Below are 288,358 nucleotides of genomic sequence, written 5' to 3'. Positions count from 1 at the left end.
TTTGCGCCATCTGTACAGATACCAACATGAGCAGCAGCAACGTTTGGCGACATAAGGACCGTTAGTGGAATTGCTGCGAGAGAGTAACAGTTAATGTGATTGGATGTTATTTGACTAGGCTGCCTGTATTTGACATTGTGTTATTATTTTGCTGAACACTAGATGGTTGGAAAATATAAACGGACTGTTTGAAAATGTGAAGAAAAAAAATGTAAAAAAATAATAAATATATATATATTTTTTTTTCTTCACATTTTCAAACAGTCCATTTATATTGTCCAACCATCTAGTGTCCAGCAAAATAACAACACAATGTCAAATACAGTTTGGGAACCACTTTTCTAAACAATCTTAAAAGTTGATGAAGCGCTCTCCCTCTCTCTCTGCCAATGTGATAACGTTTTTCTTTCAGAAAATGAATTTGGTATCAGCGTTGCTAGCTTAATTAAAAACGGTTAATCTGATGGATTATGGATATCCTTGGTCTTATTTGTTTGTTCGAGGGCCAATACATGAGGTCAACTTTACCATATTGTCCTGGAGGCACACTCCCTGTACAGTCCCTTACTTTGCGTGAATGATATCTCTCAACTTTAAACAATGCGAAATTCGAATAGAAAATCATGTTTATTTTTTTCCTATTCTGTGGCTGCATGAAATAGCAAACAACGTGAATTTAGCGATTATATTTGTTTACTTCATCTTTGTGGCTCCCTGATGAAACAGTAACATCCATTACAAAACCAAAAACCTACAGGAAAGATGGTCGTTTAATGTGAGAGGCTCAGCGATGTTAGGATTTTGGAAGTAGACTACCACAGTATGAGTCATAATACCCATAAAAACTAGCGGTCAAACAGAGAAATGATTCCAATCGTTCTTCCACCATCCCTCTTGGACAGGGGTTCTTAAACTTTTTCAGCCTGGGACCCAAATTAGAAATTCTGTGTTTCCTGGGACCCAAGCTTTGGAAAATATGCAACTATGCGTAAATATTGGTACATTTCATTGCCCTTATGCCTAAAACAAATGCAATATAGACAAAAACAAATAACAATGAAATGAAATAGCTAGTCATGTTTATTTCCCCCATTAAAAACTATTTTATATCTGTCTAGGTTGGAACTGTTGCTGTTAAAATTCAATTAATAATTTTAATTCTGAACTGGAACAAACTGATTGATCACATGACACAGATGCATAACAAAACAGACATGCAGGCTTTTTGATAGTGCAACCCTAAGTAACAGTACAGATGAAGATGAAAAATTATCAGGCCTACTGAACATCTTACTGTAGAAATTATTGTCGAAAGAAAGTCTAGGTTGGAGCTGTTGCTGTTAAAATAGGAGTCATACATTTTTTTCTGAACTGGAATAAACTGATTGATCCAGGCTGTATCACATCCGGCCGTGATTGGGAGTCCCATAGGGTGGCGCACAATTATCCCAGTGTCGTCCGGGTTTGGCTGGGGTAGGCCGTCATTGTAAATAATGATTTGTTCTTAACTGACTTGTCTTGTTAAAAAAGGTTCAATTTTAATAAAAAAAAAAGGTTTTAAAAAAATCACACGGATGTAGACCAGAAAACACACACACAGTTCTAATGAGAGGTGTGTGGCTGGTTGAAGTTTTCAAAAAGCATGTCTATTCTGGGCTCAGTTTTTTACAGTGCAACATTGAAGTCATGCTCAGCATTGAGACTGTTTCTGTACTTGTTTTTGAAGTAATCCAGAGTTGAGAACCCTGACTGACATAGGTACGTGGTGCCAAACAGGACCAGAACATCTACTGCTTTCTCAGTCAGGCAGGAGACTGCTTCCTGCTGTAGATGAGCAACCCAGAACTGTGTGTGTTTGCCTCAAAAAGTATCTTGCTTCAATCAGTTTATTCCAGTTCAGAATAAAAATGATGATTTGTATTTTAACAGCAACGGTTCCAACCTAGACTTGTTTTCAATAAGAACTTCTACAGTAAGATGTACAGTTGGCCTGATCATTTTTCATCTTCATCTGTACTGTTACTTAGGGTTGCATCAGTAGCTAGCTAACTTGCTTTGGCTAATATTATCTATTAGCATGGTACAAGGCCAGGGAATTGTTTGAAAGAGAAACTCACATATACTACTATGAGATAGTACTCCCTTATTTCTGCTTATCATCGCCTTTTATAAAATGACAACAATGCCTTGCTAGCTGGCTTACTTTTCCACTGTCGAAGCACTGTTTCCTGAAGCATTCCCTGCATATACGTCATGCTGTGGATGTTTGGTCAGGACGTGTCGTTATATGAATTTGTTCATTTTGATTGGCTCATTACTAAGCACTTCCCCGCACAAAACACATTGAGGGAGCTCCTCGTTAATTCTCAAAGTTTGAATGAAAGAGAGAAACTCATTGGTGTATTGGCTTTCCATGATGATTGAGCACAGTCAGAACTTGTTGCGAGCATGGAGAGTAGGAATGACACGTCAGTGGCTTACAGCCAGTGTTTCCAACTCCTGAGTAAGGAAAGTAGCTATTGGCTGTCCTAAAAGTCACTAGAAGTCGCTAAATGACGTCATCGCCTAATTTGCATAATTGGCCATGTGCATGTAACTGTGATGGACGCTGTAGGAGAGAGGAATAACGTCGTGGGAGAGACAAAAGGTGAGTAAAAAACACCCTAAATATGTTTAGAACTACAAATGAACTTTCTTCTGTCGATTCTTGTTTTTTTTAATGTCACAATTCCAACCTTCCTCCTTTATCCGGGCTTGGGAACAGCAAAAGTGACCCAAAAGAGACACTCTGGCAGACTTACTTAGTTTTTATTTTTTATTTAATTTTTTGTTTTTTTAGTTTAGTTTTTTACATTTACATCCCGCCCTGAATGTAAGCCAGGGGGGGATCAGCCAGCGGCGGCTTCCCGCATGCACGATTCATTTGCAGTCTGGACGCTGAGGGGTGATTGTGGAGGCCAGGTCATCTGATGCAGCACTCCATCACTCTCTTTCTTGGTCAAATAGCCCTTACACAGCCTGGAGGTGTGTTTTGGGTCATTGTCCTGTTGAAAAACAAATGATAGTCCCATTAAGCGCAAACCAGATGGGATGGCATATCGCTGCAGAATGCTGTGGTAGCCATGCTGGTTAAGTGTACCTTGAATTCTAAATAAATCACTGACAGTGTCACCAACAAAGCACCCCAAACCATCACACCTCTTACTCCATGTTTCACGGTGGGAACCACACATGCGGAGATCATCTGTTCACCAATTCCACGTCTTACAAAGACACGGCGGTTGGAACCAAACATCTCAAGTTTGGACTCATCAGACCAAAGGACAGATTTCCACCGGTCTAATGTCCATTGCTCGTGTTTCTTGACCCAAGCAAGACTCTTCTTATTATTGGTGTCCTTTAGTAGTGGTTTCTTTGCAGCAATTTGACCATGAAGGCCTGATTCACACAGTCTCCTCTGCACAGTTGATGTTGAGATGTGTCTGTTACTTGAACTCTGTGAATCATTTATTTGGGATGCAATTTCTGAGGCTGGTAACTCTAATGAACTTATTCTCTGCAGCAGAGCCTTTCTTTCCTGTGGCGGTCCTCATGAGAGCCAGTTTCATCATAGTGCTTGATGGTTTTTGCGAGTGCACTTGAAGAAACTTTAAAAGTTCTTGAAATTTTCCAGATTGACTGACCTTCATGACTTAAAGTGATGATGGAATGTCATTTCTCTTTGCTTTATTTGAGCTGTTCTTGCCATAATATGGACTTGGTCTTTTACCAAATAGGGCTATCTTCTGTATACCAACCCTACCTTGTCACAACACAACTAATTGGCTCAAACGCATTAAGAAGGAAAGAAATTCCACAATTTAACTGTAAACAAGGCACACGTGTTAATTGAAAGGCATTCCAGGTGACTACCTCAGAAAGCAGGTTGAGAGAATGCCAAAAGTGTGCAAAGATGTTATATGGAATGATGTAGTAGTAACCAAAAAAAGTGTTAAACAAATCAAAATAAATTTTATATTTCAGCTTCTTCAAAGTAGCCACCCTTTGCCTTGATGTGTTATTTCATAGTTTTGATGTCTTCACTATTATTCTGCAATGTAGAAAATAGTACAAATAAAGAAAAACCCTTGGATGAGTAGGTGTGTCCAAACTGTTGACTGGTACTGTAAGTATTCACACCCTTGAGTCAATACTTTGTAGAAGCACCTTTGGCAGCGATTACAGCTGTGAGTCTTTCTGGGTTAGTCTAAGAGCTTTCACACCTGGATTGTGCAACATTTGCCCATTATTATTTTCCAAATTCTTCAAGCTTTGTCAAACTGTTTGTTGATCATTGCTAGACAATAATTTTCAGGTCTTGCCATAGAGTTTAAATTAGATTTAAGTCAAAACTGTAACTTAGCCACTCAGGAACATTCACTGTCTTCTTGGTAAGCAACTCCAGTATAGATTTTGCCTTTTGTTTTAGGTTATTGTCCTGCTGAAAGGTGAATTAATCTCCCAGTGTCTGGTGGAAAGCAGACTGAACCAGGTTTTCCTCTAGGATTTTGCCTGTGCTTACATTTTACATTTATTAATTTAGCAGACGCTCTTATCCAGAGCGATTTACAGTAGTGAATACATACATTTCATTTCATGCATATTTTATATATATATATTTTTTTGTACTGGCCCCCCGTGGGAATCGAACCCACAACCCTGGCGTTGCACACACCATGCTGGCGTTGCAAACACCATGCTCTACCAGTCCTTAAAACCTCTTACATCTAGATGTGCCGCTAGCGGAACGCCTCGCCAATATCCAATGATAGAGCGTGGCGCGAATTACAAACTCCTCAAAAATCCCAAAACTTCAATTTTTCAAACATATGACTATTTTACACCATTTTAAAGACAAGACTCTCTTTTATCTAATCACATTGTCCGATTTCAAAAAGGCTTTACAACGAAAGCAAAACATTAGATTATGTCAGGAGAGTACCCAGCCAGAAATAATCACACACCCATTTTTCAAGCTAGCATATAATGTCACAAAAACCAAAACCACAGCTAAATGCAGCACTAACCTTTGATTATCTTCATCAGATGACACTCCTAGGACATTATGTTATACAATACATGCATGTTTTGTTCAATCAAATTCATATTTATATCAAAAAACAGCTTTTTACATTAGCATGTGACGTTCAGAACTAGCATACCCACTGAAAACTTCCGGTGAATTTACTTAATTACTCACGATAAACGTTGACAAAAAACATAACAATTATTTTAAGAATTATAGATACAGAACTCCTTTATGCAATCGCGGTGTCCGATTTTAAAATAGCTTTTCGGTGAAAGCACATTTTGCAATATTCTGAGTATATAGCCCGGCCATCATGGCTAGCTATTTTGACACCCACCAAGTTTGGCACTCACCAAACTCAGATTTACTATAAGAAAAATTGGATTACCTTTGCTGTTCTTCGTCATAATGCACTCCCAGGACTTCTACTTCAACACCCAATGTTGTTTTGGTTCCAAATAATCCATAGTTATATCCAAATAGCTGCGTTTTGTTCTTGCGTTCAAGACACTATCCGAAGGGTGACGCGCCGGCGCGTATCGTGACAAAAAAATTCAAAATATTCCATTACCGTACTTCGAAGCATGTCAAACGCTGTTTAAAATCAATTTTTATGCGATTTTTCTCGTAAAATAGCGATAATATTCCGACCGGGAGACCTTGTTTTCGTTCAAACACTGAAAATAGAAAATGGAGTCTTCACGCGCGCGCCCGTGTCATTGTTCTCAGGACGACCACTTTCCAAAACCCCTACTGTTTTTCGCCCAGGGACTGCAGAGTCATCATTCCCCATTCTGGCACCTTCTGAGGGCCTATGGGAGCCTTAGAAAATGTCACGTTACAGCAGAGATCCTCTATTTTCGACAAAGAGGCTATAGAAGGACAAGAAATGGTCAGAGAGGGCACTTCCAGTATGGAATCTTCTCAGGTTTTGGCCTGTCATATGAGTTCTGTTATACTCACAGACACCATTCAAAACTTTAGGGTGTTTTCTATCCAAATCAAATAATTATGTGCATATTCTAGTTTCTGGGCAGGAGTAATAACCAGATTAAATCGGGTACGTTTTTTATCCGGCCGTGAAAATACTGCCCCTTATCCTAAACAGGTTAATGATTACAAGCATACCCATGAACATGATGCACCACTATGCTTGAAAATATGGAGAGTGGTACTATGTTATGTGTTGTATTTGCCATAAAACATAACACTTTGTATTCAGGACAAAACATTAATTGCTTTGCCAAAAAGTTAATTGCTCACTATTACTTTAGTGCCTTATTGCAGGAAGCATGTTTTGGAATATTTTTATTATGTACAGGCTTGTTTCTTTTCACTCTGTCTATTAGGTTAGCATTGTGGAGTAACTACAATGTTGTTGATCTATCATCAGTTTTCTCCTATCACAGCCATTAAACTCTGTAACTGTTTTAAAGTCACCTTTGGCTTCATGGGGAAATCCCTGAGCGGTTTCCTTCCTTTCCGGCAACTGAGTTAGGAAGGACACCTGTATATTTGTAGTGACTGGGAGTATTGATACATCATTCAAAATGTCATTGTTTGTGGAATTGCCTTAACCACTGTAGTATATTGTCTATTGGTGAAAACAAGATCACATTTTTTTCATGAAATTGTTATACAATAAAATATTTCCATTGTCATCCATTTAAATGTTGAATAGGCCAGATACCTTTCTCCATCCACTCATTGTAAAATAATAATTTTCTCTTAATTAGGATCCATCTATTGTTCCAAGTTGGAGTAGTATGCTGAGTAAAGTTATGTATATATATTAGTTTCCAATAACGGAGGACTCACATCTTAATAAAAAAATCTATACCATCAAAACTCTTAAAGATTTTGGAAGGAAAATCAAACCAAAAACTTTCACATTTTCGAATAAAATATTGTAACCATTTTAAGTTGATGGTACCATTCACTGGATCAAAGTCAATTGCATTCAGACCACCTTCCTCAATAGACTTTACAATATCCTCTTTTCTTAAATAATTATGTTTATTGTTCCATATAACATTGAAAATTGCTATTTTTCTTGATTAACTTATCAGGGATAACTAAGAAATAGGATGAATATGCTTGTCTTGCAGTATAGTAAGTAAAATATGTCAAAAAATGTATAAATCCCTTTGTAGCCAACTATTGAGAATAGTTATAAATTATGCTGTATATTAGATTTTCCTGTAAACTTTAAATACTTTCCCATAAACTTAATATTGTTATTACAATACATAAATATGTTACTTAACCTTTAACTGTTACGTTATGAACAGTAATCAGAGGGTAATCATGAATAGCCATTCATTAAAATGTGTCATATTTAAATGTAAACCAGAAGCTTATTTTTTTAAATATAATAATAATGTTTAGTACTGCTGGAATCTGTGCTCTGTTCTTGAGTAATAGACATTTAAAGGTTGGATGTTCGGACTAGCCTTAATAAGGAATTCATGAACATTAATGGTGAGCTGCAACACAAATTCCTCTCTTCACTTTAAATCTATTTATACTATCATGTAATATTCCAATCATCTTTACACATTTTTCACCAAAACCAAAAAAACATCATCATCAATCATGTCTGTAATAATAGGTCCAGGACAAGCCTAATGTTGTTATGTATAGACCTGTCTTCAAGGAATCCAGATGAGTGTTACTTATTATATGTGGCATGCCCTCTTTCATTCTGTTAGCAATCACATGGGTAAACACATTGCAATCTACATAAAGTAATGTCTCAGGGCGCAGATTGTCTATATTGTGTATATCTTGTCTTTACCAGGTTTAGGTATAAGAGTTAGGTATCAACAAGTGAATGCTGCTGAGGGGAGGACAGCTCATAATAATTGCTGGAACGGAGTATTATTGCCAGAATGGGATGAATGGAATGGTATGTTTGCTACCATTCCATTAACTCCATTCCGACCATTATTATGAGCCATCCTCCCCTCAGCAGCCTCCACTGGTATCATCCCTTGTTTCATAGTTGGCGTTAGAACGCGTTCAAAACAACTGGGAACTCGGAAATCTCTGACTTCAGTGCTTTCAAGACAACTGGGAAAAAGAAGGAAAAATCGTTTTGAATGTTCATCCAAGTCAAAATTCAAGGCGGAAACTCGGGCATTTGTCTGGAGCTCCGACTATCCGACTCGAAGTTAGTGTTAGTCACGGAGCTATAGGTGTGGCCAACTTGCACAGATACCACCTGACTGAGGACGGTCCACGTACTTCCTGTATTGAAATTAGGTTGGACGACCAACGTATAACACCGATTCAGCATTGCTCTCGGATTACTTTGTCAAATTCTGTAACAGAACCCTTTGTCTGCGGCAGCCCTATGTAATAGTATCCGTTTGCATTGTCCGCATGTGTATCGAATTAAACGCCTAACAAGCCTTTTCATAATTAAAAATGTGGTCATTATGATCCCGCTTGGCCAGCCTGTCACGCCGGGGGCATTCCTCCCATTCCAACCCCCTTGTGAAAATGTCTTGCTAGCCAGCTAGTAGCTATCTACACCTCAGTTTGTGGTTGTGCGTTGTAATGTTTAGTATTGTATCCATCTCTTCAATACTATGGCTGTACGTTGGTTATGCAGGTAAGAATACGGGCATGTCAGCTTATCATATATTCCGTACAGTTTATTATGTGTATTTATTATCAAATGTATTTACCTAGCACCGTTTGGATTTCTATGACGTTAGCTAGCCTACATTTAGCTTGTACATAAAATACAATTATTTTTTTTGACGTTACATTGATGATTTCATTAATATATGTGGATTTATTGCACTTCGGCTGACATTATGGTGTCAGTCAGGGGACCAGTGACTGGGAGTCCCTTGTTGACCAGCAGTGCCCCTGGCCCAAAGAGGCTTCATTGTCCTCCAACAACTGGGGTCCCGTTGGAACTCTACAAAAAGTAGTATTTCCTTCCCCCTTCATTTACTGATTCGAATTTCGAAATGACTGGGCAATTGAAAGCCATCTGGTGGAGCCCTTGCTTTCACCAGTGTCCAATCATGGCATCAGTGATTACTGAGGAAGGAAAAGTGCACTTTTTAAAGGAATTCGAATGGGGCCCTGTGTCTTTTAAATGTAGACTCAGCAATATGAAAGCGGGGTGACTTATTGCTCACAACTGCATGAATTTGTCCAATAAGAAAATATAGTTGGCTGTGTTGTACTACTGAACACGACCCATGATTATGAGCTGTTCTAAGGGGGGAAAGAACCCCCCCAGGTGCCTCAGATTGAGGTCTACTAGGCCTGTAGATGATCCTTTGAGATAGGGGCTAGCTATAAAGTCACAGTTAGTGATGTAGTTGCAGAAAAATAGGTGGCTTAAGCTGATCGTGGTGCATTTACCCTCCACTGTACCACTGGTCATAGTGTTTACAAATATGACCATTGGCCAGGGTCACACCATCTCACATTCAGTAGGCAGCCAACGTAGAAGACACCCGGGACCTATCCAGGTTCACAATGTTACAAATATTGGCTAAATATGAAATTGCACACCATAACGTGGGTCTCGTTAATGCAAAATTTTGTTTTTCAGGCAAAGAAAATAGCAAGATATATTTTCTGTGTTTTGTAAACGCAAATCTAAAATGTTTCTTGTAATTTCTGCTCGGCATCAGACAAATTTTGTGCTTCAGTTGCATTTCTCCACTCGAATGATAATTAACAAAGGAGATGTGTAGCTGCTTTTCTCCTGTAAAATGCAAGATTAACTTAAGCTAAACATTAGAATATGTAGCTGGCTACATACTTTATGATAAACATTAGAAATATGATGGCCATGTATCTTCTTTACAAAAATTATTGCTTTTTCATTGTAGGCTAAGCTCATTTACTTGTGTGGCTGCTAACCAAATAGCGTTGCCCTTCTGTTGTCATCTGATGAAAATTAAGTTATTTTCTGCCGAATGTGTTGCACTCATGCAGTGGTCACCAATCGGTCGATCGCCAAGGCATTTCTAGTTTATCGCCAAACATTTCTGTAAAAAACTTAAGGATAACGTTATTCTTGCGTTCCTATTTTAATGTATTCCTCTCGCGGTGTTGGTAGGTGAATTGTTCCCATTTTGAACCATTTCATGTGTCTGAATGCACAAACACTGCCTTCCTGGAGAACAAATCAAATGCACTATAGGTCTACCGCTGGCCAATCGGATGGTCTGAGGATTTCCTATTATTCTGGTCTCAGAGCGTTTCATATTATTCTGTGCGTATATTCGAGACTCCATTTAGTATGATATGTCGTGTTTTGTTTGGTTTGTATTAATTTGTGGATGTCCATCACCCGTTTCGTGTGTTATGAATTACACTTCGTATTGTATGTTCTGAATTTTCAAAATGTACAATGTGTTACAAATTTGCAAAACATACAGTATATGTTACGAATTCTAGCTAGGTAGCTAACGTTAGCTTGCTGGCTAACATTAGCTAGGCTAGGGGTTATGGCTAAATAAAAAATAATAGGACTAGGGTTATGGTTAGTAGTTAGGTTAAAGGGCTTTAGGGGAAGGGTTAGCTAACATGTAAAGGAGTTAAAACGTTGCTAAAATGCTAAAGTTGTCCGTGATGAGATTGGAACTCGCAACCTGTTTTATGTAACCATACCAAACATAACATATACTAATTACTATGTTAAATCTAGTTTGAGACGAACCTGCAGATTACCAAGTCTGCAGTAATGTAACAGGCGTAAAATAAAGCTAAAGTAAAGTTGATACTGTGAGATTTCAAAACTTTTTTGAAACTATGACATGTTTTTACTCATCACTGTCAACACTTATAAGCCATAAAATTAGCATTTTCTTACTTCCACTTGCGCTACAACCCGCACAGCAGCTATAATGAATGTGTAGGAAAGTGTATCGATAGGCGTGCACTGTTATTATTAGCAGTTTGAGTCTTTTTTATCTAGGAATATTTCACTTTCTCTGTTCACAGGAGTGAGAACATGAATTTGTGCATGAGGCAGAAATAATGCGGTGCGACTTAAGCTATCAGCTGGAAGACATTGACCAAAAAGGGACAATGTCAGTGAAAGAAGGGGAGAGTGGAGGGACATTTAGAGGCGAACCCTGAGTCTGCTGCCCTCCGCTGAGACTGACCATCAGATGCAAGCACCATCAGCCCAATACAATAAAAAGCTAATTATTGAAATATATTCTCACTCAGCTGTGCCTCACAAGTAATACAACAACTGATCTATTACCGGTGAAATCATAGAGCCAACCTCAAATTTAGAAATTTTACATTGTATTGTTTAAGTGTTCCCTTTATTTTTTTGAGCAGTGTATATATATATATATATTTATATATTTTTTTAAATGGCAGGGCAATTCATGTAAAGCCAATATGCGTCTAATGTATTGGGCCTATAGCCTACTGCACGAACCACATTGGTACAGTACTGTTTTTAATAGGTTAATGTTGCATAGGCTTACGTTTTGTTAAAAAAATCTTAGCGGTAGATGTCGGCTTGCATTTTGACTCAGTGATCTTGCCTTAGAAAAGGTTGGTGACCACTGCACAAATGTATTTTCTGTGAAGGAATACTATTGTTGCATGCACCTGATCACTCTTGAAGCAAAACAACGGACTTTCGATATGAAACACAAGTGAAAGGGTTTAAAATGCAAATATATTGATGGTCTGCATTTTGAAAATGCAGATTTCTAAACTCTAAAGTGACCCCTGCATAAGTAGGGGACCCAGGTTATCGGTTTATTCAGTGGCCAACCATCCTCCACAGTCCCCACAATGTGTTCCACACCGTTGCCAGTTGTTGGTTATGAATCATGGCCAAATTTACAGATTGTACATGTCATAGCTGACCATCACTAAATTATTTTTGTCTGTTCTAGGGCTATACACTTCTGGCTGAAAATGATGTATTGTTATATTCTCATGAGTTTAAGCCCCTGAACTAATCAATTTTGTGTATAGGCAGGCTTATCTCTAAAATACTCTTCATGGATATGGAAGTTGGCAATGCATGACACAGTGGTGAAAATTGAATCTTTATCATAGTGGTATTCCAGCAGCACCAGTTGGTCTCAACTTGCTGCCAGGTGCCAAGTAGAGATCTTCTTTTGTAGTTCAATGGTAGAGATGCCAAATGCTTGACATAGCCCATGTAAATAGAATGTAATTGTGTTTAATAGTGATTACAAGTTACAACGTATTGTACTAAAATATGACCACGATCCCGTTTTACAGTTCACTGAAGACTAGTTTATGACGCGCGTGAACAAACCCTCTGAATAGGTGCTTGGGAGGGGCGACACCGCACGCAGTGCTTAATGCTGTACGACAGTACTGTACCGAGGTGAATCAGCCATTGAAAACGATATAGCCGGCATAGCTACATAAAGACAAACAATATTCATTTGGATTACACACTACAGCGCGTATGATCATAGTTGGTTAGCTGATGGAAACGGACATCTTTAGAAATGTGCGCAAATGTCTTTGGCGCTTTGAAAAGGTGAGACATTTCATGCGCAGCTGGGAAGGTAGTGAGACATTGCTGGCGTTTGTTACATTGAAACAGGAAACTGGCAGATTGAAAATGCGTTTTGTTTGAGAGATAGTGGCAGCACAGCAAGCCTAAATGATTAGAGTGTCTGCTTACAATGACAATGCTTAAAGCCCTTTGTAGGTATGTAGAACTATTATGTATGAACAGTATTTCTTTGCTCAGTGGGTTGCTGCGTGTTTGAAGAGGGACTGTTCTAGAACGCTTTTTGGAGAATGGGGTCTGTCAGACATGGAACATCACCGTACACTATGTTAATCAATTCTAGACTACAGGTATCAATACATAAATACACTACGTAAACGTATAAGTCAAGTTGGTAGCCCTAAGGAGACCTCAATTTTGATGTGTTCTTTCGGGTCGGGTTCTATGTCAGGCAATTTTTTATTTGTAAGCGGTTGGCCTCACAGGTAGCCTTGCCCCATTGTGTCCACAAAAGGGGCATTTGTTGGTAGCATCCTGGATTGGAGCCCTCTCCAAAACCAGGATGCCATAACAATGTCTGTCTCCTCCCTAAACATCTGGGAGGCTTGACTAGCCATTTTAGTTTTATTTAGGCTCCTTGCTCATCCTAAACTGACATCAAAATTAAACGTAGGCAGTTTTATTCAACACCAAGCATAAACAATGTTTTTGGTGGTTGTGTAATGTGTAGTCATGCACTCCTGCCAATAGGATTTTGTTATGAAAGTCTACTTGTCAATTGAGTGGATTCGGCCCATGGTCGTCACCATTCTTTTAGATAGAAGTACAATAGCAACACAGTATTGTCTGAGATGGTCTTTCTAACTAGTGTCTGATTTATATTAAAGGCCCAATGTAGCTATTTCTGGGTAACAATTAAGTTCCTCATTGTAATGGATTTCCATTAAAATGGCAAAAGTAGCTTTTGAGCAAAAACTGTTTCTCAATCAAGAATTTATCTTGGACTGACTGGGAGTGGTCTGAGTGGGGATGAGGAAAAATAAAAACTAGCGGTTATGGCAGAGGTTTGGAAACCTCTTTGTTATTGCCCAATGCAGCTGTTTTTATATCAATGTCATATCACAATGTCACATCTCCCTTTCTGGTTAACAATTAAGTATCTTACTGTTTTATTTTGTCATTTTAAAAATGTACAAAAATTGCCTGTCACCAGAAAAGCAGAGACTCCCACCCATGCAAACAGGCTGATTTGAAGGTCCTGTGTAGATAGTTGCTGGTTGAAAAACAATCAGGAAATAACACTGATCAAATAGTTTCACACTTTTACAGTGTTAGTTTCATTACTTGTTGTACAATATGACATAAAACACATGAAAAACTGAATTTTGACAGCAATTGGCCTTTAATTCAAAAGACAAGTAACCTAGTGGCTAAGTGTCTGATTCTCTCCCATGAGGCCTGTTGTCTTTAATTTTTCTGTTAACCCTCAGTTACAGGCTACTTGTTGTCCTTTCTGACAAATGTGTGTGAATAGGGTAATACTATAGACCCTAGGCCTAAATTGTCTCAACTTTTTCCAATGGCTCTCCTGAGGCAACACTAAAGATAGGTTTAGGCTATAGACCAATGGGGGTGCAAAGTACGACCCGCCGGGCACTTATTCTTTTTTTACACCCCTTTTTTCTCCTAAATTTCGTAGTATTCAATTGGTAGTTACAGTCTTGTCCCATCGCTGCAACTCCTGTATGGACTCGGGAGAGGCGAAGTTCGAGAGCCGTGCGTCATCCGAAACACGACCCAGCCAAGCCGCACTGCTTCTTGACACAATGCCCACTTAACCCGGAAGCCAGCAGCACCAATGTGTCGGAGGAAACACTGTACACCTGACGACCGTGTCAGCGTGCATTGTGCCTGGCCCGCCACAGGAGTTGCTAGTGCGCGATGGGACAAGGAAATCTCTGCCTGCCAAACCCTCTCCTAACCCGGACGATGCTGGGCCAATTGTGCGCCGCCTCATGGGTCTCCCAGTCACGGCCAGCTGTGACACAGCCTGGGATCGAACCCGGGTCTGTAGTGACTCTCGGGAGGCCCCTGGAAATTGATTAAAACATTTTTTTTTTTTTAAACATTTGCCCACCCCTGCTATAAACTGTCACACCGACAGTATTTTAGGCTTCTGATTTGGGTTTATTATCTGAATGGTATTGCAATGTTACCAATAGTCCGAAAGAAAACATTTCTGTCTGACTATGGTTTAAATGGACCCTGGTAACCCAAAATGACTGCTCAATCGGCACTCTTTCTCACCATAATCCCCTTTGGAAAACCCCCAACATACGGTCATAACAGTTACACACTGGGTGCATTCATATATTCACTCTGGAGTGCCAGAGTTCAGATTGTCCATTTGTAAATTCAGAGTGTTTTGTTCTCGGACCATTCAGAGCACACACTGGACGCTCTGGCTGAAGAGTAGGGTTGATCCGAGCGTTCTGACCTCACAACGGCAGTCAAGCACCCAAGCTAACTTGCTAGCTACTTTCAGACACAAATGAGAACGCCTCACTCTGACCATGTTACTCGCCCCAGCAGAGCCGGTAAGGCGGTTTTCATGTTGTCTAGAGCGTTGGTGACTATAACTGTGCTACTGGCAACCACTTAATAAAAAAAATTGCTGCCGTTTACTGAACCCGGTCATATTCAACGGGTGTTGCTCGTTCGTAAATTTAATCAGTTATTCTGAGCTCTGGCACACTCAGACGAGAGTGCTCTAAAATCGGAGTAGATAGACCGAGTGAATTTACAAACTCTCTTTAAGAATGAGAAGAATGCCCTGTATATTGTGACATCACAGACACATCACTGTGGAACAGCGGCAGTAAATAATTTGACAGCCTCCCAATCTGCTGTGTCTGGAGCCTGGATGCCGATTGCACAGAATTTAGGCTACTGGTGTGTTCTCTTACCGGAGCCAGCTTGATATTATTCATTCCCTCTGGAGTTTTTGTAAGTAGTGATGTTGACTATTTGATACAATTATGCCAACAGTCATCTTTGAGTGAGGGAATTAATTCTGTGGGGTGCCCTTTTTTTGTCAGGTCAGACATTCTCTGAAGAATGTAACTCGATTATGGTTATTTCTGACCTGGGGTGTTAAAACAGCTTTGTTGTCGTTGCAGTAACTAGACTTAGTTCAGTGGTGTTCATTGGACAGCTGAAATACTAGCCGGCACTGAGCCTAGATCTATAGCCTACGTTCAGTAATGAGTTGAATGATTGTCATGCTAGTGTTATCATTGAAAGTTGAATTAATGTATTGCCTGTTTTTAGGTCATGCCTGCCTGGTTCTTGTTGGTTAAGCGGTCACTAACAAATTAGGATTGTACACTTAACTTCCAGTAGCTCATTGTTCATTTGAGGAAATAAGTGGACAAAGGCTGCTTGTTTTTATTTTGTAAAATATAAAAAATATTTTACAAAATAGTGAAACATTAAAGTTATCCTTTTTAGATAAAACTATAATTAAATATTCAAATGTTGTCCACCTAATCAAAGGATCTGAGAATGAATCTGGTACTGAAAGCATAAGCTACAGCCAGCTAGCACTGCAGTGCATAGTTGAACAGTTTTGAACAACTTCATTTCTTAAAAAATGGAGAAGCAAGAGATATTTAGTTGTATTTTGTTTCTCACTTAGCCAGCGAATGCAGCTTGCTAGTTTAGCCTACTTAAACACCAGGCTCAAACAGAGAGGGATGCTATGTTAGCTAGCTAGTTATGGCTATCCAACACTGGAACTCTTCCAAGTCAAGGTAAGCTTTTGGTTTTATTAGTTCATTGCCACTGGGGCCCGCCGATGTAACTGCGGATGATAAGATGACGCCGAAGAGGATGGCTGACGTTTTACATGTTCCTAACCAACTGCTATATATCTTTTTTTTTTTGTGTGTGTTTAACTTATTTTGTACATAATGTTGCTGCTACCATCTCTTATGACCGAAAATCACTTCAGGACATCAGAACAGCAATTACTCACCACGAACTGGAAGAAGCTTTTTCCTTTAACCTCTAGGGGCTAGGGGGCAGTATTTTCACGGCCGGATGAAAAACGTACCCAATTTAAACAGGTTACTACTCTGGCCCAGAAACTAGAATATGCATATTATTAGTAGATTTGAATAGAAAACACTCTGAAGTTTCTAAAACTGTTTGAATGGTGTCTAACAGAACTCATATGGCAGGCAAAAACCTGAGAAAATTCCAAGCAGGAAGTGGAAAGTCTGAGAATTGTAGTTCTTCTTTTGATTCTCTATCGAAGCTACAGTGTCTGTGGGGTGACGTTGCACTTCCTAAGGCTTCCATTGGCTGTCTAAAGCCTTCAGAAAGTGGTTTGAGAATTTTCCTGTCACTGGGCAGATAATAGGAGCTCAGTTACTGAGTGGTCTGCCTGGCAACAAAGGGATTGGATATGCTCGGTCCCGCGAGTGCGCTCCTCCTTCTTTTTCTTCTTGAATGAATGTGCTATTGTCCGGTTGGAATATTATTGCAATTTTACGTAAAAAATACTATAAAGATTGATTTTAAACAGCGTTTGACATGCTTCTAAGTACGGTAATGGAACATTTTTCAATATTCTGAGTACATAGCTCGCCATCACAGCAAGCTATACAGACACCCGCCAAGATCGGGGTCACCTAAACTCAGAATTAGTATTATAAATAGTATCTTACCTTTGCTGATCTTCGTCAGAATGCACTCCCAGGACTGCTACTTCCACAAGAAATGTTGTTTTTGTTCGAAATAATCCATATTTATGTCCAAATACCTCTGTTTTGTTTGTGCGTTCAGGTCACTATCCAAAGGCATGATGTGCGAGCGTAATTCGAGACACAAAACGTCAAAATGTTCCATTACCGTACTTAGAAGCATGTCAAACGTTGTTTAAAATCAATCTTTATGGTATTTTTAACGTAAAATTGCGCTAATATTCCAACCGGACAATAGCGTATTCATTCAAGGAGAAAAAGAAGGAACAGCTTGCTCACGGGACCGCGCATATCCAATCCCTTTGTCCCCAGGCAGTCCACTCAGTGCCTGAGCTCCTATCATCTGCCCAGTAACAGGAGACAGATGAAACAACTTTCTGAAGGCTTTTGACAGCCAATGGAAGCCTTAGGAAGTGCAACGTGACCCCACAGACACTGTAGTTTTGAAAGGGACTAGAAAGAACTACAATTCTCAGATCCTCCACTTCCTGGTTGAATTTTTCTCAGGTTTTTGCCTGCCATATGTGTTCTGTTATACTCACAGACACCATTCAAACAGTTTTAGAAACTTCAGAGTGTTTTCTATCCAAATCTACTAATAATATGCATATTGTAGTTTCTGGGCAAGAGTAGTAACCAGTTTAATTTGGGTACGTTTTTTCATCCGGCCGTGAAAATACTGCCCCCTATCCTCAACGAGTTAAACGGAAACAAACTAAACGAGGATAAACATACCTGAATTTGTCCAATAGAAACTCTCGTTTGCAACTGTTGGACTAATGATTACACCCTAGATTAGCTAGATGCAGGCAAGTGTGCAAAGCGGTATTGAATGTGTCACTTTCAATCATAGGCTAGGTTGTAGCAACCTCATGATGGGTGTAGGGACAATTCTAGTGTCATGTAGTAGCCTAAACCTAGCCATGTTACATTGCGCTGGGTGAATGGAATATGAATGACAGTCATGCTCATAAAAATATTGTCCTCCCTCATCTTGAACTGCACCGATCGCCACTGCCTTAGGTCAACATTACATCATGGAAACAAGGACACCTGGCCTAACATATGGAATTGGACAAGCCTCATACTGGAGCTTTGTTTTTCTTCTTAATGTTTTCCTATTTTAAGGTTGAACAATTTTTTTATATATATATATATATATATATATATATATATATATATATATATATATATATATATACACACACACAGTACCAGTGAAAAGTTTGGACACCTACTCATTCAAGGGTTTTTCTTTATTTTTACTATTTTCCACCTTGTAGAATAATAGTGAAGACATCAAAACCTGTGAAATAACACGTATGGAATCATGTAGTAACCAAAAAAGTTGAAATATATTTGAGATTCTTCAAAGCAGCCACCCTTTGCCTTGATGACAGCTTTGCACACTCTTGGTATTCTCTCAACCAGTTTCATGAGGTAGTCACCTGGAATGCATTTCAATTAACAGGTGTGCTTTGTTAAAAAGGTCATTTGTATAATTTCTTTCCTTAATGTGTTTGAGCCAATCAGACTGTAGATCAATGTGTTTTAGCTTAGAACTTTTGTTAATATATTTGTGCTGTGCCTTATTTGCAGCCTGTTTGGGAAGCCCTTTGATGGTGGGAAGAGGATGGACCATGGTAGCCAGCAGCAGCACCCAGCCATGAATAGGCTCTATGAGGTCCAGCGGGAGGTTCAGTCTCTGGGCCCTCAAGTGTGCACCTTCAGCGGGCTAAAGAACGAGCGGGAGTACCGGCGGCTGGAGCGCGAGCTGACCCAGCTGCTCCTGGAAGTGGACCAGGTGGACACGGAGGGCAGGGCAGACCTACAGGGGGCACGCAAGAGAGCAGCCCAGGAAGTAGAGGGGCTGTTGCGCTACCTGGAGGAGAACGCCACCCACCCGTCCCGCCTGGCCATCGAGGAGCTGAGCAGGGAGGCCCAGAGGCTGGTGGAGCAGGGTGTGGTGGAGCCTCAGCGGGCCGGGGGCACAGCAGAGATCAGTGATGAGCTGGTGGACGCCGTGCAGGAGCTGATACTGAGGCTCACCCAGGTGAAGACAGGAGGGAGGGTGCCCCTCCGCAAGGCTCGCTACCGGGCCCTGACACGACTGTGTGCTGTGCAGGACATAATCGAGGGTCGCACGCGCCAGCAGACCCTTCCCCTGTCGGAAGACACGCACGTGGCCGTGCAGAGGATCAACCAGGTGATGGTGCATGTGAGTGGGGCGCGCAGCCAGCTCGTGGCACTGCTGATGGGGCTGAGTGGGAGGGATAGCTGTGCCCACCTCTCCCGCGTGCTCACTGAGCTCCTAGTGGAGCTGGATGCCCTGGATGTGTCGGGGAATGCAGCAGTTAGAAACTACCGCAAACAGGTGGTGGAGGAGATCAACAGCCTGCTCAAACACCTGGACCTGGAGGGAGAGGGAGACGATACGCGCAGGTACTCAGCTTTACTAGAATTACAAACGCTCTGGAGTAATAATACAGAAGGGAAATACAGTATGCGTGTGTACATGCTTTCAGATACAACTTGGCTCAAAAATGTGATTGTGTTGTATATATTTTTCCTCAGGTATGACTTGGGGCAAAATGACTCTATCCGTCAGATTGAGGCGGTGCGTGGTCGGGTGGGCCAGCTGCAGGGGGAAGTCCTGCGACACTGTGGGGTGGGCGACCTCTTCAGGCCTAAGCCTGAGCTCCAGAGTCTCCTCACACATCTGGACCAGGTAGACACAGCCCGTAACCCCTGTATCCGTGAAGCCCGGCGGCGTGCCGTGCTGGAGGTCCAGGCTGTCATCACCTTCCTGGACCTCCGTGAGGCCCTGATCTGCCGCCAGCCCAGCCCCAATGAGCCCTCACAACACAGGGCTGTGTGGATAGTCCTGGGCAGCCTGTCAGACCTCCAGGCCCAGGTACTCTGCTTCAATGGCAAGCAGGCCGACAAGAGCTACATGCTGCTGGAGGAGCTTCTGACCAAACAGCTGCTGGCTCTGGATGCGGTCGACCCACAGGGCGACGAGATGACCAAGGTGGCCCGCAAGCAAGCAGTCAAGTTTGCCCAGAACATCCTCAGCTTTCTGGACATGAAGACAGATGAGTGGGAATACTGATCCACTGGAAAAGACTGGACATAGCTGTAGGATGCCCTATGGAATTGTATATAAACTGGTGCATCATCGCTCTAAGAGAGTTGGGTGTGTAAATATTGTCTAAATCCCAGAATGCACGGCAGCAGCGCTTTCGTCTCTTTGTGGAGGGGGGGGAGCAACCCAAGAACACTTTTGTGAAATAGAATTTGGAGGATAATGTTCCGACATACAATGTGCTTTTTAAAGTTTACAGAGCATCTTTTTGAAATCTACTGTATTTGTGTGCGTTTTGATCAGTGTTGTTGGGTTGTGGTTGCAAAGTCTGCGGCCAAAAGCACTGAAGCCTGTTATAGTGGTGGTCAGAGTAGTTAGTCACTTCGTCTGTTTTTCAAAAGCAGGAGTGGGACTAGACTAATTACATCTCGATGGTATCCATGTTTAGCTTGATTATTTTGGAGGTCAGTTGTAAATTTACTCAGCCAAACGATGTACATGATGTCTCAAATACTTCTTTACTGAGATGAACCGAGTTTACATCAGTACTGTGAGACAAGATCTAACTCTGTTCATGTTGCTTCTCCACTTCCATTTGCTCTGTGTCTCTTCCTGGTAATGCTTTAATCAACACTTCTGGGGCAAACTACCCTAACCCTGGACATACACAGCTGTTGCTGGCAACCATTCAGATGACAAATGAAAAGGAGAGCTTCTTTACGGCTTTAACCACAGTCCTACAATAACGAGGAGAAGGAGGATGTAGAGTTAAAGGGCCTGTGAGAACATTTGTCAATAGGAGGGTATGTTATTAAAGGCCTCCTTGTATAGAATGAACATTTGTGGACACGATAATTGCCCTGTTTGTATGTAATTTGTCGCTAAATGTTTATTGTAACTTGTGTGTTTGCGAGGCTGGTGAAGGGGAAAAACAGTGTGGAGGTGGTTTAGATTTTATTTTTGTCTGTGGCTTTCTATTGTCAGAGGAATGTGTCTGAGAGCCCTGTAGAGTGTCACTGATTTGGTGTGTATTATTATAGCTGGTGACAGTGTTCACAGTGGACAGAGCAGTCTAAAACCTCTGCAGAGTTGCAGCAGAGTTAGGAAGCTATCAGTTAAAAAGCCCAAATCTCTGTGCCTTTCTTTTCATCATATTTTTCACCATCCCGAGCACTTACGCTCCGAGATGTGCACTTTTTACTGATTCTCAGCGCTGCAACTGACAGCTCTTTATAAACTGACCGTGGCATGTCTGGCAGATAGCCCTATGCACTAACAAAGCTTGAACAGTCCTCAGATAGCTCCCACAGAACTCACACACTCTCAAAATGACTGAGGTTATTCAAACCTTCCTCTGCTGCTATAGAAAAACATATGGCAAACAAACAGTGAAATCCAGCTTCACACTCATGGGTCGTCTGATGATTCGATTACACTGTGTTCAGTGCGGCCCTCATGCAATGGAGGGGTGTTCACACAGCAAACTTAATGCTCTCTCAAACTAACCAATACAAAATAAGGTTCCATTCTGTCAATTTTTGTTGATTTGAAGTAACATTCTTTGCCAATAACCATACACAATCTCATTCCTTCCTAGGCATATACAGTGTATTCGGAAAGTATTCACCCCTTGACTTTTTCCACATTTTTATGTTACAGCCTTATTCTAAAAAGGGTTAAATTGTTTTTCTTTCATCGTCAATCTACACACAATACCCCATAATGACAAAGCAAAAACAGGTTTTTAGACGTTTTTGCAAATGTATATAAAACTGAAATATCACATTTACATAAGTATTCAGACCCTTTACTCAGTACTTTGTTGAAGTACTTTTGGCAGCCATTACAGCCTCGAATCTTCTTCGGTATGATGCTACAAGCTTGGCACACCTGTATTTGGGGAGTTTCTCCCATTCTCTGCAGATCCTCTCAAGCTCTGTCAGTTTGGATGGAGAGCGTCGCTGCACAGCTATTTTCAGGTCTCCATAGATGTTCGATTGGGTTCAAATCCGGGCTCTGGCTGGTCCACTCAAGGACATTTAGGCGTGTCCTTAAGCCACTCCTGCATTGTCTTGGCTGTGTGCTTAGGGTCATTGTTCTGTTGGAAGGTGAACCTTAGACTGGGGCAAAGGTCCTGCAGAGGTTTTCATCAAGGGTCTCGTTCTACTTTGCTCTGTTCATCTTTCCCTCGATCCTGACTTGTCCCTGCCGCTGAAAAACATCCCCACAACATGATGCTGCCACCACCATGCTTCACTGTAGGGATGGTGCCAGGTTTCCTCCAGACGTGACACTTGGCTTTCAGGCCAAAGAGTTCAATCTTGGTTTCATCAGACCAGAGATTCTTGTTTCTCATGGTCTGAGTCTTTTTGGTGCCTTTTGGCAAACTCCAAAAGTGGGCTGTCGTGTGCCTTTTACTAAGTGGCTTCCGTCTGGCCACTCCACCATAAAGGCCTAATTATTTTTGGAGTGCTGCAGAGATGGTTGTCCTTCTGGAGGGTTCTCCCATCTCCACAGAAAACTATGGAGCTCTGTCAGAGTGACCATCGGGTTCTTGGTCACCTCCCTGACCAAGGCCCTTCCACGATTGCTCAGTTTGGCCAGGCGGCCAGCTGTAGGAAGAGTCTTGGTGGTTCCAAACGTCTTCCATTTAAGAATTATGGGGACCTTCAATGCTGCAGAATTTTTTTGGTACACTTCACCAGATCTGTCTCTCGATACAATCCTGTCTTGGAACTCTACGGACAATTCCTTAGACCTCATGGCTTGGTTTTTGCTATGACTTGCACTGTGGGAACTTTATATAGACAGGTGTGTGTGCCTTTCCAAGTAATGTCCAATCAATAGAATTTACCACAGGTGGTCTCCAATCAAGTTGTAGAAACATCTCAAGGATGATCAATGGAAACAGGATGTACCTGAGCTCAATTTCGAGTCTCATAGCAAAGGGTCTACATACTTATGTCTAAAAACCTATTCACTTTTTCATTATGGTTGTTGTGTTTAGATTGAGGAAAACATATAATTAATACATTTTAGAATAAGGCTAACATAAGGGGAAGGGTTCTGAATACTTTCCGAATGCACTGTACATCGTGGTGAATTTGACTAATATCTATAGTATCTTCAGTATATTATTGTTTGTTGCTCTATCAGTGCGGTCTGTTGTGTTGGATGGGAACCCCTGTGTGAAGGGGTCATTTGTCAGCCAAACCCCTTTTAAGAGTAGAAGGCCAGATCATAGGCTAACACTATCTGTTATAATTCTCGTCCTCTTTCTCTGTGTAGCGGACATGAGTCAGTCATGGTTGCTCATGGTAACGTGATGAGGTAGCCTTGCCTGCAACTTCATTATCAGTGTCAGCCGTCGGGCCCAACCTTGCAAAAATAGAACAGCGCTCTTATCTGAAAGTAGTGCGAGGTGTTCTATCTGAACTATATATGTATCAGTTACATCCATGTGAACATGACTTCGGTGTTGGTTGAGCAAACAACACATTTATGTAACATTTTAGGGGTAGAATGTACAATTTTGTCAAAGAACAATGTTTTATTTATTAAGTACCAAAGCTGCTTTATTTTGAATTTTTATATATAGCACACATTTTGGGTTTCTCACTCTGTGTGGAAAATTTTGGTTTCCCTACTTTGCAAATGGCAGGAATGTGTCTAAGGTACAGTATTAAATGTTTTAATTTGACTATCTGTTTCTCCAGTCTCCTTTGACTAAGTTGATTGTGACAGACTTTGCTGAGTTTTTCATACAAGATGCATGTGTACAAAAGCACACTGAGGTTGAAATGATATGTGAATGCTTCAATAATAGGTTTGTTAGACTTTTTATTACCCTCTTTATTTTGGAGGGGATGTCCTGTGTCTCTTTGTGTAAAGATTATTATTTTTTTCCATTTTATTCCTGGATCGTGCCGTTCCCATGTCAGCACTATCATATGAGTAGACAGGTAAAAAAAACTCCATGTATAAACGTAACTGTAATCTGTTAACCTTCAAAAAGAAATATCATAATCAATAACTATATTAATAAATAACTTATTTATTAATCTAACTAAATCTAATTTTATTTGTCACATGCGCCGAATACAACAGGTGAAATGCTTACAAGCCTTAAACCAACAATGCGGTTTTAAGAAAATACCCCCCAAAAATTAAGAGGTAAGAATAACAAATAATTAAAGAGCAGCAGTAAAATAACAATAGCGGGGCTATATACAGGGGTACCGGTGTTGAGGTAATTCTTATTTTGTTTTACTTTTACCCCTTTTCTCCACAATTTCATGGTATGAAATAGGTAGTTAGTTTTGATTCATCCTTGCAACTCCCGTATTGACTCGGGAGAGGCGAAGGTCGAGAGCCGTGCATCCTCCGAAACCCAGCCAAGCCGCACTGCTTCTGACACAATGCCCGCCTAACCCAGAAGCCAGCCGCACCAATGTGTCGGAGGAAACACCGTACACCTGGCGACCATGTCAGCGTGCATTGCGCCCGACACATCACAGGAGTTGCTAGAGAGCGATGGGACAAGAACATCCCTGGCCAAACCCTCCTCTAACCCGGACGACGCTAGGCCAATTGAGGGCCGCCCGGTCGCGGCCAGCTGCGACAGAGCCTGGACTCGAACCAGGATCTCTAGTGGCACAGCTAGCACGAGGTAATTAAGGTAATATGTATTCAACCCCTTTGTTATGGCAAGCCTAAATAAGTTAGAGTAAAAATGTGATTATCAAATTCAAATAGTCTCGGTAGCCATTTGATTAGCTATTCTTATGGCTTGGGGGTAGAAGCTCTTTAGAAGCCACTTGGACCTAGACTTGGTGCTCCGGTACCGCTTGCCATGCGGTAGCAGAGAGAACAGTCTATGACTAAGGTGATTGGAGTCTTTGACAATTTTTTAGGGCCTTCCTCTGACACCGCCTGGAATAGAGGTCCTGGATGTCAGGAAGCTTGGCCCCGGTGATGTACTGGGCCGTACACACTACCCTCTGTAGTGCCTTGCGGTCAGAGGCCGAGCAGCTGCCATACCAGGCAGTGATGCAACCCGTCAGGATGCTCTCGATGGTGCAGCTGTAAAACCTTTTGAGGATCTGAGGACTCTTTTCAGTCTCCTGTGGGGGATTAGGTTTTGTCGTGCCCTCTTCACGACTAACATGGTCCATGCACACCAAGACAGTTTGTTGGTGATGTGGACGCCAAGGAACTTGAAGCTCTCAACCTGCTCCACTACAGCCCCGTCGATGAGAATGGGGGCGTGCTCGGTCCTCCTTTTCCTGTAGTCCACAATCATCTCCTTTTGTCTTAATCACGTTGAGGGGTGAGGTTGTGTTCCTTGCACCACATGGTCAGGTCTCTGACCTCCCCTATAGGCTGTCTCATCGTTGATGGTGATCAGGCCTACCACTTGAGCCATCGGCAAACTTAATGATGGTTTTGGAGTTGTGCATGGCCGTGCAGTCATGAGTGAACAGGGAGTACAGGAGGGGACTGAGCACGCACGCACCCCTGAGGGGCCCCTGTGTTGAGGATCAGTTTGGTGGATGTGTTGTTACCTACCCTTACCACCTGGGGACTGCCCGTCAGGAATTCCAGGATCCAGTTGCAGAGGGAGGTGTTTAGTCCCAGGGTCCATAGCTTAGTGATGAGCTCTAAGGGCACTATGGTGTTGAACGCTGAGCTGTAGTCAATGAATAGCATTCTCACATAGGTGTTCCTTTTGTCCAGGTATGAAAAGGCAGTGTGGAGTGCAATAGAGACTGCATCATCTGTGGATCTGTTGGGGCGTTATGCAAATTGGAGTGGGTCTAGGGTTTCTGGGATAATGGTGTTGTGAGTCATGGCCAGCCTTTCAAAGCATTTCATGGCTACAGACGTGAGTGCTATGGGTTAGAAGTCATTTAGACAGGTTACCTTAGTGTTCTTGGGCACAGGGACTATGGTGGTCTGCTTGAAACATGTTGGTATTACAGACTCGGTCGGAGAGAGGTTAAAAATGTCAGTGAAGACACTTGCCAGTTGTACTCCGAGCATGCGCTGACCATGTCCTGGTCTTACATTGGCTGCGATGAGCGTGATCACACAGTCGTCCAGAACAGCTGATGTTCTCATGCATGTTTCAGTGTTACTTGCCTCGACACGAGCATAGAAGCTATTTAGCTCATCTGGTAGGCTCGTGTCTCTGGGCAGCTCTCGGCTGTGCTTCCCTTTGTAGTCTAATAGTTTGCAAGCCCTGCCTCAACCGACTAGCATCGGAGCCGGTGTAGTATGATTTGATCTTAGTCCTGTATTGACCCTTTGCCTGTTTGATGGTTCGTCGGAGAGCATAGCGGGATATCTTAAGCTTCCGGGTTAGAGTGCCGTTCCTTGAAAGCGGCAGCTCTACCCTTTAGCTCAGTGCAAATGTTGCCTGTAATCCATGGCTTTTGGTTGGGGTATGTACATACAGTCACTGTGGGGACGACGTCATCGATGCGCTTATTGATGAAGCCAGTGACTGATGTGGTGCACTCCTCAATGCCATTGAAAGAATCCCAGAACATATTGCCGTCTGTGCAAGCAAAACAGTCCTGTAGTTTAGCATCTGCTTCATCTGACCACTTTTTCATAGACCAAGTCACTGGTGCTTCCTGCTTTAATTTTAGCTTGTAAGCAGGAATCAGGAGGATAGAATTATGGTCAGATTTGCCAAATGGAGGGATAGCTTTGTACGCGTCTGTTTGTGGAGGAAAGGTGGTCTACGTTTTTTTTTTTCTCCCTCTGGTTGCACATTTAACTGGATTTCAGTTTCCCTGCATTAAAGTCCCTGACCACTGGGAGCGCCGCATCTGGATGAGCGTTTTTCTGTTTGGTTATGGCGGTATACTGCTCATTGAGTGCGGTTTTAGTGCCAGCATCAGTCTGTGGTGGTATATAGATGGCTACGAAAAATACAGATGAAAACTAGGTAGATAGTGTGGTCTACAGCTTATCATGAGATACTCTACCTCAGGCGAGCAAAACCTCAAGACTTCCTTAGATATCTTGCACCAGCTGTTGTTTACAAATATACACTACCTTTCAAAAGTTTGGGGTCACTTAGAAATGTCCTTGTTTTTGAAAGAAAAGCTATATTTTTTTGCCCATTTTAAAATAACATCAAATTGATCAGAAATACAGTGTAGACATTGTTAATGTTATAAATGACTATTGTAGCTGGAAACGGCAGATGTGTTATGGAATATCTACATAGGCTTCCAGAGGCCCATTATCAGCAACCATCACTCCTGTGTTCCAATGGCACGTTGTGTTAGCTAATCCAAGTTTATCATTTTAAAAGGCTAATTGATCATTAGAAAACCCTTTTGCAATTATGTTAGCACAGCTGAAAACTGTTGTTCTGATTTAAAGAAGCAATAAAACTGGCCTTCTTTAGACTAGTTGAGTATCTGGAGCATCAGCGTTTGTGGGTTTGATTACAGGCTCAAAATGGCCAGAAACAAAGACCTTAATTCTGAAACTCGTCAGTCTATTCTTGTTCAGAGAAATGAAGGCTATTCCATGCGAGAAATTGCCAAGAAACTGAAGATCTCGTACAACGCTGTGTACGACTCCCTTCACAGAACAGCGCAAACTGGCTCTAACCAGAATAGAAAGAGTGGGAAGTCCCGGTGCACAACTGAGCAAGAGGACAAGTACATTAGAGTGTCTAGTTGGAGAAACAGATGTCTCACAAGTCCTCAACTGGCAGCTTCATTAAATAGTACCCGCAAAACACCAGTCTCAACGTCAACAGTGAAGAGGCGACTCTGGGATGCCTTCTAGGCAGAGTTGCAGAGAAAAAGCCATATCTTAGACTGGCCAATAAAAGATTAAGATGGGCAAAAGAACACAGACACTGGATAGAGGAAGATTGGAAAAAAGTGTTATGGACAGACTAATCTAAGTTTGACGTCTTCGGATCACAAAGAGGAACATTCATGAGATGCAGAAAAAAATGAAAAGATGCTGGAGGAGTGCTTGACGCCATCTCTCAAGCATGGTGGAGACAATGTGATAGTCTGGGGGTGCTTTGGTGGCGGTAAAGTGGGAGATTTGTACAGGGTAAAAGAGCCTTCCTTCTTCAAGATCCATCACTCCATTTTGCAACGCCATGCCATACCCTGTGGACAGCGCTTAATTGGAGCCAATTTCCTCCTACAGCAGGACAATGATCCAAAGCACAGCTCCAAACTATGCAAGAACTATTTAGGGAACAAGCAGTCAGCTGGTATTCTGTCTATAATGGAGTGGCCAGCACAGTCACCGGATCTCAACCCTATTGAGCTGTTGTGGGAGCAGCTTGATCGTATGGTATGTAAGAAGTGCCCATCAAGCCAATCCAACTTGTGGGAGGTGCTTCTGGCAGCATGGGGTGAAATCTCTTCAGATTACCTCAACAAATTGACAACTAGAATGCCAAAGGTCCGCAAGGCTTTTACGAAAGAAAAGTTTGAAGGACAATTATTTCAATTGAAAATCATTATTTATAACCTTGTCAACGTCTCGACTATATTTCCTATTCATTTTGCAACTAATTTCATGTATGTTTTAATGGAAAACAAGGACATTTCTAAGTGACCCCAAACTTTTCAACGGTAGTATTTAAAATATATATCTCTCACACACACACACACATTCACACACACACACACACACACACACACACACACACACACACACACACACACACACACACACACACACACACACACAGTACAAGTAAAACGTTTGGACACACCTACTCATTCAAGGGTGTTTATTTTTGACTTTTCTACATTGTATAATAATAGTGAAGACATCAAAACTATGAAATAACACACATGGAATCATGTAGTAACCAAAAAAGTGTTAAACAAATATATTTGAGATTCTTCAAAGTAGCCACCCTTTGCCTTGACGACAGCTTTGCACACTCTTGGCATTCTCTCAACCAGCTTCATGAGGTGGTCACCTGTAATGCATTTCAATTAACAGGTGTGCCTTGTTAAATGTTCATTTGTGGAATTTCTTAACTTCTTCATGTGTTTGAGCCAATCAGTTGTGTTGTGACAAGGAAGGGGTGGTATACAGAAGATATCCCAGAGAAGTTAACAAAATAGGGCTATGTGGGACACTAGCGAACAGTGAACAGCCAGTGAAATTGCAGGGCGCCAAATTCAAACAACAGAAATCTCATAATTAAAATTCCTCAAACATACAAGTATTATACACCATTTTAAAGAAACTTCTCCTTAATGCAACCGCTATGTCAGATTTTCAAAAAGGCTGTACGGCAAAAGCACACCATGCGATTATGTTAGGTCAGCGCCTAGCCACAAAAACCATACAGCCATTTTCCAACCATGAAGAGGTGTCACAAAAGTTAAATAGCGTTAAAATGAATCACTTACCTTTGATCTTCATCTGATGGCACTCCCAGGTCTCCATTTTAGACAATAAATGTTTGTTTTGTTCGATAAAGTTAATCTTTGTCCAAATACCTCCTTTTTGTTCACGCGTTTAGTCCAGTAATCCAAATGCACAAGGCGCGCTCACAAAGTCCAGACGAAAAGTCAAAGTTCCATTATAGTTTGTAGAAACATGTCAAACGATGTATATAATCAATCTTTAGGATGTTTTTATCAGAAATCTTCAATAATATTCCAACCGGACAATTCCTTTGTCTTTAGAAGGGGAACGGAGCTCGCACTCACGGCCGAGCGCGAGAAACAACTCAAGGCTTTCAGCCAGACCGCAGGTTCAACAGCTCTTATTCACTCCCCTTTCACAGTAGAAGCCTGTAACAACGTTCTAAAGACCGACATCTAGTGGAAGCCTTATGAAGTGCAATCTGACCCCATAGACACAGTATATTGGATAGGCAATCACTTAAAAAAACTACAAACCTCAGATTTCCCAGTTCCTGGTTGGATTTTTCTCAGGTTTTTGCCTGCCATATGAGTTCTGTTATACTCAAGACATTATTTTAACAGTTTTGGAAACTTTAGAGTGTTTTCTATCCAAATCTAATTATATGCATATTCTAGCTTCTGGGCCTGAGTAGCAGGCAGTTGACTCTGGGCACCTTATTCATCCAAGCTACTCAATACTGCCCTCCGTTCCCAAAGAAGTTAAAGACCAAGTCCATATTATGGCAAGAACAGCTCAAATAAGCAAAGAGAAACGACAGTTCGTCATTACTTTAAGACATGGTCAGTCAATTCGGAAAATGTCAAGAACTTTGAAAGTTATTTCAAGTGCTGTCGCAAAAACCATCAAGATCTATGATGAAACTGGCTCTGATGAGGACCACCACAGGAAAAGAAGACCCAGAGATATGTTCATTAGCGTTAATTATCAGCCTCAGAAATTGCAGCCCAAATAAATGCTTCACGGAGTTCAAGTAACAGACACATCTCAACATCAACTGTTCATTGGAGAGTGCATGAATCAGGCCTTCATGGTTGAATTGCTGCAAAGAAACCACTACTAAAGGACACCTATAAGAAGACACTTGCTTGGGTCAAGAAACACGAGCAATGGAAATCTGTCTGAATCTGAAATGAGTCCAAATTTGCGATTTTTGGTTCCATCTGCCGTGTCTTTGTGAGACGCAGAACAGACGAACGGATTATCTCCGCATGTGTAGTTCCCACCGTGAAGCATGGAGTAGGAGTTGTGATCGTGTGGGGGTGCTGTCAGTGATTTATTTAGAATTCAAGGCACACTTAACCAGCATGGCTACCACAGCAATCTGCAGCGATACACCATCCCATCTGGTTTGTACTTAGTCCCCCTATCATTTGTTTTTCAACAGGACAATGACCCAACACACCTCCAGGCTGTGTAAGGGCTATTTGACCAAGAAGGAGAGTGATGGAGTGCTGCATCAGATGACCTGGCCTCCACAATCACCCGACCTCAACCCAATTGAGATGGTTTGGGATGAGTTGGACCACAGAGTGACGGAAAAGCAGCCAACAAGTGCTCAGCATACAGTCGAAGGCGGAAGTTTACATACACCTTAGCCAAATACATTTAAACTCAGTATTTTACAATTCCTGACATTTAATCCTAGTACAAATTCCCTGTCTTAAGTCAGTTAGGATCACCACTTTATTTTAAGAATGTGAAATGTCAGAATAATACTAGAGAGAATGATTTCTTTCATCACATTCCCAGTGGGTCAGAAGTTTACATACACTCAATTAGTATTTGGTAGCATTGCCTTTAAATTGTTTAACTTGGGTCAAACGTTTCGGGTAGCCTTCCACAAGCTTCCCACAATAAGTTGGGTGAATTTTGGCCCATTCCTCCTGACAGAGCTGGTGTAACTGAGTCAGGTTTGTAGGCCTCCTTGCTCGCACATGCTTTTTCAGTTCTGCCCTTACAATTTTCTATGGGATTGAGGTCAGGGCTTTGTGATGGCCACTCCAATACCTTGACTTTGTTGTTCTTAAGCCATTTTGCCACAACTTTGGAAGTATGCTTGGGGTCATTGTCCATTTGGAAGACCCATTTGTGACCAAACTTTAACTTCCTGACTGAAGTCTTGATGTTGCTTCAATATATCCACATACTTTTTCTACCTCATGATGCCATCTATTTTGTGAAGTGCACCAGTCCCTCCTGCAGCAAAGCACCCCCACAGCATGATGCTGCCACCCCTGTGCTTCACGGTTGGGATGGTGTTCTTTGGCTTGCAAGCCTCCCCCTTTTTCCTCCAAACATAATGATGGTCATTATGGCCAAACAGTTCTATTTTTGTTTCATCAGACCAGAGGACATTTCTCCAAAAAGTACAATCTTTGTCCCCATGTGCAGTTGCAAACCGTAGTCTGGCCTTTTTATGGCGGTTTTGGAGCAGTGGCTTCTTCCTTACTAAGCGGCCTTTCAGGTTATGTCAATATAAGACTCGTTTTACTGTGGATATAGATACTTTTGTACCTGTTTCCTCCAGCATCTTCACAAGGTCCTTTGCTGTTGTTCTGGGATTGATTTTTCACTTTTCGCACCAAAGTACGTTCACCGTTCTGTCTCCTTCCTGAGCGGTATGTCGGCTGCGTGGTCCCATGGTGTTTATACTTGCGTACTATTGTTTGTGCAGATGAACGTGGTACCTTCAGGCGTTTGGAAATTGCTCCCAAGGATGAACCAGACTTGTGGAGGTCAACAATTTGTTTTCTGACGTCTTGGCTGATTTCATTTGATTTTCCCATGATGTCAAGCAAAGAGGAACTGAGTTTGAAGGTAGGCCTTGAAATACATCCACAGGTACACCTCCAATTGACTCAAATGATGTCAATTAGCCTATCAGAAGCTTCTAAAGCCATGACATTTTCTGGAATTTTCCAAGCTGTTTAAAGGCACAGTCAACTTAGTGTATGTAAACTTCTGACCCACTGGAATTGTGATACAGTGAAATAATGTCTGTAAACAATTGTTGGAAAAATTACTTGTGTCATGCACAAAGATGTTCTAACCGACTTGACAAAACTATAGTTTGTTAACAAGAAATTTGTGGAGTGGTTGAAAAACGAGTTTTAATGACTCCAACCTAAGTGTATGTAAACTTCTGACTTCAACTGTATGTGGGAACTCCTTCAAGACTGTTGGAAAAGCATTCCAGGTGAAGCTGGTTGAGAGAATGCCAAGAGTGTGCAAAGCTGTCATCAAGGCAAAGGGTGGCTACTTTGAAGAGTCTCAAATATAAAATATATTTTGATTTGTTTAATACTTTTTTGGTTACTACATGATTCCATGTATTATTTCATAGTTTTGATGTCTTCACTATTCTACAATGAAGAAAATAGTAAAAATAAAGAAAAACCCTTGAATGAGCAGATGTGTCCAAACTTTTGACTGGTTGTGTGTGAGAGAGATATATTACACTATATGACCAAAAGTTTGTGGACACCTGCTCGACGAACATATCATTCCAAAATCACGGGCATTAAAATGGAGTTGGTCCCCCTTGGCTGCTATAACAGTCTCCACTCTACTTGGAACATTACTGCGTGGACTTGATTCCATTCAGCCACTGAAAGGTAAAGGGGATGCCTAGTCAGTTGTACAACTGAATTGTGTCTACGCACATTTAACCCAACCCGTCTGAATCAAAGAGGTCCAGTCGGCTGCCATAGTTGACATCCACGTCTTCAGCGCCCAGGGAATAGTGGGTTAACTGCCTTGCTCAGGGGCAGAACCACAGATTTTTACCTTGTCAGCTCAAGGATTTGATCCAGCAACCTTTCGGTTACTGGCCCAATGCTCTAACCACTAGGCCACATGCCGCCCTGTTGGGTGATTAGGCCTGGCTCTCAGTCGGCATTCCAATTCATCCCAAAAGGTTTTCGATGGGGTTGAGATCAGGGCTCTGTGCTGGCCAGTCAAGTTCTTCCACACCGATCTCGACAATCCCTTTCTGTATAGACCTTGCTTTGTGCACTGGGGCATTGTCATGCTGAAACAGGAAAGGGCCTTCTCCAAACTGTTGCCACAAAGTTGGAAGCACAGAATCGTTGAGTATGTCACTGTATGCTGTAGCGTTAGAATTTCTCTTTGGAATTAAAGTGCCCAACCCGAATGATGAAAAACAGCCCCAGACAATTATTCCTCCACCAAACTTTACAGTTGGCACTATGCAGTCGGGTAGGTAACGTTCTCCTGGTATCCACCAAACCCAGATTAATCTGTCAGACTGCCAGATGGTGAAGCGCGATTCATCACTCCAGAGAACATCACTCCAGTCGACGTTTGGCATTGTACATGGTGATCTTAGGCTTGTGTACGGCTGCTCTGCCATGGAAACCCATTTCATTAAGCTCCCAACGAACAGTTAATGTGCTGACGTTGCTTCTAGAGGCAGTTTGGAACTCGGTAGTGAGTGATGCAACTGAGGATAATTTGTACGTGATTCAGCACTCAACGGTCCCATTCTGTGAACTTGTGTGGCCTACCACTTCGCTTCTGAGCCGTTGTTGCTCCTAGACGTCTCCACTTCACAATAACAGCACTTACAGTTGACCAGGGCAGCTCAAGCAAGACAGAAATTTGACAAACGGACTTGTTGGAAAGGTGGCATCCTATGACAGTGCCACATTTTAAAGTCACTGAACTCTTCAGTAAGACCATTCTACTGCCAATGTTTGTCTATGGAGACTGCATGGCTGTGTGCTCGTTTTTATACACCTGTCATCAACGGTGTGGCTGAAATAGCCGAATCCAATAATTTGAAGGTGTGTGTGTTGGGGTCAAGGACCCTGACGTCTTGATGAAGTGTTGGGCTGGGAGGTATCTCGGACTGGGGTTGCTTGGATACTCTGGGTTTATGTAGAAGTCAAGGCTATCTGAGGCAACAGGCACTTTATAGCTCCAGAGCTCATACCACTCAACAGTCTATACTTCAACTCTTAGCTTCTCTACCCTTCTCTACCCTTTTGTGTAGATTGTTGACAGAAAATGACAATTAAATCCATTTTAATCTCACTTTGAAACACAACAAAATGTGGAAAAAGTCAAGGGGTGTGAACACTTTCTGAAGGTACTATATCCAGCTAGATTTGTACTGCCAATGTACTTTTTATCTGTTGTCTTCCACAGATTTGAAAGGCCATCCAAATGAAGCCCTCTGTATCACCCAAGGACTGTATGTATGTATGTATGTATGTATGTATGTATGTATGTATGTATGTATGTATGTATGTATGTATGTATGTATGTATCACATTCCATCAGCATATAGCTTTCCATAAAGACTGAGATAGCTTCTCTACCCTTAACTCCTAAGAGTTGAAGTGTAGACTGTTGAGTAGTATGAGCTCTGGAGCTCTAAAGTGCCTGTTGCCTCAGATAGCCTTGACTTCTACATAAACCCAGAGTATCCAAGCAACCCCAGTCCGAGATACCTCCCAGCCCAACACTTCATCAAGACGTCAGGGTCCTTGACCCCAACACACACACACACACACACACACACACACACACACACACACACACACACACACACACACACACACACACAGAGGCTGGCTGTTGGATTTCAGAAAAGCCCCCAGAGGTCTATATTAAAAGTCCACAAAATAGAGGCTTTTCAGAGCATTGACTCAGAAAGCAGAACTCTTGAGAGGAAAAGAGAGACTGGCCACGGAACACTTCCAAACATAAACCCCTGGACCCTGTCCATCTGTCTCAGAGCACTGACTGCCAGAACAGCTGATCAAAGTCATGACCCTTCACATGACAGGGTCTCTCTCAGCATGAGTTCACGCTCCATCTCCTGCAGTACAGTATCAGTACAGTGTAGACTATTTGTTCTGCAAGGCAAGCATGTTGAGAGTTCCTGCCAGCTTCAACACTGGGTTATTTCATAGGTAGTGTGCCAAGTGTTTTATATCTTTCCACTGTAATTACAGTGAGCTGTGGCCATAAGGCACAACTGTTCCTACGTATGACCACCAGAGAGCGCTAGATAACAGGCCCCGCAGACACTGACCCTGTCAACGTTCAGAGAGAGAGAGAGAGAGCGTGTGTTTGTGTGTGTGTGCTGTTAATCAAGGCGAAGCCCTCACACATCGATTGCACCCTGCGGTGCCTCACAACATGGATCACTGCTGCTACAGGTGAACACTGTGTATCCTATTAATGGCAACGTTTACATGCACATGTTGATATCTGCTCATGAGTATCCCTGTGCCCAATGGTTGTGGAGGGTATATGCAGGTATAAGCCGTATACCCACACATTTGCCAGTGGACATTGCATATACTCACTTCTTAATCCCCACTGATACGTATCAAAGTAGTGTGGTGGAGGTATACGCCGTATCAATTAATATGACTGATGGAACAGATCGTAATGTTTAGCTTAAAATGTTAATAATCTTAAATATTTTTACAATTTAGCCCCTGCAATATACACATGGAAGGAAGCCCAACACCACCATGCCAATATATCCTCCAAACACCGGCTTCTCGGGCCTTATCACTTAAATAGAGTTTTTTGGGGAATTCCTTCCATTCTACCAAAAGATGGTTAGGCCTAACATTAGCATCACTATATTTTTCCCTGTCCTTAATTGTTTGAAACCTGGATGTTTTACTTCATATTATGAGGCATATCTTAACTTGCTTCAAAGTAGCCAATGGCCAAAATCCCACCTTAGAAACGTGGGGGCAAGTTTTTTCTATATAAAGACTCATTATGTTCTCCTCTCGTCTTCTTTTGGTTTTCTTTCAACGTCTAGCAGCAACGCCATTATCTTAATTATATTAGCAACCCATGATAGTTGTTGCATTTTTAAATCCCCCCTCTTTCTAACGGATATTTCCACATTTTAGAATGGTGTTTTCCCGCAAATTGCATTTTGGAACATTCCAAAATAGGCCCGAGAGGAAGTATAATTTGAATTTTGAAACAATGTTGCAAATGTCGGAGAGATAAACAATAAGGTTTATACAAATCTCCGCTGTTGAAAAATACATTTTAGTCTAAAAGAAATGTGAGATAATGTCTAAATGCTTTTTTATTGTGGAGATTAAGTGTATAACTTCCCTGGCTGGGCTGATGAGACAGTGGATTGCGCAGTCAGATGGAAATAAAGTAAATAGGCATTTTAAGGTCATAGATTTAGCCAGTGGTAACTTGTGGAATAGACACTTTAACCAATCAGCATTCAGGATTAGACCCACCCATTGTATAATAAATGTTAACTAGCTACAAAGTAGCCTATGCCTACCTATCAGAAGGATATCATGATTATTTGTGTCAATCCAGTGGCCATTTATTTTGCAAACAACATCCCATGTGCTACAGAAACACTGCTAATCAAACAATAGTGCTAGATGCCTGCACACTTGCATTAAAGGGTCACTACTTTAAAAAATCTACATTTCTTAGATTTTTCCAAGATCTCAAAAGTCGTCTCCTGATATGGTTTAAGCATTGCTAGCTGCTTAGTCTAATCAATCCCCGTCTCCCTCCCTTCGCCCCTCCCTCCAATCCCTCCCCAGAGTCAGTGCTCTCCTAGTGGTGGGCTCTTTGTAGGAAGGCCAGGTTGCATAACATTATTCCCTTCTGCACCATTACTCATGCTTACATAGAGACCCTGCTGGATGACATAAACATCCACACATAAACACATTGTCCTTCCCCCTTCATCATTGTTTGTCTCAGCTCTTCTCCATCTTTTTTTGTATTCAACTTGGATGGGTAGTGTGTGGGTGCTCTATGTTGGTTTGCTCTCTGTGTTTATAAACAAATTGAGAAAGGCGCATGGCTAGCTATATAGATACAATGTATTATGATTCTGTATAGGCAGACAGCCGGGGAGGTCCCTGGGTAACGAGGTTCCATGATCATCCAGTGGATTCTCTTCATTGGCCCGGGTCCGCGCCGCATCTGTCTGTAAGTAGGTAATGGTGAGTTGAGTTTGCGCTGAACCTCGCCAAATAAACACGTAACACAAGGACGACAGCTGTGAAATTCATTCACCCCCCCCACATGGTCCCTGTGAGAAATTCTGTGGGTTTACAGAGATGATTACACCACCCACGGTGAGGTCACAGCGAACAGACTGGAGGAGAGAAGGGGAGAGTGGGGGAGCTGGAGGGAGACAGTCAGAGGGAAGAGATTCTGCTCTGATTTAAAATGAAATGTACATAACCCATCCAGCAGCAGGGCAGCAAGACACTATCTGGAACAACTGGGACTGCTGATGTCTGTATCCCGGTTCAATTCACTGATCGGAGTAATCTCCGGACAGAACTGCTAGTCCCTGAAATGATGGGAGTGCAGCAGTTGGCTGCTTGCCACAGCAATGAGAATGACTCACTCCTCCATGGAAGCTGGCCCTTGTTTGCACTGTGGATGTGGTTCTGTTCTTCCACTCCCACAAATGTACTTCTGCCCGTCCCTCGATCACCCCCACTTCAATGAATCAAATTACACAAATCATTAAATCCCCCTTCAAAACAGAGCAAGCAGGAACTATGCATTATTCCATTTGACAAAAGAGCTTGGCATTATCTACCACAGCATAACTGTCCTCTGAGGTAATAGGGTAGAGAGTGAACTGAACACTTATCTTCAGTGGCTCTACACAGCCTGTCTTGCTTCTACTACATGTTTTGCTGTGTTTACACTCTTGTGAGCATCAATCTATGTTTGAAACATTTGTAAATAGACCTTCCCCTGGTTTTAACAGCAAGACTTAAACCAAGCCCTACACTCTCAGTTCCCTTAAAACACATGCTCAAGGCTGAGAGCACATACAAGACCTGCCACACCTATTTACACTAACTGGCATTTGAGCAGTGTCTTATCTTCATTCATGCTCTAGGTGGCAGTTGATCCTCGTGGCATCCCTATGACTGCCAGGCCAGGGCAACACTTTCACCTTGGACAGAGAGTGCTTTGGAATGGAGAAGGCAACAGTGTCTTGATGTGTTAGCTACTGTCTGTCTAGGAATACTTAGAGGAATGTGACACACCTTGCTTTCTGTTCAGATGGAGAAATAAAATAAAATCCTTCAGCCCAACCCTCATGCTAGACAAATGATGGTTCTGTTCTTAGCAGGGGGTTAGCTGTCTCACTATGGAATCTGTCCGAGTTTGTCTCTGAGTCTCTTTTCTGAGAACAGAGAAGTGGCTGATGCTCTAAGTTCCCATGACTCAGTGACTTACACATTCATGTCTACATAGCTGTCTCAGATGAGATGTGTAAGGCTGGATGGACCACACTGGTTACCTGACTTATTGTAAGAAGCAGTATTTAAAACAGTTACGTGCAGTTTATGGATGCCCTTCAGACTTCACCTGTGGTAGACTTTCTCATAAATGCAGTAGCAAGGGAGGAGCTGCCTGGAGCGAATGCTATATTAAAACAGCAGGCTAAAGTCCACCAACCACTGTCTTATCATATCAACAGATCTTGTGACAGCCGGGAGTTGTAGGTAGGTGGGGACAAGGGTCACTGTATGGAGGACGACCAGGGCCGGCTTCAGGCATAAGCGACATAAGTAGTCGCTTAGGGCCCCTGGCCGCTAGGGGGCCAACGACCAATTATACACTACCGTTCAAAAGTTTGGGGTCACTTAGAAATGTCCTTGTTTTTTAAAGAAAAGCACATTTTTTGTCCATTGAAATAACATTAAATTGATCAGAAAGACAGTGTAGACATTGTTAATGTTGTAAATGACTATTGTAGCTTGAAACAGCTGATTTTTAATGGAATATCTACATTGGCATACAGAGGCCCATTATTAGCAACCATCACTCCTGTGTTCCAATGGCACGTTGTGTTAGCTAATCCAAGTTTATAATTTTAAAAGGCTAATTGATCATTAGAAAACCCTTTTGCAATTACGTTAGCACAGCTGAAAACTGTTGTTCTGATTAAAGAAGCAATAAAACTGGCCTTCAGACAAGTTGAGTATCTGGAGCATCAGCATTTGTGGGTTCGATTACAGACTCAAAATGGCCAGAAGCAAACTACTTTCTTCTGAAACTCGTCGGTCTATTCTTGTTCTGAGAAATGAAGGCTATTCCATGCGAGAAATTGCCAAGAAACTGAAGATCTCGTACAGCGCTGTGTACTAATCCCTTCACAGAACAGTGCAAACTGGCGCTAACCAGAATAGAAAGAGTGGGAGGACCCGGTGCACAACTGAGCAAGAGGACAAGTACATTAGAGTGTTTAGTTTGAGAAACAGACGTCGCACAAGTCCTCAACTGGCAGCTTCATTAAATAGTACGCGCAAAACACCAGTCTCAACGTCAACAGTGAAGAGGTCACTCTGGTGATGCTGGCCTTCTAGCCAGAGTTCCTCTGTCCAGTGTCTGTTCTTTTGCCCATCTTAATCTTTTCTTTTTATTGGCTAGTCTGAGATATGGCTTTTTCGTTGCAACTCTGCCTAGAAGGCCAGCATCCCGGAGTCGCCTCTTCACTGTTGACGTTGAGACTGGTGTTTCCAGGTAATATTTAATGAAGCTGCCAGTTGAGTATTTGTGAGGCGTCTTATTCCCCAATGTACAGTGGGGGAAAAAAGTATTTGATCCCCTGCTGATTTTGTACATTTGCCCGCTGACAAAGAAATGATCAGTCTATAATTTTAATGGTAGGTTTATTTGAACAGTGAGAGACAGAATAACAACAAAAAAATCAAGAAAAATGTATGTAAAAAATGTTATAAAAGGATTTGTATTTTAATGAGGGAAATAAGTATTTGACCCCTCTGCAAAACATGACTTAGTACTTGGTGGCAAAACCCTTGTTGGCAATCACAGAGGTCAGACGTTTCTTGTAGTTGGCCACCAGGTTTGCACACATCTCAGGATGGATTTTGTCCCACTCCTCTTTGCAGATCTTCTCCAAGTCATTAAGGTTTCGAGACTGACGTTTGGCAACTCGAACCTTCAGCTCCCTCCACAGATTTTCTATGGGATTAAGCCCAGGACCTTAATGTGCTTCTTCTTGAGCCACTCCTTTGTTGCCTTGGCCGTGTGTTTTGGGTCATTGTCATGCTGGAATACCCACCCACGACCCATTTTCAATGCCCTGGCTGAGGGAAGGATGTTCTCACCCAAGATTTGACGGTACATGGCCCCGTCCATCGTCCCTTTGATGCGGTGAAGTTGTCCTGTCCCCTTAGCAGAAAAACACCCCCAAAGCATAATGTTTCCACCTCCATGTTTGACGGTGGAGATGGTGTTCTTGGGGTCATAGGCAGCATTCCTCCTCCTCCAAACACGGCGAGTTGAGTTGATGCCAAAGAGCTCCATTTTGGTCTCATCTGACCACAACACTTTCACCAGTTGTTCATTGGCAAACTTTAGACGGGCATGTATAAGTATTCTTGAGCAGGGGGACCTTGCGGGCGCTGCAGGATTTCAGTCTTTCACGGCGTAGTGTGTTACCAATTGTTTTCTTGGTGACTATGGTCCCAGCTGCCTTGAGATTATTGACAAGATCCTTCCGTGTAGTTCTGGGCTGATTCCTCACCATTCTCATGATCATTGCAACCCCACGAGGTGAGATCTTGAATGGAGCCCCAGGCCGAGGGATATTGACAGTTCTTTTGTGTTTCTTCCATTTGTGAATAATCGCACCAAATGTTGTCACCTTCTCACCAAGCTGCTTGGCGATGGTCTTGTAGCCCCTTCCAGCCTTGTGTAGGTCTACAATCTTGTCCCTGACATCCTTGAAGAGCTCTTTGGTCTTGGCCATGGTGGAGAGTTTGGAATCTGATTGATTGATTGCTTCTGTGGACAGGTGTCTTTTTTACAGGTAACAAGCTGCGGTTAGGAGCACTCCCTTTAAGAGCGTGCTCCTAATCTCAGCTCGTTACCTGTATAAAAGACACTTGGGAGCCAGAAATCTTTCTGATTGAGAGGGGGTCAAATACTTATTTCCCTCATTAAAATGCAAATCAATTTATAACATTTTTGAGATGCGTTTTTCTGGATGTCTTTGTTTTTATTCTGTCTCTCACTGTTCAAATAAACCTACCATTAAAATGATAGACTGATCCTTTCTTTATCAGTGGGAAAACGTACAAAATCAGCAGGGGATCAATTACTTTTTTCCTCCACTGTAAGTATTTGTATTTTCCTCAGGGGTTGGACACAGATGTTTGAGAGAGTGTGAGACTCTGTCCAGCACTGAAACAGGCAGCGTGTGAAACAGGCACACAGTAAACCGAGTGCACAACATCCATCAGAGAGGAATGGGCTGCCACAGTCACAGGCTAGCTATATGGATGTCAGGGGGTATAGAACAGTACCAACGTCCTTGCATACAAATAATCATAGACCTTACCAGTCAGAAGTTAGGAGGGCAAACGCAAATGCCCTTTTATAGAGACCAGTGGCGACCACAGTAGTGGTCTGAAGGTTGGTCACATTCAAACAAAGCTTTTAAAACCTGGTGATTAAGCTGATAGTGAGTGGGCGTGTGTGACACAAGGCTTATGTTTGATATGAGCTTTATGACTTTTCCTCCTGAAGAGTACAACGTCCAACTGTAATTCCTATGACATCATTGGCAAGCTATTTGCCTGGCATGAGGCCTTTATAACAACATGTTTCCTGTTTATGTGTGATAGTCAAATATGTCATGTAAAACACTGACCTAGGAATGGTAATATATTATCTTTCCAAACTGTATGACTGGGTAGCCTGTACGCCCAGCCGTCCAGAGTAAATATAATAACAGATATGTTTGTCCAACACAGGGCACCATAATCTTTTATAGGCCTACTCAATGAACTGTCTTGTTATTTTCATTAGGACTCATTGAGATTATGACTGCCCAGTAGTCCTCTATAGAAGAGCTCCTCTGTGTGACCTGTTTATACTTCAAATCTGTCACATTATTTCCAAAGTTGTTGCAGACAAATGTTCCATACAACCCATGGCTAATAAGTCATAGGGCTTTCTATTCTTGTGGTGAGGAACAGGCAGCGTGTGGAAGTTTTGTGGAGTGCTCCTGGAAACAAAAGTAAAATGGTGGACCATGATGGTCAGTTTAGTTGTTTTCAGTTGTTACAGTAACATAGAGATCATTTTAATATTCATTTTGCTATTCTTGATCCGCAGTAAACGTATACTGTATATTACACTGGGCACAGTTTGGCAACGTTCCAGTTATGGAGAATAAATGTGACATTTTCTGAGTAGAAAACGGAGTCAACGCCATCCTGCTCAGCTGACAGGCTAGCCATGACATCTGTGCCGCAGACCCCGAGAAAAACTGACAACCCTTGAGAACTGACTACTGATAATACACACAGACAACCCAATCGCCATTTCACCTCTCAAATATGTGTGTGCATGTGTGAGCTCCCCATCATGATAGAGCGATAAGAATGTAGTGAAATATGACTGCAGTTCTCTGCAGAATCAGGAGCATCACCGTGCCACTCCTCCCCTTCACCTTTGTCACCAGGTAGCCTTCGCTGTCACTAGATCACAGAGATCAACCGGGCCATGAGTCACAGATCACACCACCACCATGTCCCCCCTGCTGCAGAGCCATGATCTTATCACATTTCCGCAAAGCCGGTGCCCCTCCCTGATCACTGAGCTAATATAATGCAGCCCTGCGTATTAACCCAGTGTATTATCCCTACCCTGCTTGGATGTGTCCTGGAGGCCTCAGAGCCCTCAGCTGGAAGAGGGTCCATAAGATCTGAGAGGACTATCAGCGTTCAACTGCATGAGATCATACTCGCATTCTTTATATCAGCAGGTCACCAGCAGCACCCGACCCTGATGCCCTGCTGTGTGTGCAGCAGTGTGTGAAGTGGAGGAGCTGAGTTGTTTTACAATGGCTGTGTAATGATGTTAGTGAACTGATAATGTGTTTGGGAATCGGTACGAGACACTCGTAGTAGCTGCAAAAATCTATTTTCTATTACAGCTCTTATACAGGCAGCCATAACTCATCATGGATGGAACTTAAATCTGGGAAAGAGTTAGGAGTACACTTAGTGGACACTAACTGGTAAGAGAAAAACAAAGATAATGGGGATTGAAGGAGAAATGGCAACAAGATTGGCTGACGGGATGTATTTACAACAGAGATACAGGAAGTTTCTACTGTACCTGTTTGGCTATCATCCTTGGTGAATGGTTAAGAATAATCTCATCACATGCTGTGTGAAGTGTGTGCCCTAGCCTTTGGGCAGGGGCAAACAGTTATTGGCTTTTCATCACAAAACCAATCAATTATAATTTACAGAGGGCTTGAAAATCAATTTCTTTCCGAACTAAAATTCCTATCACCTCGCATACAAAATATGGATGTATGGAGGCCACGTGTTTGCCTGTTGGAAAGGCAGCACTGTTGGAGTCAGGCTTATCTAATCAAGTGACCAGGAGTGTTTGACATCCTCAACCTGAGAGACCACTCACAAATCACCTCTGATTCACTTTAAAATATGCAATTGAGTGAGAAATGTAAGAAATCATAAATCAATCATACTTCACATTTAGAAATAATGTGGCTTGTGATCTGTGGATTTGACAGGCATTCATTGTAAGTAGTAGTAGTAAGATGGTCGTATGACAGTTACTAATTGTCTTATGAGTTGAGTGACCAAGCAGTTCCCTCTTTTATATTTTGTTTGGAATGTCCCTATGACTAATGATCCGATGTCTGTATCTGCAATTTGGACCGTATTTATATCATTATCTATGGGAAAAAGCTGCTCTACAACCATGGGCCAGTTCCCCTCTGGCATTACCCCCAAAAATAGACCCTGAAGCAGGGCTCTCCAACGCTGTTCCTGGAGAGCTACCGTCCTGTAGGTTTTTGCTCCAACCCAAATCTAACGTACCTGATTCTTATAATTAGCTGGTTGATTAGCTGAATCGGGTTAGTTACAACTGGGGTAGGAGTGAAATCCTACAGGACGAAAGCTCTCCAGGAACAGGGTTGGAGAGCCCTGCCCTTAAGCAACCCCCTATCCCTCCAGCACCAAAGGGCTCAGGACTTATTGTTATTGTATGCAAAGTTGGAATATAAATCATACAGCTTTTTCATGGAGGTGTCCACTGTGTTTTTTTTGAAAACCTATGGAACACTTTTCAGATACAGTATGTTTATCAGGCTTAGTATTAGTATTATGACCATTATGACCAACTATACTGAACAAAAATATAAATACAACATGTAAATTGTTGGTCCCATGTTTCATGAGCTGAAATAAAATATCCCTGAAATTTTCCAAGTGCACAAAAACCTTATTTCTCTCAATTGTTGTACACAAATGTGCTTACATCCCTGTTAGTGAGCATTTTGCCATTGCCAAGATACAGTGCCTTCGGAAAGTATTCAGACCACTTGACTTTTTCCACATTTTGTTAGGTTACAGCCTTATTCTAAAATGTATAACATTGTTTTTTCCCCTCATCAATATACACACAATACCCCCTAATGACGAAGCAAAAACAGGTTTTTAGATTTTTTGCCAATTTATATATATTTTTTTAATGGAAATATCTCATTTACATATGTATTCAGACCCTTAACTCAGTACTTTGTTGAAGCACCTTTGGCAGCGATTACAACCTCGAGTCTGCTTGGGTATGACGCTACAAGCTTGGCACACCTGTATTTGGGGAGTTTCTTCCATTCTTCTCTGCAGATCCTCTCAAGCTCTGTCAGGTTGTATGGGGAGCGTCGCTGCACAGCTATTTTCAGGTCTCTCCAGAGATGTTTGATCAGGTTCAAGTCCGGACTCTGGCTAGGCCTCTCAAGGACATTCAGAGACTTGTCCCTAAGCCATTCCTGCATTGTCTTGGCTGTGTGCTTAGGGTCGTTGTTCTGTTGGAAGGTGAACCTTTGCACCAGTCTGAGGTCTTGAGAACTCTGGAGCAGGTTTTCGCAAGGAATCTCTCTGTACTTTTCTCCGTTCATTTTGACTCAATCCTGACTAGTCTCCCAGTCCCTGGCGCTGAAAAACAACCCCACAGCATGATGCTGCCATCACCATGCTTCACCGTAGGGATGGTGCCAGGTTTCCTCCAGACGTGACGTTTGGCGTTCAGGCCAAAGAGTTCCATCTTGGTTTCATCCAAATCTTGTTTCTCATGGTCTGAGAGTCTTACGGTGCCTTTTGACAAACTCCAAGTGGGCTATCATGTGCCTTTTACTGAAGAGTGGCTTCCGTCTGGTCACTCTACCATAACGGGACGGTTGGTGAAGTGCTGCAGAGATGGTTGTCCTTCTGGAAGGTTCCCCCATCTCCACAGAGGAACTCTAGAGCTCTGTCAGAGTGACCATCGGGTTCTTGGTCACCTCCCTGACCAAGGCCCTTCTGCCCAGATTGCTCAGTTTGGCCGGGCGGCCAGCTGTAGGAAGAATCTGTAGTTCCAAACTACTTCCATTTAAGAATGATGGAGGCCCTGTGTTCTTGGGGACATTTAATTCTGCAGACATTTTTTGGCACCCTTCCCCAGATCTGTGCCTCGACACAATCCTGTCTCGGAGCTCTATGGACAATTCCTTCGACCTCATGGCTTGGTTTTTGCTCTGACATGCACTGTCAAATGTGGGACCTTATATAGACAGTTGTGTGCCTTTCCAAATCATGTCCAATCAATTGAATTTACCACAGGTGGACTCCAATGAAGTTGTAGAAACATCTCAAGGATGATCAATGGAAACAGGATGCACCTGAGCTCAATGTTGGGTTTCATAGCAAAAATAATTATGTAAATAAGGTATTTCTGTTTTTTATTTTTATACATTTGCAAAAATGTTTAAAAAAAAATTAAAAACGGTTTGCTTTGTCATTATGGGGTATTGTGTGTAGATTGCTAAGGATTTGTATTTATTTAATCCATTTTAGAATAAGGCTGTAACGTAACAAAATGTGGAAAAAGTCAAGGGGTCTGAATACTTTCCGAAGGCACTGCAATCTATCCACCTGAAAGGTGTGGCATATCAAGAAGCTGATCACTTCAGTTATCATAAAGTGCTTTGAGAGGCTAGTTAAGGATCATATCACCTCCACCTTACCTGACACCTTAGACCCACATCAATTTGCACACCGCTCCAATAGATCAACAGACGATTCAACCGCCATCGCACTGCTCACTGCCCTATCCCATCTGGACAAGAGCAATACCTATGTAAGAATGCTGTTCATTGACTACAGCTCAGCCTTCAACACCATAGTAACCTCCAAACTCATCATTAAGCTCGGGGCTCCGGGTCTGAACCCTACAATGTGCAAATGGGTCCTGGACTTCCTGACGGGCCACCCCCAGGTGGTGAAGGTAAGAAACAACACTTCCACTACGCTGATCCTCAACACAGGGGCCCAACAAGGGTACATGCTCCCAGTACTCCTGGTTCACCAATGACTGCGTGACCACGCACGCCTCCAACTTTTTCATCAAGGTTTCAGATGACACAACAGTAGTAGGCCTGATTACCAACAATGACGAGACAGCCTACAGGGACGAGGTGAGGGCCCTGGCGGAGTGGGACCAGGAAAATAACCTCTCCCTCACCTTCAACAAAATGAAGGAGCTGATCGTGGACTTCAGGAGACTAGGGAGCACACTCCCATCCACATCGACGAGACCGCAGTGGAGAAGGTGAAAAGCTTCAAGTTCCTCGGAGTACACATCACTGACAATCTGAAGTGGTCCACCCACACAGACTGTATACATACAGTACCAGTCAAAAGTTTGGACACACCTACTCATTCAAGGGTTTTTCTTTATTTTTACTATTTTCTACATTGTAGAATATTAGTGAAGACATCAAAACTATGAAATAACACATCTGGAATCATGTAGTAACCCAAAAAATGTTAAACAAATCAAAACATATTTTAGATTCTTCAAAGTAACCACCCTTTGCCTCGATGACAAATTTGCACACTCTTGGCATTCTCTCAACCAGCTTCATGAGGAATGCTTTTCCAACAGTCTTGAAGGAGTTCCCACATATGCTGAGCACTTGTTGGCTGCTTTACCTTCACACTGCGGTCCAACTCATTCCAAACCATCTCAATTGGGTTGAGGTCGGGTGATTGTGGAGGTCAGGTCATCTGATGCAGCACTCCATCACTCTCCTTCTTGGTAAATTAGCTCTTACTCAGCCTTGATGTTTGTTTTGGGTCATTGTCCTGTTGAAAAACAAATGATAGTCCAACTAAGGGCAAACCAGATGGGATGGTGTATCGCTGCAGAATCACACCTCCTCCTCCATCCTTCTTCATGTTTCTTGTCCCAAGCAAGTCTCTTCTTCTTATTAGTGTCCTTTAGTAGTGGTTTTCTTTGCAGCAATTGGACCATGAAGGCTTGATTCATGCAGTCTCCTCTGAACAGTTGAGATGTGTCTGTTACTTGAACTCTGTGAATCATTTATTTGGGCTGCAATCTGAGGTGCAATTATAATGAACTTATCCTCTGCAGTAGTATCCTCTGCTGGTGATTCTCTGATCCACCTCTACGCAGACGACACCATTCTGTATACTTCTGGCCCTTCTTTGGACACTGTGTTAACAAACCTCCAGGCAAGCTTCAATGCCATTCAACTCTCCTTCCGTGGCCTCCAACTGCTCTTAAATGCAAGTAAAACTAAATGCATGCTCTTCAACCAATCGCTGCCCGCACCTGCCCGCCCGTGAATAGCCCACCCAACTACCTCATCCCCATATTGTTATTTATTATATATTTTCTGCTCCTTTGCACCCCAGTATTTCTACTTGCACATTCATCTTGTGCACATCTATCACTCCAGTGTCTAATTGCTAAATGATCATTATTTCACCACTATGGTCTATTTATTGCCTTACCTCCCTAATCTTACTTCATTTGCACACGATGTATATAGACTTTTCTATTGTGTTATTGACTTGAACTCTTTTACACATGTTTACACTCTTTAGTTACATTTGTTTGTCCCATGTGTAACTGTGTTTTTGTCACACTGCTTTGCTTTATCTTGGCCAGGTCGCAGTTGTAAATGAGAACTTGTTCTCAACTGGCCTACCTGGTTAAATAAAGGTGAAATAAATAAAAAAATGAAATAAAGAAATAAAAGAGGTAACTCTGGGTCTTTCTTTCCTGTGGCGGTCCTCATGAGAGGCAATTTCGTCATAGCGCTTGGCACTTAGTGGGACTATCATTTGTTTTTCAACAGGACAATGACCCAAAACACACCTCCAGGCTGTGTAAGGGCTATTTTACCAAGGAGAGTGATGGAGTGCTGCATTAGATGACCTGGCCTCCACAATCACCCAACATCAACCCAATTGAGATGGTTTGGACCGCAGTGTGAAGGTAAAGCAGCCAACAAGTGCTCAGCATATGTGGGAACTCCTTCAAGACTGTTGGAAAAGCATTCTTCATGAAGGTGGTTGAGAGAATGCCAAGAGTGTGCAGAGCTGTCATCAAGGCAAAGGGTGGCTACTAAAATATGTTCTGATTTGTTTAACATTTTTTGGGTTACTACATGATTCCATGTGTGTTATATCATAGTTTTGATGTCGTCACTATTATTCTACAATGTAGAAAATATAGAAAAACCCTTGAACGAGTAGGTGTTCTAAAACTTTTGACCGGCACACACACACACACACACACACAATATGTGAACCCTTTGGAAATACCTGGATTTCTGCATAAATTGGTCATAAAATTCTATCTGATCTTCATCTAAGTCACAACAATAGACAAACACAGTCTGCTTAAAACGAATAACAAACAATTATACGTTTTCATGTCTTTATTGAACACACAGTGTAAACATTCACAGTGCAGGGTGGGAAAAGTATGTGAACCCTTGGATTTAGAACAGGTTGACCCTCCTTTGGCAGCAATAACCTCAACCAAACATTTTCTCTAGTTGCGGATCAGACCTGCACAACGGTCAGGAGGAATTTTGGACCGTTCTTCTATACAAAACTGTTTCAGTTCAGAAATATTCTTGGGATGTCTGGTGTGAACCGCTCTCTTGAGGTCATGACACAGCATCTCAAATCGGGTTGAGGTCAAGACTCCAGAAGGCGTATTTTCTTCTGTTGAATCCATTCTGTTGTTGATTTACTTCTGTGCTTTGGGTTGTTGTCCTGTTGCAACACCCAACTTCTGTTGAGCTTCAATTGGCGGACAGATAGCCTTACATTTTCCTGCAAAATGTCTTGATAAACTTGGGAATTCATTTTTCCGTCGATGATAGCAAGCTGTCCAGGCCCTGAGGCAGCCCCAAACCATGATGCTCCCTCCACCATACTTGACAGTTGGGATGAGGTTTTGATGTTGGTGTGCTGTGCCTTTTTTTCTCTGCACATAGTGTTGTGTGTTCCTTCCAAACAACTCAACTGTAGTTTCATCTGTCCACATAATATTTTGCCAGTAGCGCTGTGGAACATCCAGGTACTCTTTTGCGAACTTCAGACGTGCAGCAATGTTTTTTGGACAGCAGTGGCTTCTTCCGTGGTGTCCTCACATGAACACCATTCTTGTTTAGTGTTTTAGGTATTGTAGAATCGTCAACAGAGATGTTAGCATGTTCCAGATATTTCTTTAAGTCTAGCTGACACTCTTGGATTCTTCTTAACCTCATTGAGCATTCTGCGCTGTGCTCTTGCAGGCATCTTTGCAGGACGGCCACTCCTAGGGAGAGTAGCAACAGTGCTGAACTTCCTCCATTTATGGACAATTTGTCTTACCGTGGACTGATGAACATCAAGGCTTTTAGAGATACTTGTGTAACCCTTTCCAGCTTTAATCAAGTCAACAATTCTTAATCTTGTCTTCTGAGATCTCTTTTGTTCGAGGCATGGTTCACATCAGGCAATGCTTCTTGTGAATAGCAAACTCATATTTTGTGAGTGTTTTTTATAGGGCAGGGCAGCTCTAACCAACATCTCTAATCTCGTCTCATTGATTGGACTCCACGTCAGCTGACTCCTGATTCCAATTAGCTTTTGGAGAAGTCATTAGTCTAGGGGTTCACATACTTTTTCCAACCTACACTGTGAATGTTTAAATTATGTATTCAATATAGACAAGAAACATATACTGCTCAAAAAAATAAAGGGAACACTTAAACAACACATCCTAGATCTGAATGAATGAAATAATCTTATTAAATACTTTTTTCTTTACATAGTTGAATGTGCTGACAACAAAATCACACAAAAATAATCAATGGAAATCCAATTTATCAACCCATGGAGGTCTGGATTTGGAGTCACACTCAAAATTAAAGTGCAAAACCACACTACAGGCTGATCCAACTTTGATGTAATGTCCTTAAAACAAGTCAAAATGAGGCTCAATAGTGTGTGTGGCCTCCACGTGCCTGTATGACCTCCCTACAACGCCTGGGCATGCTCCTGATGAGGTGGCGGATGGTCTCCGGAGGGATCTCCTCCCAGACCTGGACTAAAGCATCCGCCAACTCCTGGACAGTCTGTGGTGCAACGTGGCGTTGGTGGATGGAGCGAGACATGTAGTCCCAGATGTGCTCAATTGGATTCAGGTCTGGGGAACGGGCGGGCCAGTCCATAGCATCAATGCCTTCCTCTTGCAGGAACTGCTGACACACTCCAGCCACATGAGGTCTAGCATTGTCTTGCATTAGGAGGAACCCAGGGCCAACCGTACCAGCATATGGTCTCACAAGGGGTCTGAGGATCTCATCTCGGTACCTAATGGCAGTCAGGCTACCTCTGGCGAGCACATGGAGGGCTGTGCGGCCCCCCAAAGAAATGCCACCCCACACCATGACTGACCCACCGCCAAACCGGTCATGCTGGAGGATGTTGCAGGCAGCAGAACGTTCTCCACGGCGTCTCCAGACTCTGTCACGTCTGTCACGTGCTCAGTGTGAACCTGCTTTCATCTGTGAAGAGCACAGGGCGCCAGTGGCGAATTTGCCAATCTTGGTGATCTCTGGCAAATGCCAAACGTCCTGCATGGTGTTGGGCTGTAAGCACAACCCCCACCTGTGGACGTCGGGCCCTCATTACCACCCTCATGGAGTCCGTTTCTGACCGTTTGAGCAGACACATGCACATTTGTGGCCTGCTGGAGGTCATTTTGCAGGGCTCTGGCAGTACTTCTCCTGCTCCTCCTTGCACAAAGGCGGAGGTAGCGGTCCTGCTGCTGGGTTGTTGCCCTCCTACGGCCTCCTCCACGTCTCCTGATGTACTGGCCTGTCTCCTGGTAGCGCCTCCATGCTCTGGACACTACGCTGACAGACACAGCAAACCTTCTTGCCACAGCTCGCATTGATGTGCCATCCTGGATGAGCTGCACTACCTGAGCCACTTGTGTGGGTTGTAGACTCCGTCTCATGCTACCACTAGAGTGAAAGCACCGCCAGCATTCAAAAGTGACCAAAACATCAGCCAGGAAGCATAGGAACTGAGAAGTGGTCTGTGGTCCCCACCTGCAGAACCACTCCTTTATTGGGGGTGTCTTGCTAATTGCCTATCATTTCCACCTGTTGTCTATTCCATTTGCACAACAGCATGTGAAATTTATTGTCAATCAGTGTTGCTTCCTAAGTGGACAGTTTGATTTCACAGAAGTGTGATTGACTTGGAGTTACATTGTGTTGTTTGTGTTCCCTTTATTTTTTTGAGCAGTGTATAATTTGTGTGTTATTAGTTTAAGCAGACTGTGTTTGTCTGTTTTTGTGACTTAAATGATCAGATCTAATTTTATGACCAATTTATGTAGAAATCCAGATAATTCCAAAGGGTTCACATACTTTTTCTTGCCACTGTATATATATTTTTCAGGGGGTGCTGCAGCACCCTCAGCACTCCTACTTCCCACGACTATGGATATGTGCATGGTTGGGTTGGTTACTTTCGAAATGTAATCCGTTAGTTACTAGTTACCTGTCCAGAATTGTCATCAGTAATTTAACTTTTGTATTACCCAAACTCAGTAACGTAATCTGAATACTTTCAGCCATTAGCAGACGATAAAAAGGATTCATCAAACGCATTTGGTGTCATCGTAGTGGTCTCTGACTTGTGGTCAGACTCGCTCAGGTGGAACAAACTTAATCTGCACCCTTTTCAATGCTGAGTTGAATGTCATTCAGAAATGTAAAAGTAATCCCAGAAGTAAACTAGTTTTTCTAAACTATCTGTAATCCGAATACAATATTTTAGCTGGTAACATAACTGATTAGCTGGTACCACAACTCAGCTCAGCAGGGCAAATGACAAGCTGATTAGGGGCAGGATTCCCAGTTTCTGTCCTCCAGATTAGACCTTCTCCAGCTGGGGACAGGCTGATGACACCGGACTGCAGGTGAGACAACTCTCTCATTTGGATTGACAATGATTTATCGTTTAAAAACATACGACTGAGTTTATTAAGATTTACAGAAACAGATTTAGTCTCTCTCTAGTTAGCAGATTGTGCAGCCAACTTTTCTCTACGTTCTTGATTATGGTGAAGCTATTTACCAAAGTGGAGCGGCCTCTACGCTTAAACACTTGGCAGCTGTTTTTCATAGCGCCCTTCGTTTTATCACAGGAGTTTTATTACTCATCACTGTATTCTTTACCTAAAGGTTGGTTGGACCCCTTTGAAGTCATGTAGATCACGTCATCACTCTCTTTTTGTTTACGAAGTCCTGCTCCACAAACTTCCGATTTACCTATCACTGTTAAGATTTAAAATGTCAAGTTACCAAACCCGTTCAAAGGGCTGGTTAACTCTAGAGACTCCTTTGGTGTCTAGATGAGTTAGGCAAATCAGACTTCAATTTCCTGGAATTATCTACAATATAAATATTGCCTCTAGGGCATTTCAGGTTGTTAGGGGACCTTTTTACAGAAGAATGTCTTTTTTGTTTGTGTTTTGCTTTTCGTGTATAATAACATGTATTTTGTGTATATGAATGTGTAGTTTAATGTTTGTGTATTGTGGTGCTATACTGGGCTAATCTGGAAAAGAGACCTTGGTTTCAGCATTGACAATAAAGGTTCAATAAAAAATATCCCTCCAACAGGTTCAGCTTCGACACAGGAGACCTGACCACAAAGGACTGTTAACCCACAAAAATCCCCCAATTACTTCAATAACCAACTCACCATCCCATCCCCCACATACTTTCTAAGCACAGTAGGGAGCTTATTCAAAGAACACCAACCTTTAAGTGTTACAACCTCTAGGTTCTCCAATTATGAAAACATTGAAACAAACCTATACAAACTCATTGGTCATGTGTGAGGAGTGAGGACAATGTCATTGGGCAGAGGTTGTGTTTCTCTGAGTAACAGTCTGTTTCATCTACAATCAAAGAGTGAGGTTTACAGTCCCTCACAAAGAGAAAGAGAGCAGTGGAGAACATCTTCTCCTCCCAGTCTAGAACGGCTGCCATTTCTCTGCCTTTTTTGGTCCGGAGCCACCGTCCATCCAGCAATGATGATAATAGCAGACCATAGTTAAAGAAAACGTCACAAGCAGAGGGCAGTAGGAAGGCGTTTATTTAGCCTTGTTACAGCATCCCCCCCCCCAGCTGAGACAAAACACCATTTCTCCCACCATTCTACAAATGTAAAAATTGCAACAAAAAATTGTCCTCCAAAGAGAGAAACTGGGTAACAATGGGGGATAAGATACTATTATTTCAATCCTGAATGATGCGAGAACATATCAGTAGCGTGATGAGCGATTGTACATGACAGACTAAGAGTGAACCTCTCAGACAGCTCTTCACAACCCTGTGTAGAGACCCTCAGCAATCAGCAGCCTATTTATAGAATCCCACTTAGCCTGCTCTTCCCTCCCTCTGTTAGAGTGTGTTAGGGATGTGTGGGTTTGTGTGTATACATTCATCAAAGTCTACGAAAGACCCTGGAAATAGCCTAAAACAGCAGCAATTTCTCAATCATGTCTCTCCAAAAGGATGTCAGCTGTCGACTGAAATGTAGAGTTTTAGCTAAGCAGTGGAGAGGAAGGGAAAGTACAGTAAATCAGTCTGAGCAGGTTTTCCACCCGGGTCAGGTTATGTCCCAAGTCATCAGCACTGCATTTTGACCTTGTGGAGTTCCCCAGCCATCGCCTCCTAGACAACAGTCTCTGCCCACTCCAACCTCCAGCAGTCAGTCCTCTACACAGAGGGTTTGGTGGCAAAGGTAAGGTAGCCAGTGTGCCCTGCCATGTCCCTGGGCGGCGTGGTTGTCTTACAGAGAACGGAAGCATTGCTAGGGACTGGGGTGTCAGTCGGGGTCTCCAAGGGCTGGTCGGACCCAAAGTCCGGCAAAGGGAGTGTGATGGAGCGCACGTCATGCACCCTCAGCAGAACCTCTAGAGTGCTGATCTCCTGGAAACCCTCATCAGCCAGCGCCTCAACCGTCTTCTGCACCTGCTCAATACACGGGGAGAACGAGCACACACGCCCCCCTGCAGAGAGAGAGAGGTGGGGATAGGAGGAGATGACAGGATGGAGACAGAGAGAGAGAGAGGTAGGGATAGGAGGAGATGACAGGATGGAGAGAGAGAGAGAGAGAGAGAGAGAGAGGTGGGGATAGGAGGAGATGACAGGATGGAGACAGAGAGAGAGAGAGGTGGGGATAGGAGGAGATGACAGGATGAGACAGAGAGAGAGAGAGAGAGAGGTGGGGATAGGAGGAGATGACAGGATGGAGACAGGACACATTAGCAGAGAAAAGGAGAGCAAACATGAGTCAGTTATTCCAATCTCACACACTACTTTTGGCAGTATCTATGTAAACTTCCAGAGCTTGGTTTATTCATCCCTAATGGAGATTTTGGACACTCCTCTAGCCACCTTTAAGAGGCATATTGTGATTCAGAAGACAGGTTTAGACAGACGACTCGGCTGGTGAATTGGATTCCAATGCTGACATCAAACACGTCAAGAGATTTACAAAGCCAAAGACATTTAGACATCCACAACAATGAGATATTGGCCTAATCATAAACATCTTATTGTTCTTGTGTGTTATGTTGAACACCGAAGAAGCAAGTCAACCATTTTAAAAGCAAGGAGGAAAATGCTATACACATGACCAGTGTTTAGTTTAAAGAAGAGCACATTGAAATGTTCCACTGGTTGCCCAAGTCATTGTAGTTGCTATGGTGATGACCCTTGTTTGAGAGAAGCAGAAGAGGTGGAGCTAGTGGTGACCAGGTTGTCGACAACACAAATCCAGAAAGTGTGTGAGAGCTATTGTTCAAGGCGTTCGACAACTAGCTAGTCAAAACAGCCTTGCATTCTGTGGCCAGGCAGCCTTGGTCAGAATGCAAGGCTGTCTCAGATGTTTTGACTAGCTAGTTGTCGAACGCCTTGAACAATAGCTCTCACACACTTTCTGGATTTGTGTTGTCGACAACCTGGTCACCACTAGCTCCACCTCTTCTGCTTCTCTCAATCAACCACTGGTCAACAAGGGTCATCACCATAGCAACACAAAAATAATTTCAAAGTGCATTAAATAAAAAATAAATAGATATTTATTTTCTCTTATCTCATAAAACTCTTCAAGGAAGGGTAGGCCAGCCGATAAAGATGAGTCAAAGGTGCAATATATATATATATATTTTCAATAACAGATTTTATTTTCAGCTGGTGTACAAAACCAAAAGTAAAAGACATAAAAACTAAAGTTGGGAAGGGGAAACACAGAAAACAAATGTACTGCTTTAAAAGCCCCAACAGTCTGAGCAGCCATAAGATTGTCAGGAATTGTCAAGTGCCCTCATCATAATACAGGGACGTTGTGTGCGTTCTGTGTGGCCAGACCTAATAAGGATAACAGAGTGTGTGTAAGGACAGACGGAGTAAAGCGGTTGGAGCAGGACAGGTAGAATGGGAGAGAGGGACAGCCCTGCCACTCATTAGTGTAGTTTACCAGGATCACAGCAGATCCACTTAACCCAGGATCCTCATCTCCTCCTCCCGCTCTCTAGTCTACCTCCACCCCCTCCTCCTCTCTGGCCAAAACCTGGACGTGCAACACTCAGGCTCCAGGGAGGAGATTGTGTGTGTGTGAGCGCATGTTTTGCTTCTATGGTGACAAGAAATCAGTCACAGGACCAATGTTGTAATACACAGATCTGAAAGATGAAGCAGAATATAATACAAGTGGGTAGAATCAAACACACAAGACTATGCATGTGTTTCCACTGGGCTAAAGTATCCAGAGAAACAGCCTACACACATCATTAACTAACATCCAAGAATGTGTGCAAACGGCAAAGGATCTCCCTCTCTCTGCGAAACACAAGCTCCATAGAACCACAGCAGGGAATGAGAGCAGCTTACCAAAATATCTTCATGAACCTTGACAGACTGAGTAAAGAATGTTGTCTAAATCACAGACCTATTACAGAAGCCAAAATCTCACTGGGAGAAGAATTTATTGTTAAATCTACAAAGTGAGGTGGCTTTTTAGCCAAACGAGTCCAGCAAGCAACACATGCAGACATTTACTAGTATGTGCCAAGCACACACACACACACACACACACACCAAAGTCGAAGTAAGATATGCCTTACAAAAACTAGTGGCCGTGTCCGAATACCCGTACTTGCATTACAAATAGCAGGCATTTTGGATATGCGAAAAAAGAATCTGTTTATGGTATGGGAAATTCTGAAACTGTAGTATGCTTTAAATGCCAGGATGTCATACTCATTTAGGCTTTTCATCTGTTATAGTGGAATTCACTAAACACTATTGAGGAAGAGAATTGTCTTTCCAGACCCATGTGTGCCTGACCAGCTGAGGGGTCACACTGTACCAAAAATAAACAAATGGCGGGAATCAAAGCAATTGTGCATTAAAACCCAAACCGGCTGCGCGCAGGTGCGCGCCATCGTGCATACATTTCTTTTGTCCCCCTACACCAAACACGATCACGACACGCAGGTTAAAATATCAAAACAAACTCTGAACCAATTATATTAATTTGGGGACCGGTCGAAAAGCATTAAACATTTATGGCAATTTAGCTTGCACTTGCTAGCTAATTTGTCCTATTTAGCTAGCTTGCTGTTGCTAGTTAATTTGTCTTGGGATATAAACATTAGGTTGTTTAGGTCCTCTACTCCGACAATTAATCCACACATAAAACAGCCAACCGAATTGTTTCTAGTCATCTCTCCTCCTTCCAGGCTTTTTCATCTTTGAACTTATATGGTGATGGCATCTACACTTTCATAGTATTACCAGACAACCGGCAAAACAGTTGGTATTTCAATCACCCACTGGGTATAACCAATGAGGAGATGGCACGTGGGTGCCTGCTTCTATAAACCAATGAGGAGATGGGAGAGGCAGGACTTGCAGCGCGATCTGTGTCAGAAATAGAAAGGACTTCTATTTTAGCCCTTGGCAACGCAGACGCTCGTTGACGCGCGCGAGCAGTGTGGGTGCAATAATTGAGTAACAGATTTCGAAAATTATTTTGCATCGCTCACGTCGCAGTCAGGGTATAAGATGACGTACTCTCAGTAGGATGAGCCTAGTATGCTGATATTCCTTGCTTACTGCATTCGATTTTACTAAACAGTATGTTCTAAACTGGTATGTAGTACAATTAGTACAGTACGCCATTTAAGCCAGATTTCAGACACAGCCAATGTCTAGTGTTGGAAACTTGGGATCTCTCAGATAACAGTCGTTCCATTGACAAATAGGAGCAGCACTTCTCTCTGGAAAGCTCAAAACACAGCCCCAATCGGCCCCATGTCTTTGGCAAACAGAGGGGGTGTGGAGGGTTTGTGCCAGGATCTAGGGTCCTCTGAGCACAGCTTCTCTAAATAAAAGGTGCAGGCCACTGGCCAAATAATGAAAAGAATTACAGAGAGAAAAAAAGGCAGCCATTTCCTCTGCTCCATGCTCCACATTCTTCCCCTTACCCTGGTTCTCAGATACTACAGACCAAATCTAAAGCAGGGAAAGGAAAATGTACGGAAATCTCCTTTATTAGTGGTTACACAAGGACTGGACAGGAGCATGTGAAGCTCACATGGGCGGTATAATTGACTGGTCAAATGCTAGATGCCCTTGGCTGAAGCATGGAGAGAGACGGCTCCATAGCGTCCAGTCCTCTAGAGGAGTGTGAGAGAGAGACTGGGACTCCAGTCTAAACAGCCCTGAACAGAGGGAACAAAATTGTGCCTTGCCTAAAGGAGACTCACGCCACCTCCCTGCAGCACATAACCCTGTATGGTCATGAGACTGATTCTACATCCAGATATCTGTCTGTTTGCTTGTGGCACTGTGTGTGTGTAAGGGGGAGTCAGATAGCTAGAGAGAGGAAAACGCAGACGTGAAACCATAGAAGGGAGGACTGAAACGTCTACCCTGGAAAGAAGGTAGGAAAGGGTGCTGGAGTCTCTCTGCACCGTTACTAGTCCATGTCCCACATTCGATCTGTTTATGCACCTTGGGATTAAACAAATACTTTATAAAGCTGTTTATAAACCAGTGATCCCAAGTAAGTAACTGTACTAGCCTAGGGCACTATGTGAATACTTCATAACCTTGTGATGTATTCTACCCATGTCCCACCTTTAGCCTATACAGTCACGCACGCACACATACTGACCACCCCACGAAGCTGCCAACCTGCCCAGGCTTGTCCCCACTGTACATGGGTCCTGATCTCCATGGAGACCACTGCATGCTCTTTAGTCAGGTCACGTTATTCTGCATCCGTGTGACAAGGAAGTAACAGAGAGGAACAAGCGTGAGCTGAGCCAAGGGCACATTTAATGAGAGCTCTGCTGACCCGGATCAATATTCAATATGGCACTGAGTGTACTACATTGCACAGCCAGAGAACAAAGGCTGGCTGGGATTCATGAGTGGACAAGCCAAAGTCATGTTCTCTGGACCAAGTTCCTGGCTGCTTCTACACACGCACACCCCTTCTTACCCTGCCTCTTCATGGTGTTCCTGGCATGTTTGACGGCCTCCCAGGGGGAGGGGATGTCCAGGAAGACAGCGTCTGCAACCCCCGTCACTCCAAAGCCCTCCTTGCAGACGTCCTGGTTGCGGACGGTGACCAGGTGGCCTACGCGGTGCTCCCTGAACTCCTCAGCCGCCTTCTCAGCACGCTGCTGGTGGAACTCCACAGTGTGTAGGTGACCAGTAGGCGCGATGGTGCGCAGGATGGCGTGGGACAGAGAGCCGCTGCCCGTGCCTACAAAACATACAGGGAATGGGTTATGAGACTAGTAGCAGTGGTGGTGTCATGAATCAGGTCCTGGCCCCCCCTGGGGGCACGTTTTGTTTTTTGCCCAAACACTACACAGCTGATTCAAATGACCAACTCATCATCAAGCTTTGATTATTTGAATCCGCTATGTAGTGCTAGGACAAAAGGCCAGGACTGAGTTTGGGAAATCCTGTTATAGATGACTGGGGTATTCACAACAACTGAGAAGATGTAGAAAACAGATCAATACAGAAGTGCTTCCATTTTTATGTCATTATACTCAATCAACATGTCTGATGTACAGTAGTACAGTTGTGCAAGCATCAAAAGTGGAATCAAACCTTGGAGTGTCATATGACCACAACAATAACTGCAGTTGTGTCTGATCGCATCTGAAGTGATCATGTGACAAGGCAGGGGAACATGGCGATGGACTACAGTGCCCCTTCCTCCTCCCGCTCCTGTCATTGCGTCACTGCTGCTTTTGTTCTCATGGCAACAATGGGGGCAATGTTTACCCCACAGCGGCACATTGACTTGCTACCGCCACACCAGTCGACTAACCGGATGACTGACAGAGCCAGGGGCACAGCAGAGGGGTTGAGAGCTGTACTACTACTAGTCTCTCTCCTGGACCTTAAACTGGATGACAAGTGTCTGGTCTCAACAACAACTGTATATGAAGGGTCTAAAGGAAAGGATACTACTAATTGTAGTATGATGCAGTATGTGGGTAGTGCTGCTGTGTGTGGGTAGTGCTGCTGTGTGTGGGTAGTGCTGCTGTGTATGGGTAGTGCTGCTGTGTATGGGTGGTGCTACTGCATGGTAAACCATTTCCAAGGCTTTGAAAACTGAACAAAAATATAAAAACACAACATGCAAAAATTTCAAATTTCACTGAGTTACAGTTCCTATAAGGAAATCAGTCAATTGAAATAAATAAGTTAGGTCCTAATCTATGGATTTCACATAACTGGGAATAAAGATATGCATCTGTTGGTCACAAACACCTTTTTTTTTTTAAAGGAGGGGTGTGGATCAGAAAACCAGTCAGTGTCTGGTATGACCACCATTTGCCTCATGCAGCGCAACATCTCCTTGGCATAGAGTTGATCAGGCTGTGGAATGTTGTCCCACTCCTCTTCAATGGCTGGGGAAGTTGCTGGACATTGGCGGAAACTGGAACACGCTGTCGTACACGATAATCAGAGCGTTCCAAACTTGCTCAATGGGTGACATGCTTGGTGAGCATGCAGGCCATGGAAGAACTGGGATATTTTCAGCTTCCAGGAATTGTGTACAGATCTGTACGTCATCATGCTGAAACATGTGGTGATGGCGGCGGATGAATGGCATGACAATGGGCCTCAGGATCTTGTCACGTATCTACGATAAAATGCAATCGTCTTTAATGTCCGTAGTTTACAGTGCATTCAGAAAGTATTCAGACCCCTTGACTTTGTCCACATTTTGTTAAGTTACAGCCTTATTCTAAAATGTATTCCTTCAATGTACACACAATAACCCATAATGACAAAGTGAAAACAGGTTTAGACATGTTTGCAAATGTATTTTAAAAAATGTACATAAGTGTTCAGACTCTTTGATATGAGACTCGAAATTGAGCTCAGGTGCATCCTGTTTCCATTGATCATCCTTGAGATGTTTCCACAACTTGATTGAAGTCCACCTGTGGTAAATTCAATTAGTTGGACATGATTTGGAAAGGCACACACCTGTCTGTATAAGGTCCCACAGTTGACAGTGCATGTCAGAGCAAAGACCAAGCCATGAGGTCGAAGGAATTGTCCATAGAGCTTCGAGACAGGATTGTGTCAAGGCACAGATCTGGGGAAGGGTACCAAAAACTGTCTACAGAATTGAAGGTCCCCAAGAACACAGTGGCCTCCATCATTCTTAAATGGAAGAAATTTGGAACCACCAAGACTCTAGAGCTGGCCGCCTGGCCAAACTGAACAATCTGGGGAGAACGGCCTTGGTCAGGGAGGTGACAAAGAACCCAATGGTCACTGACAGAGCTCCAGAGTTCCTCTGTGGAGATGGGAGAACCTTTCAGAAGGACAACCATTTCTGCAGCACTCCACCAATTAGGCCTTTATGGTAGAGTGGCCAGATTTACTGAGGAGTGGCTTCAAAGGCACATGACAGTCGGCTTGGAATTTGCCAAAAGGAACCAAAAGGAAACTCAGACCATGAGAAACAAGATTCTCTGGTCTGATGAAACCAAGATCAAGCTCTTTGGCGTCACATCTGGAAAAAAAAAACTTGCCACCATCCGTTGCAGCATCATGCTGTGGAGATGTTTTCAGCGGCAAGAACTGGGAGACTTGTCAGGATCGAGGGAAAGATGAAGAGCAAAGTACAGAGAGATCTTTGATGAAAACCTGCTGCAGAGCGCTCAGAACCTCAGAGTGGGGCGAAGGTTCACCTTCCAACAGGACAACAACCCTAAGTACACAGCCAAGACAACGCAGGAGTGGCTTCAGGACAAGTCTCTGAATGTCCTTGAGTGGCCCAGCCCGAGCCCAGACTTGAACCCGTTCAAACATCTCTGGAGAGACCTGAAAATAGCTGAGCAGCAACACTCCCCATCCAACCTAACAGAGCTTGAGAGGATCTGCAGAGAAGAATGGGAGAAACTCCCCAAATACTGGTGTGCCAAGCTTGTAGCGTCATACCCAAGAAGACTCGAGGCTGTAATCGCTGCCAAAGGTGCTTTAACAAAGTAACTGTTTTTGCTTTGTCATTATGGGGTATTGTATGTAGATTGATAAGGGGAAAAACATTTTCCCAAAAATGTAGAATAAGGCTGCAACATAAAATGTGTCAAGGGGTCTGAATACTTTCCGATTGCACTGTATGCCTGCCCATACCATAACCCCACCATGAGGCACTCGGTTCAAAATGTAAAAGGACATTGGAGGCAACTTATGGTAGAAAAATGAACATTCAATTATCTGGCAACTGCTCCGGTGGACATTCAATCAGCATGCTAATTGCACGCTCTCTCAAAACTTGAGACATCTGTGGCTTGTGTTGTGTGACAAAACTGCACATTTTAGTGGCCTTTTATGGTCCCGAGCACAAGGTTCACCTGTGTAATGATTAGAGGTCGACTGATGATTTTTCAACGCCGATACCGATTATTGGCGGGCCAAAAAGCCGATACCGATTAATCGGACGATTATTGTGATTATTTTTTTTGTACACATAAATAAAAAATTAATTACACACACACACACACACACACACACACCTCTGAAGTGACAACGATACTGAAGAGTCTGCTTAGGAGACAAATAAACTCTATTATTCAAACAGTTGAGAGTAAGTTACCTGTGATGAATGCTGAAAACAAAAACTAATTTCTATATGCAGGAAATCCTATTTTAATAATGGGCATGGTAAGAATTGACTACCAAAGTGCGAGTCATAATTCCCATGACACCTAGCAAAATCTGAAAAGCGGTTCCTTCATTTATTCCATAGGATATTTTTAGATCAACTTAAAATAAGGTCTGTGTTTGGTTTAGGCTTACACCACCTTGCCAATTTTATAACTGTGTAGATATTCATAGGATATAACTCTGATCAATATAAGCGAAGATCATTTTTTTTGAAGAGTGGATTTATCAAAATATGCTGACAAACGTTACCTAGTGAGATTTACACGGGTATCAAAACGCCGAGGCGGTTTAAGCACAAAACACAGACCTTATTTGAAGTAGATCGAGACATTCTCTATGGAAGACATGAACGATAAAATAACGAAGGAACCCCTTTCAAGTTCAGCCGCAAGTTATTACAGGAATTATGACGCGTCGACTATTTCTCTCTAAACCATATACCTTTGACTATTACGAGCCTGCTGCTGCCTACCACCGCTCAGTCAGACTGCTCTATCAAATATCAAATCATAGACTTAACTATAATATAATAAACCTTAGGTCATTAATATGGTCAAATCCGGAAACTATCATCTCGAAAACATTATTCTTTCAGTGACATACGGAACCGTTCCGTATTTTATTTAACGGGTGGCATCCATAAGTGTAAATATTCCTGTTACGTCGCACAATCTACAATGTTATTTCATAGTTCCATAAAATTCTGGCAAATTAGTTTGCAACGAGCCAGATTCTGTATACCCCGATTCTGCGTGCAACGAATGCAAGTGACAATTTCACCTGGTTAATATTGCCAGCTAACCTGGATTTCTTTTAGCTAAATATGCAGGTTTAAAAATATATAGTTCTGTGTATTGATTTTAAGAAAGGCATTGATGTTTATGGTTAGGTACAGTCGTGCAACGATTGCTTTTTTTCACAAATGCGCTTTTGTTAAATCATCTCACGTTTGGCGAAGTCGGCTGTCTTTGTTAGGAAGAAATAGTCTTCACAGTTCGCAACGAGCCAAGCGGCCCAAACTGCTGCATATACCCTGACTCTGTTTGCAAGAGAAGTGACACATTTTCCCTAGTTAAAATAAATTCATGTTAGCAGGCAATATTAACTAAATATGCAGGTTTAAAAATATATACTTGTGTATTGATTTTAAGAAAGACATTGATGTTTATGGTTAGGTACACGTCGGAGCAAAGACAGTCCTTTTTCGCGAATGCGCACCACATCGATTATATGCAAAGCAGGACAGGCTAGATAAACTAGTAATATCATCAACCATGTGTAGTTAACTAGTGTTTGATTGATTGATAGTTTTTTTTTATAAGATAAGTTTAATGCTAGCTAGCAACTTACCTTGGCAACGTAAAGCAGGTGGTTAGAGCGTTGGGCTAGTTAACGTAAGGTTGCATCACCGAGCTGACAAGGTACAAATCTGTCGTTCTGCCCCTGAACAAGGCAGTTAACCCACCGTTCCTAGGCCGTCATTGAAAATAAGAATGTGTTCTTTAACTGACTTGCCTAGTTAAATAAAGGTAAAAAAATTTTTTTTTTAAGTTATTAAATAAAAAAAATTAAACAAATTAAAAATTAAACAAATTATTAAAAAAATTAAAAAACACCGGCAAATCGGTGGCCAAAAATACCGATTACCGATTGTTATGAAAACTTGAAATTGCCCCTAATTAATCGGCCATTCCGATTAATCGGTCGACCTCTAGTAATGATCATGCTGTTTAATCAGCTTCTTGATATGCCTCGCCTGTCAGGTGGATGGATTATCTTGGCAAAGGAGAAATGCTCACTAACAGGGATGTAAACTAATTTGTGCACAAAATTTGAGAGAAATAAGCTTTTCTTCCATATGGAACATTTTGGGGATCTTTTATTTCAGCTCATGAAACCAACACTTTATGTGTTGTGTTTATGTTTTTGTTCAGTGTAGTTTACTGCCTAATTCGCAAATATCTAAAACATCTAGTCACCTTCCATGGTACTACCAAGCAGGGACATTCCTTACAAAGTACATGTGAAGGCCTATTTGTTCTGCAAATTGTAAGCATGGCGTGCACTGAGGACATGCCATTTCCATCTTCCACTGGTTACAAGAGCTTATTCAGAATCTGAGAGTGGCCTTGTTAATTTAATAAGCCTGCCATGTGAGAGCCAAAGACAAAGACTGAATGAGAGCGAAATGTGCAAGACCGAGGGATAGAGCGCCATCTGCGAGTATGGTTTGCTGATGTGTGAACTTGACTGTCCAGGCACTTGTCATCTCCCGTCTAGACTACTGCAACTCGCTGTTGGCTGGGCTCCCTGCTTGTGCCATCAACCCCCTGCAACTTATCAAGAACACAGCAGCCAGCCTGGTTTTCAACCTTCTCAAGTTCTCCCATGTCACCCCGCTCCTCTGCACACGCCTCTGACTTCCAGTCAAAGCTCGCATCCACTACAAGACCATGGTGCTTGCCTGCGGAGCAGCAAGAGGAACTGCCCCTCCCTACCTTCAGGCTATGCTCAAACCCTACACCCCAAAAATGTACTTACTATGCCTGTGATGTGGATGTCCCACCTAGCTATCTTAAGATGAATGCACAAAGTCGCTCTGGATAAGAGCATCTGCTAAATGACTAAAATGTAAATGTAAGAGACATTGCACATTTCTGCTGCCTGAGGAGGATGAGCGGCAGGACAAGAGCCCAAAGTCTCTCCCCATCTCACAAAACGGCCATTAGCACTGCACTCAGCCCATGTCCACCACGAGGGTGCCACCTGATTGGATAACAAGGCGGCCGCATTTGGTATGTTCTTCAGAGGCTCTGAGCAGTGAGCACCCATTAGCTTTCCCATAAAGCCAGCGTTGATGAAAACAGCCCTGACCTGGGACTCCTATCAAAAGTTCTAATCTATTCCTGGCAGCAGGATGGAGCCTGGTCAGCGAAGAAATGAAACAATGACATGTGAAGGAGCAGAACATGAGACCTTCTGCTAGGGCTGGGGCTAGAATGGCGACCTTCAGCGTAATCTAGATGACTCCTCTATGTGACTGTGCATTTCCCCTACAACACATGCTGTACTCAGAACAGTCAACTGATAATCACTGCCTGTTTACATAGCTCATTCACAAAGTCACTCAGGACACAAAATATAAGTCACCCCTGAGATTGGACAAGTAATCGCTTAGATAGGCTTATTGTTGTCACCCAGTGTTCATGTATCAGCAGGTAATAAAGTAGATTTGACATATAATCAGTTGATAAGCTTCCAGTCTTGTCAGCCATTATAATCAACATTTAGGAATAACATCTGACCAGACATCCAATAAGTATTTCTTTTCTACAGAATGAAACATGGTTTCAATGTCAAAAACATAATGAACTCTAAGAGGCCAGGTGATCCTCAGGTTGGTACATTAGGGTTATTTCATCACTCAATTAGGCTACGTTACACAAGTTCAAAACCAACCAACAAAAATGACTCGGCATGCAATGGTGCATTGTAGTAATGCCTTAGCTTTTTTGCTCCCTGTGTATATGTTTTGGAGCCAGACCTTTTTCAAAGCAAAGTAAACACCCACATGAAGAGGCTAATAAATGTGACAACACTGCAGACATGTAGCAGCTACCCATTATGTCAGGGGCTGACCAAGCAGTTTTGTTCATCGATACGCCATCTGGGAATTCGCACACATTTACTGGTGTTCCATCTATAACCCGTGAACCGGGAAGGAAGGAACAGCACAGCAGTTAAACATGATGAAGCACTGCAGCAAAAGCAGCCATCTGCCCCCAGACCCTCCAAGCCAGACACGTACACAGCCCAGGCTGCGTCAACATCCATTAACCACCCACACAATCACTTTACTTCTGCATTGAATTCAACCAGTTCACACTCCTTACTTGGGGAAGACTTCTAGATGGTACTACTGTGGGGTTCCATCTCAAGTCTAGTTCAGGTCAGGTTATTGTCATAAATAACTGACCGCTTAACTCAATAGGTTAATAATGGGATGTAAAACCACAACATTCATTTCTCTCTGCTTTAAAAAGAGCATCATTTCAACAGGCCTCATTGTAAATGTGATGCTGTGAACCAATGAAAACAGACGTCTTTTTTCAACTCTTGATAATCATGACAACTTGGTGTGCATCACCAAAAGCCAAGTGTGGTGTTGTCCCAACCACTTCCCTCGGTGCTTGAGCGGGAGCTTTCACTTACCAACCTCCCTTCGAAGAATAATTGGCGTCACATTTATCCTTTTGTTTTTGAGTGGCTTACCACTAGTCTATCACAAATACTTCCTCCAGATCTTTTCTCATTATCTGTGTCCATCTCTTACAGGGAAGATGAAACATGTAATATTTCTACTTTATGAGTATGTGTTAAGCAATTATTCAGTGCAATGGGTGAAGTTATGGAAAGATTAAAATGACTCATGTCCTCAGATAAAGTAGCTTACATAAAGTTGGAAAACAGCTGGTTTTGTCCCTCTCACCTGATTCACAGACGACAGAGCCAGGCTTGAGCTCCAGCATCATGGTGATGTTGGCAATGTCTGTTGTGTAGAGGATCTGGGTGCGGTGGGGCAGGTTGAGGGTCCACAACTCAGGGGTGGGGTGCAGCACATAGACCCAGCCACCTTTGCTGCAGGTGACCTTGGTGCCAAAGCGTTGGCCTATCAGGTCTTTGGAGTGGCGGATGACTCCGTAGCGTGTTTGTGTTTGGGCACCCTGCTGCACCTTGACCGGCATCATCGAGTCATGACCCAGGAAGATAATTGCAACATCGCCCTCCTGGATAAACTCTGAATACTCTACAAAACTCATGGCCGGCCTTGTTTGACTCCTATCACGGGGGTCTATAAGAGGGAACCAAAGTGAATAGTTTCAGGTGTTTTCACTGCAAAGAAATGAAGTCAAAAGGAGTGGAAACTAGTGAACATTTCCCCTATGACAACCAGAACATCCTTTTCACAAATTAATACAAATCCAAGTTTGATCAATGTATTGGGCGACATTAGCTGAAGGAAGAGGCAGGTCTGATTTCACCTAAACTATGCGAGTTGAAAATTTAATTTTAAATTGACAAATGTGGTCTGTCAAATATGATCAAAATCCCTCCAAAATGGGTTTGTTTACTTTCATACTCATTCGAATGCTCATTTTTACTTTTAGATGTGTGTGTATTGTTAGATACTACTGCACTGTTGGAGCTAGGAACACAAGCATTTTGCTACACCAGCAATAACATCTGCTAAATATTTTTTTATGTGACCAATGCGATTTGATGTGCGTACACTGTATCGGCGTTTGTTATTTGTTTTGAAAGCAAGTATGATTTAATAATTCTAAACTGTTTGTTTATTGTCGAATTAGAACAGTGGAGAGACACTTCAGTGTGACTGGCGGACAATAATATGGAGAAACTAAGTGGAAGGTCGTTTGTGAATTTTTAAATACATAACGTTAGTTATGATACTTTTGCAGCTAACGTTAGCTCGCTAGTAAGTGTACATATCAATCTAGGAAGCTACTGTAGCTAGCTAACGTTAGATAAATTACATTTTAAACCGTTAGCTAGCGAACTAACGTTAGTCAATTTAGCTAACGTTAAACTATCGTTAACTTAGTTGGTTAACTCGCCAACAACAAATATACCTAGCTAATCTTGATTTTGCAAGTCCGCTATTCGGCAACTTCACTGTGGAAAACGTATCTCAATGGTTAACTAGCTCGCTACGTTAGTTAGCTACCTATGGAAAAACGGTTGGACGCAAAATCTGACCCCATTCGTTAGTCAATGAACAGTCACGGCGAAAAACACTAGCGAGCAAACTTTGACATACCTTATCAAATGTAGCTAGGTACTTGAAACTATAAAAGCAAAATTGAATTAGATGTGCGAAGTGACTTCTAGCTATGTTGAGAGGTTGATGATCAGTTAGGACTTGTTACTTGCTGTTCAAATGCTGCAGAGCTCACGTGTGGATTTGTCATCAGACTGACCAGACGAGGCTCCTGTTCACAAACATCTACACTATTCGCTTTCACAGTAATCATGAATCCTGCAATGAATGAGGCAGTTCAGATGATATATAAATCTATGAAAACGCGCAAATGCGGCACTTTAAATGATTTTCGAACTGAGATGCGCAGGCGCCAGTTGATGACGTAAGGCATTTCTTAAAAAGGCAGAACATAATCTGCATTATTGCTGAATTATCTGTGACTCCATACTATACTTTTTATGTATTTTTATTATTGGATTTTTTTCTGTGTATGTTTGGTTGTTATGTTTGGGTTTGGGTGGGAGGTTATATGTGTATATCCTATTTGGAACTAATACATATATGTGTGTAAAAAAAAAGAAAAAGGCCGAACAATCAATTAACTGTAAATCATAATTTTTCACATGATGGTCCTACATTTGTTTATGAATCCCTAGGAATTGCAAACAGTTTTAGCAAAGAACAGTTATTTAGGCCCAGAGTCTGTGTATATATGGCTCTAGTTAGGCCAAAGAAGTTAATATAATTTAACGTTGTGGGAAAAAATCCAACATTTAAATTCAACTGTTGTTATATGATATCCGTAGCCAGGCTATCCACTAAGAGAACATGTGAAATAAAGGGCGCTATGTTGAAGCCACCGCACCACCATCTCAGCACTCCTCCCTACACCGTTGTAAAACAGATTTGTTTTGGCCACATGTATTCTATTATAGACACCTTAATGCATACTTCAAAATTGAGCTAAACATAAAAATAACTAATACAAATATTTTCCTTAAAGTATTCATTTTTTAGATTACTAATGTTACTGTCCCCACTATAATTTAAAAAAACTTAAATACGTGTTATTTTGTCCTTGAAACATTTAATTGAAATACTGTAGAATTCCATTCATTCCTGTGGAGGCCTGTGCCTACTGAGAAGTGCCAATATGGCTGACCGCTGGCTTCAAAACCTCTCAATGGCCAATACATAGCATCAGCAGCAATCCAGGGTAGATATCGGCTACATCATTGGTAAAGAAAGACCAAAGGAACATATGAAAACTGCAATCTCGTATAGCCTAATAATCGACAAATAGATGAATGGACTAGAAATACTGACCAATGGGAGCCAAGTTCGCCTACTATAAAGAACCATCTCCAAGAACATTTTCCACTTGTGAGCCAAATAACGTCAGTGATTGCTCGCCACGGTCGGAAAAATAGGTCTCGTTGTGTCTTCCCCCTAGTAGTGACCAGCCTCGGCAGCAGGTAGGACCACTATTTATACTCGTTCAAGTCGTTTTAACCCAAAATCAGCTCATTGTGACTAAGCAAGTACTTGGTTTTTAACAGAGGCGAAATTGTATTGGCTATTTGTGGCCATTCATATATATTTTTCATATTCCGTGAACATTTCGATAACAATAGACAATGAAAACAATTGTATAACGCCTGTAGCCGTGTTCGAGCGCGAGACCCCGTTATTTTGAATATCTTGCTTTGGTCTGTTACAATCTCGCATAGCCTACCCTACATTTTCTTCTTTCAGGGGCTGAGTGATATGGATATGATTTCCAACATGATCACACGCATTTACCAGTCCAGTCTAGAGCTCTATAAAATAGTTATTCGGATTGGAATGAAGCTACTGCGCAATCTTTGGCATTTGACTGGAGTTCCATCACCCCACCTTTCTAGAGGAAAAAGTATAATTTTTCCTTTATCAACTGCCTGTCGACATCTGCCTATACTCGTCTGATTGTCGTTCAGTGCGGTGACTGCGGTCGCTACTTTGCAGTGCGCATATTCAGCCTTGCACTCGCGCGCACCTGATAAAAACCAAGTATTTGACTTGAGTTATGTCGTAGGCCTATTTGTAGTATTTTCAAGATCATATTCACCAGTTTTTATGCCACTCCGTGTTGCGTCCAGGGATCAGCCATGCCGTTCGGAAACACCCACAACGCGCTAAAGATGAAGTACGCTTCTAGTGAGGAGTACCCAGATCTCAGCCAGCACAATAATCATATGGCCAAGATCTTGACTCCTGCCATCTACGAGCGCCTGAGGAGCAAACAAACGCCCAGTGGTTTTACATTGGATGATGTCATTCAAACCGGGATTGATAACCCAGGTAAAGACCCAAGCAGCTTTCAACCATTAAGCCATCTGTTCTGCCTCTTAAATGTGCGTTTAGTGAGGGCATGCCATTTTGTTTTGCACGGTAACCTTGCCGATGGGTAATATAACCCTATGAAAGTATGTCTTCAAGTGGAATGTTGGAGGTATTCCATTGGCCAGCATCAGTACCAAACTCTCAAAGCACAATGGGGCATTGATTTGTTTTGGATAACCTTTTTATTTCTGCTGTTATCTAGCAGGGGTCAAGCATCACTTAGGAATAAGGCTTATTGGTCAAGTATACCATAATAATAACTTAGCAATATGGAAATCATCATAGGTTGTCACTGCAATTAGTGATGATCTGGTGACTCCATATGAACTGAAATAGTATAGCCTAACCCTTTTTGAGGGGAAATGGTGTCCATACGCATTTTTAAGCATAGCAGGTGGCTTCCCTTTACCCTGTAGAATGTGTTTTGTTATTGTTCAGCAATGATAAAATGGCCAAATTGACCATCAAGAGGCTGTCTGTCACCTGAGGAGGAGTTCCCTGACCTAGGCCAGCACAACAACAACATGGCCAAGGTCTTAACCCAGAACATGTTCACCAAACTCAGAGACCACCGCCACCGCCAACGGCTTCACCATAGATGGTGTCATTCAGACGGGGGTTGATAATCCTGGTAAAACTAACCCATCTGGATTCTGTCGACTCTGCCTGTATAGAGCTTGATGGAATGCTAAGTATTGAGTGAGGTTGTCACTGTTTAATCTGTCATGCTCTACAATTTGTTTCCTAATTGAATCCATCCCTGATTGATTTTTCTCCCCCCATTCCAGGCCATCCATTCATCATGACTGTGGGATGTGTGGCTGGAGATGAGGAGACATACGAGGTGTTCAAGGAGCTGCTGGACCCCATCATTGAGGACAGACATGGAGGATACAAGCCTACAGACAAGCACAAGACCGACCTCAACCCAAACAACCTGAAGGTACTGCCCTTTAAATGGGTCCCTGGTTGACAGTGGTCTGACACTCATGTTCAACAGTGTACACTGCAGGGAAGTTGACCAGTATTGATAAGTCACGGAGAATTCAGAACTCAACTTTGGTCTGTTTTCACAGGGTGGAGATGACCTGGACCCCAACTACGTCCTTAGCTCCCGTGTCCGAACAGGAAGGAGCATCCGGGGGTTCTGTCTGCCCCCACACTGCAGCCGTGGAGAGCGAAGGGGCGTTGAGAGAATGTCTGTTGAAGGTACTCACCTAAACCCACCCAAAGGGGGCTGGGGCTCTGAGTGGATGCCATTCTAGAATGATGCCTGGTCCCTGACGTAACATTACTGCGTAAAGAGTCCCCTCTAGTGGTGAACTATGTGAATGTATTTCTACATCTGTTACTGACCGGAAAGGATTGCTTTAGACCAGGAGTGTCCGTCATTTTGCCTGGGTGCTGCATTTGGTTATATTTCCCAGCCGTCAACTTTTGGAAAAATTTGAATTTGATTCTCCCTGAATGTTGAGCTTTAATTTTGGTGAATATTAGCAAGCTGGACACAGTCAAGAAACTATGAATGAAGGTCCATTATCATTTCTACACTGTTTCGAATTTGGTTAGTTTTCCCCACCCGCAGGTGGTTTTATTCAAACCACCCGTGGGCCGGATTGGACCCCATCGCTGGGGTCCAATGGTTGTAACGTGATCCCCAGATTAGTGAAAGCAACGTAATGGCGTCTCATCCAGTAACCTCAGACAATGTATCTGACACATCTGCAGCTCTGGACTCCCTGTCCGGTGACCTGAAGGGGAAGTACTACGCCCTGAAAAATATGACAGATGCCGAGCAGCAGCAGCTGATTGATGACCACTTCCTGTTTGACAAGCCTGTGTCTCCTCTGCTGCTGGCCTCTGGCATGGCCCGGGACTGGCCCGATGGCAGGGGGATCTGGTAAGACAGGGATTTCCCATTCCCATACTTGATGTCCTCAAAAGCATTACAATTTGGTTTTGTTCTTACTCACTGAAGTCATTCTTACTTTCTACCCTCTCCAACCTATTCAAGTAAATGACTGCCAAAATGATTAGGAAATGTAGTTACCCTCAAACTAGGTGTTCCTAAATCTCTGCTAAATTGAAGGGAGAAAGTTCATAATAGTTTATATGCTGGTGGTGGCTTCATAAGCCACTGTCCATGACCTTGTCAGAGGATCATAGAACATTTATTTATTCTAATCTTCAAGGCACAATGATACCAAGACCTTCCTGGTTTGGGTCAACGAGGAGGACCACCTGCGTGTCATCTCCATGCAGAAGGGTGGCAACATGAAGGAGGTGTTCAACCGTTTCTGTACTGGCCTCACAAAGGTGAGAGGGAATATCTGAGGAATACATTCATAAGGCTTTGAGAATGAAATATGAATCATAATTTGCCATATTCATATGTGAAAACATGCTGGCAATGATCAATCGATGTTTGTATTCCTTTTCTTCTTAATTTGACCCCCAAATCTCTTTTCCTCAGATTGAAACCCTGTTCAAAGACAAGGGCACTTCATTCATGTGGAACGAGCACTTAGGCTACGTGCTCACCTGCCCATCCAACCTGGGAACAGGGCTGCGTGCTGGAGTCCACGTCAAGATCCCCAACATGAGCAAGCACGCCAAATTCGAGGAGGTACTCAAGAGGCTAAGGCTTCAGAAACGTGGAACAGGTACAGAAAATGTTCAATTACTGAACCATACCAAATTTTGTTTATTTGCTGTTCTGTTGCTCAGGGTAACTTACAAGCACATTAAGGCTGTAAAATGACCAACACTAGAAACAGTTCTAGCATTAAAGCTGGAATTCCTCTAAAAGGACTATTGTAGCTAAAGGAGGAAATATTCACCCATATTGAATTGTATGTCCTCATATGATGCAAAACTCATAATTCCGGCTGTATTTCTGCCTGCTTGCACAGTGATGGCTCGGATACACATGGAAACATGAAACGACCCCAGGAATCGATAGAGCATTGCTCAGATGCACCAAAACGATACAATGTTCAAAATGGGTGAATCTTTGTTCAGTCCCTCTTCTGATGTCTCTATTTCAGGTGGAGTGGACACGGCAGCCGTGGGTGGCACCTTCGACATCTCCAATGCCGATCGCCTGGGCTTCTCCGAGGTGGAGCTGGTGCAGATGGTTGTGGATGGAGTCAAGCTGCTGGTTGAGATGGAGAAGAAGCTGGAGAAAGGCCAGTCTATCGACAACATCATGCCCGCCCAGAAGTGAAAACTCTTGTGATTGCTTCCCTTTGCCATCTGAACGAATGTGTCACACTATCCTGGAATGCACTTACTCTCTCACAAGGTCCTCTTTCATTGTGAGAGTGGATCTCAAAATAAAAAAACTGTTTCAATCCATGTTTGTTTCTATTCTTTCCCATCTTTGAAGTTGCACATCCTCAGATTAGAACTTAAATATGCCATGAGTCAAGTTTACAGAATTTTATTGAGACACTGGTGATCTCACCATGTGAGCATTTACATGAACTCCATCTCTTATATATTCTTTGAAATGAAGGAAATGGTGTATAACAATGTGTGGCTGTCTTGAAAGTCAGATTCATTATTTACTCTGAAAAGGTTAACTTTCATGAGATGACAAATGCTATTTTGGTCAAGTTTCTCAGTATGACAAACCATATACAACTCATGATGACCAGATTATATACTGTAGTTATTAGTAATTCAGTGATTATTGCCAAACTCATTCAATACATACTCAGTATTTTGTAAAAAAAAAAAAAAAAAAGATTGTACAGCTTATACTTTCTAGATATAGTTTTACCCTTTTTGTTCATAGCTTTAACTCATTGGCAACTTTGGAAGCAATGTTTTTAAAAGCGATGGATGAGCCCGATATCCTCTTGAATCTCACGCCATTGAGGGAGAGGCGGGGAAGCTTGCACACCTCAATCACCCATTGGACAAGGTTCTCAGCGTCGCCATGGACACAGAGCAGCAGGAAACACTCTTGCTGTTCGTAGTCACAATTGTTGGCCTCAAGCACCTTGCGTATCTCCCGCATGATGTCACAAGGCTCCATGGAACTGGTGGTCCTCATACTCCAAGTGAATCTGAGGGAACGGGGTTTACTGTCTTTACTTTCCCCTTTCTGATCCCCAGGTACATGGCGACTGGTAGGAAGGAGATAGGAAAATGCACAGCTTTTGTGAATTCAACTTTTTCTATCTGTTTTAAAGGGCCTTCCATGAATAGACAAAATAATGCAAGGTGTTGATCAAAGGGTCAATTAGCAGAGCATGCAGCACACAAGCGAAGCACCATGCACATTAGGAGAAGTACAACCACAGCAGGGCACAATGAGGAAACCATAATGATCTGAAATAACCACACCCTATGTCACATACAGAGAGCACATCCATGGGGAAAAGGTGAGGCATGGGTAAACCCTGTGGACTAGTGGTTGACTGACAAAATGAACGGAGAACAGAGCTGGGCCTGGAAATGAAGTGATATCAAGCCTATAGTCACAGGAATATCAGGCTGAGAAAGCAACAACCTACACCTCACCTTGAGCTCTCAAATCTCCCGTTTCTTTCAAACTCGGTTGAGACTCTGTGACAGTTGAGGGAGCAGAGCAAGATTAGAAGAAAAGTGAAAACACTAAATGTGGACTTCCAAAAAGTATTTAGTAATTTCAAGAACAGATAACACTGATATATACTGTGAATATATATTGACAGATGTATAACATGTATATTATACAGAGTTATAAAAACAAGAAAGCCACCAAGCTTACTATAACCTCATTATGGAAGTATTGACATGAAACCTGTGCACTGATCAGTCTCATTGGTGTTCAAACTTTCTTGCTTCTTTAACACAAAATAAAAATGAGAGCAAAGGAACAAAAAAGTGCTTAAACAGATGACAGAGCAAGGGAATACAGGAATGGAAACGGAAATGTGCTGAATGATGGTATGACAGCTTTGGTAAGCTTGGTGACGTGAAGAGATTCACCCAAACACGACAAAAACAAAATCATACAGTGGAACTACAGTCCACACACCCACACGTTTGCGCACACAATTATGCTGTGTTCGTAACCAAGTGGGAAGTGGGAATTTACCACATACGACTGGAAAAAATCCACTTCAACGGACCTCAAACTGGAAATTACTAGTGGGAAACTCATCTATCACCCTGAGCTCACTTCTCTCACATACTGACCTCTGATACCACCTTCTAAATAAATGACCTCGATTACTGCATTTTCGGCAGTTAAATGCAACAAAACAATATTTATAAAAACAATACTTATAAAAACTCATGTTTTTTTTTAACACTATAATTTGTGTTAACAGCTTGTTGGCCATTAGCCAATCAGCGTTTCTCAATTAGTTAAAATCATGTGAATGATCCAACTGTTTACGACTTCACAACTGGTAAATTCCCACCTCCCACTTTGTTACGAACGCAGCATTTGGGTCAGTGCATGCAGACTGGGGCTATTGTGGGAGGACTCATGCGGTCTACTCTAGAGGTTGACAGACAGCAGAACAGAGGTCCTCTAGTCCTATGTTTCTTCTCTCGGCGTGACACTGGATATGTTTAAAGAATTCATATTTGTATTTTTTTATTTAACTAGGCAAGTCAGTTAAGAACAAATTCTTATTTACAATGACGGCCTACCAGGGAATAGTGGATTAACTACCTTGTTCAGGGGCAGAACGACAGATTTTTACCTTGTCAGCTCAGGAATTAGATCCAGCAACCTTTCGGTTACTGGCCCAACGCTCTAACCACTAGGCTACCTGCAGCCCCAAAGAAGAGGGGGGTTGGTTAGGCAGGGACTGCATACCAGGTCCACAGACCCTAATGAGTTTTGGGCTCCACACATGCAGACTAGCCTTGAAATTATTCTACAGGAGGGTAGAGGAAGTTAGATTCCTGGAGGGGTATTAGTTAGTGGGCAAGATAACAGCCTCTAACCAGGTGAATGAGGGACACAAAAAGGTCTGAGACTTTATCTGGGGCAGGGAGAGGGGCTGGGATTGTCTGTCACATATACATACTGGAGAGAAGGGAATGTGACTGTTGGGGTGTGTATACAAATTCGTTCTCTCCACACAGAACTCTGACACACTAACTCTTGTGGGGACATAAGGGTTGAAATGATCCCTTACTCTAGGTCTCCATCTGCGACTTCCTACAATTCTCTATATCTTCCGCTGCTGAATCTGGAAGAAAAGATGGATTCTGAAAAAAAGCTTGTATTTTTTACGGATACATGAAAAGAGAAAGAAACTTGATGTACGACATGATCACAGGCCGATGATGCCAGGACGACAAAGAAGAAGAGGGGGAGAAAAGAAGGGGAGAGGTGGGTGAACAGAAGACTTACTAAGAGTCTTTGCTCCCTGGGCAGAAGGGATGGCAGGCCCTGATTTGGCCGTCTGCCGTTTGGTCGGGTCAATACTGACCCTGAAGGGAGGAAGAGCAGTGAAAAGGTCCAAGGTTAAAGGGCACAGAAAGGTCAGGGAAACATTGGCACACAGGAGTACAATAGTGAGGAGAAGAGTGAAGGGAGGGAACAGAGACCAAAGCGCATTGCCTACTACTGAGACAAGAGACTTCCTTCCCTATACTTAAACCAATTGTTTCCAAGATGTTACTCTGTGCAGAAATAAGAATCAACAGAGAAATGAAATGAGTGACAAGGACCTGGTGAATGAAGAAATGTGGAAGGGTTGCAAAAGGTGACAACTTCCCGAGATGTAGAACTCCTGGTAGCCACTAGATGTCAGTGTGTCACGTAATCAGACTGAAGAACAGAAGGTTATGTCTGAAGAGGAGGTATGGTGGGAGAGCTTTGCCTTTTGTCCCAGCTTTGTAAACAACATATCCTGAACTGCCAGACCATCTGCTTGTAAATGTTTACAAATTGATGTATCAAGACATAACTCCCTCTGATCTTACTCATCAGAACGCCTGGTTCACAAAAAGTATTTCACAACACTCTCGGTTCCCAACAAGTGAACACGACTCCACAAACCAATATTACAATCTGAAGTTCCCAAAGCCTTATAAACAATCATTCTTATCAGAATACTCTATATCCTGCATCGCCACATCACAAAGCCGATCACATTCCTACAAGCCAGCAAAGTTATTATAGGGAGCATTGGTCACAACTAATAAGATACAGCAAAATCCAATTATGGACAGAGATAAAGACAAGTTAGAATAGACAAATAGAATCTGTCTACCTTTCAAGCAAAGATCTGTCTACATAAAAAACACAAACTTACCTGGAATAACAGTTCAATACTGATCAATCATTACTTTGTGAAAAACAACAGAAACTTTGTAAGCAGCCCCGTCCCCACCACATGCATTGGAGATTGATTAGTGTCAAGCTTTCTGTTGGCTGTTGATGGATTTTTTAAACTAACTGACCGATCGAGAGGGCATCACTGCCCTTACAATCTAACCCATCGTTAACTCCAGAAGCCTAAGACCAATCACTGTCACAAAACAGAGGTTCTAAGCAATGTCAGTTCCAGCTTATCCTAGTACTGGTTTTAGTTGATTAATTGCACACACTGAAGGTCCCAGGGGGTCCTACCTTTTCGTAAACTTAAATTAAATGTTTCTACAACAGAATCAGCAAACACACAGAAACAGTGAAATGAGGCAAGAAACTGAAAGAATATGATTGGTTGAAACTTGAAATGAGTGAACAGAAACAGGGTGGTTGGAATCAATGGCGAGGAGGAGAAGGTTCAAATGACAGATGTTGATTTCTATTCCTCATGTCAGGTTAGTCTCGGGACAACCCCGAATTGTTGACAGTAGCCTGGCTGCCTGTCTGAGATGTGTTCAATCTACTAAGTCTGGACACAAATTCAAGTGGGTTTTCCCTGCTGGTTTACACTTGAGGTATGTTTAATTTGATGTCTTTCTCAGACTGGCACCCAGGCTACGTTATCTGTGCTTCTGGAATAATCTATTGTTAGTAGGACTGTGGATGTTCCGCACAATGTGATTCATGATGCTAAAAAGCACGCAGTTCAAAGCCCACTCAGAAGGATTAAAAACAAACCATTTAGCTAGATATTGTCACAGTATATTTTAGGGGCTTGGACTCATAGTTGAATTGAGTGGCATGGAGCTGTAGTCCCTGACACCTACCTGCGTGTGAGTTTGGAGGTGAGCTTGGAGAAGAGGTTGCTGGAGCCGCGGCTGCGGGTCTGGGAAAGGGGCGCTGTGTCTTGGGACAGGGTGGGTGAGGCTGGGGGCCCGTTGTAGGTGGCCGTGCGGCGCTCCTTCAGCTGACCACTGTGGAAGGTGCTGCGGATCGCCGTGCCTCGTGGGAAACGTAGTCTGTCCGGCGTGGTGGCGCTGGTGATGCTGTGGGTGGATGCCACGGGGTTCCGCTGGCCAGGAGACACAGCCAAACTGCAGGGAGGACGAAGGGAAGAGATCAGACGGAGAAGAAAGACAAACGCCTGGCTGTACATACCAGTTCTATACATAGAATCACCAGCTGGTCCATTATCATATCACCAGAACCTTACCTTCAAGTCCTAAACTCTAAACTCTAAAATGACATCTAATCTGTGTCAATAACGTTCATTTAGAGTTATTCTAGTAGTTCACTATAGTGTGATATTGTTGAAGTGAGTTGGAGTCCTAATATCCAGATAGAACTAAACAATGAGAGGAAAACTTGTTTGGTGAAACATGGAGTGACTAACACAGGTTTGGATAGTCAAGCCACAGGTACAGTGAGGGAAAAAATTATTTGATCCCCTGCTGATTTTGTACGTTTGCCCACTGACAAAGAAATGATCAGTCTATAATTTTAATGGTAGGTTTATTTGAACAGTGAGAGACAGAATAACAACAAAAAAATCCAGAAAAACGCATTTTTTTATAAAATGATTTGCATTTTAATGAGGGAAATAAGTATTTGACCCTCTGCAAAACATGACTTTGTGATTGCGAACAAAGGTTTTGCCACCAAGTACTGAGGTCAGACGTTTCTTGTAGTTGGCCACCAGGTTTGCACACATCTCAGGAGGGATTTTGTCCCACTCCTCTTTGCAGATCTTCTCCAAGTCATTAAGGTTTCGAGACTGACGTTTGGCAACTCGAACCTTCAGCTCCCTCCACAGATTTTCTATGGGATTAAGGTCTGGAGACTGGCTAGGCCACTCCAGGACCTTAATGTGCTTCTTCTTGAGCCACTCCTTTGTTGCCTTGGCCGTGTGTTTTGGGTCATTGTCATGCTGGAATACCCATCCATGACCCATTTTCAATGCCCTGGCTGAGGGAAGGAGGTTCTCACCCAAGATTTGACGGCACATGGCCCCGTCCATCGTCCCTTTGATGCGGTGAAGTTGTCCTGTCCCCTTAGCAGAAAAACACCCCCAAAGCATAATGTTTCCAATTCCATGTTTGACGGTGGGGATGGTGTTCTTGGGGTCATAGGCAGGATTTTTCTCCGCCAAACACGGCGAGTTGAGTTGATGCCAAAGAGCTCCATTTTGGTCTCATCTGATCACAACACTTTCACCCAGTTGTCCTCTGAATCATTCAGATGTTCATTGGCAAACTTCAGACGGGCATGTATATGTGCTTTCTTGAGCAGGGGGACCTTGCGGGTGCTGCAGGATTTCAGTCCTTCACGGCATAGTGTGTTACCAATTGTTTTCTTGGTGACTATGGTCCCAGCTGCCTTGAGATCATTGACAAGATCCTCCTGTGTAGTTCTGGGGTGATTCCTCACCGTCCTCATGATCATTGCAACTCCACGAGGTGAGATCGTGCATGGAGCCCCAGGCCAAGGGAGATTGACATTTATTTTGTGTTTCTTCCATTTGCGAATAATCGCACCAACTGTTGTCACCTTCTCACCAAGCTGCTTGGCGATGGTCTTGTAGCCCATTCCAGCCTTGTGTAGGTCTACAATCTTGTCCTTGACATCCTTGGAGAGCTCTTTGGTCTTGGCCATGGTGGAGAGTTTGGAATCTGATTGATTGATTGCTTCTGTGGATAGGTGTCTTTTATACAGGTAACAAACTGAGATTAGGAGCACTCCCTTTAAGAGTGTGCTCCTAATCTCAGCTCATTACCTGTATAAAAGACACCTGGGAGCCAGAAATCTTTCTGATTGAGAGGGGGTCAAATACTTATTTCCCTCATTAAAATGCAAATCAATATAACATTTTTGACATGCGTTTTTCTGGATTTTTTGTTGTTATTCTGTCTCTCACTGTTCAAATAAACCTACCATTAAAATTATAGACTGATCATTTCTTTGTCAGTGGGCAAACGTACAAAATCAGCAGGGGATCAAATACTTTTTTCCCTCACTGTAGGTAGTGGAGCTGCCAGTGCTAGACCAGGACCAGGGCCAGACCTGGCCCAGGGATCACAGGCCAAGCAGACGATGAAGGAAAAATTAGGGAACAGAGGAGTGTGTATAATAAAGGGTGGGGCTGTCTCCTACAAGAGGTTAGAGAGAGGGAGAGATGACATCATCACAACGGTTAGAGATGGAGTCCACGAAAGGGATGCATGTGGGAGCCTTGTCGTGGGTTCGAGAGGGCCTGAGACAGTGAGACGGGTCTACACGTGGGAGCTGAGGTCAGACAGACAGTTGGAGGCCCTGCCTGCCGTCTTACTTGGGCTTACAGAAGTCCAGAGTGCAGTGAGAGTGGGGCAGTGTGGCCCAGTCTGAGGGGAAGGCAAACAGAGGGTCAAAGGCCTGGTACCTCAGCTGGACCGAGGTGGACGAGCCAGTCAACACATGGGCAAAGCCAGAGGATGGGCTAATCATCACACAGGCATATGTCTCAGTCATACTGGGACACGACCAGACCACAAAGAAACCAGAAAGATAGGAGAGAGGGAAAAAGGGGAGGAAGTAGAGAAGCGATGGGGGTTGAAGTAGAGAAGCGATGGGGGTTGAAGTAGAGAAGCGATGGGGGGAGTAGAGAAGCAATGGGGGGGAGTAGAGAAGCGATGGGGGTTGAAGTAGAGAAGCGATGGGGGTTGAAGTAGAGAAGCGATGGGGGTTGAAGTAGAGAAGCGATGGGGGTTGAAGTAGAGAAGCGATGGGGGGAAGTAGAGAAGCGATGGGGGTTGAAGTAGAGAAGCGATGGGGGTTGAAGTAGAGAAGCGATGGGGGTTGAAGTAGAGAAGCGATGGGGGTTGAAGTAGAGAAGCGATGGGGGGAAGTAGAGAAGCGATGGGGGTTGAAGTAGAGAAGCGATGGGGGTTGAAGTAGAGAAGAGATGGGGGGAGTAGAGAAGCGATGGGGGGGAGTAGAGAAGCGATGGGGGGAAGTAGAGAAGCGATGGGGGTTGAAGTAGAGAAGCGATGGGGGTTGAAGTAGAGAAGCGATGGGGGGAGTAGAGAAGCGATGGGGGGAAGTAGAGAAGCGATGGGGGGAAGTAGAGAAGCGATGGGGGGAAGTAGAGAAGCGATGGGGGTTGAAGTAGAGAAGCGATGGGGGTTGAAGTAGAGAAGCGATGGGGGTTGAAGTAGAGAAGCGATGGGGGTTGAAGTAGAGAAGCGATGGGGGTTGAAGTAGAGAAGCGATGGGGGGAAGTAGTGAAGCGATGGGGGTTGAAGTAGAGAAGCGATGGGGGGAGTAGAGAAGAGATGGGGGGAGTAGAGAAGCGATGGGGGGGAGTAGAGAAGCGATGGGGGGAAGTAGAGAAGCGATGGGGGTTGAAGTAGAGAAGCGATGGGGGTTGAAGTAGAGAAGCGATGGGGGGAGTAGAGAAGCGATGGGGGGGAGTAGAGAAGCGATGGGGGGAAGTAGAGAAGCGATGGGGGTTGAAGTAGAGAAGCGATGGGGGTTGAAGTAGAGAAGCGATGGGGGGAGTAGAGAAGCGATGGGGGGAGTAGAGAAGCGATGGGGGGAAGTAGAGAAGCGATGGGGGTTGAAGTAGAGAAGCGATGGGGGTTGAAGTAGAGAAGCGATGGGGGTTGAAGTAGAGAAGCGATGGGGGTTGAAGTAGAGAAGCGATGGGGGGAAGTAGAGAAGCGATGGGGGTTGAAGTAGAGAAGCGATGGGGGTTGAAGTAGAGAAGCGATGGGGGTTGAAGTAGAGAAGCGATGGGGGTTGAAGTAGAGAAGCGATGGGGGGAAGTAGAGAAGCGATGGGGGTTGAAGTAGAGAAGCGATGGGGGTTGAAGTAGAGAAGCGATGGGGGGAAGTAGAGAAGCGATGGGGGGAAGTAGAGAAGCGATGGGGGGAAGTAGAGAAGCGATGGGGGGAGTAGAGAAGCGATGGGGGGGGAGTAGAGAAGCGATGGGGGGGAGTAGAGAAGCGATGGGGGGAAGTAGAGAAGCGATGGGGGGAAGTAGAGAAGCGATGGGGGTTGAAGTAGAGAAGCGATGGGGGTTGAAGTAGAGAAGCGATGGGGGTTGAAGTAGAGAAGCGATGGGGGTTGAAGTAGAGAAGCGATGGGGGTTGAAGTAGAGAAGCGATGGGGGTTGAAGTAGAGAAGCGATGGGGGTTGAAGTAGAGAAGCGATGGGGGTTGAAGTAGAGAAGCGATGGGGGTTGAAGTAGAGAAGCGATGGGGGTTGAAGTAGAGAAGCGATGGGGTTGAAGTAGAGAAGCGATGGGGTTGAAGTAGAGAAGCGATGGGGGTTGAAGTAGAGAAGCGATGGGGGTTGAAGTAGAGAAGCGATGGGGGTTGAAGTAGAGAAGCGATGGGGGTTGAAGTAGAGAAGCGATGGGGGTTGAAGTAGAGAAGCGATGGGGTTGAAGTAGAGAAGCGATGGGGTTGAAGTAGAGAAGCGATGGGGGTTGAAGTAGAGAAGCGATGGGGGTTGAAGTAGGGAAGCGATGGGGGTTGAAGTAGAGAAGCGATGGGGTTGAAGTAGAGAAGCGATGGGGGGAAGTAGAGAAGCGATGGGGGGGAGTAGAGAAGCGATGGGGGGAGTAGAGAAGCAATGGGGGTGAGTAGAGAAGCGATGGGGGGAGTAGAGAAGCGATGGGGGGAGTAGAGAAGCGATGGGGGGGAGTAGAGAAGCGATGGGGGTTGAAGTAGAGAAGCGATGGGGGTTGAAGTAGAGAAGCGATGGGGGTTGAAGTAGAGAAGCGATGGGGTTGAAGTAGAGAAGCGATGGGGGGAAGTAGAGAAGCGATGGGGGGAAGTAGAGAAGCGATGGGGTTTGAAGTAGAGAAGCGATGGGGGGTGAAGTAGAGAAGCGATGGGGGTTGAAGTAGAGAAGCGATGGGGGTTGAAGTAGAGAAGCGATGGGGGTTGAAGTAGAGAAGCGATGGGGGTTGAAGTAGAGAAGCGATGGGGGGAAGTAGAGAAGCGATGGGGGGAAGTAGAGAAGCGATGGGGGGAAGTAGAGAAGCGATGGGGGGAGTAGAGAAGCGATGGGGGGGGAGTAGAGAAGCGATGGGGGGGAGTAGAGAAGCGATGGGGGGAAGTAGAGAAGCGATGGGGGGAAGTAGAGAAGCGATGGGGGTTGAAGTAGAGAAGCGATGGGGGTTGAAGTAGAGAAGCGATGGGGGTTGAAGTAGAGAAGCGATGGGGGTTGAAGTAGAGAAGCGATGGGGGTTGAAGTAGAGAAGCGATGGGGGTTGAAGTAGAGAAGCGATGGGGGTTGAAGTAGAGAAGCGATGGGGGTTGAAGTAGAGAAGCGATGGGGTTGAAGTAGAGAAGCGATGGGGTTGAAGTAGAGAAGCGATGGGGGGAAGTAGAGAAGCGATGGGGGTTGAAGTAGAGAAGCGATGGGGGTTGAAGTAGAGAAGCGATGGGGGTTGAAGTAGGGAAGCGATGGGGGTTGAAGTAGAGAAGCGATGGGGTTGAAGTAGAGAAGCGATGGGGGGAAGTAGAGAAGCGATGGGGGGGGAGTAGAGAAGCGATGGGGGGAGTAGAGAAGCAATGGGGGTTGAAGTAGAGAAGCGATGGGGGGAGTAGAGAAGCGATGGGGGGGAGTAGAGAAGCGATGGGGGTTGAAGTAGAGAAGCGATGGGGGTTGAAGTAGAGAAGCGATGGGGGTTGAAGTAGAGAAGCGATGGGGGTTGAAGTAGAGAAGCGATGGGGGTTGAAGTAGAGAAGCGATGGGGGGAAGTAGAGAAGCGATGGGGGGAAGTAGAGAAGCGATGGGGTTTGAAGTAGAGAAGCGATGGGGGGTGAAGTAGAGAAGCGATGGGGGTTGAAGTAGAGAAGCGATGGGGGTTGAAGTAGAGAAGCGATGGGGGTTGAAGTAGAGAAGCGATGGGGGTTGAAGTAGAGAAGCGATGGGGGTTGAAGTAGAGAAGCGATGGGGGGGAAGTAGAGAAGCGATGGGGGGGAAGTAGAGAAGCGATGGGGGGGAAGTAGAGAAGCGATGGGGGGGAAGTAGAGAAGCGATGGGGGGGAAGTAGAGAAGCGATGGGGGTTGAAGTAGAGAAGCGATGGGGGGAGTAGAGAAGCGATGGGGGGAATGAGAAACGATGGGGGGAAGTAGAGAAGCGATGGGGGGGAAGTAGAGAAGCGATGGGGGTTGAAGTAGAGAAGCGATGGGGGAAGTAGAGAAGCGATGGGGGTTGAAGTAGAGAAGCGATGGGGGTTGAAGTAGAGAAGCGATGGGGGGGAAGTAGAGAAGCGATGGGGGGGAAGTAGAGAAGCGATGGGGGGGAAGTAGAGAAGCGATGGGGGTTGAAGTAGAGAAGCGATGGGGGGAAGTAGAGAAGCGATGGGGGTTGAAGTAGAGAAGCGATGGGGGGAAGTAGAGAAGCGATGGGGGGAAGTAGAGAAGCGATGGGGGTTGAAGTAGAGAAGCGATGGGGGTTGAAGTAGAGAAGCGATGGGGGTTGAAGTAGAGAAGCGATGGGGGGAAGTAGAGAAGCGATGGGGGGAAGTAGAGAAGCGATGGGGGTTGAAGTAGAGAAGCGATGGGGGTTGAAGTAGAGAAGCGATGGGGGGGAAGTAGAGAAGCGATGGGGTTGAAGTAGAGAAGCGATGGGGGTTGAAGTAGAGAAGCGATGGGGGTTGAAGTAGAGAAGCGATGGGGGGAAGTAGAGAAGCGATGGGGGTTGAAGTAGAGAAGCGATGGGGGGAAGTAGAGAAGCGATGGGGGGGAAGTAGAGAAGCGATGGGGGTTGAAGTAGAGAAGCGATGGGGGTTGAAGTAGAGAAGCGATGGGGGTTGAAGTAGAGAAGCGATGGGGGTTGAAGTAGAGAAGCGATGGGGGGAAGTAGAGAAGCGATGGGGGGAAGTAGAGAAGCGATGGGGGTTGAAGTAGTGAAGCGATGGGGGGAAGTAGAGAAGCGATGGGGGTGAAGTAGAGAAGCGATGGGGGGAAGTAGAGAAGCGATGGGGGGAAGTAGAGAAGCGATGGGGGTTGAAGTAGAGAAGCGATGGGGGTTGAAGTAGAGAAGCGATGGGGGTTGAAGTAGAGAAGCGATGGGGGTTGAAGTAGAGAAGCGATGGGGGGAAGTAGAGAAGCGATGGGGGGGAAGTAGAGAAGCGATGGGGGTTGAAGTAGAGAAGCGATGGGGGGAAGTAGAGAAGCGATGGGGGTTGAAGTAGAGAAGCGATGGGGGTTGAAGTAGAGAAGCGATGGGGGTTGAAGTAGAGAAGCGATGGGGGTTGAAGTAGAGAAGCGATGGGGGTTGAAGTAGAGAAGCGATGGGGGTTGAAGTAGAGAAGCGATGGGGGTTGAAGTAGAGAAGCGATGGGGGTTGAAGTAGAGAAGCGATGGGGGGAAGTAGAGAAGCGATGGGGGGGAAGTAGAAGAAGAGCACAACATTGAGGATATTTCTCCCCTGGAGGCCTGGTCTTGTTTTTCTTCAATAACTTCTCTCAATAATAACAGTATTGATACACATAGTTCCCGCCTCTGTGCCCCTGGGGGGAGGAACAGTGAAGGTGCTGTGTTGAATGCTGATGCCATGTGGAGAACACAGGGAACACAGTAAAATTCTAGCCTGTTCCTTACCTGTTCTCCTTCCCATTGGGAATGACAGAGAGACAGTCCATAGTGTTCCTGTCGCTGCACACGTAGGTGTTTCTCCTCGTCATCCCGTCAGAGCCAGTGTTATTCTGCAGGGTGGAACAGAAACTCTGAAATCACAAATCCTCAAATCGGAATGGAGGATTCATCCCCACTTCAAGTGTAAGAATATGTTATACAATTGATAATGGGATGGAATAGCAGACACTCACGTTGGGAACAGTGGTAACCCCCTTCCTGCCATTGGGAATATCAGCCTTGTTGGGGTTGTTGGCGTTCCCCAGCAAGGGGCTGGGTGGGGGGGGACAGCGCCCCCCGGGGACACTGCGCCCTCCCTCCTCTTTGATGTTGTTTTCGGCCGTGCTGGTCTGGCTCCTCTTAGGGTGTCCTGAACCTGGGGGAACATTCTGACCCACTGGAGAAGAGAGAGAAAACGAGGAAGAGAGGAAATGGTAGAGCTGAAACGCATTTGTCAAAGATGAGAATTCCCTCTAAATGGTTAATGACCATAGAGTGTCTCACCCTGATCACTGTAGCGTCTATGTTTCTGGTTGGAGGAGACGCTCCGCTGGACTTTGAGGTGTGAGGGGGACTGGCCATTGAGCTCGCTGGTGGGCCGGGGCTTAGCCAGGGACAGGTTGCTGCTGGAGGTTGAAACACTGGGCTCCAGCTAGGTCAAAGGTCACAAACACACACACATTAAAAAGATTGGACACTAATGGATATACCAAGCACTAGACCAAAGACATCAACAACTGTCCATTGTGTTGCTCTGACCTCAGAAGACTTCCTCCCTAGCAGCAGGTAGGTGGCAGTGATCTCATCATACTTCATCTTGGCCAGAGACTCCTGGATCTCCTCTGGAGAGAAGCCCATCCCCACCATTACATCTGGAACAGTACAGAGACATGAGTTCACATATACAGCCCTGGCCTCCACAAGCACTGTCAACAACTGTCTTATTTTAAGGGACTTTTCATTTAAATGGAATTGACCCCAATCCTGCAACCCAAAATGGCTGCCATAATACCAGAAAGGTCTTTATTCGCCCACATCCTTAGTGTGTTCTACATAGATATAAACAATTTGTAGAAAAAGCCCATGGAGTTGGTGGAATAATCCTTTAATTCATTGCCACTTACTCAGCTGGGCCAGGGGCACTTTAATTAGGTCAGGTGGAAATGTCCGACAGATCTCCACTCCATAAAAGGAGGAAATCACCATCGCCTGATCGCGCTGCTTTCTCTTCCTTCACTCTGTCAAATCCAGAAGTTCTGTGCGTCCATGAATCCACGTAAGTCCACCGACTCTGTTACCTTTCATCTGAACTTTCATCTGAACTTATCTGTTGCGATCGGGAGAGTGGGCCATCAGTTGTTGTTTGAAGTTATTATCGCGTGGCTTGGAGCGCACGCTTCAAACATTTTGTCTAATGTGAATGGTCAATGATTCCGGCCCTACGGATCATAATAGGACAATTATGCAATTGGTATGGTTAATATGTAATGAAATTCCGTGTACACATGAAGACACTTGAAAGGGTGAAATAAGAAAGTAATTGTTTGTTGAACTGATCGGCTCTGATATCCAACTAATGGCGATTATAGATTGAATAACCGATCACTGTTTGTATTATTCTTTCATGATTTATGATAAATAGTTACGAGCCTAAATTACTCACCGACGATTCCTATTGACTTATTAATGAACTGGATTGTTGAATTCCCTAAATGATGTTAACAATGAATGATTGTTATGATTAGATCTTTGTGATGATGGATTTGATTGGATACACGTTATTCTGTTTCCTTTGTTATGCAGCACAGACTACTCAGTAAATATACCACTTTATGGTTAAAGGAATTCCTGCCTCAGTCTCATCCATTTCTCTGTCATCTGACCCGTGACCACCTGTTCACCCTCACTGTCAGTCATCCTACCTGTCCAGCTACCCACACAGATTTCACAATTCATAAGCAATTATGCACACTTGCTCCTCTGACTCATTTAAAGCAAACGTATTATATCTTCCTTTTCCACCATAATGACAAGAGATGTTTCACCACTTATTAAATGTAGCAGCAACCTCATCATGCGAGTGAGTCAGCATTGCATTCTAGCTCGGGTGTTATCACCCGGCCCCCCTCCTCCCTCTCGCCCCATACGTCAGCAGAGGAGGACAGGTGACGCAAGCAGCACAGCGGGGGTGGAAGTGATTGGTTGGGAGGCAGTGGAAGATGGGGAGTGATTACACCCCCACTGCGCTACTTGCATCACATTGAGAGGAACATGCCAGGTGGGGAAGCTCCCGGAGCCGCAGTACCACCATACATCAGCTCCCTCTATCCATCTCCCCACTAGGCTATACAGTGCTCCACAATCAATGTGTTCAGGCAGATCGGGCTTCACTAAACCCACTGAGGAGTCAGTCCACTGGGTGAACGAGATGGAGAACGCCCTGAAACGTGATCTCTCCACTAGACTACAGAGCCCTCAGTGAAACATGTGCTCCATTTCATCTCTCCCTCCCGCCCGCTCTCTTTCTCTCTGCGCTAGGTGACTGGCAGCTCCCTCTAACCAACGTGCTCTGACAGAGATCCCAGCTGCTGTTATGCAATACCCCCCACACTCCAGAGGACATCTTTCAGCATGTACAGCCTCTCTCCCCCTCCCTCTACCCCTTAGTGCTTTTATCCAGGCCAAGATGTGGAGCTTCTCTCTGTCTCATGTGTCTCTCCCTCTCAGAGGCCCCTGCAGAAGTAGTTTTTATGCTGCGTTTTATCTTTTTCTTTTGAAAACTGGAAAGTGCTTAAATACTGAGAGCGATTATGTTGCTGTGCTGCTGCTTACACACGTTTTTGAGCTTCACGAACTCTAACAAGAGTAGTTTTCTCCTCTTAGTACCTATTCTCTTCTGATCTGTGATGTCCTCTTCTGGTTCTACGAAAGGCTTGAGCTCGTCCTCCTCCGATCCCGCGTTGATCCAGCGGTCTTTCATGATTTGCTGAAATAAAATGGAAAAAGAGTCCTCATAAAACAGGGTGGGGTGCTTTCTTAAATCCACTTCAAGGTTCACTTATTTCACCTCATTGCACTCAAATAACACATTTAATTGTGATTTCCTCTAAAAATAAGGACTGGAAAAGAGATTTTGATTCAAATCAATGCTCCACTGTTTGAAAGCTGAATCGTCATTTAAAGTCAGTCTAATCTAATTCTCAAACAAACTCACCAATCAATCGGGCGGCCGTGTACGATGGGTTTACAAGATAATGATAATAGGAAATGTACAACCACGAGGCCGATATCTGTTCTTAATGAAATCTTTCAATGCAGGACTGTATGTAATCTGAACTTCTGGTGTCAAGAGGGATGAGGATGGATGTGAGCACACATAATGTGAACACACAGAAACCAAGACAACCATGTGCTGTGCCTGCATTTCGCTCTGCCTAAAACTCAGAAAACAAGAAAGATAAAAACAAGAGGGATCATGAATTATGTATTGTGCCAACAGAGGAGAGAATGGATAATATATAATCAGCACAAAAAGAGAGCGGTGTGATGAGTGTCGAGCAGACGCCGGCCCAAGGAATGGAGAGGTGGATGGATGGAGAGATGGCAGGCAGGCGGATGGAGAGATGGCAGGCAGGCGGATGGAGAGATGGCAGGCAGGCGGATGGAGAGATGGCAGGCAGGCAGATGGAGAGATGGCAGGCAGGCGAATGGAGTGATGGCAGGCAGGCGGATGGAGAGATGGCAGGCAGGCGGATGGAGAGATGGCAGGCAGGCGGATGGAGAGATGGCAGGCAGGCGGATGGAGAGATGGCAGGCAGGCGGATGGAGAGATGGCAGGCAGGCGGATGGAGAGATGGCAGGCAGGGATGGAGGGATGGCAGGCAGGGATGGAGGGATGGCAGGCAGGGATGGAGGGATGGCAGGCAGGGATGGAGGGATGGCAGGCAGGCGGATGGAGAGATGGCAGGCAGGCGGATGGAGAGATGGCAGGCAGACGGATGGAGTGATGGCAGGCAGGCGGATGGAGAGATGGCAGGCAGACGGATGGAGAGATGGCAGGCAGACGGATGGAGAGATGGCAGGCAGACGGATGGAGAGATGGCAGGCAGGCGGATGGAGAGATGGCAGGCAGGCGAATGGAGAGATGGCAGGCAGGCGGATGGAGAGATGGCAGGCAGGCGGATGGAGAGATGGCAGGCAGGCGGATGGAGAGATGGCAGGCAGGCGAATGGAGAGATGGCAGGCAGGCGAATGGAGAGATGGCAGGCAGGCGGATGGAGAGATGGCAGGCAGGCGGATGGAGAGATGGCAGGCAGGCGGATGGAGAGATGGCAGGCAGGCGGATGGAGAGATGGCAGGCAGGCGGAATGGAGAGATGGCAGGCAGGCGGATGGAGAGATGGCAGGCAGGCGGATGGAGAGATGGCAGGCAGGCGGATGGAGAGATGGCAGGCAGGCGGATGGAGAGATGGCAGGCAGGCGGATGGAGAGATGGCAGGCAGGCGGATGGAGAGAATGCTCTGGAGTGCCATCATGCCATGGTGGAGTGAATAAAGTGTTGAATATTTACATTTTCGCTGTCCTCCCTCACCTCGAGAGTCCCCCGCTTGGCCGGGTTGAGCACCAGGAAGCGCTTGAGGAGGTTCTCGCAGTCTGTGGACATGTAGAAGGGGATACGATATTTCCCCCTCAGAACCCGCTCCCTTAGCTCCTACAGAGAGACGGACAGGGAGAAAGAGTGAGTGAGACAGGGAGAAAGAGTGAGTGAGACAGGGAGAAAGAGTGAGTGAGACAGGGAGTGAGGACATCTTATCTCAAGTTTTACCCCTATATTTCACTGACTATGAATCTCCCACAAACAAAGGAACTGAGTATGGAAGTATTTTTAAAAGTCTTTCTACATACCTTGAGGTTCTGCCCGTCGAAGGGCAGAGAGCCGCTGACCAGTGTGTAGAGGATGACCCCCAGGCTCCAGACGTCCACCTCGGGCCCATCGTACTTCTTCCCCTGAAACAGCTCTGGGGCGGCGTAGGGTGGGGAGCCACAGAACGTGTCCAGCTTGTTCCCCATGGTGAACTCATTACTGAAGCCAAAGTCCGCTATCTTAATGTTCATGTCTGCATCCAGCAGCAGGTTCTCTGCCTAGAGACACAGGAGGGGAAGGCAGAGAAGAATGGGGGGGGATGAGGTGAGAGATAGCTGGGACGTCAGATTGAAAGACAGAGGTAACAGACTACCTAGGTCACAGGTAAAAGCATAACACATTTGAATAACCCACAAAGATCCATGCTGACAGTAGAGTTCCAATCAGAGGTAGAGATGTCGAAGGCACAAAAAATATCTACTGATCCCTCTACAGAAAAACCCCTCACAAAACAAAGTGCTCTACAAGTCAAAGTTAGTGTCAAACACACAGGGGGAGACAGCTGCTCTCTGCTCTTACATCGCTGTCCTCATGGATCATTCATGAAGCTCTACAGAGTAAACACTGTATGGACACGCTGCTGATGGAAAGGAGATGGGAGCTCTGAACAGAGTAACTCCCACTGAGGTCGACCCCCTCACGCTAACCAAGATAAAAATACAGGAGCATCAATATTTATTCTACATGTGGCAGCATATCGGAGGCTGGCTAAATGGAATGGCATTTTAAGTGAGTATGTGGTGCAATGGAGAACATGCGAGCAGGGAAAAGCACCGCCTTTGGCCACTTTAGTTCACCCCCCCACACCCACCCTCACTGGGTCCTTACCTTCAGGTCTCTATGAACAATGTGCTTCTGGTGGCAGTACTGCACAGCAGAAACGATCTACAGAAAAACACACATACAGAGTGATACAGTTAGTCTTCCACCTGGCACAGTTTTCACACCGCCCCTGGGTGAAGGATATGGAGAGGAGATGTGGTGTACAACCACCCTGAGTGAAGGATGTGGTGTACAACCACCCTGAGTGAAGGATGTGGTGTACAACCACCCTGAGTGAAGGATGTGGTGTACAACCACCCTGAGTGAAGGATGTGGTGAGGAGATGTGGTGTACAACCCCCCCTAGGTGAAGGATGTGGTGTACAACCCCCCCCTAGGTGAGGAGATGTGGTGTACAACCCCCCCCCCAGGTGAAGGATGTGGTGTACAACCACCCTGAGTGAAGGATGTGGTGAGGAGATGTGGTGTACAACCCCCCCCTAGGTGAAGGATGTGGTGTACAACCCCCCCAGGTGAGGAGATGTGGTGTACAACCCCCCCCCCCCCCCCAGGTGAAGGATGTGGTGTACAACCCCCCCCCCCCAGGTGAAGGATGTGGTGTACAACCCCCCCCCCCCCCCCCCCCCAGGTGAAGGATGTGGTGTACAACCCCCCCCAGGTGAAGGATGTGGTGTACAACCCCCCCCCCCCAGGTGAGGAGATGTGGTGTACAACCCCCCCCCCCCCCCAGGTGAAGGATGTGGTGTACAACCCCCCCCCCTAGGTGAAGGATGTGGTGTACAACCCCCCCAGGTGAAGGATGTGGTGTACAACCCCCCCAGGTGAAGGATGTGGTGAGGAGATGTGGTGTCGAGTGAGAAGACAGATGCAGCTAAAAAGAGAACATGTCTAAGAAACAGCGTGTAGACATGAAGCTTGGATAAAACTGGGTCTCCTCTTCCTGTGTGAGCATCTGCTCGAGGTTTATCAGAGCTCCCAATGAACCTCTGCAGTAAGATGAACCTGCGGTCAGACCAGGGAAGTAGTTAGCTATAGCCTCAACATTGCTGAGTGTGCTTGACTATCCTCCCACTGCAGAGCGCTGTGTGGAGGCAGCACATCCCCAGTGTGTCACTGTCAGTGGGAGAGAGATAAGCGATGAGGGGAGCTCTGTGTTTTGCCATTTCTCATAACTTAACAGTAACAGCAGTCTATCCTGGGTGGCTTAGTACACTGACCAGTGAGGAATCGGCAGGCAGGCAGGCAGGCAGGCAGGCAGGCAGGGTGAGAATCCAGCACACTGTGGGTAAAGTCCTGTACGTACCTGTCTAAATTTAGCCCTGGCCTCTTTTTCCTTCATCCTTCCGTGTGCAACAAGGTAGTCGAAGACCTCTCCTGCAAGAGAAAGAAGACAACAGTAAGGATATTAAATTAAAGGCTGTGTATTTCAAAGGGAAAATGGTACGAAAACACTTTGTACATCAAATAAGGTCAAGGTTTAGAGCAGGGCTGTTCAATTCCGGTTCTGGAGGGCCAAAATACTTCCGTGTCTTGTTTGGTGTGCCATTAACCTGGTAGTTAATGGCACACACCTGGTGTCCCAAGTCTGAATTAAACCCTTATTAGAAGGAGAGGATGAAAACCAGAAGTGTTTCGGCTCTCCAGGACCGACATTGAACAGCACTGGTTTAGAGAATAATCCAAATCAAATCAACAACTACTTTAAAACACAGTATGAGGAGCATGTGAACCTAACTGTTCTTCACGCCTACAGAGAGACACAGAACTCTAATTCCTTTACTGTAGTTCTGTCCTGAAGGCACAAGCTTCTGAGTATGGCTACAACATCAGATGTTTTCTTCAGCCCACGCAGCTGTGTTGTGTTCTCTCAAACCCGTCCATGTTAAAACGTGACACAGCTGAGAGGTTAGGGGGTGAGAAGGGGGGGTCCAGCATTAACAACGTGCCCCATAAAACCTTTTGTTCTGCATCCCCGAAACCCTCCCACACACAATCAGTGTTGATCTGCGGTGGCAGCAAGTGAGCGTGTGTGTGAATGAGCGAGCTTGTAGGCCTATGTGCACAAAAGAGAGTCACCGGTGCTCTCCAACTCTGCTCTAAATGCAGGACGTGTCAACACACATTTCAGATTTCCTAGAAGTAGGTTGCCAATGGCCACTGTTGCAATGTACTGAATATGATATATTTCCTGTAGGGCTGACCCCATTTTGTTGACTGGTCGTTTGTTTGGTCAATAGGCTTTTGGTTGACTGAGATTCCTTTAGTCGAGCAGTAGCAAAAAAAAGTTAATCATTTTCATGGTGTACAAGACACCTGTCTAATTGGCACCTGCCCGAGTGGACTAATCCATTATGGAGGCCGTGGGGATGGCACAGTCCATCACTCTAAGACATGTGCTACTGAAATTGTATATGGTTATATTACGTTGGAACAATGGTGCAACACTAAGAAAAATAATATTATTTTATAACAGATGCGCTTTCTCCTGCGTTGGATAGAGGCCGCTGTCAGTGGTTCTGAAACACATCAGTGCACTGTTGGCGCCTAGACCATGTTGCTTTGTGCGTAATAGCAAAGTTAACCAGCATATTGGTGTTGAGAACAATGCCGGAGGCAGCTGCAGAATGAGGAGATGAGAAAAACAGCCTTTTGACATAATTGTCTAAGAAAAGTAGCCTAACTGTTAAATGTGCCTGGCTTTATAGATCATCAATATATCTACAGAAATAATACAGATCCTGCTTCTGTTGCCTGTTTGTTTAATAGCCTACTGATTCAATGAGCACCAAGCCTTCGTAAGCACCAACCACACACATGTCGGATAAGCAATTTCACAAATTCATCTGTTTGCTATACTGTAATAAAGGCTTTACCTTGTTTTTCAATAGAACATCCTCTCTGGGATTATTTATAATTTATTTAGTGCTTGCTTACACTGTTCCAAATTGTCAGAAAAATTATATTTATAATAACCCTCCTTTTTCTTTATCTCATTAATGTTATTATCACTATTATTGTTATGATTATTATAATAATAAGTCATGTCATTATCATTAGTAGGCTTAGTATAGCAGCCTCGTATAACCACCATTGAGTTGTAGGCCTAAGAGCGCATCCAGTTTATTCTTAATACTGTAACTTACTTTGGTCTATATTTCAATATATAACTTACAGTACTGTAACAACCAATCACTCATTCATTTACAAAAAAGTTGTTTACATTGTTCCAAACGATCAGAGAAATTATATTGTAATCTAACAGAACCTGTTTGGCACACATAATATGCACAAAGCGCTTGCTCCTTACCTTAAGAGCTAAACTACTTCTATGCTTGCTTCGAGGCAAATAACACCGAAACATGCATGAGAGCACCAGCTGTACCGGAACACTGTGTGATCAACCTCTCCGCAGCCGATGTGAGTAAGACCTTTAGACAGGTCAACATTTACAAGGCCGCTGGGCCAGACGGATTACCAGGATGTGTACTGCAAACATGCGCTGACCAACTGTCTTTACTGACATTTTCAACATCTCCCTGTCCGAGTCTGTAATACCAACATGTTTTAAGCAGACTACCATAGTGCCTGTGCCCAAGAAGACTAAGGTAACCTGCCTAAATGACTATTGACTCGTAGCACTCACGTCTGTAGCCATGAAGTGCTTTGAAAGGCTGGTCATAGCTCACATCAACACCATTATCCCAGAAACCCTAGACCCACTCCAATTTGCATACCACCCCAACAGATCCACAGATGATGCAGTCTCTACTGCACTCCACACTGCCCTTTCCCACCTGGACAAAAGGAACACCTATGTGAGAATGCTATTCATTGACTACAGCTCAGCGTTCAACACCATAGTGCCCTCAAAGCTCATCAATAAGCTAAGGATCCTGGGACTAAACACCTCCCTCTGCAACTGGATCCTGGACTTCCTGATGGGTCGCCCCTAGGTGGTAAGGGTAGGTAACAACACATACGCCATGCTGATCCTCAACACAGGGGCCCCTCAGCTCAGCCCCCTCCTGTACTGCATGGCCAGGCATGACTCCAACACCATCATTAAATTTGCCAATGACACAACAGTGGAAGGCCTGATCACCGATAACAACGAGACAGCCTATAGGGAGGAAGTCAGAGACCTGGCCGTGTGGTGCCAGGACAACAACCTCTCCCTCAACATGATCAAGACAAAGCAGATGATTGTACAGGAAAAAGAGGACCAAGCACACCCCCATTCTCATCGACGGGGCTGCAGTGGAGCAGGTTGAGAGCTTCAAGTTCCTTGGTGTCCACATCACCAACAAACTAACATGGTCCAAGCACACCATGACAGTCGTGAAGAGGGCACGACAAAACCTATTACCCCTCAGGAGACTGAAAAGATTTGGCATGGGTCCTCAGATCCTCAAAAGGTTTTACAGCTACACCATCGAGAGCATCTTGACTGGTTGCATCACTGCCTGGTATGGCAACTGCTTGGCCTCCGACCGCAAGGAACTACAGAGGGTAGTGCGAATGCCCCAGTACATCACTGGGGCCAAGCTTCCTGCCATCCAGGACCTCTATACCAGGCGGTGTCAGAGGAATGCCCTAAAAATTGTCAAAGACTCCAGCCACCCTAGTCATAGACTGTTCTCTCTGCTAACACACGGCAAATGGTTCCCGGAGCACTAAGTCTAGGTCCAAGAGGCTTCTAAACAGCTTCTACCCCAAGCCCTAAGACTCCTGAACATCTAGTCAAATGGCTACCCAGACTATTTGCATTGCCGCCCACCCCCACCACTCTCTGTTGTCATCTATGCAGTCACTTTAATTAACTCTACCTACATGTACATACTACCTCACCGGTGCCCCCTCACATTGACTCTGTACCGGCACCCCCCTGTATATATTGTTATTTTTTACTGCTGCTCTTTAATTACTTGATACCTTTATCTCTTATTCTTATCTGTATTTTTTGAAACTGCACTGTTGGTTAGGGGCTCATGAGTAAGCATTTCACTGTAAGGTCTACACCTGTTGTATTCGGCGCATGTGACTAATAGAAATTTGATTTGATTTATTTTTCTTTATTTCCAGTATTTTCTACAACATGTCAAATGTATTCCACACATCTGCCTTACCCTTTACCTCCTGAGCAACCTATAAACATTCCCCATTTCAAGTTTTTTTGTCACGTGTTATGGTGTTCAGAGTTTATTATAACCAGTTAATTGATGTGATTCTGATATGCTATAGGTCAGGTCCTATTGGTCACGTGCATGCGATGCATACATGTGTCACGTAAAGAGATCAAGGGTTGAGAGAATAGGGAATGTTTTTCCTAAACAAATGAGGGATTTCAGTAACAAAAGTTTTCAGTCAGAAATGGCTGTAATTATGTTGCAGCTTCAGCAGCACGAACAGCGCAATAAACACTGTGGTGGTCGCTGCAGCAGGGAGGAGAGAGCGACAATGGGTGCCAGTCACAGTCACTCAATGTCATTTTTTTTAACACATCAAGTCTGAGCCCGGCTCGGCACAATCAAATCAATTGCGGTCAGACTCCCTCTAGTCATGTGTGTCTTAATTATTTCATCAAACAGTGCGCTTAACGCATCAGACAAGCTCAGTGAATATACTGTAGTTGATTTGATTAAACATAAGATTTGTCTACATATGGAAAAATACACGTTTGAAAATGTAGACCAATCGATGGGTCGAAAGAACAGATGACTCTCGGTCGACCATGATTTTTTTCAGTCGGGGACAGCCCTAGTTTCCTGTTTGGCTCTTCACCAAGCCCTATGCCATCACAACAGTTATGGGAGCTGAGAAGGCGAGGCATAACATACTACTCACCTCCACTGGCATACTCCATCACCAGGTACAGCGTTCTCTCTGTCTCGATCACCTCAAACAGCTTGACTATGGGGAAAAGAGAAAGATTTGTCCTTGAATTCAGGCCCACACTCAAAAACAATTAAGAATTTCATCTTCCTGGCTCAACTTTGTAAAAATGCGTGTCCTGGATAGCTGACGGCATTGTCAGGGACCAGCGGTGTAAATGTATCCTGGTAAGAGAGAGACTCTGTACCCCCGACATTGAACTGCTTTCTGTGTCACTGCGACCCTACTATCTGCCCTGTGAGTTCCCCCAGCTGTTTGTTACCGTTGTGTACATTCAACCTAAAGCTAATATAACAAAGGAATCAGAGATTATTTATCATCTTTCACAGAAACTGGAATCCATCTCCCCTGACGCACCCACATTTATTTTAGGGGATTTTAACAACTGTACCTTGCAAAGTCCTGCGCACATACCACCAGTATGTGAAATGTCACACTAGGAAAAATAGGACTCTTGACTTGTGCTACGGGACAATACCAAATGCATTTTCTGCCACCACCAGACCTCCCCTGGGGACATCAGACCACAATGTGGTCTACCTCAGGCCAACCTACTGTCGACTCCTGGAGATCTGGAATGACAAGGGTATCACTTGTCTCCTGGGGTGTTTTGACTGTATTATGTGGGAGGTATTTGAGAACAGCAGCTCTGATCTTGATGAACTCACAGATGTTGTTTCAGACTATGTAAACTTCTGTGTTGAGTCAGGTGTGTCTACTAAAACCTGTCAAATCTTCCCTAACAATAAGCCTTGGGTATCAAAACATCTAAAATCACTACTTGATAGGAAGAAGGCAGTTTATGCTGAGGGTGATAGACAGGCTTTAAGAGATGTACAATGTGAGATCAAAAGACAGATACTGGTGGACAAGGAGGCATACAAGCAAAGGGTGGAGAGGACCCTCTCCTCAGGAAACGCAAGGGTGGCCTGGCAAGGGATTTAATCCATGGCTAGTGCCCTCCACATAGGCAGGGGAAAAACCAATGCTGACCTTGGGAGATGTTTTCTTCTCAAGATTTGAATCAGACAACTTTGTGTCGGAGGTAAAACAAATGGAAGCACCATTACAAATGTTTGAGAGAGTTGTTGTTGAACAGTCTGATGTTTTAAAGTTGTTCAGGGGATGTAACACATACAAAAGCCCATTACAAAATAAGTGGACATGTGTTGAATGCCTACCGCATTGTTGCCTTGACATCCTTAGTAATGAAATGCCTGAAGAAACTTGTGAAAAGTCATATTCTCAGCGTCACCCAGAAGCATCTCGACCCATTTCAGTTTGCCTATCAGCCTAGCAGAGGAGTTGATGATGCCATTCTTACCCTCCTTAACATGGTCTATAGACATCTAGAGGATGCCAAATCCCATGTTAGGGTTTTGTTTGTTGACTTTTCTTCTGCTTTCAACACAATCCAGCTCTACATTCAGGCACAGAGACTCATTCGGGACTTCTCCTTAGATGGGGGGCTGGTTTTGTGGCTGTTGGGCTGAGCCAACGCTCACAGCGAGTCAAAATAGGTCCCCACATGTCTGACATGCGCAATAGCAACACAGGCTCTCCTCAGGGGTGTGTTTTGTCCCCACTCCTGTACATCTTGTACACTAATAGTTGTACTAGTTCCCATCCTGACAGACACCTCGTTAAGTTCGCTGATGACACTGCCTTGATCAGCCTGTTTCATGATGACGAGGAACATCATGGCCTGGTCCCAAATGACTTTGTAGAGTGGTCCTCAATACCAACAAGACCAAAGAGATGTGCATAGACTTCAGGAAGTGTACTACACCTGCCTCTGCAACATCTATCAGAGGTCAGAACATAGAGATTGTAGAGGAATACAAATACCTGGGTGTCCTCTTGGACAATAAGCTTCAGTGGAGTAAATGTACAGACCTGATCTACAAAAAGAGTCAAAAGAGACTGTACTTTCTCAAAAAGCTGGGATCTTTTAATGTAGACTGTACTACACTGACTCTGTTGTACAAATCTTTCATTGAGAGTATATGTTCTACTGCTGATACAGTTGAAGTCAGAAGTTCACATACACTTAGGTTGGAGTCATTAAAACTCGTTTTTCAACCACTCCACAAATTTCATGTTAACTAACTATAGTTTTGGCAAGTCGGTTAGGACATCTACTTTGTGCATGACACAAGTAATTTTTCCAACAATTGTTTACAGACAGATTATTTCACTTATAATTCACTGTATCACAATTCCAGTGGGTCAGAAGTCTACATATACTAAGTTGACTGTGCCTTTAAACAGCTTGGAAAATTCCAGAAGATGATGTCATGGCTTTAGAAGCTTCTGATAGGCTAATTGACATCATTTGAGTCAATTGGAGGTGTACCTGTGAATGTATTTCAAGGCCTACCTTCAAACTCACTGCCTCTTTGCTTGACATCATGGGAAAATCAAAAGAAATCAGCCAAGACGTCAGAAAAAGAATTGTAGACCTCCACAAGTCTGGTTCATCCTTGGGAGCAATTTCCAAATGCCTGACGGTACCACGTTCATCTGTACAAACAATAATATGCAAGTATAAACACCATGGGACCACGCAGCCGTCATACCGCTCAGGAAGGAGACACGTTCCGTCTCCTAGAGATGAACGTACTTTGGTGTGAAAAGTGCAAATCAATCCTAGAACAACAGCAAAGGACCTTGTGAAGATGCTGGAGGAAACAGGTACAAAAGTATCTATATCCACAGTAAAACGAGTCCTATATCGACATAACCTAAAAGGCCGCACAGCAAGGAAGAAGCCACTGCACATAGCTGAACCACTTACATATCTGTTTAATCTAACCCTGGAATGTAATGAAATTCCAAAGATCTGGAAATCAGCATTTGTCCTGCCACTTTTAAAAGGGGGAGATCCAACTCTTTTAAATAATTATAGGCCAATCTCAAAGCTGTCACCCCTGGTCAAAATACTTGAAACCCTTGTGAGTGAACAGCTAAGAGTTTTTATTTACTAACTCTATTTTTATCAATGTACCAATCGGGTTTCAGGAAGAAGCATAGCACAATTACAGCAGCCATGAAGGTTTTAAATGATATCACTGAAGCTCTTGACAAAAACAGCATTGTGTCTCACTTTTTATTGGTCTCTCTAAGGCCTTGATACAGTTGATCATGCTATACTAAGGCAGAGGTTGTCAAGTGTAGGTCTTTCAGAGCATGCAGTTGCATGGTTTGTTAACTATCTGTCTGATAGAACTCAGTGCACTCAATTTGATGGGCTTAGGTCTGTTAAATTGTCTGTCTTTAATGGTGTGCCCCAAGGCTCTGTACTTGGTCCCCTCTTATTCACTATTTATATAAATAATTTAGACAAAAATGTCCAAAATGCGCAACTTAATTTTTATGCTGATACTGTTATTTACTGTTGTGCCCCATCTCTTACAAAAGCTTTCCAGTACTTGCAAACTGCTTTTTATACTGTTCAACATACCTTGTGTTAATTGAAGCTTATCCTCAATACTGACAAAACTAAACTAATGGTGTTTTCTAAAGCAAGAAATAGACCTGTAAACCTTTCACCTATTACTACCTGTCAGAGGAGATTGAGGTTGTAACCTCATATAAATATCTTGGAATTTTGATTGATGATGGCCTCTCTTTTAAAATGCATATTCAACAACTTACAAACAAATTGAAGCTGAAATTGGGATTTTATTTTAGGAATAAGGCCTGTTTTTCTTTTGAAGCCAGAAGGAGGCTAGTATCAGCTACATTTATGCCTTTACTAGACTATGGGGATATTTTATATATGAATTCTTCCGCTCAGTGTTTGAGATGAATTGACACCCTTTACCATGGCACTTTGAGATTTATTTCAAACTGCAAAACCCTTACGCACCACTGCACTTTATATACCAGGGTTGGCTGGCCTTCTCTAGTCACTCGTAGGCTCAGTCACTGGTATACTTTTATTTACAAAGCCATTTTGGGTTTACTACCTTTTTATTTGGCCATTTTTATTGTTCAGAAATGTGGTGGGTACTCTCTTCGTTCGCTGGACTTTATCCTGCTAACTGTTCCAAATGTCCGAACTGAATTTGGTAAAAGGGCTTTTATGTACTCTGCGCCATCGTCTTGGAACGCCTTACAAAATACTTTTAAACTGGAAGAACTTGTCCCGATTGGTATTTTTAAATCACTAATGAATGATCTTGAGACTGATTCCCTGACATGTCAATGTTTGTAATTTGCTGTTTTGATTTTGTTATACTCTTGTGAATTCTATGGTTTTTACTAGATGACTTGTAGTTTTTCATGTTGTTTGTCTGTAATTTTTGTAATGACTTGGTGCTGCCTATCTTGGCTAGGACGCTCTTGAAAAATAGATTTTAAATCTCAATGAGCCCTTCCTGGTTAAATAAAGGTTAAATAAATAAAATAAAAAACTGCTCCAAAGCCGCCATAAAAAAGCCAGACTACAGTTTGAAACTGCACATGGGGACAAAGAGAGTACTTTTTGGAGAAATGTCCTCTGGTCTGATGAAACAAAAATAGAACTGTTTGGCCATAATGACCATCATTATGTTTGGAGGAAAAAGGGGGAGGCTTGCAAGCCGAAAAACACCAGCCCAACCGTGAAGCACAGGGGTGGCAGCATCATGTTGTGGGGGTGCTTTGCTGTAGGAGGGACTGGTGCACTTCACAAAATAGATGGCATCATGAGGGACAAAAATTATGTGGATATATTGAAGCAACATCAGTCAGGAAGTTAAAGCTTGGTCGCAAATGGGTCTTCCAAATGGACATTGACCCCACGCATACAAAATGGCTTAAGGACAACAAAGTCAAGGTATTGCAGTGGTCATCACAAAGCCCTGACCTCAATCCTATAGAAAATTTGTGGCAGAACTGAAAAAGTGTGTGTGAGCAGCAAGGAGGCCTATAAACCTGACTCAGTTACACCAGCTCTGTCAGGAGGAATGGGCCAAAATTCACTCAACTTATTGTGGGAAGCTTGTGGAAGGCTACCTGAAACGTTTGACCCAAGTTTACCCAAGGTTTGACCCAAGTTTACCCAAGGTTTGACCCAAGTTAAACAATTTAAAGGCAATGCTACCAAATACACTCAATTAGTATGTAAACTTCTGACCCACTGGGAATGTGATTAAATAAATAAAAAGCTGAAATAAATCATTATCTCTACAATTATTCTGACATTTCACATTCTTAAAATAAAATGGTGATCCTAACTGACCTAAGACAGGGAATTTTTACTAGGATTAAATGTCAGGAATTGTGAAAAACTGAGTTTAAATGTATTTGGCTAAGGTGTATGTAAACTTCCAACTTCAAATGTAGCCTTGAAGAGCCTGAGGAAACTGAAGAAATGTATTTCTCATTTCCTTTGATCACTCCTCCAACTAACCTCTCCACTCCCTCATCTTAGAATGGTGTGTGTGTTGCTGCATACACTCTCTGGCCTACCTTTCACATGTGGGCATATTATACAGGGCACTCATGCTTATTGGGTATACAGTGTAAAATCAGCCTCCCTGCAGTGTTTTCAGTGAGTTGATCTAACAGTCTCTGGATGAGTGGCTGAGAGCTCTATGGCTATATATAGTGGAGGTGGGATGGAGAAGAGGCTCCCTCTCTCTCGCTCTTTTAAATGGTTATCATTGCACATTTAATTATAACCACATTTGAGCAGAGGAAATCATGACATACGTGGGGTACAAAATTAGATGCATTTAACAGAGTATCCTGTCTCCACCATCTGTAACTCAGCTGTATGGTGGTGTGTGGTGTATGGAGGTGTGTGTGTGTGTGTGTGTTCTGCTTACCTATATTTGGGTGGTTTAAAATCTTCATTATTCTTACTTCTCTGAAGAGCTGCAGGGAGAGAAAATGTATTAATTGTTCATTGTTGAACTGGATGTGTCAGAGAAGAGCGACAGTAGGGAACTGTTAGAAGTGGATTTGTGTATATATATATATTATTATTTATTTTTTTTTATTTTTTTTTCAGTGTGTGTGTCTATATATATATATATATATATACACACACACACACACTGAAAAAATATATAAATGCAACAATTTAAAAGATTTTACTAAGCTACAGCTCATAAGGAAATCAGTAAATTTAAATAATTAATTAGGCCCTAATCTATGGATTTCACATGACTGGGAATACAGATATGCATCTGTTGGTCACAGATACCTTAAAAAGTAGGGGCGTGGATCAGAAAACCAGTCAGTCCCTGTAGTGACCACCATTTGCCTCATGCATCTCCTTCACATCTGGCTGTTGATTGTGATCATTGTCCCACTGCTCTTCAATGGCTGTGAGAAGTTGCTGAATATTGGAGGGAACTGGAACACGCTGTCGTAGAGGTCAATCCAGAGCATCCCAAACGTGCTCAATGGGTGACATGTCAAGTAAATATGCAGGCCACGGAAGAACTGGGACATTTTCAGCTTCCAGGAATTGTGTACAGATCCTTGCGACATGCTGAAACATGTGGTGATGGCGGCGGATGAATGGCACGACAATGGGCCTCAGGATCTCGTCACAGTATCTCTGTGCATTCAAATTGCCATCGATAAAATGCAATTGTGTTCGTTGTTGTAACTTATGCCTTCCCATACCATAACCCTACCATGGGGCACTCTGTTCGCAAAGTTGACATCAGCAAATCACACGCCCACATGACGCCATAGACGTACGTGGTCTGCGGTTGTGCGGCCAGTTGGACGTACTGCCAAATTCTCTAAAACGCAGTTGGAGGCAGCTTATGGTATTGAAATTAACATTCAATTCTCTGGTAACAGCTCTGGTGGACATTCTTGCAGTCATCATGCCATTGCACGCTCCCTCAAAACTTGAGACATCTGTGGCATTGTGTTGTGTGACAAAATTGCACATTTTAGAGAGGCCTTTTATTGTCCCCAGCACAAGTTGCACCTGTGTAATGATTGTGCTGTTTAATCCGCTTCTTGATATGCCACACCTGTCAGATAAACAAATTTGTGCACAACATTTGAGAGAAATAAGCTTTTTGTGCGTATGGAACATTTCTGGGATGTTTTATTTCAGCTCATTAAACATGGGACCAACACTTTACATGTTGCATTTATATTTTTGTTCAGTCTATATGCTTTGTGTCTTAAATAATACAATAGTCACTTCCACATACCGAGTGATATTGTTGGGGAATGTTACTATTAGGTTAACATGCAATATTTTGTACTAATGATGACCTATATTAATTGAGTGACTATGACATATGATAACCAACTAATACCCAGGGCCGATCAGGCCTTACAAAAACAGCATGATACTAACACTTACAGTAGTAGTAGTAGTAGTAGTAGTAGTAGTAGTAGTAGTAGTAGTAGTAGTAGTAGTAGTAAGAAAGGCAACATGTAGGAAAGACAGTTGGCTGACTTAGGAAGAAAAGCTCACTGACATATGACAGACACTGATGTGGTTTTCGCTTACAGAGCAGTATCTCTGAGAAAATGTATCTCCACCCAAATATTTCCCAAGCAATAGTCTGGTTTTCACAAACATCTAGAATACATCGTTGTGCTATTAAAGAAGTTGAAGTGAAGTTCCGATTATTGTCCCCGCCTATCTTTCAGAACCTTAGACTTGACCGGTTTCAGCGTTATTTGAGCAAGACACCTGCACACACAGACAAGACAAATGTGGTCTCGTGTGGCTCAGTTGGTAGAGCATGGTGTTTGCAACGCCAGGGTTGTGGGTTCAAATCCCACTGGGGGACCAGTACGGGAAAAATTAAAAAATGTATGCATTCACTAGTGTAAGTCGCTCTGCATAAGAGCGTCTGCTAAATGACTAAAATGTAATGTAAACGCTCCATAACCATTAGAGAGTGATCAGAGTTGTGTCAGAGCCAAAAATGCTCTTTAGGGTTCCATCTCAGTGGGAATAAAATAACTAAGTGCTATTTATTATTGATCCTCCTTTTACGACAGCTCACTGTGCTCCCATCCCCCCTTCCGCCCATAAAATAATAAAAGGGATCCATATTTAAAAGAGCAGGATCCGTGCCTGATGCTGTGCCATGTACTGGCCTTTCTAGCTTCTACTGTGCCTCCTGGCATTACCCAATACCAGGTGCTGCAGCAGTCAATGCATAGGAGGAAATATATCACCATCTCTGGAACATACAGCTTAATGCCATCCTACTGTTCACCCATCAAGAAACACAGACACGACACGCTCTGTACTGGGGAAGCCAGGCTGTTTGGAGGATGACAGACCCAGGTGGTGTTCATCGTTCATTGCCAAGTCTCTCAACTGAATAGTATGATTTCCGGTTTAGCTAAAATACTAAAGGGTTAATTAAACTTCAACAGAAAAACACTCTGAACACCATAGTAACAAACAAGCGTAGATTCGACTTGGCTCTTCCTTGCTAGGGGAAGAGAAGTCTTGGCCTTGGCTTGAGGTCTAGCTCACTTTCATTACACTCTTCCCATTATGCCCCTCTACCCATTTTTATAGCAAAATATTCTCAGAGTGCTGCGTAAATATAGAGAAATAAATTATGCATTTATTAGGGGTCCCCATTAGAGCTACTCTTCCTGGGGTCCAAACACATTAAGGCACCTACATCACACAAAACAAAAGATAAAACAGTACATGATATAACATTATTACACCACTACAATAGAAAATGTATAACACCACCGCCAAGTGTCAGATCTGGAGGAAACCTGGCACCATCCCTACGGTGAAGCATGGTGGTGGCAGCATCATGGTGTGGGGATGTTTTTCAGGGACTGGGAGACTAGTCAAGATTGAGGGAATGATGAACGGAGCAAAGTACAGAGATATCCTTGATGAAAACTTGCTCCAGAGCGCTCAGGACCTCAGACTGGGGTGAAGGTTCACCTTCCAACAGGACAACGACCCTAAGCACACAGCCAAGACAATGCAGGAGTGGCTTTGGGACAAGTCTCAATGTCCTTGAGTGGCCCAGCCAGAGCCTGGACTTTAACCCGATCTAACATCTCTGGAGAGACCTTAAAATAGCTGTGCAGCAACCCTCCCCATACAACCTGACAGAGCTTGAGAGGATCTGCAGAGAAGAATGGGGGAACTCCCCAAATACAGGTGTGCCAAGCTTGAAGCGTCATATCCAAGAAGCCTCAAGGTTGTAATCGCTGCCAAAGGTGCTTCAACAAAGTACTGAGTAAAGGGTCTGAATACCTTTGTACATGTTATATTTCTGTTTTTAATTTTTAATAAATGAGTAAAAAATTCTACAAACCTGTTTTTGCTTTGTCATTATTGGGTATTGTGTGTAGATTGATGAGGGATAAAACAATTTAAGACATTTTAGGATAAGGCTGTAAGGTAACCAAATCTGGAAAAAGTCAAGGGGTCTGAATCATTTCCAAATGCACTGTACCTGATGTGGAGTAGAGTTCCATGTAGTCATGGCTCTATGTAGTACTGTGCACCTCCCATAGTCTGTTCTGGACCATTTTCCATGTCATGGATAGGCAGGCAGGCAGGCAGACAGGCTTATCATTGTTTTGTAAAAAACTGAGTTCCCCTATGTGTGGTTGCTGGTTGGGTTTCGTGGTGTTCTCTAGAGAAAACCATAGGGAACAGACAACACTATCTTACAGCAGTATGGACAGGCTTATGTAGTGATAAAGAGCAGAACCGGTCAGTTCTTGCACACACACACACAGACCCCATGGGAACCACCAGGCTAAGGCACAATAACAAAACATCTTAATAGACACAATACTTCACCGAAGATGGTGTTGCCAACAATCCAGGCTTACCAGTAAGGCTGGGAATTGTCAGGGACCTCACTATACGATATTATCACAATACTTCAGTTTCAATATGACATGTATTGCAATTGTCACGATTCAATATCTGTTGCAATTCGATATTGTGATTTTATTACATTTCGATATTCCAAACATATTGCTCACCATATGTCTTCTGCAGAGGGACAAGAGAAAATTAGTTTTGGTCAGTCATGGAATTAAAAGTGCTGAAAACAAAATTGGCTCCCTATTTAAAAAGAAGATGGCGAACAATCTATGAAGGACAAATACTGGAGTTTTGGTGCAGGTACATCCAGTCAAAAATAATATTGCAATATTGTCAAAACTATACAATATAGTGTCAAAAACTGTATCGATTTCCCCCCCCCCCCCCCCCCATCACTACTTACAAGTGCACTAATATATGGATCACTAACCTTTACTTATGCTATAAGGCTAATTGTCACAGCAGGTCTCATTTTAACAGTCAGTTCGACATTTATTTGTGAGCACTGCTTCTGCTCTCATTAGCCTATACTGAACTTAAAACAGCTGTAGTGATGCTCTGTGGTGACTTTATGAGAAGGGAGTAGGAGAGCAGGAGAGGCAGAGGCCACACCACATTCCAAACATCTGAGAACCAACTATTTACATTTAATCAAAGGCTTTGGCCATTTCACTAACCTATGCCCTCTAAACTGGGCAACAACAGCCTGGTCGGGTCATGTGACCTTCAGTGAAGGGAGGGAGGGAGTTAGGGAGGAATGGAGGTGAAAAGATTACATTGAGCTTGTCACGGATGTGAGCTCTTCCAAACTATTAAAAACCGGGGATGAAAACAAAGATTTCGGCTTAAGACCATGTTTGATTTACTGTCCCAATAACAGAACCAACCACATTTTGCAGTCTCCTCTTCTCAGTGTACCTGGACCTCTTAGATTTGTTGGTGCTGGAGAGGTAGAGTTCCTTTTGTTCACAAATCATCGCCTAAGTCAGAAGGCGACATTTAAGGAAGATATTGATAGCTTTGTACTACTAAAAATGAGTTATATCAAGTACCCAACACAACATGACTATTCCTAGGGGTTATTACTAAATTGTCAAGAGAAGTTCCATGCGCTGTGTGTTTCCAACAAGCCACCTCATAAAGAGCCTCATGACTCAGATAGGGCTCAATTGAAATTTGTTTTAATCAAATCACATTTTATCTGTCACATGCGCTGAATAAAACAGGTGTAGACCTTACCGTGAAATGCTTACATACGAGCCCTTAACCAACAACGCAGTTCAAGAAATAAGTTCAGTAAAACTTTACTAATAAACTAAAGTAAAAAGTACAATAAAAAGTAACACAATAAAATAACAATAATGAGGCCATATATAGTGGGGGTACCAGTACCGATTCAATGTGCGGGGGTACAGGTTAGTCGAGGTAATTTGTACATGTAGGTAGGGGTAAAGTGCTCCAAAACCACCATAAAAAAGCCAGACTACTGTTTGCAACTGCACATGGGGACAAAGATCGTACTTTTTGGAGAAATGTCCTCTGGTCTAATGAAACAAAAATAGAACTGTTTGGCCATAATGACCATTGTTATGTTTGGAGGAAAAAGGGGGAGGCTTGCAAGCCGAAGAACACCATCCCAACCGTGAAGCACAGGGGTGGCAGCATCATGTTGTGGGAGTGCTTTGCTGCAGGAGGGACTGGTGCACTTCACAAAATAGATGGCATCATGAGGGAGGAAAATTATGTGGATATATTGAAGCAACATCTCAAGACATCAGTCAGGAAGTTAAAGCTTGGTCGCAAATGGGTCTTCCAAATGGACAATGACCCCAAGCATACTTCCAAAGATGTGGCAAAATGGCTTAAGAGCCACAAAGTCAAAGTATTGGAGTTGCCATCACAAGCCCTGACCTCAATCTTATAGAAAATGTGTGGGCAGAACTGAAAAAGCGTGTGTGAGCAAGAAGGCCTACAAACCTGACTCAGTTACACCAGCTCTGTCAGGAGGAATGGGCCAAAATTCACCCAACTTATTGTGGGAAGCTTGTGGAAGGCTACCCAAAATGTTTGACCCAAGTTAAACAATTTAAAGGCAATGCTACCAAACACTAATTGAGTGTATGTAAACTTCTGACCCACTGGGAATGTGATGAAAGAAATGAAAGCTAAAATAAATCATTCTCTCTACTATTATTCTGACATTTCACATTCTTAAAATAAAAGTGGTGAACATAACTGACCTAAGACAGGGAATTTTTTACCAGGATTAAATGTCAGGAATTGTAAAAAAAAACTGAGTTTAAATGTATTTGGCTAAGGTGTATGTAAACTTCCGACTTCAACTGTAGGTCCTGGATGGCAGGAAGCATTGTCCCAGTGATGTACTGGGTCGTACGCACTACCCTCTGTAGCGCCTTACAGTCAGATGCCGAGCAGTTGCCATACCAGGCGGTGATGCAACCGGTCAGGATGCTCTCGATGGGGCAGCTGTAGAACATTTTGAGGATCTGGGGACCCATGCCAAATCTTTTCAGTCTCCTGAGGGGGAAAAGGTTTTGTCGTGCCCTCTTCAAGACTGTCTTGGTATGTTTGGACCATGATAGTTCGTTGATGATGTGGACACCAAGGAACTTGAAACTCTCAACCTGCTCCACTACAACCCTGTTGATGTTAATGGGGGCCTGTTCTGCCCGCCTTTTCCTGTAGTCAGCGATCACCTCCTTTGTCTTGCTTACAATGAGGGAGAGGTTGTTGTCCTGGCACCACACTGCCAGTTCTCTGACCTCCTCCCTATAGGCTGTCTCATCATTATCAATGATCAGGCCTACCACTGTTGTGTGGTGAGCAAACTTGATGGTGTTGGAGTTGTGTTTGGCCACGCTGTCATGGGGGAACAGGGAGTACAGGAGGGGACTAAGTACACACCCGAGGGCCCCCCATGTTGAGGATCAACATGGCAGATGTGCTGTTGCCTACTCTTACAACCTGGGGGCGGCCTGTCAGGAAGTCCAGGATCCAGTTGCAGAAGAAGGTGTTTTGTCCCAGGGTCCTTAGCTTAGTAATGAGCTTTGTGGGCACTATGGTGTTGACGGCTGAGCTGTATTCAATGAAGAGCATTCTCACACAAGTGTCCAGATGGGAAAGGGCAGTGTGGAGCGCGATTGAGATTGCGTCAGCTGCGGATCTGTTGGGGCAGTATGCAAATTTGAGTGGGTCTAGGGTTTCCAGGATGATGGTGTTGATGTGAGCCATGACCAGCCTTTCAAAGCACTTCATGGATACCGATGTGAGTGCTATGGGGCGGTAGTCATTTAGGCAGGTTACCTTCACTTTTCATGGTCTGCTTGAAACTCGTAGGTATTAGAGACTCAGTCAGGGAGAGGTTGAAAATGTCAGTTAAGACACTTGCCAGTTGGTCTGCGCAGGCTCTGAGTGTACGTCCTGGTAATCCGTCTGGCCCAGCGGCCTTGTGAATGTTGACCTGTTTAAAAGGTCCTGCTCACATCGGCTACGGAGAGTGTGATCACACAGCCATCCGGAACAGCTGGTGCTCTCATGCATGCTAGTAGGCTCACGTCACTGGGCAGCTCGAGGCTGGGTACTGCATATCGGTGCTAGAGGCATCACTACAGACCCTGGTTTGATTCCAGGCTGTATCACAACCGGCCGTGATTGGAAGACTCCATAGGGCGCGCACAATTGGCCCAGTGACGTCCGAGTTAGGGTTTGACCGTGGTAGGTGGTCATTATAAATAAGAATTTGTTCTTAACTGAGTTGCCTAATTAAATAAAGGTTCAATAAAAAAAATGAAAATACATTTAAAACAAAATTGTAGTCCGTAATAGTTTGCAAGCACTGTCACATCCAACGAGCGTCAGAGCTGGTGTGGTAGGATTCAATCTTAGTCCTGTATTGATGCTTTGCCTGTTTGATGGTTCGTCTGAGGGCATAGCGGGATTTCTTATTAGTGTCCGGATTAGTGTCGCGCTCCTTGAAAGCGGCAGCTCTAGCCTTTAGCTCGATGCGGATGTTGCCTGTAATCCATGGCTTCTGGTTGGGGTATGTACATACGGTCACTGTGGGGACAACGTCATCGATGCACTTACTGATGAAGCCAATGACTGAGGTGGTATACTCCTCAATGCCATTGGATGAATCCCGGAACATATTCCTGTCTGTGCTAGCAAAACAGTCCTATAGCGTAGCAGCCAAGTCATCTGACCACTTCCGTATTGAGCGAGTGACTGGTACTTCCTGCTTTAATTTTTGCTTGTAAGCAGGAATCAGGAGGATATAATTGTGGTCAGATTTGCCAAATGGAGGGCGGGGGAGAGCTTTGTATGCATCTCTATGTGTGGAATAAAGGTGGTCTAGAGTTTTCTCCCCCTCTGGTTGCACATGTGACATGCTGGTAGTGACATGCTGGTAAAAATTAGGTAAAACGGATTTAAGTTTGCCTGCATTAAAGTCCCTGGCCAAAAGGAGTGACGCTTCTGGATGAGCATTTTCTTGTTTGCTTATGGTCTTTTACAGCTCGTTGAGTGCGGTCTTAGTGCCAGCATCAGTTTGTGGTGGTAAATAGACGGCTACGAAAAATGATAAACTCTCTTGGTAGATAGTGTGGTCTCCAGTTTATCATGAGGTACTCTACCTCATGCGAGCAATACGTCAAGACTTCCTTAATATTAGACATTGCGCACCAGCTGTTATTGACAAATAGATACACACCCCTACCCCGTCTTACCAGACGTAGCTGTTTTGTCCTGCCGATGTACAGAAAACCCAGCCAAATGTATATTATCCATGTCGCCGTTTAGCCACGACTCGGTGAAACATGGTATTACAGTTTTTAATGTCCAGTTGGTAGGATAGTCGAACGGAGATCATCCAGTTTATTTTCCAGTGATTGCGCATTGGCCAATAGAATGGATGGTATAGGTGGGTTACCCACTCGCCAACAAATTCTAACAAGGCACCCTGATCGCCGCCCCCTGTATTTCCGTATTTTCTTCACACGAATGACGGGGATTTGGGCCTGGTCTCGGAGAAGCATTTTATCCTTCGCGTTGGACTCACTAAAGAAAAAATCCTTGCCTAGTTCGAGGCGAGTAATGGCTGTTCTGATATCCAGAAGCTATTTTTGTTCATATGAGACGGTAGCAGCAGCATTATGTACAAAATAAGTTACAAACAATGCAGGAAAAAAACACTAAATACCACAGTTGGTTTGGAGCCCGTAAAAACGGCAGCCATCACCTCTGGCGCAATTGTAAGAGATTTTTGCATGCTTCTGTTCTCCGTTTAGTTTTTCCAGGTTTTCAACAAAATTGGATGTCAGGACACCACTTTTGAGGTCTGGAAAAATCTAATAAATTTAGATTTTTGGGTGTAGTTACCCTTTATTTCAAGTATGCACCAGCCAGAGACCGTTGTTTGGTTAATGATGTTTCTGTAGCGCTCATGTGATTGCAGTTTGCAAAACAAATGGCCACTGAATTGCTGCAAATAATCATATCATTCCGCCAGGTAGGCATAGGCCACTTTGTAGCTAGCATTTCATTGAGAAGGTTTTTGGGAAAGACTTTCTATCTCTACCAGAAGGTCATCATCAGCATCATAAAAAACATGTAGACATATATACACACACAGGGGCATTCCTGTGCCGTTTCAAAAAGTTGCAGGACAAAAACAAATCACTGATGCATTTTGTCTTATTACTAACATGGGCAAATGAATTAATTTTAGAATAAATTCAATATATTTATACTGAATAAAAATATAAACGCAACATGTAAAGTGTTTGTCCCATGTTTCATGAGCTGAAAAAAAATCACAGAAATGTTCCATACGCACAAAAAGCTTATTTATCTCAAATTAGGACCTCCACATCCGTCTTCTTCACCTGCGGGATGTCTGAGGAGGGGTGGGTTGATGAAGAATATTTCTGTCTGTAATAAAGCCCTTTTCTGGGGAAAACTCATTCTGATTGGCTGGGCCTGGCTCCCCAGTGGGTGGGCCTATGTTCTCCCAGGCGAACCCATGGCTGCGCCACTGCCCAGTCATGTGAAATCCATAGATTAGGGCCTAATTAATTTCTTTAAATTGACTGATTTCCATATATGGACTGTAACTCAGGAAAATCTTTGAAATTGTTGCATGTTGAGTTTATATTTTTGTTCAGTGGTTGATTTCCTACTGAAGTTCAATACATTTTTTTATATTGTTGAATTCCATTTTAATGTCTGGATGCCATGATTCTGTCCACAGCACTGATTTTATAGGGCCCTACTCAGAGTTTCTGTTGACTTAGCACAGCCTATGTCATAGGACCTGGCTTTAAATACAAAGCACCAAATCAACGGTGCTTTGGAAAAACAGATGGAAACTACAGCTAGGCAGCGAGTGAGAGAGATGCTTACTCTGAGTCTCAGTGGGGCAGGCAGAATACCAATGGCCACACCAGCACCCTGGGTAAGCCCTGGTCATGCTCTCTGTCTGTCTGTCAAACCTTGCCTGCTACAGCACATCAGTCATATCAATAATGCCCTCTGACTGGCCACAACCACCACCAGGGCACAGGCACAGGGCCAAAACTACACAGGTCAGCAGTTACACAGCCACGATTAAAAAAGATCTATTTTGCCACACAACCTCAATAAGTGTACTGGGAATCACAACCACACAGGGAGGATCCTTACCTTTTGAAGGCTGTTTGGGTTCAGTTGTGTCTTATCGATAATCTTTATCGCCACCTGAGGAGAGAGCAAAAACAAAGTGTGTAAACAATTATGCTCTGAGGACCCTTCACTGGGATCAACACAGCACAGCACACACACACATACATAACATTACTTATCTTTTATGTTTATGTCCCCCACTTATGAACAAGATACAATTCATATTTGCACAACAAGAACAACGCTATTGAGAGGGGAAAGAATAGACTAGTGAAGCTAGGTAAACCAGAAAGGGGCTACAGCAGCCTGACCTGCTGCAGGCATAGTCTCTCCTCTCACCTCTCTGCCAGTGAGGATGTGACGGGCTAGCTTGACCTTGGCGAAGTTGCCCTTCCCAATGGTCTTCAGGAGTCGGTAGTTCCCCACATGAGGCTGCTCGTCGGCCCCAGAGTTCCGGGTGCGGACCCCGGAGCGGACGGAGCGAGCGGTGACCTCCTGGCGCCCATTGCTGTGAGACGTATGCTGTGGACATACACAGACAGACAGACATGAGTAGAACAGCGTGCTGTGGATGGACTGACGGACGGACAGACAGACAAAGGAGTGAAACATCTCTGCACTAGCAGTGGCTCATGCTTGGGATTCCATCCACTGTAAGGTTCCAGAACAACTCTCCTGTTAATTAAATCTTTACTGAACAGATTATAATCAAGCTAACCAAGCGGATGAAGAAAAGTTAGTGTAGGTGACTGACTAGTGCAGCCTGATTAACAAGTGTACAGTGAGAGAAAAAAGTATTTGATCCCCTGCTGATTTTGTACATTTGCCCACTGACAAAGAAATTATCAGTCTATAATTTTAATGGTAGGTTTATTTGAACAGTGAGAGACAGAATAACAACAAAAAAATCCAGAAAAACACATGTCAAAAATGTTATGAATTGATTTGCATTTTAATGAGGGAAATAAGTATTTGACCCCCTCTCAATCAGAAAGATTTCTGGCTCCCAGGTGTCTTTTACACAGGTAATGAGCTGAGATTAGGAGCACACTCTTAAAGGGAGTGCTCCTAATCTCAGTTTGTTACCTGTATAAAAGACACCTGTCCACAGAAGCAATCAATCAATCAGATTCCAAACTTTCCACCATGGCCAAGTCCAAAGAGCTCTCCAAGGATGTCAGGGACAAGATTGTAGACCTACACAAGGCTGGAATGGGCTACAAGACCATCGCCAAGCAGCTTGGTGAGAAGGTGAGGAATCAGCCCAGAACTACACGGGAGGATCTTGTCAATGATCTCAAGGCAGCTGGGACCATAGTCACCAAGAAAACAATTGGTAACACACTACGCCGTGAAGGACTGAAATCCTGCAGCGCCCGCAAGGTCCCCCTGCTCAAGAAAGCACATATACATGCCGATCTGAAGTTTGCCAATGAACAACTGAACGATTCAGAGGACAACTGGGTGAAAGTGTTGTGGTCAGATGAGACCAAAATGGATCTCTTTGGCATCAACTCAACTCGCCGTGTTTGGAGGAGGAGGAATACTGCCTATGACCCTAAGAACACCATCCCCACCGTCAAACATGGAGGTGGAAACATTATGCTTTGGGGGTGTTTTTCTGCTAAGGGGACAGGACAACTTCACCGCATCAAAGGGACGATGGACGGGCCATGTACCGTCAAATCTTGGGTGAGAACCTCCTTCCCTCAGTCAGGGCATTGAAAATGGGTTGTGGATGGGTATTCCAGCATGACAATGACCCAAAACACACGGCCAAGGCGACAAAGGAGTGGCTCAAGAAGAAGCACATTAAGGTCCTGGAGTGGCCTAGCCAGTCTCCAGACCTTAATCCCATAGAAAATCTGTGGAGGGAGCTAAAGGTACAAGTTGCCAAACATCAGCCTCAAAACCTTAATGACTTGGAGAAGATCTGCAAAGAGGAGTGGGACAAAATCCCTCCTGAGATGTGTGCAAACCTGGTGGCCAACTACAAGAAATGTCTGACCTCTGTGATTGCCAACAAGGGTTTTGCCACCAAGTACTAAGTCATGTTTTGCTGAGGGGTCAAATACTTATTTCCCTCATTAAAATGCAAATAATTTTATAGAATTTTTGACATGCGTTTTTCTGGATTTTTTTGTTGTTGTTATTCTGTCTCTCACTGTTCAAATAAACCTACCATTAAAATTATAGACTGATCATTTCTTTGTCAGCGGGCAAACGTACAAAGTCAGCAGGGGATCAATTACTTTTTCCCCCTCACTGTATGTACAGCATACTGATGTTCTGACCCTGGTTAAAAGCCCACAACAGCCCACCCCAAAATCAGAGATACTTTTCTATGGGTCAGTATGGACTCCATCCCAGGTCAGCTCCATTAACAGGGCCTGCTCCGCCCTGACAACCCCACCCCTAACCTGAGCATCCGCACAGCTACACCACAGACAGTTGGAGTTGTGGGAAAAGATGTACAGCACTGAACTGGATGAAAAGGAAAAACCTACATTAAAATGATTCTGATGTTTGCATTGATCAGGATGTTACCAGTAAGAATGCATTAGATTCAGCAGATGTCCAAAGGTCTCGTAAACCAGACAGAACGCTGCGCTCGTCAGTCTGTTGGACAAGGCTCGACTTCAGGTATAGCCAACAACAGCACTGTAACCCAGTGTTATAATCACTCGCAGGGAACGCCAGGGATGCTTTATTTTCTGTTGTGATCCACTAACATATCTAAATGTGAGAACAATTCACCTCTCTTATAAACTGCATTAAGTAGGTCACACTTTAAAAATATATATACCCTGGGAATATGTTTCTTCAATATAATATGAATTTCTTATGATCCAGAATGGATGACAGGATAAAGAGTATTAGAACATCTAGATACAACTGCATAAAATCTCATTAACAAAAATACATTCCAAGAGAGGCATCATTTGGCTAAATTAAAATTACAGGTAGCCTGAGATTTCAATTAAAAAGTCCTTACTTACTACACTGATGGGGCGTCTTTTCATTGCTTGCCGGATACTCTGAGCGAGAATATAAACTCTCATACGATTGTCATTGAACTAGAAGTGGTGGGAAATATCAGTAAGAGCAAGCAACAGAACTTGAAAACCAGTCAGAACCTAGTCTAACAGGTAAGGTTGTTTGGATGGAGATACAAATGAGTAAGTAGGCTATTTATCACTATCCACAGACCAAACAAAGCATCTGGCGTGGCATCAGTCAACATATGAGATTACAGCCAGGACGTGCACAGTAGAGGATTTAGTTTGTCCCGAACGTATGCCTGTCTCCCGCGTGACACAATGTATCGAACACTCCGATACAACGTAACCAGTATGTAAAACCATATGATACAATGTAAAAAAAATAGTTTCGTTGTTAGGCCTACTTTCTACTGTCAGAGACAACACATCTCTAACTGGCTAATAATAACGGTTTACTTACGCTCTCCATCTCTTTCTCATTGACTGTAGGTAGAGGAGTTTTTGACGACATTTTCTCGATTAAATGTTGTCTATTTCCCTATATTCTGCACCTCCTTTGGCAATACGAGGGGAGGCGATTGTATTCTTGCCTTTGGACACAAACCATGAATTCGGCAACTGTCTCAACATCGGTCCATCGAATCCAAATTTGTCTCAAGATGTCCCGAAGACGCAAACAGAATTGAATGACATGTATTTCCCTATGACGCTCCTCGGCAGCAGGGCATTCGCCCTATCGTCCTTTATGTTCAGAATTAAGTATGTCAACTATATTTTTCATTGCAAAAAATACAATACATTGGCTGTTAAATTGAACTAAGAGGCTGATCGACTCCAATCTAGGCTACTCAGAGTGGACGGCGGAAGGTTCAGATGTCACCGCTCCCAAAATCGCAATTTTGTTGTGATGTTATCCGTGTGTGCCTTGATATCCGTCTGTATTCCTGGGTTTCAAAATTGTTGAGCTTTTGGACTTGCTGTCGGTTCTATTTCTTCCATCTTCGATTCCGAATGAAACTACCGTTTTAGGTGGGAGCAAAATGGCTACCACTCACGGGCTCTGTTGGATCGGCCCAAGTCCCGTCTGATAGTGATGGGTCGTTCGCGAACGATAGGAACCGAATCTCATCGGCTAAAGGGCCTTTTATTTGGCTCCCCGATTTGCGTACTGCTACTGCTTTTTTAAGCTTCAAAACGATCTGCAAATAAATTACAAAAATAATTCACTGCAGAAACAAAGTGAGCACGTCAATCTAGTCCATTTGGCAAACAAATGCAGGCGATCGAAATTTGTCCAGGTAAAATTTTATTTCAACGTGCATATCACGACCTGACAATGGTAGACCCCTTTTTTGGTTTTATGTGTACGTTTTCCCCTGGTTCTTGTTTTTTTTCTTTCAAGCATTTAAACGAAGAGCCGTTTGGGAGCCAAAGGATGCAGCTCACCGAAAAGACTTGGTCTGGAATGCCATCACTGCCTCAGATCACTACTGTCTAATGACAGACGTGAGGAAACAAGCGACCCCTTAGAGCTCATTGGAGCTCAGTAGACAGTGATGGTAGCACTATCACTGCTGTGTTTCACAATGACAGATTGGAAATAAAGTTTGCGCCTTACCTACAGAAACAATGAGTCAGGGCTCATGCTCCCAAAATTAGCTTTATGACTGGATGGGCTGTTGCAATATACTGAAAACTGGGATAACAAGTCACCCTGATGTGTCATAATTCCAGTGTTTTCTGTGCTCTCCTTTTTCAAAACAGTTTTGTATTCAATATCTGCCGAGATGGCACTGCTGACTTGTCAAGGAGGGAATACCAATTTATGTTTAGTGACATCCCTAGTGGGCATGTAGTTTACACATACACCACTTATCTCAGACAAATTTCAAGAATCCCATCTAACAATTAACCGAAGGTTGTTTATCTGTAACTAAATTGAACAAAAATATAACAGTTGTGGATAGCAAAACATTTAATGACTGGAAAAAATACAACACAAAAACTACAAAAATTAATGCGCAGTCAAGTAAATCCCCAAAATACACCAATATCGCATAAATCTAATGTCTCAAAAATTACAGAGTTAATGTGCAGTGACTAATAGCGCTATGTTAACAAAAGCAGTGAGGTTGTGGGAAAAGGAGAGAAGGGCTGGCAATTTGGCAGGATGAGAAAATGTGATTCAAAACAACTTCTCAAAATGGCCTCCTTGTTTAAATTGCATCAATATCAAAGTAGTCCTCTTCCTCCTCAGGCTTGTCCGGTTTTACGGTCTCCACTTTCAGTTCCCGAGCAGAAGAATCATATACAACCTGAGGAGAGAGCAGGATGGAAAATAAGAGTTAATTTGTGCGTTATACTGGCATCAAAACTCAAACCTTAATCTCCACAATTTTGCGATATCCAAAAATGGTAGTTAGTCTTGTCCCATCCCTTCAACTCCCCTACAGACTCAGGACAGGCAAAGGTCGAGAGCCATGCGTCCTCCGAAACACGACCCTGCCAAGCCGCACTGCTTCTTGACACACTGCTTGCTTAACCCGGAAGCCAGCAGCACCAATGTGTCTGATGAAACACCGTCCAACTGGCGATCAAAGTCAGCTTGCAGGTGCCCGGCCCACCACAAGGAGTCACTAGAGCACGATGGGAAAATGAAATCCCGGCCAGCCAAACCCTTCCTAACCTGGACGACGCTAGGCCAATTGTGCACCGCCTCACAGTTCTCCCGGTCACGGTCGGTAGTGACACAGCCTGGGATTGAACCTGGGTCTGTAGCGACGCCTCAAGCACTGCAAAGCAGTGCCTTAGACCGCTGTGCCACTCGGGAATTATCATTTAATTTTATCTGATGTGGAATAGAGTTCCATGTAGCCATGGCTCTATGTAATACTGTGCGCCTTCCATCGTCTGTTCTTGACTTGGGGATTGTGAAGAGACCTTTGGTGGCATATCTTGTGGGGTATGCATGGGTGTCCGAGCTGTGTGCTAGTAGTTTAGACAGACAGCTCGGTGCATTCAACATGTCAACACTTCTTACAAAAACAAGTAGTGATGAAGTCAATCTCTCCTCCACTTTGAGCTATGAGAGATTTACATGCATATTAATGTTAACGCTCAGTGTACATTTAAGGGCCAGCCGTGGTGCCCTGTTCTGAACCAATTGTCATTTTACAAGGTCCCTCTGTGGCACCTGACCACACGACTGAACAGTAGTCCAGGTGTGACAAAACTAGAGCCTGTAGGCCCTGCCTTGTTGATAGTTGTTAGAAAGGCAGAGTAGCACTTTATTATGGACAGACTTTTCCCTATTTTACCTACTGTTGTATCAACATGTTTTGACCATAAGTCAACTTGCTCAATTTCTACATTTATTGCAAGAATTAGTTGAGGTTTAGTGTTTAGTGAATGTTTTGTCCCAAATACAACGCTTTAAGTTTTGGAAATATTTAGGGCTAACTTATTCCTTGCTACCCACTCTGAAACTAACTGCAGCTCTTTGTTGAGTGTTGCAGTCATTTCAGTCGCTGTAGTAGCTGACTAGTGTATAGTGTTGAGTCATCCGCATACATACACACTGGCCTTACTCAAGACCCGTGGCATGTCATTAGTAAAGATATTAAAAAGTAAGAGGCCTGGACAGCTACCTTGGGGAATTCCTGATTCTACCTGGATTATGTTGGAGGCTTCCATTAAAGAACACCCTCTGTTCTGTTACAAGAAAATCTTTATCCACAATATAGCAGGGGGTGTAAAGCCAAAACATGCGTTTTTCACATCAGCAGACTACGATCGTTAATGTCAAAAGCCGCACTGAAGTCTAACAATCATCAATCGCTCTCAGCCACTCATCAGTCGAGTGGCGCAGCGGTCTAAGGCACTGCATCTCAGTGCTAGAGGCATCACTACAGACACCCTGGTTTGAATCCAGACTGTATCACAACCAGCCGTGATTGGGAGTCTCATAGGGCGGCGCACAATTGGCCCAGCGTCGTCCGGGTTTGGCCGGTGTTCACTAAGCATATCCTAGTAGCCCAACTCAAACCACAAAGTATAAACTGTGCAAGCTATGAAAATATCAGTGGACAGTCTGACCAGTACCTCCACATTTTCATCCTCTGCCTCTTCTTCCTCACTGCCCTCGCTCTCTTCCTCTGCCTCCTTCAGCCACTTGATGAAAGGAGCTGCCTTCGCATGGATCTCTTTGGCAAGTTCCTTAGAGACATATTTCTTAGACACCTGAAATATATAAAGTAATGAGCAATGACACTCACAGAGCAGGAGCAAACAAATTTTCATGACAAAAAGTTATATTTGACAAGAAACTAGGTATTAAGGTGGTCAGTCTGACATGCAGCTGTATTGAACCGTGTGTGAGAGCATGTACAAGTTTTACCACACACCTTCTCTGCCCAGGACAGTATGACATCCTCCTCCACTAGGTCAGCATCATACAGGTCTTTGAGTATGACAGGCACACGGGGCAGCAGCTGGGCTTGGTGCAGCTTTACCAGGCACTCAAATCCTCCCAGTAGGTATTTCTGGGCCTTCTTATTATTCACACAGAACTAAAGGCAAGGAGTAACAAAACCACAATCAATTTGGCAAGGTTTTGGTCAACTTTGTCCCCTCTTGAACACATTACCACAGTGGTAAGAGGTTATGACAGAGGTCAAATGTAACAATGGAGGTTTGAAGACTCACGCGAAGGAAATGGCGTTTGTATTTCTTTATCTGGTCACGGATGTTTTCGTCAAACAGTAGTTCGCTTAGGATCAGCGGTCCCATGGCCGTCACATCCAGACGCTCTGCCTCTGCCAAGATCTCCTTATCTGCTGCATCAATAGCGCCATCCTCCCTTTTTTGCTGGAGAAAGTAACCAGTGAGAAAGCTTTTAACATGATTTTCAAAATAGCCCCTAAGCAGCCAAGAAACACAAAGATTGCTCTGTGTTGAATAGGAAAAAAATGACTTAAGGCCAGTCAAAACTTCTAGGTCGCCATCATTAAACATTCACTCTCATTGTACCCCTATATCAATGAGATATTTTCACAATGGATCACCGACCTTCATTGCCCTTGTAATTGATTTCAGGCACAACTTACTTTGACAAAGTTATAGAATATGTTGACCCTCTCCTCCAGGGTCTTCTCCAGGTCTTCACTGAGGGTCAGGTTTTTGGCATGGGCACTAATCTCCTCCATTCTTCTTCTCTGTGCCTCCTCCGTGGTCTCCTCTGCCCAATCCTCGTCATCATCGTCACCGTCCTGATACACAAGACACGTTCTCAAGGGATCAATAGCTGCTAGACAGACAGGCTTGGGTTACTGAGAGACTAGTCTTTCAGAACAATGATAGCTTGGAGGGGGGTGATAAGAGGTTGGTTCCCCCTTTTCAACCACTAGCATTAAGAACTTAAACTGACATGGCTTGCACACATTAATGAGGATACTCACCACGGCATCAGGGGCATCTATGTCGTTATGGTTCCCAGCCTCTACGCTGCCAGAGCCATTCTCCTTGTCCTTCTTACGGTTCTTCTTCTCTTTTTTCTCCTTCACAGATCCAGGTTCATTTTCTGTTGAAAAAAGCCCTTGGTGCTTTGTCACTCAACAGGCCACTTATCAGACTTGACTTTAAGATAAGAAAAACAAACCGGTCATGGGCAAATTCTTATTGTGTGCTTACCTGGTGGGTTTTTGAGAATAAACGTGCAGAGCTTGTGTCGAGTGTCTAACATGCCACGATACCCACAGGCCTTACAGGAGTTACCAATGGTTTGTTTCTTAGGATTGATATGCTGCAATGAAAGGTCAACCAACTTATCATAATCACCCTTTATACCACCCATAATAGACAAGCAATCACATACCCAAAACAGACCATAACTGCATTGCAGGAGAAAAAGCCACTTTCTCTCACTGCTGTGTATGATGTAGCAGATGAGATCCCAAATGGCTGGGGCATGCACAAGCAGGACCCAGAAAGGCAGATATGGTTGGCAGGATGTCAAATAAAACTACATAAAACATGACTGGGGCTTTATTATATCTACACGCCTCAGGAAGGACATAACACACTACACTGGGAGTGAATTAAAAGACATGATTAAAAAAAAGAAACACTACCAGGAAATAACAAAAAATGTTGATCAAATATTTACCAAATCAGTTTCAGGGTTATCACACTCAGGACACAGCACAAATTTACGGATAAATATGTCAAGCATGTCCTGCAACTTGTTCGCCTCATGGGATCCGTTGACGATGAAGCGGTCATTCTTTGCATCAAACTGGGTCTGCGCACCAAGCTCACAACCAAAGAACTTGGTCGGATCTGCAGAGGATATGAGTTGCAATCAACATCCACTAAGCTAATGGATGGTTATGCACACAACAGATACCTAACATTTAGTGAAGTGAAGGTAACATATCAATGTATGGTGCAAGTCAACGTAACCACTTTAGAATCAACACTATGGTAGTGGAGAGGTCAACTTACATGTTGGAGGCCGACTCAGTGCCTTTGCAACATCAGTCATGTTGACAATGACCGTCTTGATTCCATTTCCCTTGCCCTCAACCTGGACACAAATCAAACCACAAAAACCATAAATAACTTAACAGAATCATTTTGTAAATGGACCACCATTGAGTCCTGCACATTTCATTGGAAAACATAACTGACCAAGGATGCAAATATCAAGAATGTGTAATGACAATGCTATTTTCCTGACAGGATCATGACAATATTATACCAGATAATCACCTTAGCAATCAGACGGGGCATCTTGTAGCGATAGAACTGGTCTGCCACGCTGCGGTTGACGTTGACTGACATTTTGACTGGCTACTAGCACTATCAGTAAGATAAAAAGATCTTGAATGGGGATTTTTTGGGATCTTCTGTCTGGAAAAGAGGGGATGACATAAACGACTGCAAGCGTGCTCAGTCTCTGACATGAAAAATTGTTTGCCACTGTGGCCGCAAGCGCCTTGATCGTAGACTAGGTTTCCTCCACACAGGTTCCAACAGCTGCGCAACAGCTCTGAAAAGAGGGGAGAAAGGCATGGACATCAACTCTAGTTCCATAGATTTTGATAACTTCCTAGATGGCAATGGCTTTTATTGAATACCTAAGTAGCCTATATAATTATCTGACTTTACCTTTTAGTTACAACCTGTATGTATAGTTGTTGGGTATGTTGCTAACTAGCTACCCACCCAATGTGTCAAGTTAGTGTGGCTCTCGTGAAATATCGCCACTGACATTGTCAAACTCAATTATGAGACCCCGTGTGGCTCAGTTGGTGGCGCTTGCAACACCTGGGTTGAGTTCGATTCCCACAGGGGGCCAGTACGAAAACGTATGCACTAGTTAACAGATAGCCAACTGATCTCGCTTTGCCGTAAACTAAAGCACAGCAAACGTGTCTAACGTTAATACATGTAGGTATACGCATTCTTTCACTTCGATATACAAACGAGGTCGGGTTGATTAGCAACCGGGAAGCCAGACTGATGAATCTAGGTAAGTTAGCGCTGCAGAGTGCGTCATGATTTATCAGATGGCACGGGTGATGGGAGACGCCATTTTGATATTCTTATTTAGCGGAGACATAACTACGCCACGAATTTCACTATAAAAAGTAGCTACATCGAAATATACATACAACAAAAACAAAGCGTATATATTTACGACAGCAGCATATGTCTATAGCTGGTCATTATGCACTCACCGTTTTCGTAAAACAAAGACATAAACAACGATGGTCGTCCAAGAGGCACAGTGAAGTGTTGCCTAGTACTGCTGCTGCCAATAGCTGGTGTGTTGCTGGGATTGTAATTCAATGATGCAAGGTGGCAGAATTTCGGAGGTGATAAACGATCTAGCAGATTCTTGCCCCTGTTGTGAAAATATTCGGGACGGCGTCAGAGTTCGGGTGTCTAAGAAAAAATAAAGAGTTAGTCAGCAGAAACTAGTTAGATACAGCGACTAACGTTAGCTAGCTAAACACGTTTTGATACACTCGCGCTAACGTTAGATCGCTAGCTTTTTGTATGTTGCCGTTAGCTAACTAGCTTTGGCTAAATATAACATGGACTCAATCCAGCTATATCATACAACAATTATTAGTTAGCTAGCTAGACACCTAGCTATCAGATGGACGATAGTAAAATTGCTTCGCTACCTCTCGAACGTTCTCTCAGACGGGATGATTATTCTGTAGCCAAAACGTGAACTTCTTCTTCGATGAAGTTTAACGGCGGTTGGCACCCAATAAATGTTGCATTACCGCCACCTACTACTAGACTGTAGTACAACTCCCTTATACTTTGAAGAAATAAATAAACAAAAACCCTAACATCTAACACTGTACTCGCAAAAAAAGAACACCCCCCCTACTCCACTATTTAAATATATAAGGATGGGACAACACCACCTAACACACCCTGGAACTCTTCTGATGTCAAGTCTCGAACACCCAAATACCTCTCTGCCGCTGACACTACAACCTCAATTTTCTGCAACTTACGTTCCAACCTTGCAGTTGATAACCATTACTATAAATGCAAAAAATCCAATCTTACTGAAACATATATTACTTGTTGGCCTGTACTGGTACAGATCTACTACACACACCACTCCCCTCAGGATCCCTCCCCCTTGACCCATCTTCCTCTACTTTCTTCACTGCCTCCGCATATGACAACTTCTGAACTATTCTAACCCTGGAAACCTCAACCTGCCTCTCTCGCACGGGACATTTCTGATCCCCAGCCCCATGGACACCCCTACAATTAACACATACCACTACTTTCCCCAATGCTACACACTCCTTTGTCTCATGCCCTTCTGCACACTTCTCACACCTAGGAACCTCCCTCCTACACACTGCTGCCACATGCCCATAAGCTTGACACCTGTAACAACGTAATGTATTCGGCACAAAAGCTCGTACAGGATAACTTATATATCCTAACATCACTTTGTCAGGCAAAGAATCAACATCAAAACTCAAAAGAACAGACAATTACTTTTCTGTTTCACCAACTCACGCCACCCTGTGTGTGTCGCACCAAACGATGAGCATCACAAACACTGGGAATCTTCCCGTTCAGTCGGTCAACTTTTACATGTCCTGCTACGCCAGTAATCACTCCTTTCAACGGTGCCCTTTTCTTGTGAGCAAAACAAATCACATTTCTTGCCCCCATTTGTTTAACGCGGGGCGCCTTCCTCTCTGGTACTGATAAAAGGATTGCATCATCATTAGTTCAGCTTTGAATAATCATGATTGTCATGTTAACAATAAGGAAAAGTTTCGAGCTCACTTGGGAAAATTCCCTTTATCCTGATACACAACCACTACCACACCCACTGCCAACACCATCTCTGGTTAGCTGTTGTAAAACAAATAGCCTTTGTTTTGGTACTATATTTCTCAGTCAATCAATATATTTCTACTGTGGCAGACACAAATATATGAACTTTTCCTCTTCTTTTTCTCTCTCTATGAAACCAGGCCACCAGCATGTCAGGGCCAGTTATGAGTGGATAGCAATAATCCCAGGAGGAATGTTTGGGGAATTTGGTTGTATGAGTGTGGAATGGAACAACCAGGTAGAGCAATTGTAAATATTCCCCCACACCTTGAATTTTTTCCAGACCTAGGAAAGTTTGGAAAAAATTCAAAAGGGTAGACGGTGTTCACCCATATAGGAAAGTTCTACACTGTAATGGGCTCCCGTGTGGCGCAGTGGTCTAAGGCACTGCATCTCAGTGCAAGAGTTGTCACTACAGTCTCTGGTTTGAATCCAGGCTGTATCACATTTGACTGTGATTGGGAGTACAATAGGGTGGTGTACAAGGGGCCCAGTGTTGCCGGGGTAGGCTGTTGTTGTAAATAAGTGTTTGTTCTTAACTGATTTGCCTAGTTAAATAAAAATAAATAACCTCCAGCATGTTTATCTTTCAAACACATTTTAAATGTATTGTGTCCTATCATCAGTTAGTCCTATTAACTATTAACAGGATTATTGTTAAAAAAAACTGTCCTCACAATGAGTCTATTGTTACAAAATGTAATGTTATATAGGCAGGCATCCAGTACAATGCAGCCACAGAAACTGAAAGCAACACCATGACTGTGGAGTGTCGCTAATAGGAAAATGGGTAAATTCCCTGCTCCAGCTCTACTGTACATAGTTCGGCAGACAGCCTCTTGTATGGACATTGGTGGTTGGCTGACAAACTGTGACTTACAGTATTCCTCATCTGTACTACTGTACATGCACCTGCTCCATCCCCTCAAGATATTACATCATAATATCTACCTACTTGGATTCTGACTGAGGACCAGTTGAGTTCAGCATTGGTACTTTTTGTGGCAATCGGTGTGTCAGACAATCAACCCAAAAGAGAACCGTGAAGAGATGAATCTTGATGACCAGAAAAGGTAAGGAGGAAGGATGAGAATCGTCTGATGAGGAACAGTACACTACATGCAGATGGTGAGATCCAGATTCTTACTATGGTCTACCTATTGTTTGTCATTCATCATGTTTGTTCCAAAAGCAAGAAGATATGTCTACATTTCTTGGGATCACTTCATTATTTTAATGTAATGTATTATGACCAAAGCAATCAGTATTCAATTTATATTGAATCAAATTAGAGTACGTGTATGGTATAATAATGGTAATTTGTTTTTTGTTCCGTGAGACTCAGAAGAAGGACGATACAAACTCAGAAAACTTGCTCCAAAGATACTTTCACCATATGGAGGTGTCTGTGGACAAACACTTCCCTAAACTGCCAGCAGAGGACACTATGAATCAACTGAAGTGCTACCTAAAGGAGGTGCAGAGAACTATGCTGGGGGAGCTTCTGAAGTTAATACCCCTGCTCAAAGAGGCTGAGTTGCTGAGGCATTGGATTGCTTGCTATCATCTGTGTACATTTGATTGTCTACACCGGATCTTTCAGCTTGTTTACACAACGGGGCAGCAGGTAGCCTAGTGGTTCGAGTGTTGGGCCAGTAACCAAAAGGTTGCTGGATCAAATCCCTGTGCTGGCAAGGTAAGCATCTGTTGTTCTGCCTCAGAATAAGGCAGTTCATGGGTAGGCTGTCATTGTAAATAAGAATTTGTTCTTAACTGACTTGCCTGCTAAAATAAAGGAGGTCTTTACTGTGTTCTACACAGGTACTCAGTGTAACAATGATGAGTTTTGGGTTATTTTTCCAGTCAGGAGCTGCTAGGACACCCTGACCTCTGGAATGAGGCTCTCCAAGCAGTTGACCTTCTCCTTCTGACAGACTGGTTCCCACAGGGTGAGAGGCAACTACTGGCCACTGTGCAGGTGAATCACCTATAGGGTCGTTAATGTCATCTCAAAACAAACAAATCAGTACAGGTGTCCTACTTCTTGAGGGTTAGAATTCTAACATGTATCGATTTTTAAACATATATTTGTGATAATAATCCAAGCAGTTCCTGTGAGTATAATATTTAACTCATTTCGGTCTATCAGTACACCTCCTGAGTCTCTCTTTCTTTCTGACCCACCGCAGGAAGACATCTCTACATCACTGAGGAGGATCCTTCATAATGAATAGTCAGGTAGAGAGGTGTGTCTCTCTGGGGAAGATGCCTTCATCCACCTGCATCTGGATGTCATTCAGGTACTTCAACCAGCAGGGATGTGCACAGAGATTATACAGTGTATCCCTGTAAGTCTACACTAAGACATTTCTCTCCATGTCTCTTTTCTTCCTCTGCGTAGTGCATCAGTTCTGTGCTCCAAAGAGCAAAGATGATGAGCCAAACTCTGATGCTCATGGCACATATAGTCTGTTGGCAAGAGCTACAGGACTTCATAAAAAGGTAGGTCTCGCTTTTTCTTAGTCCCACAACTGTTTCATGGTCTATAACTGTTTGACCAGGCACAATGTTGAATGAATGTGCTAAACTGTGCAGGTATGTCAATGTTGAAAAGAAACACCTTCAGAAACAAGCAAGAATGGGCATGTCTGGTACAATGCACTTCTTCAAGACTTTCAACACCTGCAATGAACTCAAGTGAGTTTCTCTATTCTTCTTATGCTGTTTGCAATCAGCAATGATATTGTTTATTCCATTACAATGAGCATGACATAAAATCAAATCTCATGTATCATTGTTGGATCATGGTAATCATTATGATTATAAATTATTATGTTTCTTTTGCAGGCTGTATGTTCCAACTATTGCCAGAGATGACAAGTTTTGACTGTGTTAAAACCATTTCAACACTTAAGGGGATGGAAGCTCTTGCTTTTAAGTTTCTTCTGGAAAGACCAATTCAATTTGCACAGGTGCATTTCCCCCCCAGCTGCAAATAAATGATATAGCAATTAGCAGTTAGCCTCTGTTAAAAATCAACAAAATCCCCACTTTCAATGTGCACTCTTGAACATCCTAGAAACACATTAATATTGTCATCGTAATTTCTTATTTAATGATATTGAAAACATTAAGATAAACTGGACGATGTTACAATGTTTTATGATCCCCAGATTTCCTTGAAGAAGTATTTCAAAAGAGAGGATGAACAAATGGAAAATCAAATGAAAGAGATTGAAGAAATGTTCCAGAACCTTCCCAAAGACCAGGACATGCAAAAGGTGTGTTTACTGTTCACATCTGGTGTGAGAGCATTACTATTGCAATTATAACAAAACTGTAAAGTCAGGTACTCAACACTTGTCTCTTGTTCTGTTGGGAATATTGTATTATACATCTTTCTCCTTTCTCTCTGCAGATTGTGATTAACAAAGCCTATCAGCGCATCGCCCTTCTGTACCTCCAACACCTGGTGCAGAGCAACCATGGGAAGCTGGTGGAGAGATGGGATTTAACGTGGGCAAAAGAATGACGCGTGATGCCGAGCTCTTTTACTCCATATTCCCAGGGCTGGTGAGAGCTAGACCTGTACACCAGTTACTATACATTTATTCTCTCTATCTCTCTAGCAACCGACCGCACAATATTTGGAGCTCTGTTTAAAAGTTTACAAAATATGTAAAGGTACTCTGTTATTTTTAATGTATTAAAGATAAATAATAATAAGACATATCTGAAATTGGATAACAGATCAAGTTTTTCATTTTGAGGTCAAGTGGTTTTAATCCTAAAACATGCCTTGTGGAATGACTTGTTCATGTGCAGTGAGTGTATAACCAATAGCACCCTGTAGATGGAGATAGGCAGTAAGGCTATTGGTCATTGCTCTTCTCCCGAGAAGGAGAAGCCCCGAACAGTCTGCTTGGCTTGTGGGAGTAGTTATCTAATATTGTAAATTCCAAAACGTATAGTAATTCACAACACATTCAGTAACTCAATTTGAATGCGTTTTGGATGGCCCCATTAGAGACATAGGATGGAATTTAGCTAATCTTTTTCAATGGACAATCCACCAACTGCATGCTTCTTCAATTGAATCCCAGGGGATATTATCATTAAGGTCTGGTGTTTCCCCTTACATCCTTATCACACCCTATTATCAAAACACTGACAGTCTTCCAGGGGAGCTAGAGACATTAACCTGGAAGAACTGGCAGCCTGACTCACTTGAAAAACTGTTAACAATGCTGTTAACGCTGTACATGCTTCCTCAATAGTATCCCAGGGGATATTATCATCAATGTCTGGTGTTTCCCCTTAAATCCTTATCACAACATATTATCAAAACACTGACAGTCTTCCAGGGGAGCTAGAGACATTAACCTGGGAGTATTGGCAGCCTATCCTGTTGCTGTTTCCTTCCTCTTTCCAAAGTAATAGGCAGCTTACTGGTAAAGTGAGCATTTACCTGGAACTGATACACAAAACAAATCACAGTCGGCTAGACAAGTACTTAGTGTGTATACTTCCCCTTGTCGTTGACAAAATAGTAACAATGACTTAGAATGGTTGACTAACCAATTTGAGGGAAATCCTTGAGTAAGGAAGAAAACACTCAATAAACTCGTACTTCTTGAGTCCATGAAGAAGAAATGACAGAGAACTATATTGAGGTGCCTTACAGACGTAATGCATAGTCCTTTTTATTACGTAAATAATTCAACATGCAAAATACAACATACAAATCTATAAGAAGCATTAAGAACACAGTATTCTCATTGAGGAAAAAACTGCACTAACCTAAAAGAACCCTTTTATACAATATAACAAATGTCTACTTTTCACAGCACCCTCAAAAGCTCATAAGGTACAGCAATGTGAAATAAGTCCCTTTAAGAATTCCCATACACAAAAGACAAGCTATTTTGCAACAATCTAATACAGTACAGCTTATCATTGCATGGTTAACACTACAGACTTGACTCAAGAGTGTTCAACAATCATCAATGACCTGTCGTCACTAGTTGCCACAAAGTCATAAACCACACCCATTTCTACAATTTCTCTTGTTAAAATATGATTTTAAAACTCTAGCCTTAACCCTAACCTTAACCACACTGCTAACCTCATGCCTAACCCTAACATTAAATTAAGACCAAAACGCTAGTGAAACCCTATACCTTGGAGAAAAAGGATGGGCCATCCTGGGAGCTGGTGGTGTCCTGGATGTCCAGGAGGGTCTTCTTTATCCTCTTCACAGCTGAGGCAGAAAGGTTGGACTTGAGGCTAAGCAGGGCGGTCACCTGGACGTCACTGCGGGTCAAAGGGGAAAAGGGTGAGCTCATCGGTTGTTCAATTGAAACACAGTGTGTTTGCAGTGTGTTATTGGCCTTGTGCAATGAACTTTAACTGAATTTAGCATTATAACCTGAATTATTTCTGTATCAATATCAGCCATCACTACATAGTATGCAAAGGAGATACAAAATCACATAGCTACAGTCTTGTGCAATAACAGTTATGTGAGTAAGTAATATGAAAGTTCAACCTGAGATCAGGGTAAGCTTGACTCAGAGTTACTATTTCCAGCTGTATGGAAGAAATATCTTGGAGTTTCAGCACTTCAGCAATCCTGGCCAGAATGTCACTCAGCCACTCCTCCCTGGAACCCTGTGAAAACAGTCACAATGTTATTTCCTGTGTGTGTGTGTGTGTGTGTGCGCGTGTGCGTGCGTGTGCGTATTCTCACCGCTTCAGTGAATAGTTTGTTTAGTCTCTGGCCATCTTCACACACCGACCTGGCCGCCTGCTCCTGCATCGCTTTGTCTCTCAGCTTGATCTTCCTCTTCAGTAGCCTCCTCACGTACTCCATTGTCACCTCCAAGTGCAGCTGGCCCAGCAGCTCCTGCATAACCATCCATTCAATCAACTTCTCAATCTATCAATAAATCAGCCATTCCATCTTTCAATCGATCTGTCAATCAATTTACCTGATGGCAGGAGTCAGTCAAGCCCCTAACATCCTGGGTGTGTTTGTTAATTCCTTCCAACAGCTTCTCAAACACCTGTTTCTTCTCCAACCATATGGGCGTTCCCAGACTGCTGTACTGAGACTGTGTGTGTTTAGAGAGGAGGAGGCAGATAGACAACAGATCAATATCAAGACCAATGACAGGCTAGTAGGTACATTCCACTTTATATTACTTCCTTTCCTCAGATGTAAAGTCAAACTTTTCACAAAGCCTGGATTTTAGATGTGTAAGTCAGCAATACCTTGAGGTCCTTGTGTATGGGGCTTGTTAAAGATCTGTAGCCACAATTCTTCATATCAGCTACTATGGACAAACAGCATTCCTTTATATCCGCTGGGAAGAGATCTGCTTTCTTCACAATATAGTCCCTGTGTGGAATCATACAGGTAAAATGGCTTAATAAGATGGCGCTGAAGAGAATGGCTGATGTTTTACATGCTCCTGACCAATTGTGCTATTTTGTTTGCTTTTTGCGTTGTTTGTAAGTTATTTTTAAAATGTATTTTGTACATAATGTTACTGCTACCGTCTCTTAGGAGCGAAAATAACTTCTGGACATCAGAACAGCGATTACTCACCACGAACTGGAAGAAGCTTTTTCCTTTAACGAGACCGACGAGAAGGATATACTGCTTTCCCGTGAACAGGCCCAAATCCCCGTCATTTGCGTGAAGAAAACATGGAGGAAAAGAGGACGCAGATCGGGCTGCCTTCTGAGATTCCGTAGGCGAGCGAGTAAACTCCCACTGCCTTCTGTTCTACTTGCTAACATGCAATTATTGGAAAATAAAATGGATGACCTACGATTACCCTACCAACGGGACATTAAGAACTGTAATATCTTATGTTTCACTGAGTCGTGGCTGAACGAAGACACATAATATAGAGCTAGCGGGATTTTCCATGCACCGGCAGAACAGAGATGATACGTCTGGTAAGACTAGGGGTATTTGTATTTATTATGGATTCCCATTAGCTGCTGCCAAAGCAGCAGCTACTCTTCCTGGGGTCCATCAAAATTAAGGCAGTTCATACAATTTTAAAACGTTGCAATACATTCACAACACACTGTGTGCCCTCAGGCCCCTACTCCACCACTACCACATCTCTACATTATTAAATCCATGTGTAGTGCGTATGTTATCGTATGTGTGTATATGCATGTGTCTGTGCAAATGTTTGTGTTGCTTCACAGTCCCCGCTGTTCCTTAAGGTGTTTTTTTGATCTAGGGTGGGGGTGTGTCTTTGTCAATAACAGCTGGCTCACATCAACAGCATCCTCCCGGATACCCTAGACCCACTCCAATTCACATACCGCTCCCAAAGGTGACGCAATCTCAATCGCACTCCACACTGCCCTTTCCCACCTGGACAAAAGGAACATCTATGTGAGAATGCTGTTCATTGACTACAGCTCAGCGTTCAACACCATAGTACCCTCAAAGCTCATCACTAAGCTAAGGACCCTGGGACTAAACACCTTCTTCTGCAACTTGATCCTGGACTTCCTGACGGGCCGCCCCCAGGTGGTAAGGGTAGGCAACAACACGTCTGCCACGCTGATCCTCAACACTGGGGCCCCTCGGGGGTGTGTACTTAGTCCCCTCCTGTATTCCCTCTTCACCCACGACAGCGTGGCCAAACACGACCCCAACACCATCATTAAGTTTGCTGACCACACAAGTGGTAGGCCTGATCATCGACAACGATGAGACAGCCTATAGGGAGGAGGTCAGAGAACTGGCAGTGTGGTGCCAGGACAACAACCTCTCCCTCAATGTGAGCAAGACAAAGGAGCAGATCGCAGACTACAGGAAAAGGCGGGCCGAACAGGCCCCCATTAACATCAACGGGGCTGTAGTGGAACGGCTTGAGAGTTTCAAGTTCTTTGGTGTCCACATCACCAATGAACTATCATGGTCCAAACATACCAAGACAGTCGTGAAGAGGGCACGACAAAACCTTTTCCCCCCTCAGGAGACTGAAAAGATTTGGCATGGGTCCCCAGATCCTCAAAATGTTCTACAGCTGCACCGTCGAGAGCATCATGACTGGTTGCATTACCGCCTGGTATGGCAACTACTCGACATCTGACTGTAAGGCGCTACAGAGGGTAGTGCGTACGGCCCAGTACATCACTGGGGCCAAGCTTCCTGCCATCCAGGACCTATATAATAGGCGGTGTCAGAGGAAAGCCCATAAAATTGTCAGAGACTCCAGTCACCCAAGTCATAGACTGTTTTTTCTGCTACTGCACGGCAAGCGGTACCGGAGTGCCAAGTCTAGGACTAAAAGGCTGCTTAACAGCTTCTACCCCCAAGCCATAAGACTGCTGGACAATTAATAAAAATGCCACCAGACTATGACATTGGCCCCCCCATTTGTTTTGTACACTGCTGCTACTCGCTGTTTATTATCTATGCATAGTCACTTCACCCCTACCTACATGTACAAATTACCTCAACTAACCTGTACCCCCGCACACTGACTCGGTACCAGTATCCCTTGTATTATAGTCTCGTTATTGTTATGTTATTGTGTTACTTTTAATTATTTGGTAAATATTTTCTTAACTCTTCTTGAACTGCACTGTTGGTTAAGGGCTTGTAAATAAGCATTTCCCGGTAATGTCTACACTTGTTGTATTTGGCGCATGTGACAAATAAAGTTTGATTTGATCAAATTAGATGACTAGATTATGTCATGGTGGTCCTATCAATTTGGACATCACATCACATAAAGAGAAAATAAAACATACCTAAATTGTTCAACACAGGAAAGATTGGCCATTATCACAGTTCTGCTGTTTCTATTGTTGCATCCCTTGAGAACTTTCTCCTGGAATATCTTGTAGCTGGAAGTGTGTATTTGGTACATTATTAATAGATCATCTTGATTTAATAGTATTTGGAGTAGAATACAACACAATGCATTGTTACTTCATGATTCATAACATGCAATTCTCTCCTGCAAAAAGTTTATATTACCTAGTCAAGAAGTCCTTCAACAGGCACGCAATCATCTGGACTTTGGACGTGTCTCCCAAAACTGTCTCTACTGATTCGAATGCAGCATTAACAAACTAAAGGGACAGAGAAATAGAAAGTGAGTTGGTTAAAGATGGAGAATAAGTGACCTTTCCATTTGAAATGAATCTCTGTTGAAATAAACAACGTAATTTGTGACTAACTGAATAGTAATAGCAATAAAGGCATGAGGATGCCAAATATTTCCTATATGATGTCTACCTGAATGACATCGATGGCCAAGGGGCTAAAGTAACAGTTGTCTCTGAGCTCTGGCACAGATCCCTCCCTCCAGGCTTGCTCCTCTACATTCAGCACTTTGTTGATCAATGTCTGCACCTCTTTCTGAAAATAGAGCATAAACAAAACAATGCATTATCTAATTAATAATTAATGTAATTAATGTAAACTTAACTTTTTTATGATCTACAATCAATTATTCACATCTAGGTGGGTAAAGCTAATATGTTTCTGTTCGAAAACAAACACATGGGTCAGAAAGCTGTGCTCCAATTTGCAGGACACATTTTTATTTAAATCATATTTACCTCTTGGTGAGTAAGATATTGATTCTCCAGTTGTGTTGTTAACTCTTCAGTCAACAGCTTTCCCAACGCCTCAGGGTTAATCGCCTTGATCAGTTCCAGATTATGTAGAATCCTAAAACAAAAACCAGGAGTTACTATGTTAGTCAGTCACATCTCCTAACCTTCTTATATAGTATTTGAATAAGCAAACAAAAATAAGATGTCACTCACTCTGGATAGGCAACATTCACCCAATGCAGGAGGTAAGAACAGTCAACCATGCCCAGCCCATACTCTGCAATCTTTCTCATCCCTGCACTGAAGGCTTGGTGGTACATTTTTCCATAGAGGTTGCAGATATCCATGTCCTTTGGGTAACAGCCCTTCACAACCTTCACCACCCTCAGCAGGTCCTCCTGCAGGCGTCGGCCCTTCCCACAGATGTCCCTCTGCAGGGAGGAGCGTAGCTTGTTGCTCTCTTCAGGGGGCAATTCGGCATTGACCATACACTCCTCCACCAGGCTCTGGATGACAGTGTCGTGGTGACGTCTACACTCACTGGGCCTCCAGGAAGGCCGTTTACTCTCCTGCTTCAGCCATCGCCTATCCTGCTCCTCCTCCTGTAGGATAGCCTTCACTGCAGACTTCAGAGCTTCCAGACTGTCTTCGTCCAGACTGAGAGAACTCTTCACAGCCAGGTCTATGTGGCTGAGGAGGCCTTTGCGATCCCTGGCGAGCTGCTCTTTCTCCTTCTTCTCTGTGGTCGGCTGAAGTACTTCTGAGATCTGTCCATATAGATGCTCCTCTCTGTCTATCAGCTGTTGGCCAGCAGCAGACAGGCAATTTCTCTCAAGGTTCTGCTCAAAAGTCAACAACTCTGAGGGAAAAGACAACAAAAACAGTGTAGTGTTTACAGTGTCTAAACTATTTGCCATAAAACATGTACGTACGAATGTATGACATGTGTTAGAACCAGTGGTGGAAAAAGTACCCAATTGTCATACTTGAGTAAAAGTATAGATACCTTATGTCGTGTCTTTGGCTATGCAGGAATAAGTGATATGATATGCTATTCTATAAAATCCTTTCTCTGTAATTAATATTACCTGATTAAGCTAATCGTGTAAATGTAATTAACTAGAACGTCGGGGCACCACGAAAGAATGTTTATAGAGCTGTTATCTTCCGAATAAACTCTTAACTTCTATGGGCTAGGTGGGACGGAAGCGTCCCACCTGCGGGACACAGCCAGTGAAATATCAGGGCGGCAAATTGAAAAACAACAAAATGTCATAATTCAACTTTCTCAAACATACGACTATTTTACACCATTTTAAAGATACACGTCTCCTTGATGTAACCACATTGTCCAATTTCAAAAAGGCTTTACAGCGAAAGAAAAACATTAGATTATGTTAGGAGAGTACATAGACAAAAATAATCACACAGCCATTTTCCAAGCAAGGACATGTGTCAATAAAACCTAAAACACAGCGAAATGAAGCACTACCTTTGATGATCTTCATCAGATGACACTCCTAGGACATTATGTTACACAATACATGTATGTTTTGTTCGATAAAGTTCATATTTATATCCAAAAACAGCATTTTACATTGGCGCGTGACGTTCAGAAAATATTTTGCCTCCAATACTGCCGGTGAATCAGCACAACAATTTACAAAAATACTCATCATAAACGTTGATAAAATATTAAACTGTTATTCAAAGAATTATAGATGAACATCTCCTTTATGCAACTGCTGTGACAGATTTCAAAAAAGCTTCACGGAGAAAGCACACATTGCAATAATCTGAGTGCTGCGCTCAGAAAAATACACCAGGCAATACAGATACCTGCCATTTTGGAGTCATCTAAAATCATAAATAGCATTAGAAATATTCACTTACCTTTGATGATCTTCATCAGAAGGCACTTCCAGGAATCCCAGGTCCACAATAAATGTTGTCCATAATTTATGTCCAAATAACTCCTTGTTGTTTGCGCGTTCAGTAAGCTACTCCAAATGTAGGAAGCGCGCCGAAAATTTCACGATAAAAAGTTATATCTACGTTCGTTGAAACATGTCAAACGTTTTAAAACATCAATCTTTAGGGCCTTTTTAACGTAAAACTTCAGTAATATTCCAACTGGACGATTCCAATGTCTTGAAAAACGTTATAGAACACAGCTACCTCCTCACGTGAACGCGCGTAATTGTGGCCTGTCATTCTCTCGGTCATCAGACTCCAGGAGGTCTTGTTCGCTCTCTGTTGACTGCAAAAGCCTGAAACACATTCTAAAGACTGTTGACATCTAGTGGAAGCCTTAGGAAGTGCAAATTGAACCCTAAGTCACTGTATACTGAATAGGCCCAGTCTTGAAAAACTACAATTCACTTCCTGGTTGGATTTTTTCTCAGGTTTTTGCCTGCCATATGAGTTCTGTTATACTCACAGACACCATTCAAACAGTTTTAGAAACGTCAGAGTGTTTCCTATCCAAATCTACTAATAATATGCATATTCTATTCCTGTTTAAATTGGGTACGTTTTTCATCCTGCCGTGAAAATACTGCCCCCTAGCCCAGACAGGTTAAAGACCTAGTAATATTTTACATCAATAGCAGTCAATATTAATCGTCACCTTATTTCAGTCTCATCTGAAAGTAGTAAATTCTTGATTATCTTCACGAACCCTGGCTAACAAGTTGAATCAGCAATACAAAATTGGGTTTAATTATTTATTTACTAAATACCTAACTAATCACACAGAATTACATATACACAGAATGCAAATTATGTCATACAGAAAACGTCCCTGGTGGACGGAACCTGTATGACGGCTGGTTACACAAAGAGAGGGGGGTTGGGCTTGAATGAAAGAGCGGGAAGACTGAGGAACAAAGGGAGAAGCTGTACTATCTTAAATACAGTATCTTATGCATTCTAAATTACCGCCCATTTGGAAAAGGAAAATGCAATAAATAGTTACTCTGAGCTGCGCTTCGGGAAGGTTGGTCGTAGATGCTGGCCGTGTTGGCCAACAGAGATCTTCCTGTCCTCGGAAGAATGTCTCTGGTGGTAAATTGGATACGTTGTAGTATCTTCATTGTGTGTTAGACTGGATACGTCGTCCGTCCTTTCCTAGCCCATGTTTACAGCTGCTGTTGCTAACTCAACGGCTAGGATGTCTCACTTCTTTAGTGAATAAGAGTTCAAAGTTCATACCATTCACAACCAAAGCTCACGCTGAGGTTGGCTTAGTTCTGTAGTTGACATGTTAGTCCTTTTTAACGTATGGACCGTCGTCCTATTGTCCTCGGAACAGAAGGTTACATTTTTGTCAAGGGCTTATATAGTGGAGGGAGAGAAGGGTGTGTTTCATAGTTTATAACCCATGTCTCTTCACAGGGGCGGGCCACTGATTGAGCAGGGCTCTAACCTTATGAAAACCCAATTCTCTCATTTGGAAGCTAAAATTACATTTAATCTTTTCACAAATAGTGTCATATTTAAACATTTAAATTACACAACAGTTCCATGTGAATCTGATAACTAGAATGTGTAGACTTTCCCAGACACAGTATATGTCGTCCTGTCATCAGTCAATATCTCAGATGACAACCGAACTGACATCATATTCATTAAGTACCAACGCATATTTTCAACTGGTTCTATTACCGAAATATGGTTCCTTTCCCCCCCACTTGTTTGATGTTCCCAGACTCTCTATGTTTAACAAAGGCTATTCAAGAGTCCTTCAGTGGAGTCAGAGAGAGAGGGAAGGGAGAAATATATTCCGGGGGGGGTCATAAACCTTACCCACAGGCCAAGTCATGACACTTAATATAAAGTTACTCAAGTAAAAGTGAAAGTCACCCAGCAAAATACTTACCTACTTGATTAAAAGTCTAAAAGTATTTGGTTTTAAATATACTTAAGTATCAAAAGTAAATGTAATTGCTAAAATATACTTAAGTTAAAGCATAAATAATTTCAAAGTCCTTATATTAAGCAAAGCAGATGGCTCCATTTTCTTGTTTTTTAAATTTGTACAGATAGTCAGAGGTACACTCCAACCCTCAAACATTATTTACAAACAATGCATTTATATTTAGTAAGTAGGGATGACCACCTGTATTCTTGATAAGTGCGTGAATTTGACAATTTCCCTGTCCTGCTAAGCATTCATCATGTAACAAGTACTTTTGGGTGTCAGGGAAAATGTATGGAGTAAAAAGTACATTATTTCCTTTAGGAATGTAGTGAATTAAAAGTAAAAGTTGTCAAAAATATATATATATAAATAGTAAAGTACAGATACCCCAAAAAACTACTTAAGTAGTACTTTAAAGTACTTTTACATCACTGGTTAGAACTATCTACAGATGTGATATAAACAAATAAATCAGTCATGAGAAAAATGTACATTTAATATCTGGGATTTTTATGATAACCTATGATAACCTAGGAATAATAACAGGAATAATAAAAAAATTTAAAAAAAGAGATGGAATTACAGATAGAGAAGGGGAGAACTCATTGTAGGTTTCACTCACCCTTCGGGGGGGCGGCTATAAGACTGGATGTGTTGGGTACATCTGGAAAGGAGACGTTGCTGTTACTCTTGGAATTCCGTCTAAGGATAGGGGGCAGTGTAAAATGTTTAAACTTTCTTCCAGCTGATGTTGTCTTTCCACTGTGTTCCACTGGAGATTCTGGCTTAGTGGATACTATTCCTGAGGTGTTTCTGGTCCGCAGGGTCCTCATTGCTGCAGAGAGACAGTCAGAGACAGATTGTCACTTACTGCATTTGCAATGTGTTAGAAACTGATTGTGTTCAATCTGCGGCATTGTTAAATATTGTAGCGACATTTACCCAACACCTAGCGACCTCAGCAAGAGGTTTGGACCTCTTAACATAACGGTTTAAGTATTGGCTTGACTATCGCTTGACCAGGGTTCGAGTCTTGGTCTGGCCACAATCCGCCGTGTACTCTACAATATTTAAAGTCGTTTGTATGTCGAATTATCTCTATCTACCCGTAACAAAAATTGGGTAAAAGGTTAGAAATACAGTCGGCATATATATAATTGCTAAGTATATTTTGTAAATGAATACATTTGACATCATAAGTAAACTTTCAGTATGTAGAGGCGAAAGAAAGAATGCAGTAAAGACCTACCTGCTGAAGCCAGATAGAAAAATATGTGTGAACTGAAAGGAATAGATCTACTCTCCCGACAGGACAGATCACGTTTGCATATCGGAAAAGCTCTTCGATTTATAGGCTGCAGCAGGACAGGGTGGGCCCGCGTGGCAGCCTGGTCTCATAGACTAGACGTAACATAGTACACTTAAATCCGGGATACTCACATCAGTATGATATGTTATGTTTGGTATGGTTGCATAAGACCACGGCCGACCCGCTCATTAGGCAGGATTAGGCGGCCACATTTTCTGAGCTAAACTGAACAAGACGCACCTCCAACAACAAAACATAAAACCTCACATAATTCTGCCCCAAAACAATGACAATTTCTCTCAACCAGTGGCATATGGGTTTTTTAGGTGAGCGCTGATGCCGCCCTGTGATAAGCAGTGCCCACTTTGTAAAAGGCAGGGGCGCAAAATATTTTGCTTGTCCATTCCCAGTGCGCCTCTCCAGGGTGCTGTTGGAGTGTCAAAGCTAAAATACCACCTCTGCAAAATTAACAACAACTCGACCCTGCCTACCCAATAGCAGTCAGTTATCCCTTGTCATTAATCCCCCAGATCTGATAGATGCCGCTCTGCTTTACCACTGAGCTAGTTTACAGCTAGGGACTGTTCCTCAAACTCAACAGTAAAGGCCACATAGTAAAGTGGGCTATCCTCAGAGTCTAGTGCCTATGCTGCCTCGCTCTCGGCCAGAGCTTCCACCGTAGCCCACTATGAGAGGCCACTATTTAGTGGATTGACTAAGCCCAGAATCACCCCTCTTATGACGCTGACCAATGCACTCAGTACCTATAGTTCAGTCTCAGGTTCTTTTATCCCAGCAACTCGGGTTCACAATGGACGAATTAACCAAAACTAAAAATTCTCAATCAATCAAGTCAATCTCAGAAACCTAGAGTAAAACGACATGCACTTGTATAACTCTGATGACACAGGGTTTCAGAACAATAAAGCAAGTTTATTCAAAATTCCAGAAACAGGCATAAAAAGTCCCAGTTCAATCAATCAATATTGTGATAAGCAAAAGTTAACAGTGGATTAGATACATTCAGCACCCTTATACTGCCAATGCAATATTTTTTATCTGTTACAATTTTATGATAAGCACAGCATTAAATTACAAGAAAAAAGGTTTCTTACCTTCTACAACTATAAACAGTTTTTGTCGGCCCCCCCCTCAGGATGATCAGCTCCTCATTCGGTGTCTAAAAACTTTACCAGCTACTTTAAAACTTCTATCAATAAGGTAACCTTAAGGATTTATTCTAGAACTTTACTTTAACACTAAGAATAAAAACTAAGTATAATAAAAATCGAATTGTATCTTAAGCTAAAAAGCTACAGCAAAATCTTTCTTCAGCAGACAACAGGTTCTTCAAGCAAGCCCAAAGAGACTCTTCTCCACAAAAAATACAGTTTTTTTATATCCTAATCCTTATTCTAATCCTATCCTAATAACCTACCTGTGTTCCTAACCACACCCCTAACAACACTTATATTCTCGCTGACGCTTCTGCAAATCTTACACCTGCATCTGCAAACTCTCAAAGGGTCTTGTTCAGACACCTGCTAACCCCCTTTTTCCTCACCCTTTCTAAAACCACAGGCTCCTCCCATCCCCAGGCTCAAGCAAGCAGTGATTTAATTAACCTCTTTTCACCTAAATTGGATGCGTCCCCCAATACCAAATGATACGAGCCTCGCATCCACATGATTTCCTGCCTCCTTCTAACTAGTCTAACCTTGGGTTATTCTACACTGAACAAAAATATAAATGCAACATGCAACAATTTCAAAGATTTTACTGAGTTACATTTCATATAACAAAATCAGTCAATTGAAATTAATTCATTAGGCCCTTATCTATGGATTTCACATGACTGGGAATACAGATATGCATCTGTTAGTCACAGATACCTTAAAGAAAGGTAGCGGCGTGGATCAGAAAACCAGTCAGTATCTGGTGTAACCACCATTTGCCTCATGCAGCACGACACATCTCCTTCACATACAGTTGATCAAGCTGTTGAATGTTATCCCACTCCTCTAAAATGTCTGGGCGAAATTTCTGGATATTGGCAGGGACTGGAACACGCTGTCGTACACATCATTCCAGAGCATTCCAAACGGGCTCAATGGGTGACATGTCTGGTGAGTATTTAGGCCATGGATGAACTAGGACATTTTCAGCTTCCATGAATTATGTACAGATCCTTGCGACATGGGGACATGCATTATCATGCTGAAACATGAGGCGATGGTGGCAGATGAAGGACACGACAAATGGGCCTCAGGATCTCATCATGGTATCTCTATGCATTCACATTTCCTTTGATAAAATGCAATTGTGTTCGATATCTGTAGCCTGCCCTTCATTACGCACACCTGTCACCATCATTACGCGCAGCAGCGCTCATTGGACTCACCCCTGGACTCCTTCACCTTGTTGATTGCCAAATGTGGCCTAATATCATTGTTGATGCCTGCCCATACCACAACCCCGCTGCCACCATTGGGCACTCTGTTCACAACATTTACATCAACAAACCGCTTGCCCACTCGATGCCATAGAGTTGAAACCGGGATTCATCCATGGGCTTCCGAGAGGCACAGCAGTCTGAAGCACTGCATTTCAGTACAAGAGGCATCACTACAGTCCCTGGTTTGAATCCAGGCAGTATCACATCCGGCCATGATTGGGAGCCCCATAGGGCGACACACAATTGGCCCAGCGTCATCTGTAAATAAGAATTTGTTCTCAACTGACTTGCCTAAAAAAAATCTAAATCCATGAAGAGCACACTTCTCCAGCGTGCCAGTGGCCATTGAAGGTGAGCATTTGCCCACTGAAGTTGTTTACACTGAACTGCAGTCAGGTCAAGACTCTGGTGAGAATGACGAGCACACAGATGAGCTTTCCTGAGTTGTTTCTGACAGTTTGAGCAGAAATTCTTTGGTTGTGCAAACCCAAGGTTTCCTCAGCTGTCTGGGTGGCTGGTCTCAGATGACCCCGCAGGTGAAGAAGCCGGATGTGGAGGTCCTGGGCTGGCGTGGTTACACGTGAGGCCGGTTAGACGTACTGACAAATTCTCTAAAACGACGTTGGAGGTGGCTTATGGTAGATAAATGAACATTACATTCTCTGGCAACAGCTCTGGTGGACATTCCTGCAGTAGCATGCCAATAGTGCGCTGCCTTAAAACTTGAGACATCAGTGATGTTGTGTGACAAAACTGCACATTTTAGAGAGGCCTTTTATTGTCCCCAGCACAAGGTGCACCTGTGTGATGATCATGCAGTTTAATCAGCTTCATGATATGCCACACCTATCAGGTGGATGGATTATCTTGGCAAAGGAGAAATGCTCCCTAACTGTAACGACAGACGCTGGAGACGAGAAGCAAGTACAGGGAGTGAACATTTAATGAAAACACAGACATGAAACAGAACACGGACAGCGTCTGGACAGGGGAAACGTAAACAACAATAATGCTGACACGGGGAACCAACGGAGGAACAGACAGATATAGATGGGGCAATCAACAAGGGGAAGGAGTCCAGGGGTGAGTCCAATGAGCGCTGCTGCGCGTAATGATGGTGACAGGTGTGCGTAATGAAGGGCAGGCTGGGGCCCTCGGGCGCCAGAGAGGGAGAAAGGGAGCAGGCGTGACACTAGAAGAAAAATAAACGCACACCTATTAAGGCGAGGTGCTGGCTAGCAGAGTAGAAAACTTGAAAATAAGGGAGAGATGCACACTCTAGGAGCTCAGATGCAAAAATGTAATATCCAACGTTTCGACAGCCAAGCTGTCTTCATCAGGGTATGATCACAAACACTGCGAGATGACTCATTTATATAGTGTCAAAAGACACACAGGTGTCTGTAATCATGGCCAAGTGTGGCCTAATATCATTGGTTAATTCTCAAATATAAAAGTGGCATACAAAGAACAGCATACAAAAAAACAAAGAAACAGGCGTGACACTAACAGGGATGTTAATAAATTTGTGGAAAATGTTTTCAGAAATAAGCTCTTTGTGTGTATGGAAAATTTCTGGGATCTTTTATTCAGCTCTTTGAAAAAGGAGGGAGTTGTGTAGTGACCCTGGATTATAAATGCGGATATAGACTTTGCCGCTGGAGCATGCTTGCAGTGAAAGCTTAGTTGTTTGATTTATTTTCTGTTATGTAATGTCATTGAGTTCTAGACTTGAGAAAATTAAGAAATTATCATTACCTGCTTCGTCCCTCAACCTCCTTAATAACTTCATTCTGCCAGAGCGCGCATTGCTATGAATGATGGGTTCTCTGCCCCCCTGCGTCTGGTCCAGCAGAGTTTAGTGTTGCTTAGCAATAGACAGGTCAGGAGGATACCAGGTAGTAATTTTATAACGAGGTTGAACTGCTCTTTGGCAACCTGGTTTCTTCATATGAAGTTATTGGCTTTCATGTAGGCGTGGCTTTGCTTCTGGGATCTGATGATGCTGTGGAGTCTGTCGTTTTCAGGGATCTCAACATTCTCATAACTATTTTCCCAATACTATCATGTGCTGGTTTGGCCTCCTGGCAGCTCACACGATAAACAGGCACATCATGCGTATAATGCCTTGACTTAAACTTTATTTCCAAGATAATGATTGCCTTTATTATACATTTGCTTATCATTATAGCTACAGTATGAACTTTCATGAGCTGACACAAATGATCGGTGAACTATGAGAACAGTAGATCTATACAGTAGATGTTGGATGGATTTATTGTGATTGACTCATAGTTAAGAGCAGACAGATGAGTACAAACCTTTGTGTTGCATGTTGCCCTGTAAAAGTGGCCAACATTATCGTTAATTGAAACATATGATCAGAGGGGAACAAAAACTCTCACTTCCCTAACCAAAATACTGCATTTGGTTTGTGCAAATCTCAGATCTGATATTTCAAAACCAGTATTTTACACCCCCAAAAAGCCCCAACTGACTTCCTAATTAAAGTTGAAGTCAGAAGTTTGCATTGCCTTTAAATTGTTTAACTTGGGTCAAACCTTGGATTAACTTGGGTCAAACGTTTCGGGTAGCCTTCCACAAGCTTCCCACAATAAGTTTAGTGAATTTTGGCCCATTCCTCCTGACAGAGCTGGTGTAACTGAGTCAGGTTTATAGGCCTTCTTGCTCGCACACCCTTTTTCAGTTCTGCCACAAATTTTCTATTGGATTGAGGTCAGGGCATTGTGATGGCCACTCCCAATACCTTGACTTTGTTGTCTTTAAGCCATTTTGCCACAACTTTGGAAGTATGCTATCTATTTTGTGAAGTGTACCAGTCCGTCCTGCAGCAAAGCACCCCCACAACATGATGCTGCCACCCCCGTGCTTCATGGTTGGGATGGTGTTCTTTGGCTTACAAGCCTCCCCCTTTTTCCTCCAAACATAATGATGGTCATGGCCAAACAGTTCTATTTTTGTTTCATCAGACCAGAGGACATTTCTCCAAAAAGTACGATCTTTGTCCCCATGTGCAGTTGCAAACCGTAGTCTGGCTTTTTATGGCGGTTTTGGAGCAGTGACTTCTTCCTTGCTGAGCGGCCTTTCAGGTTATGTCGATATAGGACTGGTTTTACTGTGGATATAGATACTTATGTACCCGTTTCCTCCAGCATCTTCACAAGGTCCTTTGCTGTTGTTCTGGGATTGATTGCACTTTTCGTACCAAAGTAGGTTCACCTCTAGGAGACAGAACACGTCTCCTTCCTGAGCGGGATGACAGCTGCGTGGTCCCATGGTGTTTATACTTGCATACTATTGTTTGTACAGGTGAATGTGGTAGCTTCAGGCATTTGGAAATTGCTCCCAAGGATGAACCAGACTTGTGGAGGTCTACAATTTTTTTCTGAGGTCTTGGCTGATTTCTTTTGATTTTCCCATGATGTCAAGCAGAGGCACTGAGATTGAAGGTAGGCCTTGAAATACATCCACAGGTACACCTCCAATTGACTCAAATGATGTCAATTAGCCTACCAGAAGCTTCTAAAGCCATGACATACTTTTCTGGAATTTTCCAAGCTGTTTAAAGGCACAGTCAACTTAGTGTATGTAAACTTCTGACCCACTGAAATTGTGATACAGTGAATTATAAGTGAAATAATCTCTCTGTAAACAATTGTGTGCAAAGCTGTCATCAAGGCAAAGGGTGGCTACTTTGAAGAATCTAAAATATATTTTGATTTGTTAACACTTTTTTGATTACTACATGATTCCATGTGTTATTTCATAGTTTTGATGTCTTTGCTATTATTCTACATTGTAGAAAATAGTAAAAATAAAGAAAAACCCTTGAATGATTAAGTGTGTCCAAACTTTTGATTGGTACTGTATATTTTTTGTTGTTTAAAATGTATTCTACAAAAAGCGGGCTGCGGGCCGCCAGTTCCCCATCCCTGTGTCAGGCGTGTGCGTACTTGTGCTGAAGTCAGGTGCAGGAGAGCAGAGAATAGTGAACAGGCGCACACTTTACTTCGGCAGGAGAGAGATACAGACGGACACAGCTGCGTCTTAAAACCTCCAGCCAACAAGGCAAAGTGTAAAATGCACAAAACAGTCACAACTTATCAACTGTATACAAACAGGCTTCGTGAAATAACACGGGAAAAATGCACGCAAGCCTAGTGCGTACAAAAAAAACACATAACACAAACAATCTTACACAAAGACATGAGGGGGGGACAGAGGAATAAATACATGTAGTGTAATTGGGGAATGAAAACCAGGTGTGCAGGGAACAAGACAAAACAAATGGATACATGAGCTGACTTCGGCGGAAGTCGTGACACCCTGCAGTTGATGTTGGATGAATTTATTGTGATGGACTTCATCTATAGTCATACTAGACAGCAGACACATGAGTACAAACCTTTGTGTTGCATGCTGCCCTGTCAAATTGGCCAAAAATGATTAGAGGGGAACAAAAACTCACACTTCCCTAACAATGGGAGAAACTTGTATTTGTTTGCGGTTTAATGACATTATCAGATGTGATATTTTGAAACCCTTGTTCTGACCACAAAACAACAGGACCGTGGGACTTTCTAAGCGAGTCTTTTCTATGTTGACATGTAATATGTGCACTGCTGCGACACATTTCAATAGCTTGAAAATAGGTAAATCAATGGTAAAGTTAATTCAACACTGAACATACAGTTTGAGCCCTACCATGGAGTTCATTTAGCACCAGGCCCATTATTAATTATGTTCTCAGCTTTCTTTTGCAACAACAGTGGGCTAAAGTGATAATATATTTAAAAAAAAGAATGCTTAATCAATGAGGTGTCTTAAATAACCTTTGACCTCATGAACAAAATTTTCCATGTAAAGGTCCATTCACATTTAAATAATCATTAGACTATGTTTTCTTTTTGCGTAGTGATCATACTGGTAATCCTAAAGTATCTTCTTTATAAGCCTCCACAGGCCTTCTCAGACAGCTTGGTTAGGTTACCATCTCTGTGGTAGGCTCCTGTATCTAGGCCTGTAGATTAGCTGTCTGGGAGGAGAGAGGAGAGGCAGGAGAAAGGCATGTTAGCCAGACAGTTTGTATTGGTGATGGTGACCTGCATATCAATGAAGAGGCCTCTTTTTTTATCTCCAGTGTTCCCCGAGGTTCCTAGTTTCTTCTTCAGCTCAGTGAGACACTGCAGGATTACCCGCTTCTCCCTGCCCCGCACCAAGCCCCTGAAGTACAGCACGGCCGATAGGTGCTTCTTACTGCAGACAGAGGGGAGAGAGGGTACAGAATATCACTCTTGGAGAATCAGCAGGAGAAATGAACCGTCAAATGTTTTGTGAAATGTATTGGTCTAAAATTCCATAATTCCAACACCCAGAACCAAATCAGATAGCTACTCAATTTTGTTAATGGGGCTGTCATGACAAATAATAATAAATATATATATATATATATATATATATATATATATATATATATATTGTTCTGACCATATATATATATTTTTTTTATTTTTAAAGATTATTATTATTTTTATTTATTTAAAAATATATATTATCTGTCAATCTCGATTTGGAGAAGTTAACTAGAGTTCAAATAAAAAATCTAATTAAATGAGAGTTTCACAAAAACCCAGACTAAGGCAATTGCCTGGGAAAGTACAGCACTTAAAGCCCTATTCCGAGAAACCAGGCGCAAGTGTTCACGCCTCATCGGGGGTCTCTCACCTCTGTCTCTCTATCTCTCCCCCTCTCCCGGCTGGTCCTCCCCCTCCTACATCCTGCTGTTGAGAATAAACACGGCTCTCTATCATATTTGGAGCAGCACTATCTGGCTCTCAATCTGTCCCTGCCTTGACAACACCCTTCCCCTGTCTGATGAACACCGCTGACTTCATCTTCCACTGCTGTTCTTCTCAGGGTCATAACAGTCAGAGTAGAATTCATATGATGTGTTTTTACTCTGATTATATTTAGTAAATTTTTTTTTTTTTAAATATAAAAAAATCACCAGATACAAGATGTGTCCACGGGAAGATGCTGGATTACCTGATGTCTGGGTAGTCCGCTACTAAATGTTTCAGGTGGTTCTTTATGTTTCTCTTGTTCTTTTCCCCAATTATGTTACTCAGGTGGTCTCCTACTGGGTGGAGCCAGTCATGGGTTGTCTTCTACAAGAGGAAATTATTATGAGTGTGTCTACTAGTCATGAATGGTAATAACACATGTCATTTGTTTATGATAGCACTGAATTTTCAAAGTAGCATTCCTCAAAGCACAAAGACATAACGCTGAGACAAATGTATGTACTGTAGTATTTACAATTTTAGACAATGTTGAATGAACATGAAAAGTACAATTTGTGTGGATGTAAATTGGCCAAAATTCAGTTTGTAATTCAGGATTAAGAAGTGTTACCATTTCCTCAAACAAATCATTGAGTTCATTCCACTGCACCCTCATCTTGGTGGCTGCTTTGTCATGCTTCCTGTTCTTACAGGAGTAGTTGTTTTTCATCAGCTGGGAGACATACTCTTTCACCACATAGTAGTGCAAGCTGCTCACAAACATCTGATGCAGAGGAACACAGGACAGGCACAGTGGAGGCCAGAGAAAGGGATTACAAATAGACATGCAAGTCTTCTGTTTATTCTTTCGCTTTCAAGTGACTGCCATGACTGATCATCTGAGTGACACCCATCCTCCTCCCCCTCTTTTCCTGCCATTTACTCCCATTGCCACAACTCAAATAATGTTTCATTCTATGCATGGTCAAGTTCCAGTATGGTAAGGTCAGGAAATTCTCGGGTCTTTCCCAGTGACTCCAACTTCCTATGGTTCATCAGGGGCATGATTTCCTTTGCTTAATTGAGTGTACAGTACCAGTCAAAAGTTTGGACACACCTACTCATTCAAGGGATTTTCTTTATTTTTAATATTTTCTACATTGCAGAATAATAGTGAAGACATCAAAACTATGAAATAACACATATGGAATCATGTAGTAACCAAAAAAAGTGTTAACCTGTTGGGGATAGGGGGCAGTATTTGCACGGCCGGATAAAAAACGTACCTGATTTAATCTGGTTATTACTACTGCCCAGAAACTAGAATATGCATATAATTATTGGCTTTGGATAGAAAACACCCTAAAGTTTCTAAAACTGTTTGAATGGTGTCTGTGAGTATAACAGAACTCATATGGCAGGCAAAAACCTGAGAAGATTCCTTACAGGAAGTGCCGTCTCTGACCATTTCTTGGGCTTCTACACTCTCTTTATTGAAAACTGAGGATCTCTGCTGTAACGTGACACTTCCTACGGCTCCCATAGGCTCTCAGAAGGCGGCAAACCGGTGAATGATGTCTTTGGAGCCCCTGGCTGAAAAACTATGGGAGCGCATTTGGATAGTGGTCGATCTGAGGACAATGAGACTGAGGCGCGTGCACGAGGCGACACCATGTTTTTATTTTCTCTGTCTTTGAACGTAAACAGGGTTTCCCGGTCGGAATATTATCGCTTTTTTTACGAGAAAAATCACATAAAAATTGATTTTAAACAGCGGTTGACATGCTTCGAAGTACGGTAATGGAATATTTAGAAATGTTTTGTCACGAAACGCGTCGGGCGCGTCACCCTTCGTCACCCTTCGGATAGTGTCTTGAACGCACGAACAAAACAGAGGATATTTTAACATAACTATGGATTATTTTGAACCAAACCAACATTTGTTATTGAAGTAGAAGTCCTGGGAGTGCATTCTGACGAAGAACAGCAAAGGTAATCACATTTTTCTAATAGTAAATCGGAGTTTGGTGAGTACCAAACTTGGTGGGGTTCAAAATAGCTAGCCATGATGGCTGGGCTATGTATTCAGAATATTGCAAAATGTGCTTTTGCCGAAAAGCTATTTTAAAATCGGACATAGCGATTGCATAAAAGAGTTTTGTATCTATAATTCTTTAAATAATTGTTATGTTTTTGGTGAACGTTTATCGTGAGTAATTTAGTAAATTCACCGGAAGTGTTCAGTGGGAATGCTAGTTCTGAACGTCACATGCTAATGTAAAAAGCTGGTTTTTGATATAAATATGAACTTGATTGAACAAAACATGCATGTATTGTATAACATAATGTCCTAGGTGTGTCATCTGATGAAGATCAAAGGTTAGTGCTGCATTTAGCTGTGGTTTGGGTTTATGTGACATTATATGCTAGCTTGAAAAATGGGTGTCTGATTATTTTTGGCTGGGTCCTCTGCTGACATAATCTAATGTTTTGCTTTCGTTGTAAAGCCTTTTTGAAATCGGACAGTGTGATTAGATTAACGAGAGTCTTGTCTTTAAAATGGTGTAAAATAGTCATATGTTTGAGAAATTGAAGTTATAGCATTTCTAAGGTATTTGAATAACGCGCCACGGGATTCAACTGGCTGTTGAGTAGGTGGGACGCCCAGAGAGGTTAACAGTTGATGTTGAGATGTATCTGTTACTTGAACTCTGTGAAACATTTATTTGGGCTGCAATTTCTGAGGCTGGTAACCCCAATGAACTTATCCTCTGCAGCAGAGGTAACTCTGGGTCTTCCTTTCATGTGACGGTCCTCATGAGAGCTAGTTTCATCATAGCGCTTGATGGTTTTTGCGACCGCACTTGAAGAAACTTTCAACGTTCTTGAAATTGTTCGGATTGACTGACCTTCATGTCTTAAAGTAATGATGAAGTGTCATTTCTCTTTGCTTATTTGAGCTGTTCTTGTCATAATATGGACTTGGTCTTTTACCAAATAGGGCTATCTTCTGTATACCACCCTTACTTTGTCACAAGATGACTGATTGGCTCAAACGCATTAAGAAGGAAAGAAATTCCACAAATTAACTTTAACAAGGCACACCTGTTAATTGAACTGCATTCCAGGTGACTACCTCATGAAGCAGGTTGAGAGAATGCCAAGAGTGTGCAAAGCTGTTATCAAGGCAAAGGGTGGCTACTTTGAAGAATCTCAAATATTGTCACGTCCTGACCATAGAAAGCTGTTATTTTCTATGGTAGAGTAGGTCAGGGTGTGACAGGGGGGGTTTCTAGTTTAGTTTTTCTATGTTGTTATGTTCTAGTTTTGTATTTCAATGTTGGGTTTTGTTTGGGATGATCTCCAATTAGAGGCAGCTGGTCCTCGTTGTCTCTAATTGGAGATCATACTTAAGTAGGTGTTTTTCCCACCTGGGTTTGTGGGAGATTGTCTTTGAGTTAGTGTATGTTTCTACTCTGCTTCATGGTTTGTTATTCAGTTTATTTGTATGTATTGCATAGTTTCACAGTGAAAATAAAATGTGGAAGACACACGCTGCACTTTGGTCCGCTCCTTCCTACGACAACCGTGACAAATATAATATATATATTTTTATTTGTTTAACACTTGTTTTGGTTACTACATGATTCCATATGTGTTATTTCATAATTTTGATGTCTTCACTATTATTCTACAATGTAGAAAATAAAGAAAAACCCTTGAATGAGTAGGTGTCCTAAAACTTTTGACTTCTCTATAGTATATACTGCATTTAAAACAATATGAACAGCACTTCCCCAATCCTTACCTGTACATATGGATGTCTCATTTGTGAACAGCGCTGGGAAAGCTTCTCTGTCCTGCTCAACAGCTGTTGGAAGTCCTCATCTGTGGAGAGCCACTTCCTCGTCATCATTCTCCTGAGGTAAGGCTGGAAAAAGCAACAGACACATATTAACCCATCTATTCCCTCACTAATTTGTTCATTCATTAATTTATTTGTTTGTTCACCCATCCATAACATTGACAGCAGGAGCGATTGAGAGAAAGCCTTTACAGAAACGTGTGCAAAGAAATCAGTAGACTACCAAACTAAGTAACTTCCAGGTCACCCGAGACAAGTAGGAAAGATGTCAATCACCTCAACACACTGATCAACTTAGGGACATTTGTAGAATGAGGACAAGACCAAAGGTCAATCGAACTTCTCCCCCTCACCTACCCTGACATCATTCTTAAACTGGTCCTCCAGGCCCTGGACCAGTCTATGGACCAAGCCATCCACCTCTCTGCTGAGATGGTCCACCTGTGTCGGGCAGCTCTCTCTGTAACCCTCCATGTGCTCCCTGGAGGAAGAGAAAAAGGGAAATGAAACAGGTCTGAGGTTAGGTCAGGTTATCATGCATAAACACCTACGCGACAGAGTTTCTAAACCCAGAGGCGCCACATTGCGAGACTTCCCGAACGATTGCGAAACAGACCAAGGGAAGGGTTTCAACAGGGGTTGTAAGCAATGTTCACTTCATTTTTGGGGGGCACTGAGCAAATTTCATCTCTGCTGAGTGCAAACTTGAACGTTGTGAAGATTCTGTGCAAATTCCAGTGTGCATTTACTGTGAACCCCGAGGCTGTACCCGCTTTAAGTTACAGTTTCAGACAGTAGTCAATTAGGATACTGTGGATGATCATAATGTAGGCCTACAAGAGTGGCCTACCATCAAAAGCAATGGAGAAAATGCATCCCATAACATGAAAATAGCTGTTCTATCATTCAGCCTACAGTAGCAGCCAATGTGTGGTGTTCAATGTAGGCCTACATTCCATGAGACTTTTGAAATAAACATGCAGGGCTTGACATTAACCTGTTCACCCACTTGTCCTTCGGACAAGGAGGTGACTGAAAATTAGGTGATGTTTGATGCTAGAAACCACTTTACAAAATAAAATGCATTATTTTTACCATGCCATTATTACAGAGAATCAGACAAATGATGCTACCCTCTGCCTAATGGCTACTTAGCTTATTCAAGCCTGTCTCAAAATACAACACTGCCCTTTTAAGACAAAAAAAAGATCTTGACCTGACTAGCTTTTCAAAGACGTCTAGAAATGAAAACATTTTGTGCTCTTGTAGGAAGCAATCCCTCCCCCATTGCTGACTACAAATTATCTAAATCTGGGCTAATAACTCACTAACTAGCAAAGAATATGTATACGCACACGTGGCTACATGCTAATATTGCGTTGTTTTAATCACAATTCCCACAAGGAAAATGTTGATTGTGTTAACTAAGGGGGAAACTCTAGAAAGTTGAGTGAAGTTCAATCTCGAGCTTCTCTGCACAGGCTGATATTTGTTCTTGCGAGGCAGTCCCGGGGGAGCTGCACGCCTGAGCACGTGTGCAGTTTAGATGGAACATTGATTGTAAGAATGTTAACAATTTCTGATGTTTAGCTTGTGTAACTACAGTTGAAGTCGGAAGTTTACATACACCTAAGCTAAATACATTTAAACTCAGATTTGCACAATTCCTGACATTTAATCCTAGTAATAATTCCCTGTCTTAGGTCAGTTAGGATCACCACTATTTTAAGAATGTGAAATGTCAGAATAATTGTAGAGAGAATGATTTATTTCAGCTTTTATTTCTTTCATCACATTCCCATGGGTCAGAAGTTTACATACACTCAATTAGTATTTGGTAGCATTGCCTTTAAATTGTTTAACTTGGGTCAAACTTTGCGGGTAGCCTTCCACAAGCTTCCCACAATAACTTGGGTGAATTTTGGCCCAGTCCTCCTGACAGAGCTGGTGTAACTGAGTCAGGTTTATAGGCCTTCTTGCTCGCACAAGCTTTTTCAGTTCTGCCCACATTTTTTCGAAAGGTTTGAGGTCAGGGCTTTGTGATGGCCACTCCAATACCTTGACTTTGTTGTCCTTAAGCCATTGTGCCACAACTTTGGAAGTATGCTTGGGGTCATTGTCCATTTAGAAGACCCATTTGCGACCAAACTTTAACTTCCTGAATGATGTCTTGAGATGTTGCTTCAATATATCCACATAATTTTTCTTCCTCGTGATGCCATCTATTTTGTGAAGTGTACCAGTCCCTCCTGCAGCAAAGCACCCCCACAACATGATGCTGCCCCCCCGTGCTTCATCGTTGGGATGGTGTTCTTCGGCTTGCAAGCATCCCCCTTTTTCCTCCAAACATAAGGATGGTCATTATGGCCAAACAGTTCTATTTTTGTTTCATCAGACCAGAGGACATTTCTCCAAAAAGTACAATCTTTGTCCCCATGTGCAGTTGCAAACGGTACCTTTTTTTATGGCGGTTTTGGAGCAGTGGCTTCTTCCTTGCTGTGCGGCCTTTCCGTTTATGTCGATATAGGACTAGTTTTACTGTGGATATAGATACTTTTGTACCCGTTTCCTCCAGCATCTTCACAAGGTCATTTGCTGTTGTTCTGGGATTGATTTGCACTTTTCACACCAAAGTAAGTTCATCTCTAGGAGACAGAATGCGTCTCCTTCCTGAGCGGTATGACGGCTGCGTGGTCCCATGGTGTTTATACTTGCGTACTATTGTTTGTATAGATGAACATGGTACCTTCAGGCATTTGGAAATTGCTCCCAAGGATGAACCAGACTTGTGGAGGTCTTGGCAGATTTCTTTTGATTTTCCCATGATGTCAAGCAAAGAGGCACTGAGTTTGAAGTTAGGCTTTGAAATACATCCAATGGTACACCTCCAATTGACTCAAATGATGTCAATTAGCCTATCAGAAGCTTCTAAAGCCACAACATCATTTTCTGGAACTTTCCAAGCTGTTTAAAGGCACAGTGATAAGGTAATGATTTAATGTTTAAAGGTAATGATTAAAGAATGCCACCCTGAAATTTAACTAATTAGTAGTTTATGTAGCATGTATAATGAATAATTAAAGTACTAAACGTAAGTCTGATAAGGTTTAGTAGAGACCCGGAAGGAAGAGAAATGTATGTGTGTGCCTAAGAAAATATCGAGAACAATTAGACTGTGTTTGACCCGACCTAGCTAGAACTTTGAGAAACTTATGAGAGGACAGGGAGTAACTCTCAAGGTTCCTCTAATCTCGGGGGAATGGAACAGACAGTGTTGGGTAGTGATTAACAGTGGTGAGAACTCCGGGGAGGGATACAACTCACCTACTGTTCGTGTGTATGTATGTGTGTAGGATATCTACTGTTTGTGTGGAGGTATGTGCATAAGTAGGGAGTGTGCATAAAATGAATGTCTTTGTATAATGGACTTCAGAACGTTCTCTGAATAAACTGTACGAACCTTTTGCATAAGCTGAGTCTTTGCCAATTATTCTTAACCCAGTGTCTTACAAACCTTGGGGATTAGTCAAATCTTATTGATTGTTAGTTATTATCATTGGGATTGAAAATTCTCCTGACACACAGTCAACTTAGTGAATATGTAAACTTCTGACCCACTGGAATTGTGATACAGTGAATTAATCTGTCTGTAAACAATTGTTGGAAAAATGACTTGTGTCATGCACAAAGTAGATGTCCCAACCGACTTGCCAAAACTATAGTTTGTTAACAAGAAATTTGTGGAGTGGTTGAAAAATAAGTTTTAATGACTTCAACCTAAATGTATGTGAACTTCCGACTTCAACTGTGTGTTTTTTTTTTAGGAAATAAGGATAAACAGTATAAAGTTATATCTGACCATCATTATTTTGAGTCTCCTGTCTCCTTGAACATGAATAACTAAATCTGCAGGAGAGAATTTTGACTGTTTCTGTCCATCTCTAATATTGTGTTCCTCATTTTTTTACTGACAGAGACATGTTGCTTGTTTCAGTGGCATTACCAGCTCTTTGAATGTGGAGCGAGGGGGACTTTTTATTTTTAGAGCTTGAACTACTCAGGCAATTCTCTTACGCTAGCTTAGTTTCCCGGAAACCATGTGGTGTTTCTCTTTTTAGACAAGCAGTGGTAAACTCCAGAGATGCCTGTTGGCTGGAAACAGCTTCCCAGCTAGCACATTTGATTCCTTGGAAGTTGTGGGAACGTACGTTTTTGGTTTCCCATTGGTTCTGGGAACGAAGCCATACATTTCTTGACCAGTAGAACTGAATATTTTTTTTATTTTTTTTAGAACGTTTTTACTATGGTTCCCTGAATGTTTTTCTGGGAGATTTTATTATTAAATTCTAAGTTATTTTGAGTTTTTTAAATTACTCCCTTAAAACTTTTATTGAATGTTACAATAAGACTTTTAAGAACACTGCTAGCTTCGTTTGGGTTAACTGTTTTGAACTCCAAGCACAGATAGGACCCATGGAAATTAATTTGCTTAGGCATTAATCATGCAAACACATTTATTTTCATTGTGGGACACCGTCAGTGATCTTCTGTTCTCTATCCATTGAATTAGTCTACTGCACCACCAGGATGGAGCTAGCAAGCTTCTTTTTTTTTACTCATACAAATCTGTTAATTTTAAATCTATTCAAACAGACCCCATTTCAAAGGAAACAAGTACTTATTAAGATCAGACGTGGCAAATTAGTCGGCGGCCAAGACACCTGAACACACTTAACAAGATAAAGGATAGAGAGTTTTGTTGACGCTGAGAACGGATATGTATATGTTTTTCAATTGTTTTACAATAACATTTACTAATGTTACTAATGTTTTTTTTTATAGAATGCTTTCATAAATGTTACTTTAAATAGTACCATGAGGAAACCTGGTGGAAACGTTATGCTGAAGTATTGAAATTCCCACAGGAGAACGTTGTTTCTTAACATTCTCTGAACTATTTGAGAGCATTCCCAATGTCAAACCAGTTGGAGAATATTCCGAAAACATCAAAATGTTTATTAAATTAAACCATGTTTGGATGTTTCTGTCAAAGTAATAAAATACCAGGTAAATAATGTTATTTTGTCAAGTTTCTTAAATGTGCTGAGAATGTTCCAAAGCCAAGCAACTATCCTGTACCATTTCCAGAACATTGTGGGAAGTTGTATGCAAAATCAAATCAAATTTCATTGGTCACATACACATGTTTAGCAGATGTTATTGTGGGTGTATTGAAATAATTAGGTTTCTAGCTCCAACAGTGCAGTAATATCTAACAATTTTACAACAATACACACAAATCTAAAGGAATGGAATTAAGAAAATATAAATATTTGGACGAGCAATGACGGAGCAGCATAGACTAAAATACAGTAGAATAGAATACAGTATATACATATGAGATGAGTAATGTGCAATATGTAAACATTATTAAAGTGACTAGTGTTCCATTATTAAAGTGGCCAGTGATTTCAAGTCATATATATGAACTTACTAAATGACAGAGTTTGACTGTGTAATATTAGGTTGCTTCTTGTGTAAATATTTTCTGTCAGGATTTTATATAACAAAATTTCCCCATGGGGACATTAAAGTTAGTAAGTAAATAAGTGCCTTCTTCACCACACTGTCTGTGTGGGTGGACCATTTCAGTTTGTCAGTGATGTGTATGCAGAGGAACTTGAAGCTTTCCACCTTCTCCACTGTGGTCCCGTTGATGTGGATAGGGGGGTGCTCCCTCTGCTGTTTCCTGAAGTCCACGATCAGCTCCTTTGTTTTGTTGACGTTAAGTGAGAGGTTATTTTCCTGGCACCACACTCCCAGGGCAATCACCTCCTCCCTGTAGGCTGTCTCATCATTGTTGGTAATCAGGCCTACTACTGTTGTGTCGTCTGCAAACTTAATTATTGTGTTGGAGGCGTGCGTGGCCACGCAGTCATGGGTGAACAGGGAGTACAGGAGGGGGCTGAGCATGCACCCTTGTGGGGCCCCTGTGTTGAGGATCAGCGAAGTGGAGGTGTTGTTTCCTACCTTCACCACCTGGGGGCGGCCCGTCAGGAAGTCCAAGATCCAGTTGCACAGGACGGGGTTCAGACCCAGGGCCTCGAGCTTAATGATGAGCTTGGAGGGTACTATGGTGTTGAAGGCTCAGCTGTAGTCAATGAACAGCACTCTTACATAGGTATTCCTCTTGTTCAGATGATATAAAGCAGTGTATCCTCTGTGGATCTATTGGGGCGGTAAGCAAATTGAAGTGGGTCTAGGGTGTCAGGTAATGTAATATGATCCTTGACTAGTCTCTCAAAGCACTTCATGATGACAGAAGCGAAAAATGTGTTTAGCTTATCCGGAAGCAAGACGTCGGTGTCTGGCTGGTTTTCCCTCTGTAGTCCGTGATTGTATGTAGATCCTGCCACATACGTCTCGTGTCTGAGCCGTTGAATTGAGACTTCACTTTGTCTCTGTACTGACGTTTTGCCTGTTTGATTGTCTTACGGAGGGAATAACTACACTGTTTGTATACAGCTATATTCCCAGTTACCTTGCCATGGTTAAATGCGGTGGTTTGCGCTTTCAGTTTGTATTTATTTAATGTATTTATTTTATTTAACCTTTATTTAACTAGGCAAGACAGTTAAGAACAAATTCGTATTTACAATGACGACCTACACTGGCCAAACCCGGACGACGCTGGGCCAATTGTGCGCCGCCCTATGGGACTCCCAATCATGGCTGGTTGTGAGACAGCCTGGATTCGAACCAGGGTGTGCGAATGCTACCATCTATGCATGGTTTCTGGTTTGGGTAGGTTTTAATAGTCACAGTGGGTAGAACATCTCTTATACATTTCCTGATAAACTCAGTTACCTTATCCGTATATTCATCAATATTATTCTCAGAGGCTACCCGGAACATATCCCAGTCCGCGTAATCAAAACTATCTTGAAGCATGGAAACACATGGTTCTGAGAACGTTATGTGCTAGCTGGGTTTGGTCTTCAATAGTTTCACTTTAATTTATAAAGTAATATGATAGTGTGTCACCGTGCCTGCATTTTTTATTTCTATTTTACCTTTGTTTAACCAGGTAGGCAAGTTGAGAACAAGTTCTCATTTACAACTGCGACCTGGCCAAGATAAAGCAAAGCAGTTCGACACATACAACAACAGAGTTAGTTACACATGGAGTAAAACAAACTGTGGCAAACCTCTCCAAAGTTAGGAGAGTTTGTCACAAATTAAGTGGGAAACTGTCACCAAAGTCAGCCCAGAATGAAAGTTCTTTCGAACATGACAGTAACTGTGTGTTTGTTTCTCTTTCCTGGTCCACCCAGGCCGCAGGTAAGGTCAAGGATAGCAGGGTTCGGTACACAAATCTGGTTCTCGGTAGGTCCAGGTCTAAACACCAACAGGTAAGTCCAAAACAGTCCAGCTCGTACACGGTAAATCCAGCCAATGTAGATTGTCTCTTTCTCTATGGTCCATAGATCCTTCCCGCCCTCTCTCGCTCTTCCTGGTTTTTCTTGACCCTTTATCTGTGGGTCGGCTCCACCTTCTGAGGTTTCCCCTTGCTTCTGGGAATTGTAGTCGGCCATTTTGTGATCTGTAGTTCTGATCGGGGTGGCCATTTTAGTGATCGGGCAGAGCCCGTTTATTAGTTCTGCCCTCACATATCTGCCATTTATCACTCAACCCCCTTCTTTGCCACACATCTCCCCCCCTAGATCCGACCCCCTAGGTCGGGCTACTGCAGCAAAATATGCATGCATGCGGGATAACCCATCCACATTTTCCATTTCCTTTCCTGCTCTGTGTTTCAAGTCAAAGTGAAACAGTTGGAGACTCAAAAACCACCGCATCACCCGAGCGTTCTTCTCTTTAGCCCTATGCATCCAGGTGAGTGGTGCATGGTCACTGGTGAGGGTGAAGTGGCGCCCCAGCAGGTAGTATTTCAGGCTTTCCAGAGCCTGCTTTACTGCCAGCGCCTCTTTCTCAACAACTGAGTAGTTGGTTTCCCGTGGTTCCAGCTTCCTGCTTAAAAACAGGATGGGGTGTTCCACCCCTTCTACCTCTTGGGACAGCACTGTTCCCAAGCCGACCTCTGAGGCATCCGTCTGAACCACAAACTCTCTCTCAAAGTCTGGTACCACCAGCACTGGATTACAGCAGAGGGCCTCCTGTAATGTCCTAAATGCTTTGGTGGCCCTTTCATCCCACTTGACCATGTTTGGCCCTCTGGCTCTAGTCATGTCGGTGAGTGGGTCGGCCACTGTGGCATAACTTGGGATGAACTTCCGGTAGTACCCGGTCAGCCCTAGAAAGGTTTGAACCTGCTTCTTATTTACTGGTTTCGGCCATTCTCTAATTGCCTCCACCTTCTTACGTTGGGGTTTGATTAATCCTCTTCCCACGGTGTATCCCAGATACTCCGTTTCCTCTAACCCCACGTAACACTTGGCAGGGTTCGCCGTGAGCCCTGCCTTTCTAAGGGCGTCTAACACTGCCTGCACCCGGGGTAAGTGGGATTCCCAATCTGGGCTGTAGATCCCCACGTCATCTAAATAAGCTGCGGCATATGCTTGGTGCGGTTTTAGGACCTTGTCCATGAGCCGTTGAAAGGTGGCTGGGGCCCCGTGTAGGCCGAATGGCATGACGGTGTATTGAAACAAACCATCAGGGGTTGCAAAGGCTGTCTTTTCTTTGGCCCTGGGGGGTCAGAGGAATTTGCCAGTACCCTTTTGTCAGGTCCAGGGTCGTAATGTACCGAGCTTTACCAATTTTCTCCAGTAGTTCGTCTACTCTGGGCATGGGGTAGGCATCAAACTTGGAGATTTCATTTACCTTCCGAAAGTCGTTACAGAACCGCAAAGACCCATCGGGCTTGGAGACCATCACAATTGGGCTAGACCACTCACTATGTGACTCTTCGATCACTCCAGCTGTCAACATTTTCTCTATCTCTGCTCTAATCGCTGCCTGTCGAGCCTCAGGTACCCAATATGGCCTCATGCTCACTTTTCTCCCTGGTAGGGAAACGATATCATGAGCTGTAACCTCAGTTCGGCCGGGTACCTCTGAAAACACATCTCTGTTTTTCTGGATCAGGGTCTTTACTTCCTGTACTTGTGCTGGGGACAGAGTAGGTGAAATATTTACTTCAGCTGTCTCCTGAGTGTGTGTAGGGTACGTGACCATTAGTGTTTCTCTCTCTCTCCATGCTTTTAACAGGTTTATGTGATAGATCTGTTCCTGGGGCCGTCGACCTGGCTGTCGGATCCGATAATTAACTTCTCCTATTCTCTCCAGTACCTCATATGGTCCTTTCCATGTGGCTAGTAGTTTGCACTCTACCGTGGGGATCAGCACTAACACCTTATCTCCCGGTTGAAATTCCCTCAGGGTAGCCTGCCGGTTATAAGTGTGCCGCTGGTGCTCTTGTGCTTGTCTCATGTGCTCTCTGACGATGAGCATGACTGTGGCTATCCTGTTTTGCATTGCCGTGACATGCTCTATGACACTAGTATACTGTCACGTCCTGACCAGTAATAGGGGTTATTTGTTATTGTAGTTTGGTCAGGACGTGGCAGGGGGTATTTATTTTATGTGGTTCGGGGTGGTTGTGTGTTTAGTGGGGTGTTTGATTTATTATTCTGGGTTTTGGGCAATGTTCTATGTTTGTATTTCTATGTTTAGTCTAGTCATCTGTATTTCTATGTTTAGGTAATTGGGGGTTGGACTCTCAATTGGAGGCAGGTGTTTTCTTGTTGCCTCTGATTAAGGGTACTATAAATAGGTATGTATTTGTGTTGGTATTTTGTGGGAGATTGTGCTAGGTATAGCTTTGTTGCCTTACCGGCCTGTTATTAGTCGTTGTGTTTTTGTTGTGTACGTGTTTGTTTTGGTTCACCTTCTTGTCCGTTTAAATAAAAAGAAGATAAGTGCACATTTCCCCGCTGCGTCTTGGTCCGCTTCACCCTACGACAACCATGACAGAATCTCCCACCAACCAAGGACCAAGCAGCGGAGGAGGGAGCAACGGGTGGACTGTTGGGAGCAGCACCTGGAGTGGAGAAAACAGCGCGCTCGGGAGGTAATGGCATCCTGGTCGCTGGAGGTATTAGAGGCAAGGATTGACTGGACGTGGGAACAACTACTGGACCATTGTGACAGCCTGCCTGGGAAGCAGGTAAAGGTGGAGAGGCCGCCCCAAGATTTATTTTGGGGGGGGGGGCACACGGGTAGTTTGGCTGGGCAAGGATTAAGCCCCAAGCCAAATCCCTGTGCTTTTGTTGAGCAACCTTTGACTGGACAGGTCCCGTGCTTCAGGTTATTGCGTACTGTGGAGAGGCCAAGTGTTTTTAGGCCGGTGTGCGCAGTGCCAGTGCCCCGCGTTTGCCAGGGGGAATTGGGCATCCAGCCAGGACGGGTTGTGCAGGAGGTGCAATCGAGACCGCCAGTGCGTCTCCACGGCCCGGTATATCCAGTACCAGCACCACGCACCAGGCCTCCAGTGCGTCAGCCCAGTCCAATTCAGCCTGTTCCCGCTCCTCGCACTAGCCTTAGTGTGTGTCCCTAGTCTGATACCTCCAGTACCAGCCCCACGCACTAAGCTTCCAGTGCGTCAGCCCAGTCCAGTACATCCTGTTCCCGCTCCTCGCACTAGCCTTGGGGTGCGTGTCCCTAGTCTGATACCTCCAGTACCAGTCCCACGCACTAGGCTTCCAGTGCATCAGCCCAGTCCAGTACGTCCTGTTCCTGCTCCCCGCACTAGCCCTGAAGTGCGTGTCCCCAGTCTGGTACCTCCACTACCAGCCCCACACATCAGGCTTCCAGTGCGTCAGCCCAGTCCCGAGCTTCCGGCGACAGTGCCTCGTCCAGCACTTCCGGCAACAGCGCCTCGTCCAGAGTGTCCGGAACCGAGAGAGACGGCCCGCTGTCCGGAACCGAGAGAGACGGCCCGCTGTCCGGAACCGAGAGAGACGGCCCGCTGTCCGGAACCGAGAGAGACGGCCCGCTGTCCGGAACCGAGAGAGACACCCTGCAGTCCAGAGCCGAGAGAGACGCCCTGCAGTCCGGAGCCGAGTGAGTCGGCCTGCAGTCCGGAGCCGAGTGAGTCTGCCTGCAGTCCGGAGCCGAGTGAGTCTGCCTGCAGTCCGGAGCCGAGTGAGTCTGCCTGCAGTCCGGAGCCGAGTGAGTCTGCCTGCAGTCCGGAGCCGAGTGAGTCTGCCTGCAGTCCGGAGCCGAGTGAGTCTGCCTGCAGTCCGGAGCCGAGTGAGTCTGCCTGCAGTCTGGAGCTTCCAGAGTCGGCTAACAGTCTGGAGCTCCCAGAGACGCTCTACAGCCTTGAGCATTCAGCAGGGGTGGACAGGTTGGGTGGGGGAAATAGACCTGAGCCTGAGCCACCTCCACTATAGGTTGGTTGGGGAGGGGGGAGGGTGTAGCACAGGAGCCGTCGTGACGGCAGCCACCCTCCCTTCCCTCCCTTTAGTTTAGGGGATTTATTTTGGGGTAATTTTGTTTATTTGTGTGAGGTGCATCCGGGGTCTGCACCTTTGGGGGGGGGGGGGGGGGGTACTGTCACGTCCTGACCAGTAATAGGGGTTATTTGTTATTGTAGTTTGGTCAGGACGTGGCAGGGGGTATTTGTTTTACGTGGTTCGGGGTGGTTGTGTTTAGTGGGGTGTTTGATTTATTATTCCGGGTTTTGGGCAATGTTCTATGTTTATGTATTTCTATGTTTAGGTAATTGGGGGTTGGACTCTCAATTGGAGGCAGGTGTTTTCTTATTGCCTCTGATTGAGGGTCCTATAAATAGGTATGTGTTTGTGTTGGTATTTTGTGGGAGATTGTGCTAGGTTTAGCTTTGTTGCCTTACCGGCCTGTTATTAGTCGTTGTGTTTTTGTTGTGTACGTGTTTGTTTTGGTTCACCTTCTTGTCCGTTTAAATAAAAAGAAGATGAGAGCATATTTCCCCGCTGCATCTTGGTCCGCTTTACCCTACGACAACCGTGACATATACGGGGTGGATTGGTGTTCCCAGGTTTCCCGGGCGATGTCTAAGATTCCCCGGGGGTGCCTCCCATTTACCAGCTCAAAGGGAGAAAACCCCAGCGAGGCTTGAGGAACCTCTCTAATGGCAAACATCAGATATGGCAACATGCAATCCCAGTTTTTCCCATCCTTGTCGATTACCTTCTGAGCATTGACTTCAGGGTCCGGTTGAATCTCTCAACCAGCCCGTCCGTCTGTGGATGGTAAACCGATGTCCTCAACTGTTTCACCTGCCACAATTTACAAAGGTCCGCCATAAGGCGGGACATAAAGGGGGTCCCCTGGTCAGTAAGGATCTCCTTTGGGACCCCTACCCTGGTGAAAAATAGCACTAGTTCCTTGGCGATATTTTTGGAAGCAATTGTCCGAAGGGGAATGGCTTCTGGGTAGCGAGTGGCATAATCTAGAATGACCAGAATGTATTGGTGCCCTCTGGCGGATTTGGGTAGTGGACCCACTATATCCATCGCTATCCTCTCAAATGGCGTTTCGATTATGGGGAGTGGCACTAACGGGCTTCTAAACGCTGGTCGGGGAGCTGTTACCTGGCACTCCGGGCACTCTCCACAATGCCGAGCCACTTCAGCCTGAATTCCTGGCCAGTAAAATCTCCTTACAATCCGGTCTCGGGTTTTATCGATACCAAGGTGTCCACACAGAATGTGCCCATGAGCTAGATCCAGTACTGTCTTCCTGTACCGGGTGGGGACCAACAACTGTTCCACCACATCAACCCCTATTTTTGAGACTCTGTACACCAAACCATTTTTCATGATGAAGTGGGGAAAACTATTAGGCATCATCCCATCATTTATGGGAGTACCATCTACGACCTGCACTTCTGCTCTGGCTTGCTGCAGGGTTGGATCCTGGTGTTGGGCCGTCCCGAAGTTAGGACCTGCCAGGTCTACTGGTTCTAGATAGTCGTCCTCTGGATTCAGATCGACCCCAGCCCCACTAGTACTGGGCTGTTCATTATCAACGAGGTTTGCCACTTCATCCTCCCTCTCTGCCGTCCTTTCGAAGGTGGTAAGATATGCTTCCACATCATCCTGCGCTTTCATTTTTTAAAGAAAATGATTGGCCCGCCTTTGGGTATTTGCAGCTTGTAACTTAGCCACCAATTTGGTCCGCTAGCCCCTTTAGGCCTTCTCTTAACTCCCGGGTGTTTCTCTCTTGCTCTTCTCCGAGCAGCTGGTTGGTGCGGTGCTGGACCTGTAACGTGTCCTGATACATTTGCATTGCATCCTGATGAGCTATTTGTTGAGCTCTAGTTGCCTCTTGTTGGGCGGCCATCGCTTGTAACAGGGCCTGTATGGCTCCCTCCATACTCATTTTCCTGAGAAAACTGTCCTAACCAAACAAAGCCACAAAAAAAACGAACTCCCATTTGGAGTGCTAACTAAACATTTTTTTTCCCTTCTTCTACCTAACCAGCGGTATGGTTAATCCAGTGCCCACATTTGCCACCACGTGTGGCAAACCTCTTCAAAGTTAGGAGCGTTTGTCACAAATTAAGTGGGAAACTGTCACCAAAGTCAGCCCAGAATGAAAGTTCTTTCGAACATGACAGTAACAGTGTGTTTGTTTCTCTGTCCTGGTCCACCCAGGCCACAGGTAAGGTCAAGGATAGCAGGGTTCGGTACACAAATCTGGTTCTCGGTAGGTCCAGGTCTAAAACACCAACAGATAAGTCCAAAACAGTCCAGCTCGTATACGGTAAATCCAGCCAATGTAGATTGTCTCTTTCTCTATGGTTCATAGATCCTTCCCGCCCTCTCTCTCTCTTCCTGGTTTTTCTTGACCCTTTATCTGTGGGTCGGCTCCACCTTCTGAGGGTTCCCCTTGCTTCTGGGAATTATAGTTTTGGCAGTCGGCCATTTTGTCATCTGTAGTTCTGATCGGGGTGGCCATTTTAGTGATCGGGCAGAGCCCGTTTATTAGTTCTGCCCTCACATGTCTGCCATTTATCACTCGACCCCCTTCTTTGCCACAAAACATACAGTCAATAAAACAGTACAAAAACAAGTCTATATACAATGTGAGCAAATGAGGTGAGATAAGGGAGGTAAAGGCAATAAAAAGGTTACGGTGGCGAAGTAAATACAATATAGCAAGTAAAACACTGGAATTGTAGATTTGCAGTAGGTAAATGTGCAAAGTAGAAAGTAGAAATACTGGGGTGCAAGGGAGCAAAATAAATAAATAAATTAATACAGTAGGGGATGAGGTAATTGTTTGGGCTATTTATAGATGGGCTATGTACAGGTGCAGTGATCTGTGAGCTGCTCTGACAGCTGGTGCTTAAAGCTGGTGACCTCTTGAGGACCCCTTCGAGATAAAATCCCGTTAACAGGATTTGGTTGGACAACAACCAGTGAAATAGCACGGTGCGAAATTCAAAACACAAAAATCTCAAAATTAAAATTCAAGTATTATACGGCATTTTAAAGATAATCTTCTCGTTAATCAAACCACATTGTGCGATTTCAAAAAGGCTTTACGGTGAAAGCAAAACATTAGATTATTTTAGGATAGCACCTTAGCAACAAAAAAAACACAGCCATTTTCCAAGCACGGATAGCCGTCACAAAACCAGATATACAGCTAAAATTAAGCACTAACTTTTGACAATCTTCATCAGATGACACTCCTAGGACATCATGTTAGACAATACATGCATTTGTTGTTCGATCAAGTTCATATTTATATCCCAAAAAAACATTTTACATTGGCGCGTGACATTCAGAAAATGTATTCTCCCCATAACCTCCGGTGAATGGGCACATCAATTTACAGAAATACTCATCATAAACGTTGACAAAATTTTATAACAATTATTTAAAGAATTATAGATAATCTACTCCTTTATGCAACCGCTTTGTCAGATTTCAAAATAACTTTACGGAGAAAGCACATTGTTCAATATTCTGAGTACAGAACTTAGCCTTCAATGCTAAGCTATACAGTTAGCCTACAACCACGGCGTCGACAAATCTCTAAAATATGTTCAAAATATTTTCTTACCTTTGCTGATCTTCGGCGGAATGCACTCGGAAGGACTCCCACTTCCACAAGAAATGTTCATTTGTTCTGCAAAGTCCATCATTTATGTCCAAATACCTCCGTTTTGTTGGCCCATCCAGAACACTATTACAATGCCATGAGGCGTGGGCGCAAATCCATAGACAAAAAGTTCAAAAGTTCCATTACCTTTGTAGGAACATGTCAAACGATGTTTATAATCAATCTTTAGGGTATTTTTTTACGTAAAATTGCGCTAATTTTCCAACCGGACAATAGGTATTCATCCCAGAAGAAAAAGAACGAACAGCGAACTCGCGTGCACACGCATCATGAGACACCTGTCCTCAAGACTGGCCACTGATTGACTGAGCCACAATTTTCTGCCCGGTAACAGGAGACGGATGAAACCAGTTTCTAAAGATTGTTGACAGCCAATGGAAGCCTTAGGAAGTGCAACGTGAATCCTATGTCACTGTAGTTTCTCAAGGGGTTCAAAAGAAGAACTACAATTCTCATTTCTCCCACTTCCTGGTTCAATTCTTTTCAGGTTTTTGCCTGCCATATGAGTTCTGTTATACTCTTAGACACCATTCAAACAGTTTTAGAAACTTCAGAGTGTTTTCTATCCAAATCTACTAATAATATGCATATTCTATTTTCTGGGCCAGAGTAGTAACCTGTTTAAATTGGGTACGTTTTTCATCCGGCCGTGAAAATACTGCCCCCTAGCCCTAAGAGGTTTAAAGCTGGTGAGGGAGATAAGTGTTTCCAGTTTCAGAGATTTTTGTAGTTCATTCCAGTCATTGGCAGCAGAGAACTGGAAGGAGAGGCCGGCCAAAGGAGGAATTGGCCCTGGGGGTGACCAGTGAATTACACCTGCTGGAGCGCGTGCTACGGGTGGGTGCTGCTATGAGTATGTTTGAGTATTTTTGTAAGATAGATAAGATGCATATTTAACCATAATTCAACATTTATTGGTGTGTATTGTTCGATGTTTATCTTGAACAGAATCTTGCAGGCACGCTAAATGACCTAGTATGGGTTCCTGGAAATGCCTGTGAAATAAATAGTAATTTCATAGCCGCAGTTTTCCATCCCACTTCTGTTAGATAAGGTGCAACTTCAAATCAGACAGAGTGAAGTTAAGCATTTAGGTCAAAGTTTAACATTATGCCACTAAAATACGGTTGCTCAAGTCCAAACAAAAAAGTGCATAAAATTCCTGAGATACAAAAATTAGTTAAATGCTGAGACTTTGTCTTCTGAGCCAAGACTTCTGTTCTCAGGTCAATCTTTTAGACTGCAGTCTTATTTTTTATTTATTCACACCATTACCTTTGGTAAATGTACCCCAAAGTGTCTGGAAAGCTGAACTGACTGTCTATCAACTGTTGTCCAGGACATTCCCGTCTACAGTGTGTTGACGGCAGAGGAAAGGGGGAGGGTTGTTGACCAGATGTAGTGAAGAGTGAAATCTGACTTACTTAAGAGCTTTAAAGCTGTTGATGTAGGTTATCTGATAGTCAGCCCAAAGTGAAGGGTTTTCCATACTGTTACAGCAGTACCTAAATTCAGTCTCAAATCTATGGAGATGTAGAGAGTGAAGGAGAGATAATGTCATGGAGTTATTAACAAGCAAAGGACAAGGTGCAGTTTTATGTTTCCAGTGAATAATGGTTAGGATAGAGATAGAAAGAGCAGACTCTGGACTGTTGCAGAGCATACCGCTTGGGAAACTGCTGTAACTCTTCAAGGCAGGAACAGACTACTCTCATCTCCAGGTTTACATCAATCCTCTTGGAGTTTACAGCATTGCTCTTAACTTTCTATACAGAGAACAACATCAGTTTCAAGTCCTACAGAGTTATAGTAGCCTGCCGCTATAATTAAAATGTAACTAAGTAGGCAATGTTGCCCTCTAATGGAGATATGATGCTATTGCATTATATAAAATCATGACAAAACAATACCGTCCAGATATCCATGTGTATGTCAGAGTTAAAGAAGTGTTCATCGTCAGTCTCTGGTGCCTGTTTCTTTATCCACATGTCCTCATTTTCAAGCTCTAATATTTTATCCAGTGAAGCTCTCATGTCCTCCTGGAAAAGACATGGAAAGCAAAAGAATAAAGGCTAAAGAACTAGAAGAGTTTAAAAAAACGTTATATTTTGCTCATCAGTGTGGTACCTGCATTCAACCTGAATTCTTACTAAACATCTATCCATCTGTCACTTAGTGGAATGTTCCATCTCTCACCTTTGCCCGCATGCAGTATTTCCCCTTGAGCTGGTCCAGGAAACCCTCCTCCAGGGAGAGGCCTATGTTCTCAGCTTCCATCTCTGGTCTCAATGAAGGACTACTCATTATCTTCTCACTGTTCAACAGGGATGGTGTCTCTCAGATACCATTCTACTCATCATCTTGAGTCATATTTTTGTATATATATATATATATATATATATATATATATATATATATATATATATATATATATACATACATACATACATACATACATACATATATACATACATACATACATACATACATACATACATACATACATACATACATACATACATACATACATACATACACACACTTCTTACTCAAGACAATTACTTTAAGTCTTCCTCACCTCTCATAGTGATTGATGATCCAGTCCAGCAGGCTGTAGTAGTCCTTCAGATCTGTCACCTGCTGCTGAAGCCTCTTCAGGTGCTGGCTGACAGCACCATGGTAACAGCTCACATAGGTACTGAACACATTGAAGCTGGGTGGGTAAGAGCCTTGCAGCTCTCCCTTCACCTTCTTCAAGTCCTCCACGATGGCCTTGCCCAGCATACCCAGGTGGATAGCCAGCCAGGAGGCATTCTGCTCGGGCCTGTCCAAGTGAACACTCTTCAACGTGGCCTGTACACCCTCGCTCACAGCCTCTCTCCAGGCCCCTCGCCAACCCCCAGGCCCAACCACGCCCCCAGGCTCTGCCTCCCTCTTCTCCTCCTCCTGGATGACGCGGGCCACATGCACCAAGAGATCCTTGTTGCGAGAGGGAAAGGAGTTGGAGTCCCGCACTATTTCCTTCACCTTGTCCCGCAGGGCATTGTAAAGGAGCCTTATGTCCTTCTCCTTCTTGGCCAGCTCCATAGAGGAGGCCTCCTCCGTGCACTCCTCCCTCTCCCGCTGGAACTCCTGGCACAGGGAGAGGAGGTTCAGATAGGCCTCCTCCAGCACCTCCATCCCAATCAGCTTATTGATCTGCATCACTGGAGTGTAAGAGCAAACAGAGTAAAGACCTTAATGCATAAAAGCTTATGCTGTTATACCTAATACACACATACTGCACAGACACAACCATATTGATTTACATCACAATTAATATATTTTGTGATCTCTACTGCTAAAACAAATAAAAATGGACAAGAGGATGAGGGAGAGAGAGAGACAGAGACAAAGACAGAGAGAGAACGAACCTCACCTGAGACGGGTGTGAGGGGTATCTCTGGGAGTATGTATGACTCTTTTATCTCTACCCTCTCATTCTCCCTCTCTCTCTTCTCATCCACAGTGATCTCAGTGACAGGTTGGAGCTGCTCCTGTTTGAGGGTCTTGTCCTTCTTATTCCCCACAAGTCGCAAACTCCGTCGGATGGAAGCCCCCTTCTTTAGAAGAGAGTCCCCAATTGCCAATGGGTCTATAGATGGACAATACAGATGACAGATTACGAAGACCTTACAAAGACTCAGAATATCCCAACGAGATCTCCAGAATTCTCTCAGTAAATTATATGTATTTATGCTTGTCTTTGAACAGTATTTATTGTCAACCATTGATTGAACAGGCTCTGGTTGGTTGGGTAAACAGTGGTGTACCTGAGCGTGTTCTGGTGTGCTTTTTCTGTAGTGAATCTTCTGCACTCTCTCCTCCCTCCTTCCTCTGGAAGGACCCACCTAGACCCTTCAGGGGAGAGGCCATAGGAGAACCAGCACTCAAACCTGAGCAAGAGAAAGTTGCTGATCTCTATGACATTGAATAATGCTAGTAATTAAACTACTTTGCAGTGTAATAGTAGGTGTGCTGACCGTACACACACAATCACACGGACAGTCGCACAGTCACACAAACGCATACGCACACACAGAAGAAGTCACACAACCTTGACAACTAGTTAAGCAGCTTCTATCAGATTCGTCATAAAAAAAATCGGTGTTATTGTACAAAGGTTAATTATGTTAGTGTATATCCTGCTTGGTTGGCAGCTGTTTCCGAGTTTAGTATAAACTTCATTAAGATAGGAATGTCAGTAATTGAGAAATGACGAAAGCCCCCTGCTCAGACTGGCTCATGTCCAGCTGAAATTCCCAATACAGTGCATAAGAGAGTCCTTCCTGCCATTTCTACTGTCATTCTGTGTCTCCTGAGACGTCCTTTTCCCATGACCTTGAGAAGCCATTTCTTGACTCAAGAGCATATTTCATAACTCATTTAATTAGACAGAGGGACAAATCTGAGGAAAACTTACATGGTGAGGGAGGGTGTGGCAGCTGATGGGTTGGAGAGGTCACTTCAGGGTCAATACCGTGTCCCCCCTGTTCTGAATTGGATTTGTCCTTTGACTCTTTGCTGTTTGAGGCCAGAGGACTCCTCTCTCCAACCCGCTTGATGCTCTCCCTGAATTGCTTCATCATCCCCAGTTTCTTCTCCTTCACCGGGCCGTCAGGTTGTGTCTTCACGTTCCTCTCCATGGTGGATTTGAGGGAGGATCTGTCCCCCTCTAGACCCTGAGCTTCATTGACCTCCTCTATGTCCCCATGTTCCCCAATCTCTGCCATCTGATCTCTGCTTGGCATCGAATGTCTCTTGTTTCAGGCAAGGAGTTGTCTGTTGAATGTGTTGTTAAAAGTGCCTTTAACTTTTGGTGCCTGTCACAGCAGTCAGCAGGAACAGGAGCAAAGCTTATGTTTACAGCCAACATGCCATTTTCTATGGAAGGTAAGGGGGAAAGGGTGTGCCGTCACGGTAACCAACCTGACCTGGCAAAGTACCTCAAGTTAAAAATAAGGGTAGCATTCCTATATGCATAAGAATCATATTATGGATACATTGTGTATAACCTGTAATTACCATGAGTCACTGATAAGAATGGACTTTCCACTTCTGACGTGAATGTATGAGAGGTACAGATGTAGGATCTTAATTTGATCACCCTGTTGCAGGAGAACTTTCCTGCAATGCAGAAAATATCAAATGTCTAGTGTATTTGAGTTTTAAAAGGTTTCTGAAGTTTGTAATTTCCACTTTGACATTTCAGACTTAACTTTTCTTTATGAAAATTATAATTTAATTATAATCCACATAATAATTCACATTTCCTGTACCTGCAGGATTATTTTCCTGCTGTAGCAAACTGGTTAAAATTAAGTTCCTACATCTGTAACCTGAGAATCAAAACCTAAAAAACAACCTATACCCTGTGAGAGGGACTAGCTTTTGGGTCCAGTGGCTGTTTGGTTTTGAAGGACTGAGTACAGACAGGGTAGGATTACAGTTTGTTTACACTAAAATACCATTGTTATTGGTATGCACTGGTCCGAGGGCCTATAACAGAAACAGGAAGGTACTGTCCAGAGGACTGACAGACAGTGTGACAAGGGCAAAGAACAATCAAATGAGGCAGCAGGCAATGGTTAATTAGTAAAACACATGAAGGCCTACTCCCTCTCTATTATGATTTCTTTGTATGTAAACAGTAGACACATGTAAATGTCTGTATTAAAGTATGCTTTAATGGTAATCATTGAATAGTTTCTGTACCACCTAATTGATTTGGCTTTTGAATATTCATAACAAACTAATAAGTAAAACAAACATACATTTTCCCGAGAGAGCCTATTTGTTGATATTTGCAGTAAATAGAAGTTAACTTTATCTATTGAACTATGTCTCTGCTTTGCCCTATACATCACAATTTTTAGAGCAATACTTAGCACGCAGAGGCTAAACAGTTCAATTGCATGACAAATGCACCATAATGCATGAAGCCTAGTCTGTAAAAACAATCTGCCATAGCATAATCCTCTGCTCTTATTTTAGACATATAGACAGACACAGTTAGTTTACAAGAATATACCCTTTCACAATTCAAAAGACACCACAAGATTTCAGGTAATATAGCCTCACTCACCTGAGCAACTCTACTGTCTGGACCAGTGAGTAGCCTACCAGACCAGGGGTTTCACATGGGTTTACAGCTGTTTTCACTTTCATGTTCATGTGGTCATGAGACAACCTGTGCGAGGTTGGAAGTTGAGACGACTGCAAGAAACATGGAAAATAAAATCCCCTATAGGCAGCGTGCCAAGCAGCATGAGAGAAGCAAAAATCACCATGTGACTCAGAGACTCGAGCAGTTTATTGTTAGAAAATAAGTTAATCATTACACTGTATATGTTGGTGTAAAATATTTGTTGTAGATCTACGCCCATGGCAAATAAAATGCCACCAATGCTGATAAACCGGACTGCACTATTTTCAGTCATAGTTTTGAGACATTTCAACATCTACACTACGCAAAATAGGCGACAGGTCTATCTCTAAATAGCAAAACAATGCTTAGAAAAGAGAACTAGCCGAGCAATATTCACCTATCATTCCTGTTGCTTGTCACTGGAGGGCGACTGTAGACAATATTTAGACAACTTCCCCAATGACCGCATGTCAATTAGGCCTACTTGTTTGTTGATCTCATCAAGCCTGGAAATTACAGTATATATGATATCACTTGTTGCTGACCTTGGCTCAGGGGTGATAACTATTTAGCTTACTTTAGGTGGAATTCTCCTAATTGTTCGACATCTATCAATGATTGGCCCTATAGCAGGGATCATCAACTACATTCAGCCCCGGGACGATTATTTCTTGAATGGATGGTCAGGGGCCGGAACATAATTACGAAAAATGTGTAGACTGCAAATTGAACGCAATAAGCCCAAACAGACATAATATTGCATCTTGCCTGTGCCGCTTTGTCATTGCTCATCCATATTGTAACGACCTTGGGTTTATAAGCGCGGATATTGACTCTTCCGTTCGAGCATGCTTTTGCGGCACAGTCGATAGCGCGCCGTGCTCCCTGCCTGTTTCATTACAATATATTTATATGGATATATTCTTATTCCATTCCTTTACTTAGATTTGTGTGTATTAGGTAGTTGTGGAATTATTAGATTACATGTTAGATATTGCTGCATTGTCGGATCTAGAAGCACAACCATTTCGCTACACTCGCAATAACATCTGTTAACCATGCGTACGTGACCAATATAATTTGATTTGATTTGATCTTTGACTAAACATAATCATTTTAAACCTTGCATACATTTGTATACGTTGACATATATCTCTCTATTATGCGTGGGAATACTTTGGAACAGATTTCCAAAATTAAAACCACATGAAGCTGGTGTTTTTACAGTATTTTATGTCCAACAATCAAAATAAAAGTGTTTTATTTATTTTTGCTCTGAAAACTTGTGGGTGGGTGGGGGGGGGCAAATAACATCATCCAAATTTGGCCCATGAGCTGCAAGTTGGGGAACCCTGCCCTATAGCCTTGGTATTTGCTCTGATAGGGTGAAGTGTATCCTATTCTATTCCTTTAACAGAACACGTAAATATAGCATGAATCTTTCACAAAAAAAAATATATATTTGCCGTATGTACAGTGCATTCGGAAAGTATTCAGACCCCAAGACTTTTCCACATTTTGTTACGTTACCGCCTTGTTCAAAATGAATTAAATTGTTTTCCCCCCTTCATCATTCTACCCACAATACCCCATAATGACAAAGCAAAAACAGGTTTTTAGAAGTTTTTATAAATTGACAGTCGTCCTGGTAATCCGTCTGGCCCAGCGGCTTTGTGAATGTTGACCTGTTTAAAGGTCTTGTTCACATCGGCTACCTAGAGTGTTATCACACAGTGACCCAGAACAGCTGGTGCTCTCATGCATGCTTCAGTGTTGCTTGCCTCAAAGCGAGCATAAAAAGCATTTAGCTTGTCTGGTAGGCTCGCATCTCTGGGCAGCTCGCGTCTGGTTTTCCCTTTGTAGTCCGTAATAGGCTTCAAACCCTGCCACATCCGACGAGCGTCAGAGCCGGTGTAGTAAGATAAAATCTTAATCCTGTATTGACGCTTTGCTTGTTTGATGGTTCGTCTGAGGGCATAGCGGAATTTCTTATAAGCGTCCGGATTAGTCTCCCACTCCTTGAAAGCGGCAGCTCTAGCCTTTAGCTCGATGCGGATGTTGCCTGTAATCCATGGCTTCTGGTTGGGATATGTACGTACAGTCACTGTGGGGACAACGTATCGATGCACTTATTGATGAAGCCAATGACTGAGGTGGTGTATTCCTCAATGCCATTGGATGAATCCCGGAACATATTCCAGTCTGTGCTAGCAAAACAGTCCTGTTGTGTAGCAGCTGTGTCATCTGACCACTTCCGTATTGAGCGAGTCACTGGTACATCCTACTTTAGTTTTTGCTTGTAAGCAGGAATCAGAAGGATAGAATTGTGGTCAGATTTGCCAAATGGAGGGTGGGGGAGTGCTTTGTATTCAGCGATCATACACTGTTTACCAGGGGGCAGGGCTACCGACGTTAAGGCTAATCTAAAGACGGTGCTGGCTAAAGCTAAAACTGGCGAGTGTAGAGAGTATAGAGATATTGTTATCCACGTCGGCACCAACGATGTTAGGATGAAACAGTCAGAGGTCACCAAGCGCAACATAGCTTCAGCGTGTAAATCAGCTAGAAAGATGTGTCGGCATCGAGTAATTGTCTCTGGCCCCCTCCCAGTTAGGGGGAGTGATGAGCTCTACAGCAGAGTCTCACAACTCAATCGCTGGTTGAGAACTGTTTTCTGCCCCTCCCAAAAGATAGAATTCGTAGATAATTGGCCCTCTTTCTGGGACTCACCCACAAACAGGACCAAGCCTGGCCTGTTGAGGAGTGACGGACTCCATCCTAGCTGGAGGGGTGCTCTCATCTTATCTACGAACATAGACAGGGCTCTAACTCCTCTAGCTCCACAATGAAATAGGGTGCAGGCCAGGCAGCAGGCTGTTAGCCAGCCTGCCAGCTTAGTGGAGTCTGCCACTAGCACAGTCAGTGTAGTCAGCTCAGCTATCCCCATTGAGACCGTGTCTGTGCCTCAACCTAGGTTGGGCAAAATTAAAGATGGCGGTGTTCGCCTTAGCAATCTCACTAGTATAAAGACCTCCTCCATCCCTGCCATTATTGAAAGATATTGTGATACCTCACATCTCAAAATAGGGCTAGTTAATGTTAGATCCCTCACTTCCAAGGCAGTTATAGTCAATGAACTAATCACTGATCATAATCTTGATGTGATTGGCCTAACTGAAACATGGCTTAAGCCTGATGAATTTACTGTGTTAAATGAGGCCTCACCTCCTGGTTACACTAGTGACCATATCCCCTGTGCATCCCGCAAAGGCGGAGGTGTTGCTAACATTTACAAAAGCAAATCTAAATTTACCAACAAAAAAAACAACAACGACGTTTTCGTCTTTTGAGCTTCTAGTCATGAAATCTATTCAGCCTACTAAATTACTTTTTATAGCTACTGTTTACAGGCCTCCTGGGCCATATGCAGCGTTCCTCACTGAGTTCCCTGAATTTCTATCGGACCTTGTAGTCATCGCAGATAATATTCAAATTTTTGGTGACTTTAATATTCACATGGAAAAGTCCACAGACCCACTCCAAAAGGCTTTCGGAGCCATCATCGACTCAGTGGGTTTTGTCCAACATGTCTCTGGACCTACTCACTGCCACAGTCATACTCTGGACCTAGTTTTGTCCCATGGAATAAATGTTGTGGATCTTAATGTTTTTCCTCATAATCCTGGACTATCGGACCACCATATTATTACGTTTGCAATCGCAACAAGTAATCAGCTCAGACCCCAACCAAGAAGCATTAAAAGTCATGCTATAAATTCTCAGACAACCCAAAGATTCCTTGATGCCCTTCCAGACTCCCTCTGCCTATCCAAGGACGTCAGAGGACAAAAATCAGTTAACCACCTAACCGAGGAACTCAATTTAAACTTGCGCAATACCCTAGATGCAGTTGCACCCCTAAAAACTAAAAACATTTGTCATAAGAAACTAGCTCCCTGGTATACAGAAAATACACGAGCTCTGAAGCAAGCTTCGAGAAAATTGGAACGGAAATGGCGCCACACCAAACTGGAAGTCTTCCGACTAGCTTGGAAAGACAGTACCGTGCAGTATCGACGAGCCCTCACTGCTGCTCGATCATCCTATTTTTCCAACTTAATTGAGAAAAATAAGAACAATCCGAAATTTCTTTTTGATACTGTCGCAAAGTTAACTAAAAAGCAGCATTCCCCAAGAGAGGATGGCTCTCACTTCAGCAGTAATGAATTCATGAACTTCTTTGAGGAAAAGATCATGATCATTAGAAAGCAAATTACGGACTCCTCTTTAAATCTGCGTATTCCTCCAATGCTCCGTTGTCCTGAGTCTGCACAACCCTGCCAGGACCTAGGATCAAGGGAGACACTAAAGTGTTTTAGTACTATATCTCTTGACACAATGATGAAAATAATCATGGCCTCTAAACCTTCAAGCTGCATACTGGACCCTATTCCAACTAAACTACTGAAAGAGCTGCTTTCTGTGCTTGGCCCTCCTATGTTGAACATAATAAACGGCTCTCTATCCACCGGATGTGTACCAAACTCACTAAAAGTGACAGTAATAAAGCCTCTCTTGAAAAAGCCAAATCTTGACCCAGAAATTATAAAAAAAACTATCGGCCTATATCGAATCTTCCATTCCTCTCAAACATTTTTTAAAAAGCTGTAGCGCAGCAACTCACTGCCTTCCTGAAGACAAACAATGTATACGAAACGCTTCAGTCTGGTTTTAGACCCCATCATAGCACTGAGACTGCACTTGTGAAGGTGGTAAATTACCTTTTAATGACGTCAGGCTCTGCATCTGTCCTCGTGCTCCTAGATCTTAGTGCTGCTTTTGATACCATCGATCACCACATTCTTTTGGAGAGATTGGAAACCCAAATTGGTCTACATGGACAAGTTCTGGCCTGGTTTAGGTCTTATCTGTCGGAAAGATATCAGTTTGTCTCTGTGAATGGTTTGTCCTCTGACAAATCAACTGTAAATTTCGGTGTTCCTCAAGGTTCCGTTTTAGGACCACTATTGTTTTCACTATATATTTTACCTCTTGGGGATGTCATTCGAAAAAACATAATGTTAAATTTCACTGCTATGCGGATGACACACAGCTGTACATTTAAATGAAACACGGTGAAGCCCCAAAATTGCCCTCGCTAGAAGCCTGTGTCTCAGACATAAGGAATTGGATGGCTGTAAACTTTCTACTTTTAAACTCGGACAAAACAGAGATGCTTGTCCTAGGTCCCAAGAAACAAAGAGATCTTCTGTTGAATCTGACAATTAATCTGGATGGTTGTACAGTCGTCTCAAATAAAACTGTGAAGGACCTCGGCGTTACTCTGGACCCAGATCTCTCTTTTGAAGAACATATCAAGACTGCTTCAAGGACAGCTTTTTTCCATCTACGTAACATTGCAAAAATCAGAAACTTTCTGTCCAAAAATGACGCAGAAAAATTAATCCATGCTTTTGTTACTTCTAGGCTCGACTACTGCAATGCTCTACTTTCCGGCTACCCGGATAAAGCACTAAACAAACTTCAGTTAGTGCTAAATACGGCTGCTAGAATCCTGACTAGAACCAAAAAATTTGATCATATTACTCCAGTGCTAGCCTCCCTACACTGGCTTCCTGTTAAGGCAAGGGCTGATTTCAAGGTTTTACTGCTAACCTACAAAGCATTACATGGGCTTGCTCCTACCTATCTTTCCGATTTGGTCCTGCCGTACATACCTACACGTACGCTACGGTCACAAGACGCAGGCCTCCTAATTGTCCCTAGAATTTCTAAGCAAACGGCTGGAGGTAGGGCTTTCTCCTATAGAGCTCCATTTTTATGGAATGGTCTGCCTACCCATGTGAGAGACGCAGACTCAGTCTCAACCTTTAAGTCTTTACTGAAGACTTATCTCTTCAGTAGGTCCTATGATTAAGTATAGTCTGGCCCAGGAGTGTGAAGGTGAACGGAAAGGCTGGAGCAACGAACCGCCCTTGCTGTCTCTGCCTTGTCGGTTCCCCTCTTCCCACTGGGATTCTCTGCCTCTAACCCTTTTACAGGGGCTGAGTCACTGACTTACTGGTGTTCTTCCATGCCGTCCATGGGAGGGGTGCGTCACTTGAGTAGGTTGAGCCACTGACGTGGTCTTCCTGTCTGGGTTGGCGCCCCCCCCTTGGGTTGTGCCGTGGCGGAGATCTTTGTGGGCTATACTCGGCCTTGTCTTCGGACGGTAAGTTGGTGGTTGTAGATATCCCTCTAGTGGTGTGGGGGCTGTGCTTTGGCAAAGTGGGTGGGATTATATCCTGCCTGTTTGGCCCTGTCCGGGGGTATCATCGGATGGGGCCACAGTGTCTTCTGATCCCTCCTGTCTCAGCCTCCAGTATTTATGCTGCAGTAGTTTATGTGTCGGGGGGCTAGGGTCAGTCTGTTACATCTGGAGTATTCTCTTGTCTTATCCGGTGTCCTGTGTGAATGTAAATATGCTCTCTCTAATTCTCTCTTTCTCTCTTTCTTTCTTTCTCTCGGAGGACCTGAGCCCTAGGACCATGCCTCAGGACTACCTGGCATGATGACTCCTTGCTGTCCCCAGTCCACCTGGCCATGCTGCTGCTCCAGTTTCAACTGTTCTGCCTGCGGCTACGGAACCCTGACCTGTTCACCGGACGTGCTTGTTGCACCCTCGACAATTACTATGATTATTATTATTTGACCATGCTGGTCATTTACGAACATTTTAACATCTTGACCATGTTCTGTTATAATATCCACCCGGCACAGCCAGAAGAGGACTGGCCACCCCTCATAGCCTGGTTCCTCTCTAGGTTTCTTCCTAGGTTTTTGGCCTTTCTCAGGAGTTTTTCCTAGGGAGTTTTTCCCAGCCACCGTGCTTCTTTCACATGCATTGCTTGCTGTTTGGGGTTTTAGGCTGGGTTTCTGTACAGCACTTTGAGATTTCAGCTGATGTACGAAGGGCTATATAAATACATTTGATTTGATTTTGATTTTGATTTGATTTAAACCCTTTACAATGAAGATCTGTGATTCTGTGAAGTTAATTTGAAAAATCAAAATATCTTTGAAAGACAGGGTCCAGAAAAAGGGATGTTTCTTTTGCTGAGTTTATAAGTCTCTGATCGCCATCAACCTGAGCGGGCGGGACTTCCAGCATGGGGACAGTGCTGAGCTGCAAAAGGGCTTGAGGACAGCCAATCACAGCTGGACGCAGGCCTGCGCTGGCCTGGAGAGCTTGTTCACCTGGCCGTGCTGCTGCTCCAGTTCCAACTGTTCTGCCTGCGGCTATGGAACCCTGACCTGTTCACCGGACGTGCTACTACCTGTCCCAGACCTGCTGTCCCAGACCTGCTGGAACCCTGACCTGTTCACCGGACATGCTACCTGTCCCAGACCTGCTGTTTTCAATTCTCTAGAGACAGCAGGAGCGGTAGAGATACTCTCAAAGATCGGCTATGAAAAAGCCAACTGACACTTACTCTTGTGTTACTGATTTGTTGCACCCTCGACAACTACTATGATTATTATTATTTGACCATGCTGGTCATTTATGAACATTTGAACATCTTGGCCATGTGCTGTTATAATCTCCACCCGGCACAGCCAGAAGAGGACTGGCCACCCCCCACAGCCTGGTTCCTCTCTAGGTTTCTTCCTAGGTTTTGGCCTTTCTAGGGAGTTTTTCCTAGCCACCGTGCTTCTACACCTGCATTGCTTGCTGTTTGGGGTTTTAGGCTGGGTTTCTGTACAGCACTTTGAGATATCAGCTGATGTAAGAAGGGCTATATAAATACATTTGATTTGATTTGATCTCTGTGTGTGGAGTAAAGGCGGTCTAGGATTTTTTTCCCCCTGGTTGCACATGTGACATGCTGGTAAAAATTTGGTTAAACTGATTTAAGTTTGCCTGCATTAAAGTCCCCAGCCACTGGGAGCGCCGCTTCTGGGTGAGCATTTTCTTATTTGCTTATGGCCTTATAGAGTTGGTTGAGAGCGGTCTTAGTGCCAGCTTCGCTTGGTGGTGGTAAATAGACGGCTACGAATAATACAGATGAGAACTCTCTTGGTTGATAGTGTGGTCGACAGCTTATCATAAGGTACTCTACCTCAGGCGAGCAATACCTGAATACTTCTTTAATATTAGACATCGCGCACCAGCTGTTATTGACAAAAAGACACACACCCCCACCCCTCGTCTTACCAGACGTAGCATCTCTGTTCTGCCGGTGCATGGAAAATCCCGCCAGCTCTATGTTGTCAGTTTCTTCGTTCAGCCACGTCTCGGTGAAACATAAGATGTTACAATTTTTAATGTCCCGTTGGTAGGACAATCTTAATAATAGGTCATCAATTTTATTTTCTAACGATTGCACGTTAGCAGGGAGAATGGAAGGCATTGGGAGTTTACTTGCTCGCCTTCGGCTTCTCAGAAGGATCCCCGATCTGCGTCCCCTTTTCCAGGGTCTTTTTTTAAAAGGCGTGGATCTGGGCCTGTTCCAGTGAAAGCAAGATCCTTCTCGTCAGACTCGTTAAAGGAAAAAGTTTCTTCCAGTCCGTGGTGAGAAATTGCTTTTCTGATGTCCAGAAGTTATTTTCGGTCATAAGAGACGGTAGCAGCAACATTATGTACACAATAAGTAAAAAAAAGAAAGTTACACAAAACTCAAAAAAGAAATACATTTGCACAATTGGTTGGGAGAATGTAAAACATCAGCCATGTTCTTCGGCGCCATCTTAATTTGGCTCATTCTACTGTGTGGGAGTCGTTAAAAGCATGTCTAAGGTGCCATATTATTTAATACACAGCATATGACAAAAAACGCACTAAACACTTATCGGAGCTATCTCAACGCATTCTAGATGTGGACAACATGGATTCCTCAATAAGTGATGATGAAGCTACTCTGGCAATCCAGTCCATGTAGAATGGCAAAGCTTCTGGGCCTGATGGCTTCCCTATTGAATTTTATAAAGCATTCTCCTCTAAACCAGCTCAATGTACAATGAAATCCTTTCTAGTCAGAAACTGCCCAAGACACTTACCCAGGCGACTATTTCGGTTTTGCTTAAAAAGGACAAGAATCCCTTAGGCTGTGGCTCATACCGCCCTATAAGCCTTTTGTGCTGCGATTATAACATTCTCACTAAAGTCCTCTCCCGCCATTTAGAGACACATCATACCTAATATAATTAACTCTGACCAAACCGGATTTATCTCAGGTAGGCAATCTGTCTATAATATGCGCTGGCTATTTAATGTTCTTTATTCTGCTCACTCAACTCAACAGCCAGAGGATGTCATCTCTCTTGATGCTGAGAAGGCTTTCGACCGGGTTGAGTGGGAATATCTATTTACTGTACTAGAGAGATTAGGGTTTGGCCCGTCATTCCTTTCCTGGATGAAGATTTTGTACCCGTCCCCAGAGGCTTGTGTTCACAACAACAATGTTACCTCCAGCTACTTCCCTCCCCACAGGGGGGCCAGGCAGGTTTGCTGTTTATCCCCTTTCCTATTTGATATGGCTATGGAGCCTCTTGCTGTCGCCCTGCGTGCGGAGAAGAGGTTTAAGGGAATACTAAGGGGCGACATAATTCACAAGGTGTCCTTATATGCAGAATATCTTATTTTATACATTTCTAACCCTGTGGAGCCTATACCCTATCTCTTGGACATGCTACAAGGTTTTGGGACATTCTCTGGTTATAAGTTAAACCTAACAAAAAGTGTGCTCCTTCCCAATAATCAGTTAACAGAAGGAATTGGGTATGCCAATTTCCCATTTAAGGTGGAGCATCAGGTTTTTACTTATTTGGGGATAAAGGTCACATGCTCATTTAAGGCTCTGTTTAAACATAACTTCAAAACACCCCTAGAGCGCACTAAGCAGGATTTCATAATGTGGTCGTCTTCCCATTTTATTAGCAGGTCACATTAATTTTGTCAAGATGACTGTACTACCTAGGTTTTTGTACTTATTCCAAATGATTCCTATTTTTCTGCCAAAGTCGGTGTTCAAACAACTGGACAGCTACATTTCCAACTTCATTTGGAGTAAGTCAAATCCACGAATGAGAAAGGTATATTTAGAGAGACCTAAGCCCCAATTTTTTACACTACTACTGGTCAGCAAATATATCTAAATGTGTTTATTGGGTTTCTACATTTGAAAATAAGGATGGTCCAGCCTGGGCCGTCATGGAGTTACAGTCAAGCCTTCCAACTTCTCCGGTCTCTCTCCTGTGCTCCCCACTGCCCATGAACCTTGGCACCCATGTTTTGAATCCTATTGTCAAGAACTCCCTTAAACTTTGGTCACAATTCCAAAATCACTTTAGGTTTAAACAAGCAAGCTGCTTCTCCCTATTAACATTTAATGATCTCTTACCAACATCACAGATTGACACAGCGTTCTGGTATAGGAACGGTCTGGTGTTTTTTTGTGACCTATTTGTTGATAACACATTTGTCTCATTCGATACTCGGAAGGTTGACCATAATATTCCCAATATCCACTTTTTTAGATATCTGCAAACTCGCAGCTTTGACAAAAAACATTTCCCTTAATTTCCACTCGAGCCCACTTAGTGTCCATTTGATAGGTGCTTAGATCTTAACCCGTATCTGAAGGGCACAATCTCCAGATTATACGACATAATACAGAACATTAATCCGCCTTCCTTGGCTGGTACAAAATCTGCATGGAAGCAAGACATTTTGCACAAGGCATGGGCTCATTCAGTTTAAGGTTTTGCACTGCCTTCATTACTCAAATGACAGATTGTCAAAAATATATCCAAATGTTGACCCCAAGTGTTTGAGATACCACCAGTCCAGCGACTGTGGGACACATGTTTTGGTCATGCCAATCTTTGAGTGGCTTCTGGGATCCCATTTTTGAGGCATTCTCACATATGTCATACAACTGTTAGCCAACTGTTAGTTTTTGGAGAGCCTGTCTTTTACTTCGTTTTATTGAACTTTTTCCATTGTTTTTGTTTGTATTACTGTTTGTTTCTGTCATATTTACTTTTCTAGCATATCCTTGTATGATGCCTTGGTGGGTGGGTTGGAGGGATGGACGGAGGGATGGGAGGGAGGGAGGGATGGATGGATGGATGGGAGGGAGGGAGGGAGGGAGGGAGGGAGGGAGGGAGGGATGGGAGGGAGGGAGGGATGGGAAAATTAGGTGTTGGGGTTGTAATGTTTCTGTTCTCATATCTGAAAATCTTTAAATAAAGTTATACTTTTTTAAAAAAGAAATAAAACATTCACATCACTATACCCTTGTCCTAACACAGTTAAACTAGGCTGCGTCTAATAGTCAGTATATCGGTGGAAACCCAACATTTATTCTCCCTTTAGTCTCCCTTTTAAAATGGAAATCAGCTACTTTGCATTCAGGCTACAGAACCCTACATCTATTGTAAAATAAAACGTCCATACCACATCACCACCACCCAGACAGAGCCCAGACGGAGCCCAGACAGAGTGTGTCAGGTCTGGTTTTAGCTTCAGAGAGATAAACCTGCCCAACCAGGGAGATGGAGGTCACTGAGGAAAGGTCCATCCTCTCCACAGTCACTCATGAACAGCACAGTAACCAGGAGAGGAATAGAGACACAATTTGTCACTTTAGTGCTGCCTACTTTGTGTTAAATTATATATTCCCAGTACAGTAGAGAGCGAGATAGATTATCGACTGTCATCCCCAAAGCTAAGAGCTTTAAATAGCCTTATCAGCTCTCTCAGAGGAGGCCTTTAGGATTGGGACTTTGCAGTGTTTAATGCTTAGTGATATTAATGTTTTCATATGTTGACACTGTGAGACCAGAATCACCTATTGCTTGTGATAGTTAGTTTTAGGTTGCGTGTCTTTATTTTAGGTACTACTTTTTATTTTGCTCACCACTTGGTGATGTAATTTATTGTAAAATAAAAATGTGTGATGCACCTGTCAGGTATTCCTCCCCTCCCCCGCTCCCCCTCTCCAGCGCTCGATGTCACCGGTCTACTAACCAACGTCCCTGGCAACCATCATTACGCACACCTGGACTTCATCATCACCTTGATTACTTTCTCTTTATTTAGCCCTAAGTAGCCTCAGTCATCAGGCAGTATTGGTTTGTCTTCACGTACAATACGCTGCCTTGCATCATCATCATCATCAGTATTAAAGTTTCTTTCTGCTCCTGCTTCCTGACTCCCTGCATATACAGTACGTGATAGAATACTGCCTTAGAATATGGAAGCAACAAAGGATAAAACCATCTTCCAGACGTTCAAGGAATAGGGTTATCTACTCTATCAACACCACGACCAGCTGGTGCAACTGGGTACGGCCATGGAGGAGCTCCTCCACGTTCTCCACCGCCTCGACACCACCTGCGAGACTCTCCCTACCCCTATCAGAGGGCATCCTACCACTGGTCGTCACAGTGAGCCAGTCCCCCAGCCTACCCAGCCATCCGCCCAGGTCAGTGATGTCCGACTGTCCCTTCCGGATAAGTATGACGGTACTCGATCAAAATACCATTACTTCCTACTCCAGTGCTCCCTCGATTTTGCCTATCAGAAGGGAGCTCCCACTACCGAGAGGTCCAAGGTTGCCACAGTCATTTCCCTGCTGACCAGGCGGGCGTTGGAGTGGGCTACCGTCGTCTGGGAGAGGAGAGGAAGAGCTAGGTTCCAATGAGAGGTTCATGGCTCTATTCAGGGAGGTCTTCGACCATCCTCCAGAAGGCAGAGAGGGAGGTGAACGACTTCTCCAACTCCAGCAGGGTGCCCAGAACACTGCAGAGTATGCTCTCACCTTTCGGACTGTGGCAGCCTCCAGCGGATGGAATGAGCCGGCGCTCCACACTCTATTCCGGAGAGCACTGCGTGAAGAGGTCCAGATGGAGTTGACGTGTTGGGATCACAACACATCCTTGGACACACTCATCCCGATGGCCATCCGTCTGGATAACCTTCTTCGGGAGTGCTGGCACCTACCTCTCTCCTCGCCCTCCTCCTTCAGCTGTCCTGAGGCATAGCCTGAACCCATGGAGGTAGGGGCCACACACCTCTCTGTCCCTATTGCGGCCAGGAGGGGCACCAGCTTCTGTGGTTTCTGATGCGTCCCAACCCGGGGTCCAATAGGGCAGAGGGGCGGACTTCGTTACTGATCTCCCCCCGTCTGATGGTTTCACCACTGTTATGGTTATTGTGGACAGATTCTCCAAATCCTGCCGTGTTATCCCTCTCTCTGCTCTCCTTACAGCTCTCCAGGTTGCTGAGGCACTGTTCCTGCAGGTCTTCCGGCACTATGGCCTTCCGGAGGACATCGTCTCTGACCGTGGCCCCCAATTCACGTCCCGGGTATGGAGAGCCTTCATGGAGAAGCTGGGGGCCATGGCCAGTCTCACATCTGGGTACCGGCCTCAGTCCAACGGGCAGGTGGAGATGACCAACCAGGAGCTGGGGAGGTTCCTAAGGAGTCACTGCCAGGACCGACAGGGGGAGTGCGCCCGGTTCCTTCACTGGGCGGAGTATGCCCAGAACTCACTCCGTCACTCCTTCCCCTTGGACTCCGAGCCAGAACGAGGCCCCTGCAGTGGACGAGTGGTTCCGGCATGTGGAATGCAGCCCACGTGAGGTTCCAGCACGCTGTCCACCATCAGAAGGATCAGGCGGACCGTCACCGCAGTGAGGCTCCTGTGTTCCATCCTGGTGATCGAGTCTGGCTCTCCACCAGGAACGTCCCACGCCACATGCCCTGCTGGAAGCTGAGACCCCGGTCTGTGGGGCACTTCAAGGTCCTCTGGAGGGTCAATGAGGTAACTTACCATTTACAACTCCCCACCAACTACCGGATCTCACCCTCTTTTCATGTTTCCCTCCTTAGGCCGGTGGTTCATGGTCCCATGGCTGATGCCGCACACTGCGACACCACACCGCCTCCCCTGGACATCGATGGGACCCCTGCCAATGCTGTCAGGTCCCTACTGGACTCCCAACATCGTAGGGGTCGGCTTCAGTACCTGGTGGACTGGGAGGGGTACGGCCCAGAGGAGCACTGTTGGGTTTCGGGTGGCCGACATCCTGAACCACAACACCGTCCGGGATTTCCAACTCCACCGTCCGGACCAGCCCGCTCCTCGTCCTCGGGGCCGTCCTCCTGGTCGGCGTCGTCCTACAACTGGAGCTGCGTTTCAGGGGGAATATTGTCATGCCTACTCCCGCTCCCCCTCTCCAGCGCTCGACGTCGCCGGTCTACTAACCACTGGCCCTGGAAACCATTATTACGCACAGCTGCTGCCCATCATTACGCACACCTGCTCCCCATCATTACACACACCTGGACTTCATCATCACCTTGATTACCTTCCCTTTATTTAGTCCTCAGTAGCCTCAGTCATCAGGCAGTATTGATTTGTTTTCACATTCAGTACGCTACCCTTTTTGTTCCTCTACCTAGCATCATCATTATTAAACTCTCTGCACCTGCTTCTTGACTCCCTTGTGTATACGTGATAGAGGTGAATCACACAAAGGCAGAATTACATTAAAAATCACTATCAATGTTCTGCTCATGTATGTGTCTAACTTCAGCATGATATGAACATTATCCTCCCTCCCACCTTCAGCAATACAGGAGAGTGTCAGGAAACCTGAATTATGCAACAAATCTGTCTGTTTAACTCCTCCAGTCTCTCTGTGCCATGAATCATCCTGTTCCCTCTCTCTACTCAGCGGAGGAAGGAGAACACCCAGGTGAAATGTGTTTCTCTCCAGCCCTATGTTGTCAGAGTAGCTTTTATGAAAATGTGTGTGAGTGAGAGAAAGGGCAAAAAGAGCTGGAGAAGAGGGGTGAAATGTTTTCTCTCTCTCTCTATGTTGTCAGAAGAGCTTTGTGGGATGTGTTCGAGCCATGTTCAGTGGAACTTTCCTCAGACAATTCAGACTGTTGGGCTTTTACACCAGCCATGGTCACAGATACAGTTGAAGTCGGAAGTTTACATACACCTTAGCCAAATACATTTAAACTCAGTTTTTCACAATTCCTGACATTTAATCCTTGTAAATATTCCCTGTTTTAGGTCAGTTAGGATCACAACTTTATTTTAATAATGTGAAATGTCAGAATAATAGTAGAGAGAATGATTTATTTCAGCTTTTATTTCTTTCATCACATTCCCAGTGGGTCAGAAGTTTACATACACTCAATTAGTATTTGGTAGCATTGCCTTTAAATTGTTTAACTTGGGTCAATCGTTTCGGGTAGCCTTCCACAAGCTTCTCACAATAAGTTGGTGTGAATTTTGGCCCATTCCTCCTGACAGAGCTAGTTAGGTTTGTAGGCCTCCTTGCTCGCACATGCTTTTTCAGTTCTGCCCACAATTTTTCTATGGGATTGAGGTCAGGGCTTTGTGATGGCCACTCCAATACCTTGACTTTGTTGTCCTTAAGCCATTTTGCCACAACTTTGGATGTATGCTTGGATTCATTGTCCATTTGGAAGACCCATTTGCGACCAAGCTTTAACTTCCTGACTGATGTCTTGAAATGTTGCTTCAATATTTCCACATAATTTTCCTCCCTCATGAAGCCATCTATTTTGTGAAGTGCACCAGACCCTCCTGCAGCAAAGCACCCCCACAACATGATGCTGCCACCCCTGTGCTTCATGGTTGGGATGGTGTTCTTCGGCTTGCAAGCATCCCCCTTTTTCCTCCAACATAACGATGGCCATTATGGCCAAACAGTTCTAGTTTTGTTTCATCAGACCAGAGGACGTTTCTTCAAAAAGTACAATCTTTGTCCCCATGTGCAGTTGCAAACCGTAGTCTGGCTTTTTTATGGCGGTTTTGGAGCAGTGGCTTCTTCCTTGCTGAGCGGCCTTTCCGTTTATGTCGATATAGGACTCGTTTTACTGTGGATATAGATACTTTTGTACCCGTTTCCTCCAGCATCTTCACAAGGTCCTTTGCTGTTGTTCTGGGATTAATTTGCACTTTTCGAACCAAAGTACATTCATCTCTAGGAGACAGAACACGTCTCCTTCCTGAGCGGTATGATGGCTGCGTGGTCCCATGGTGTTTATACTTGCGTACTATTGTTTGTACAGATGGACGTGGTACCTTCAGGAGTTTGGAAATTGCTTCCAAGGATGAACCAGACTTGTGGAGGTCTACAATTGTTTTTCTGAGGTCTTGGCAGATTTCTTTTGATTTTTCCATGTTGTCAAGCAAAGAGGCACTGAGTTTGAAGGTAGGCCTTGAAATACGTCCACACGTACACCTCCAATTGACTCAACTGATGTCAATTAGCCTATCAGAAGCTTCTAAAGCCATGACATAATTTTCTTGAATTTTCCAAGCTGTTTAAAGGCACAGTCAATTTAGTGTATCCTAACCGACTTGCCAAAACCATAGTTTGTTATCAAGAAATTTGTGGAGTGGTTGAAAAAAAGTTTTAATGACTCCAACCTTAGTGTATGTAAACTTCCAACTTCAACTGTATCAGCTGGTGGCTGGAGCATGTGAGCAACAGCCTTAATGGTTGCACTATAATCCACTGAGAGCTTTGCCATTTGAAAATAATACATTTACCTTAATAAGAGCATTTTCACAGCAGTTTAAATGGTCTGTGTTGTGAGAAAGGTCACATAAGTTAACAGACTTACGGAGGCAAAAATGTAGGTGTATTATGTACGATATCAGTATAGGCTACTGTTAATCATCTATAAATGTTTGATCAGTACATTTAGCGTATGATAAAATTATACCAGGTAGTGGTAGTGACATTTACTCAATGTACTTTATATTATCTTGTTTTGCTGTCTATTTCAATGATACATATATTTTTTTATACTATCGATATATTGTGTGACCATGATACTCTAGAGTAGGTTTCAGAAGCCTCCTTTATTACCTGGCACTAACATGCATGCGCCCTTTGTCCTGATCTTGTCCGCATTCTGATTGTGCCCACATTTACAGAAATATGTCTACACATAGTATTAAAATGTTTTTCATATCCATCCACTGTGTCAGTATTGTGACCCAATTTACTGGTCCCTCCCTGTATGCAAATTATTTGACAGCTATTCTTTCAAAATAATATGTATTTATTTTATACACATATTGATGCCATAAGTCAATGGTGCCGCCTGTAAATTATTTTAGAAGGCGGGATAATGATGATTTAAATGGTTTCGCTGTCCAGATCAGTCTGCACTTGTAAGTGTACAATGCGTGCCTGACTACCTACGAAAGTAGTCAGGAAGATCTGATCACAATCCACTCCTTGCTCCCCTCCTGGCACTGAGGATGTCAAATGGTAGTAGCCCAGCTGTGAGATGTGCCACCAGAGAGGAGGATCATCTCCCTTCCTGTACGAGATGGACATGCCAGCCATTGTGATTGCATTTGACAAGCAGACTGGGCTGTAAGATGCCTGGATGGGCTCAGTGAGTAATCCAGTCAAAACAGAGCTCTGTGTGTCCGGGAATGAAACGTGGAAGTGACAGAGGGGAAAGAGGGCACAAGAGCAAATAGGAGATGAGGAATAACCATAGACTTAAACCATAGACTTAGCTAGAAGACTCATATTTTTATTTGTCCCATTAGGTGTCTGTGAGAGCAAGGGCAGTGCCATTGATGACTGAAACAAATATTGTGTGACATTCATTTATTGTTGCCACCAGTGGTGTAAACAACTTTTACTTTTACGTCACTATATTCCTAAAGAAAGGTATGTACTTTTTACTCCATACACTTTCCCTGACACCCAAAAGTACATGTTACATTTTGAGAGGTGGAGGGTGACAGGAAAATGGTCCAATTCAAGAAAACATCCCTGGTCGCCTCTGATCTGGCGGACTCACTAAACACAAATGCTTCATTTGTAAATGATGTCTGAGTGTTGGAGTGTGCCCCTGGCTATCCGTAAATTAAACAAAACAAGAAAACTGTGCTGTCTGGTTAGCTTAATATAAGTATTTTGAAATTATTTATACTTTCACTTTTGATACTTAGGTATATTGTAGCATATATAATTACTTTTGATACTTAAGTATATTTAAAACCCAATACTTTTGGACTTTTACTCAAGTTGTATTTTACTGGGTGACCTCCACTTTTACTTTTACTTTTATGTTAAGGTATCTTTACTTTTACTCAGGTATGACAATTGGGTACTTTTTACACCACTGGTTGCCATTAGATGGCGGTGATATAGCCTAAAGCCACTTACAAACAAAAGCACCCAATTTGAAGAAGAAAACAATGCTCTGATCATTCGCTGACCGCTCCCAACCCGTAGGAATCCCCAGCCCACTATTTTAAAATGGTGGAAGCCCTCAATGGTAATGTCCTTGGAAAAAGGGGTTATTTCAAAGGAGAGATCTCTTTCCATCTCTATAGGACTAAGATAGAGGAATGGATTTAGTTTAGAGGTAACAACAATTATAACTAAATATTGTATGAAACTATTGTGTATTTAGGGGCATTATAGTAAATCTTTCAGCACTGAAAATCATATGCTCCAACAACACAAGCCACGAAGCAAAAACAAAAACTGCTCTTCAAATGTCATATAATACCCAAAGATCGATAAGCTCTTGTAGCAGGAAGGTGGTCTGTTTTCCAGGTTTTCCAGGCTGTTCTGCAGCAACTATCCACCCTCATCGGTCAGTGTCACCGACATAGGTGGCTGGCTGGTTTCATAATCAATCCACTCAAGTTAAGCTGTCTGTTTGTGACACACACAATTTATTCGTATTCACCAGCTATGTGGAGACAGAAACATGCAGCTGTGTTTGGAGGTCAAAAAGAAACTTTGCAATATCTGCCAACCTTGTGTGACTACATATTGAAAGTCAAGAGCCATCTGTTGTATGTGATGGCAGGTAAACTCTGACATGTAAGATACAGGTATGATAGTATACCTCTGCCCCCTCTCACCGTTGTACTGCCAGGGAAAGGGTGGTAATATGAGCCAACCACGGGGGCTGTGAGTGTCTGGGGGAAGGAGGATGGGGGCTCATTAATGATGCATAAAGCTATACTGTAACATTGGCTCCGTTTAGTGTGTGAGTACCAGAGATGCCCCAGAGTTTGCCCATGAAACTGGGGAATGTTAGAAAAACCACCAATAATACTACTGGAAAAACAGGCATCACATCGGCAACAAAAATGTTTTTCAAACACTCCACCTGGAGATGCCTCATACTCCCATTGTGCAACCCAACGAAGGGGAACTGAACGACCTACATCCAGGGGTCACAGAGCTTTTTCTCTAGAGATGCTGATTGCTTGTTTGTTTGTTTGTTTTTGGAACCCAATTCAGTCGCTGGTTTGTGTCTGGAAAGATAAATTCTATCTACAACCTTCCTTTCTCTTCATCGTTCATGTCGAGAGATTTGTCTGTAAGGGGCTGTTTTATCATTCTCTCCTGCTCCATCATGGAGTGCAATAGTAAATATAGCACTCCTACCCCTTGGGATTGGCTGTTTGCCAATAATTAATCACTCTGAGTGGGAAAGTGTGTGTGTGTGTGTGTGTGTGTGTGTGTGTGTGTGTGTGTGTGTGTGTGTGTGTGTGTGTGTGTGTGTGTGTGTGTGTGTACGCCTGTGAGGAGGAACTGACCCGTTTCTAAGTGTACAGTTGGTACTGATGAAGATCTATGCACAGTATTTGAACATCTGTAATATATACTCAAATGATATGAATTGGATGATATATTCTGATTTGTAATATAGTGCATTCGGAAAGTACTCATACCCTTTGACTTTTTCCACATTTTGTTACGTTACAGCCTTATTAAAAAATGTATTAAATAAAAACAATTATCTTCAATCTACGCAAAATACCCCACAATGACAAAGCGAAAACAGAAATATCTTATTTAAATAAGTACTCAGACCCTTCGCTATGAGACTCGAAATTGACCTCAGGTGCATCCTGTTTCCATTGATCATTCTTGATATGGTTCGACAACTTGATTGCAGACCACCTGTGGTAAATTCAATTGATTGGACATGATTTGGAAAGGCACACACCTGTCTATATAAGGTCCCACAGTTGACAGTGCATGTCAGAGCAAAAACCAAGCCATGAGGTCGAAGGAATTGTCGATAGAGCTCCGAGACAGGATTGTGTCGAGGCACAGATCTGGGGAAGAGTACCAAAAAATGTCTGCAGCATTGAAGGTCCCCAAGAACAGAGTGGCTTCCATCATTCTTAAATGGAATACATTTGGTACATCCAAGACTCTTCCTAGAGCTGGCCGCTCTGCCAAACTGAGCAATCAGGGGAGAAGGTCCTTGGTCAGGGAGCTGACCAAGAACCCGATGGTCACTCTGACAGAGCGTCAGAGTTCCTCTGTGGAGATGGGAGAACCTTCCAGAAGGACAACCATCTCTGTAGCACTCCACCAATCAGGCCTTTATGGTAGAGTGGCCAGACAGAAGCCACTCCTCAGTAAAAGGCACATGACAGCACGCTTGGAGTTTGCCAAAAAAGGCGCCTAAAGACTCTCAGAAACAAGATTCTCTGGTCTGATGAAAACAAAATTGAACTCTTTTGCTTGAATGCCAAGCGTCACGTCTGGAGGAGACCTGGCACCATCCCTGCGGTGAAGCATCGTGGTGGCAGCATCATGCTGTGGGGATGTTTTTCAGTGGGAGGGACTGGGAGACTAGTAAGGATCGAGGGAAAGAAGAACAGAGCAAAGTACAGAGAGATCCTTGATGAAAACCTGCTCTAGAGAGCTCAGGACCTCAGACTGGTGTGAAAATTCACCTTCCAAAAGGACAGCAACCCTCAACATACAGCCAAGACAACACAGGAGTGGCATGGAACAAGTCTCTGAATATCCTTGAGTGGCTCAGCCAGAGCCCGGACTTGAACCCGATCAAACATCTCTGGAGAGACCTGAAAATAATTGTGCAGCGACGCTCCCCATCCAACCTGACAGAGCTTGAGAGGATCTGCAGAGAAGAATGGGAGAAACTCCACAAATACAGGTGTGCCAAGCTTGTAGCGAGAAGACTCGAGGCTTTAATCTCTGCCAAAGGTGTGTCATGTCTTTGGGATCATTAAATTGAAGACTGTTATTTTATCAAATCAATTCTCTGTAATTATTATCACGTGATTAAACGAATCATGTAAATGTAATTAACTAGGAAGTTGGGGCACCAAGGAAAATCTTCAGATTACAAAGTTTTAATTTTCCTAATATAACTCTTCTAATTAATGAATTATTCTTTACCTCACATTAGCCTCATTCCAAGCATCGTAAATTGTTGGTTATCTGCACGAACCCAGCCTTTACTATGAATCATCCATACACCAATTGTCTTAATCATTTATTTACTAACTAAATAATCACAGAAATGCATAAACAAACAAACAGTAGATATGGTTACTAGGAAATGATAGGGGAGGTTCCCTAATGGGCTAAGCCGATATGACGGCTTGGTGGACAAAGGGAAGTGGGTGTGGACTGAGAATGGCGGGAAAGACAATTATATTAATTGAAATGCTAATCCTTTGCAGATGAACGCTCATTCATTCGGGAATAATTGCAATCAATATATATTTACGCTCAGTGTGTCGTTGTGATCTCTGTTGGAATCATCCATCTCTCTGTTGGAAAGTTCATCCAAGCGCCTCTCTGCTTCCCTGGAGTCTTTTGTGGTTTGAATGGATACTTCAGAGTACCATTCAGAAATGTTCTTATAGAATAGAAGTTTCGGCAGTTGTCGGTCTTCGCATCTCAGGTTCACATAATTTCTAGCTGCAGACTAGTAATTAGTATAGAAGATTTGCTTTTATTCTGTCGGGATCGATAGTCTCAGAGTTTAAACATTTCCAGCTGTGTAGCCAGTGCTCCACGTGGTATGGTTAGGAATTCAACAACCATTCCAACCTTAGCTTATATTGAGTTTTTTGTGGTCTCTACTCAACCTTTGCCCCCTCAGCTGATCGAGGTACGCGTGGTCTGAAGAGGATTTCTTCAGGTGGGGGTTTTATTCCTAACAGTAGAAAAGGGCTGTCCCATTAGCCAGATCATGTCTGTGCTCATGGGGGCGGGCCAATGACTTAGTTAAACTTTACAGGGAATACAATTCTCTCACATTAACGGTTCAACATCACCTTACATCATTTCACAAATAGTTTCATCTTTAGTCATTCATTTTATACAATAATTAGACGCAAACCTCATAACGGAGGCACCTGTATAAACAGAGTTATGGTAATGTGGCTGTATTGTCTTTGATGAGGTCACAAACATGAAACAAAATGGACCGGGTCGTAGCTGGCTTCTCCACCGACCATTTACACATTCTCCAAAACATGGATATTGTTCAGTTCTCAAGTTCTGTGATGTAGAAGAAGTTTATTTTTTCTACTGTGAAACTCTCTGTCTCTATACTGCCTGGCCAGAAGGAGAGTCTCCTCCAGGAATTTACAACCTGAGATAACAGAACCTGGGTGTAGGAGGGAGAGAGAGAGAGTTGGATGCCACGCTCTATACCCAGAAAGGGCCACGTCATGACAGGTGCTTCAAAAAAGTACTGAGTAAAGGGTCTGAACTCCAATTTGCATACCGCCCTAACAGATCCACAGATGATGCAATCTCTATTGCACTCCACACTGCCCTTTCCCACCTGGACAAAAGGAATACCTATGTGAGAATGCTATTCATTGACTACAGCTCAGCGTTCAACACAATAGTGCCCTCAAAGCTCATAAATAAGCTAAGGACCCTGGGACTAAACACCTCCCTCTGCAGCTGGATCCTGGACTTCCTGACGGGCCGCCCCTAGGCAGAAAGGGTAGGTAACAACACATCCGCCACGCTGATCCTCAACATGGCGGCCCCTCAGGGGTGCATGCTCAGTCCCCTCCTTATGACTGCACGGCCAGGCACGACTCCAACACCATCATTAAGTTTGCCGATGACACAACAGTGGTAAGCCTGATCACCGACAATGACGAGACAGCCTATAGGGAGGAGGTCAGAGACCTGGCCGGGTGGTGCCAGGACAACAACCTCTCCCTCAATGTGATCAAGACAAAGGAGATGATTGTGGACTACAGGAAAAGGAGGACCGAGCACACCCCATTCTCATCGACGGGGCTGTAGTGGAGCAGGTTGAGAGCTTCAAGTTCCTTGGTGTCCACATCACCAACAAATGAACATGGTCCAAGCACACCATGACAGTTGTGAAGAGGGCACGACAAAACCTATTCTCCCCTCAGGAGACTGAAAATATTTTTGTTATGGGTCCTGAGATCCTCAAAAGGTTCTAGAGCTGCACCATCAAGAGCATCCGGACTGGTTGCATCATTGCCTGGTATGGCAACTGCTCGGCCTCCGACCGCAAGGCACTACAGAGGGTAGTGCATACGGCCCAGTACATCAATGGGGCCAAGCTTCCTGCTATCCAGGACCTATATAATAGGTGGTGTCAGAGGAAGGCCCTAAAAATGTTCAAAGACTCCAGCCACCCTAGTCATATACTGTTCTCTCTGCTACCGCACGGCAAGCGGTACCGGAACGCTAAGTCTAGGTCCAAGAGGTTAATAAACAGCTTCTACCCCAAAGCCATAAGAGTCTTATCAAATGGCTACCCAGACTATTTGCATTGCCCCCCCACCCCCTCTTTTTCTCCACTGCTACTCTCTGTTAATATCAATGCATAGTCACTTTAATAACGCTACCTACATGTACATATTACCTCAATTACTTCAAACAGCCGGTGTCCCCGCACATTGACTCTGTACCCGTACCCCCTGTATATAATTTCGCTATTGTTATTTTACTGCTGCTCTTTAATTACTTGGTCCTTGTATTTCTTATTTGTAATTTTTTTAACTACATTGTTGGTTAAGGTCTTGTAAGTAAGCATTTCACTGTAAGGTCTTCACCTGTTGTATTCGGCACATGTGACTAATACAATTTGAATACTTATGTAAATGTAATATTTCATTTTATTTATTTTTTATAAATTTGCAACACATTTTTAAAACCTGTTGTCAGGTGCGTCGTAGAAAGTGGACCAAGGCGCAGCGGGTATCGTGCTCATCTTTTATTTATATAAGTGAACACTTAAACAAAATAAATAGACATAAACCAACAGTTCCGTAAGGACACAAGGACTATACGAAAAACAACTACCCAAACACAAGAGAAAATAAACCCACTTAAATATGGCCTCCAATTAGAAGCAATGACAACCAGCTGCTTCTAATTGGAGGTCGTTCCCAGAACTAACATAGAAATAGAAAACCCACATAGAAATAGAAAACATCGAACATACACCAAAAACCCCAAAACAAACACCCCCTGCCACGCCCTGACCAAACTACAATCACAAAATAACCCCTTTTACTGGTCAGGACGTGACAGTAAACCCCCCCCCCCCCCCCCCCCCAAAGGTGCAGACCCCGGATGCACCTGAAACAAAAAAACTAACAAAACCATAACCCCAATATTAAAGGGAGGGAAGGGAGGGTGGCTACCGTCACCGACAGCTACCGTGCTACACCCCCCCTCCCCAATCATCCAACTACGGAGGTGGCTCTGGCCTTAGTCCCCATTCAAACCTGTCCACCCCCGCTGAAGGCTCAGGGCTGTAGCCCACCGCTGAAGGCTCTGGGCTGAGGAGCGACTCTGGCTGCGCCGGACTGGCGGGCGACTCTGGCTGCGCCGGACGACTCTGGAGGCCAAGTGCTCACAGCAGGCACTGGCTGTACCGGGTTATGGAGGCGCACTGGAGGGTGAGTGCGAGGAGCAGGAACAGGACGTACTGGACTGGCGCACTAGAGGCCTGATGCGTGGGGCTGGCTTTGGAGGCACCAGACTGGTGACACGCACCTCAAGGCTAGTGCGAGGAGCAGGAACAGGATGTACTGGACTGGGCAGGTGCCTAGAGGCCTGATGCGTGGGGCTGGCTTTGGAGGCGCCAGCCTAGTAACACGCACCTCAGGGCAAGTGCGAGGAGCAGGAACAGGGTAAACTGGACCCTGGAGACGCACTGGAGGTCTGGAGCATAAAGCCTGCACAACCCTTCCTGGCTGAGTGCTCAACATAGCCTGGCCATACTGAGGAGCTTTTACCGATCGCACCGGCCTTTGAATGCGTCTGGGCAATAGAGTGCGCATTTCTGCATAGCTCGGTGCTTTCTTGAGCCAGCTCCTCGTAATAAGCACGGGGAGTTGGCTCAGGTCTCCATCCTGACTCTGTCCAACTCCCCGTGTGCCCCCCCGATGCCTCTCGGGCTCCTCTAGCTCCCTTAGTTTGTCCTCCCAGAATCGTCGTTCATCCTCCCACGTCTATCCTTTTTTCCAGTGCTCCAATCCCCGCTGCTTGGTCCTGGTTTGGTGGGTAGTTCTGTCAGGTGCATCGTAGAAAGTGGACCAAGGCGCAGTGGGTATCGTGCTCATCTTCTTTTATTTATATAAGTGAACACTTAAACAAAATAAATAGACATAAACCAACAGTTCCGTAAGGACTATACGAAAAACAACTACCCACAAACACAAGAGAAAATGAACCCACTTAAATATGGCCTCCAATTAGAAGCAACGACAACCAGCTGCTTCTAATTGGAGGTCGTTCCCAAAACGAACATAGAAATAGAAAAACTAAGAAACCCACATAGAAATAGAAAACATAGAACATACACCAAAACCCCCGAAAAACACACAAAACAAACACCCCCTGCCACGCCCTGACCAAACTACAATAACAAAATAACCCCTTTTACTGGTCAGGACGTGACACCTGTTTTGTCATTATGGGGTATTGTGAGTAGATTGATGAGGGTAAAAACGACTTCATCAATTTTAGAATAAGGCTGTAACGTAACAAAATGTGAATAAAAATCAAGGGATCTGAATACTTTCCGAATGCACTGTATAATTATAACTTTATCTTAGAGAAACATACTAGAAACAAATCTGTCTCATGAAAGGATTCACACTGCGACAGTTCAGATGATTGTGACAAAGAAACTGTTAATGTGCCATTTTATGCTGCTAACTGAAGTTCTCCTCGGCTCTGCCATTTGTAGTGCCTCTTATCAACAATTGATTAAAATGACATTTAATGCGTGTTGGAAAGGTTACAGGTGTGACCTTCTGATGTGGTACATATGTGGACTGCATCACTAACAGAGAGAAGTAGCCTTGAGTTCTTCACTGAAATGATAGTGGTTATGTTACACTGATTAATGTTATTCTATAAAGCAAGCATTCAGAAAGTGCATTTTTGCTTGTAATTCTGTAGTGAGGCTGTTGTTCTATCTCCCTGATTACATGAACTGAATGTATAGTAGTTTAAGTTGGTGTGGTTAAGAGCCTTTGCAGGATAAATTACCATATGGACAGTAAACAAGAGGCAGAGAATCTCTGTTGGGAGATTTTACTGTGAATCTTTATGGCCTCATTGGAGGAGCTCTGCCTCTGAAGGTTCTCTCTCATCTTCACATCATCTACAGTGAGTGAATAACTGCCAAAAGACATGCCCTCTCAAAGCCTTCATTTCAGTCCTTGGTCTGGGTGGGAAAAGACAGTCGGACACAAATGCACAGGCATGTCCTAGTTTTCCTGACCTTGGCCTCATTTAAGCATAATGACCCTGCCATGAAAGTTCTCTGCCCTGCTGCCCTGATGATGGGGAGACAACATCCCCATCCAGTTCCAGCTGGGCGAGAGGAGGCTGAAAGTGATGTTAAAGGCTGAGGATGCTGGGTGGGTGGTGAGACTGAGCAGAGATAGGTTAGGTGTGGTGTGTGGTGGGGAATCTAACTTGACCCATCACGACCCGCTTTGAAGGACCTATTTGAAGCCAGCAGAAGAGGAAGATGAAAGTGGGAACACAGCGTGGGCACCACAAGAACAAAGATCCCTTTTAAAAGCTGGGAAAAAACACCTGATGCACCTCACCTTAATGCTATTCTATCAAAAGGCACTTTTACATCAACAGGGAGGGAAGTGGCTGTCTGACGTGGTTCACTCTTTGTCCTACAAAATGGAACAAAATAGAAATCAAAGAGGATGGAAAAAACACAGACAGAAGGTTGTAAATGTACTTGTGATGATAATCACCATGATAAAGGGGACACTGGTGATGGTGATTGTATCAACATGCAGAGAGAGAATAAACAGGCATGTTTTATACAACTGGGTCAAATATAGCTTCAGAAATGATATGGAAATCTGCTTGCCATGGTGATGCTGCAGCCATGTCAAAAGGCTGTTACCTTTTGACATGGCTGTAGCTGTATCTTGCTGTATGTAAAAGCACAACTATTTCTACTTGAGAGCACAATATGCTATTGTGACCAAAGAGAAAAATGATGTCTGGTGTTTATGATGAAATAGTTATAATAATAATCAAGGAGTAACATACTAAATCACTAGAGTCCTGTTGCAGTAGTTGGGTACCTTGTCTAATATTTTGATACATCATTGTGAGTCTTCATCAAATTTGAAGACCCAGTGAACCTCTAAATAGTGCACAGTATTGACATTCCATTAAAATAATAGACATTTGATAAAAATATTCCTGACCATATTTATTTTTTCTCTTTCACTCCTTTGCTCTCCAATGCTGCCCTTTTGTTTTTCCCAAGGTGAGCATGTTTGCTGTGCCGAAGGGCTCTTAACAAGGCTGTCAGCTGAAAGGTCGCATCCAAAAAGGATAGAGAGATAGAAAAATAAGATTGAGTCCCTGCCACTCATGTCTGTGTCTAGATGAAGACTGAATCTGACCTATAGCAGGAAACCAGATTCAAGAGAGCCATCAGACATGGGGATTGTGGATGGTGGGGAGTGGATCGACGTGAAGGGGGTGAGAGAGAGAGGGGGAGAAAAGTAGAAAGGCAAAGGCTGACAAAATCAACAAAAAAGGTTCGGCAAGCCTAAAGACTTTATTGTTTGTGCAATAACTGAGGCTTCAATCTCAGCACTCACTTTTTGATTGTTTATAAAAACTGCAGATGAGAAAAATGCAGTTGCGATACATACACAGTATTTTTACTCCCATTGATTGTAACAACTAGGACTATCTCTGGATGTTAGCTGTTGCTTTTTATAGTAGAACAAGTTGAAAGAACTCACTTACACAATCAGAATCCTAGTTTTTCACTAGACAGGAATACCCACAGTTGTCACCACTTTATCTAGCTTACATTTTACTTGGAGTGCAGGCTGGACACAACTTTGAATACTGCTGTTCAAAAACACCTCAGTTCTTACAAAATACTCCACATTTTTACACAACGTATCAAAATATCTACAATGAGAGGACAACAAAATGATTCAGTGCTGCGTAGCTGTGTTCTAGTCTGCATGTATATGAAACTGCACAAGCAAGCTATTTAAGACAGCTTTACAGACCGCTGTACAGCCTGAAACATCAGAATGAACTCATTGGTTTTCTTGCCGTGCGCAGGGTGTGAGGGTAACGACCCTCCAAGTCCCTCCTCCACTCTCCTCAGTGCCCCTGCCCACCTGTCTATCTTTCTTACTCTGGACACATTTACAGTGAGAGCAGCTGTGGAGGTGGATGGATGATCTTCTCAGTTAGATTCCTCCACTACGGCCCCAGACACCACTTCACTGCTGTCCTGCACCCCAAGATTCAGATCTTCGTCTGGGAGACACATGGAGAGAGGTGTCACAATCAGATAGGGAAAGAGTCTCTCTCTCTCTCACACACACACACACTACATTGAGGTAATCAGAATATCATGGCAGGTTATCCTACCTGCGGTCTGGTCCTGTGTGGTCTGAAGAGGTGTGTGTTTGTGGGGCTGCATCCCGCCTGGGGCCTCTACAGAGTTGGGATCCATAGGGGGCCAGCGGAGCTCCCCGCTTTCCACATTGCCCCCATCAGAGGGCTCCACCACAATAGAGGGAAGTCTCTTGGATAGCTTGGGATTCCGCTCATGGGTATCTAGGAAAGTCTGGACACAAGAAGTAGGGTCGATTGACTCTTCATTAGGGTGTTTTACTCTTTCTTATAGGGATTTGAAGTTCAAATCTGAGACCTTTGCAATGAGAGCTCATACAACATTTTACTAGAAAGATCCAAAATTAAAGGCACATTCATAATTAGTAGGCTGTCAATTAATCTCTTGGTTGAGTGACTGTTGATGGATGGATGATGGATGGAGGATGGATGATGGATTGAGGCAACAGTAGACTCACCTGAAAGGATATGCCCTGATCCCCTGATGCTGCTCCAGCTACACTGAAGTCCTTTATCACAGGTTCCTGTGTGTTCATCACCTCAGTCATCCTATGGACAACAAGGGGACCAAGGCAATACTGCTGTTGTATACCCTTTTATGCAAAGAAACGGATGTGGTTTATTTCTATAATACATTCATACAGATGTAGGATCTTAATTTGATCACCCTGTTGCAGGATAACATTCTTGCAATACACTTGTAGTGTATTTGAGGTTTAAAAAGGCTTCTGAAGTTTGTAATAACCACTTAGAAATTTCAGACTTGATTTTCCCTTATGAAAAATGTATAAACCCCAACAAAAATGTCCATTCATTATAATCCAAATAAAAATTCACATTTCCTGTTGCTGCAGGATTATTTTCCTGCTGTAAGAAAACTGTCTCAAATGAAGATCCTACATCTAAATCGCAATTCTACTCAGAGCTACTCAAGTCAATTGTGATGCTTTTTTAAACCCCCTTCTTGGTCATTCTTGCTTCCCTCACTCGCTCAGCTGTTGCTTATTTGATGACAACTTTGATGAGAGAGTACAGTAGTGCCAAGCCAGCCTCTGTGGTCCAATGAGACAGCCCTAATGTTGAAAGTGTTTTGACACAGAAATCATAGTCACTTTACAGGGTCCTGTACTTCCAGTCTCACATGCAAATAAGCATACAGAAACCTGGCACTTCAAGAACAACCTAAACTCAGAAAATATTAAGACTGTGTAGCAGAAACTTGTCTGAAGAAGGCTTCTTTTTTTTGAAATGGGATTGACAGTCTGTGTGATTTTCTGAGTATAGCAGTTGGCAAAGTTTGGAAAAAGACAGCTGATTTGGTTGTTTTCAAGTGTGTACTATGTAGTAATTACTGATGATATGAAAGTCTGAATTCTGTCCTTTAAACCTGGATGTGTTTTGTTTTTTCTTCCTTGTGTCATATTACTATGGTATATTTTCAAGCTAATTGCTGCTATAATCCTACTCAAAGCACATATTGTCCCTAGATGGAATTCCTGTGGTCACTTTGTGTTGTGACCTTTCAGCCGTCCTCGCTCCAAGGGAAAGGCTTCTCTTATTCAATAGCAGTTGTGAAGTCATATTAGCATGGTTCAATGTAATTGCGAAAGCTTTGGTACACATTGCTGTGGGTTAAGAGTTGGTATGTAGTGTTACCCCATACAAACACATCTACCTACTGTAATGATGGCATGACACCAACAGACATCAAGTTAAAATAAAATACCACAGCATGATGTGACTAGGAGGAAAGGTGTGTGAGTGATAAGATGGATGCAGATGGAAAGAATGTCATCAAGGTGCATCCAACTATTCAAAAGCAAAGTCGGCATACATTCCAACCCAATAAAGTGTTTCTCTTGTCAGAGGCACAGGTTCAAATACAGTAAGTGTAATCTTTACTATTGTCCTATTTCAGAGCCAAGCAATATTGTTTAGCTGGACTAACTACTAAAATGCACTCACCTATATCCAATCCTTTCATATTAGTAAGGACTAAGAAATATGGCATAGGAAAGGAGGCAGCTCTTAGTATTAAGACGCACTCATGTCATACCGTGACACAATGTAGTTGCAATTGTCCAGCTCTGTCCGAAATGCAGTCCCAATAGACTCAGTGATCTATCAGTGCTAAACTGTAAAACACTACATTTGAACACTCTATTCTCTATTATTATAGGATATTTGTGTTTGTCCTAAGCCATTTGTTGATAAACACAAACTGTTTATAGGCTACGAACTCTAACTGTGCGCACCTTAATCATGAATGTCTACCTGTTTGGAGCGTTTACGTCCTTCAAAGTGGAGTTGAGGAAGATGTTTTTTCAGAATGTCTTTTTTTCGAGAGAGAGAAATCCGAGAGACAAGTGTCCTTATACACAGTGATGTTCCGAATGAAGTTTCCTCAGCACGCGAGTACTGGAGTATGCGCACTTGCGCAGTCGGGTGACTGACACCATCTGACACCATTGCCTACTGAGAGACCACAGGTAGGATAGAGACAAGAGAATAATTGATTATTCTGCCAAAATTATTACCCAAGAGTGTGCACTTGGACAGTTGCGATTTTAACATGTACATCTTGGTGGGGCAAAATAATCGAACAAATATTAGCGCATGCCAGTAAAGCCACTACACAACACCAAACAATACATTACTTGCACTATAACGGTGACAAAAGGTACCCACAAACTGTTAGGGCCTACATAGAGCTGTCCCAACAGCAGAGCTTTCTTTTCAGCACCATGGAGTGAATCCTTACCACTGCTACACCTGGCTATCAGCGGAGCCTTGTCTGGCAGCAAAACAGTTCATTCAGACTAATTTACTGCTGTTTAAAAAACATAGCTGATATGGCTGACTTGCTTAACCAAATGTGGTTTCAACTGACAATTGAGATGAACAAAATATGGCATAAGGGGACGACGAGCGGATAAGAGGAAATCCGTAATTTCGATTAAGACATCAATGAGCAAGTTAGGATGGACGTAATCAATAAACTCAGCTAAAAAATAAACGTCCTTTTTTCAGGACCCTGTCTTTCAAAGATAATTTGTAAAAATCCAAATAACTTCACGGATCTTCATTGTAAAGGGTTTAAACACTGTTTCCCATGCTTGTTCAATGAACCATAAACAATTAATGACATTGCACGTGTGGAATGGTCGTTAAGACAGTAACAGCTTACAGATGGTAGGCAATTAAGGTCACAGTTAGGAAAACTTAGGACACTAAAGAGGCCTTTCTACTGACTCTTAAAAACACCAAAAGAAAGATGCCCAGGGTCCCTGCACATCTGCATGAACGTGCCTTAGGAATGCTGCAAGGAGGCATGAGGACTGCAGATGTGACCAGGGCAATAAATTGCAATGTCCATACTGTGAGACGCCTAAGACAGCGCTACAAGGAGACAGGGCGGACAGCTGATCGTCCTTGCAGTGGCAAACCACGTGTAACAACACCTGCACAGGATCGGTACATCCGAACATCACACCTGCGGGACAGGTACAGGATGGCAACAACAACTGCCCGAGTTACACCAAGAACGCAAAATCCCTCCATCAGTGCTCAGACTGTCCGCAATAGGCTGAGAGAGGCTGGACTGAGGGCTTGTAGGCCTGTTATAAGGCAGGTCCTCACCAGACATCACCAGCAACAACATCGGCTATGGGCACAAACCCACCGTCACTGGACCAGACAGGACTGGCAAAAAGTGCTCTTCACTGTCGCGGTTTTGTCTCACCAGGGGTGATGGTCGGATTCGCGTTTATCATCGAAGGAATGAGTGTTACACCGAGGCCTGTACTCTGAAGCGGGATCTATTTGGATGTGGAGGGTCCATCATGGTCTGGGGCGGTGTGTTACAGCATCATCGGACTGAGCTTGTTGTTATTGCAGGCAATCTCAACGTTGTGCGTTACAGGGAAGACATCCTCCTCCCTCATGTGGTACCCTTCCTGCAGGCTCATCCTGACATGACCCTCCAGCATGACAATGCCACCAGCCATACTGCTCGTTCTGTGCGTGATTTCCTGCGAGACAGGAATGCCAGTGTTCTGCCATGGCCAGCGAAGAGCTCGGATCTCAATCCCATTGAGCACGTCTGGGACCTGTTGGATCGGAGGGTGAGGGCTAGGGCCATTCCCCCCAGAAATGTCTGGGAACTTGCAGGTGCCTTGGTGGAAGAGTAGGGTAACATCTCACAGCAAGAACTGGCAAATCTGGTGCAGTCCATGAGGAGGAGATGCACTGCAGTACTTAATGCAGCTGGTGGCCACACCAGATACTGACTGTTGCTTTTGATTTTGACCCCCCCCCCCCCCCCCCCCCCCCTTTGTTCAGGGACACATTATTCCATTTCTGTTAGTCCCATGTCTGTGGAACTTGTTCAGTTTATGTCTCAGTTGTTGAATCTTATGGTCATGCAAATATTTACACATGTTAAGTTTGCTGAAAATTAACGCAGTTGACAGTGAGAGGACGTTTCTTTTTTTGCTGAGTTTATAACTATTTGTTCAGCACTTTGAAATGTACAGTGACAGAATTCAGAACATGGGCCGTTCTTACAGTATTCTCTATGTACACCAAGTCTGAACCGTAGGATAAGTAAAAGGGGCATATAAGCAGACAACGAAAGCTCTTACAATAGTCAAGGATTACATTTCTCTAGAACTGGCTATAGGCTACATGTGCACAACCAAGTCAGAACAGTAGGCTAAGTTATGAGGGGAAAAGGGACCAAATTATTAGGGTGAGGCACATGGGCTACTAACAGCGTACTACACAACATAACATACACTTAGCATTACTTTCTAGGCTACAGTATACATACCTCCCTGGCATATGACATAATTTATGCAGCAGCATACAATACATTTTTGGATTCACATTGTTGTGCTGTGCTCACTTGAACAGGAAGGTGGGCGGCAGTCCTTCTTGAGGGCAAATTTTGTCATCAAACTTTGTCATCAAAGTCTGGCTTTCTGTATTTATGTTGCTTTCAAGACAACTGTAAACTCGGAAAAAAACAAGGTTGAATCATGACATCAGTGATCATCAGGTCAGAGCTCTAGAAAGAGGCCCGAGTTCATGACTTGGAATTCCGAGTCGAGTTGGATGACTGTTCAAAACGCATTTTCCCAGTCGGCGCTCGTTTTTTCAGAGTTCCCAGTTGTCTTGAACTCACTGAAGTCTAACATTTCCCAGTTCTGAGTTTCCAGTTGTTTTGAATGAGGCAGAAGTCATGCTGGATTGACAGCATGGCCAATGTATTCAACCTTTTCTGGCCCATTGTGTTGAATGTTTATCCTTTTAAGCTTGGAAAAGAGACCCTTAAACCCAGACTTGGCCCACACACCCACTCCACTGAAAAGCAAGATAGTGATTGCTTTGCAACACTTGTAGTTAACCATTGATTCCTTCCAAATCAGTCATTGTTGAATTTGCTATTTCCAACTTGTTGTGTAATGTTAATGTCCAATGGCCAATGAGCACCGATACGTTTTATCTATAATTTATCTTCATATGACAAGGATTGAAAAGGATTTGCCAGTAGATTGTCGACTTGATTCATGATGATGACTGCTTGTCGAGCTTGCTAGGTAAGATTTTGAAAGTATGATGTTGACATGATCAGTCCAATCAAAGCTATGATAGATATAACGTGATTTGACGTAATTTTATCTGTGGCCAATGACCTTGAGCCTTCTTGGATGGGCACTTCTAATGTAATCCTATGGCAGCACCCAAGGAGCTTGAATTTTCGAGCTCTCCCCGTAACTTTTGTGGTGAAGTAATGTCCCCATGAGTGACAGAACGCTGAGCCAATCACTGTGCAACTAGAGAACATTACCAACCCCTATGGTCTGTATTTTCCGCTGGCTGCCCCACTACCACAAAAAGCACTGAGCTAGGCTGAAACACCTGCATTTTGGAGCTGACTTACTCAAGAACGCAAACAAGAGACCATGTTTGTATGCAGCTTTATTAACTAAAATATATATTTTTTACATTGTTTGCAGATGATATGTGACACGTATTATATATATATATATCTTTATATATATATATATATATATATATATATATATATATATATATATATATATATATATATATATATATATATGTATATACAGTTGAAGTCGGAAGTTTACATACACTTAGGTTGGAGTCATTAAAACTCGTTTTTCAAACACTCCACAAATTTCTTGTTAACAAACTATAGTTTTGGCAAGTCGGTTAGGACATCTACTTTGTGCATGACACAAGTCATTTTTCCAACAATTGTTTACAGACAGATTATTTTACATACACTAAGTTGACTGTGCCTTTAAACAGCTTAGAAAATTCAAGAAAATTATGTCATGGCTTCAGAAGCTTCTGATAGGCTAATTGACATTATTTGAGTCAATTGGAGGTGTACCTGTGGATGTTTTTCAAGGCCTACCTTCAAACTCAGTGCCTCTTTGATTGACATCATGAGAAAATCAAAAGAAATCTGCCAAGACTTCAGAAAAGAATTGTAGACCTCCACAAGTCTGGTTCATCCTTGGGAGGAATTTCCAAACGTCTGAAGGTACCACGTTCATCTGTACAAACAATAGTACGCAAGTATAAACACCATGGGACAACAGCCATCATACCGCTCAGGAAGGAGACACGTTCTGTCTCCTAGAGATGAACGTACTTTGGTGCGAAAAGTGCAAATCAATCCCAGAACAACAGCAAAGGACCTTGTGAAGATGCCGGAGGAAAAGATACAAAAGTATCTTATATCCACAGTAAAATGAGTCCTATATCGACATAACCTGAAAGGCCACCCAGCAAGTAAGAAGCCACTGCTCCAAAACGCCATAAAAAAGCCAGACTACGGTTTGCAAATGCACATGGGGACAAAGATCGTACTTTTTGGAGAAATGTCCTGTGGTCTGATGAAACAAAAATAGAAGTGTTTGGTTATTTATAACATTTTTGACATGTTTTTCTGGATTTTTTTGTTGTTATTTTGTCTCTCACTGTTCAAATAAACCTACCATTAAAATTATAGACTGATAATTTCTTTGTCAGTGGGCAAACGTACAAAATCAGCAGGGATCAAATACTTTTTTCCCTCACTGTATGTAAACTTCCGACTTCAACTGTATATGCAGCACCAGTCAAAAGTTTGGGTTTTTCTTTATTTTTACTATTTTCTACATTGTAGAATAATGGTGAAGACATCAAAGCTATGAAATAAGAAATATGGAATCATGTAGTAACCAAAAAAAGTGTTAAACAAATCAAATTCTATTTCATATTTGAGATTCTTCAAAGTTGCCACCCTTTGCCTTGATGACAGCTTTGCACACTCTTGGCATTCTCTCAACCAGCTTCACCTGGAATGCAGTCTTGAAGGAGTTCCTACACTTGTTGGCTGCTTTTCCTTCACTCTGTTGTCCAACTTATCCAAACCATCTAATTTGGGTTGAGGTTGGGTGATTTTGCAGGCCAGGTCATCTGACGCAGCACTCCATCACTCTCCTTCTTGGTCAAATAGCCCTTACACAGCCTGGAAGTGTGTTGGGTCATTGTGCTGTTGAAAAACAAATGATAGTCCCACTAAGCGCAAACCAAATGGGATGGCGTATTGCTTTAGAATGCTGTGGTAGCCATGCTGGTTAAGTGTGCCTTGAATTCTAAATAAATCACTGACAGTGTCACCAGAAAAGCACCCCCACACCATTACATCTCCCCCAACAGATCCACAGATGCCCTTTCCCACTTGGACAAAAGGAACACCTACGTGAGCATGCTGTTCATTGACTACAGCTCAGCGTTCAACACCATAGTGCCCTCCAATCTCATCACTAAACTAAGGACCCTGGAAGTGAACACTTCCCTTCTGCAACTGGATCCAGGACTTCCTAACAGGATGCCACCAGGTGTTGAGGGATAGGTAACAACACATTCGCCACGCTGACTCTCAACACTAGAGCCCCTCAGGAGTGTGTGCTTAGTCCCATCCTATACTCCTTGTTAGAGGTCTTCACAGTCCTACCTGTACCCGAATACCGAGACCCGATCCGGGACCTGAGCGGGTCCGGATCCATAATCCATAAAAATGTCACAGGTTTGGGTCGGATCAGATATAATTGTCACGGGTCACAGGTATGTGTAATTTTAACTGACTTGTCTGGAAGCGCCTGTATAGACCCAAATGCAACTGCTGCAGTAGAGAGAGAGATACATTTTAGAATTTATGCTGCTGCTCTTGCTTTTCACTAGAGTGGAGCGTGGCGTGTGTAGTTTGTTGTTGTTGTTGGTCAATCATAAGTCATCAAAGCGGCAATAGGATACAGGCTATAGCCTCCGTGTGTGGCAAATGTTAGGAGATATCTAATCAATGGAAGATGGAATTGAAATGACTGGATTAAAAGTTAAAGGAGAAGGATGGGCTACAATGACCAAGAACCACAACAGGTAGGCTGCTACTTAATATTCTGAATGGATTTGTTGTTATTTGTAACTGTACGATGAGAAAGCGCATGCACTGCAGCCTTAATTAGTCTAGCTAGCTAACTTTAACTAGCTTAACTAGCTTGTCCGGTTTGATGCAGTCAAGACAGGTACTATGTAATCATATTTTATCATAACCTAGCTATGGCAGCTATTAGTCTACTGTAGCGCGAGTTGGCTTGGTTGGTTACTGTCTTTGTCTCTCCCTCTCTCCTCCCTGCTCCCTGTGTCACTCGCTCACAGTACAGCCCCTCCCACGAATGCTAGAGTGGCACCTCAGTCTCCCTCCTCTCATGCTTTATCAGCTCCGGTTAAGGAAGTAGCTTAAAAAATAAATGTTCTGCTGCTTCCCTCACTCTGGATCTGGATCCAACCAGGTCTATATGGAACGGGTCTAGTTGTCCTCGGGTCAGTTTGGAACAGGTCTCTGTATTTAAAAAAATAAGCTATGCATATCTGGTGGGAACGCTCCAAGTCCATTTTGGAACGGGTCCAACTTTTTGGACCAGTGAAGACCTCTACTCCCCGTTCACCCACAACTGAGTGGCCGCACACAACTCAAACACCATCATTAAGTTTGCAGCCGACACGACAGTGGTAGGCCTAATCACCGACGACGATGAGACATCCTATAGGGAGGAGTTCAGAGACCTGGCAATGTGGCAAACTGGCTGCATCATCGCTTGGTATGTCAACTGCGTGGCATCCGACCAGAAAGGCGCTACAGAGGGTAGCGCAGAAGGCCCATTACATCACTGTGGCCAAGCTCCCTGCCATCCAGAACCTCTATACCAGGCGGTGTCAGAGGAAGGCCCTAAAAATTGTCAAAGTCTCCAGCCACCCTAGTCATAGACAATTCTCTCTGCTACCGCACGGTAAGCGGTACCGATGCACCAAGTCTGGAACCAACAAGACCCTGAACAGCTACCCCAAGCGATAAGACTGCTTAATGCCTCCCGAGTGGCGCAGTGCCATTAGAGATCCTGGTTCGAGTCCAGGCACTGTAGCAGCCGGCCTCGACCGGGAGACCCATGAGGCGGCGCACAATTGGCCCAGCGTCGTCCGGGTTAGGGGAGGGTTTGGCCGGCAGGGATGTTCTTGTCCCATCGCGCACTAGCGACTCCTGTGGCAGAATGGGCGCAATGCACGCTGACACGTCGCCAGATGTACGGTGTTTCCTCCGAAACATTTGTGTGTCTGGCTTCCGGGTTAAGCGGGCATTGCGTCAAGAAGCAGTGCGGCTTGGCTGGGTTGTGTTTCAGAGGACGCACGGCTCTCGACCTTCGCCTCTCCCGAGTCCGTACGGGAGTTGCAGCGATGGGACAAGACTGTAACTATCAATTGGATACCACGAAATTTGGGAGAAAAATGGGTATAATAATAAAATGTAAAAATAATTTAATCGTTTGTTAAATAGTTAACCAAATAGCTACCTGGAATATATACTGTGCATTCGGAAAGTATTCAGGACCCTTAACTTTTTTTCACATTTTGTTACGTTACAGCCTTATTCTAAAATGTATTACTGTCACGGTTGTTGTGGGTTAAGGAGGACCAATATGCAGCAGGACTGGTTTTGTTCATTCTGAACATTTATTAACTCAAAATGATTACCAAAACAACAAAACAAACTCACGAAATACTGACAGTCTTCTCAGGCTCATACATGCTAGACAAAGAACAATCTCCCACAATTAAACAGACAAACACACCCAACTAATATAGGACTTCCAATCAAAGGCAACACCACACAGCTGCCTTCAATTGGAAGTCCACCCCAATTAACCAAACATAGACATGCAACTAACTAGATCAACATAGAAATACGTAAACAAGGAACAGTGCCCAAAAACCCCGGAATACTTAAATCAAATGCCCTACAACAAACACACCACCCCTAACCACATAAAACAAATACCCTCTGCCACGTCCTGACCAAACTACAATACCAATTAACCCTTATACTGGCCAGGACGTGACAGTACCCCCCCCCCCCCTTAAAGGTGCTAACCCCGGAAGCACCTTAAGAAAAACAACCCCAAACAACAACAAAACAAAAATTCCCCCCTACTAAAGGGAGGGAAGGGAGGGTGGCTGCCGTCAACGACGGCACTGTGCTACACCCCCCCTCCCCAACCCACCTATATCTGGAGGTGGCTCCGGTTCTGGCCGTTCCAGGCAGTCGGGCCACTCTGGCATCGCCGGGGGGCAGTCGGGCCACTCTGGCATCGCCGGGGGGCAGTCTGGCCACTCTGGCATCGCCGGGGGGCAGTCTGGCCAGTCTGGCAGCTCGGGGCAGTCTGGCAGCTCGGGGCAGTCTGGCCACTCGGGGCAGTCTGGCCGCTCGGGGCAGTCTGGCCGCTCGGGGCAGTCTGGCAGCTCGGGACAGTCTGGCAGCTCGGGGCAGTCTGGCCACTCTGGCAGCTCGGGGCAGTCTGGCCACTCTGGCAGCTCGGGGCAGTCTGGCCACTCTGGCATCTCCTGGCAGTCTGGCCACTCTGGCATCTCCTGGCAGTCTGGCCACTCTGGCATCTCCTGGCAGTCGGGCCACTCAGGCATCTCCTGGCAGTCGGGCCACTCTGGCAACTCCTGGCAGTCGGGCCACTCTGGCATCTCCTGGCAGTCGGGCCACTCTGGCAGCTTCTGACTAGCGGGCGGCTCTGGCGGCTCCTGACTAGCGGGCGGCTCTGGTGACTCCTGACTGGCGGGCAGCTCTGGCGACGTACGACTGGCGGGCAGCTTTGGCGACGTACGACTGGCGGGCAGCTCTGGTGACTGTTGACTGGCGGGCAGCTCTGGTGACTGTTGACTGGCGGGCAGCTCTGGTGACTGTTGACTGGCGGGCAGCTCTGGCGACTGTTGACTGGCGGGCAGCTCTGGCGACTGTTGACTGGCGGGCAGCCCTGGCGACATCGGACTGGGATGACGCACTTGAAGCCTGGTGCGTGGTGCTGGACGTACCAGACTGGGAACACGTACCTCCAGGCTAGTGCGGGGAGCTGGCCTGGGGCTCTATTCTTGCCCCGCAAAACTGCCCTTGTGCCCCCCCCAAAAAAATTCTTGGGGCTGCCTCTCAAATTTCCTAAACTCTTCCATCGCCCTGGAAACGCTCCTCCTTAACTCGGCCCATGTCCATCCTTCCTCCTCGTTCCTCTGCTGCTTGGTCCTGGTTTGGTGGGAGATTCTGTCACGGTTGTCGTGGGTTAAGGAGGACCAATATGCAGCAGGACTGGTTTTGTTCATTCTGAACATTTATTAACTCAAAATGATTACCAAAACAACAAAACAAACTCACGAAATACTGACAGTCTTCTCAGGCTCATACATGCTAGACAAAGAACAATCTCCCACAATTAAACAGACAAACATACCCAACTAATATAGGACTTCCAATCAAAGGCAACACCACACAGCTGCCTTCAATTGGAAGTCCACCCCAATTAACCAAACATAGACATACAACTAACTAGATCAACATAGAAATACGTAAACAAGGAACAGTGCCCAAAACCCCCGGAATACTTCAATCAAATGCCCTACAACAAACACACCACCCCTAACCACATAAAACAAATACCCTCTACCACGTCCTGACCAAACTACAATACCAATTAACCCTTATACTGGTCAGGACGTGACAATTACATTGTTTTTTCCCTCATCAATCTACAATACCTCATAATGACAAAGCAAAAATTGGTTTTTAGAAATGTTTGCAAATTTACAAAAAATACAAAGCTGAAATATCACATTTACATAAGTATTCAGACCCTTTACTCAGTACTTTGTTGAAGCACCTTTGGTAGCGATTAAAGCCTTGAGTCTTCTTGGGTATGACGCTACAAGCTTGGCACACCTGTATTTGGGGAGTTTCTCCCATTCTTCTCTGAAGATCCTCTCACGCTCTATCAGGTTGGATGGGGAGCATCGCTGCACAGCTATTTTCAGGTCTCTCCAGAGATGATTGATCGGGTTCAAGTCCAGTCTCTGGCTGGGCCACTCAAGGACATTCAGAGACTTGTCCCGAAGCCACTGCTGCGTTGTCTTGGCTGTGTGCTTAGGGACGTTGTCCTGTTGGAAGGTGAGGCTTCGCCCCCAGTCTAAGGCCCTGAGCGCTCTGGAGCAGGTTTTCATCAAGGATCTCTCTGTACATTGCTCCGTTCATCTTTTCCTAGATCCTGACTAGTCTCCCAGTCCCTGCCGCTGAAAACAATCCCCACAGCATGATGCTACCATCACCATGCTTCACCGTAGGGATGGTGCCAGGTCTCCTCCAGACATGACGCTTGCCATTCAGGCCAAAGAGTTCAATCTTGGTTTCATCAGATCAGAGAATCTTGTTTCTCATGGTCTGAGAGTCCTTTAGGTTCCTTTTGGCAAACTCCAAGCGGGCTGTCATGTGCTTTTTACTGAGGAGTGGCTTCTGTCTGGCCACTTTATCATTAAGTCCTGATTGGTGGAGTGCTGCAGAGATTGTTGTCCTTCTGGAAGGTTCTCCCATCTTTTATATTTTTATTTAATTTAATTTAACCTTTATTTAACTATGCCAGTCAGTTAAGAACAAATTCTTATTTACAATGACGGCCTACCAAAAGGCAAAAGGCCTCCTGCGGGGACGGGGTCTGGGATTTAAAAAAAAATAATATATATATATATATATATATATATATAGGGCAAAACACCACAACACTACATAAAGAGAGACCTAAGACAACAACATAGCTTGGCAGAAACACATGACAACACAGCATGGTAGCAACACAACATGACAACAACATGGCAGCAACACAGAGTAACTCTGGAGCTCTTGAAACCGGTGTGAAATGGCTAGCTAGCAGGGTGCGCGCTAATGGCGGTTCAATCTGTGACGTCACTCGCTCTGAGACCTTGAAGTAGTTGTTTCCCTTGCTCTGAAAGGGCTGCAGCTTTTGTGGAGCAATAGGTAACGATGCTTCGTGGGAGGCAGTTGTTGATGTGTTCAGAGGATCCCTGGTTCGAGCCCAGGTTGGGGTGAGGAGAGGGACGGAAGCAACACTGTTGCATTGATGCTGTTGACCCGGATCACTGGTTGCTGCCTAAAAGGAGGAGGTCAAAAGGGGGGTGAGTGTAACCGGTGTGAAATGGGTAGCTAGTTAGCAGGGTGCGCGCTAATAGCGTTTCAATCTGTGACGTCACTCGCTCTGAGACCTTGAAGTAGTTGTTTCCCTTGCTCTGCAAGAGCCGTGGCTTTTGTGGAGTGATAGGTAACGATGCTTTGTGGGAGGCAGTTGTTGATGTGTGCAGAGGGTCCCTGGTTTGAGCCCAAGTTGGGGCGAGGAGAGGGACGGAAGCAACACCGTTACACTCTGTCAGAGTGACCATCGGGTTCTTGGCCTCTTCCCTGACCAAGGCCCTTCTTCCCTGATTGCTCAGTTTGGCCAGACAGCCAGCTCTAGGAAGAGTGTTGATGGTTCCAAACTTTTCTTGGGGACCTTCAATTCTGCAGAAATGTTTTGTTACTCTTCCCCAGATCTGTGCTTCGACACAACCTTGTCTCGGAGCTCTAAGGACAATTCCTTCAATCTCATGGCTTGGTTTTTGCTCTGACATGCACTGTCAACTGTGGGACCTTATATAGACTGGTGTGTGCCATTCCAAATCATGTCCAATCAATTGAATTTACCACAGGTGGACTCCAATCAAATTGTAGAAACATCTCAACGATGATCAATGGAAACAGGATGTACCTGAGTTCAATTTCGAGTCTCAAAGCAAAGGGTCTGAATACTTGTGTAAATAAGGTATTTCTGTTTTTCATTTTTAATAAACTTGCAAAAATGTCTAAAAACCTGTATTTGCATTGTTATTATGGTGTATTGTATGTAAATTGATGAGGAAAAAAACCAATTTAATACATTTTAGATTAAGGCTGTAACGTAACAGAATATAAAAAAGGGAAGGGGTCTGAATACTTTCCGAATGCACTGTATGTATGCATTGACCCTTTTTGCACTAACTTTTTTGACTCATCACATACACTGCTGCTACTGTTTACTATATGTCACTTAATTCCTAATTACATCTATATATCTACCTCAATTACCTTGTACCCCTGCACATCGACTTGATACTGGTACCCCTTGTACAGTATATAGCCAAGTTATCGTTAGTCGTTGTGTATCTAATATTATTACGCGTTTCACTTTTCTATTATTTCTCTAGTTTCTGCATTGTTGGGACAGGCCCGTGAGTAAGCATTTCACTGTAAAATCCCGACGCTCTGTTTTAACATTTAGAAACGTTTATAATCCCTGCTTGCGCTATGGTTTTTGGAAATGTTTGGACTTTTGTAGGAAAAATAATTTTTGAAACACAAAAGATAAACTTACTATGCACCATTTTAATGGAATCCCACGGAGGTGTTTTGCATTGCACATTTACCTGAACTAGCCTAAAACAACAACTGAGCTAATGGAAACTCGGGAGGGAAGAAAAAAAATATATTGGCTCATGTAGCTGTGTTACACAAAAAGACTGTGTAAATCTGTAAAACAGCTAATAATAAGACATTTTGGCCTGATAATTAAGTTGAGTGTTCAAGGTTTCCAAAACCGTATCATAATCAAGGATCAATTTGTTTCTAGATAGAGCATTTCACACTTAACTAATCCCCTCAGCTAATCAAAAGGGATGTGGAATGACTCCAATGCAATGCAATTGGAGTCATGATAAGGGCAACTGTCTACCATTCATAGCCTCCATGACTAAACACCCTTGCCAGTGTCTTATATGTCAAGTTTCACGTCATCTCAATTGCAATTCAAAGGCCAGGCATTCTTCAGTTGTAACACCACACATTTGGAGTTTGTGAGATTTCCCTATCTTTTCCATGTCTTCAATTCAAATTTGATCATGGGAAATTCCACGATAACGGATTTATGCTGATACTCAGTTTTTTTACTTGAAAATGTCTGCCAAACAAAAACCATTGATTTCAAAGTTTAATAAACCATACAACTCTATGCACAATGACTACTTTGAACAATTTACACAGTCAATCAAATTAAATAAAACAGTTACTGGAAAAACTGTGCAGATGCAAAGTTTAGCAACAGAATTACAGTAAAATCTCCTTCAGTTTTATTTCTATTAACAAACTTTGTATCTGCACAGTTATTCCTTTAAATTTGTTTTTGTACAATTTTCAATGAAAATTGTGAAAAGTAGTTATTGTGCATAACATTGTATGGTTTGTAAAACATTGAAATCAAGGTTGTTTGTTTGGTATACATTTTAAAGTGAAAAGTCTCTTGAGTAATTATGTTGCCATGGAATTGCCCTTAAGTCACTTCCAATTGAAACAGATCCCACAAATGGAGATGCCATGACATTATTGGACATCACATACATAGCAGCCTACCCTGTGTGTTGTACCATTCATATTTGTATTACATTATGAAGCTCACTCATTTTCCCTCAGAGCAGGTGAACAGTTAACTGGCTATCTACCTCCCTCTTTTTATGCAATATGGAAAGAGTAGATACAGTAGGCTACTGTAGGCCTACAGTTACAACACTTGGATATAGGGTTGTGTTTATGTTGTGTGTAGATAGGGCAATTAGAGAACTGGTTAACAGTCAGTGGTCTGTCTGACTGATTCATTGTGGAGCTGCTGATGTAGCTTCGAGATATCACTGTCATCCCTGCTGCCATCCTCTCAGGCACGGACAACTTTACTGACACTGCTCTTACACAGCTGAGTGCCAAATTCATTCTGAGCCGTATGATTAGAACACTACTAACCTCTAGTGACAGCATTCAAGTACTACTGCATCAGTTCATTCCGTTGCTGCATGCAACATGATTGAAACACTTCAACGCACTTCCTCAAGCAAACATACAGCTTTGAAAATGTTCCTACCATCCACATTAAATGGGAGGCATTTAGTCATGTTTATTCACTAATAGTTGCAAACCTCTCCTCTCCTAGACATCTAACTAAGCCTGCCTGAGCAAGGGTCTTATGGTAGTTAAAGCCACACTGTCAAATGTGCACACATACCACCAAGACTGGGCCTACCAATTAAATGATGTGAATAACTCATAGTCTGTAGCTAGCCAGCCTACATAATCCACAACAATGGCCCGTAGCCTGCTATAGAAACTCGCTCGATTCTACATTGCTGGATATGGCATGTCTGTAAAGAAGAAAACAGAAATCTGAGTGATATTAAATGTAGATACATGTTGCAGTAAGGACATGCACTTCTTAATATTTTAGAAGATTTATTATGTATAGTTTTGCAAATACATTGACTACATCAGTGCAGAATAAGAGCAACAATCAAAGTAACTCAGCAATATAAATGAATAAATCAACTATTTACATAGGCGTTAAAATGTTTCTACTTTGCACAAATTCAGATTTTTTTTTAAATTAGTTTTACATTATGGCAAATCAAATCTAGGCATCATTATAATCAAAATATAGTTGCATCAATATATATTTTCTGCTTTTTACTGTGATTACAAGCATTCAATTTTAGCAACATGTATTTCATGGTATTAAGTGTACAGATTTGAATAGTTCCTTATATGTGTTCTGTTTTTGTTCTATTAATGTTGCATGGTTTGTATGTATATCATTACGTATTCGTTTTTTCAGACTCATAATCATTTATACCTTATATCTTATATATGGCTGCCCAGAAGTCGAATAAAGAGCAGACATCAGAGGTCATTCATAAATGCATATGGCAGTGGATTAACAAGTTCCTCTTCATTATATGTACAGCATAACAATTTGCAGAGATGTCTAAAAACAGCAATGGTCTCAGTGGTGTGCAATCCCATGGTAACAGAGTGACACTGAGACTCAGATATTTTACTTTAAAATGTATGTCAAACCAAAATCAATGATTGCAAAGTTAAACAAACCATACAACTCTATGCACAAGGACTACTTTTAAAGCTGCATTACGTAACTTTTTGGGCAACGGGACCAAATTCACATTGAAATGTGAGTTATAGATCTGTCCTTTTCTTTGAAAGCAAGAAGTGGTAGATCTGTTGTATGTGCGCTATTTCTATGCTTCCAGTTCTTACGTTTCGTTTTTGCGTCTTATACTTCCAGTTTTGTACACCAGCCTCAAACAGCTGAAAATGCTCTATTTTTAGTTATGGAAATATATTTCACACTGTACATGCTTGTTTTGTCACAAAAACTGAAATTAGGCAAACTATTACAATTTTTGCAAACCATGAAACAACCACCGAAAATGCTGGTAACAGAATGAGGCACAAACTCTCATTCTGTTATAAAACTTTGCATTTGCACTGTTCTTCAAGTAAATGTATTTTTGTAAAATGTTCTGATTTTAATGCGAAGAAAGTAGCCTACGTCAGATAAAAATTTTTCACAACAGGCCTGATGGAAACAGCAAATTTGTCAGTAAACTTATTTTTTGGACAAAACGAAATAAACTAGACCAGGTGGGATCTTTTTGTGTCGGTAAAATTAATTATGCGAGAAATGGTGGCTTTTATGTGCAAATATTTACTGTATATAAAAACCATCATATTGAAGTCAATTGGAGTCACATGATGCTGCAACCTGAACTCAAGGGTAGACCTAACATAGTAAATGTATATCTGATACATATCATACAATATGTTATGAATTTGCAAAAGGTATGATATGTTAAGAATTCCAATTTGTTGTGGCTAATGTTAGCTAGGTGGCTAGGTGGTTAACGCTAACGTTAGCTAGGTGGCTAATGTTAGCTAGTCTAGGGGTTAGGGATTAAGGGTTATGGTTAGGAGTTAGGTTAAAGGGTTAAGGTTAAGGTTAGGGAAGGGTTAGTTAACATGCTAAGTAGTAGCAAAGTAACTCAAAAGTAGTAAGTAGTTGCAAAGCTGATAATTAGCTAAAATGCAAACGTTGTCCATGATAAGATTCAAACAGACAACCTTTCGGTTGCTAGACTTTCCCGTTATACACCCACCCCGACCAGCCACCTTACATTCGTTTTTGCTTTATGTAACCTTCTGTCTTATGTAACCATACCAAACTAATTTGTATGCCGTAATTGTGTTTACTATGTTACGTCTAGTCTATGAGACGAGGCTGAATGCTATTGTGTGGTCCACCCACTATGACTTTGGAAGAGGCAAGTCACCCCGATAGATGTCAGTATTGGATGACCATTCATGTCTGAGGAAGTTGGGAGATGATGTATAAAGCATCTGCCAAAGGTTGCATGTTCGAATCCAGCGAAATAAAGTTGTTTTTGATATTTTGGTTTTATGCCTGTCCCAATCCTTAACCTTTACCTTAATGGAGTTAATGCCTAACTTGAATAATTCTGAGTTAATGCATAAACTTAAAGAAAAATTCCACCCAGAAACGATCTTTTGGTATTTGTTTCATTAGTTCATTGTTGACATAGTCCCAAAATGTTTTGCTTGTCAGGAATCAAGTTTTCAAAATATATAACTTTCAAAATATAGAAATCATCCCTGTATGCTGCAAATTGCATCATACAGGGATGATTTATGTATTTTGAAAATGACATATTTTATTTATGCAGATTTTTGAATATTAGCATGAAAATCTGTCGCCAATTGGATGGAAACCTAGCTGCTGTCACTCTGTTACTGTGGAATTGACCTGGTCTCAGTGGTAGTAATTACATTGAAGTGACAAAGTTGGCTTTTACATCGCTACCTGTATCATGGGCTTGTATGCCAATTTGTGTACTTATATAGTGTACTAAGTAAACACTCAAAACATTGAACTGTATATATTAAATCTTGGTCATAAATTAAAGCACAATTAATAAGAGCACAATAATAATCTGACTGATATTACTCCTCAATGGAGGGATTTATCATACTGTATTCCTCCCAGTCACTCCAATTCAGCCCCATCAAAAAATGTCATTTTTCTCAGACTGCGTAGTGTCTTTCATCTGTTTGATAGATGAGGCTGTTTCATCTGAGATGGGCTCAGCCCCAAACACATGTGTAACTTTTTGGGTTATGAAAACCGTTTCCCTGTCAGTGCCTGACATTTCCCTAACTACATGCCTCTCAATAAGTGTTTGCCCATCACTCTGTGTTTTGTTGGTGTCGTCCACTGACCAAGATGCAAAAGAAACTCCGGCGGTCCCTGTCTGCAATCCCAAATCTGTTAAGAGTGTGGCCTTCTGTGTGTCTGGTATTGCTTGTATATTGGATGTGCTGACATGTGTACCAGACTCCAATTTTAGGGTGTCCACTGATGAGGAGGAAACTCCAGAGGACATTGGAATGGTGACTTTCTCTGCCAAGTAGGGTTCAAAGGCGATCAATTGTGTCCTTGCTGTGGAGGTGATGACATCACCCTGTACCTCAGTGGCAATAGGGTCAGAGTATTTCACTGTAACTTTGGTTGGAGAGGCCAATGATGGACCAAATTGTTCGCTTGTGACTGTTGAACTAATATCTGCAAAAGTATCCGATGAGTGTACTGAAAAGGTCAAGCTGACGTCCTGTTCCACAGAGTCAGGGCTTTTCTCACTTACTTCTTTCTCAGAAGTGTCTTTTTCTAAAATCTTGGCAGATTCTGAAGGAGAAGATAGTCCAAATGTGGGAAACTTAAACCACCCAAACTTAGATTTTTCTTTGGCTTCTTCCTCTTTATGCACAGACTGGGTTTCAACACTGGTTTGAGCATTTAGTTCGGTTTTCCCCGAGGCTGTTATATCTTCCTTTGAGCCTGTGAGCTTCTCTTCCACTTCCTCTAATTTGGGAACATCAAATTCAACATCAATGCTTCTTAATACCTCCCCAAATGTTGTCAAAGTCAACTTTGGTGATTTCTCTGGTCCTTGTGGTTTCACTGGAATCTCATAATTCTCCAAAATAACATTTGGATTTATATCATCATGTTCATTCTCAGGTTTGGATTTTGAAATGCTCAATCTGGGCATTTTGAAGGTTGGAAGTTTAAATTTACTAGGCGAGTCTTGACCTTTACTGGGTGAGCCTTGACCTTTGCTGGGGGAGCCATGGCCTTTATCATCAATTGTCAGTTTTGAAACTTCAACTTCATGAACATCCACTTCGGCTATTGCCATTCCACCTTTAACTGAGGGCCTTTTAGATCCAGCATCATGTAGCTGTACTTCTCTAGATCCTTTAATGTCAACTGTGTCCCTGTGTTCCGGTAAATCAATTTGTAATGAAGCTCCAAGTAGTTGATCTATAATTTCTACCCCAGGCACTTTAATATACTTCTCTTTATCAGAGACATCGACTACAACCTTTGACGTTGCACCAGATTTAGGGAATTTGAATGTTGCCATTTTGAATCCCATCTCTGATGTTTCTAGTTTTCCATCAACTGATAAACCTTCATATTTCATTTCAACTTGACTCTCCGGAGCGTTCATTTCCACCTCAGGCTCTTTGACTTCCACATTTCCCTCTGGAAGCGAAATGTCCACCTTTGGAAGACTGACATCAACCTCAGGTGGTTTCACTTCTGGTTTGGAAAACCATCCAAATGACATCTGTGGTATTTTCATTTTCACATCAATTCCTGTAGCAGCTCCATCGGGCATTTCAATTTCACCAGAAGGCACTTTGAGTTCAACGCTAGGTGGTTGGACCTCCACGCTGGCCTCTGGTAAGGTGACTTCTATGACTTTCTTTGATACACTTAAATCCATCTCAGGATCCTTACCCTTTGGCAATGACATTCCAAATGTTGGTAGCTTGAATATTCTTCCTTGTCCCTCATGTTCAACATCATGTTTAATTTCAACTTGAATCTCTGGAGCTTCAATTTCCACCTCAGGCACTTTGACCTCCACCTTTCCCTCTGGAAGAGACATGTCCACCTTTGGAAGACTGACATCAACCTCAGGTGCTTTCACTTCTGGTTTTGAAAATCCAAATTTGGGGAATGACATTCGGGGCTTTTTCATTTTCACATCAATATCTTTAGAAACTGCTTCTGGTATTTCAACTTCAACAGAGGGCACTCCAACTTCAACATCAGGTAGTTGGAGAGCTGCTCTTCTCTCTGGTAAGTCGACGTCTACATCTGTCTTTGAGATACTTAAGCCAATTTCAGGACCTTTAACCTTTGGCAATAAGATTCCAAATTTAGGTAGTTTGAACTTACTTCCTTGTCCCTGAAGCTCAATTCCATGTTTCATTTCAACTTGAAGTTCTGGAGCTTTAATTTCCACAGCTGGCTCTTTGACTTCCACCTTTCCCCCTGGAAGAGAAATGTCTGCCTTTGGAAGACTGACGTTAACCTCCGGTGATTTCACTTCTGGTTTTGAAAACCATCCAAATGACATCCGTGGCTTTTTCATTTTTACATCAATCTCTGTAGCATCTCCCTCAGGCATTTCAACTTCACCAGAAGACACTTTGAGTTCAATTCTAGGTGGTTGGCCATCCACGCTGGCCTCTGGTAAAGTGACAATTTCAAGTGTTTTACTCTTCACATCCACATCTATAGATGGGCCTTTAAGGTCAACACTTGGTTTTTCAATGTTAATGGCTGACATTGTCAGCTTGGTTTCTGGAATTTCAGATCCATGAACCTTGATGTCCTTGTCCACATCAGGTACCTCTACTGTGATGTTTGGAGCAGCTGCTCCAAATTGGGGGAATTTTAAAGTTGGCATTTTGAATCTTGAGGAGGAGCCAACAGTATCTTTCACCTCAGCTTGAATCTCTGGAGCTTCAATTTCCACCTCAGGCTCTTTGACCTCCACCTTTTCCTCTGGAAGAGAAATATCCACCTCTGGAAGACTGACATCAACCTCAGGTGCTTTCACTTCTGGTTTTGAAAATCCAAATTTGGGGAAAGACATTCGGGGCTTTTTCATTTTCACATCAATATCTTTAGAAACTGCTTCTGGTATTTCAACTTCAACAGAGGGCACTCCTACTTCAACATCAGGTAGTTGGAGGTCTGCTCTTCTCTCTGGTAAGTTGACATCTACATCTGTCTTTGAGATACTTAAGTCAAATTCAGGACCTTTAACCTTCGGCAATGAGATTCCAAATTTTGGTAGTTTGAACTTACTTCCTTGTCCCTCAAACTCAATTCCATGTTTCATTTCAACTTGAATTTCTGGAGCTTTAATTTCCACCTCTGACTCTTTGACCTCCACCTTTACCTCTGGAAGAGAAATATTCCCCTTTGGAAGACTGACATCAACCTCCGGTGGTTTCACTTCTGATTTTGAAAACCATCCAAATGTCATCCGTGGCTTTTTCATTTTTACATCAATTTCTGTAGCAACTCCTTCAGGAATTTCACCTTTACCAGAAGGCACTTTGAGTTCAATGCTAGGTAGTTGGACCTCTACACTGGCCTCTGGTAAAGTGACAATGTCAAGTCTTTTACTCTTCACATCCAGATCTATAGATGGGCCTTTAAGATCAACACTTGGCTTTTCAATGTTAATTGCTGACATTGTCAGCCTGGGCTCTGGAATTTCAGATCCATGAACCTTGATGTCCTTGTCCACATCAGGTACCTCTACTGTGATGTTTGGAGCAGCTGCTCCAAATTGAGGGAATTTTAAAGTTGGCATTTTGAATCTTGAGGGGGAGCCTACGGTATCTTTCACCTCGACTTGAATCTCTGGAGCTTCAATTTCCATCTCAGGCTCTTTTACCTCCACCTTTTCTTCTGGAAGAGATATATCCACCTCTGGAAGACTGACATCAACCTCAGGTACTTTCACTTCTGGTTTTGAAAATCCAAATTTGGGGAATGACATTCTGGGCTTTTTCATTTTCACATCAATATCTTTAGAAACTGCTTCTGGTATTTCAACTTCAACAGAGGGCACTCCTACTTCAACATCAGGTAGTTGGTCTGCTCTTCTCTCTGGTAAGTTGACATCTACATCTGTCTTTGAGATACTTAAGTCAAATTCAGGACCTTTAACCTTCGGCAATGAGATTCCAAATTTAGGTAGTTTGAACTTACTTCCTTGTCCCTCAAGCTCAATTCCATGTTTCATTTCAACTTGAATTTCTGGAGCTTTAATTTCCACCTCTGACTCTTTGACCTCCACCTTTACCTCTGGAAGAGAAATATCCCCCTTTGGAAGACTGACATCAACCTCTGGTGCTTTCACTTCTGATTTTGAAAACCATCCAAATGACATCCGTGGCTTTTTCATTTTTACATCAATTTCTGTAGCAAGTCCTTCAGGAATTTCACCTTTACCAGAAGGTACTTTGAGTTCAATGCTAGGTCGTTGGACCTCTACGCTGGCCTCTGGTAAAGTGACAATGTCAAGTCTTTTGCTCTTCACATCCAGATCTATAGATGGGCCTTTAAGGTCAACACTTGGCTTTTCAATGTTAATTGCTGACATTGTCAGCCTGGGCTCTGGAATTTCAGATCCATGAACCTTGATGTCCTTGTCCACATCAGGTACCTCTACTGTGATGTTTGGAGCAGCTGCTCCAAATTGAGGGAATTTTAAAGTTGGCATTTTGAATCTTGAGGGGGAGCCTACGGTATCTTTCACCTCGACTTGAATCTCTGGAGCTTCAATTTCCATCTCAGGCTCTTTTACCTCCACCTTTTCTTCTGGAAGAGATATATCCACCTCTGGAAGACTGACATCAACCTCAGGTACTTTCACTTCTGGTTTTGAAAATCCAAATTTGGGGAATGACATTCTGGGCTTTTTCATTTTCACATCAATATCTTTAGAAACTGCTTCTGGTATTTCAACTTCAACAGAGGGCACTCCTACTTCAACATCAGGTAGTTGGTCTGCTCTTCTCTCTGGTAAGTTGACATCTACATCTGTCTTTGAGATACTTAAGTCAAATTCAGGACCTTTAACCTTCGGCAATGAGATTCCAAATTTTGGTAGTTTGAACTTACTTCCTTGTCCCTCAAGCTCAATTCCATGTTTCATTTCAACTTGAATTTCTGGAGCTTTAATTTCCACCTCTGACTCTTTGACCTCCACCTTTACCTCTGGAAGAGAATTATCCCCCTTTGGAAGACTGACATCAACCTCCGGTGCTTTCACTTCTGGTTTTGAAAACCATCCAAATGACATCCGTGGCTTTTTCATTTTTACATCAATCTCTGTAGCATCTCCCTCAGGCATTTCAACTTCACCAGAAGGCACTTTGAGTTCAGTGGTAGGTGGTTGGACCTCCACGCTGGCCTCTGGTAAAGTGACAATGTCAAGTCTTTTGTTCTTCACATCCAGGTCTATAGATGGGCCTTTAAGGTCAACACTTGGCTTTTCAATGTTAATTGTTGACATTGTCAGCCTGAGTTCTGGAATCTCAGATCCATGAACCTTGATGTCCTTGTCCACATCAGGTACCTCTACTGTGATGTTTGGAGCAGCTGCTCCAAATTGAGGGAATTTTAAAGTTGGCATTTTGAATCTTGAGGGGGAGCCTACAGTATCTTTCACCTCAGCTTGAATCTCTGGAGCTTCAATTTCCACCTCAGGCTCTTTGACCTCCACCTTTTCCTCTGGAAGAGAAATATCCACCTCTGGAAGACTGACATCAACCTCAGGTGCTTTCACTTCTGGTTTTGAAAATCCAAATTTGGGGAAAGACATTCTGGGCATTTTCATTTTCATATCAATATCTTTAGAAACGGCTTCTGGTTTTTCAACTTTAACAGAGGACACTCCGACTTCAACATCAGGTAGTTGGAGAGCTGCTCTTCTCTCTGGTAAGTTGACATCTACATCTGCTTTTGACACACTTAAGTCAATTTCAGAACTTTTAACCTTCGGCAATGAGACTCCCAATTTAGGTAGTTTGAACTTACTTCTTTGTCCCTGTAGCTCAATACCATGTTTCATTTCAACTTGAATTTCTGGAGCTTTAATTTCCACCTCTAACTCTTTGACCTCCACCTTTCCCTCTGGAAGAGAAATGTCTACCTTTGGAAGACTGACATCAAGCGCAGGTGCTTTCACTTCTGTAAATCCAAATTTGGGGAATGACATTTGTGTCTTTTTCATTTTCACATCAATGTCTTTTGAAACTACTTCTGGTATTTCAACATCAAAGGAGGGCACTTTGACTTCAACATCAGGTAGTTCGACATCTACATCTGTTTTTGACCAACTTAAATCTATTTCAGGACCTTTAACTTTCGGCAATGAGATTACAGATGTTGGCAGTTTGAACATACTTCCTTGTCCATGAAGCTCAATATCATGTTTCACTTCAACTTGACTCTCTGGAGCTTTAAATTCCACCTCTGGCTCTTTGAATTCCACCTTTCCTTCTGGAAGCGAAATGCCCACCTTTAGAAGACTGACATCAACCTCCGGTGCTTTCACTTCTGGTTTTGAAAACCATCCAAATGACATTCGGGGCTTCTTCATTTTCACATCAATCTCTGTAGCAGCTCCCTCTGGCATTTGAACTTGACCAGAAGGCATTTCGATTTCAACATCATGTGGTTGGACCTCCACTTTGTCCTCTGGTAAAGTGACATCTATGACTTTCTTTGATAAACTTAAATCAATCTCAGGACCTTTTACCTTTGGCATTGAGATTCCAAATTTGGGTAGTTTGAACTTACTTCCTTGTCCCTCAAGCTCAATATCATGTTTCACTTCAACTTGAATCTCTGGAGCTGTCATTTCCACCTCTGACTTTTTGACCCCCACATTTCCTTCTGGAAGAGAAATATCCACCTTTGGAAGACTGACATCAACCTCACATACTTCTGGTTTTGAAAATCCAAGCCCTGGAAATGAAATCCGTGGCTTTTTCACTTTCACATCAATCTCTGTAGCAGCTTGCTCAGGCATTTCAACTTCACCAGAAGACACTTTGAGTTCAACATCAGGTGGTTGGATCTCCACGTTGGTCTCTGGTAAAGTGACATCTATGTCTTTCTTCGATACACCTAAATCTATCTCAGGACATTTTACTTTTGGTAATGACATTCCCTGATTTGGCAGTTTAAACTTGCTTCCTTGTCCCTCCAGTTCAAGTCCTTTAGTCTTCACATCCACATCTATAGATGGGATCTTAACACTAGATTTCTTTAAATCACTCTGTTTTTCAAAGTCAACTGCATGTACTTTTCCTAATATTGACAGCTTGGGTTCTGGTCTTTCAGTTCCATCAGGTAACTCTACTGTGACGATTGGAGAAACTGCTCCAAATTTAGGGAATTTTAAAGTTGGGATTTTAAATCTTGATGGGGACCCTACAGTATCTTTCACTTCCACTTGAAGCTCTGGAACTTCAATTTCCACCTCAGGCAATTTGACCTCCATGTTTCCCTCGGGAAGAGAGATGTCTGGTTTTAGCACACTAACATCAATCTCTGGGGCTTTAACTCCAAATTTGGGGAATGACATCTGTCGTTTTTTCATTTTCACATCAATATCTTTATAAACTGTTTCTGGTATTTCAACTTCAACGGAGGGTACTTCAACATCAACTGATTGGACATCAATGCCCATAACTGCTCCTTTAATGTCAGATGAAGGTACCTCTGGCATTGTTTCTGAGCTTAAAGTTCGTATTGTAGGTGTTTGAGTTTTGATAGTGGAATATTCAGAATCTGGTACTTTGCTGAGTTTAATTTCAGCCTCTGACATTTTCATTTCAAGGTGCAATGCATTGCTTTCATCTTTGACCTCATCCTTCTTTTCCACCGAGGTGTGTCTTTTTGGTAGTCCAATCCCAATGTCTGGGAATCTAATATCCGTTTGTGTTATTCCAAACCTAGGCATTGAAATATTTGCTTTCTTTGACTTCTTATCTAATCCTTTAGTGTAAGTGGCAGGTATACGATTTCTCTCCTCAAATGGGATGGTTGGCCCCTCAGGTACTGGTACTGCAAACTTAGGCTCCAGAATTTCACCAGTCTCTTTTTCCTTTTCCACTTTGTTGGGAGTTCCTTTTTGTTGTATAGTTTCCATTCCAGCTTTCTCTACGTTCTCTCGTTTATGGAGTTCAATTTGGATTTCATCCTCATTGGTCTTTCCAGCTTCCTGTTTTGTTTTTGTATGGTCTATTTCTGTCATAGTAATAGGTTCATGAGCACCTAGATCAAAAAGTTGGGTCTTTGGCAATTTGAATGTGGTAACTGAGCTCCTGCTCAACTTTTCTGGTAAAGCATTTATGTCAGTCTTTTTGACATACGTGTCCAACTGTGCCTTTATGTCTGTGATTTTAGATAGGGTGGCATCTACTCTTTTTGCATTCACGTCTGTCATTGTGATTTGTTGATGAGCAGGCAGGCCTGCAATGTCACCCTTCGGCAGCTTGAACCCTGGCAATTTGGAGACAGCCTCTTTAACTCTATCAACGTCTATAACCATCTGTACAGTCTGCGCCTGGATTTCTTCAACAGGAAGAGTGAATGCTGTTTTAGGCTGTTTTATCACTGGGGCCTTGGTGCTAGTTAACGATGCATCTTCTATGCCTGGGATCTCAATATCCTCACGGCTTGGAAGTATCTTTAACCCCTTATCCTCAACTGTAAGGCCTTTCACGTCCATTTCTACAATCTTCACGTCTGTCATTTTTATGGGTTTGTCAGTAACAAAGTCAGCAGGGTCCACCCTCTGCAGTTTGAATTTGGGAGCAGATCTTGTACCAATTTGTGCTAAAACATCATCAATGCTTCTCTCTGTAGGTAACTTTGAAGCTTGTATTTCCATCTGCGAGTCAGGTTCCATTGTAATACTGATGACCTTAGCATGTATGCTAATTTCCTGTGCATTCACATCAGTTTTAACATATGTTTCTTTCAAGTGTTGTTCTTGTCCAATCTGAGGGGATTTCCTGATAAGTCCTATATCTGACATGTCAAGGCAGATGTCTACTTTTGGCATGCTCATTTCCATATCAGTGGAGGGTAGGGCTTTCCCTGAACTTTCATTGATGATTACTTGAGTGTTGATATCAATTGGGAGTTGACACTCCTCCAGTTCAGTATGTGATACTACAGTTGGGCTCAGCAATGTATTGTCATGTGCAGACAGATCAGATGTTATCATATCTTCTCTTGGTGTCTTCAGGCTTTTTAGTGATACTTTTACTGGTATGTTTTGCTTGTGTTTGTCTTTTTTCTCATTTCCCTTGAATGTAAACTTTAGTTCTGACCTCTCTTTATTCTCTTTCTTCTTTTTCTTTCCCTCTGGAGATTTCTTGGTTGAGGGACTTTCTTGATCAGCAAGAGCAACTGTTATGTCTGTGATTTTCAAAGTTTTGTCGAGACTAATGAGTTCTACCTTGTGTTGTTTAGTTTCAGAGCCTGCCAGGTCTGGAAGAATGCATTCATTTCTTATCTTGGTGGATTCAATTTTTTCAGATTCTGATTCTAACACATATACTTGAGATGTATCTACTGATGCGCTCTCTAGACCATCCGGTGAGTGTATGTCATCTTGACTCTGTTGGTTTTCCATACCCTCTACATGTTCTACAGTTAGTATGTCTGTGTCCTGGTTCGGCTGTTCAACAGACATGCTCTTGCGGCCCTTCATCTTCATGCTTGATAACTTTATCTTATGCTTTTTTGTCTTGCCCTTGACAGCCTCCTGAGATTTTATTGGCGACTCTGTGTCACTTGTTGTAGGGCTAAGCTCCAGCTTCCTCTTATCATCTGCCTCTGAAGTACTGTGAGACCTCTTAAAATGGGACTTTTGACTTTTGCTGAAGGAGGGGAACTTGGGCCAAGAGATTCGGTCACCATGCCGTTTTGTCTTTGAATGTCCCCTCATTTCCAGAGAGGAACCTTCTTCCACCTGTAGGATAACAAAAAGTGAATAGCTGATTGATTGCTGAATGAGAAAAAGAGCCAAAGACATAACACTACTCTACATATCCAGAAAAAGAACATAGTTATAGTTACTTGGATGATTTCAAGGGCTGGTTCACTCTCAAGGGTGGATGTCTTTATTGGTTTGCGTTTCAGAAGTAACTCCATCTTGTAAGGCTGGGCATGTTCCAATATCTGTAGAGCATCTTCATATGTAACATTGTCAAAATACACAGTGGCACTGAGTATCTGATCACCTGAATGAACAAAAGGAAGACATAGAAAGACCAATAAATCAACATTTGAACTGTAGAACTCTAGCATATACGATCATTCAAAGCCAAAAATGTGGGAGTCTCTTACCCTGGATAGCAAAAACAATCTTGGCTCCATTACTTCACATTTAACCTATTTCACTCCACATTTCACCGATATGTCCTTTGCTTTCAGGTTAACTTTTTGGTCTATAGGCTACTTTTGTTGTTCAGCTTCTGAAAGAACATGGTATGAGCTGGTTGTCTGCTTACCCTCATGTACACTAAGAAGCTTTGAGGCTGGTGACTCTGGCCTCACTTCCTTGATGAAGATTCCCTCCTTCCCTCCACTTACAACGAGGCCCTCGGCACATGTCTCTTTTGCCATTTTCACAATCACTCCTGACTCTGGGCTCTGAGTTTACACGAAAAAAAAGAATGAAAGAAAAACATGAGAAATGTTGAAATACCAACATGTTATGTACCACCAATGAAAACCTGAAGCCATGCTTCTCCATGAGTTAAAGATAATGCAGACTTGTCTGACCTCCAGTTGACTCATCTTGGCAGGGGAGCGCTTTTCAAACAGGGACCCAAAACCTCTCTTTCCTTTTTTGCCACTCCCACCTCCACCCTAAAATTAATGTTAAAGAAATCAGACGGTCTGACAAAATTCACACTGCAAGTCAACATGATGGTTGGATGAAATATACAGCATTGTACCTGTTTATCACTGTCCTTGTATTTGTCAGTCTCAGGGTATTCATCTACAGGGGAGGATCCTTGAGGGCGAGGTCTCTCCCCCTCTATAAACTCAGATGGCTCTTCACATATCTACAACAAAAATATGTTAAAAGTAAGTTCCTTTTCTTACTATATGGAGATTCATTCAAATGAGTTGGGTCTCTTTCCCATAGTCTTTAGTATTCACATGATGTCCACCAATGCAAACAATAGGTTTGCCATATCAGTAGAGCCACTCACTGAATCATCCACCGTGGCAGGCTCTGGTCCCTTCAGCCTTCGTCCGGACCCTACTCAAAATAAAGAATAAAAAGAGAAAAATAATAAGAGCATACTTAGTTCAAGGTAAACCACCACAGTTCTCAAAAGGTTGCAACCCACTGGTTGATGCTTATTTATAAAACCCTCTTAGGCCTCACTCCCCCCTATCTGAGATATCTACTGCAGCCCTCATCCTCCACATACAACACCCGTTCACTCCCCCCTATCTGAGATATCTACTGCAGCCCTCATCCTCCACATACAACACCCGTTCACTCCCCCCTATCTGAGAAATCTACTGCAGCCCTCATCCTCCACATAAAACACCCGTTCACTCCCCCCTATCTGAGATATCTACTGCAGCCCTCATCCTCCACATACAACACCCGTTCACTCCCCCCTATCTGAGATATCTACTGCAGCCCTCATCCTCCACATACAACACCCGTTCACTCCCCCCTATCTGAGATATCTACTGCAGCCCTCATCCTCCACATACAACACCCGTTCACTCCCCCCTATCTGAGATATCTACTGCAGCCCTCATCCTCCACATACAACCCCCGTTCACTCCCCCCTATCTGAGATATCTACTGCAGCCCTCATCCTCCACATACAACACCCGTTCACTCCCCCCTATCTGAGATATCTACTGCAGCCCTCATCCTCCACATACAACACCCGTTCACTCCCCCCATCTGAGATATCTACTGCAGCCCTCATCCTCCACATACAACACCCGTTCACTCCCCCCTATCTGAGATATCTACTGCAGCCCTCATCCTCCACATACAACACCCGTTCACTCCCCCCTATCTGAGATATCTACTGCAGCCCTCATCCTCCACATACAACACCCGTTCACTCCCCCCTATCTGAGATATCTACTGCAGCCCTCATCCTCCACATACAACACCCGTTCACTCCCCCCTATCTGAGATATCTACTGCAGCCCTCATCCTCCATATACAACACCCGTTCACTCCCCCCTATCTGAGATATCTACTGCAGCCCTCATCCTCCACATACAACACCCGTTCACTCCCCCCTATCTGAGATATCTACTGCAGCCCTCATCCTCCACATACAACACCCGTTCACTCCCCCCTATCTGAGATATCTACTGCAGCCCTCATCCTCCACATACAACACCCGTTCACTCCCCCCTATCTGAGATATCTACTGCAGCCCTCATCCTCCACATACAACACCCGTTCACTCCCCCCTATCTGAGATATCTACTGCAGCCCTCATCCTCCACATACAACACCCGTTCACTCCCCCCTATCTGAGATATCTACTGCAGCCCTCATCCTCCACATACAACACCCGTTCACTCCCCCCTATCTGAGATATCTACTGCAGCCCTCATCCTCCACATACAACACCCGTTCACTCCCCCCTATCTGAGAAATCTACTGCAGCCCTCATCCTCCACATACAACACCCGTTCACTCCCCCCTATCTGAGATATCTACTGCAGCCCTCATCCTCCACATACAACACCCGTTCACTCCCCCCTATCTGAGATATCTACTGCAGCCCTCATCCTCCACATACAACACCCGTTCACTCCCCCCTGTCTGAGATATCTACTGCAGCCCTCATCCTCCACATACAACACCCGTTCACTCCCCCCTGTCTGAGATATCTACTGCAGCCCTCATCCTCCACATACAACACCCGTTCACTCCCCCCTGTCTGAGATATCTACTGCAGCCCTCATCCTCCACATACAACACCCGTTCACTCCCCCCTATCTGAGATATCTACTGCAGCCCTCATCCTCCACATACAACACCCGTTCACTCCCCCCTATCTGAGATATCTACTGCAGCCCTCATCCTCCACATACAACACCCGTTCACTCCCCCCTATCTGAGATATCTACTGCAGCCCTCATCCTCCACATACAACACCCGTTCACTCCCCCCTATCTGAGATATCTACTGCAGCCCTCATCCTCCACATACAACCCCCGTTCACTCCCCCCTATCTGAGATATCTACTGCAGCCCTCATCCTCCACATACAACACCCGTTCACTCCCCCCTATCTGAGATATCTACTGCAGCCCTCATCCTCCACATACAACACCCGTTCACTCCCCCCTATCTGAGATATCTACTGCAGCCCTCATCCTCCACATACAACACCCGTTCACTCCCCCCTATCTGAGATATCTACTGCAGCCCTCATCCTCCACATACAACACCCGTTCACTCCCCCCTATCTGAGATATCTACTGCAGCCCTCATCCTCCACATACAACACCCGTTCACTCCCCCCTATCTGAGATATCTACTGCAGCCCTCATCCTCCACATACAACACCCGTTCACTCCCCCCTATCTGAGATATCTACTGCAGCCCTCATCCTCCACATACAACACCCGTTCACTCCCCCCTATCTGAGAAATCTACTGCAGCCCTCATCCTCCACATACAACACCCGTTCACTCCCCCCTATCTGAGATATCTACTGCAGCCCTCATCCTCCACATACAACACCCGTTCACTCCCCCCTATCTGAGATATCTACTGCAGCCCTCATCCTCCACATACAACACCCGTTCACTCCCCCCTATCTGAGATATCTACTGCAGCCCTCATCCTCCACATACAACACCCGTTCACTCCCCCCTATCTGAGATATCTACTGCAGCCCTCATCCTCCACATACAACACCCGTTCACTCCCCCCTATCTGAGATATCTACTGCAGCCCTCATCCTCCACATACAACACCCGTTCACTCCCCCCTATCTGAGATATCTACTGCAGCCCTCATCCTCCACATACAACACCCGTTCACTCCCCCCATCTGAGATATCTACTGCAGCCCTCATCCTCCACATACAACACCCGTTCACTCCCCCCTATCTGAGATATCTACTGCAGCCCTCATCCTCCACATACAACACCCGTTCACTCCCCCCTATCTGAGATATCTACTGCAGCCCTCATCCTCCACATACAACACCCGTTCACTCCCCCCTATCTGAGATATCTACTGCAGCCCTCATCCTCCACATACAACACCCGTTCACTCCCCCCTATCTGAGATATCTACTGCAGCCCTCATCCTCCACATACAACACCCGTTCACTCCCCCCTATCTGAGATATCTACTGCAGCCCTCATCCTCCACATACAACACCCGTTCACTCCCCCCTATCTGAGAAATCTACTGCAGCCCTCATCCTCCACATACAACACCCGTTCACTCCCCCCTATCTGAGATATCTACTGCAGCCCTCATCCTCCACATACAACACCCGTTCACTCCCCCCTATCTGAGATATCTACTGCAGCCCTCATCCTCCACATACAACACCCGTTCACTCCCCCCTATCTGAGATATCTACTGCAGCCCTCATCCTCCACATACAACACCCGTTCACTCCCCCCTATCTGAGATATCTACTGCAGCCCTCATCCTCCACATACAACACCCGTTCACTCCCCCCTATCTGAGATATCTACTGCAGCCCTCATCCTCCACATACAACACCCGTTCACTCCCCCCTATCTGAGATATCTACTGCAGCCCTCATCCTCCACATACAACACCCGTTCACTCCCCCCTATCTGAGATATCTACTGCAGCCCTCATCCTCCACATACAACACCCGTTCACTCCCCCCTATCTGAGATATCTACTGCAGCCCTCATCCTCCACATACAACACCCGTTCACTCCCCCCTATCTGAGATATCTACTGCAGCCCTCATCCTCCACATACAACACCCGTTCACTCCCCCCTATCTGAGATATCTACTGCAGCCCTCATCCTCCACATACAACACCCGTTCACTCCCCCCTATCTGAGATATCTACTGCAGCCCTCATCCTCCACATACAACACCCGTTCACTCCCCCCTATCTGAGATATCTACTGCTGCCCTCATCCTCCACATACAACACCCGTTCACTCCCCCCTATCTGAGATATCTACTGCAGCCCTCATCCTCCACATACAACACCCGTTCACTCCCCCTTATCTGAGATATCTACTGCAGCCCTCATCCTCCACATACAACACCCGTTCTGCCAGTCACATTCTGTTAAAGGTCCCCAAAGCACACACATCCCTGGGTCACTCCTCTTTTCAGTTCGCTGCAGCTAGCGACTGGAACGAGCTGCAACAAACACTCAAACTGGACAGTTTTATCTCAATCTCTTCATTCAAAGACTCATCATGGACACTCTTACTGACAGCTGTGGCTGCTTTGCATGATGTATTGTTGTCTCTACCTTCTTGCCCTTTGTGCTGTTGTCTGTGTCCAATAATGTTTGTACCATGTTTTGTGCTACTACCATGTTGTGTTGCTACCATTTTGTTGTTATGTTGCTACCATGCTGTGTTGTCATGTGTTGCTGCCTTGCTATGTTGTTGTCTTAGGTCTCTCTTTATGAGTGTTGTGTCTCTTGTCATGATGTGTTTTGTCCTATATTTCTATTTTCTTTATTACATTTTTTTTTTATCCCAGACCCGTCCCCGCAGGAGGTCTTTTGCCTTTTGGTAGGCCGTTGTCGTGTCTTTGGCTATGCCGGATTAAGTGATATGACATGCTAACTTATACAATTATTTCTCTGTAATTAATATTACCTGATTAAGCTAATCATGTAAATGTAATTAACTAGGAAGTCGGGGCACCACAGAAGAACGTTTATAGAGCCGTTATCTTCCGAATAAACTCTTAAAATACTTAGTAATATTTTACATCGATAGCAGTCAATATTAACCCTTATCTTATTTTCAGTCTCACAATGAAAGTTGTCAATTCTTGGTTATCTTCACGAACCCTGGCTAACAAGTTGAATCAGCAATACAAAATTGGGTTTAATTATTTATTTACTAAATACCTAACTAATCACACAGAATTACAAATACACAGAATACAAATGATGTCATACCGAAAACGTCCTGGTGGACGGAGCCTGTATCATGGCTGGTTACACAAAGGAAAGGGGGTTGGGCTTGAATGAAATAGCGGGAAGACTTAGGAACAAAGAAACAGCAGCTATGCTATCGTAAATACATTATCTTATGCATTCTAAATTACCGCCCATTTGGAAAAGGAAAATGCAATAAATATTTACTCTGAGCTGCGCTTCGGTAGATTGGTCGTAGATGCTGGCCGGGTTGGCCAACAGATCTTCCTGTAGTGGAAGAATGTCAATGGTGGCAAATTGGATACGTGGTGGTATCTTCGTCTGGTTGTTCGACTGGATCCGTCGTCCGTCCTTTCCTAGCCCACGTTAGCAGCGGCTAACTCAACGGCTAGGAAGTATCACTTCTGTAGTGAATAAGCTCAAAGTTCATACCAGTTCATACCATAGCTCACGCCGAGGTTGGCTTAGTTCTGTCCTTGATATGTGTCTGTCCTTCTAACGTAGAGGCTGCAGACCTCCCGTACTGGAACACACTGGCCATCCCCTCGTCAAAGGCTTATATAGTGGAGAGGGGGGAAGGAGGCGCCCCATCGTTTATAACCCCATGTCTCTTCACAGGGTTGGGCCACTGATCGGGCAGGGCACCTTCCTTATGAAAACCCAATTCTCTCATTTGGAAGCTAAAATTACATTTAATCTCCTAACAAACAATTTCAATATCAAACATTTCAATTGCATAACAATTCCATGTGACTCTGATAACTAGAGGGTGTATACTTTCTCAGGTACAGTTTATGTCGTCCTGTCATCAATCATAATGTCTCAGATAACAATGAACTGACATACATACTCATGACGTTATCAAGCATATTTCCAACTGGTTTTATTATCAAAATATGGTTCCTTTTCCCCATTTGTTTGATGTTCCCAGACTCTCTATATTTAACACAGGCTATTCAAGTCCTTCAGTAGGGTCAGAGAGAGAGGGGAAGGGAGAAAGGTATTTATGGGGGGGTCATAAACCCACAGGCCAACGTCATGACACCGTCATTGTAAATAAGAATTTGTTTTTAACTGACTTGCCTATTTAAATAAGTGTTAAGTAAAATAAAATACAAATAAAGCCTCAGAATATCTCTCATTAGGTAATCAGGTATTAGAGAGGATTTCCATGTTTTGTTCACATATATTGTGAATATTATCGGGATATAACATTATCAAAATATTTCAGATGATCGTCCCTCCCTCCCTGTCTGACCAGGGTATCAGAGTTCTTTAGAGATACTAAAGCCCAGGAGGAGATTATTGCAAGTTCTTCCTGGCAAGAATTCCCAAAGGAACCAGCTTCCACAGTTGCCTGTTAAGTGATCCACTCCATTGATCTGGAGATTTGACTCGAAATTTGCCTTGAAGTCTACAGTAGGTAAGGGAGTGTAGTTTTCAAAATGTATCATCCGGAGAAATGTGATTGTTATTATTATCATCTTTGATATACAATCATACTGTGATCATATTTTCCATTGTCAAGTTACCCCTGCGCTGATGCCACTTGAGTATCCATTTCTGATAAATAAAACAATTATTCAAAAACAAATAATGCTATCAATGTTATCATATTAGCTGCTGAGTATCCTCATGGTTGGACTGAAGCTTCACAATAGGCCTACTGTAATTCACTGGTCAGATCATTGCAGCGGTGAAAAGCAGTGGTGTCTCATAAAATCAGAAGTTGCAGTGTGGTTGAATAGACTCTTTTCATGTTGATGTGAAAATCACGATTGTCTATCAAAAATGCTGTAACAAGGTTACAGGTGAGTCAAGTTCCCCGCTCAGTATTATCCAACGCTGAGTTTACATTCTGAGTTCCTGTATGTGATATCGATTGACTTAGGCAAGTAAACATGTTTGATGTGTTCTGGTCGAAACATTGCAAGCAATAAAGTGTAGAGAGCCCAAAACATGTATGAAAACATTCACAAGATTTTAGAATCATAAATGAATTGACATTGTATGCCCCACTTGAAAACATGCTGGTTAGTTTGAGCGATAAGTAATGGGGCATTGTTGTGTATATAATTCTTTGTGCGCTTGTGAGTTTGTGTGTATACAGTGTAAGAACAGACACAGAGGCCGAGAAGCAAGTACAGGGAGTGAACATTAAATAAATAACTGACATGAAACAAACAAGGACAGCGTCTGGACAGGGGAAACATAACAACAATAATGCTGACACAGGGATCAAACTGAGGAACAGACAGATATAGGAGGAGCAATCAACAAAGTCATGGAGTCCAGGTAAGTCCAAAGAGGCGCTGGTGCGTGTAACAATGGTGAAAGATGTGCGTAATGATGGGCAGCCTGGCACCCTCGAGCACCAGGGAGGGGGAGCGGGAGCAGGCGTGACATACGTGGGAACTTCCTATTGAAAGGGTGTATCATTCCCTTAGCAAGTACCTTATGAGGATCAAAGCTCAGGTGGTTCAAAGGGAGTCACACTATGCTGTAGAACAACTTTTTCAACATGATGTGCTGTGTCAGTGTGTGAGTATTAAACTGCACATACAGTGCCTTCAGAAAGTATCCATACCCTTTGACTTCTTCCATGTTTTGTTGTGTTACAGACTGAATTCAAAATGGATTAAATAAGTACAAATCCTCACCCATCTACCCACTATAACCCATAATGACAAAGTGAAAACAAGTTTTTAATGTTTGCAAATGTATTGAAAATGAAACACAGAAATATATGTTTTACATAAGTATTCAGACCCCATTAGCCAGTTGTAACGGTTGTCGTCGGGAATAGAGGACCAAAACGCAGCAGGAATGTGGATGCTCATCTTGTACTTATTTTAAATCAAGAGAACACCAAAATAACAAAAAGAAGAACACACAAACAACAAAACAGTCTTGTCACACTCACACATGCAAAACAAGAAACAATCTCCCACAACACTACACCAAACAATTACCCATATATAGGACTCTCAATCAGAGGCAACGAGAAAGCACCTGCCTCCAATTGAGAGTCCAACCCCCCATTAACCTACACATAGAAATACCACAAACCAGAAAGAACATAGAAATACAAAACATAGAACATAAACCAAAACCCGGAAATAATAAATCTAACACCCTACTACATAAACCATCACCCCGAACCGCAGAAACAAAATACCCTCTGCCACGTCCTGACCAAACTACAATAACAAATAACCCTTATACTGGTCAGGACGTGACAAGAGTACTTTGTAGAAGCACCTTTGGCAGAGATTACAGCTGTGAGTCTTTCTGGGTAAGTCTGTAAGAGCTTTCCACACCTGGATTGTGCAACATTTGCCCATAATTTTTTACAAAATTCTTCAAGCGCTGTCATATTGGTTGTGGATCATTGCTAGACAACCATTTTCAGGTCTTGCCATAGATTTTCAAGTGGATTTAAGTCAAAACTGTAATTCGGCCACACAGGAACATTCACTGTTTTCTTGGTAAGCAACTCCAGTGCAGATTTGGCCTTGTATTTTAGGTTAGCGTGGAGATTTGTCCTGCTGAAAGGTGAATACATCTCCCAGTGTCTGACGGAAAGCAGACTGAACCAGGTTTTCGTCTAGGAATTTGCTTGTGCTTAGCTCCATTCCGTTTCTGTTTTGTCCTGAAAAACTCCCCAGTCCTTAACAATTACAAACATACCCATAACATGATGCAGCCACTATGCTTGAAAATATGGAGAGTGGTAACTCAGTATGTGTTGTATTGGATTTGCCCCAAACATAACACTTTGTATTCAAGACAAAAAGTGAATTGCTTTGCCACATTTTTTGCAGTATTACTTTAGTGCCTTGATGCAAACAGGATGCATGTTTTGGAATATTTGTATTATGTACACAACCGTTCGAAAGTTTTAGAACACCTACTCATACAAGGGTTTTTCTTTATTTTGACTATTTTCTACATTGTAGAATAATAGTGAAGACGTCAAAACTATGAAATAACACATATGGAATCATGTAGTAACCAAAAAAGTGTTAAGCAAATCAAAATATATTTTATATTTCAAATTCTTCAAATAGCGACCCTTTGCCTTGATGGCAGCTTTGCACACTGAGTTACCTCTGCTGCAGAGGATACGTTCATTAGAGTTACCAGCCTCATGAATTGCAGCCCAAATAAATGCTTCACAGGGTTCAAATAGCAGACACATCTCAACATCAACTGTTCAAAGGAGACTGTGTGAGTCAGGCCTTCATGGTCGAATTGCTGCAAAGAAACCACTACTAGAAACCACCACTAGAAACCACAAGAGCAATGGACATTAGACCGGTGGAAATTTGTCCTTTGGTCTGGAGTCCAAATTTGAGATTTTTGGTTCCAACCGCCGTGTCTTTGTGAGACACAGTGTGGGAGAACGGATGATCTCTGCATGTGTATTTCCCACCATAAAGCACGGAGGAGGTGTTATGGTGTGGCGGTGCTTTGCTGGTGACACTGTCTGTGATTTATTTAGAATTCAAGGGACACTTAACCAGCATGACTACCACAGCATTCTGAAGCGATACGCCATCCCACCTGGTTTGGGCCCAGTTGTTTTTCAACCCAAAACACCTCCAGGCTGTGTAAGGGCTATTTTACCAAGAAGGAGAGTGATATAGTGCTGCATCAGATGACCTGGCCTCCACAATCCCCCGACCTCAACCAAATTGAGATGGTTTGGGATGAGTCGGACCGCAGAGTGAAGGAAAAGCAGCCAAAAAGTGCTCAGCATATGTGGGAACTCCTTCAAGACTGTTGGAAAAGCATTCCAGTTGAAGCTGGTCGAGAGAACGCCAAGAAGAATCTAAAACATAAAATATATTTTGATTTGTTTAACACTGTTTTGGTTACTACATTATTACATATGTGTAATTTCATAGTTTTGATGTCTTCACTATTATTCTACAATGTAGAAAATAGTAAAAATAAAGAAAAACCCTTGAATGAGTAGGTTATCTAAAACTTTTGACCGGTAGTGTTGATACTTCCTTATTTTACAGTCAATTACTGTAGGTTAGTTTTGTGAAGTAACTACAATGTTGTTGATCCATCCTCAGTTTTATCCTATCACAGACATTAAACTCTATAACTGTTTTAAAATCACCGTTGGCCTCATGGTGAAATCCCTGAGCTGTTTCCTTTCGCTCCGGCAAATGAGTTAGGAAGGACACCTGTATCTTTGTAGTGACTGTGTGTATTGATACACCATCCAAAGTGTAATAAATAACTTCAACATGCTCAAAGGGATATGACCGCTTTTTTATTTTTTTACACATCTACCAATAGGTGCCCTTCTTTGCGTGACATTGGAAAATCTCATTGGTCTTTGTGGTTGAATCTGTGTTTGAAATTCACTGCTTGACTGAGGGACCTTACAGATAATTGTATGTGTGGGGTACATAGATGAGGCAGTCATTCAAAAATCATGTTAAATGCTATTATTGGACATAGAGAGTCCATGCAACTTACTATGTTACTTGTTAAGCACATTTTTATTTAGGCTTGCCATAACAAAGAGGTTGAATTCTTATTGACTCAAGACATTTCAGCTTTTCATTTTTTATTAATTTGAAAAACATAATTACACTTTGACATTATTGGGCATTATGTGTAGGCCAGTGACAACTAAATCTAAATGTAATCCATTTTAAATTCAGGCTGTAACACAACAAAATGTGGAAAAAGTCAAGCGGTGTGAATACTTTCTGAAAGCACTATACATGTAACTAAAATACAAGTACCTGATGGTATTTGAGAAACAATTTAAGCATTAATCAAGATTGCCACACTGAAAAGAGATTTACTATTCTTGCCTCTGACATTCCACAGCCTAGAGTCCGGCCTAGACATTAACCCCCTTTCCATCCACAGTTTTTATGCGAGTAAAGTCATACCATATAAATAAAAACTCACGACCACTATGATGGAAACAGGAAGTTTTGGTACAATTTTATAAATGCAGATAGATCATTTGTTTGTTCGACATGGTGGGATAGTTTTGTGTTTGTAAAATTAAAGATGCGAGAAATGGTAGTGGAAATCCCTTCATACGCAAATAATTGTCAGGTGTGTGCGTACTGGTAGCGAAGTCAGGTGCAGGAGAGCAGAGATTTGTGAACAGGCGCACACTTTATTGAGGCAAAAGTGCAAAACGCGCAAAACAGTCACAAGAATTATGTTTAACAATAAACATCTTCGTAAAAATACCACGGAAAAAACAAACCAGTCTGGCGCGTCAACAATAAACACGTAACACAAACAATCTTTCACAAAGACATGATGGGGAACAGAGGAATAAATACATGTAGATTGATTGGGGAATAAAAACCAGGTGTGCAGGGAAGAAGACAAAACAAATGGATACATGAAAAATGGAGCGGCGATGGTGTCACGTCCTGACCAGTATAAGGGTTATTTGTTATTGTAGTTTTGTCAGGACGTGGCAGAGGGTATTTTGTTTATGTGGTTCGGGGTGATGATTTATGTAGTAGGGTGTTTGATTTATTATTTCCGGGTTTTTGGGGTTATGTTCTATGTTTGTATTTCTATGTGGTCTCTAGTCTTTTGTATTTCTATGTCTAGTTTATTGGGGTTGGACTCTCAATTGGAGGCAGGTGTTTTCTAGTTGCCTCTGATTGAGAGTCCTATATATGGGTATGTGTTTGGTTAGGTGTTTGTGGGAGATTGTTTCTTGTTTTGCCTGTGTGAGCATGACAAGACTGTTTTGTTGTTCGTGTGTTCTTCGTTTTGTTGTTTAGGTGTTCTCTTTATTTAAAATACATATCAAGATGAGCATCCACATTCCTGCTGCGTTTTGGTCCTCTATTCCCGACGACAACCGTTACAGATGGCTAGAAAGCCTGTGACTTCGACCGCCGAACACCGCCCAAACAAGGAGAGGAGCCGACTTCAGCGGAAGTCGTAACAATAATGATATAATAACCGTCATGTTGAAGTCAACTTGGAGTCACGCAATGATATGGTGTGTGGTTCTCCCACTACGACTCGTGAAACCATGCAGTTTATTAGGCTACAGATTAAATCAATTATGATGAACTTCACAGGGTGGAGAAAGTGCACGGTGATGAGCTTGATGCTCCTTTTCAATAAATATCGAGGGTCTTATTCTGGTGACATGATGATCGATGCTTGACTGCTGTTTGACAAATAAAAATATTCTCGCTCTAATCTATAATAATCTCATCATGTAGACTAGCCTACCCACACAGCCTACCCTCACTGTAGGCTATCTGCTAGCTGTTAGCTAGCGCACACGTGCCAAGACTAGAGTAGGCACATTTGCTATTTAACGCAACACTTTTTGTGACAAAACTATCGTGACAAAAATCAGTAGAGTTAAATACACACTGAACTTTCAATTTTTATTTAGGTAAATGAAAAGGTAAGCAAAAAAAGTCAATATTTTGTGCACTACGTCATCACACACTGATTTTATTCGCAACAAGTCCGTTTGGTGGAAACACACCACTAGTGGGAAAATGCACATATTTTCTTCATGCAGATTTTAGAATATTCGCATGAAAATCTGTTGCCAATTAGATGGAAACCTAGCTAGTGTTGTGAAATGTAAAAATCATCATTAGTCCATAATAATCATGATGTCAACATAAGCAGTCAAGACAATAAAAGAAGCCATCAAAGTGTCTGCTCCCGAGTGGCGCAGCGGTCTATGGGACTGCATTTCAGTGCTAGAGGCATCACTACAAACACTCTGGTTTGAATCCAGGCTGTATCACAACCGGCCCGGGTTTGGCCGGCGTAGGCCGTCATTGTAAATAAGAATTTGTTCTTAATTGACTTGCCTAGTTAAATAACTACTACTACCATGTTTGCTTGTCCAACACAGGTTCAGCCAAGGCTAATTCAACCACATAAGAACACTTTCATGGAGAAATTCTCATATCAAGAGGGCTTACCTGAAGGAAATATCTCACCCTTAAAGCTAAAGTAGCAACCTGCTTTATCCATTTAATACCGCCTCAGACAGATTCCACTCAACCATTCCAACCAACAGACTGAATGAAACTCCCAACGTAGCTGCTATGTTTTTGCTCCCAAGAGAGTAAGAGCAACTAGCCTCTGATGAAAGGTGGATACTGCCCACTTTTTGAGTTCCGGTTCAGTTGCAGCTCAGCCTTCTAGATCAATCTTGTAACAGTATGAGTAACACACAGCAGGGGACAGTCTGCCAAATCCTAGGATTGGAGTTGCAAATCATATTTGAAAAACTTCTCATGAAGGTGTGGATGTTCTCCAAAATACATATCTGTATATAACCCTTTCCACTCCTACAAGGGATGTACACCGCAGCTATAAATATAGAAATATTATGTAAACTTTACAGTATTTAGTCATTTCCACTCTCATCTCACAGAGACTTCTTTACACACTTTTTTCTCCAGATTGACAGATTTTCAGCAAACACTGTATACATGTTCAGAGAGAAGGGTAGTAATGGAGTGGGTCATAACTGTGGAGAGAGACAGTGGACTCGGTGTTCTCTGAGGAACAAGGGAACTCTCCCTGTGTGGGCTGAATAGAAGGGCATACTTCAAATAATCCTGAACAATTCCAAATTGATATCTCAACAAAAGAATTGCCAGAATTGCTGATGTTCATGTGATATTATATTTTGTTGGCAGGGGCTGGCATATATTCCTCATACCAAGACTGGCACTTAGCGTGGAGAAACTCCCTACTCAAATATTTGTCATATGGGTGCAGCAGAAAGGTGACAGACTAAAAGTATCTAAGTTAATTCACTGTCTGCCGTACTTTATATAAGTTGTCCCTACAAACTGTGTTGACATAGTAATTGCATACTGTAGGCAGGTGTAATTAGGTAACCCGTTTTATAGTTGGTGTGTGATTGTACATTGCATTTTATGTGATTATACATTTAAATGATTAATTTTGCAGGCCTTAGACTTGACAGCAAACTCTCCGTTACTGTACAATATAAAAGGTCACCTCAATGTTCACCTCAATGTACAATTGCACATCTCTAATTGCACATCTCTAAAATTGTTCAAGTCACAAACAATTATAACAGTTGGGTAAGTAATCTGTAATAATGTCTAACCACATCGTACATGACAATGTAATTACTGTGTAAAACACATTGTTTTAGTGACACTTATATAAAGTGGGACCAAATAATGAATTCTGCATTCCATCAGGTAATACCATAAATCAATGGCCATTCAAGGACAGGGCCCAACTCACAGACACATACTGTCTGCACATCTCTGCTTGATTTGTCCACTGCTGTTCAGGACCCAAAACACATTAGTCTATAATATTTTGCTACTTTATAATAGCAAAATATTTGACATTGTAAAGATTTGACAAAACAGTACAGGGAATATGTTGGAACATTTCTTTGAGTTAATCTAGGATGACTCACGTCGGGTGCAACTGCACCATTGTCTTTGGGTGTGGTCACCCTCAAGGCTGCGTCTAGCTAGCAATAATGTGGTAGGTAATGGGCCTTAGTCTCCTCCCTGAACAACGTGTTAGGCTGGGAAACGAAATGTTACTCTCAGTCTTAAACAGAGCCAACATCAAATAGTAAATAGTCATGCTTCTACACCTCGTGCTTCTACACCGGCATTGCTTGCTGTTTGCGGTTTTAGGCTGGGTTTCTGTACAGCACTTTGTGACATCAGCTGATGTAAGAAGGGCTTTATAAATACATTTGATTGGTTGAAATTTGATTGATGTGCAATTTCCTGTTAATAAATGGGATTGCACCTTGATATGTGGAAGGCCATTCAAAATCTTGTCTTTGAATGCATTTGTATCAACAGTGGCTACATAACTATTTTATAATTATATATACTCAAATAAATAATGTAATAATAAAAACCTGGAGCACTACAGCATCCTTTTTTCCTCTAACAACTTTATCAAACATCTTCTCTGAATATAACCAGCTGACCCATGACCCTTATTACAGCCATTAGAGTTTGTTTTCATCCTCATAGGCCCTGGGAGGACCCTGAGCTCTGCTCATTAGCCAAATACATTAGCCAAATGAATTACATGTCCCTCGTTTACAGGGAAGCAGGGCATGATTCCTATCCAATTTTATAAGAGACACAAGCTCCTTTCTCTGGGGGGTGGTTTGTTTGCATTTAAAGTATAATCAGATTTCTGACAGGGAGAAAAAAACAGAATTGGATTTCTCCCCACGATTATGTGGACATGGGACTGTGATCCCGCATGCTTTCAATCTAGCAGGCCACAACATGAATTGATACTCACCTAACGCGGCAGGAGTTTCATAATGGTTTTGGAATTCAACTATCAGAATTAGCCCCTATTCTCACATGATGCCCTCCCAATACTAGTACAAAAAATAGCCTCACTGGGAGAGAGTACATGTCCATGCATATATTACATTTAGAAGCAAACAATAAGTGAATACCCACCCTCTAATGGGACCTGTACTGCTGAATACTTCTATGCAGAGGGACAAAGTACAATAATATGTTTATAAAAGTCAGCAACATCCCCCAGACTGTCTGTAAGAGATTGCCAATGTATATGGTGTATAATTGATGATATCATTGATGATATCTTAAATGGACTTTCAATGGGCTCTAATGCTGAGTAGACCATGTATTACAGTAATTCTGGGCCAGTGTTTGGCACAGGTCTCTGCTCAGGGGAGAGGGCACTTATATCTCATTAGATCATCACTATCCCTGCCCCATTTTAGCTTCAGTCCCTCCCAGACCTAGGAATTCACTTTCCTCCATAATCTTGAACCTGTGCCCAAGTAAAGCACTTTTTGTACAAAAATATGATACACTAAATACTGCATTGTAAATGGAATGCTTATATTTGTCCTGTTACACACAAGTGTGTAATGGAAATGTGTTTCTTGCACATCCCAACTCCCGCTGAGACACCCACAGGGAGTGGGGTCACAGCCAGGGTCACCACTGAACAGCATCCCTGGAGAAATTAGGGTTAAGTGCCTTGTTTAATGGCACAGCAACAGAGATTTTTACCTTCTAAGCTCCAGTATTCAAACCAGCAACCTTTCGTTTACTGGCCCAACGCTCTAATCTCGAGGCTACCTGCCGCACAATGAATACAAAATCAATCAGAAAGCAATGCGAAATTCACAATAGTGTGTTGTATAAAAAGATTACAAATGCATTTTTTCAAATAAATGAAGGAAGTTCTTTCAGGACAGTTATGTCCACCCAGTTTGCATTACAAAGTGGTGAAAGGTAGCTAAAGCTTCCAGATATTCTAATTACAAACAGATAAGTGTAAAAAAAATCCTTGAGTCAACATAGATTCATCAGACACAGGCAATCTTCTCCACCATCTTTGGGAAAGTAGTCACTTAGAGTTGTTTGGTTAGAGCACAATTGGATTCACGCATCTACACAGTTTTTGTGAGGGCAGTTCATGTTGTAGTATTATCCCACTGGACACAGACGTCAGTTCAACATCTAGTTTTGATTGACATTTGGTTGAGTTGTCAACTAACATGAATTCAAAGTGAAATCAACAAAAAATGTCACCCTGTCATTGGATTTAGGCTAAAAGATAGGTTAAAAAATCCAATCGGTTTTCCACATTGATTCAACGTCATCACAAAGATTTTCTTTGTTGAAATGGCATGGAAACCATGTTAATTCAAACAGTTTCTGCCCAGTGGGATGGACCCTTACAGATTATGTTAGAGAATAACATTGAGATGATATGGACTGCATTAGTCAAGAAAATGCAATTATTTAAGTGAAGATAATATGCAAAAATAAACATTATTTGAACATGTCAATGACCCAATAATTTAAATAGTCAAAATCTAATAACAATGTCCACAAATCTAGCATTTAAAGAAAATACAAATCCGTAGCTAACATTGGAAAGGCAAAACATATTCTTAGTGACCATAAAGGAACGTTTTATTATCACAATTTCAACTAAAGATCAATTACTTCTAAACCTTCCCAGAAATGTTTGCAAAACTGAATTCATTTGAAATGGTTCAAGCAAACATGGGCTATGTTACAAACTGTCAATGAGTTCAGCCTTCAGAATATGTGTCTATATGAAACTTAAATAAGTTAAGTTTACATAGTGAATGGCGAACTGTGCATTCATCATTTGATACATTCTGCCTGGGCTCTTGGATAATGACTATACACCTGGAAAAAAGTACATCAACTCATGTAAACACATCAAGCACATCCCTATGCAGCAGGCACACCCAGGCAGCACACTGCAGACACACCCATCCACACACTGCAGGCAAGCAGACAAGCAGCAGGTCAGCAACACGACTCAGCACTCTGCTCTTAGCAGCAGCAGCCTCCCAACACACTCACTCACGCATGCTGGGCTCTAGCACTGAATCAGAGAATAGTTGAGGACAACGATAGAAACAGAGATAAGAGAGAGAGGGATGCCCACCTGTGCCCAGCGAGCCATGCCAGTTGGGGAAGCCCAGGTTGAAACAGTCACACATGTTGTCGGTCCACCGGGGTCCTGGGAGGGAGACGGGGTCCTGTCCTGGGACTGGCAGTCGGCAGCACAGCGGCCTTGCCCTGGCTGCTGATGAGCTCTGGCAGTTTCCCTGGCCTGGCGGGGCTGGAACTGCAGCCTCTGCCTCAAACTGCCTTCTCTCAGTCAGTCAATGCTGGAAGGGATGAGTCGCAGGACCAGAGAGAGAGCGAGAGAGGAGAGTGAGGGAGTGAGCGAACGAACAAGTGGCCGGCGAGACAGAGGGATTTCTGCAGCATCCACTGTCGGAGCAGTCCACACTGGAGTGACGCAGGGCTCTTCTAATCTCTCCTGTAAACATAGACCTCCGGAGCAGCACGCTAACCCAATTATGGGAGGGGCTGCACCCCACCCCTCTGTTCAGCCCCCCCTCACCAGCAGTATAGATCAGACTAATCTCTCACAGGACAACATGCTACATATTACAGTTGTTGGGAAACGTGTATAAGAGGGAAAGGCAAAAGAGGAGCTAAACACAGACTTTAGAGAGTGTGTATATAGGGTTTGATCAGAGAGAGGGACGATGATGAAACATTTGAGGTGCCGCAGTGGTGCCTAGTCACCTTGTCTGAGTCTGGGTGTGTTTTCAAAGGGATGCTTCCTGTTAAATGATTTAAGAGCCTGGGCTAAAATAAAGTATGAGCTCACAGCAAGAGAGAGTGAGTAGGACCGCTGCATAGTAACCCAGGCCAGACAAGCATCATGTACAAACCCACACAGGGAAAAGACAGTATCAGGCACTAAAAGCCAGGCACTAATCAGGCACTAATCATAAAGCTTGCTTTGCGTAATAGATTGTCAACTGGTTAGGATGAGAGACCTTGTTTGTAGTTTGTCTACTTGCAATCCTTGTGTGTGTTGTTGGTCAGAGACTACTGCGGTCTGGTTAACTGACTGGGGCTGTTCAATGGCTGTGCTGGTGTACATCTAAGATCTGGACCTGTGTTTAACATTATATAGCATACACTTATATAGAGAGAACAGAGATGAAACATAGCTGGTCATCCATAAACCATAACACTGATTTATTATCCCATCTTTAAGTGTATTCGACATTAAGTGACGTTTTACCCCAGAGTACATTAGACATGATGTTTTGGCAGAGGGCGATCAATACAACACAAATGCAAGGCAGTATACTGTACATGCAGGGCAGTAATGTGCAGTTGTTGGAAGTTTACATACACCTTAGCCAAATATATTTAAAATCAGTTTTTTACAATTCCTGACATTTAATCCTAGTAACAAATTCCCTGTCTTAGGTCAGGTAAGATCACCACTTTATTTTAAGAATGTGAAATGTCAGAATAATAGTTGAGAGAATGATTTATTTCAGCTTTTCTTTCTTTCATCACATTCCCAGTGGGTCAGAAGTTTACATATACTCAATTAGTATTTGGTAGCAATGCCTTTAAATTGTTTAACTTGGGTCTAATGTTTCGGGTAGCATTCCACAAGCTTCCCACAATAAGTTGGGTGAATTTTGTCCGATTCCTCCTGACAGAGCTGGTGCAACTGAGTCAGGTTTGTAGGCCTCCTTGCTCGCACATGCTTTTTCAGTTCTGCCCACAATTTTTCTATGGGATTGAGGTCACGGCTTTGTGATGGCCACTCCAATACCTTGACTGTGTTGTCTTTAAGCCATTTTGCCACAACTTTGGAAGTATGCTTGGGGTCATTGTCCATTTGGAAGACCCATTTGCGACCAAGCTTTAACTTCCTGACTGATGTCTTGAGATGTTGCTTCAATATATCAACATAATTTTCCTCCCTCATGATGCCATCTATTTTGTGAAGTGCACCACACCCTCCTGCAGCAAAGCACCCCCACAACATGATGCTGCCACCCCGTGCTTCATGGTTGGGATGGTGTTCTTTGGCTTGCAAGCCTCCCCCTTTTTCCTCCACACATAATGATGGTCATTATGGCCAAACACTTGTATTTTTGTTTCATCAGACCAGAGGACATTTCTCCAAAAAGTACAATCTTTGTCCCCATGTGCAGTTCCAAACCGTAGTCTGGCCTTTTTATGGCGGTTTTGGAGCAGTGGCTTCTTCCTTGCTGAGTGGCCTTTCAAGTTATGTCGATATAGGACTCGTTTTACTGTGGATATAGATACTTTTGAACCTGTTTCCTCCAGCATCTTCACAAGGTCCTTTGCTGTTGTTCTGGGATTGATTTGCACTTTTCGCACCAAAGTACATTCATCTCTAGGAGACAGAACGCGTCTCCTTCCTGAGCTGCGTGGTCCCATGGTGTGTATACTTACGTACTATTGTTTGTATAGATGAACGTGGTACCTTCAGGAGTTTGGAAATTGCTCCCAAGGATGAACCAGACTTGTGGAGGTCTACAATTTTTTTTCTGAGGTCTTGGCTGATTTCTTTTCATTTTCCCATGATGTCAAGCAAAGAGGCACTGAGTTTCAAGGTAGGCCTTGAAATACATCCATGGGTACACCTCCAATTGACTCAAATGATGTCAATTAGCCTATCAGAAGCTTCTAAAGCCATGACATCATTTTCTTGAATCTTCCAAGCTGTTTAAAGGCACAGTCAACTTAGTGTATGTAAACTTCTGACCCACTGGAATTGTGATACAGTGAATTATAAGTGAAATAATCTGTCTGTAAACAATTGTTGGAAAAATGACTTGTGTCATGCACAAAGTAGATGTCCTAACCGACTTGCCAAAACTATAGTTTGTTAACAAGAAATTTGTGGAGTGGTTGAAAAACGAATTTTAATGACTCCAACCTAACTGTATGTAAACTTCCGACTTCAACTGTAATACACACTTGTACATGTTTGAAATAGAACAAATATATACACCCACCTAATTATTATACTGTATTGGTTAGATTCTAATGAATTCCATATTTCCAACTCGATGGCTTGGTCACTTCAGGACAGTTGCATATACATTACTGACAGTCTTCTTCAGACCTTTTTTTAGAGCTGTTAGATGATACTGCATTAGCTTTTGGCACAGGATCAAACAACAACTGCAAGCCAGAATCAATGCTGGGCCAAGAGAAACATGACAATTCTGTATCCCCATTCATCCTGTACTCATTCAAAATAATCAGGCTATACCTAATCTTCTTTGTGGATCTCATGCTCCTGAAAAGCACCATACAATATTTTATAATATCAGAAACCCAGCATTAAAGGGCAACTCATCCATTTGTCAACCTCATATTCATTATCTCCAGCACCAAACTAGTGTCTACATATGTGAAACCGGCACATTTCCATTATTTTGTAGAAAATAATATAACGTTAAAAGTTCTACCCCCAGGGCTGTGCCACAACCGGAAGTGGCTAGGAGTCCCATAGGACGGCGCACAACTGGCCCAGCGTCGTCCGGGTTAGGGGAGGGCTTGGCGGTGGGGCTTTACTTGGCTCGTCGTGCTCTAGTGGTTCCTTGTGTCGGCCAGGTGCCTGCAGGCTGTCCCCGGTTGCCAGTTGAACGGTGTTTCCTCCGACACAATGGTGCGGCTGGCTTACGGTTTAAGCTGGCGGGTGTTGAGGAGCGCGGTTAGCCGTGTCATGTTCCGGAGGACACCTTCGCCTCTCCCGAGCCCGTTAGGGAGTTGCAGCGATGAGACGATCGGAAAAATTGGGGAGAAAAAGGGGGTAACATTTTTTTTTTAATAAAATAAACAATAAAGCTCTATCCCATGACAGCATCAAAAGTTAAAACATTTAGAAAACATTGATTTTCAAACACTATGACATTCGTGGCAAAGTGGAGAGCAAGAAAATACCCTCCCTCTGGCTAGAAACACCTTGCAGGTATTGAAAATCAAGTTTTTTCTTACTTTTAATTCTACCCTGTGATGTCACAGAGAAGCATTTTTTAGGCCCTTTCTTCTTATCTTTCTAACCACAGATCATAGAAACATGCCAGGCTACCTGGGGCGGCAGAGCGTTGGACTAGTAACCGAAAGGTTGCAAGATCAAATCCCTGAGCTGACAAGGTAAAAATCTGTTGTTCTGCCCCTGAACAAGGCAGTTAACCCACTGTTCCGAGGCTGTGATTGAAAATAGGAATTTGTTCTTAACTGACTTGCATAGTTAAATAAAGGTAAAATATGTAGACACTGGTTTGGTGCTGAAGATAATGACTATGAGGTTGCCCTCATTGTCACTATGTAGTATGTGGAGAATAAATACTGTATGCCGCTATGCAAGGTGTATGTGTCTTTAGCTCCATCCAGCAGCATATGATGTTACCTAGATCAGTTCCAGAAAACCTCCTTTAAAAAAGGTGTGTAGAATCCTGTGAGAAGATGCTCAGAGAAAGGTCACACAGTAGGACGAGGGGGGATATTTAGGCATCGGCTCCAGTAAGCACACCGTAAACAACCAACCTAAGGTTCCCAGACATCTAGGCATCAAATGACATCTGTAGCCTACAAAACACACAAACACAGCTCATATACACAGATACATACCTATAGCCTTGTACAAACAACTTCCATCCATAAACATGAAAACACCATTGGAAACTAAACATCATGAGATCCTAAGTCATGCATATTTTAGCTTTTTCCATCATTTTCTTATAGGACAGGACCCCTTTTGTCTGCCATTTAAGTATAAAATCAATGTTATGTATACTTTCCGGGATCTCCAGTCTCCACCTGAAATGCTGATGAATCCGAAAGTCCTTCATGGACCATGTCAACAATAATGCCCTCTGTGCCCACAAAGACAGAGCTGCACAAAATTGTGTTAGTCTAAGAAATGTGCTTTCCAGAAATACTGCATGCATTCCTCAACGGAAAACTAGTGAACTCAGAAAATCAAGAACATGTTTCTGTGTACTTTTTTTGTGTCAATGTGATATAACTGCCCATGTCTTTACGGGAGAGATATCTGATGGTGCAGTAGATGGAAATGTACTTCCCATCTGTAAATGTGAGAAAGCTGAGGCAGAGAAAGATCAAGTTAGTTGCATCCCTCCATTTCCATGCTTTGTCTCTACATCAATCTGAGACAGATTTGAGATTAGGAAGGAATTGCAGAAGGGAAAAAGTCAAGAAATGAATAAATCCACTGTAGTATTTGTATTAGCAAATGAAAGAGAAATAAAGCATTGTTAATGGTGATTTAGTGCAATGAAAAACATCTTAATCGTATAATGAATACTAAACATTTAACAGATTTTCAATGAACCAGATTAGGACAACTAATGTGGATTTGGGTTGACTCCCTCTGATATGATAAAATACAGGTACAGTAACTGCCAAAATTAAGGAAACACTTGAGAAAATGAAAGATACAAAGTATATTAAAAGCAGGTGCTTCCACACAGGTGAGTTAATTAAGCAATTAAAACATCCCATCATGTCACGTATAACAATTCCCAGCTGCCCATTATTTCGGGTACCATGACTAGAAGAGATTTTAGTGACTTTGAAAGAGGGGTCTCAAAGGAGTATAGGGTGTTTAAAGGGCGTGTGTGTGTGTGTGTGTGTGTGTGTGTGTGTGTGTGTGTGTGTGTGTGTGTGTGTGTGTGTGTGTGTGTGTGTGTGTGTGTGTGTGTGTGTGTGTGTGTGTGTGTGTGTGTCTCAGTCACCAGATCTCAACCCAATTGAAACTTATGGGAGTTTCTGGAGTGGCGCCTGAGACAGTGTTTTCCACCACCATTAACAAAACACCAAATTATGAAATTTCTTGTGACGAATGGTGTCGCATCCCTCCAATAGAGTTCCAGACACTTGTAGAATCTATGCCAAGGCGCATTGAAGCGTTTGGGGTGACCTCTCTGAGCTGAACAAACACTCAGACCTTGTTCAGCTCAGAGAGGAGGTCACCCAAACACTGGCAGCCCTGGGGGATCATGGTGACCCAACGCCCTATTAAGACACTTTATGTTAGTGTTTCCTTTATTTTGGCAGTTACCTGTATTTTTGCCTGTATGAATGAGTGAAGACCTATAATGGTTAAATGTGCAAATAAATAGGCAACATATAGATCGTTTCAGTTCCTACCATGGTTTTTGGTTGAGTAACATACGGTAGCTCTGATGGACATGTGGACATTGGCCTAGTAAACATTTGCACATTACATGGCAAATTTCATCAGCTTCAAAATCCCCCTCCCCATTGGCTCTATATGACTGAGGGCCATGTTATAACAAGAGAAAAACATGTTTTATCACCACATGATGGAGACTACTGCACCAATACAAGACCTGTAAAATGTTGATGTTGAACAGTCGAGTATGAAAAAAATCCCCACGTTGGCTTGGTAATGTGAGAACAGTGCAGAGCGGACTAATAACTTATACTCTGCCTTTAATTACCCATCTTCATAATTCATTTTGAGTTAATTCAATTGAGGAGTGTAACTTGCATAACCCCGTGGCATACCATGGTTCTTGTTCTGCATACACAGCAGAAGACGTGCTCTAGTTCCAGCCAAAGTGACAGACACAGTTTTATTTGTACACTGCTCAAAAAAATAAAGGGAACACTAAAATAACACATCCTAGATCTGAATGAATGAAATAATCTTATTAAATACTTTTTTCTTTACATAGTTGAATGTGTTGACAACAAAATCACACAAAAATAATCAATGGAAATCCAATTTATCAACCCATGGAGGTCTGGATTTGGAGTCACACTCAAAATTAAAGTGGAAAACCACGCTACAGGCTGATCCAACTTTGATGTAATGTCCTTAAAACAAGTCAAAATGAGGCTCAGTAGTGTGTGTGGCCTCCACGTGCCTGTATGACCTCCCTACAACGCCTGGGCATGCTCCTGATGAGGTGGCGGATGGTCTCCTGCGGGATCTCCTCCCAGACCTGGACTAAAGCATCCGCCAACTCCTGGACAGTCTGTGGTGCAACGTGGCGTTGGTGGATGGAGCGAGACATGATGTCCCAGATGTGCTCAATTGGATTCAGGTCTGGGGAACGGATGGGCCAGTCCATAGCATCAATGCCTTCCTCTTGCAGGAACTGCTGACACACTCCAGCCACATGAGGTCTAGCATTGTCTTGCATTAGGAGGAACCCAGGGCCAACCGCACCAGCATATGGTCTCACAAGGGGTCTGAGGATCTCATCTCGGTACCTAATGGCAGTCAGGCTACCTCTGGCAAGCACATGGAGGGCTGTGCGGCCCCCCAAAGAAATGCCACCCCACACCATGACTGACCCACCGCCAAACCGGTCATGCTGGAGGATGTTGCAGGCAGCAGAACGTTCTCCACGGCGTCTCCAGACTCTGTCAGGTCTGTCACATGTGCTCAGTGTGAACCTGCTTTCATCTGTGAAGAGCACAGGGCGCCAGTGGCAAATTTGCCAATCTTGGTGTTCTCTGGCAAATGCCAAACATCCTGCACGGTGTTGGGCTGTAAGCACAACCCCCACCTGTGGACGTCGGGCCCTCATACCACCGTCATGGAGTCTGTTTCTGACCATTTGAGCAGACACATGCACATTTGTGGCCTGCTGGAGGTCATTTTGCAGGGCTCTGGCAGTGCTCCTCCTGCTCCTCCTTGCACAAAGGCGGAGGTAGCGGTCCTGCTGCTGGGTTGTTGCCCTCCTACGGCCTCCTCCACGTCTCCTGATGTACTGGCCTGTCTCCTGGTAGCGTCTCCATGCTCTGGACACTACGCTGACAGACACAGCAAACCTTGCCACAGCTCGCATTGATGTGCCATCCTGGATGAGCTGCACTACCTGAGCCACTTGTGTGGGTTGTAGACTCCATCTCATGCTACCACTAGAGTGAAAGCACCGCCAGCATTCAAAAGTGACCAAAACATCAGCCAGGAAGCATAGGAACTGAGAAGTGGTCTGTGGTCACCACCTGCAGAACCACTCCTTTATTGGGGGTGTCTTGCTAATTGCCTATAATTTCCACCTGTTGTCTATTTCATTTGCACAACAGCATGTGACATTTATTGTCAATCAGTGTTGCTTCCTAAGTGGACAGTTTGATTTCACAGAAGTGTGATTGACTTGGAGTTACATTTTGTTGTTTAAGTGTTCCCTTTATTTTTTTGAGCAGTGTATTTATTATGGATCTGTCTTGGCAGCAGCTAATGGAGTCCAGCAAAATTAAGGCAGTTATAACATTTTTCAAACATTACAATACATTCACAGATTTCACAACACACTGTGTGCCCTCAGGCTCCTACTCCACCACTACCACATACATCCAATACAAAATCCATGTGCACGTGTGTATAGTGCGTATGTTATCATGTGTGTATGCATGTGTCTGTGCCTATGTTTGTGTTGCTTCACAGTCCCTGCTGTTCCATAAGGTGTTTTTTGATCTGTTTTTTAAATCTAATTTTACTGCTTGCATCAGTTACTTGATGTGGAATAGAGTTCCATGTAGTCATGGCTCCATGTAGTACTGTTCGCCTCCCATAGTCTGTTCTGGACTTGGACTGTGAAGAGACCTCTGGTGGCATGTCTTGTGGAGTATGCATGGGTGTCCGAGCTGTGTGCCAGTAGTTTAGACAGACAGCTCAGTGCATTCATCATGGCAATACCTCTCATAAATTCAAGTAGTGATGAAGTCAATCTCTCCTCCACTTTGAGCCAAGAGATATTGACGAGCATATTATTAATGTTAGCTCTCTGTGTACATCCAAGGGCCAGACGTGCTGCCCTGTTCTGAGCCAATTGTAATTTTCCTAAGTCCCTTTTTGTGGCACCTGACCACACGACTGAACAGCATTGTTAGTACTGTGGCATTATATTGGTTTTTCATTTGAAATGATATCTCATTTGAATTTAATATTGTGGGCCCTCACTATAGCAGGGATCCTCAAGGTAATTTAGTGAAGACTTTAGGATTAAAAAACTCTGAATTTCAGAGAACGTGTCCTCTTGATTGTTGCTGTTTTGCATCACTTCCCACTGGGCACAAACTGGTTAAAAACTAAATATATTCTCTGTTGCTATTGAAGTCATTCCAAAGTGTAGGTTTAACAGACGGCCGTGATTGGGAGTCCCATAGGTTTAACAGACGGCCGTGACTGGGAGTCCCATAGGTTTAACAGACGGCCGTGACTGGGAGTCCCATAGGTTTAACAGACGGCCGTGACTGGGAGTCCCATAGGTTTAACAGACGGCTGTGATTGGGAGTCCCATAGGTTTAACAGATGGCCGTGACTGGGAGTCCCATAGGTTTAACAGACGGCTGTGACTGGGAGTCCCATAGGTTTAACAGACGGCTGTGATTGGGAGTCCCATAGGTTTAACAGATGGCCGTGACTGGGAGTCCCATAGGTTTAACAGACGGCTGTGATTGGGAGTCCCATAGGTTTAACAGACGGCTGTGACTGGGAGTCCCATAGGTTTAACAGACGGCTGTGATTGGGAGTCCCATAGGTTTAACAGATGGCCGTGACTGGGAGTCCCATAGGTTTAACAGACGGCTGTGACTGGGAGTCCCATAGGTTTAACAGATGGCCGTGACTGGGAGTCCCATAGGTTTAACAGACGGCTGTGATTGGGAGTCCCATAGGTTTAACAGACGGCCGTGACTGGGAGTCCCATAGGTTTAACAGATGGCCGTGACTGGGAGTCCCATAGGTTTAACAGACGGCTGTGACTGGGAGTCCCATAGGTTTAACAGACGGCTGTGATTGGGAGTCCCATAGGTTTAACAGATGGCCGTGACTGGGAGTCCCATAGGTTTAACAGACGGCTGTGACTGGGAGTCCCATAGGTTTAACAGACGGCTGTGATTGGGAGTCCCATAGGATTAACAGACGGCTGTGACTGGGAGTCCCATAGGTTTAACAGACGGCTGTGATTGGGAGTCCCATAGGTTTAACAGACGGCCGTGACTGGGAGTCCCATAGTTAAATAAATAAATAAATAAATGTTTTAAATGAAATGTAAACATACTTTATAAGTCATACATTTAATTCTAGTTTGTCTACAAATTAATAACTGATATGTTGGATTCACATCTCCATCTCAACCAAAAATCTAAGTTAAAGAATAGGACTAAAATAAATCAAATCAAACTTTAAATGCACTTTAAATAAAGTTTGATTTGATTTAGTCCTGTTCTTTAACATTGATTATTGGTTGAGATGGAGACGTGACTACAACATATCAATTATTCATTTGGAGTCAAACTGGAATTGGTTGACAAGCAAACACAATTCAATATTATTTTGCAACACAGTAAATGATAGCCTATTATCTTGTTGACAAATGATATGATGGATTCACTTCTCCAACTAAACCAAAAATAAAAGCTAAGGAATAGGATTAAGCCAGTTGTTCAGATGAAACTATATCTAAGCATACTGTATCCTTTAAATGTTGAGATTGGTTGTCAAACAAACATAATTCAAGAATATTTTTGTAATACAGTAAATTAACACATCCATGGGCACATTTTGAGGTTAGCCTACTGTAATTATAAATGTCTTCTTACATAATCATAGAAAGTAGGAATGTTCAAGATAGCGTGCAAAGGTCGTAGGTCTGTGGAGATCTTCACAATTGCTGTAATAATCTGTTCAGAATCTTGAATAGCATTGGTCACTTTTAATGTAATCTCAACTGCATTCGAGGTCATTTGGATGTGCAATTAGATGAAGCACAGTGATAATACATTAAGTTGTGTATAAATACAAAATATCTGACATTGTATTCCCATCTGAACTTTGTTGTGCTTTTAAATGGCTGAAAGTGTAGTGATAACACATTTAGATGACAACTAAACAAAAAATCTGACATTGTTTTTCATTGGAATTTGGTTGAAATTGGGAATTCAACAAACTTCTGGCTGTCTTTTTGAGTGGGTGAATAAAGGTTGAGCTCTCGTTGATCAACGTCTCAACCAAATATTACCCAAACGTCCACGTTCAAATGACTGGTGTGCCCAGTGGGGTTTTGCATGAATGCTTTGGCAATAACTTGCTGTCACATATTTACCACCTGGCACTTCCTTTTACAATTACTATTCTGAGTTCACATGGCATGCCTTGATTAAAATGGTGTTGAGGAATGCCCAAAATCATTTTCGTTATACTGTCTGTCAACAAGACTTGGAAAAAAAAGTCTAATCACATGAGTCTTGTCAGATTCTGTCTGTGAGGAACAGTGTGTACTATTACTACTAACTGAGTCTGTGGTTTTGATTTTAACCATGTGGATGGATATAAATATTTCCTCCAATGTAATTGTTCTCATTATGTGAAACCATAAGAGTCAGTCAGGCTGTGAATTTATTTCCCAAGAAAATACATGTTTACGCACAGTAATGGTCCTTGATTGCTTGACTGGAGTGGTATGGAAGAGCTCTTCAGAGGATATAACTGAAAGGACAGCCACATAATTTACAATTAACGATAGCCACAAAAACATGCACTGCCTAGTCATGTCTTGACAATCTACTCTGTCACCTACAGATATTAGTACATGCGTTTTGATTGACCACAACAGTGGCTGAAACACACATATTAGAATTTAGGGCGCTCTCTGTCGGTTTCAGTTGGGTGTAGCTCTCGGCTGTCAATGCACCTGCGTCAGGTAAGGTTTCGTTATCGGGACGGCTCCAAAACATTAGGAAGTAGGCTGCTGTATTTTATCATCTTCCAGATTCTTTAAAACTTAATCTGTTATAGAGACCCGCTACCGGTAAGGAATATTGGCCTATTTAGTTGTCTATCAACAAAATACTTCGTAGGATCTAACAGTGTATCGTGAGTTTAATGCATACAGTCAATGGTTTAATGTAATAATAACGAATGTAAGAGGGATATTTCAAATTAGTTCAGTCACAGTCTAGCAACGGCTTAGCATTATGTGTAGGTTATGGACCGTGTTTGTTGTTTTATTAATCAGGTGTGTATAATTCTATTTATATGCATATATCGCTGTTTTTGTGGCAATCGTTAACTGTTAATGACGTGACTGTCCTTTCAGTAATATCTTCTGTTACACCTAATATACCGTATAAGTCTATGGGCTGCACAGGGAATCATAACAATAGAGAGAGTGAAGTCACTCAGGCTACTTCCGATCATCACAGCATTGCCTGCTCTGTCCAGAAGTTGAGAGCATCTGTGGATGTGGATGGACGGATACATTTCAATTTCCTCCATTATCTGATCCTTGTCCAAAAACAGACTCTTATTCGTTCAATGGAGGAATCATTTGTTTTTGCTTGCGGGGATTTTGAAGACTGGTCTGTCCAAACAGCTTAGGAAGAGAATGACCCCAAGGTGGGCAGTGTACTTGGGGACTGGAGTTCTGCCAAGTCAGATACAGTTGACAGATCTTCATATTTGTCTTTACCATGTTCTTCACCCATGAAAATAAACATCTCTAATCTCTCAACAAAGATGAGAGTGCACCCATCTTTTTGTTCATTCAAAGTTTACCCAGTTAAGAGGAAGTTATTACATGTAAGTCTATTGTAATTGTAAAGGTCAACAGTGAAGAGGCGACTCCAGGATGCCTTCCAGGCAGAGTTCCTCTGTCCAGTGTCTGTGTTTTTTGCCCATCTTAATCTTTTATTTTTATTGGCCAGTCTGAGATATGTTTGTTTTGTTTCAACTCTGCCTAGAAGGCCAGCATTCCGGAGCTGCCTCTTTGTTGACATTGAGACTGGTGTTTTGCGGGTACTATTTAATGAAGCTGCCAGTTGAGGACTTGTGCGACGTCTGTTTCTCAAACTAGACACTCTAATGTACTTGTCCTCTTGCACAGTTGTGCGACGGGGCCTCCCACTCCTCTTTCTATTCTGGTTAGAGCTAGTTTGCACTGTTCTGTGAAGGGAGTAGTACACAGCGTTGTACGAGATCTTCAGTTTCTTGGCAATTTCTCTCATGGAATAGCCTTAATTTCTCAGAACAAGAATAGACTGACGAGTTTCAGAAGAAAGTTATTTGTTTCTGGCCATTTTGAGCCTGTAAACGAACCCACAAATGCTGATGCTCCAGATACTCAACTAGTCTAAAGAAGGCCAGTTTTATTGCTTCTTTAATCAGGGCAACAGTTTTCAGCTGTGCTAACATAATTGCAAAAGGGTTTTCTAATGATCAATTTAAAATGATCAACTTGGATTAGTGTAACCGATGTGAAATGGCTAGTTAGTTAGCGGTGGTGTGCGCAAATAGCGTTTCAATCGGGTGACGTCACTCGCTCTGCGACCTGAAGTAGTTGTTCCCCTTGCTCTGCAAAGGCCGCAGCTTTTGTGGCGCGATGGGTAACGATGCTTCGTGGGTGTCAGTTGTCGATGTGTGCAGAGGGTCCCGGGTTCAAGCCCAGGTTGGGGCGAGGAGAGGAACGGAAGCTATACTGTTACATTAGCACACAATTGCTGTTGGAACACAGGAGTGATTGTTATGTATGGTACGACGTGCTGTACGTCATACTATACGTTGTTATGGTTTACAACAGTGTGCTGCTTTACAGATGAATGGGTTGTCAGGATGAGTGGCACATGTCATTAAACGACAGAGTGATGTACAATGTGAAACCGTGCAGACGTGCGTTCTTCTACAGCTAGGCTAGATATAACATTGGCGACGAAGATGGCTGAATTCAGTTTACCACCGCCGGCACCATTCCTCGCCGTGCCTGGCGAACCTCCAGTCCCGTGGAATAACTGGCTTGATAGCTTTAACACTTATATCGAAGCTATGGACCTTTCTACAATCTCCGACAAGCGGAGGACAGCACTGCTCCGTCACTGCCTCGGTACAGAGGGACAAAGGATTTTCAGAGCGCTTGGATCGGCTCCTACATTCACTGCTGCAGTCAGCCTCCTACAGAACCACTTCGCCGGGAAAGAGCGAGTGCTCCTCCGACGCTACCGAAGAGACACCAACGGCCGGGTGAGTCCATTCAAAGCTACGTAGCTAATCTGAGGGATTTGGCTAGCTCTTGTAACTATGGGACACTTCAGGACGAGATCATCAGGGATCAGTTGATAGAGGGGACGTTATGTGAAAAGACAAGGGAGAAACTGCTTTTGGAATCAGATAATTTACAACTAGATGGAGCTATTAAAATAGCACTCCAGGTTGAAGCGGCGTTGGAATGCTCTACTATGCTAACAGACAGATCTGCAGCATACACTCGGCCCCCAGCCATTCTCACACAGCAGCTTCAGCCCGAGCAGGCGCACTACAATGATCACACGCTGTGCATGGCCTCCCACGTTGATAGCTGCATGGACACAGACACCGGCATGCCCGTGCAGCAGGCACACAGACAAACGAACAGAAGTAGCTGTGGCAACTGTGGGGCTAGCTCTCACAATTCAAGGGCTTCAAACTGCCCAGCCCGTGGGAAAATATGCAAGAACTGTTCAAAATACAATCACTTTGCAAAAGTGTGTCGTTCTGCCCCAGCTACTAGCTCCACCCAGCACAGGCCCTTAGTTTCATCTCACTCTCAACATGAACGCACAGAAATTCGAACTGTCTCCACCAACCATGTGTCATTCAGGACATGCACTGTGCAGCTGGGTGAGGTGGGTTTGCCTTTGCTGCTGGATACTGGCGCTGCGGTGTCATTGCTCAACCTTGCCACTTACTACAAGTTTTTCAGTCACCTACCACTCCAACAGCCCTCCACTGCCCTGTGTGGGTACGGTAGATTCAAGATAGACATTGTAGGCACCCTCCAGGTCCCAGTACACTACGGCACCAAGCATCTGCCATCATTCACATTTCATGTTGCAAAGCGGGGTGCCAACCTCTTGGGCCTTGACCTCTTCACAGGCTTGGGATTCACGCTGAGAGATGACAGTGGGTCAGCTATCCACCAGGTTACCTGCACATGGCAACAGAACTGGCCAACTCTGTTTGATGGACTGGGCTGCCTCACAGCCTTTACTCACAGGCCCCTAGTGAATCCGGAAGTGACCCCAGTCATGCAGCCCCTGCGGCGCATTCCCTTTGCACTGCGTGATGACGTCACAAAAGATCTCCAGGCGCAGTTGGATGCAGGCATCATTGAGCCAGTCAACGCTGCCCCCTGGATTTCAAACTTAGTCATTGCAACCAAAAAGTCAGGTGGAATCCGGACCTGCGTGGATCTCCGTGCTGTGAACAAGGCCGTTGTCCCGGATAAGTACCCCTTGCCTACAGCTGAGGAGCTGACCGCACAATTCCATGCCTCCACGACCTTCACGAAGCTTGACCTTCGTCAGGGTTATCTTCAGGTACCCCTCCACGCAGCTAGCAGAGATCTCACTACCTTTGACACACATGCTGGCGTGTTCAGATATACACGCATGCCTTTTGGACTTAACTCCGTCCCCAGCTGCTTCCAGAAGGTGATGAGCACCATCCTCGCTGGAATACCCGGGGTGGCGGTCTATCTGGATGACATCGTGGTCCACGGTCCTGACCTCCACATCCATGATTGTCGACTCCACAGAGTATTCAGCGCTCTACTGCAGAACAACCTGACCCTTAACGGTGGAAAGTGCACCTTTGCAGCTCCAGCCGTCGAGTTTGTGGGGTTCCGCCTGTCGGCCAAAGGCATTGCCCCACTCATGTCGAACATTGAAGCCGTCCACAGGATCCCGGAACCGACCTCAGCCTCTCAGGTGGCATCATTCTTGGGCATGACAGCCTACTACCTCCGGTTTCTGCCCCACTACTCTCAGACCACAGCGCCCCTTCGCCAGCTCCTCAAGAAGGATGAGCCATGGGCCTGGACGGCAGCCTGCTCAGACGCGGTCCACTCACTGAAGAGCCAGCTCACCACAGCCCCAGTCTTGGCTCACTTTGACCCCGTCTGCCCCACCATTGTCACATGTGACGCCTCAGCTGGAGCACTAGGAGCTGTCCTCTCACAGCTGCAGAATGGCATTGAGAAGCCCGTCGCCTTCGCCTCAAGGGCCCTGAGCCCCACAGAACAACGGTACTCTGTGGGCGAACGAGAAGCACTGGCCTGTGTCTGGGCGTGCGAAAGGTGGCACCTCTACCTCTATGGCCGTCTGTTCACGCTCCGAACCGACCACCAGTCCCTCACAACGCTACTGTCGGCATCAGGAACTGGCCACAAGCCACTTCGGCTGCACAGATGGGCCGACCGCCTCAGACAGTACGACTATCAGCTGAAGTTCACTCCAGGGAGGGATAACGTGGTGGCAGACCTCCTCTCACGCTCCTTTGACGCTCCTACTCCGACCGTCTTGCCAGACGACAACGAAACAGACCTCGTACAAATGCTTTACGCTCCTCTTCAGTCAGTCGTCTCACTGGAGGAGCTGAAGCAAGCATCGGAACAGGATCCCATACTGTCTACCCTGCGCACCTACATACGCACTGGATGGCCAGCACACGTGCCGGAAGAGCTGGCGACTTTCGCCAGGGTGAAGCACGAACTGTCTTGCTGGGAAGAAGTCTGTGTCTCTCGAGGGTTTTGCACTGTGGTTCCAAGTGGTCTGCGTGCGCGTGTTCTATCCATGGCGCACGAGGGGCACTTGGGCATAGGGAAGGTCAAACAACGATGTCGAGACCTTGTGTGGTGGCCAGGCATCGACCACGACATTGAAGCCCTGGTCAGGGATTGTGCTGCATGCCTCCTCAGTGGGAAAACAGGACAGTCCGCCCCACTCCCCCTGCAGCCTCTCGCATGGCCGTCCCGCCCCTGGGAGCACATCCAACTGGACATCTGTGGCGAGATCCATGGTCACGCAGTCCCTCACCATCAGCGCTTCCTGGTGGTGCTGTATGACCTCCACTCTAAGTGGCCAGAAGTGGTTCCTGTCGGAACTGTCACAACACAGGCCATCGTGGACATCCTAGACAGCCTGTTCACAAGGTGGGGCCTGCCCCTCACCCTTACCACGGACAATGGGCCCCAGCTAATCTCTGCCGAGTTCTCCTCATATCTCAGCAACAAGGGAATCAAACACATCCGCACGGCCTACTACAACCCACAAGCTAACGGAGGGGTGGAACGCTTCAACCAAACGCTGAAGAACGGCATCAGAGCGCACCTGGTCCAGGGGTGCACGTTCCAAACTGCTTTGAATCAAACGCTAATGCACTACAGAGCAAGCAAACACACAACAACACAGGCCTCCCCGGCATCTCTCATGCTAGGTCGTGAGATGGAACTGCCACTGGAGAGACTCAGAACACAGAGAGTTGCAGAACCGGTGACTAGGTGCACCCAAGAAAAACAGGCAGTGACCAGGCACCAAAGAGAAATGAAACAGCGTTTTGACAAGGCACACAGGGTGAAGAAGTCGATCATCCAAGTGTCTGACTGGGTCCGAGCCCGACGGCCTCAGCGGTGCAACAAAATGGCCTCATTCTGGTCGGACCCCCTGCAGGTCAGTCGACAACTGGGGCCCGCCACATTCATGTTGAGCAATGGATCACGCTGGCACGCCAGCCGCCTCAGGAAAGTCCCTGCTCCTCAAGGAATACGAATGCACACAGAACAGACATGCAGGCCAGAGACGCCACCGGATGGACCTCCCCCACCACTACCACCCGAGCCCCAGCCTCTGTGGGCTCCCCCCCCCCAAGGGCCAGAGCCACAAGCGGTGGCGGTTGAAGAAAGGCCTATGCGGGCACGAACTCGCCCTGCTCATCTGGGGGACTACTTAACCTCTTTTCATTCTTAGGCTCCGATAGGTGTCTTAGTCAACCTCCAGGTTAATGGACTGAACTGGTTAGTTTGGAGGGTCCTTCCGTTTAAAGGTTAATGTTTTATTTCTTACAGGTATCACTCTAGGTTCTTGCCCTATGGACATTTTATATATGGTACCAGTCCCTGGTTTTGGAAAGGGGGGGAAATGTTATGTATGGTACGACGTGCTGTACGTCATACTATACGTTGTTATGGTTTACGACAGTGTGCTGCTTTACGGGTGAATGGGTTGTCAGGATGAGTGGCACATGTCATTAAACGACAGAGTGATGTACAATGTGAAACCGTGCAGACGTGCGTTCTTCTACAGCTAGGCTAGATATAACAGTGATGGTTGCTAATAATGGGCCTATGTAGATATTCCATTAAAAATCAGCCGTTTCCAGCTACAATAGTCATTAACAATGTCTACACTGTATTTCTGGTCAATTTGATGTAATTTTAATGGACACAAAAAATATTTTTCCTTTAAAAACAAGGACATTTCTCAGTGACCCCAAACTTTTGAACGGTAGTGTATATATTTTGATACAGAGTGCAGTTACAGTGTTACTATACCATTTTCTATGAATGTACTGAGTGATTTATTCTGTTTAACTATTGTCAAGAGCAGAGGGAACAATGCTCCTCTTGAGATGATGCAACTCTGTGGAAAGACTTTGGAAGTCAGTCACAGCACTCCACTAGAGGGCAGACTGGCCTCAAGTCCTGAACCCCATTTTGCAGACAAGCAAAACTGTCTGCTGGCAATATTCACAAGCAGTCAGCCCTGTGTGAGCTAAACAAAAAATTGACATTAACCTATATTTTATTGAAGATATTTAACCTTTGTGTGGTGTTGTGGGTCCTTGGGACTCATTTTCAATGTTTACTAAAATAAAGATTATACAATTAATAACTTTTTCAACCTGAGACTCATTGGCCTTGTCCCATTTTCTGTTAAGAACATGTAAAATAACACATTTTCATTGAGTGCACACTGTGCACCTCCCTACACATTTATATTACATATGCGGTGTTCGGGTCCACTGGAGAAGTGTGTGTGTAGGTGAAAACAAGTCAAAATGAAACAAAAAGGTTTGCTGTGTGCCTACACTCTGTCTTCCTCCTCCATGGGCCTGCTGTTTCAACACAGCACCAATAACCTGTCTGTCTCCCTGCCCGTCTCCTACTTTTCTCGCACTCTTTACCCTTTGTAGTGTGTGAAACTACACAATGTCTTGCGGGAACCTGCACAATGTTATTACAATACATTATTTTGACACATTGTAAAGAATTAAGTATTTTCCCACACTCTACCCCACCCAGGTGCAAATTGGGGGAGGGACACAATAAATAAATAACTTTGCATGTGTGGCTCCTTACCAAAATCAATCAATATGGCAAAAATAATCTCTGCTCTATGAGGGCCTTAGAAATCATTTTTGCAGAGAGAAGCTAGTGTGGAAGGAGCGTCTTCCACTTTGGAACATGAACAATTGTCCGAAAATGAGGATCGTGTCTCTGTCAATTTGAAGGGTCTTCTTGCCCAAGGAATGAGCCACTCCGCATGGCTGCCAATGTGATAAGGATGCAACCAGGGCCGATGCGGATGGCGGTAACTCACGTTCATCCCAATTTGGAGGGATGTCTCTGGAAAACTTCCACATTATTTCCAGGATTATCCACTTCGATAACCCGAGACACCAGACCAGCTCGGCGTCAGAGAGACAAGCTAGCTGTAATCAGGTCAGTATGGGACAAGTGGGTGGACCACCTTCCCCCTGTTTTACAACCCTGGACCCAACATTACTGTTGATGAGCAGCTTATGCCATTTAGGGGCCGCTACACCTTCAGGCATTCTAAACCCGCAAAATATGGAATCAAGATCTGGGCTGCCTGTGATGCTGTTTCATCATATGTGTGGAACTTGCAAGTGTATACGGGGAAGCCAGATGGAGGAGCCCCTGAGAAGAATCAAGGGATGTGGGTTTTCCTGGACGTGACACAGGGACTCCGTGGCTACATCACATGCAATAACTTTTTTACTTCGCACAAGCTGGGACAGGAGCTCCTTAAGACGAAGCTGACGATTGTAGGAACAGTACAAAAAAAACAAGCCAGAGCTCCCAACTCAGGGCCTCCCGAGTGGTGTGGTGGTCTAGGGCACTGCATCACAGTGCTAGCTGTGCCACTAGAGATCCTGGTTCAAGTCCAGGCTCTGTCGCAGCTGGCCGCGACCGGGAGACCCATGGGGCCACGCACAATTGGCTCAGCGTTGTCCGGGTTAGGGGAGAGTTTGGCCGGCAGGGATGTTCTTCTCCCATTGCGCACTAGCGACTCCTTTGGCGGACCGGGCGCAATGCACGCTGACACGGTCGCCAGGTGTACGGTGTGTCCTCTGACACATTGGTGCGGCTGGATTCCAGGTTAAGATTCCTGGTGCCGCTGGATTCTGGGTTAAGCACTGTCAAGAAGCAGTGTGGCTTGGCTGGGTTGTGTTTCGGAGGACGCACGGCTCTCGACCTTCGCCTCTCCCGAGTCTGTACGGGAGTTGCAGCAATGGGACAATACTGTAACTACCAATTGGATACCACGAAAAAGGGGTAAAAAAATGTAATAAAAAATAGCTCCCACATCAGATGTTGAATAGACGGAACAGGCCTATCAATTCCTCTAAGTTTGTGTTCACGGCCGACACGTCCCGTGTCCTATGTGCCAAAGGCATAAATGTGGTACTCATGAGTATGCTGCATAGGGATGGGTGAATCTGTGGCCAGGAACATCAAAAACCAGAAATCATAATGGATTACAATGCCACAAAAGGAGGGGTGGACAATTTAGACAACATGGTTACTGGCTACAGCTGCAAAAGAAGAACCCTACGCTGGCCACTTCTGATATTCTTCAACATCTCGGCGTACAACACGTTTGTCATCTGTAAGGCGTTGAACCCAGATTGGAACAGAGGGAAGCTCCAGAGGAGACAGCTCTTTCTCGAGGAGCTGGGCAAGGTATTGGTAAGACCTCAAATCCAGAGGCAACATAAAGGTATTGGTAAGACCTCAAATCCAGAGCCAAAATTGCCCTCGCTAGAAGCCTGTGTTTCAAACATAAGGAAGTGGATGCCTGCAAATTTTCTACTTTTAAACTCGGACAAAACAGAGATGCTTGTCCTAGGTCCCAAGAAACAAAGAGATCTTCTGTTGAATCTGACAATTAATCTGGATGGTTGTACAGTCGTCTCAAATAAAACTGTGAAGGACCTCGGCGTTACTCTGGACCCTGATCTCTCTTTTGAAGAACATATCAAGACTGCTTCAAGGACAGCTTTTTTCCATCTACGTAACATTGCAAAAATCAGAAACTTTCTGTCCAAAAATGACGCAGAAAAATTAATCCATGCTTTTGTTACTTCTAGGCTCGACTACTGCAATGCTCTACTTTCCGGCTACCCGGATAAAGCACTAAACAAACTTCAGTTAGTGCTAAATACGGCTGCTAGAATCCTGACTAGAACCAAAAAATTTGATCATATTACTCCAGTGCTAGCTTCCCTACACTGGCTTCCTGTTAAGGCAAGGGCTGATTTCAAGGTTTTACTGCTAACCTACAAAGCATTACATGGGCTTGCTCCTACCTATCTTTCCGATTTGGTCCTGCCGTACATACCTACACGTACGCTACGGTCACAAGACGCAGGCCTCCTAATTGTCCCTAGAATTTCTAAGCAAACGGCTGGAGGTAGGGCTTTCTCCTATAGAGCTCCATTTTTATGGAATGGTCTGCCTACCCATGTGAGAGACGCAGACTCAGTCTCAACCTTTAAGTCTTTACTGAAGACTTATCTCTTCAGTAGGTCCTATGATTAAGTATAGTCTGGCCCAGGAGTGTGAAGGTGAACGGAAAGGCTGGAGCAACGAACCGCCCTTGCTGTCTCTGCCTTGTCGGTTCCCCTCTTCCCACTGGGATTCTCTGCCTCTAACCCTTTTACAGGGGCTGAGTCACTGACTTACTGGTGTTCTTCCATGCCGTCCATGGGAGGGGTGCGTCACTTGAGTAGGTTGAGCCACTGACGTGGTCTTCCTGTCTGGGTTGGCGCCCCCCCCTTGGGTTGTGCCGTGGCGGACATCTTTGTGGGCTATACTCGGCCTTGTCTTCGGACGGTAAGTTGGTGGTTGTAGATATCCCTCTAGTGGTGTGGGGGCTGTGCTTTGGCAAAGTGGGTGGGGTTATATCCTGCCTGTTTGGCCCTGTCCGGGGGTATCATCGGATGGGGCCACAGTGTCTTCTGATCCCTCCTGTCTCAGCCTCCAGTATTTATGCTGCAGTAGTTTATGTGTCAGGGGGGCTAGGGTCAGTCTGTTACATCTGGAGTATTCTCTTGTCTTATCCGGTGTCCTGTGTGAATGTAAATATGCTCTCTCTAATTCTCTCTTTCTTTCTTTCTTTCTTTCTCTCGGAGGACCTGAGCCCTAGGACTACCTGGCATGATGACTCCTTGCTGTCCCCAGTCCACCTGGCCATGCTGCTGCTCCAGTTTCAACTGTTCTGCCTGCGGCTACGGAACCCTGACCTGTTCACCGGACGTGCTTGTTGCACCCTCGACAATTACTATGATTATTATTATTTGACCATGCTGGTCATTTACGAACATTTTAACATCTTGACCATGTTCTGTTATAATATCCACCCGGCACAGCCAGAAGAGGACTGGCCACCCCTCATAGCCTGGTTCCTCTCTAGGTTTCTTCCTAGGTTTTTGGCCTTTCTCAGGAGTTTTTCCTAGGGAGTTTTTCCCAGCCACCGTGCTTCTTTCACATGCATTGCTTGCTGTTTGGGGTTTTAGGCTGGGTTTCTGTACAGCACTTTGAGATTTCAGCTGATGTACGAAGGGCTATATAAATAAATTTGATTTGATTTGAACATATCCCAAGGACCCCAGCTTCTGCAGCCATCGTGAGGATGATTCAGGAGGATGCTGGTGCCCCATCCACCTGACCCACAGAACCAACTCCAATACCGGAAGTAAGTGTGAGTGATGTTGTTGCATGTGTGTGTGTGTCTGACTCTCCTACCTTGGCCTGCTGTAACTATATATGTGAGTGAGATGTTAGAAATATACCTGAACTAAGTGTTTTCATCATTCTAGATTGCAGCCGGTAGCAACAAGAAGAAGTCCTGTAATGTGTGTGGACCCAAGGACAGGAAGACACAGTACACATGCATCAATGTGCAAGAAATACATTTGCAACACACACACACAGTACAATCTGTCCTTCCAATTTGTTCAGTTCAAAGAAATAAACATCAATAGTGATGAAAACCTTGTTTAATTTGTATAGCTTCAAGATAAACATGATTTATTCCACCCATGTCTTGATTGTAATTTTTTTTTACAAAAATCACATTTTATCAAAAAACAAATGATGCTTTTATTGATAAATATGATCTAGCAGAGGTAAATGGCTAATATTAACCATGTATGCTGTCTATATTTCTTGTAATTGATATGCCAACATCTTGCTGTCTCTGCCTGGCCGGTTTCCCCTCTTTCCACTGGGATTCTCTGCCTCTACCCCTATTACGGCGGCTGAGTCACTGGCTTACTGGTGTTCTTCCATGCCGTCCCTGGGAGGGGTGCGTCACTTGAGTGGGTTGAGTCACTGACGTGGTCTTCCTGTCTGGGTTGGCGCCCCCCTTGGGCTGTGCCGTGGCGGAGATCTTTGTGGGCTATACTCGGCCTTGTCCCGGGATGGTATGTTGGTGGTTGGAGATATCCCTCCAGTGGTGTGGAGGCTGTGCTTTGGCAAAGTGGGTGGGGTTATATCCTACCTGTTTGGCCCTGTCCGGGGGTTTCATCGGATGGGGCCACAGTGTCTCCTGACCCCTCCTGTCTCAGCCTCCAGTATTTATGCAGTATTACTCGTCTTATCCGGTGTCCTGTGTGAATTTAAATATGCTCTCTCTAATTCTCTCTTTCTTTCTCTCTCTCTCTCGGAGGACCTGAACCCTAGGACCATGCTGTTTTCAACTCTCTAGAGACAGCAGGAGCGGTAGAGATACTCTCAAAGATCGGCTATGAAAAAGCCAACTGACACTTACTCTTGTGTTACTGACTTGTTGCACCCTCGACAACTACTATGATTATTATTATTTGACAATGCTGGTCATTTATGAACATTTGAACATCTAGGCCATGTTCTGTTATAATCTCCACCCGGCACAGCCAGAAGAGGACTGGCCACCCCTCATAGCCTGGTTCCTCTCTAGGTTTCTTCCTAGGTTTTGGCCTTTCTAGGGAGTTTTTCCTAGCCACCGTGCTTCTACACCTGCATTGCATGCTTGCTGTTTGGGGTTTTAGGCTGGGTTTCTGTACAGCACTTTGAGATATCAGCTGATGTAAGAAGGGCTATATAAATACATTTGATTTGATCTAAGTATTAAGTATTTTTTAAGTAAATTGTTATTGCTGTATAGTTTTAAAAACCCAATAATGTTGTGGGTCCATCAGACCTGTGAACATTGGGTGAATAACAAAAACATGAACACCACACAAGGGTTAATATTCATTAGCAAAAATCAAGAGGCAAATCTCTGTATTACTTTTCCATTATTTGTGGGTCAGATCTATGGCATATTATGTGATTATGTTAAAACAGAATTAAACACAGAAATTGCAATGGGAAGACATCCACTGACACGAAGCATTGTATAGTTTAAAATTGTATTAAACATAATTTAATTTCAATGTACGTATAAAACAAATACTGACATCTGACTACATGTAGATACACAGTCAAGTCTCCGTCACCTTAATAAAACCGTTCTCGTATGACAAAAATACTGATGATGTCCAAATCCTTAACAACCAGGTCATGACCCCTTGATGTGAACAACATGTTTCACGAGTTGACTAGGATCTCCATAATGTGGTCCAGATCATTCAGGTCGGTCAGACACTGCTGTAACATGCTGGCTGAGGTATAACTAAAGCACATCTTTAGTCCCTCGTCCCCCCAGGACGACACCCTGCACACCCAGGATGGGTAGCCAGCCAAGGCCGAGGGGATATCAGAGGAGTCGTACATGGAGGTGTCAATGTCCTCAAAGACATCTTCCAGGGAAAGATCCATGAGGTAGCCCAGGGAGTTTGCCATCTCGCCCTCAAAAGAGCGAAGGTGTGCAGAAGGGCTTTATGCTCTGGGCTGCCCAGAGGAGCTATCCTGTGAGGGAGATGTAGGCAACAAAGGGTGGGGCGAGGAGACGCCCTCGCCGCCCCCTCACACACCCTGGGCAGGTGAGTGGGCCATCCTCCTCCCAAATACCATCTCTGAGAGAGTCATGGTGGACAGCATTTAAAGGCAAGTCTGAGAGGTCAGTTGTGTGGGTAGGTGCACAGGGTGAGGGGAGAGTGACTGGGCTGACAGGTCAAGACTACCTGGCAAATCCCTCTGCATGTCCTGTTGAATCTGCCTCAGGGTATTCACCAGCAGCACTGAGCGGTGCAGGCTTAGTTCTGCTCGACTGCGCTGTAGCTTGTCCAGGCACAGGCTGAGCACCAGCTGCTGCTGCTGCAGATGAGGCAGGTAAGAAGACCCACCCTGAGCCTGGACCTCAGCCTTCTCTGGCAAATAGACCTTGAGCCCCTCTGCCTCATTACAACTCTGTTTCCGCTTCACGCCATGACCCAACATGGATCTAGACAGGAAAGACATTGATCACTTTCACTGATCAACATTTGAGTATGAAATATACACAGAATTTGAGTCTTGTCTTCATTTAGTTTTAAATCTAGTTTGTAATGTTGTTCAGTGAGTTGATAGGCTACTGTACTGGCCTACATGTGCAACATTAGCCTAGACAGCAGATAGTGGGCGCTAATGGATGATGCTTTATGTACAAGCCGGTCCAATGGGGACACTTGAGTGTATTACCGGCTGGGCACATCAATCCTGGACGATAATGCAGCTCTAGTGCCCAAAATCGGCTGCCTAGGCTTGTGCAACTTGTGACTCGCTGTTGACAGTGATCTAATTAACTACTGTATTGATGCATATTTTCATGTGTAAGAAAGCAATAAATATGAGCTTGAGTAAAGGATGAATAATGCATCCCGACATTTTTTTTCATTATAATATTTACAATTTATGAAGTGCTGTTGAGACACGACTATGTAGAAAACTCAAACACAACATGCTAGTAATACTACCAATACAAATCACATAGGCTACTCTACCTGTATTATGGAGCTACTGCATTTGATTCCAACTCATCGGTTTATAAAATATCCTGCGCATTGTGGATGAGTCGTTGCTCTCTCAGAAGACCGTCATTTACACAGTTCAGTTCTCACTGCATCTTAATGAAATGTGAGGAAGGCAAGAAATCGTACAAATGTTTCGTTCAAAGGCCGTGTCTTTCGTTATGGCTGTCCCCCTACGCTGACCGCTGATAAATGTGTCTGTTTTGCTTGGAGGAGGGCTGACGTCCACTGAAGAGGGACGGGACTACAGTGGAAAAGGAAAGATGGAAAGGCAGAGACTGTTGCCGGATAGACTCATTATGAAAGCAGTTGGTCGGCGAGACCGCAGACCAAGCCTCCACTAATTGTCATTGGGCGGTCTTTACCACTCACAGGGCTGGGAAATGTGCAACACATTTGAGGCTTGTAACTTTTTGCATGCGTTGAAATTCACAGTACCCAGTCTACATCGCAGCGCATCTGACTCCAAATCAGAGTTATGTTACTGTTAAAACCATCCGAACACGGTTAGACGCTTGGGGTACAATATAACAATTACATTTTCCTTATGAGAAAATAACTATTGTGGTGGATTGGCCCATGTACACCCATGCAAGGTCAAAAGTCTATTGTAATTGTAAAAGGTGTGTATGCACATTACAAAAGTAAATTATTACCTTGGGAGGAACAAATTAATTGGAACAAATTTGGAGATCAATGTGTCTTTTTGAATGAGTCATTCAATATGTTTTACAGTCATTTCAATGAAGATTTGGAAGAATATTAAATGAACCCATTAATAAGTATAACGGTCTCACTTCATAACATAGTAAAACGTAAGTACATAATTACTCCATTGTTAATAGTTTTGTTATCATGTTGGTTGTACACTGACTGGTATGCACATTACACAGCTCACACTACAAAACAACCACAATACTTTAACTTACCTTTATACTAGCGGTCTAGCGGTTAGGATTCCTGGTTTTCACTCAGGCGGCCCGGGTTCGACTCCCGGTACGGGAACAACTGTTTTGGGGCGACAGGTGGTTAGAGCATTGGGCCAGTAATCAAAAGGTTGCTGAATCAAATCCCCGAACTGACAAGGTAAACATCTGTTGTTCTGCCCCTTGTCATTGTAAGAATTTGTTCTTAACTGACTTGCCTAGTTAAAAAAATATTTACAAACGGTCCTTAAATAAAAGGATACATTTCATATTTTTTTATTTATTTATACTAAGATTAATTTGATCAAATTAATTAAAATAAAAAAATGACAAGCTTTGCACCTTTTATTATAAAAAATATTTACAAAGGTCCTAAAATGTTTTCTTAATATAAAAATGCATATACTTTACAATTGTTAAGGTCTTTGAAATTCTAGCTGCTGTTTGAAGCAGTGACATCATTCAGAGGAGTGTTGTGGTAGTAATGACCAGAGTAATACTGTCAGATTTTACTGGTACGGTTTGCCTGAGTAATCTTTTCATCATGATAAGGAGACATAATGAAGAGAAATCTTTAGAGAAAGAGCTGCTTGTAAAAATAAATGTAAAAAATTATAGTTGAATTCTGTACAAAATATATTTTCGCAAATGAAATGCATAGTGAATAGGGGCAGTATTGAATTGTAATTAAGCAATAAGGCCAAAGGGGGTGTGGTATATGCCCAATATATACCACGGCTAAGGTGTGCCTGGATGCAGCCCTTAGCCATGGTATATTAGCCATATACCACAAACACCCGAGGTGTCTTATTTCTATTATAAATTGGTTACCAACGTAATTAGAGCAGTAAAAATGTTGTCATACCCGTGGTATATGGTCTGATATACCACAGCTTTCAGCCAATCAGCATTCAGGGCTCGAACCACCCGGTTTATAATATATCACATGGGTCTACACGGCTTAGTTTAAAGATCTACGTGGCATGTTTGTATCTGTATTTAATAAATAAAATAAATTAAAAGGAATAACTTAATGGGTCAACCAATAATTCTTAATTTGTAGTAATACAAATATCAGAAAATAAGGCTTCTTAATGCTGATATCAAGCAAGAGTTTCTCTAAATACTTTAACAAATCTTGTCTAGGTTGTAAGGGATGGATTCAAATCAAGTAGGAAAAAAAAAAAACTGTGCCCACCTTGAGACTTAAAACCAAACCATAGGAAGACATTGGGTGACTCTGGCTAGATTAAAATGTATCATATTAAAAATATGGGGGGAAATTATATTAAATCATACTTGTAAATTTCCCAAACTGTATATTGCAAAAAAATATATTTCTATATACATACATACAGTTGAAGTGGGAAGTTTACATATACTTTGGAATCATTAAAACTCGTTTTTCAACCACTCCGCAAATTTCTTGTTAACAAACTAGTTTTGGACGGTCGGTTAGGACATCTACTTTGTGCATGACACAAGTAATTTTTCCAACAATTGTTTACAGACAGATTATTTCACTTATAATTCACTGTATCACAATTCCAGTGGGTCAGAAGTTTACATAAACTAAGTTGACTGTGCCTTTAAACAGCTTGGAAGATTCAAGAAAATGATGTCATGGCTTTAGAAGCTTCTGATAGGCTAATTGACATCATTTGAGTCAATTGGAGGTGTACCTGTGGATGTATTTCAAGGCCTACCTTCAAACTCATTGCCTCTTTGCTTGACATCATGTGAAAAGAAATCAGCCAAAACCTCAGAAAATAATTGTAGATCTCCACAAGTCTAGTTCATCCTTGGGAGCAATTTCCAAATGCCTGAAGGTACCACGTTCATCTGTACAAACAATAGTACACAAGTATAAACACCATGGAACCACGCAGCCGTCATACCGCTCAGGAAGGAGACGCGTTCTGTCTCCTAGAGATGAACGTACTTTGGTGCAAAAAGTTAAAATCAATCCCAGAACAACAGCAAAGGACCTGGTGAAGATGCTGGAGGAAACAGGTACAAAAGTATCTATATCCACAGTAAAACAAGTCTTATATCGACATAACCTGAAAGGCCACTCAGCAAGGAAGAAGCCACTGCTCCAAAACCGCCATAAAAAAGCCAGACTATGGTTTGCAACTGCACATGGGGACAAAGATCGTACTTTTTGGAGAAATGTCCTCTGGTCTGATTAAACAAAAATAGAACTGTTTGGCCATAATGGCCATCGTTATGTTTGGAGGAACGGGATTTAACGGGATTTCAGCCATAAGAAGTTAAAGCTTGATTGCACATGGATTTTCCAAATGGACAATGACCTCAAGCATACTTCCAAAGTTGTGGCAAAATGGATTAAGGACAACACAGTCAAGGTATTGGAGTGGCCATCACAAAGCCCTGACCTCAATCCCATATAAAAATTGTGGGCAGAACTGAAAAAGCGTGTGCGAGCAAGCAGGCCTACAAACCTGACTCGGCTACACCAGCTGTGTCAGGAGGAATGGACCAAAATTCACCCAACTTATTGTGGGAAGCTTGTGGAAGGCTACCCGAAACGTTTGACCCAAGTTAAACAATTTAAAGGCAATGCTACCAAATACTAATTGAGTGTATGTAAACTTCTGACGCACTGAGAATGTGATGAAAGGTATAAAAGATTAAATAAATCACTCTCAGCTATATATTCTGACATTTCACATTATTAAAATAAAGTGGTGATCGTAACTGACCTAAGACAGGGAATTTTTACTAGAATTAAATGTCAGGAATTGTGAAAAACTGAATTTAAATGTATCTGGCTAAGGTGTATGTAAACTTCTGACTTCAACTCTACGTACATGTTTCACTAATATTTGTTTTCCTCTTTAGGAAAATATGCATCGCTTCAGATGTTTGGATGTTCGGGTCTATTTGTGTGTAGTGTAATGACATTGTTCTTCAGTCCATACATATAACAATAAATAAAAACAAAACTGGAAAAATAGATTGTATGACAAAAAGAAATATAGAAAAGTATGTAAAATAAGAAAAATCGTAATGGTATATGCTGTAATCTCTGCCCACTTAGAGATGCACAGCCGCATGTCGTAACACTGAATAAGTTCTTGATTTCATAAACCCTCAACATCTGAACGTATAATAACACCATATCCATGTACGCACAACGTGCACAGTCTGTAAAGAGTCTGCAAAGTAAGTATGCAAAGAAATGTGTTGTTTCTCAGGAGCCCACTATGATCTCCATGATGTGGTCCAGTTCATTGAGGTCTGATCGGCAGCTGGTGCTGGAACTGAGGGGTGAGGGCCCATGGGAGGACAGGCTCTCCAGGAGGTCATAGGGCCCCATCTTAGGAACACTCTGCATTCCTGTCAGCACTGTATCAAGGTCGTAGTAAGACGCATCCACGTCTGAAAACAGTTCCTCCAGAGCAGGGTCGGGGCTGGGCGCAGGGTTTTTGATCTCGAACGTGCCAAAGACCTGCTCTGCTGTCCTGGTGTCCTCCACCAGGCTGTCACACTCCCTCTCCTCCCCCTCTGAGCCAGACCCACACTCCTCACTGTCCTCCTCCTCCTCATCATCATCTTCACCTGTCTCCTCCTCTTCCCAGCAGGGGTCCATGCCAAAGGTGCCTGGCAGGTAGGAGGTTGGGGCTTGGGGGGAGACAGTGGACATAGTCATCCCCACCTCTGCCGCCGCCTCCTCCTCCTCCTCCACCACCACCTCCTCCGCAGGGCAGCCCTCTGACCCCACCACTGGGAAGGGCTTGGGGACCTGCTCCCCCTGGGCTGCCTCTGTCTGCCGACACAGCACCTCGGTGGCCACCAGGCGGTCTGCAGAGCACTGGGCAGCAGCGTTGGCAGCACTCAGGGCCTGGGTCATGATCTGCCAGGTGCCGTCCTGGGTCATCTCCTCCTGGATCTGCCTCACCGTGTTGGCAATCAGCACCGAACGGCACAGATTAGGCTCCACCAGCATGTGGCACAGCTGCAGTTTGATCAGGGACATGTCCAGCAGGGACTGCCGCTGCAGGCTGTAGGACGACAGCATCCTCACAGCTGCCGAACTCGACTGATTCACATCCTCTCCGCCTGCCACAGGTTCCTCCCTGGAGTCGGAAAACTTGCGCTTCGTGCCCTTCGGGAACATTTTGGCTCTCTGGGGTGAAGAGAAACGGAAAGAGTGTTATTGGTGACAAACCTATCACAAAAACGTCCCATTCTAACACAAACACACATGATATCATGAAATACTGTATTGTCTTGATGAATTTTAGTTATCAAAACTACATTCAAAAAATGTATGAATTTATCATTTTTGGTGTTATGTTTGAAGTGTGTGGCATAAGGACAAACTTTTCATTGGTAAGAGAATTTCATGAAGAAGAATCTCTACAGGCTAGCTAAATATTAATGTAATGTGCTACAGTATAAATAGCTTGTTGTTTTTCTGAGAGTTTGCTATACCTTTCCTGTTGAGAGGCACAGGCATTAGCATAGCAGCTTGGTCCCGGCTGCAGCGCTTCAGTACTTTTGTACAAGCAACAAGCAGCTTTTGTTCTGCACCCTTTCTGCCCATTTTAGGCCAGTCTGAAGCAAGGCTCCTGCTGGGCGGAACAACCACACTTTTAACAGACCCACTGAACCACCGAAAATACAGCATGTTACCAACCAACTACCATCACTGCGGTCAAAATCAGGACAGGTCAGGCTTTTCTCAACAACAAAAAACACAATCAGCTCATGTACGTACACTATCCCATCCCACTGCCACCTGTCGTCAAACATCTAAATATTGGCAAAAGTGAGAACTACCGGAGTGAAGTTAATAGGACACATACTGGGTGAGAAAAGTCAAAAGAATACCACACAGGTTTAAATTTGATATGATTGAGATATACACACCATGCTCCAAAAAATATAACTGCTAGAATGTCATTAAAGGGAAAGGAGGAACAGTGAAAATGAACCTTCCTGAAGCAGCATCTCTGTCTGAATGAGAAGATATCAGAAGACTTGCCTCAAAACAACAGGGGACGGCTGTTGACTCCAACGGACCAACAAGCAGGGAAGAGCAGAGTAGGGAGAGAACACAGGACAGGAGCCTGTGTGACGTCACACTACATTTTCCATCAGACTAAAACAAAGGAACTTCTGTCAGGGTGTGCATCTCCTCAGAGAGAGCAGTGGGTGGGGCAGTAATTGGAGTTACTACTCTGCTACATGGATCAACCATCTACGAAGGAGGAAATTATATCAAACAGGAGGCAAGTATGAAATAAAGTAACCTAATAAAGTAACATTTTGGTTCAAAACAGCAAACATTTGCACTTAATTGATTATTTTAACACTATACTAGCCTATGGCAAAAAAAGCACAGTTGATAATAGCAACTTAAGCAATGTTCCTAATAAGCAAATGTCTTATATCTATCTATTTTAGAGCTGCAGGGATACACTGTGGACATCACAGGTTCACAATCTATCAGTCTGCCAAGCGAAGAACATTGAGCTTTGGTCCTACCTGAGTAGACATCTCAGCACTGGAGCAACAAATAACATCACAAGTGACAATGTCGAATTTACTGTAGGTTTTCACCATTGGAAGTAATCAGAAGAGTGCTTTTGGGTGTGTTAATGAACCTAACTGGAATGCAGACTTTATGGCCGACCACTTAGCCTAACCATTGCTTTCACTAGAGGGTGGTTATGTGCTTCTAATGTCATTAGCCATCAATAAACCATGATGAAAAACAATCTGTCACATAATTGGACTGGTGCCCTTACTGAAATCTAAGATCATGTTAGCTGCAAGAACTGAAGACTGCAAATGGACCTGCGTCAGACCACAGATAAAATGCACAAACAGTCTGATACAATCCTCTGGGGTACAAGACAACTGTCAAATTCAGCAAATGTGGTGTTCTAAATAGCTAGAACCCAAATAATAATTCCAGATTTTTTAGTCCAATTCATGAGTAGCGTTGCCAGGTACCCTATTCAAAATACAAAATGTGAGGCAGACACATGAATGTAATTTCTCTGTTTCTCTTTTGTTACCTTAGTGGTAAGGGTAAAAAATAATGGAGAATTTCTAGCTAAGAATCATAATACTACACAAGTAACAACACAGGGTTCATGTTAATGCACCATTCCACCCCCAAACAATAGGTGTCTATCATGGGAGTAAAGCTGATTGGATATCTGAAAGCAAGGAAAAAAGGAAGTGCAATCATTTTAATGAGACAAAAACAAGTTACTGGTGCCAGGCAGGGGACTTTTTGCTCTTTATGACCACTGCAAACCTAAAAAGGCCTGTTCAATACAAATCTGTTAGGTTGTAATCCATTGACAAATAGGATCTAATAGGTTAATGTGGCTATAATAAAAACAAAACATAGGTCAAGCCAACATACACCCCTTCAAATTAGGCCAGCAGGTAGCCTAGTGGTTAGGGCCTTGGGCCAGTAACCGAAAGGTTGCTGGATTGAATCCCTGAACTGACAAAGTAAAAATCTGTCGTTATGCCCCTGAACAAGGCAGTTAACCCACTGTTCCCCAGTAGGCCATCATTGTAAATAAGAATTTGTTCTTTACTGACTTGCCTAGTTAAATAAAGGTTAAATGAAAAAATAATCTTTAAAGTTGAATCCCCGTTTTGATGAATCAAGGTTTTTTACTCCAAACAATTACTCTGTCAGTACCAAATGTAAGGAGGGAACCTCATTCATGTATGCTTGTACTCTGTGTTATGGCTCAGTTATATTACACCGTTCTAAACGTCAAAGAGCTGCAAGGCTTAATACATAAAATAGCATGAACACCCACAGCTGCACCAGAGATCCTCCTCCTCGTCTCTGGCTCCCCTCCCCCACAATACTGACGTTGACAGTATTTCCGCTGCCGCTTATGCTTATTTGAATGGAGAATTTAGCTGACTACGCAACAGTGCGAGTGTGTATCCTGCAATTCATAATAGGTTAATACAAAAATATGTACATCATGAAATTAGTTATTTATATTGCACTCACTGTAATAGCATATGTCCTTCTCTGGTAGCTGTACCGCATGCTTTGTCTAGCTCGAGCAACAGGGACGCTGGGGCGACAACGGAGATGAGGCCATTTTGAAATAACTAGCTACGTTACCTACTGTAGTTAGCCAATTCCCACTCTGCGATATAATTGTTGAACTATAAAATAACGGATATAATTGGGGTAGATTATTACAGCACTGTTTTAAAATGACGAGCTAACCTTTTCCAACTACATTTCTCCACTCTCCCTAACTGGCATGGATACTCCCGCATGAAAATTGTTTAGCTACCTAACTACCGTTAACTACGTTACCTAGCTAAATGTGTAGCTAGCGCCCCCCCCCTCACCTCACCAGACTAACATTTGACAAGAGTTTCGGAGATAAACATTTCAATAAATGCCCCATATCAAGCCTAACAAATAAATACAGTCGGTTAATTCATTTGGCGTACCTTTATTTTTACTTTATTCCGGTGTTGGTCATAGGATCCTCTGTAGAAAGCGGAGATCGGGCTGAGATGAGATCATTTATGCCACGGCTTCAAAACTAGCTACCTCGTCTTCACTGCTCCCTGCTTGCTACGGCCAGGGAGCAGGAGGGGTGAATGGGGCGGGTTCCATGCATCTTGATAGACAGGCTGTCATTGTCACTTGAACGAGAGCACCAGAACAAAAGGTACACTCAAAACGCAAGGAAATGGCACAGCAACAACAGCACATGTAAATCAAAGCTCGCGTGCGTTTTTCCCCCCAACTGCAGACTGTAATCAGTGCATAGCGAGGAAATTGTTATTTGAAAGCAAAATATTTTTGTTTTTAAATCAACAATAAATAAAATACACTTACGATGAGTTATACAGAATATAATGACATTGGAGCTTTTGACTTAATGTTTTTTTTTTTTCATTGTTCAAATTTGGCATACCAAGGATTTTTGTTATCCTCTCTTTTGACAAATTACTCTTCCAATCTTACTCTGAGTTTGTAGTTCGTGGGTGTGAAATTGGATGTGTCTGGCCAAAACAACACCGTTGTTACAACACCGTAACACGATCGGAAATGGACGAAAATGAGGAATGTAGAAAAAGTTGGTGAAGCAACAGTTGTGCTGGAATGCGAACAATATGGGTGTCAGTTCTGAGGGTATGTAATGGGAGGATGAGCTTCAAGGACCGGAATGGTCAGTAGTGTAAAGACATAGGAAGAAGCGAGATCATGATACAGAATGCAGTAGTGACGTGTTGGAGTGGAAAGTTGTGATCAGTGGTGGGAAAAGTACTCAATTGTCATACTTGAGTAAAAGTAAAGGTACCTTAATAGAAAATGACT

The 288,358-nt window shown here is 43.4% G+C and overlaps 10 protein-coding genes and 1 long non-coding RNA gene across 26 annotated transcripts; 2 read left to right on the top strand and 9 right to left on the bottom strand.

Annotated features, from left to right (window-relative positions):
- The first annotated feature begins 8,344 nt into the window (after positions 1-8,344).
- LOC115162223 (BAG family molecular chaperone regulator 5-like) lies at positions 8,345-21,952 on the top strand. 3 transcript variants are annotated; one of them, XM_029713321.1, is made up of 3 exons: positions 8,345-8,684; positions 18,932-19,774; positions 19,907-21,952. In XM_029713321.1, the coding sequence occupies exons 1-3, from the start codon at positions 8,662-8,664 to the stop codon at positions 20,442-20,444; spliced, it is 1,404 nt and encodes a 467-aa protein (XP_029569181.1). In that variant the 5' UTR covers positions 8,345-8,661; the 3' UTR covers positions 20,445-21,952. The 3 variants fall into 3 exon arrangements, with proteins under 3 accessions (XP_029569181.1, XP_029569180.1, XP_029569182.1); XM_029713320.1 differs by lacking the exon at positions 8,345-8,684 and adding an exon at positions 11,972-12,590; XM_029713322.1 differs by lacking the exon at positions 8,345-8,684 and adding an exon at positions 15,475-15,572.
- Positions 21,953-54,388: 32,436 nt separating this feature from the next.
- trmt61a (tRNA methyltransferase 61A) lies at positions 54,389-71,549 on the bottom strand. 3 transcript variants are annotated; one of them, XM_029713319.1, is made up of 4 exons: positions 71,430-71,549; positions 68,030-68,392; positions 59,831-60,097; positions 54,389-55,325 (listed from the first exon to the last, which is right to left on the bottom strand). In XM_029713319.1, exons 2-4 carry the CDS (start codon positions 68,358-68,360, stop codon positions 55,033-55,035), a joined length of 891 nt encoding a protein of 296 aa, XP_029569179.1. In that variant the 5' UTR covers positions 68,361-68,392; positions 71,430-71,549; the 3' UTR covers positions 54,389-55,032. The 3 variants fall into 3 exon arrangements, with proteins under 3 accessions (XP_029569179.1, XP_029569178.1, XP_029569176.1); XM_029713318.1 differs by lacking the exon at positions 71,430-71,549 and adding an exon at positions 69,380-69,582 and having other exon boundaries at positions 68,030-68,433; XM_029713316.1 differs by lacking the exon at positions 71,430-71,549 and adding an exon at positions 69,380-69,578.
- On the top strand, positions 70,685-75,061 carry LOC115162221 (creatine kinase, testis isozyme). Its single transcript, XM_029713315.1, has 8 exons — positions 70,685-70,797; positions 71,461-71,662; positions 72,493-72,647; positions 72,781-72,913; positions 73,433-73,604; positions 73,897-74,020; positions 74,178-74,367; positions 74,752-75,061. The coding sequence occupies exons 2-8, from the start codon at positions 71,470-71,472 to the stop codon at positions 74,928-74,930; spliced, it is 1,146 nt and encodes a 381-aa protein (XP_029569175.1). The 5' UTR covers positions 70,685-70,797; positions 71,461-71,469; the 3' UTR covers positions 74,931-75,061.
- A 69-nt stretch (positions 75,062-75,130) lies between these two features.
- Positions 75,131-120,570, bottom strand: LOC115162219 (MAP/microtubule affinity-regulating kinase 3). Of its 9 annotated transcripts, XM_029713310.1 has the most exons (19): positions 119,202-120,570; positions 116,079-116,261; positions 115,761-115,814; positions 105,076-105,124; positions 99,212-99,277; positions 94,671-94,741; positions 93,414-93,470; positions 92,567-92,803; positions 92,232-92,372; positions 90,549-90,648; positions 88,422-88,534; positions 88,167-88,314; positions 87,857-88,059; positions 87,630-87,733; positions 79,859-80,125; positions 78,069-78,148; positions 77,851-77,904; positions 76,235-76,279; positions 75,790-75,837 (listed from the first exon to the last, which is right to left on the bottom strand). In XM_029713310.1, exons 1-17 carry the CDS (start codon positions 119,250-119,252, stop codon positions 77,852-77,854), a joined length of 1,977 nt encoding a protein of 658 aa, XP_029569170.1. In that variant the 5' UTR covers positions 119,253-120,570; the 3' UTR covers positions 75,790-75,837; positions 76,235-76,279; position 77,851. The 9 variants fall into 9 exon arrangements, with proteins under 9 accessions (XP_029569164.1, XP_029569165.1, XP_029569166.1 ...); XM_029713309.1 differs by lacking the exon at positions 77,851-77,904 and having other exon boundaries at positions 75,644-75,837; XM_029713313.1 differs by lacking the exon at positions 77,851-77,904 and having other exon boundaries at positions 75,644-75,837; positions 92,253-92,372.
- Positions 120,571-120,701: 131 nt separating this feature from the next.
- LOC115162220 (eukaryotic translation initiation factor 5-like) lies at positions 120,702-127,038 on the bottom strand. Its single transcript, XM_029713314.1, has 12 exons — positions 126,934-127,038; positions 126,481-126,688; positions 125,510-125,789; positions 125,243-125,324; positions 124,905-125,077; positions 124,430-124,541; positions 124,198-124,319; positions 123,847-124,008; positions 123,446-123,607; positions 123,145-123,309; positions 122,843-122,980; positions 120,702-121,056 (listed from the first exon to the last, which is right to left on the bottom strand). The coding sequence occupies exons 3-12, from the start codon at positions 125,579-125,581 to the stop codon at positions 120,958-120,960; spliced, it is 1,287 nt and encodes a 428-aa protein (XP_029569174.1). The 5' UTR covers positions 125,582-125,789; positions 126,481-126,688; positions 126,934-127,038; the 3' UTR covers positions 120,702-120,957.
- Positions 127,039-132,792: 5,754 nt separating this feature from the next.
- On the bottom strand, positions 132,793-142,993 carry LOC115162218 (tumor necrosis factor alpha-induced protein 2). Its single transcript, XM_029713303.1, has 12 exons — positions 142,903-142,993; positions 142,276-142,488; positions 137,945-138,590; positions 137,735-137,846; positions 137,409-137,531; positions 137,148-137,242; positions 136,919-137,014; positions 134,402-134,528; positions 134,119-134,241; positions 133,878-134,033; positions 133,677-133,798; positions 132,793-133,441 (listed from the first exon to the last, which is right to left on the bottom strand). The coding sequence occupies exons 2-12, from the start codon at positions 142,484-142,486 to the stop codon at positions 133,303-133,305; spliced, it is 1,950 nt and encodes a 649-aa protein (XP_029569163.1). The 5' UTR covers positions 142,487-142,488; positions 142,903-142,993; the 3' UTR covers positions 132,793-133,302.
- Positions 142,994-149,765: 6,772 nt separating this feature from the next.
- LOC115162216 (exocyst complex component 3) lies at positions 149,766-176,504 on the bottom strand. 3 transcript variants are annotated; one of them, XM_029713301.1, is made up of 14 exons: positions 176,349-176,504; positions 174,687-175,197; positions 174,037-174,159; positions 173,643-173,858; positions 172,803-173,430; positions 172,421-172,538; positions 172,135-172,263; positions 171,890-171,990; positions 171,649-171,747; positions 155,444-155,567; positions 155,030-155,152; positions 151,853-152,005; positions 151,484-151,605; positions 149,766-150,694 (listed from the first exon to the last, which is right to left on the bottom strand). In XM_029713301.1, the coding sequence occupies exons 2-14, from the start codon at positions 175,012-175,014 to the stop codon at positions 150,466-150,468; spliced, it is 2,493 nt and encodes an 830-aa protein (XP_029569161.1). In that variant the 5' UTR covers positions 175,015-175,197; positions 176,349-176,504; the 3' UTR covers positions 149,766-150,465. The 3 variants fall into 3 exon arrangements, with proteins under 3 accessions (XP_029569161.1, XP_029569162.1, XP_029569160.1); XM_029713302.1 differs by having other exon boundaries at positions 174,687-175,192; XM_029713300.1 differs by having other exon boundaries at positions 174,687-175,045.
- Positions 176,505-204,333: 27,829 nt separating this feature from the next.
- Positions 204,334-207,717, bottom strand: LOC115162720 (protein LBH-like). Its single transcript, XM_029714187.1, has 4 exons — positions 207,451-207,717; positions 205,635-205,725; positions 205,192-205,390; positions 204,334-205,077 (listed from the first exon to the last, which is right to left on the bottom strand). Exons 2-4 carry the CDS (start codon positions 205,722-205,724, stop codon positions 205,004-205,006), a joined length of 363 nt encoding a protein of 120 aa, XP_029570047.1. The 5' UTR covers position 205,725; positions 207,451-207,717; the 3' UTR covers positions 204,334-205,003.
- A 15,782-nt stretch (positions 207,718-223,499) lies between these two features.
- On the bottom strand, positions 223,500-253,481 carry LOC115162215 (neuroblast differentiation-associated protein AHNAK-like). The gene is made up of 7 exons (XM_029713299.1): positions 253,103-253,481; positions 235,697-235,746; positions 235,436-235,546; positions 235,260-235,346; positions 234,986-235,127; positions 234,552-234,715; positions 223,500-234,444 (listed from the first exon to the last, which is right to left on the bottom strand). The coding sequence occupies exons 1-7, from the start codon at positions 253,155-253,157 to the stop codon at positions 224,581-224,583; spliced, it is 10,473 nt and encodes a 3,490-aa protein (XP_029569159.1). The 5' UTR covers positions 253,158-253,481; the 3' UTR covers positions 223,500-224,580.
- Positions 253,482-277,520: 24,039 nt separating this feature from the next.
- On the bottom strand, positions 277,521-280,170 carry LOC115162213 (uncharacterized). Its single transcript, XR_003869500.1, has 2 exons — positions 280,003-280,170; positions 277,521-279,317 (listed from the first exon to the last, which is right to left on the bottom strand). It is a non-coding gene; the product is annotated as an uncharacterized LOC115162213 (long non-coding RNA).
- Positions 280,171-282,981: 2,811 nt separating this feature from the next.
- LOC115162212 (cell division cycle-associated protein 4) lies at positions 282,982-287,756 on the bottom strand. Of its 2 annotated transcripts, XM_029713297.1 has the most exons (3): positions 287,482-287,756; positions 284,461-284,597; positions 282,982-284,152 (listed from the first exon to the last, which is right to left on the bottom strand). In XM_029713297.1, exon 3 carries the CDS (start codon positions 284,141-284,143, stop codon positions 283,217-283,219), a length of 927 nt encoding a protein of 308 aa, XP_029569157.1. In that variant the 5' UTR covers positions 284,144-284,152; positions 284,461-284,597; positions 287,482-287,756; the 3' UTR covers positions 282,982-283,216. The 2 variants fall into 2 exon arrangements, with proteins under 2 accessions (XP_029569157.1, XP_029569158.1); XM_029713298.1 differs by lacking the exon at positions 284,461-284,597 and having other exon boundaries at positions 287,482-287,755.
- Positions 287,757-288,358: the final 602 nt, after the last annotated feature.

The sequence above is a fragment of the Salmo trutta genome, chromosome 25 (genome assembly GCF_901001165.1).
Source record: "Salmo trutta chromosome 25, fSalTru1.1, whole genome shotgun sequence".
In the NCBI taxonomy this organism is placed as follows: Eukaryota; Metazoa; Chordata; class Actinopteri; order Salmoniformes; family Salmonidae; genus Salmo; species Salmo trutta.
This window is presented reverse-complemented; position numbering and strand designations above follow the sequence as displayed.

Excerpts from the sequence above, each read along its gene's own strand:
- LOC115162720 (XM_029714187.1), bottom strand. The coding sequence starts at position 205,724 with ATGACTGAGGTGATGAACACACAGGAACCTGTGATAAAGGACTTCAGT. Across the intron at positions 205,391-205,634 it reads ATCAGGGCATATCCTTTCAG|ACTTTCCTAGATACCCATGA; the intron begins GTGAGTCTACTG and ends TCTTGTGTCCAG. Across the intron at positions 205,078-205,191 it reads CACACAGGACCAGACCGCAG|ACGAAGATCTGAATCTTGGG; the intron begins GTAGGATAACCT and ends TGTGTCTCCCAG.
- LOC115162218 (XM_029713303.1), bottom strand. The coding sequence starts at position 142,486 with ATGAGGACCCTGCGGACCAGAAACACCTCAGGAATAGTATCCACTAAG. Across the intron at positions 134,529-136,918 it reads TCCTGTGTTGAACAATTTAG|GGACTATATTGTGAAGAAAG; the intron begins GTATGTTTTATT and ends GATTCCACACAG. Across the intron at positions 134,034-134,118 it reads TGACTGACTCCTGCCATCAG|GAGCTGCTGGGCCAGCTGCA; the intron begins GTAAATTGATTG and ends ATGGTTATGCAG.
- LOC115162221 (XM_029713315.1), top strand. The coding sequence starts at position 71,470 with ATGCCGTTCGGAAACACCCACAACGCGCTAAAGATGAAGTACGCTTCT. Across the intron at positions 71,663-72,492 it reads AACCGGGATTGATAACCCAG|GCCATCCATTCATCATGACT; the intron begins GTAAAGACCCAA and ends CCCCCATTCCAG. Across the intron at positions 74,021-74,177 it reads TCTGTACTGGCCTCACAAAG|ATTGAAACCCTGTTCAAAGA; the intron begins GTGAGAGGGAAT and ends TCTTTTCCTCAG.
- LOC115162220 (XM_029713314.1), bottom strand. The coding sequence starts at position 125,581 with ATGTCAGTCAACGTCAACCGCAGCGTGGCAGACCAGTTCTATCGCTAC. Across the intron at positions 125,078-125,242 it reads ACTGAGTCGGCCTCCAACAT|ATCCGACCAAGTTCTTTGGT; the intron begins GTAAGTTGACCT and ends TATCCTCTGCAG. Across the intron at positions 123,608-123,846 it reads TATTCTATAACTTTGTCAAA|CAAAAAAGGGAGGATGGCGC; the intron begins GTAAGTTGTGCC and ends TACTTTCTCCAG.
- LOC115162219 (XM_029713304.1), bottom strand. The coding sequence starts at position 119,252 with ATGTCGTCAAAAACTCCTCTACCTACAGTCAATGAGAAAGAGATGGAG. Across the intron at positions 93,471-94,670 it reads CCAGGGCTAAATTTAGACAG|ATCGTTTCTGCTGTGCAGTA; the intron begins GTACGTACAGGA and ends GTTTTTCTGTAG. Across the intron at positions 88,535-90,548 it reads CACAGATCAGAAGAGAATAG|ATGTAATGGTGGGGATGGGC; the intron begins GTACTAAGAGGA and ends GTACTGTTCCAG.
- LOC115162223 (XM_029713320.1), top strand. The coding sequence starts at position 12,559 with ATGTGCGCAAATGTCTTTGGCGCTTTGAAAAG. Across the intron at positions 12,591-18,931 it reads GTCTTTGGCGCTTTGAAAAG|CCTGTTTGGGAAGCCCTTTG; the intron begins GTGAGACATTTC and ends CCTTATTTGCAG. Across the intron at positions 19,775-19,906 it reads GAGGGAGACGATACGCGCAG|GTATGACTTGGGGCAAAATG; the intron begins GTACTCAGCTTT and ends ATTTTTCCTCAG.
- LOC115162212 (XM_029713297.1), bottom strand. The coding sequence starts at position 284,143 with ATGTTCCCGAAGGGCACGAAGCGCAAGTTTTCCGACTCCAGGGAGGAA.
- trmt61a (XM_029713319.1), bottom strand. The coding sequence starts at position 68,360 with ATGAGTTTTGTAGAGTATTCAGAGTTTATCCAGGAGGGCGATGTTGCA. Across the intron at positions 60,098-68,029 it reads CTCTGTCGTCTGTGAATCAG|GCACGGGCAGCGGCTCTCTG; the intron begins GTGAGAGGGACA and ends TATGTTTTGTAG. Across the intron at positions 55,326-59,830 it reads GAACACCATGAAGAGGCAGG|GGGGGCGTGTGTGCTCGTTC; the intron begins GTAAGAAGGGGT and ends CTCTCTCTGCAG.
- LOC115162215 (XM_029713299.1), bottom strand. The coding sequence starts at position 253,157 with ATGTGTGACTGTTTCAACCTGGGCTTCCCCAACTGGCATGGCTCGCTG. Across the intron at positions 235,547-235,696 it reads CTGCCACGGTGGATGATTCA|ATATGTGAAGAGCCATCTGA; the intron begins GTGAGTGGCTCT and ends TTTTTGTTGTAG. Across the intron at positions 235,347-235,435 it reads ACAAGGACAGTGATAAACAG|GGTGGAGGTGGGAGTGGCAA; the intron begins GTACAATGCTGT and ends CATTAATTTTAG.
- LOC115162216 (XM_029713301.1), bottom strand. The coding sequence starts at position 175,014 with ATGCCAAGCAGAGATCAGATGGCAGAGATTGGGGAACATGGGGACATA. Across the intron at positions 171,991-172,134 it reads TACACATGGATATCTGGACG|AAAGTTAAGAGCAATGCTGT; the intron begins GTATTGTTTTGT and ends TTCTCTGTATAG. Across the intron at positions 152,006-155,029 it reads TGAGACATCCATATGTACAG|ATGTTTGTGAGCAGCTTGCA; the intron begins GTAAGGATTGGG and ends CCTCTGCATCAG.